Raw genomic sequence first — 286,416 nt, 5'->3', positions numbered from 1 at the left:
ATGAATCTGGGGATGAATCTGGGGATGAATGGTACGCGGTGTACGCAATGACTTTGGATATTCATAATATAGAATACGTCAATACGCTACGCCAAAGATCAGGGATCATACCATGTTATCGTGACAACCACATTGCGGGTATACTAACTTTGGCATCCAGCGTGTCGGAGCACTGAGCTGAGAATTGTTGTATTGTGCCTTTAGTTTTATTTCTGTGCATCATACTTCAAAACACTAATCCAAAAAAAACCAACTATGTCTACAAAACCACAGGGGGTTAGCAAAATCATAGGTGGTTAACAAAACTAGAGAGGGTTAACAATACAGCAAGAATGAGGAACAATAACTCATTTAAATCAATAGCGTTTTTCTGTTGACTTCAGGAGGTGTGAGCGGAGACCCCCAGTGCAATATCACAATCTGGAAGTTGATAGAAATATATAACCAAAAAAGTTGCGAAATCCAACGAACAATGGACATCAGATAAGCTGCAAATAATAATTGGATAAGATTCACATATTTCAATATCTAGGCCATTAAAATAATTGTAAATGATTTTGTGAGTGTGTAGCGAAGAATGGGGTCTTTTGCAGGCACACTTTTCTACATGTTATTCATATCTACCAATTTTGACTATTTTGGTCAATTGCCGTAGTTAGTTCTCAGTGCTCTCACGGTTCCCATAATTTTTCCTTAAAATATTATTATATCCGTTAAGGCAATTCATTTGTTTTAAAAGCAAGCTCTTGAATTGTATGCTACCTACTAGCATTGAATTTTCTTTTTATTGCATATGTTATTGTAATGCCGCGCTCTTTTTTGCAACAGATCGAGAGCCAGGAGTGCCAAAATCATGGAAGGTATTGGTGGCAGCCTTGTGCGCCCTCATCGTGGCCCTTGTGATAGCTCTTTGCATCGTAGCTACCAAAGCAACCGCCGATGACTCTAGCAAGGCAGCCCCCTCCAAAGGACCGTCATGCAGTTCTCCTTACAAACAGGACACAAAACTCCCCAAAGACCCTTCTGTCTTCCAAGATTTATCTCCAGATGAACTTCATGCTGTCCGAGATTATTTAATGAAGCAATCTTCCTTAAATCTGACTGCCCATGGAAAGTCGACGATGGATTCAAACTTTATTTATCTCATCGAACTTTACCTGCCAAACAAGAAAGATGTCCTTGATTATTTGGATAACAACGGCAAAATGCCGGCAAGAAGAGCAAGGGTGATAATAGTTAATGGTGGGAAATCTTCACCAGATGTCGAAGAATACCTCGTTAGTCCTCTGCCAACACCATCCACACATCAAAGATTGTATCTTGCACACCGGGCCAATCCAGTTCCTTTTTCATCAAGACCATCTACTGGGAAGGAGGATGACGAATTTGATAAAATCTTAAAGGAGGTGACCACAAAGTGCTACGTTGTTCTGAAAGAAAGTTTTAATTTGTGGTACGGAGAAAACTGCTCAAAGAATTGCCTCAGAACGTATATCGACGGAACCCCAGCTGCATTTCGCACAGGCCAAAGGAAAACTTGGGCTATTTTTTTTAAGGATGTGATTGGCTATGATTTGCATCCAGTTCCATTTGAAGTTCTTGTCAACCATGCTGACAGAGATGTCAAAAAATGGCAAGTGGAACAGGTGAGGAGTATAAGTCCCTATTTATCATTTCCACACGTTCTCATTTTCTAATTGAATACCGTAAACTCTCTCGGAGAGGTATTAGAAACTCCGTGGTAAAATTCCTGCAAACTCTACTCTAGATTCACTTTCTTTGAATGCTTCTTATATCTGACTCGAACAATGTTTTGTGAGGCTGAGGCAATAAGGAAGATTTCAGTTTACCTGGTCTGGCCAACATGTCAACCATTAAGTACGCAGCCGCCTCTGTCTCCAGAAGAGGCTACGGTTTTGCAAACACTGGACAACGTGCATGACCGAGTGTACCCACATGCCTATCTTGAGAGCAGTTTGACAGCAATCGATTCACGTTGGTGAAAATATGATGTATATAAGTATGATATAAACATGGTTAAAAGCCATCTACATTACAAGTTGCCAACAACATATAAGGTGACTGAAAGCTTAAGAAGCCATAGCACTTGTTTCCATCAACCTGAAAAACTGTTAAAAAATCCTTGTTGGAAATGATTTTTCAGGTGATAATTTGCTAATATCTTGTTCAACTGACAAAGTAGAAAGAAAAAATCCGTGCGACTGAGTAAGCGTTCAGTTTTATGTTATGTTATGTTATGTTATGTTATGTTATGTTATGTTATGTTATGTTAGGTTATGTTATGTTATGTTATGTTATGTTATGTTATGTTATGTTATGTTATGTTATGTTATGTTATGTTATGTTATGTCATGTCATGTTATGTTATGTTATGTTATGTTATGTTATGTTATGTTATGTTATGTTATGTTATGTTATGTTATGCTTTGTTATGTATGTTACTCTGATATTTAAGAAGCCGTTTTTTACAGCTACCTACCTAAGTTTATTGAACTGTATTATTTTATTTACCCTTGTTAGTATTTTCAAAATTTGCTTGCGTCTTTTCTAAGTTTTTTAGAAGACATATCGTTATATTTTTTCAAAGTTAAATCAGACAACAAAAACAAGCCTTATAATCTTATTCAATTGCCATTAGATCTACTACCACAACCAATATTTCAAGTCTGCTGCCGAATTGGTTCAGAAGTATAGGCAAGGCACCATCAACAAGACAGTTTTAACCTTCACTAGTAGCCAAGATCTGTCTGCCAGTTTTCGCCGACGTGGAAAATCATTCCTGAAATCACCAATGCGAGAGCCAACCTTGGTCAGTCCTCAAGGCAGGCGCTTTGATGTAGCAGGAAGAAAGATAAGCTACACGGGTTGGGATTTCCACTTTGGAATGCGTTCTTCTGCGGGTCCCGCGCTTTATGATATTCGTTTTAACAATACTCGAATTATGTATGAACTAAGCATGCAAGAAGCAACTTCTTTTTATTCTGCCAACGATCCCCGACAAAGTAGTGCACAATATTTCGACTCAGCGTTTCGCATCGGCTCAACAAACTACGAGCTAATCAAAGGTATTGATTGTCCTGAAGAGGCTGTATTCATTGACAGCTACCATTTTGTAGACACTGCAAATGCTGCGAAGCATCCAAAGTCGATATGCGTTTTTGAGATCAACAACGGAATTCCCATTCGAAGGCACATTGGCTTCGACAGTGCGTCGTCTTTTTCCTACGTAGCGGGTCTGGTTGATAGCGCTCTTGTTATTAGAACAGTCCTAACTCCGCAAAATTATGATTATATCATTGATTTTATATTTTACCAAACTGGTGCCGTGGAAACGAGACTGAGTACGTCTGGTTACATTATCGCCAGCTCTTATTACCCGACCGAGGCTCCATATGCCTACGAATCTTTGCCCCGGACACAGGGAACTATTCACGATCATATCATCCTGTTTAAGGCTGACCTAGACGTTGTGGGAACCAAAAATAGTTACCAGACTCTCGACGTCCAAACAAAGAACGTCAGCGTGCCCTGGAATGACGTTGGCTACTTGATAAAGAAGCAGGTTGTCCGTAACACGAAGAAAACAGAGAAACAAGCCTTACTCAATTACAATTTCGATCATCCTAAGTACTTAGTTGTCCACAACGAGAACGCGAAAAACAAATATGGAAATCCTCGAGGTTATCGATTGCAGCTAGATTCGATGGTGAAGCAAAAGTACCCGGATGACTATTTTGTGACAAAAGCCGCCGCATGGTCAAAGTACCAATTGGCGGTGACAAAGTACAAAGATGGAGAGCGGTATGGTTCGTCGATATACAATCAACATGGAATGGACCCCCCTGCATTTGACTTTGATGAGTACGTGAAAGATGACGAGAACATCGAGAACCAGGATTTAGTTGCATGGGTCTCTCTGGGGTGTTTGCATGTACCAAATACGGAGGATATACCAGTAACCGTTACTCCTGGTAACCGCTTTTCTTTTTTTGTCCGTCCCTATGGGTATTTTGATGAGGATCCATCTATGAGCTCGACCAATGCAGTTATCGTAAGCACTGATGGAAAAGGTGGAACAAAGGTTGAAAAATACGGAACTCCGGACGATAGCAGTTGCCCTGTTCCTAAAAGAACAATCACTTTTACGCCAAACCCTTAGCGACTCGTAGAATATTAAAACCTTATCCTACTTGTTGGATGGGGTAGTTTTAATCTGGACAATTCCATTTTAAAGATTCGTAGTTTTTTAGAGTTTGAATAAATCTATTCGCTCTAGATAAAGAAATACATTTTTAAGCGTTTTCGATGGGAGTAAAACACCTTACATCTTGTATACTATCTATTCAGAGCATTTGCGAACGTCTGGTATAGTTAGTTATATTAACTATCTATCCACTATTTTTACATAGTTTCAAGTTATTTGCATTGCGTAGTTTTTCTTTGCCTGTTAGTAGTTGCCTAAAGGAAAATATTTCAAAATTACAATAAACTAATAAATTGAAATGGGCGACGAAGCAACCTCAATCCAGTAATGCAATCTACTGAAGAGAATACCAAGAAGACACACGATCAGAAGTGCCGGCAGCTTCAATGATGTGGCGGGGGCAGGAACTGCAGAAAGAGCACCTTGGGGTGTCAAACTTTGCTGCTGAAACAGATCGGGAATCGTCGTTTAGCGAAAGATGAAGCCAGGTTGAAGGTCAAAGGAGAGAGGGTGGGGGTCTGCAGGCGTAACTCTAGGGAAATTTTGCGTTGTTCCGCCCTAAAGACTCTCAGAAATAGGGGCAACACCCATGAAAATTTACATTTGAATCAAGACTCACTCAAACTTCATTCTAGAAATTTTATCACCTCAAGGGTGACTGGACCCAATCCTACCGTACAAAAAAACAAAAATTTGTTCTGATGACCATCCGCATGGCTTGATATAACTTTTGGATTTAACTCCTCTGAACAAACTGTTTTTTCTTTCTTTATTTAAAGTTGATACAATCTGTAGCTATATTCAAGCCAAATAAAGCCAACTAATTCAAATCACCAACAATAAGTATGATTTAAATCATATTCAACTGATGTTACATACAAATTTCTTGCAAAAATCACAAGTACAATTGAACGATAAAAATTCTGATTTTTTTTCTTAAATATTCGTAAAGTTGGGGAGTATTCATTTTGTTTGGAACTGAGATACATATTTGGCTAGATCTTGCTTATTTTTACAGTAGCAAGATTTTCATTAGGCTATGTGACAAAGATCTTACTGAGAGCAAAAGGAATCAAATCATTCTATTATTGTTACTTCTGAAACGAGACAATTCGGCTTCAAAAGGCTTCAAAAACTTGCTTTTGAAATTTCAGATTGCACCTGGATTCCCGTAAGAATCTCATAAGAAACTCAAATCGCTGTTAAGAAGCTTTTAGTACCGACTCATAAAAATACATGTGCATTCTAACACTGCCTACCAAATTCAAGCCAAGTCTTCAGGATTTTTTTTTAAGGACTTCCAACTAGTGGGGATTCAAAAGGGTCCACTAGTACAAGCCAAAAGTGCCAGCTAGGACAAGCCAAAAGGACCACTAGGACAGTCGGTACGTTAAAAGCGTCGAATAGGATAGGAATACCGTGCTGCGTTAAAAATTTCTTGATTCAAAAAACGTCTCGAATAAAACATCTTGGATTCAAGGACGTACGAAAGATAAATAAAAGTGGGGGACACCTGTTTAAAGGGGCACCCTAACAAACATTTCATGAAGTTTAAAAACTGTTTAAGGGGCACCCTAATAAAGAGTCCAAGGTTAAAAAGGCTGTTACATAAAGTCTGGCATAAATGATATAGATATAATTTTCTGGATTAGCTGTGGGTAGTGCCAGTGAGGATATTCGGAGACCTTGAGGCAAAAAAGAAAGAGGAGGTCCTTTGCGAGCGAAGCGATCAGAACATGTTCGGCGACCATGTCCTTTTGATTAGCTAAAAATCTATTTCAGAGCGTTTTTTGCAGTAATTTTCTTGCAGTCGTTTGAAAAGTTATAAAATTTTGTTATGTCTTACTAATTGCCTTAACATACTGGAAATCTCCAGGGCCCCCTTAACCTCAATGCGCATTGCCAATTTGCCATCGCCTTTCGGTAACCCTGGTTGTGATCTTGTTTTTTGATGTTTCTGAAAAGGAGATCGAATAGAAACATTTTTATCATGGCCCCAAAAGGTTACCTCTTTGCTCATTTCGTATAGCACAGCACCTAAGCAATTCAAGGGCACTTTTTGGTTATGCAGTTGGCAAAAAGAACAACTCGGTGAGCTGCATAGGGGCAGGTAACCTGAATTTTGGAAAAAATGGGGGAACGTACCCATTGTGCCGCCCTGTTCCTACGCCTTTGCTTGAGCTTAAGACATCATTAATGCCTTGACTGATATATCGAACATATGCGAGCCACCATTGGTAGCAATCTGAAATCCCTTCAGCATAATCATAAAGGTTAAAGCGAACTCATCAACGAATTTTTTTGGTGTGGTCAAATTGTTTTGCAAATGCTTTGCTCCACTCTACTTACTGAATAGTACTACTGCTTCGTAGTGCTTAGCTTTTCCCTCTTACTATGGTGGCCCATAACTGTCACGCACTTAAATCAAACTGATTCACATACAAACAAAGCAGATTCAAGTGAAACAAACTGATTCACGTGGAAAGAAGAACCACTCACACAAAATTCAAGTGAGTCGCAAAAAAATTAAAAAGAATCGCAGAAAAAAGAAACTCGTCACACATTTTTAGTTTCAGTCGCACAAAATACAACAAATCGCACATAAAACAGAATTAACTTACTCAAAGAGGTCTGGCACTAGGGTGTCAAATGTCCCCCGTGTGTGCGCAGCTTTCTTTTCGCGCACGTGTTAGAAATGGTGGGGAAAATGGCGGACGTGATTTCAGAGGGCTTGAGCAATGAAGAAAAGGGCAATGAAACTAATGGTGAAATGGAAGAAAATGGAGAAACTATGAATGAATTCGATGAAGAACTCAACGACGAGATGTTCGATGACCCGGAAGGGTTTGTTGATAGCATATCGGATGAAGGTTAGTCCCGCTCTTGTTGGAACGTTTTCCCGGCCTTCACTGAAGGCTACAGTGACTCTTTTGCAGTTCACCCAAACTGTAAAATCGTACATGGGACTAATTTTCTGCCTTTTATACTCATTGGAAACAAACCAAATTCGAAAAAACAGATTAAATAACGTTATTATCGATTCAAAAAATTGAGGAACAAGATTTGAGGAACAAGTTATCGGGCGGCCATCCCCTCCACGTTGCGCCGACTCAAATTGTATGTCATTTTGCTGATCTGGATTGACAAACCCAAACATTTATGGCGATCGTCTGAAGCTTTTGCCCGTTTTTCTCTAAACAAATAGACAGTGTTTTCTCTCGCTGCCTCAAAGCAAATCATTGACACTTGTGTGATATTTTCGCTGTAATGTTCAATTCTAATTAGGCCTATCTGCTTTCAAGATATGAACTGTGCCCGCGCTAAAATTATTTTTGATATTATTTACCAGTTTTCGTAGCAGTGATTCGATAGGCACTGCACGGCGACCGGTGGAAAAACAAAGGGTAAGGAGGCTCTACCTAAATTTTTTCTCAAAAACCAATTTAAAATGAAATGAAAAAATGGAAATTTTTTTCTTGTTGATTCTGATAGACTAATCATTGCTGATTTCGAAAATAAGTTCAGTATTTTCATTTTGAGCCCATAAATAGGGATTTCTGGGGTTTTTTGTGTGTGTAGGTCGTGCGAATAGGGGCTGGGGCCAGTGACGCATTAGGATTTACATAGTCAACTCAGCCATAGTGAGAGGCTGTAAGAAGATAAGAAGTTACCAATTGTATAAAACGTGATACCAGAATGGAACTTGATAGAGATAGGCAGTTTGATATGCTGAAAAAGATAGGGTGTGAATAGACGCTGAAAAATATCCCCTCGTGCTATTTATAGAGTGGGGTAATAGGTTCCAAACCTCTAAGCAGTAGTTGTCATAACATAGCCAATAGATCGTGATACCAGCATGGGATTTGGTAGTAATAGAGAGTTTGATACACTGAAAAAGATAGGATAAAAATTGACGCTTAAAATTATCTGGGGTACAAGGTTCCAGACCCTGCTGGTTATTTTCATAATTTCAATTTTGGATCGCGATACCATGACAATGATGCAACTACGATAACCAGGGATGCCGAAAAATTCTGCAGACCCCGGAGCGAATCGGAGAAACAAGGCCAAAACGGAAAGGCAAAAGAATTTTAGATTAGCGTAAATTGATTCTTTCTTGCAAACATTTAAAAAGTTTCACCTTTTAAGGTGTAATTTTTTTACTTTTAATTGATTCCATTTGAAATGGATTTCATTACTTTGAGGCCCCCTGACCACAAGGCCCTGGGGCATTTTATCCCTTCTTGATGGTCCTGGCGATACCTGATGCTTTGACAGTGGCAATGCAAGTTGGAAAGTGGAAAAATGCTCTAAAATGTGCAATTTTTGTGGTTCTATAATAGAAAAGCTTTTTCCCTTGGTCAATTTGCTCCTTAGAATCAAGTTGTGCGCTACTAACTTTTACTCGTAATTTGTATAGCTGTACGCAAAAGCATTCTTATTTGACATACTTGATTATGCACAGAAGGTAAAATGATCGGCACAAAGTCTTGGTACAAACTGAACTAAAAAGTTTGCTTATTTCGTATGGGCTCAAAATTTTCACAAGAAAATATCTTGCATATGCCTTGTGATTAGATGGCTAGTGATATTTAGAGCACAAATACCACACTATTTCCACCCACTTCGCGATTTTGTTGGTTTTTATCGCACTCGAAATACAGTGTTCAGTACTGAAGCCCACATCACACATTCCTGAAATTCCTCACAGACCGCACACAGATTTACGCACGAAAAGTCTTGAAAATCGCAACTTTGAAGCATTGTAGCTTCAAAACATCTAACAATTCCAAAGAAAGAAATTCAGCATCGTATTCAGGAGCAAAGACTTGACAGAGAACATCTTAAAAAAAATGGGGTTTTTTCTCATTTCAGTTTTTGCTTTAAGAATAAGGATAGTGAAAAACATTTACCATAAAATGGAAGCTAACTGTTGCTAAACACGAGTCTGCAAAAAACTGCAAATATCTGCACATATAAGGTGAAAATCTTTGGTTGCCATCGAATAACTTTGCTGGTTGTTAATATCAGTTCCTTAGAGCGCATATGCCCAGTTAATAATTGTGTTTTGTCACTCGAAATACTTGTTCTAAGGTACTGATTTCCAGCTCTAATGTCGTTTTTTAGTGTTCAAGATTTCTGTTCACTGGCCAATCTTTGTAAAAGTGTTTTTTAGAAATATATACTAAATTTACCATCTTTATTGAGCCATATATTTAAGAAAGAGTTGTGTGATAAATTGAGTTGATTGGAGATCAATGGATAATTTTTATTAGGAATGAGGAATGAAAAATGCACTAAAAAGCATGGTTGATTGTACAAAGCTAAGACAATAGATGTGAATGAACATGAAAAGATTCAATGACCTAAATTTGGTCACTACCTATTCAACTGCCTTCCTCTTAACTTTCTACCAATATTCTTCTCACTAGATAACATTTTATGCAAGAAGTCAAATGAAAATTTAGTTGTTAAGATCAAACAGTATACACTTACTTTTTGTAAAAATTTGAATCTTTGTACAAATAGTTCCTAGTTAATTCTTAACAAGAAGACCTGATTGTACCTAACTTAGTATCCCTAACTGCCATATGTTATTCGTTGAATGACCTGTTAAAGAGCAAAACAGGAAAATCATTTATTATGACAAACTCAACTAAAAAAATTGCTTTACCTATTTTAATTGGCCAGAAACAAGCAGGGAAAAGCTAGTGTGGTCATAGGATAGAATGTTGTGCATCATGCTTTGCAATAGTGTTTCTCAGTTAGCAAAGTTCTTTAGAACAGTTGTCAACCTCCTTATGTTTTTAATAAGTGGTCCTATATTTTTTTTGGATAAGTGGTCCTATATTTTTTTCAAATTTATTGTAAAAGAAATTATGCTTTCAAATTTCACTTTGCTCCTAACTTTCTTGATATAATTTTTTAGCTCCATTTTATTTTTCTGTAGCAAACAACAGTCATAACTTAATTTAACTAAATATCAGAAGTATAAACCTGAAAGATAAAAAAAATCTAATGCACTTTTGTGGTATACCTAATGCACTTTTGCATCTAACTCTGCTGATTAAACTTTTTCCTGTAAAACATGTGGTGGGAAGTTAGCAGCTGAATAAACATTGATGTAAATTTGCACTGACTTCCTTATTTTTTGATAAAGCAAATAACACCAATTTGGTTCCAATCGCCAAATCAATCACTGTTTGAAATTTGAAAAAGCAATTACATTTTCACCTGTAGCATTCCATGTTGTGAAAAATGGAAGAAAATAGTTTTTTAAAAATTTTAAGGTTGTTCTGTAGCAGGCAGTGTGACCAGATCTAGCATAACATAATGCTTTCAGCATAATATTGACCAAAAATTGTCATTTAGCATAAAATCTAGCATAATTTGGAATCTAGCAAAACTCTGGCATAATTTTGATAGTTGTTAAAAAAATCGCTGTTTCCATTGATCCGTTGTCTATCACCACCAAATGGAAACACTTTACACAAGAATGTGTGACTTTCCACTTTCAGGGTTTAGCCAGGTGTTTGGAAGGGTTGGCAGCCAAATATTTTATGGTTGGCAGCCAAATTCAGCCAGCTCTAAATCCAGTACACAAAAAAGCTAAATTGTTGACAATTGCGGGGAGTGATAGTGTAATCAAAATTTGCTTTGTAGGTTTCATGTATTACAAAGCTTTCATTTACTTTTATCTTACATTGTCTGTTATCTTTTACGTTGTTTCATGTTTCTTTATTTGCAATTTTGAAATCATTCTAAAACAAATTTGAATATCATCTATGTAAAAAAGTTATTTTCCTTTGCATTCTTTGTGATTTTTTGCAACATGCTGCCAGAATTCTGCCAAATTTTGCTTCTTCGGCCAAATCAATTTATGATGGCCAAGGGGTTAAGAAATTTGGATGTCAAAACCATTGATCTAAATTGCCTTTTTGTGTCGAAAAGATGGCAATTTTGAGTACACTGTGTTTTAGATTGGGGGTCATAAAGGCCAAATGAAAACTTTGGTCACTTTTGATATTCTGAGCATCCTCTAGCCTCTTTTACAAGTAGGGGTGCCTTGATTTGAAATTTAGCATAATTTTTGCAAATCTAGCATTATTTTATGACAAATTTGGCATAATTCCAAAATTGAGATCTGGTCACACTGGTACCAGGGCTACTTGCTGTTTTTATTGTTTCTGTTATTAGGATTCTTTTGATATAGATTTTCTTAACTCATGCCTGTTTTGAAAGTAATCCTTCACACGGACTAGTCTCGAAAGCTGCGCTGGGAAGTATGAGATAGACAACTGCACTTGAGTTTTTTTTCAAAACATTATTTTTGATGGAGATTATTCTGGTTGCATCAGTCTTGGATTTGTTGTATGGATTATGTAAATGGTCTGACAAACATTTCCTGCATTTTTTGCAGAGCTTTTAGGAGATATCCTCAAAGAAGCTCCAAAAAAGACAGATAGTCTTGACTCTATTATTGTTGTTGATAATGTGCCCATGGTTGGTCCTGACAGATTGGAAAAGCTAAAGAATGTTATCAGAAAGATCTTTAATAAGTTTGGAAAAGTTGTTTCAGAGTTTTACCCAGAAGAAGATGGACAAACCAAAGGGTGTGTATTTTATTTTGTTTTTGTTTTTAACAAGACTTATTTCCTTATTTTATCTTGTCTTTCATTCTCAAAGCTTTTTCACTTGTTTTTGCTGATTGTTTGAAGGTAATTGAATAATACTCAAAATGTCATAAAAGGTACTGATGATGCTTAATTGTGAAATTGTGTTGCAGTTTTGTTGGTCATATTATTTACACATAGCAATTTTGTGGTGTAGTAACAATAAAACCTTTTCTTCAATCATATTAATCTGGTTTCAATCTGAAGAATTTATTTATGCACAATTTTTCTCTATCCACTTTGTAATGTTTATCTTTTACTATGCATTTGTTTATGTTGGCAGGTTCATATTCCTAGAGTATTCCAATCCTAAGGATGCAGCACAAGCTATAAAAACAGCTAATGGATACCAACTTGACAAGAAACATATCTTTGATGTTAGTGCGTTTTCAGATTTTGAAATGTAAGTTTTCAAAAATTGTAGATTTTAGCTACTCTTGATTGCACATTGAAATATGATTTTTCAATTCTTCGAAACCATAAGAAGAGAATGGAGATAATAAAAAATGATGGCTAACAGCTAAAATAAGGACAACTAACACCTTATAAAATTTGATTATTAAATTATTTGCTGTCAAGTTTTTAATGTTTATAACAGGTTTTCCTGGCACGTATATTAATGTGACTAATTTTATGCATTTTCCTTGAATTTCAGATGCAAAACTGTATCAGAAGACTGGATGCCACCTGAAAAGCAGCCTTACATTGACAGGGTTTGTAGATACCTCTTGTTAAAAGCCTGAAATACACTAAGATTTAAACCAATCAAAGACAACTTTGATTCCAAAACTTTTGAATCTAATGGCTGTGTTCCTGTTGAAGTGATGCTGTGGCTAAAAAAATTTGTTCCCTGTTTGGTTTGTGTAAAAGATATTTCAACAGCAAAGGATATGCTTCTGTTATCATCATTCACATCCAGTAATTAAATCTTCTTGCCATTTCAGATAGCTTTTTGCTCGTAGTTTCAAATATTGTCTATCACCCGTGCTAGGCTAGCCAAAGCGAGCAGCATAATCCCTTAAGGCGGGTAGACCAATTGTTCATATAATAAGCCAATCATTGATGGGACAGGCTGCCTTTTAACCTAAGCCTAAATGATGTGCAAGTGCTAATTACATAGCAAAATGATGTTCTCAAAATTTTATTGTAAACTATTTCCTGTGTTTTTTCATAAATTTTTTTTCTTGTGTGTAACAGGGAAATTTGAAATCATGGCTTCTTGACAAAGACTGCAATGATCATTACTCAGTGATATATGCTGGTGGACAGCAAGTTGCAGTTTTTCAAAATAAAAGAAATGGTCCTGAGCTTTTAACATTACGGCCAGTGAGTTTTAACATTACGACCAGTTATTCTTTTTCTTCCAACATATAAAGATAAAGATGCATCATACTTTTTTCTTATTTTGTGCAGAAAATAGGAAAAAATAGAAAAGTAAAGTTGGAAAACAGTAACTTATATACCTTATCTTTAACAAAGTTTATTTGCATGTGTTACTTTAGAATTGTTTAAATATTGAAATTTTATAGATAGTGATCAGTTATAATTCTAGAAATGCAAAAGTGATAGGCAGCTGAAAGTTGTTATGCAGCAAATATATATTTATAATAAGTAGGAGGTTCTCAAAGTGTGTTATTAGGGGCCCATAAGTCCTTTTTATCCAGCACATATTTAGAACAGAAAACAGTAGTTCCAGTAAACATATTTGACGAATGGAGATGTTTTGTCATTAATGATAACAAAGAAATTGAAAGTTTATTCTAAGTAAACACTCAAGGTTCACATTCTTATTCATTTTATCAAGCAAGGCTGAAATTATCACAAGAAACTGTCAGTATTATTTTTTTCATTGGCATCATAATCCTTGCTATCTTTATTCTATTTCCTAAAATTATTATGTTCACTCTCAGTTTATACAATGCTGAAAAAAAGAAACAAAAATATTATAAATTAAGTACCTTCAAGAAAGCTTTTTATTCTATTTAAGGGGTGGACAGAAACATGTGTTCAGTGGTCCCCTCATGGTACATATTTGGCAACATTTCATCAAAAAGGTATTGCACTATGGGGTGGAGCAGAGTTTACTCGTCTTCAAAAGTTTAATCATTCTGGTGTTCAACTGATAGATTTTTCTCCTTGTGAAAGGTAAGAAGACAATTCTTAAACATCATCAAGGGCCTACTGCATTATTCTTACCCCAGTCAGTTTTTTTGCTTCATAAATGCTTCGGTAATGTCTCAACTTCATATTGTTTTTCCTGAAAATGTTCTGCTGTCATTGTCAAACTGTGCTGTTCTCTCAACAAATGAATTTTTAGATATTCTTTCTGCTAGATATTTTTATCATATATATATATATATATATATATATATATATATATATATATATATATATATATATATATATATATATATATACATGTTTTGCTTATAATGCCAGTATTGCCTGTTTCTTTTGCTATTGTATCAAAGTGGGCAATTCATCAGTTTTTCTCGAATGCCAATATCAATTTATTTTTATCTGTATTTTCAAAGGTATCTGGTCACTTATACACCTCCACTAGACCCGAATGATCCAATGGTAAGATCATATATATATATATATATATTTGTTCATTAAATTTGTCCATTAAAAATATGAAATTAGCTTTTTATATTGCAATGACTGCACTTTTTAAGCTCATGAAATGCCATCACATTGTTGAATGCATTTCAATCAAAAAGTGCTAGAACAAGTTGAGGTTTTATTAGCAGCAAGTAGCAATTCAACTACTTGTAGCCAGTCGGCCTTTCAGATATTCTATCATATTTAAAGCCATCGTATTTGAATAAATGCAGAATTGATTAGAGAGCAAGAAATAGCCAAAGAGGAAATGGTCTACATGCCTACTTGAAGTTGGGGCAACATTGGGTTAACATTTAGTGTCTAGAAAGATTATCTATAGATATGTTATTGTATGCTCTGGTGTGTTGAACATGAAGATTTTAAGCTGAAACTCAAAGGTTTCGCACTCTCAGTGTGATTATTGGGTATCTGTATCTTTATGTCAATATTTAAATATTTTAAAAGGATGTTTGAAAGTGCAAAAGCTCCTAGAGGTAAATCAGTTCTGTTATTCAAATTCTTGTATAAAATGCTTCAATAGATGTCAGCAATGCTCTTTCTAACCAATGCTTCAATTTGAAATGGAGGTCTGTTAAGCAACTTTTTCCCTTCCGCAGTCTATAGTGTTTTGGGATGTTCGAACTGGTGCTAAGAAAAGAGCGTTTGCACCAGGAGAGTCTGCACAATGGCCTGTTTTCAAGTAGGTTTTACAAAATATACATAAAACAGTGAAAAAATCTTGGTCTGTTTTGACCTTGTTTACACTGAAGCAAAATAAGAAGGAAACTGTCATTTATGATCAGTTAGATCGAATTGGTCATGGAAGCCATCAGTTACAGACAACCTCTCTTCATTAAAGAAATCAGCCGCTTTTTCAATCGTAACTAACAGTTCCGTTTCCGACCTTTTAAATTGTTGGAAGCAAGCATGATTTAGGAGCAGAATCAAATAGTTACGCTTTCAGAGAAACTAAAAGAAAATAACAAATTGAACTAGAATTGAACCATAATTTAAACACAAAGCCTATCATAGCTTTAACAATTTGTTTCCGTTCTTTTTCAGTGTAAATGGGGTCTTTATTTTAATATTAATGATCAAACCAAATACCAAATCTTTCATGTTTATATTTTCATTATCTTTCATATTAGTAACTGTTATTATAAAACTGTTGTATACGTACTCTGAATTTAAGCTATATTTAAAATTTTTAAAATCTATATAACTAGTTTTCGACTTAATCAAGGTGGGGCCACAAAGGAAATTACTTTGCAAGAATTGGCGGGAATAGTCTATCTGTTTATGAAACTCCAGTAAGTCCGTTTGCAGTTTTTTTATCTTTTTGTCTATTTTTAATTCCTAAAATCCTTGTTTTTCTTTTGCTGCCTGTGTTTTTTAGTAATACAAATGTGATGTTGACATCTGATATGAAGCTATAATCTGTAAATTTAGTTCTCGCTGTCATCGATATTAGTAATGAATTCTTTAATTAAAGACGAACATACACTCTCCCCATTTTGGAACCGAGTTTTATGACACTCTTGTCTTTCCTAGGCTAATCTCGATATCCTACCGTAGGGCCACTGGCTGCCCGCGTAGGGGGCGTCGTAGAGGGGCTTTATTATCATTATTATTTTATTTATTGTTTCATTTAGGGCTTTGGATTATTGGAAAAGAAAAGCATAAAAGTATCAAACATGAAGTGAGTATTCATCTATGTGTACTGACTGCTGGTCTCACATCTCACATAAAATCTTTTCTAAATACTAAGATCGGTACTTGATCATTGCCGTATGATGAACTACGTTCTTGATAGGAATTGCCGTCTGATAATTTGTGAAGACAGCTTTTTTCTGAGGCAGTTGATCAATGTGTACTTACCATTTGTTGTTTATTGTGTTTGTCAAACTATGTTTCTTTAATGCCCTTTGCTCCTATAAGTTATTTGTTAGAAAAATCGGCTCACTATAGAAAGAGTCTAAGGAACACAGAAACTGAAAGCGAGCAACGGTTCCATTTATGTGTTAACCTTAGTAAACGAACAACTGACGGATATGAAAAGTATAATGGTGCAAGGCCATTGAGTCAGCTGAACACTGCTGTCAAACGTGCAACTTCACTCAGAAATGTCAAATAAAAGTTTAGAGTACTGTCTCCTTGATTTGCCTATGCTTGTTTTCCCCTTTCTTTCCAGTATATATTTTCAAATTTTACGTTTTATCACAGCCCTGCAAAACAGTCAATGACTGACGTACTATGACTAAAGAATTCAATTTAGAAATGAAAATGAGTGAATTAATGAAATCTGTCATCACATTCGTGGATGTTTTTCTATTGCCTTCGTATTAATCGATTTTTGCGTTGATCTTCCAGGGACTTTACTTGGTCACCGTCAGACAACCTTATAGCATACTGGGTACCAGAGGATAAAGACACGCCCGCAAGATTAGTCATGATGGAAATACCAAGTCGACAAGAACGCCGATCGAAAAATCTTTTCAACGTTGCAAGTGTAAGGATCAATATTATTACAGTAGAAGCACAGTTATCATATTGATGCCTTACACATATATGTTACAAGCATTACAAAAATGCTTAATCTAGACATTTGATATCGATGTGTTTCTAACCAGATTTCAAAATAAATGTTGTAGTTTTTTCAGAATTTTGTTTACTTTTTTGACGTTATTATTTTAAATTTTGTCTTCGTAAGTTGTCTTCGTAATTCGTATGGTATTTGAAAACTATTGCAACCACAATATACTATACCCGTTAGAGTAAGGCTTATTTGGGTTGCTATTTGGAATCACTGAAGGCATTGCTTTTGAACCACAATATCAGTATTTCGGATTAAATTATCTTTTTGTGCTTTGATTTATACTTTGGTTTTTTTCCATTTTTATTGAGAAAAATGCAAATGAAATGAATTTACAGTTCGTGAAAAAGCAACAAAGCGAGCTATTAGTATGGCATCTTGTAGATGATTTTTGTAACCCCCTCCCTCGAAAAAGCACCCTTGTAAGCTGCCTAATTGAATACGTCTCCCGCGTTAATTCAAGGACTTTTTGAAAGTTGTCTTCATAAAAGGGCATTCGTATGGTATATGAAGTCAATAGTTAGAAATATATACAACCATTAAAATAAGAATTGGTTTATACTCCTTTTGTAAACATTGTTATGAATTTTTCCTTCTAAACCATTTCATCAATTCAATTATTTGCATACAGCAAGACGTATTGATTTATATACACACTTTTACTAATTAAGCTCTCCTAGTTCTAAACGTTAATCAATGGACATTCAAGGCTATTGATAATGTTAGTGCTGCTTTGTCTATCGTCAGTGTATATACATAGTCTAAGAAAATGCACACGGCTTCAATTGCTCTCTTCGTTTTTAGTGCAGAATGTATTGGCAGAAAAATGGCGATTTCCTAGCTGTCAAAGTCGAAAGATACACAAAAAGCAAAAAGGTAAGCGAGCCTCACAGTCAAGTCAGTGTTCGTAGATTCATTTCTGCATTCCATTCAAAAAGTCTTGAGATTTTACCATCCTTCTATTGCTCAAAATACATTGCTCCTTCACAGTGTATACACAAATCACTTTTCCCTACTCACACGTATCTATTCCACGTCATTTTCTTTTGCTTTTCTCGAGCAGTTTTTAATGAGGTGAAGTTGCTAAACAAGTTTCCGCTGGTACATTTAATTTGCTACTACTGTGAAGATTTGCCTGCTAATACAAGTCACTGAAGTTAACAAAAATTGTCATTGTAGCCATGATAAAAGCGGAAACGTGCAACTGCAGTTTAATTTTCATATAAGTCTCTATATATATATATATCTTGTTTATTCTGATTGAATTATTATTGTTGTATCCCATCATCTAGGCCCTATTTAGCACACTCGAGCTATTCAGGACAAGAATGAAAGATATCCCAGTTGATACACTTGACCTAAAGGGTAATTGTAATTTTTTCTAATTCGTTTCTATTCAAGAAAAGCCCTGTATTGTTTTTTCGCACGTTAAATTTAATTAACTAAATAATGTTTGTATATATTAATTGACCTTTGAAGTCTATCGGAGTTTAATTTCAGCTCGCTCAATTAAGTATCAACTGTTGTTGTTGTGTGTCCATGTTGACTCAGTACGAAAGTTTCTGCTCCTCTCTCTCTGATGAATTTTTAATCGTGAATTGATTACATATATGTTGCTATCTTTGCATAAATGATTTACCAGGTTGCCAGTGTGTACAATCCGCTTGTGCAACAGAGTTCATTTGTGCTAGAAAAACCGTGGTTTTATTAGCATTTAGTAGAATCTTCCACTACTAAAAGCCAGTCGACCTACGTACATCGCTCAAAAAGCAATCTCTTATAGTATCTCAATTTTTTAAATTTATATCAGTGGATAATTTTTTATAATCTTCCTAGAACCAATCATTGATTTTGACTGGGAACCAAATGGAAGCAAGTTTGTTGTCTTGCATGGAGAATCACCGCACATATCAGCAAGCTTTTATGATATTGAAGAAGGGAGTCTAGGAAAAGTTGTTCGGCTCAGTGAGTGTTATTCTCAACCATACCCAACCATACTTTGACATTCTTTGGGCCCGATTTTATGGGAGTTTTGGCCTTTATTAAGCCTTAACTTCCTTATTTTTTCACCTTTCATTATTGCTAAGTCCCTGTTGCTATCGGTCATTGTCTTTTCTGTGGACGTAAAACTTAAAGCGAAACTTCCTTGTTATTTTGAATTGCTTTGAGCTCTTTTAGGCTTGTCTGTCATCAAGAGTTTAAGCTTGCAATTTGAGGATGTGTTGTTCTCCAACGTCATCAAATCACGTGCACTTTTGAACTTTGTTAGCTATATATTTCCGCTAAAATATGAACCAAACTTTTGAATTTTTCCAGAGACCTTTGAAAAGAAACAACTCAATAGCATATTCTGGTCACCAACTGGACAATTTGTGCTGTTGGCCGGTTTGAAAAGGTTTGTTACTTCTCCACTAACCAATTTTGTTAACTTTGTTTTGTCACCTCTTGCTGCAAAAAAATTTTTAGATCTAGGAATCGGACACTCGTGATCAGAGGGGCACTGTTTTTTATTACATAGCACAGTCTCGCATTCTAAGAGTTGATCAATTACAATCATTTTTTTATAAGAAAAGAAGGTCGATGTTGAGTACTCCAGTTTCTTAATGTTCTGGAAATTTAGCATTTTCATTGTTTAATCTTTTCCTACACCAACGCTTAACTTTTCGTTTACATCTGTTTTAGTGTTTATTTCTATGTTTACAATTTTATAAATTTTGTTTTTGTAGCTTCAGTGGAGTCCTTGAGTTCTATGACACCGGAGACATGACGCTCATGAACAGCTGCGAGCATTTCATGGCTTCAGACGTTGAATGGGACCCAACTGGCAGATATGTTACCACCTCAGTCAGTTGGTGGGGACACAAGGTAAAGGATACCATTGATTTTCTTGTGTATCATTACCTGAATGACAATTGTAGAAACGAGAAATCGTGTCTAATGTTCCGGAATGATTGTCTTTAATGATGGTCTTTAATGATGTTTATAACCTACATTGTTTGATTCATCATGATAACAATAATTTTCTGAAAAGACCAATCAAATTTAATTAATTTTTCTTTAGTCACTGACTTCTAACTTATAAATCCAATTTCCTATCTAACACTTGTGGCTTGATTGCAAGCTCTCATTTTTTTATCCTTGAACTAATTTTTTCTCATATTGAAAGCTGGAACTTTGTACCTTTATACTTATTACCAGGGATTTTTTCTGTTTTCATTGACAGGTCGATAACGCCTTCAACATCTGGTCATTTCAAGGACGTCTACTTCAAACCCAGGCCATGGATCAGCTGTGCCAGTTTTTATGGCGCCCAAAGCCGCCTTCCCTCCTGTCAGATGAAGATATTAAGGTTGGTAGATTGCTGCTTTAAACAAGGTCAAAGTAGATGGTCGAAAATAGACTGCTGTTGGTTTTGGATAAAATTGGCGAGTGTTCAGTTCTCGACTGCATTACAAATGGGTTCTACTCCTTTTAACAAACGCTTTATCCTAAGTATTGCCAAGCCTGTTGGGAGCTTTTTATTTCAACTAGGGGCACTTGTCCTAAGATTATTTTCTTGGTCTTTAATGATGTTTATAACCTACATTGTTTGAACTACAGTGATGACAATTAATCTCTGAAAAGACCAATTATTATTATTATTGCTTTTTGATGAAATATTTGACATTTTGCGTATGTGTGGAGAGCAGTATCGTGTCGTGGATCGTAGCTCTCGACTGGTGACAGGTAGTTGGGTCTTGTAGTATGTTTCTTCAGAAAGTACCTAGATATGATATGAACTATATGAAATATCGATATGAAATATAGATATGAACAGGGGAGTGGATGATAAAGGTAGCAGAATAATTTTGTAAGTTTTGAAATGGTTTTGAAGTACATCTAAATCAAGATTCCTGACCATTGCTATATTGTTAATAGGACTTAAAGAAGAATTTCAAGAAATATCAGAAGATGTTTGAAGCTGAGGATATCATGAAAGATACTGAGGCATCCAAGGTGCGGTAATCATACCCGAATTTTAAATATGTTTGCAAAGTTGTTTGCATTCGAGTATGATTTCCTAAAGATCTTGTAAATGGAGTTAAGGGGCTGCTCTCTACTCGATTACTTTAGTTATTGAGAGAGTTCCATCTTTGATACATTCCTTACATGCAGGTCCTCTTTTAAAGTTTGTAATTGATCTCTATTTGTTACTTACCTTAAATTTATATGTAGTGGCATTAAGAATGAAAACGAACAGTAATGAGGACTTATCCTCTTAATTGTTAAAGATGGTAATTTCAATGGTAAAAGAAATAGTATTTGCTGAAGCTTAATTTTTGATGATGTGTTAAATTAGTGTGGTTCTTTTCTTGCCATTTAATTTTTACTGCACTTTTGTCCAATGCAGGAAATTCTTGAGAAGAGGAGGAATCTCTTTAAAGAGTTCTCTGAAATTCGCAAGGAACTGAATGCAGCTTATAAAGATTACAAACCAACCCGTATCCAGCTTCGAGGTAATAACGAGTGTTTTTATTGGTTCTATCATTCAGCGTGTCGATGTGCCGTGCCAAGAATTAAAACCCAGTATATTTGAAGTATTGTCAGAGAATGGACTTTGCTGCAGCATAAATGCATCCATTTCGCAATTCTCTGTCATTGCGTTTCATTGACAGCTGTATTTCTATTCCTAAAGCATATTTTTCAGTTTTTTGTAACAATTCTTCGTGCTCTTAAGCTTTAAGTATAAACTTGTAAATGAACGCTCTTAAGCAATCAGGCAACGTGAGGGAGGGGTTGAAGTTGAACCCCCTATTTGTTACGGGCTGAACTTCAAGAACACTACTTCTTTCCCATACTTTTTTAATTTTGCCATAAGAACTAGGCCTAAGATGGTACTGCAACTTGATTAAGTGCAACTTTCAATTCTGGTGATATGTGTATTGGAGATAAGCATTGACCTTTGGAACTACTGAGGTGTGAAAAACCAAGATTGTGTGTTGTGTTTGTCTCAGACGGTCCAATGGCTTTCAAAGTTATATACAATTTCAATGTGAATCATTTATTTGTAGGCCTGGACACAGACTCTTTGGATGAAGACACCGACATAGAAGAGGAGACGATTGAATTTTTCATTAAAGAAGAAACTGAAGTGATTGAAGAAGGCGAGTGATCAACTACACTGCGACTGATTTGAAGAAGGAGACAGAAATCACCGTGCTACCCTCACCATTATCTAAACAGAAATTCATAAAATAGGACATCTAACACTAAGGGCAGCCAGAACAAATAGGCTTTCCTTAGTGTAATAATTAAATTTCACAGTTAATTAATTAGGTTTCATTATGTACTTCATACACAAACGGTTTACTGATAGTTACGTTTCAGTGGCAGTAATTACACACTTAGTTTATCGCGTAGTTTTTAGAATAACGTGCGCATCATTATTCTCGTGTATACAAACCGCAGCTGCTGCGGGACAACTCGCGATAGATAAATGTGTTTATGATGTAGACCTCAGTAGGCTTTATAGATGGTTTTTAAGGCAACCTTGGAAAAGGCGTCATTATATCAATCGTGGTGTTGTGGCCATATTTGTGGTACAAAAATTAAAGAAATATTTTTGCAGTGGAATAAAAGTTGAATATTGTCTCGATGCTAGTTGTCTTTTTGTTATTATCTTCATACAGTCGTCTGCTGATACAATAAGACTGATTCATGCTTGGTCATCTTGCAATTAAAAATTAAGCATTAAGCAATCTTGCAATGAGTCAAGATTGCTTTTTGGCTTGCTATTGCTACCACGTCAAAGCTTGTTTCTGACACCGAGTTTTTAGTTTTACTCAATTGTTGAAGATTTGCTAAAATGGAGGTCCGAAACTTAGCTTTTTCTAGTTAAAATAAACAAGTTTGAGTTCAGGTGCTTCGGCAATGCGTTGAAATGAATATGTTTGACTCGTTCTATCGAAAAATGTTTTAAAAATTACTTATTTGATATCTGCTAAATGCGGTAAGAATAGCAGAAATTGGGCTTTTTGAGTGGTGGCTGTTTGAGGGAAGTCTTCATATTCACCTCAAATTGGAAGGGGAGGGGGTCAGTTGCCCCTCGCCCCTATACTTTCCCCTACTTTACTCTCCTGTGCATTCATTTCTTTGGATTTGAAACAATTATTTTGAAAGTGCAGAGGGAAAGTTGCCCTCAGTGTAAGCCTTTCGTACCAGTGGTTGTGGTGGTGAATTTTTTTAACACCAGGAAGAATACCAAGAGCTTTCATAAAATTTGCTGGTGGAAAATCTGTGCTGCTTTCTTCTTCGTTAATCATTTGATTCGACGAGGTGAGAAATTTTCTATTAGACCATGCAAAACAATAGCAAAGTATCTCTGGAAGTAGCAAGATATCTTCCGGAATTTGTTTTGAAAATTGACTAATAATACTTTTGCCAACCGTCCGCTGATATGTAGACGGGAGGGATGGGGACTTCATGGATGTAATAAATTATCTACTCGTTAGAGAAACATCCAGTCATATTTACTTGAAAAAGCGCAAGCATTTGAATAAGCGGACACCAATACAGACCAATATAGAAAAAAGCGCGCAGATCAGAATAAGAGAACACCCTTAATTGCGAATAGTGTGCGCTTACACAGAAAAGGTAAAAACACAGATCGATTTTGATGCATGACATTTAGCCTTGTCATGTCTTCACCTACTAACAAGATAAAGCATTTTCAATGCTCCTCAATAAAACCGAAATTAATGTGTTTTGCGGCCACTGCTAAAATGGTTCAAAGCCAGTACATGGCATAATATAGGCGTCTAGGTTCGTTTACCTTAGCGTGAAACATTGTTTTCTGTAGAGTGATGTATAGAGTGTATCGAAAAAGTTTTGAAAAGTAGTACGTGGGTGAAAACTTCCATATTTTCATCTCTCCGTATCTTTAGAGTTAGCCCTGGGGCTCGACAAAGCGCACACGCTCAAATAAGCACACACCCTAGTTTTTTTAAATACTGTAGAGGAATTTCCGTTATATTCTGCCGTATATCCTCGAATTGATAATCTATCCATCCATCTATCTATCTATTTATCTATCTATCTAAACAGTGAAAAGGAAACTATTATACGCATGCGCTTGCCTGGTTCAGTGCAAAGATATTTCTTGGACCTAAAATGGCGGATGACTGTACAACGCGGAAAGGTTAGTGTACTAAAGTCATCGGTGTCATGGGGAACAGTACATCAAACCACAACAGCGACACAGAGCAAGAAGACGTCGAGGTAACTTTCTATTCTCCTGCTGTTAAGTTTATTCTCCTTAATTCAGCTGGGCGTCCTTGCTAAATCAAAACTGACTATCGACCTGCCAGACCCAAATGCCAACTGCATGATTGTTCCAGTATTGTCTCATTTTGTACTTCTCGTTACTTACAAACTACTTATAACGTACTTCAAAAAGAACGTACTGTTAAAGCAAAGGTTAGTCGAAAGACTTGGGAGTTTGCAAAGAAAATTTTTTGTACCTTCATACATAACATGTAGCTAATATATTTTGGAAGGTAGGCCTAGCAGGGTTGACCAAATTCGTTAAAATACTGCTGAACTTATACTATAATAAGAGAGTCTTAGTATAAGTTCAGAAGAGTTACCAGTCGCCAATTTATTGCATTTTAAAGCCTAATACAAATTTGTCTCGTTAGAATATTTAAAGTATGAATCTTAATGACATGATGGTAATTACATATAGTATATGTACTGGTAAGGTTCAACAATGCTTTACGAATATGTATTGATAGAAAAGAAAGAAAACTCTACGCATTTTAATCTCTATTAATTTCATCTATATCAAACACATTTTAGGTTTTATTGATTTAAGTAGAAAGGCGCCCAAGCATTGGCCCTGTCCACCCTCCCTTGAGTTTGGCATAGCTCTTAGCAGCCCAGTGAATTGTATATAGCAATGCCATCCATTTTTAGCAGATAGTCTGTGAAATGTAGGTAAGGTAGCACACAATAGTTAATCTCAATTATGTATACTGTTTTTGCCTGTGTATAAGCCAAGGTTTTTATTGAGGTTATTTGACATCAAAATCATACCCAGCTTATACAAGGGGCAAGGTCTAGAATTTTTTAGGGTGGGTTCCATCAGGCTTTAATCTATAATTTTGCCGAGGCCAAGTTAAATTTATCTTTAAAATATTGTAATGCACTTATGTCATGTACATACGTGCGCATAGAGCTAAATATATTCTATATTGAAAAAAGTATATTGTTGCCAGAATTAAATTCAGACATCATTCTATGGTGATATAAACCTGGCTTTCAAAAAGCATATTGTTTTACTGATCTTTAAACAAGTTAAGGTTTGTCCTTCTGCAGCTTATAATGGGGTGAAGTTAAAATCCAAGAAAATAGCCCTGCAAAAAAAATGGCCTCTGCTTATACAAGAAAACGGCATATATAAAAAAAGCCATCACGAAAAACAATTCCAGTGTGCACCCCTGCCTGTGAGGCATTTGTCAAGAGATGCAAATTCCACATGAAAAGCTGGTTTTGTATGAGATAAAAACTAATTTGAAAGTACCGAAAGGTGAAAGATGTAATCATTCAGGTTTAAAGAAATGAAGGATCCCTATCAAGTGATTCTGTCAACCTTTCTCCTCCAAGTAAAACATATAAACATGCCTTGATTTTGGCCTACCCCCTTGCCTCCTTCATGAATCTAAAGATTGTTTGGGAAAGTAAATTTTTGCCAATATTGTTCATTTTATCATGTTACACAAGAATGCCAACTTATTTTGTTCTCCTATAACAGATCTTTACACTGGCATTTCTGACTTAAAATTGCAGATCTACAACTGTTTCAGGTCTGCACATCCTGCTGATCTTACCTGCAATGACTTAAAAGGGTTGGTGTGTAATGTTGAAAATGAGGCTATTCATACTTAAGACTGAGCACTGTTCTTCAAATTCACCAAAATTGCAAGTCATTGTGTGTGCTCAAGCCCATTTTGTACACTGAGCTTGTGGCAGAAGGTGCTTTGATAAACTTGGTTAACTCTAATTTTGTCAACTGAGCCGGGTTAACCCAAAAGCCAACTAGGCCATGGCCTAGGGCCAGGGGCGGCTTACAGCGTTATTAGTGTCATTAGTCTAATAACAGTTTTTTTCCAAAGCTATAGGGGTAGTGGCCCTCAGTGATTGTTTTTGTAGACCTTTATTTGGATTCTTGATTGAGGCTTGGCACGTCAATACTCTTTAATTGAAATTCTTTTGCCTTCAATCTCCCTTTGAAAATGTCAACAATACCCCTTGCTAACACCTCCTATATTAAGGTAGTTATCTCATAACATGGACTGCCTTTTCCTTTGTTTTTACTCTGTGAATGTGACTTGCATGTCATAGAAAGCAGATATTAATGCCATTGTATTTTACTGGAACGTTATTAGCCTCCTTGGTCTAATAACGCTTTTTGGGATATCAGTTGCTGACTCTGTGAAACAAAACTGTGAATGAAATAACTACCACAAATCTAATTGGTTCTGTGCACTGGTTTGTTTCTCAAGTTTTTTTGGTATTTTCAACTGGTAAATGACTAACACACGAACAATTTTAACACCTATAATACGATGTAAGGCCATACCCAAAGACAGCCGCAACCTAATCGTCTAATACAGGTAGCTGAAAATATGCTGCAATGTTTAACTTCGTGTCCCTGTGGTTGTTAGGGCCCAGCGCTAAACAAAGTAAATTTTTTGATCCATAATTAAATTTAGATCCAAACTAAATGTTTTGATCCATGATCCATAATGACAACATCACTGGAATAGCAAGTTAAAGCAGCAATATGGAAAACCAATTACATCTGTTGTATATTATTTGCGATATGGCCATTTAATGTTTGCTAATGAAATACTATAAATCTAACTTAGTTCAGAGATTTTGAGGTCCCTTCGTTTTCATGACTTCCACTTTGTTTTCTTGTTTACTAAGACTTTACTGTACAATAAAATCAAACAATTTCCTGTTGTCTTTATTCTTATTTTCTTGACCTTTTTTTTCGTAGTATATTTCTTCATCCTTTCTTTTGTTTTCTTGCATTTCATTAATAAAAATACTATTAAACATCACTAACACCTAGAATTAACACCTACAATTACAAATTATAGAACATTGATGACCCAAACACCAAAAGGACCTGAACAGTGTCTTACACACAGCAAATGTCTGTGTTCTACAAAACATCCCTGTTGATTAAAAAGATTTTTTATATTTTATCTTCTATAGTATTTCTTATATTGTAATTATTGTTATGGAATCAATGAAATTTAAATCTAAATTACATACATTTTAGAACCAGGACCAAACTACAGTGGTTTTGATAAGGAAAAGCCGGTAATCATGGGGCCAACCTGTAACAGATCTAGTTAACTTGCAAATTTTGAAGTTTTTGATAATGCTCTTTGGTATTATTTATTCAAACTCAAAAAGTTCTGAAATAGATTTTGATGACATCATCACAGTGCTATTCTTAAGTCATCACATAGGCAAAATATGTTTGGCCTATTTACTGAACATGTAATTGAAAATTACTGATTGATTTTGCTTTAGTGAAGAGGAAGATATAGGTTTCATTGGATATGAAAGTGTCATCAAATGAATTGGCCTTGGCTAAGAAATTCAACCTTTATTCAAAGGGGAAGATATTGTATTTTGCTTTGTGATTTTTGTGATCAAGTAAAGACTAATCTAATAATCTCCTGCAAACTTTAAAGAATGATTCTGCCACACATAGTTTGCCTTATTAAGTTTGGTATGTTGATCTCTAATAGCTTTCACTGTGTTTTGCTCTCTTGCTGTAAAAATGATCTGATTTATAAAATCCTATGTCTTTTCTCTTGCCAATCTTTACCCAAAGAAATGTGGGGATAAGACTAAAGACCTTTCATTATTTTTTGCTTTCATAAATTATGTTAAAAATACATAAATTATGTTTAAATTGACAGAAGTTCATTTTTGTCTGTTATGCCTCTCAATGCTGGATTATGCAAACTGATTTTGGGGCAGATTTATAAAAATCTATCATGTATTGGTTTCCAACTAAAAGAAAGCAGTTAATTTATTATAATTTTTGAAGGCATCTTAATTGAAAGAAGTAAGAATTATTCAGTAACTAGAAGTCATGGCAAACTTAACTGAAAACAGATCTTTCCAATGTTTTGCAATTAGCAATTTTCTTTCCCAAAAATATGATCTGCTCAACGTTATTTAATTTGAATGAAACAGGCAGCACAGAATCTCTTCCTTGTGCAATGTTGATTGCTATCCAAAATACTGTCAACTTTGCTTAGAGTCACTCTATTTAAAATCATACTACTGGTAAATATAGACCTAAATGACCTAATATGCAAAATTTTTCAATTTGGCTCTGTCAACAGTCACACTCTACATACTGTCACAAATCTTCAAGCAACTGTTTGTGTGACCACAACTAGATTCTCCTGTGTAGTGTACAAGTCACTGGTAAACAGCATATATACTCTTACCTTCCTTGCAGTGGTAGTTGACACATCAGCAACCATTCCATTAAACAAGTTGCTGATGGCTCTATCAGATGTTTCTATAAAACATTTATATTTAATCTGCTGGTAAAAAGATTTCTAGAAATACAGAAGAAAAGAAAGTCTACTTAATTCTTGTTTACCTTGCATATTATTTTGTAGAAAGTGAAGTTTGCCTTACACATTATACCTATCACTAAAGCCATTCACATTCTTTCTAATGATTAAAGTTTATTTTATAACTCCATATGGCTTTGCAATAAAAAAGGGGCCATTGATAGAATCAAATAGTAAAGCTAGGGTTAGGGGCAGAAGGCCTTCTTTTCTTAAAGCTTCTGCAGAATTCTGCATCAACAACAGGTTGCAGGCTGTGCAAGCCAAAGACTGTCTGTAAATATGTCAAAAGAAATAAATCTCAAATGGAAAAGTATTTGCAAAAAAAATTTCAATAGTTATGTTTATATAATATTACATGTCTTTAGAATATTTTTTTCATAATGAGCTTACCGTTTTTCATATTCCTGTAAAATACAAAAAAATTACCCAAGTTTAAAACTCTTTGAAATTATTTTGTGGCTAAAAATTTTGTTAAACAAAATTCAGATTACTCTATCTTGTTCCCATACTTTCCATGCATATTTTTAACTCCAGAATGCAATGCTTAATGGCAATTCAGGTTGCCCAAAAAGCTTCAAATTCAAATTGGCAAATTTCAGAAATATTGGATGAAAAACTCTAAATGTTTCTATTTTTGGAACTAATTGAGACATTCACCTGAAACTTTTAATTTCTACTTATTTTCATAGTTACCTACATTTAAAAAAAATATCAGCAAAATCTAAGAGGATATGTGGCAAATTTGCTGGTTTTGTCCTTTATTGAAATGGAATAACCCAGTTTTCAATTTTGATATACATTTTTCATGTCCCCTTTTGTTCACTGATTTTTATCTGCCCCCCCCCCCTGAAGGTAAAAAGATTCTAGATGCCCCTCAGTATTTTCTGTCCTCCTCTTTGCCATTGATAATGACTGGTCTCTTATTTACTTTGACATATACTATTGTTTGGAAGTTAAATGTTGTCTGGTTACCCAAAATCAAATTTCAATCGAATTCCAATTTCGGTCTAGTAATTTATTATGTTTGGCTCATGTTATCACTTCTTCTGTGATTGAGATTCACAACCCTAGCCTAAACCTAGACTTTGCTACAAGACGGGTGTTTGAGACATAGCAAAGTTGTTGCTAGGTATACATTAATTAATAAGTGTTCTCGATATTCTTGGAGATTACAGTTGTCTTTGTTTTGGAGGTTGATATTTTGACTGTGCTTCATATAATTAATTTTTGGACATTTTCTTCTTTGCAGGATTCTCTTCAAGAAAACGAGAAAGACTCTGGTAATTTATACTTATTTTTTATATTTTTGCTTGAGGCAAGCTAAGCGATTTATTTTCAATTGCTGGTATCAGAAAATTGAGATATTCAACAATTTTTTTAATAGTGACATATTCTTTTGCCCTTCTCATATAGAGAAAAATGCCTTTTGAAAAATTTGCTTCTTTGGGAAGCCCTAATATGGAAAAGCAATATTGTTGTAATGTGCCAGGTGAATTGCTGATGTGAAATTATGTAGCTGAAAAATCCTATAGAAATACAAAACTTAGGGATGAATGAAACAGCCATATTAAAATTGCTGCATCTGACATGCTTCAGATTATGAAATGTTAGCGTTATTCTTGAATTTAAATTGCTTTATTTTACATTCCCCCTTGAAACTAGTTTCAATTTCATGTAAACATTTTTCCCAAGAATGATTATAGGAATACAAATGCAATTTGTGACTCATTTAAATGCTGGATGTGATGTTGCAGGTGGCTCATGGAGTTAGATGGCTATTTAGTACTCACTAGCGTTGTCTCGATTTCAAAAACAACAGTGTTTTGCAGCCCGTAGAGCTGCCTCGTCTTGAAGCATGTATTTTTTCTTTCAGCAACTAACATCGAGGGAAACCTGGACTTGAATGTGTTATTTGATCTTCAAAAGCTGAGAGAAGCCTCTTCAAAATTATTGTAATTATTCCAGCTAATTTTACCAGTCCTTTTTTTACCATGTTTAATGTTTGCACAAGGCTTTCCACAATATCTAGATATTGCCATTCGTGCCAGGTTTATAAGCTTAAGCAAATTTTTTACGAATATCCCAGAGAAAGTCACGCCATGTTTATTCAAAGCATTTAACGCACCATAAATGAGCATCTTTGCAGAATTACAATGGCACCGTAGCAAAAATATTGTCCGTTCAATCGTTTGGGATTTGAGAATAATTCTCAGCATTTATCGGTTAAATTTTGCTCTGACGTCCATCAATGTGAGTTAGGTTTTATTGCTTTTCTTAAAATTTGTAGAGAAGAAGCTGGACCTAGCCTTCTACAGCAGCACCAGAGTACGCTTGTCAGATGGATCGACGATCGAAAGTCGCGCGGTGAAGTGAGTTTCTTACGGTTTATGAGAGCCCATTCAATTCAGTTCAATTCAACTCAATTTAACCTTTTTCATATAATGCAGTCTAAAAATACAGCTAAATCTGCCTTTTATGGGACCAAGGTAATGAAAGCCTATCAAACCCGGGCCCTTTGTCGTTTACTATGGAATTTGAAGTGAGGACGTATCACAGAAAAGGCACAAAACCCCTAGGCTGAACGACACCATTGCGAAAAGGAAAGCTACACTGTTTGGGCATATTGCGAGAAGATCAAGTGTCACAGTATTTGTAACATCATGGAGGGGTTTATTCCAGGTAAAGATCTCGTGGGAGACAAAGAAGGATATGGATAGATGATGTAAAAGAGTGAGCGAACACCTGGAATTATGGTATGCTGAAAAGAAGGTCTAAGGATAGGGCTTGGTGTTAAAAATGGTTAGCGACCTATGGACCACGTAGATGCTACTCTGAATGAATGAATGAATGAATGAATGAATGAATGATGAATGAATGAATGAATGAACGAATGAATGAATGAATGGATGAATGAATGAATGAATGAATGAATGAATGAATGAATGAATGAATGAATGAAAGAATGAATGAATGAATGAATGAAAGAATGAATGAATGAATGAATGAATGAAAGAATGAATGAAAGAATGAATGAATGGATGAATGAATGAATGAATGAATGAATGAATGAATGAATGAATGAATGAATGAATGAATGAAAGAATGAATGAATGAATGAATGAATGAATGAATGAATGAATGAAAGAATGAATGAATGAATTATTCAATTAATCAATGGGACATCTAACATTTTCATTAAATGTGAATATTTCCACCTCTACTTGTCAATTTTCTATTTTCAATAATAAGTTTTAATTTGGATTTAACGCAATTAACAAACTAATCTGCAATATGAATAGGGTTTAAAAAACTCAGTTTGTATTTCTACCTTGCTTAACGAACAAAATTGTTTCTGCACAGGAAACGGTGACATTGTCTCAGTTCACAGACTTTCTTTCGAACCGTGATATTGACAAAGAGGTCGCTTCAGAGGTAATCTATCTTTTTAGGATTTTGTCTTGTTTTGCAATCCACTATTCATTCATTTTAAAATAGTTGTCACACGAAGTCTTAAGCTATATGCAAGATCAGGCAAATTTATTTTCATATTAAACATGTGTTTTGTGTGTTTGAACCTGTCACGATTATTCAAAATCTTCTCTTTCTCTTATAGCACAATCTTTTTACAGCATAGCATAAACCAATCTTATGGCACATTCTTCTTAAAGAATATAGCTACTTATAATGTTGCTTTCAGCTCAGTTAGTTATTTGTTAATTCATTTTCTACGTCAACCACTCCGCTCTCCTTTTGAACGTTAAGAATCATGAGATGATTTTGATCATATTCGTTGTTGTTAAAATAAACAAGTCTTCACCCCCTTTTAAGCACAGTAAAAGACCTTTCGGTGAGATATTGCCTTATGCATCTATTCAGTTCATGAATATGTTGTTGCAGTTAAGATCAGAAAGCCAGAAATCTGTACTCTCTCTTTACTGCAAATTCACTTGTTTAAAATATGTCAAAAATATGAATATGTCAAATATGTCAAAAATAAAAATATGTCAAAAATATGAAATCAGTCCGGAAATAAAGATATAAATTATAAATTAGTGATAAACATATAAAGTTATAAATTAGGACAAAATTTCTCAGAAACTAACAATTGGAGATCATTATTTGGTTGTTGTCATGCAGCAAAGAAATGGCTTCATGGGGGACTGGGGGAGTAACCCCAGCAGCGGTAATTTATAAGCATTTATTGTCATTTATTTCAAGAATGTTAGGACAAGTTTATAGCAGGCATCTGCACTTTTTTGTGATATTTTTAGCACTGTTGACTTTCATTGATTTTGTGATTTTTTAATCTTCTGTTTCTAAAGATCTTCAGACAGTTTGACATCGAAGGAAGTGGCGTAGTGGATGTTGACCAGTTTCATGAGGTGAATTTATTTTGCTTATTTCAGCTATAATGTTTTCCTTCCACTTACATTCAGTTTTTACACAGAAACTGATAGAAAATATAAACAGAATTAGAAACCGCGTTAGAGACCATGTTAAATCTCCAAAGAGCGGATAATTTATGGTTGTTATTTGTAATTAGTTACTTTTAATTCTGAAGAAACTGATTTTTTAAGATAAAATGTCCCTTCAATGTAAATTTGCAGAACGAAGAAACCGCCTGAATTAACAAAATGTTTGAAATGAACAAATTACAATTTTGTCAATTAATTTTGTTTTATATCACACTTGTAATGCAATAAGCTTGGGATCGATACTCTTGTAAAAAATCTTGTTAACTTTGCAATCTTTAATAATTTTGTATAATCTTTAATAATCTTGTAAAAAGATGACAACGATTTGTTGAAAACAATTATATACCATAACGTTTGATCTCATATTGTCGAGCTAACCACGTGGCTGTCCTTCCATTCTCCCTTCTAGATCCTGGTAAATACCTGTAACAGCAGTGGTATTGGCTTCCGGGACGATTTACAGTTTGTCAATGGACTCTTTCAAGAATATCAATACACACCAGGTTTATATAACATCCTTATCCTTATCGCTCCACCACTTTCGTCGTGCCCGGCTAGCTCAGTCGGTAGAGCATGAGACTCTTAATCTCAGGGTCGTGGGTTCGAGCCCCACGTTGGGCGATTTTTGTGTAGCTCGCCAATTTTTTTCTTTCAACAAAAAGGAATAAATAAATATTTTTTGAGCTGTTTATAAAGGCTAATTTTTTTTTCAAAATGGGGTGATCAAATTGAAATATACGAAGGTTATCTTGAAACTTCGTAATAAAATTTCAGATTGTTACAATTCATTCGAAATTCGCCTGAGCAGCCACGTTTGCATTTGTTACTATAGTGGTAACGTGTAGAAGCGTAAACTAATGACAAATTCTCCATACTAGCCTACGTCATAGTTTTATTTTTCACCGACATGCCTAACAAAAGTCTTGTGTCTTAAGCAAACAAATGTCGCCGGTATTGGAGAAACAAGTGCCCATCATCAACCATTCCCTTCTGACAGTACGCGAAAGGCTGTTCTACAACTACTGCAGAGTTAATTATTGCTGCACGTCGAGTCCAGGCACCGCGCATCAGGATAAAAATGGGTGGCCTGAAAAAGGTGTCACCGAAAATTTTCGAGGCCACGCCCTTTAGAACGCCGGAAAACACCCCTTGTAGAAAACACTCGCTTCTTCCACTTATTTTTTCAACAGTCTAATTCAGAGAAGATAACAATAACTATGGAAATGAATTAACATATAGCATGCCAAGAAAATGAATAAAGAGGTTTCTCAGTCAGAAAAAGTTCTCGAAAAATTTGCTAACCTTTTATTGCAAAAAGGGGGGGGGCTAGGCTATAGCCCCTGTTAGCCCAATGGCTGCGCGATGCCTGGTTAATGCTGGCACTCGGAGCCTTGACACAACACAGAGCCATGAATAATCAAGATACATTCAAATATCTATGTGTCATGTCACCACTGCTTTGGTTTTAGGATTCTTGGACGCTTTCACTGATGGTAAAACTGTTGTATCGAAGCATGGAAAAAAATTAAACAGAGTAAGTACTATATTAACAGGCCATTAAATGCTGTGAAAACAGAGCTGAAAAACTTTCTTGCGAGCATATTAAACATTTCCTTAAAACTAAAAATAAAGAACATTTTAGGATAAGATCTGGCTTTGAAAATGCAGGCTTTGAAAATGCTTGCTATAATTCTCCTTGTATACAAACTCTTAAAGGTCTTTATTAAAAATGTCCCAAAGGTTCCTGAAGATACAACAATAGAATTACTTTCATACTTCATACATGTTTTAAGGCAGTATGCAAGGAGATCATACGATTAATTTTGTATGTCACAGTACATTCACATCGGTATTCTCTTGTATTTTTATGTCTGATATGATAATTAACATTTTCTGTTCAATAATCTTTTTACGATAAAGAGGCAAATATCATTTTCACCGTAGAACATTAAGGAAAGACTCACAAATCTGTTCTGTTGACGTGGTGCTTTGCTGAAGTGCTCGTAATTATTTTTCCTTCAGTTCCTAGAACGTAATCGTGCTCACAGCAATGCAATTTCGGTTCCCGCTTTGGAAAGTTTTATTAATACAACTGACATGCGAATGAGGGTTCTACAGGCCCATTTATCATCAGTGAAGGAAAAGGCTGATATGAGAAAACGAGACCCGCCTTTACAGGAAGACGAGGTTCTTAAACCAATCACAAGATGTTTTACTTTAATTGAAGTGTCGTCAAACCGAAGTGAAATTCCTAAGTGAGTGGAGATTTTCTAATTGTGTAGTATATTTGGATTAATGACTAAGTTGAGAGTTAGTAACTGGGATGATACCAAACTCATTTCAATGCAATTTAGGTCTTTGCTTGTTTCCAGGAATCCCCAATGCTGTTCCACAGCACATCCCCTTAAGCTTTAAGTCAATGAATTGTATTCTCCTTTATTGTATTATCGATGTGATTAATAACAGGTTTACTTGTGTAAAATGTATACTAATGTTAAGGGGATAACAGTAATGCACTTTTTAAGAGATCTTGCTGTTATTAACAACATATTCTAGAATTTTATATGCGCATTTTCGTGAGGCACTGATCTCAGTGGCTGTGATAAATATTCTTGACGCATTTGTTCCGAATGTTGAATTTATTGGTTCTATGTCCAGACTTACTGATGGTGACACAAGGACTTTTTGGCAGTCGGATGGTCCTGCAAGATCACATTGGGTCAGGCAAGTTTCTTTAAAAGCCCAAAGCTATTTTGCTTTCGTCATTATTTTTAGTCTATAAAGATTTCACCTTTCCTAAGTGTTACGATTTCAGTTTTAACATGTTTTGATGAAGAATACGAGTCAGGTTATAGAATAGCCCGGTTGACTTAGAAATTTGACAGCAAGAAGCAGGTTCATCTAACCTTGTTTCCAGGTACTGTCTATGCAATGGAAATTAGAGTATTCTACCCAATAGTAAATCTTCTACAGCCTTTAGTGTGCTCTCCATTTTTGGGGTTGGCATGTCAGAGAATGCCTTGGTTGCTCACATAGGGAAATGATATTCCTTTAAAGAAAGTTATAGTTGTAATGTTTTTATTATAAGATTTTTATCTGCATTTTGTGACTTCGTTGTGCATATAAAAGCAAGTCCAGTTATGCAGAAATCTAGATGTAAGAACATGCTAGTTACCAGAAATTCCGCGAATGAACTTAGCTAGATATTCTGAATTTCCCAGGTTGAAGATTGCACCCAATGTTGTCATCCGCCAGCTGTCAATCAATGTGGCATCATCGGATGAAAGTTACATGCCTCATGTTGTCGTTGTATCGGCCGGACGTGACATCTACCATCTGACAGAAATCATTGAGATGAAGGTGCCGAGTCAGTTCACAGGAAACTTTGTTTTAGTTGAGAACATGAAAACATACTTTCCAGTTATCCAACTCAACATTAAGCGTTGTCATAGTGATGGTTGTGACACAAGGGTACGCCAAGTGAAAGCTATAGGATACAGGTATGTGCTCGTGTTCGAGAGTACCTTTCATTCTTCGTCATTTACAATATATCATGCATATTAAAATTGATAAGGCGCTGGGTAGCATTGGTGACTATCCTAAAGAATGCAGCTCAAGTATACAGATGCACACTAACGCATGTGATAGAGCTCTCCAATATGTAGCTCATCATATCTTTGCGATCCAAATGTCTTGGCTGTTTCTGGTTAGGGTTTTATATATTCTAGATCATCTGCCTTGTTCTGACTGCTATACAGTTTCCTGGGTGTAGTCACTATCTTTATTTTTTTTTGATACTCTCATTGCCATCGTGCTTTCAGATTTAGGAACTTTTCCTTGGGAGAAGTTTCAGCCAATACACCAAAAGGGTACACATCAGTATACAAAGTTTCAAATCATTGTATTTTAGAGTAGCATTGCTCTCGTTTCTTTTGCATCTTAAAGAGCCTTAAAATGGCAATAAATTCGTGTTTTATTTTCAGGGTTGTCAAATCAAAAGGAGTCACAGTCGTAGATGCTACTGCCATGTGGTATTTGTCAGTGCTTGCATCAACAGCCCAAGCTGCGTTGCCCATTGCTCCTGGATTGAGAGATGCCATTATTGGTCACACGAAAAATGCACTTGTCCATATACAGCCACTCGCATTGTCATCTATGTCATCTGACAAACCGGGTTTCTTGAGTAACAATGTCATGGAACAAATGGAGAAATTCTTGAGCAATATCGTTTCGTAAGCACTACTTATGGTTGTTATTTTGCTTTTTTTGACTCTGAATATTTTATTTACAAGGGGGTAGCTCAAGACCGATTCGGATCACTGGGGAGGTTTGTGAGGTGGGCCATTGATGGGTCATACGGGGGTCGTTAGAGGGTCATGTTAGGGTCATTTGAGGTAATGATGATAGTTTTTGTAATTTTGAAGAAATTTGTATTAACGGATGCTCATTTGTTAACCAGCAACTACCCCTGCACAACGGCGATCTGGGGTTGACTGCCCACCAATCCCCGCGCAAAAACTGAAATATTTTCTTCACTTCGCTGTTGCTTTGTCCTTTCCCCTTGCCCTAACGCTGTTTTCTTATTGTCTGAATTTCTTTTTTCAGTTCTATTTTCACTTGTTTTCATTATATTAATGAGTTCTGCATTGATTCCTTACACTGTTAGCTTGTGATCCATGCAATATTTTATTGTTATTCAAACTTATCTTCTTTATTTAAAATCCTTTGCTTTATATTTGCGCTCGTGATTTGTGAATCTTATGAAAAGAATTTCATGTCATGACAAGTTTTATTGAGCTGTCCATGTTTCAGCTTCAGTATTATGTTCTAGAATGAGTGAACAGGCAGATCCAAACGATCTTTGCATCTTGATTGAGTTCGCCATTGCCAGAGGAAGTCTTGGCAGTATTATCAATGTACTAAAAATTCTGCATGGTAAGATTCTCTTTCGGTTTCAAATCATTAAATCATACTCGGTGTCACTATAAGCCCTAAACAAGTTCTCTTTGAGTATAAATCTACACCTAGCCTGCGAGTGCTCTAAATTTTCTTTCACAAAGACGTTTTGTACCATCTCAGTTTCTCTTTGAAACATCATATCATCGAGTTTCAGTCAGGTAGATTTTGTTTTATGATTATGAGTAAACTAACCTTTTTCCGCAGTAAGCCATCACATTGTGCAACATTTAAGTATTTTCCTGATGCCCTTCCTTGTATTCAGATGCCCTTTAAGTATTTATGGCCACAGGGTAGACACAGTCTTTGCTCCAAATAGTTCAATTTAAGTAGCATTCTAAAATTAACTTTCAGTTGTGTAGCATTTATATGCAACATTTTTTCTGGAAAAAATAATAGTATAGTTGCATTGAAAATTTAGGCGAAAAATTTTCTTGAACAAAATCAGTAGTTTATTTTTCTTAACTACTAGATCGGATAGACGAAGAGTATGATGCAGGAGCCTTTGTGAAAGATTTGGCAGACGTTAGGGACAAGGCAGTCAGAAAACATGGTATTGTGTTTATTTAGAACTTTGGCGTTATTAGTGGTTTTCCGTAACTGATAAAAGCCATGAAATTGGTCTTTGTAAGCCTCGCTATATGTCATGCACAAGCCTGACTTTCAGCCTGATTTCAACAGCTGATTTCATAAAAGGTTTTTCACATACCATACTTTATCTTGTGATAACAAACATAACTTTCAAACCTTAGTGTTGATTGTGGAGAAACGAAATCTTTGTATACTGTCATTGGCTGAAATTATGCCTGAGTAACGCATGATCATTAACATAACGTTTTATTTTGTTTTTATTCATCCACTCTCTGAATTCTTCAACTCTTTGAATAATAACATTCCTGGTAGGCAGTGCTGGATAGTTTTTAACTTGCAATTATTAACTTGAGATTCTTCTCCTAGCGGCATTGCTGGATCTTTCTGTCTACTGTTGTGACGGCGGATCAAAAGAGACATCAAGTGGACCCTCAAATGTGCTCTCGAATTCGCTCAGTGGAGATGGTATTTTATTTTCTTTCAACGCGCTTTTATTTCAAAATTTTGTAAAAACCTGCAGAAGATCAGCATATTGTCTTTCCAATGTGTCTTTTTTTGTTTTTTTACATAGTATTTTTTACCCTAATTTTTGCCAAATTTATAAATTTTATAATGTCGTAACTCTATCTTTGCAGCATATCTTTCAAGTGCTGGCAAAAAGATAATAAATTTTGCATTTAATGCAAAATCTAGAAATTTGGTAACACCAACCAGAGCTTTCATCAGGGTAAAGTATCAGATTCGAGCTTGATTGCATTGCAGATAAACTTTGCTTCCTCCGCAGTGATCGTAGAATGTCTCTGTGAAATATTTTTCAAAAGAGTTATATCACCGAAATTGAACACCGTCCTTAGTAATATAAGGGCTTGCCATGAAATTTTAAATAAATTTTAGCATGAACAACACTTATGGACAATGGACATTCCAATATGATCTTGAATGGTAAAAGGAAAATGTATAATTGTCAACAAAAGTTTGTAATGAAACGAAATTAGCTTTTCTTCTTGCATATTATTGCATTGTATGTACTTTATGTTATTGATTAGGTAAATTGTTTTTGTTTATATAGAATAACGTTTTAATCATTACGCTGTCGATCTTTTTCGGAGACCCCTAGAACATCCACATGAATATTTTTTGTACCTGTAAATTCTGCTTTAAGAAAATGCCTACTGTGACATGTATTCGGTTGAATCTGCCATCGAAGCCGCAATTTTTTATCACTTTGAGCCCGATATTTTTTGGCTGTCTACATAATACTGGTTCGCACAATTAAAAGGGCATGCTCTGAAAATACTATTTTCAGTAGATAATACAGTGAATTAAGACGCATATAGACGGCAAAATTCTAATGAGGACGTTGCCAGAAGATATCCATATACGTGTAGACCAGGCCTTTGTTTTCCATTCTCTCTCGAGTAAGGAGTATCAATGGAATTTTATCTTTAAAGGTCTCAAGAGGAGCGATCGGTGCTGAAGACGGTCTTGTATTTGTCGTTGATTCCCTCGAAGTGTAAGTTCTCTTTTCCCTCAACATTCTCTAACTTTCCGAAAGTCATTTCTCTAACACTTGCAGTTTTCTGTCGAATACTACCTCCGGCATCTCTTGCTCAAAAATCTGTCCTCAAAATTTGCATATTTTATTGAAGCTAGCAAATGTAAGTTGTACCAACAAACAAAAACTATAAGGAACAAATTTCGTTATGTCTACGGTAGATTGTCATTAGACGGACGTGGAATAAAGATTGTAGAAAATAATTGATGGGTTTTTTGATTTATAAGTTATGACAATACTAGATCATAAAAATAACTCTTAAAGACAACGAGTAGGCTTGATCAGTAAAACCAGAGGCTTGAGTTTCGGCAAGCAAGCGAGGATTTGTAAGGAAAATAATGTTTGGACATGTTTTATAAATATTCTCTCGTTGACAGAAAACCATTGTCCAAAAAGGAGAAGGAGGAGAATGCAGAAGAAGACAAGTTTGAAAGGCTCAAAGATTATAATTCGTGGACGAGTGCTGATTATAAAGAGCTATGCTCTAAGTAAGTAGAATGGTCTTATTGTAATATCTATATCAAGCATTTTTACAACGAGATTTCTTTGGTAAAAATGACCTATTTGGAATCATTTTGTAGAGAAGCTTTAGAGTCATGTAAGAAAGAAATACGTTACATATATACGAATTAGCCAGACACTTTCATGATAATTTCTCATCACTCAAGATGCTTAATTATTTGAGATCATGGCAATCATTCCTACCGTATGTGTGCGTTTTTAGTGTCTTCCAGTTAAGGGATTTGAAAGGCACAAAGCTTCATATACGTTTGTTTATCATAGATCACTGTAGTTTACAATCGTTTACCAGAGGTTACCATTGTGCAATTATTTAATCTCTTTTGCAATGTGATTTTAGTGCAGTTAACTTATATACAGAAAATCTGAGTGGTTAAATTTTATTATTTTAAGTGCATCTGCCTTTTAGGATAAAAAATGGTTACAAACCAAAGGAAGAGGATCCTGTCGCATATTTTAGTTTTGATAAAGACTGGTGAGCAGATTTTAATAATTATAGAATGTAAATAATAAGGTTGCAATATATAAATTTAATAGCAATCTTGGAAAATTTCATTATTCTCCCGTATCCATTTAAAATGCTGAAAATGATATCTTCGAATAAGACAAATTACCTAAAATAAAAAACACCTTGCTTTCGGAGGAATATCAGGATCTAAATCCCGTGAAAAGCTCACGTGGTGTTTGATGTCATATGAAGTTTAATTAAGACGAGCAATGCAATCTTTTCGTTAAGGAAAATAGAAAATACTGTCTGGCTATCAGTTAATTGTAATTTTGGCTGATTAATGAAGTTAAGCTTTTATAAGTTTCATCTACTCGCACAGTAAATTTAGAAAGACCGCCAAGCGACACCGCAAAGCTGTGCTATTAGAGTATTTGCAGAATGTGTGTTATCTCTTAAGATTGCATTAAAAAGAATTTATCCATATGTTAAAAGTATTTGTTTCTCAAAGACATTTCTTTTTATTCTGGCTTCTTACAACTGTGTTCCTTAGACAGGAGGCTTTCCTCTCAAACCATAGAATTTTGTTGTAACTGTCTTTTGTAATTGAATTGTCGTTTGTTGAGCTAGCAATGATCTATGTTAATTCATGCTAATTAATGCTAATTATATTTTTAAGGGATGACACGGAGTTTCAGATGGATAGAATGAAGGCTGGGCGGGTATGTAAAACAAAAACACTGATACTTAAATGTGACGATTTAATTAATAGATATGCTATTGACTCAAGGGCTTAAAAAGTTGTGAACATTCGTATAAAAAGTGACTCAATGTCCTGTTTTAATAGTACATTCAGAACTTGTTATTATGATGGAAAGTGAATTTAACAAGTGAAGCAAAATATGTTGTTAGTAATTTGTGATAGAGGCTGAACTGAGATTGTGATAGAGGCTGAATATGGAATTTTTCTGCAATACTTCAATTTGTCACATCGCTTCCTAAATACATATTCGGTCTTCTTAATCCGTAAGCAGCGAATTAAAGTAAAGATCGATTTCTTTAGGGATGTTGATGCAATCTCAATCACTCATACAGCATTCAACTTCACATTGCACTATGAGTAAACAAGGTTGCCAAATTAAAGTAAAATTGTTTTGCCACTTTGATATTTGTTTGGCAAATGTCAAATCAAAACGAATTCAACATTATTTAGTGCTCTCGTCTGTTGTTAGTATATTTGCTACTTGATTTGCAAGTTAGTTCCCAAAGTTAAGGATTCAGTATTTGGAAATTACTGATAAAATTTTTACTGTTTGATAATCAAAACTTTTTGTGGTAGAAGGTCTAATGAATTTATTGCTTCTGCTATAGGATTGCTTTAATATTTTGCAATGCTATTCATCATAATTGAGTGCCTGTTAACATTTTCCTTGTAGTTCATTGTAATAAAATTTTTACGAACCCGGCAAGAATCTGCTGAACGAATGGGAGTTTCTTGCATCAATCTACATGGGTATGAAGTGAACGAAGCCCATTTGGGGTTCAAGCAATTAGTGGTAAGGTCGCCTCTGTTTATATTCAACTATGTGTCCTTTGAGTTTTACTCATTATTGCTCTGCAGGGTCTCTATTGACAATATAAAGTAGAATCTTTTGTCTCTTTAAAACAGAAGTCTCCAATATGAAGCATTAGATCTTTGCGATTTTAAAAGGTCTTCTGGAACTTAAAAGGTCCTTCCATCTAGCAGTTTTGGAGTCGATCTACATTAAAACGAAAAAGCCGTCATTGGGTAGACAGAAGGAGTTCGTTTTCTCTCTTGGACTCCATTGGTAATTTTTCTTTAGGCTCGCGGCACTGATTGGTCAACTATACCGGTCGTGTGCTTGCGTTTTTCTGATTGGCCTATTTCGATCCACAACTGGGTATATATTTTCCATCGTGTTCTTTCGGAACCTTATTCTGACGTTTTATGCTCTGAGGAGTGTCAGACGAAAAAGCTTTTAGTATGTCGTAAAATGTTTGCTTTTTTCAAAGCCATTTTCAAATTCTGTACCGCAAAAAAGTTGTTAAAAGGTCTTCCTGCACTTAAAAGGTCTACCATGTCATAAATATGTCTGTTATTCTGATTGCTCGCTAAAAGTGATTCGGTCAACAAAGTGTAAATTTTAGACAACCAAGGTCTAATATCTCTGTTCTTTGTGTCAAAAATTACTGGACTTCCCAGCTCCTAGACAAAATACTGACAGACCAAGCAACTGAAAAGGTTTATAGCAGAGTTGTGGCTGCCCTTGCCCTTTTCAGTAATTCCATGTCATTATCAAAAGTTATCCACTTTAGTCACAATCTTTTACCTGCTAGTAATAGACAGTGAAACTTTGTCTTCTGTTTAAAGGAAAAGCATACGCCACTGCCTGAAAATATCCACGAAAAAGTTTCCGGAAGACTTCTGTTCCTTCATATATTGAGATTTTTGGATGCCATGGCTGCAGATACGGTAGGTTCTCACAAATAAAATCAAATGACAATTTATCTTACAGCTTCAATTTCAATTTCATTTTAACAACGAATTTTTCATAAATTACATATTTTACATGCTACGAATAATTTAATTGTTCAAAAAAAACTATTAAGAGTTCTTGGGTACTCCAAGCAGGGAAGAGCAGGAGTTCGTCTTAAGAGAAACCCCAGGGGGCTGGTGAACCAAGTGCTTTTGTTGTGTTACTGAAAGCAAGAAAATTTCAATGAATCTTAAAGAATTTAGTCTTATAAAATTCTCCTCTATCAAAATAACAAGGTGGGCTCTTGCGCAAAATGTTGCAAAAAACCATAGCAAAAGTAGAAATTTGCCACTTTTTGGCATTAACAAAGGGGACTAAGCCCCCCTGAGCCCCCTGAGCCCCCCCTGAGCCCTCCTGAGCCCCCTAGCTCTACACCACTGGTGGTGGTTAATTATCAGATCGAATAACACTCTGTTTATTTATGATCGACTACCTGTGATATTTACTTTCCAATTACTGCTTTGCAGACTTCGTGTGGTGATTTTCGTCTTATAATTTCCCTTCTTTGTTCGCCCTACAGTTGAGCGTCAGAGCTCAGAACCAAAAAGAACAACTCATTGTCGAAAAAGTGAGTGCTTTTATCAACTTGGTTTAAAAACTTTCAGCATATTCCCTATCAAAAGAATCTGAAGCTTTATATCGATTTAGAAACTTTTTAACTATTCCTTTGTTCTAGTCGCATCATTCAAGGAGCATTTTTATTTGTTTAATCTGATCACAAATAATGCTAGGTTCGAAAAATGAGCCTTTTTAAAGGCATACCTAGATTGAACTGAACAACATAAACAAATGAGGTTTGCATGAACGGAGAAATTTTATCTCTAAGGTATGTCGATGGGTAATGTATTCTTTGCATATGCTGTTTTCTTGCACTAGACCATAGCAGTATGCGCTGCAAGATATTCACGAAAATTTAGCATTCTTTGAACGAAACAGCATTAGATTTGACACCAGTTTCCCTATTCAACAATTGTAATCATAACTATAGGTTTTATCGATAGTGTCATATGTTTGCTCCTTCGCAGGACTCTCTTCTCGATATTAGTGACGCCTCGATGCAGCGAATCTGGTCATTATACAAACTGGCATCAACTAGGTGAGGTATTTTAAGCAAGATTTTGGTATTTAGAACCGAACAACAAGCATTTCAAATATTGGTATCGGCGAAAGACTAAATATGATATCAAAATTCTTATGCTATATTAAAGCATTATATGTATTGTTTTGGTGACCTGAGATACTCCAATCCTAGCAACACTAATGTTGTTTGAAATGCCGTGGAAACTCTGTAAGAGCACGGACCGTGTAAACTTGCCGGCTATCCGCACTAATTGTTGTGCGTATCTAAATACTATAATCGACACTGCTAACATGACCTAAAAGTAATCAGTTGTTATTGAAGAAAAAAATATCTGCTAAGTTGTAGATAATTCTTTCTTTGATGTCAGAAATCTTGTCTACATGGTGCAATATTTAGCTTTGGCTGTTTGCCCATGTCCCCATTTCCCTGCAAATGTCTGATGCTTTTCTTTCTTTGACAGGGGCTTCGAAACTGAATACGTTGCCGTTGCTTGCTCGTTGATTCTGAGCGTGTTTCATGTCACGCTACCAAGCATGAAAGCAAGCAGCCATCAGCAAAAGGACGCTTCCAGGTCAAGCTCGCGTTCGGAAGCCAGCACCGAGAACGTATGATCATTTTTGGTCAATAATTCTTTGAATCATCGTGGAATTCTAAACACCATTTGCATTGAAACATTTACTTTGATCCGCTATAGCCACGAATTCGGATGCATACTGATCACTTCTATATGCCACTATAACACAAGCATAGTGCAATTTGTAACAGGTTGTTTTGCCAGGCAATCAGTCACCAAATAACTGATCATGCAATAAGAAAACTTTGGCCAGTTGTAATGCTAATGACTGACAAAAGATCAATAAGCAAAAGCAAAACAAGCTGTCGTATATTGCATTTATAATGAGAACAAGAGCGAAGACGAGAATAAGACTCTAATAAAGAAGGAGCTAACGAAGAACCTTGTGTTACACTAAAGCAAAATTGCAAGGCGTAGAAGGAAGAAAGTGTACGTCCGCGAAAGATTATAGCAAAGTGAAACAGATACCGTCCATTTATGACATTGGCTACTGATTTTTTCATTCTAAAATTTTTTAATGAGAATTAAATTCGACCCATGTCGCATTGATAGCCCAAACAATTATCTAATGGTTTCTTGTTTCATTCTTAGGTTATTTTAGATTCTAGTTTAATGTGTAAGATTTTTAAGGAAGGCATTTCTTATTAACTATCCTACCTCCATTCGAAAAATTTCCATTTAATAGCACAGAACTTCAGTTAAAAATTTATTTCTCTCTATCGATATTTGCCTGTCTTTTCTTGTCATAATCTTTGTCAAGTAACTTTTCTTGTCATAAATTTTTTTTCCAAGGCTGGACAGCCCTGTGCAGAAGTTTTCCAGTATCTTTGCGATTTAGTGGACGATGGCAAGGGACCAGCTAGCATCCTAAAGATTGCCCAGGGCATCATTTTAGACGGTGTGTTTGATTTTACAATTATTGGCGCTTGTACTTGTAAGCTTGTACCACAGAGAGAGCCAAATCGGTAGCACGTCATACGTCATCTTGAAGAGATCGAGCGTTTTGGTGGCAATTCTTTCGTGGGCTAAACAATTCGAATTGTTTTTATGTCTTATGATATAAATGTTTTTTGACAATATTAGCTTTTTGAAATTCTGTAACAATTTTGACCTTGATTGGGCTTCTTTGTGATCTTCTAAATTTGCTGAACATAAAATGATGTCATTTTGGCCATCCAATCAAGTTCTTTGCCAAAGTGAAAAACCTTCCTATCAAAATATTTATAATTTCAAATCCCACCATGAAGTATATGCCACCGTTTCACAAGTTTTGTTTCTTCTCTTTCTCTAGGCGCAGAGATATTTTTCCCAGATGCCCAAGCAAGACGCGAGCATCTTCTGTCCTTGGTCGACCAGGTTATGGAAGAGAAAAAAGCCGTTTCCGTTGGCTACACCTTCGAGTCCTTGTGTCGGTTTTTCAGCAATAGGGATTCAAGTGGCCTGCTCGGTTTGCCAGATAATTTACCATCCGTGAGTGTCATTTTTAAACCTCTAAATACAATTTCTAATCATCATTTCAATTCGTTGATTCATCCAACATTCCTCTTCGACTCGAAAAAGCAGCTTGATCTAAAAAAGATTGAATTATTAAACACATGGGGGCGAATTAAGAACTTATCTGAGATCTTAATCAGAAGTCTCAATCAGATCTAAGTCTTTATCATGCCTCGATCAAAAGTCGTATTCTTGGAAATGGAGAAGGTGTAACTTACTGAACGCTTAAAATATGAATATTTTCATGTTTGAGAAATTTGTCTTGTGGAAGATTGAACACGTTTCTAGACTCCGCAAAAAGGAAGAATTCTAGGATAATGGTGACACAATGGGAATAGACTAACCTTTGATTCTCACAGTCTGAAAACTTCTTGTGAAACGGTTGTCATAAATTGGTCAAGAAGAAGCTAATATTTTCTTTCTCATATTTTAAATGTTATATTTATGTTTTTGTAAATTTTTTTTCTTTCTAGGCTGATTTTGATAAGAATTCGGTTGTTTACGTCATGCAAACCCTGGTGTCGGTCGCCTTCAGAGAGGTACTTTAGTTTTAATTGCCATTATGCGTCCAATCGGCACGTTAGCTGCAAATGCTGCCAGCTTTAGGATAAGCGATGCAGTCCCTGAAAATGTTGTTAATTATAAGTTAAACCTGTAAATGAAAAGGCTCAAAATTTGAAAAGAAAATGGCTGAGATTCAAGCATCGTTTCTAGCAATTGTGCTGGCTATGAGTTATTTTAAGGTGCCAAGAGATATTTTACCAATACCTTTCTTAAAAAACAAACATTTTACCACATATTAAGTAAAAGCTTTATTGTTTAGTTAATATGTTGTAAAATGTTTGCTTTTTTCATAGCCATTTGCAAGTTCTGTACCGCCAAAAAACTGTTAACAATACCTTTTTGGTCACCTTTGTTTTGTTTACAATGGAAAATTGTAATGAATGAAGACCTGGTTTCATCCTATGAATACCTCTTATCTTCCTATCAAGATCTCATATAACTGTTTCCCATCCTAGTGTATTGTACGAATCTCAAAGGACGAGATGTCTGATCGACCAACCAATCTGGTTCAACTTCTCTGTGCCATGCAGAAAAGCCTTCTTAACTGGTGTCATACGCATTGTGGAAGCAAAAATGAAGAAGCGCAGGATGTTGCCAATTATATCGTTCTTGAATGTAAGTGTAATTCAACTGGGTCGATTTTGTCGAATTATTTCTTTGGACTAATTTACAGATTTGCACCATGTTTCAATTTTGTAAACATAACATATTTTCCTTCAAATTCAATATTCTGATACCAGGAAACAAGTACGAACTTTCCTAAACTTTTTCTTCGTGATATAAAGGGTTATTCGTACTAAGATCTAGAAGTGAAGATATTTTTAAGAAAATCTGTCTTACTTTACGTGGCTAAACATTACTACCGGAATTCATCACGACCACGTTTGATTAGCGTTTGAATTTCCTCCAATACGTGTTAATTGCTTGCATTGTTGTCAGTAAAAAATTGTATACCATACCAAAAAAGACTATATCAACTGACCATATGTTCTGTAAGAACCATGCTCAGAAGCATTTCTAAACAACAATCAACAATCAAATATTTTACTACTCGCCTTTTTTTCTTCAATGGTAAGTTATTTCTGAAATTTTCCTGAAATCAATCATTTCAATTTTCCTGAAACCTAGAGACGTAGGTCGTTATCTTTTCACAAACTTTCTCACAACTCTTTTTCAGATGTCAAATTAATGTCTTGCAAATGTGAAATGGTGCTGCAGAAATTGGATAAGATTGAAAACATGGTACGTGGAATAGGCTTGCTTTTGTTTTTCCACTGTGTCTGGATACATTTTGCAGCCATGAGTGTCTTTGTCAAGGACTATGGCATCTGGTTGTATTCATACCAATATCCTTGACCGAACTATGTCTAGGTACTTTGAACTTCCCAAAAATTGAATTTGTCAGACCAGCAGATTATCTTCTACTTTGGTGAAACTCTACACTTGTACTATTCCGATAAAGCCAATACATTTGAAAATCGAAGCCTACATTTTACTTTGAAATCAGCGCCTTTTCCAGTTGAACGTCTTCGATGACCATTAGTTGGTTTTAAGATGTTGCAAGATCACAGATAACGTAATTGAATCGAAAGGTTGTCCTAATCTCTTTTCTTTTTGCATTTTGCCATCGATTATTGTTTTCATGTTTTTTCCCAGCCGCTTCAGGGTGCTAATGAATGCTTCTGTTTTTCAGACAAGAGTTATTGATCGCCTCGAACACACTTTCATATCTGCAGCCATGAGGCAGTTGGTGAGTTAATTTACTTTCCACATCAAGTTTGTTTCATCATTCTTGATGTTTTCTTTAATTTATTCACAAGTTACTTTCCATTAAATCTTTTCCTTTGTGTGAGGTGAAGCCTTTCCTGAATGTCTGCATTGGTTTGCTTTTGTAGGTCCTGTTCCTAAACTTGTTTAGCACGATGGATCTGCCGAGTGTCAAGCTCCTTAATACGCTGCAGAGTATGGACATGGAACTGAAGAAGGTCTCTCAGCAAGTCCCCGAACTGTTCCACCAGTCAACGACTGATGAATGGAGTGACAAACAGGAGAACGTTACACTTCGCACATGGGATGTCGAGTCAAGACATAACTACGACAACAATTTGCGTGTTGTAATGGTATGTCAAAAGCTAGTTTTTAATGTTTTCGACGTACACGCGTACACGCTCACAATCCTCTTTATATGCAACCACGGTCAAGATTTTGTTACTTGAAGTACAAGATTCTGTTACTCGAATTTTGAGCCACCCCTGAAAAAACTAGCATCTATGAATCAAATTGAGACTGGATAAACATTTTACACTTTTTTCTGGGAATATTACTCAGGTAAGTATTTATGGACAGATGTCAAAAATCAAATTTATAAGTGGCTTGATGTCATTATTTCTTGTACCGGGTTTACTTGTGATCAGTTGGTATGCGAGGCTGCAGTATCTTCTTGTGAAGTGGCTGCTTAAACTCACTGCCGTTAAAGATACGTCACAATGAAAATTATTAAATGAAGTGTTTACTCGCTCTTATACTCGTTGGAAAAGTGTACTGTGCCCAGGCTAACCAAACGTCCTCTGTACTAAGATTATCGTCTTCCCTGATGCCTCCAAGCCAACGCAATGCTCTCTTCGTTAATGAAACAAACACTATTTTAAGCTATTTTCATATAGATACAAAGCTTGTAAACAGGATCACCTTTGCGATTCTGTTTGTATTTTTCTTTTTAATGCTTGTCGTGTGTGTTATCCCGCATGATATATTATGAGTGAATTCTTGCATGTGAAATGTCATTTCATGGTTCATTTCACACAATCCTCAATTTATTATTTTATTGTTTTTGTTGGTGTTTTTCAGTTGTTCAGATAACATACTTTATTGTTAGATAATTATGTTAATTAATCTCTCCTTCTTGAAGGTTTTCAGTTGCCCTGGATGCACGGAATTCAAAGTTGAATTTGATCCTAGATGCGAGACAGAGAGAAGGTGGGCTCTCCACATCACTCCTCTTCAACAAAAACTGCGTTCTCAATGCAGCTCATATAATGAATCGATAGTTTCACAGTTGCTTTTTTGAAATAAACAGCTCATGGCAGCTCAGTTCTTCCCATCTTTGCGTTTCAACTTTAGCTCCGAGTTTTAGCAATAAATTGGAACGTAATTTTTGTCATTCATGTCATAGAATGTAATCAATCGATCGTCTTTAAGGAATATCGTTCATTCATTTTGTATTTTTTATTCTTTTTCAAAAGCAAAAGAGATAGCTAAGAAAAACGTACATATATGGAAAAAATAAACACTGTAGTTTTCCAATCGGCCTTGCTTAACCTCAGGCTCAAGGCTGTTCCAATTTGGAACTTGCAAAGATGAATGTTGCATTACGTACTTTCCCTCCATTAAACCTTTAGTAAGATGAACTTGTTAGACAGTATCGTGCAAGGAATTTTTTATAAAGATATTAAAAAGATTCACTGGCGGAAGACCATTTATTGATTAGTATTCAGTGCCACTGTCTCATTTTGATCATTTCACAGCTATATTTGACTACCTTTTCTGTTGTATCATGATTAGCAAGCCTTCAAATCTTCAAAGCTTCAAAGCTTAATATTTTAAACAATATCAAAGTGTTACTATTGTTGTAACCGATTTTTTTGTAAATGTATTATTAAGTTCTGTTTTGCAGTACAATAATAAAATAAACATGAATATTGTTTATGTTTTTAATACCAAGAGCTGATTCTCGTCCCGTTTTTCATCATAGATACGACTATTTAGAATTCACTGATTCCAAGGATCAGAAAAGGAAGTTCGATCAAAAAGTTGGAACGTCCGAATGGCCACAGGTACAAGCAACAAAAATATGTCGTGAAAAAAGCATTTCTCTTATCTGTTTGTCATTTATCCCAAGTATAAGCAGTACAGCACAGTATACTTCGTGTTTCCATCGCTGCAATTCGCCATACCTCCATTTTTAGCACAACAATTTATTATAAAAGGTGGAGAAGTTGCCTTTGTTTTAACATTTTTCCTTTTGTAAACAATACTTGAGGACTCTAACTGAGATTTCTTAAGCAGCAGTTTTCTTATAAGAATTCAAAGTTGCACTGAACTCCCTTGTTTTTTATGCAAGTATCGTGAAGATCTAGAATTGTGCATTCCGTTTGTGCTTTTCCTGTTATTCAGTCTGTAGAAAGTAGTGACGTGATGACGTCATAAGAATGTTTGTTTAGCATTTTCAATTATGAAGATACAGTCCGAAAGAAAGTTGTATTAATTAGTCTTACCGGTGTAGAGAAGCCAGCTGTAGCGAGAAAATAGGCTGAAATATCGCATGTTGAACCAACATGACACAAAAGTATCTTCTGTATACAGTTTGTAAACTAACGTTATGAGTGTTATTTTCTAGGTAGTTGAATTCAAAGCAGGCCAGAAGCTTCACTTTCTGTTTCATTCGGACGGTAGCAACAATGAGTGGGGATACAAATTTAAGGTATGTCATTATTTTCAACTAATTTTGCTTTCCGCGAGGTAATACAAGTAATCTTGACACAAAAGAATTTTTTTTACCAGCTCGAAAATGAGCTTACACCATCTCGCTTTTTTAAAACTTTTTTGAGCTATGTCAAAGTATTTCGTACATAACATTAAATATTTGTGTTATAAACAATGTTATGTACCCCTTCCAGAAGTTTTAGTACATAACATTAAATATTTGAGAATTTTCTATTGCATCCCGCTCTCCGGACAATTTTATTAAATGTCTAATTTACGATAACGATGATATTTAGCATTATTTTTTTCGGGTGAATGGGTGCGGCCTTTTTTACCGGAAACTTTTAATTTTGACAGTGATTGCACTGTGTCCTTTACCCTGTCTTCTGACATGAAGTGCCTCGACTTTGCATGGGTGCAATGTCCTATAGTCCTCACAATCCGTTGATATTCTGACACATAAGGGCCTCCTTTAGTATAAATGACCTCCAATTCGTTTATACGTCACGTCACATTTGACAAAACACACACGTTGAAATAGCATTCACCTTTTCAATCTTCGTCTCTTTCTCAAAGGTTTCTGCCATTGGTCGCCCAGACATCAATGTTTCATGGATATTTGATTTGCAGTTGAACATATCTAGGCTGTTTGGAATCCTGTGTAGCAATGCCATTGACTGCAGAAAAGGTATTTTTTGTGTTAAACGAATCTTTTGGGGTCCTTCTTTGTTCCCTAATAATGAAACTCGATTATGCGATGGTCTTAATCGTGTCAATTTTATTAGTCGTAAAACATTGGGCTGGATTGTAAAGCAAAATCTTTTGTGATTTCTGAAATCAATTTTTAATCTAGAGTTGGTAGTAATGACAAGGGTCATTGGAGAAAAGTTGGCACTATCCCAAAAACTCTAGAAAATGCAGTTTTGAGAGAATGGGAATTTATTAAGTTTGGGAACATGTGCACTTGATGAATGATTCACTGTCTCTAAACTTACTTAAATAATCACACATCAACATTTTCCTGACGATATTTTATATTGAATTAAATTATTATTATGTAAGAGTGTTTCAGTAACAGTGCCACAATATGTTACACTGGGAAGTGCTTGTTAATTGTAAGGAAAAAGACTGTTTCCAACCTAGCCACTAGTTTTTCTTTGAAGGAATCTGTAATTTTTGAGCTTATAACGTTTTAAGATGTTCAACGTTTTGTAAAGCTTGTTGTCGTTTTTCTTTAGTTAAATATTTACCAAATTGCTATACTGCATCATTTCAAATTATTTCCTACTTTCCCTTCGCAGCCGTGGAAACACAGTCAGAGAAGGCGAAAAAAGGAGAGATAAGACTCCTCCACAACGAGTTGTGGTCATCCCTGTTCAGAGGTGGATACCGTGTTGGCAAGCTTCAGAGATCCCTTTCTGGTTACTATGTAAGATTGCCATCTCAAATACAACTTAAAACTAAACCAGTACCTCTTTAATTAACTACGCAAGCATTGAAAAAACCCCCATATCCGATACAAACGTTTATTTATGCTTTTTTTTACTTTCTGTTAAAAGAGTCCCTTGATTTTCGTTAACTGCCCTCATCTAATGCTCTAAATTCCAAGTCACCTTATTAACCGATTTCTTTTTGCAAATTCAACTTCATTTGTTGCCCTTCCATTTCTCCCGATGGAATAACACAAAAGATATTATTTAATTTTTTGTCAATTTTTTTATCAATAATTATGCTTCTTTAGATAGAAGTATACTTTTTCTGTGAAACATAATTACATCCCTCAGCAGTTTATGTAACACCGTTTGCATTCCTTAGGGTGCCAGCCCAGCTGATTCAGATGTGAATGGATTTCTTGTTAAACTGGTAGCTTCAGGTGATGAGAAATCGAAAGCACTCATTCAAAGGTTAGTACTCTTATGCTTGCTTACTCTTTGTCAAAAATGGCCGCGTGAGAAAGACTGTCGCTAAATCCACAGCGTCTATCCCCTTTATTAGGCCACTCATTCAAAATTTTAAGAATCTTTTTTATTTCAAATATAATGATGTAGATCAGTTGTTTAGAAGTGCTGTTTCCCCTGTTTCTGAATGAATGTTTATAAACTGAAGCGTGGACTTAGATATATCTTCTGAAACGTGAAACTGACCGTAAACATTAAGTAAAGCTGAGATAGTTTGCAGCTTTGAACGTTGCTATATGGACCTACCTTGCCTATTCTAAACTCGTTAAATTTCCATCCTTAATGGGCGTAGAGGATGTAAAGGGTGACTTTAACTCAGGAATTTTAATATGGTGGATACCGTTTTAAGATTTGTCTAAACCTCGTGTAACAGCACTTGTATTTTTTTCATCGATGCATCAACAGCAGTGATCCCAAACCGCAACAACGGATCGACAACAACGCATTTTATGACTGAATAGTTTCAGTATCTCTCAAATTTTTAATTTCAAACCAAAATAATGATACCCAAGGCAGATTATGATGCCACCGAAGAATTAACGGCAGCTCTCGTATGATAATGCAGTGTCCATTATGTGGAACCTTTTCCCAACCTTGACTCCCTTTTCCGCATGGCATAATGGTGTATGTTTGTACAAAATGTTGGGCTTTTATTGCCTCACTTTTGAGGAACCCTTTTTGCTGGTTATACCTTTATCTGGAATGCTAAGTCCTCTCGCCTGCACACCTTCCAAGCCTTTCTAGGAATGACCTAAAAATGTCGTCTGCCTCGTTTCAGATTCAGAGCATCGCGCACGGGACACTATCTGGGTGGAGCAGCCATGGATGAGGCCGTGCATTCTGTGTTTGCAGCCTGTGTTTGGCACACGCAAGAGATGAGGGAGCAAATATCATCGTATGGTGAGGCAGTATACCTTGTTTTGATTTACATCAAGCTGTGCGGTGTTAATGATGCCGGAGCATACAGTAAGCGTGTGATCACCCATGCAGTAGCTAATAAAACACAATAATACCAATGCGATTAGATTTGGAAGAGAGAAAATTGGAAGTAGACTCTGCATGTTTAAGATAAATCCATCCAACTTTCACACTCCCTTTTGCATTTATGGAGCTACATTTTTGTTATGAAGTTTGTTGTTCCCACTTTGTTTTAACTGTCGGATTTTGGAAAACCCTTTTCGTTCTCAAAGAACAATATATTATTTGTAAACAGATTTTTAGAGCTAACTTTTTTATTCTATATGTATAGGTATTTTATCCGCTGAAATTGAGATGCAGTCTAATAGCAAAAATCACGGTCTTATAGCAAAACTCACAATTCTTGTCATCAGGAGAATTTCATTAAACAGCCGAACAGTTTTTTCTTAATGCTGAAGAAATCAACTCTATGCAGGCTGTGAGTTCTCTTAGGCTGAAAGTACAATCCATTTGTATGCGTTTTTATAGTTTAGCTACTGGACTGATATTGTGTTTAATACATTACTCTTTTTTATCAGTAAATGGAGAGTTACCCGCTGAAATTCCCTCATGCCTCATGGCCGCTTTCACTGCAGCTGAGGGTATACGAAGACTCCTGGTTGGTGACGTTTAATGTTTAAACCGTTTTGTTTTTCATCTATGACCTTTTAATGGTGAACTTTGATTTGTATATATTTCATGCAAGACAATCCTTTTTGTTGATATTTCCTGGTTTTTCTTATATGACTTGTAGTTTGTTTAGATGTACCTTCTTGGAAGCTTCCCAAGGCAATCTCAATCACTCGCACTGCATTCACAAATTGCATTGCAAGTAAACAAGATTGCAACAACAAAATCTATTTTGTCATCTTAGTGTTGCTTGTAACCTCACAATGACAAAATTTAGTGAACATTCACATCTTTCCAGTCAATCCCCTTTTTCTCCCCTTTTCTCTCCTTTTTCTCCCCTTTTCTCCCCTTTTTCTCCTTCTTTTCTTCCCTTTTCCTCCCGTTTTTTCCTCGTGCATCTCTCAGTTTTTGACATTGTAAACATATGTCATTCACTCTTAAAAACTATCCAGTTAACCCCCTATTTCTTCCCTTTTCTCCCCTATTTCTCCTCTTTTTTCTGTTGCTGCTCTGTTGCTGCTTGTTAAGTTGTGTTTTTCCTACATTTTTAAATTGATTATTTAGTATCAACACTTATTTTGTAAAGAATAAATATCTTCACCTTCCGATTTTATGTTTAATGAATCCGATACACCATCCTGTCAATCTTTTACTTTTCATTTGTAGACAGCGTAATGTATTAAAATTTGTCTATAGATCGAATTTCCTATACTATCCTTTTGTAATTTAGTTCTAGTCCAGAGAAGCATAATTAGTTCCTTTTAAAATTTATCGATTTTTACTGACAGTTTTCTAGTCCAGAGAGACATCGAAGACTTGCTTTTCCCACTAGGCCGTTTCATTCTTACGACTGCTATCATTTTGGCCTCTGAATAGCCCGAGGAATTATTGAAATAATTTCGCTTAATATTCCCACTAGGTATTCGATATTCGTAGAATATCTTATCACTTGTGCATTTGTTGTTTTTACGTAGTTGGAAGCACGACAGAAGTTATGTGTGCTAGCAGAAGATGTTAAAGAAGGTGATGGCGAGAAAGATGTTGAGATGGTAAACCCAGATGCGCCGAGTAAGAATCTCATGCGTATAGTCCTAATGTTAATCCGTGTCTCTTTGACGACTTCTCTTTGACGACTGGTAGAATTACCACCCGGAGAAGTACTATTCGACACTGTTTTTTTGTGTTCATTCCTAGGCTTCTTTTATCGATGTTTTATCAATTCTTGGCTTCTTTTAAACTGCTTCATAACATTAACGATTGTCTCTTAGCCAAAATTTCTTGTACACTCTTGCACACCCGTGTTATATGTTGTATTTTGCAGTTCATTCATGTAAAGAAAAGTCACTTTTTCTGCTCAAATTTGCTGGCCTATCAAAGCTGCCCAAGAAAATGAAAGATGTAAGTTGTTGCTCGGATTTAAAAAGATAATTTTAAGCTTATTAAAAGTGTAGTTGTTATCGTCATATTCTTATTTGTTTTTTCACGTTACCACGACCGCGAGTGGGATACGTGATGGCCCTGTTCTACAATTTTTCGCCTTTTCATTGCATTTCGAGGCATTTTCAGCTCAGTGATGTAGATAGGGCTGCGTACCGTTTTAATACCTGGCGTTACAGTGTCCCGGAAACGAACCGCCTCTTCTTCAGTTCGAGACGGCCCTTATCTACGTTTATCAGCAAACCGCCACCAGACGTAAACTGTGTTATTCAATGAAAAAGCTTTCCTGTAAGCATTGAGTATTTGATACCAGCAGTTGTCTGTTAATCTATGATGCTATAAATAACGCTGCAGTCTTATTTTGCAGGGAGAGATTGGGATTCTAAGTCGTGCCAACTCATTACATCGCTCAAGATCATGGAACAAACATGACTCTTTGGAACATAAACATGTAAGCAAACTCCCTAACCGCTAAATTTAGTCAAGTGAATGTTTAATACATATAATGCCACAGTTATAAAAACTTCCCTTGAAAGAATTTTTCAGTACAGTTGACGTCCACTATCTTGAACTTTCAAAGAAAACTGGAATTTGTTCGGGATAACGAATATTGGAATCAACAGATGTCACATCAAAATCCAAAAATTGCCAGTTTTCAAATTTTTTTATAGATCTCTTACTACCATGATGCAGTTCTTCAATATATTTTAGGCCAGTTCGGTTAAAAATTCGTAAAGCTAGAGATAATGGGCGTTTTGTCTACAAGGGAATTTCGAAGGTTTTGAGACAGCAAATTTTCGAGATAGCGAGCATTCGAGATAGCGAATGACGAATCTATGTAAAATCTTATATCAGAAGGATGGAACATGTTTGAGACATCGGGCAGTCGAGATAGAGAATGTGAAATAGAATGTCATTATATCAACGTTTCCTTTCTACCAGGAAATTGTCATAGAAATTTCAGCAAAGATATTAGGACGTGTTTGCAAGCTTAATGGCTATTTTCTTTTGTACAGATATTGAATTTTTTTATACTGAAGAGTTCTTAATATTTAAGTTTTTTTAAGAATAGTGACTCTTAGTCTTTTCCTCGTGCATCTCTCAGTTTTTGCCATTGTAAACATATGTCATTCTCTCTTAAAAACTATCCAGTCATCCTGGTTTTTATTATATGACTTGTAGTTTGTTTAGATTTAACTTCTTGGAATCTTCCCAAGGCAATCTCAATCACTGGCACTGCATTCACAAATTGCATTGCAAGTAAACAAGATTGCAACAACAAAATCTATTTTGTCATCTTAGTGTTGCTTGTAACCTCACAATGACAAAATTTAGTGAACATTCACATCTTTCCAGTCAACCCCCTTTTCCTACCCTTTTTCTCCCCCTTTTCTCCCCCTTTTCTCCCCCTTTTCTCCCCCTTTTATCCCTTTTTTCTCCCCCTTTTCTCCCCTTTTTCTCCCCTTTTTCTCCCCTTTTTCTTCCCTTTTTCTCCCCTTTTTCTCCCCTTTTTCTCCCCTTTTTCTCCCCTTTTTCTCCCCTTTTACCTTCTTTTTTTTCCTCGTGCATCTCTCAGTTCTTGCCATTGTAAACATATGTCATTCATTCTTAAACTATCCAGTCAACCCCCCTTTTCTTCCCTTTTTATCCCCTTTTTCTCCCCTTTTTCTCCCCTTTTTCTCCCCTTTTTCTCCCCTTTTTCTCGCCTTTTTCTCCCCTTTTTCTCCCCTTTTTCTCCCATTTTTCTCCCCTTTTTCTCCCCTTTTTCTCCCCTTTTTCTCCCCTATTTCTCCCCTTTTTCTGTTGCTATTCTGCTTTGTTAACCTGTGTTTCTACTTGATGCAGTTGAATGCCTAGTTACAGTAGTCTGCAAATTAACATGTATTGTTAAAAGTAATTGATCTATATTTATCATTAACCTGCATGTCTGTCATTTTTTCTTAAGAGTCGTTCAGCAAGCGATGACTTGTCAGTCTACGAAAAATATCCAGCGTTGAAAATGGTGACAGATTTTGTCACCAATGATGACTTCTCGTTACAAAGGTACAGTAATTCAGTGAGATATTTTAGGGATTTGTAAGTTGTTTTTCGACCTGTTTTACTTCCCCTTTCATGATTTGATCTTGTGAATTTTTGCTCGTAACATATTTCTTCACAAGCTACCCCTTTTCACCCTAGAATAAAAGACCTCCTGAAGCAGCGACACGAGTATGCAGACAATGTTTCATGTATATACTCATTCAGCAAAGATTTTCTACAGCAAGAAAAACCTTCCGAGGTTTTCTCAGTAAGTCATACATGTGTATTATTATTATAATGTTATGCTTAAGAATGTGAATTAGCACCGATTCATCTTTATCAATTTCAGTAAAATCCTTATTATAGCTTCCAGCATTATGCTTCCAGTTTGTCAACTATGCGTCATGTTTTTCATCCTGTTTATATAAATCCAAATGAGGGAGATTTTAGGAAGAATCCTCGTGTTGAAAACTGTTTGTAAGGGTAATCAATTTGTTTTGATCAAGCTGGTTTACGTCTAGCTTAGCCAAATGAGCATAACGTTGTTAGATCGTATTTTTTTAGGATAACAAATTGTAGATACCTTAGGAGTTGGGAATGTCACAACCCTTAGGAGTGCTGATTAAGTTGGAAAGCTATTTATGAATAAGCATACATCTACGTGAATTTGACATACAGCTTCTAGCATCCTTAATTAAGTTCTCACTGCATCTTAATTGTTGGTATTGAAACTGTCACATTTCCACAGCCTCACGTTATTCTGTTCCTCCAACAACTGCTACACTGCCAGCACAACTTCCCCAGGCACTACTGCGATTTCCTCAATGGATGTGGGCTTGAATACGAGAACAAAGTTCGAAAGCAATTTTATTTGTTCATCAGATACCTCAGCCAGGCAGTCATAATGGGAGCTGCCTCTGACAACGTCAGGTATTTCCAATCATAGATCTAGTTTTTACCTCTCTCACTTTAAATTCATGCGGTTTAGGACCTGTGACTTGGAAATACCTTTTTATATTATTCTAACTATTCAATTATTCAATATAATTATAGGGATGCAATTATGATCCATAAACCTTCTTTTTACTGCTTGGTTCAGAGACTCGTTGAAAATTTTAATTTTTGATAGAGACAATTGATGGCAAATTAATGAAAAAAGGGAAATAAAACAGTGCTTACATCTTATCTTTTTATCCTAAGTCATTTATCAACCATATTCGATTTCTGATTTCTGATTTTTTATTTCAAATTTTGCTTCAGTTAACTAAACACTGTTTTGCACAAAGTAATTTTCTCGGTATTCATTTATATTTTAAGATAAAAGTTTAATGCCTTATTTAAAATTTCACTAAAACCTAACACAGATGTATCTAGAATTTATCGAAACTAAAGGATTCTTTATTCTAGTTATTGTATTAGTAGTATTCAGTACCTTTTATAAGATCTTAATTTCAACCAACAGTGCACCCTTCTTTGAAAGTTGCAGAGCTTTTTTACTTCATTTCTTGACCGTCGACTGGAAGGTAATTTTCAGTTTTTTCAAATTTTATTATTACTAGCATCCTATGTAAGGGTAGAATCACTACCGAGTTCTTACTAAACTGAATCGTTTCTAAATTCGTGCACGTAAACGCCGTGAATGGATGGAAATGAGTTTTAATAAGAACAAGATTAGCAACCTGCTTTGTAAAGGAAAAATTGTGACAAAAATGTATTTTATTTTGTCAATGTGATATAACTTAATGATAATGTCGTTTTTGTTTTCGCTCGGTATGTCCTGTGCCCTTAACCTTTTACAAATAAGAACTTCCTTAATTTAGGCTTTCTCGAAGGAAAGATCCGTGATCTACCGTTTAACATAAAGCTTCCAAAACAGAATTCGCAATCAGCGGTAGACGCCAAGACAACATGTAGTAGCGAGCTAATCTTTGCTACCAGTTCTTGTGCGAATTCTAAGTCTATCTGTGTATATACTATATAGTTTATATTAACTGTTTTGCTTACGTTTTAGCCAAATGATTATGTATTTCTAATGGAAATCGAGCTGCCAAAGCTATTAATGGAAGCAACCAAAGGTAAGAGCAGTTGTCTGAAGCGCAGTTTTAATGATTTTCAATTTGTTTAGCTGATTAGTGATTTGTTGATCGGTGATTAGAATCAATGATGATTTGAGTTGCCAGTTTTTGATTCTGAGCGAAAGAGTTCATTTACCATGTTTGGCAATGATCTTTAGTTGCATTATCGTTAGCTGCTGATTTAATTTGAAGCGGCTCACCATGTCCATTTTTATGACAAGTTGTAGCCTTGACAAGTTGTAGGGATACCAATAGAAAGTTGTAGTCTTGACTTAAAGAACTATTGCTTTTCTATTGTGCTTTTTTGCACTTCTCACTTCTTCATCATGCTAATTCATTCTTGACATCTCTAATGCCATTATGACATATTTTAGCCACTGCGTCACATCCTGGTGACAACATGGAGCGATTTGAACTCCAAATGCATGAGAGGCATCTTAATTATTTCAAAGAGGCGAAGTCCATGGATATCGATAAATGGTGCGAGAAGACCAGGGAGTCTGCACCAAGAGATGTGAAAAGAGTAAGTGTCTAAAAACAGTTATCACCTTCAAAATACATATCCTAGCATTCGAAGTTTTGTTGTAGATGCTGTGGCTCATACCGTAAATCCCCGAATAAGACCCCAGCTGCTTATTTCTAAATGTAAATTTCTAGATTGTGTCTTAATCGAGGATTTATGCTAACACTGTAAAGATCTGGATATGAGAACCTACCATACTAACTTGCAGGCTAAAAAGGGGTATTTAGGCCAAATAGGCACCTTTGTTACCCTTGCTACCAAAGAGCAGATGATTCTGAATAATTTTAGTTATTTGTTAGTGTAGATGTTAGTGGTGCAACAGGTCCAAAAGAAACATAAAGTAAATTTGAAAACAAGGCTTGTGCTCCGTAATAATACCGTAATCGAAAACTTTAGAGGGCAAACAGGAAGTACTTAAGGTATTTGAAAAGTAGACCCTAATTTGCAAATAGATAGTCATTAAATGCGATCGACAGTGAACGAAGTGGCATGAGCCATCTTTCAGTCACAATTTGCATGATACCATCCAGACGCTGCTTGATTGGCCAATATTTGATCGACAGGTGGCTCTTCGTCGCTTTGGTATCTGTCGATTGGTTTTTAATAAGAACCCATTTAGGTTAAACTGAAAGAGTTTGCAGGCTCTTGCTGCTGTCAAGTGTTTTTTGTTATGTTAAAGATTGAACCCTGTTTTTTCGGGTTTGGCTGAAAGATGAAGGCGCAGTTTTGTCAACACAGTTCCGTTATACTTTTATGATTTCGTTATTTATCAATTATTCTTGTAGGACATCAATCTGTTCATTGCAAGATTTTCAGAGCATCTCAATGTTCAAATCACGTGCGATGGTTGTGGGGAGAAGTTGTCTGGTCGCCGTTATCGTTGTCTCAATTGCATGGATATGGATTTATGTGCAAAGTGCTATGAAAGTAAGCAATTTTATCTTCCCGTGTAATTCATTTTGTATTTTAGATCTTTAATAGCACTATCATTTCTTTCCAATGACCAAAACTGACATTCTTCTTTCCTGCTTTGGTATCTCGTATATTTGAATATGCATTATCATAGAAGAATAAGTCGTGGAGGATGTAAGCTTGCTTTCCATCTCAGAAATGTATTGTCATAGCATTATATGCCTAAACCCCTGCTTACAACACAGCTATGCATCTTGAAGTTCGTATCCGTTATTTGTTGCATGTTTCTCTCATGTTGTGGCTCATTAAGTTAAGATTGCAGTCATATTTACATTGCATTGTGCAAACTTCAAAGTTTAAAGCTAGTTATTCTTGTCCTTGCTAGATAACGAAAAGCCAGATGAGCATACGGAGGAGCATGAAATCATAGATCTACGGTATGAAACACTAATTTTGATACTGCTTTTAAGAATGAAGTCAGTTAAGCTTAAATATTGTGAGTACCTGTGGGATTAGAGGAATTGTCCCGTTTTCGATAGTGTTCGCTGTTTAGAAGTGTCCGTTGTTTGGAAGTGTCCGTTATTGTTAGATGTTAATTAATGAATGTTTTGCTGAAGAAAATTGACTGATCTGTTAGAATTCAATAAGAAAAACTGAACAATTGATTGAGCAGCATCAGCTCTCTTTAGTGTTGTTGTTGTTGTTTTCGTTTTTAGAATGATGTATGGCCTAACCTGCACATGGTTGCTGAAACTTTTTATTATCCACGTTAATCGTAAATATGAAGGAATATACATTACTTGTTTTGACATTAAAAGGTTTATAGATGGGTTTCCTTCTGACCTAAAGTGTTTTTAACAAGATCTTTATCAATTTTGGTACCAAAATCAACTCTTTGCTGGCTTTTTGCTTCGTTTCCTTTTTTGACTGTGTCAATTTTCAATGTTCCACCCTCAGGTACGGATGTGACAATTGCCTCGCGTTCATTGTCGGCACTCGAATACACTGCAATGAATGCGTGGACTTCGACCTCTGCTTGGGTTGCTTCAAGAAGCAGGCTGGCTCTGGACAGTAAGTTTGACGCTTGTTTGATCTTTGTTACTCGTTAGTCAGACATCATGACTCTATCAGTATACAAATTCAAGGGCAAGGTCAGGGAATCAGAAAAACATACGAATTTGAAAATTTTGGCATAAGTTAATTTGCACATTCAGTTTCTGATAATCTTCTCAACCAGGATTTGACTTCGAGTATTGTTAATTGATAATTTCCTGTAACAAAGTCTTCAGTAACTGAACCTAGATGCAAACAGACATCTTGAATTTTATCTAATTTTCGTTCGATTTTTATACTTCCGAGCAAATAGTGCTACCTTTTAATATTTCAGGCATCAGTTGACACACAGCAGTACAAAATTCACAATGAATCTAAGTAAGTTTATTCAATTTTTCGATAAACCTTTGCTTTTTTTCTTATATCATACGCTGTATAGGATTTCAGCGCAACTCTTATTGTCGCTACAGCCTAACTTTAAAACATTCTACGGCTTTGGGAATACTTTACTTGCGTCAACACAAGACTGAGACATTGCAAAATATATACAGAAATGCATTTCAACCCTATGATCATGTGTATATCAGTTAGTTACTTATGATACGTCATTCTAAGTATACTGTTATCACATAAATTGAGGTCCCTTTTGCAGGTGCTATTTATGCGAGACCTCAAGATGCTTGCTCGTTGAAGACTTATGTACACCACTATAGTTGGCTTATGTTTTCATCACTTGCGCTCTCGCTCTCAGAAAGTTTACAAGAACAGAAAACATCAGGTAAATCATAGACCTTATTTTCTAAGTCCCTATTAGAAGTACTTCAGTTATACGAGAAACTGCTAAGCTACATTTGTTTTTGGATGATTTTGAATGGGTACACAAGATTCTGGATGGGTATCTCTTCATCCTTGCTTTGTGTGATTCATTTCTCTGCCCTAAAAACTGAAGAAGCCAGAAGAATTATAATCAAGAAAATAAAGAAAAGTATATCACCCTTAACATGTCACTGAATGCTTCATCCAGATATACAGATTTAAGATCCGTCTCATTGTGATAAGCTTCTAATGCCTACATGTTTTTTCTTCACTTTTTTCTTTGTTTTTTCCGACCTGTATAGGTTTGGATGCTGAGTACTCGAGAGCCGCTGCTGATCTTTTGTTGAGCTGTCTGAATGCCCTTGCCGATGTTTTGGATTCGGTCAAAATTGTCCCGGGTAAGTAGATGGCAATTTCCTCTTACTTGCCTTGAATTATTGGCTGTAGTTCCCATAATGTTTTTTTTCGCCGCTCTCCCTTCGTTGTTCTTCGCCACACTTCCTCCATGCTTGCATTACCTCCTCAATGAAAACGTTCTCTTGAGAAATCATTTCCAGCATCTGTTTTGTGAAATTTAAGTAGTGTAAATCATGTGTAAATTGGTACCAAATTATCGCAAAATCAATTGAAAAAACAATTAGAACCTTCTTGATGAATTTTCACTCACTTTTGTGTAAAGCTGTTCTAACTGGCTTTAGCTCTAGGCTGTTTAGTGTTTGTATCATCGCATTACGGAGTTAACCTCTTATCCACTCAGCTCTATCTTGCAAGCACTAATCACTCTACAAATACATAAAGAACAACACTTATTATCCCAGGTTATAATCGCTTCTGGTAACGCTCATCCCCCATTATATAGCTATAATCCGTAACCAAAAGTTGATCTAGGCTAGCAAATCTAAAAGATCGTTCCATGACCCAGTTTCGTTTTTATCTCGCCCACGTTGTTCTTTTCCCATCCCATCGAAGTTGCCCATTAGCATAGTTTCTAATATTACCTTCGCTTCTAATTATATCTATTTAATTTAGTCTTCTGCCTTTTGTTTTCATATCAAACCTAACTTTTTCATTAAGACCCTGTGGAATCAAAAGACCAGGAGAAGACATTGCCAAAAGCAGAATCAAAGAAGGTGTTAGTAAGACAAAATGGATCAGATGAAGATCCGACAGTTGAAGAGACCCCATCAACAGACGTAAGTTGTTATTGTGTTGTTGTTGTTGCTTCCTCTTTCAAGGGAATTTGAAGAGACAATAGCCCAATCAGAAATGCAAGATTTAGTATTTAGCAAAAGACAAGATTTTTGTTAATCACTTGGACACTAATGGTACTTACAAGTAAAGCTTAAGTCGACAACAGAGAATTTTCTTGTCTCATGTTATAGACGATTGCCTTATATAAATTTCTCCTTTTCTGTTAAATATTTGAAGTTGTGGCCTAAATGTCTCAATAATTCCTCATCTCAATAAGCTAGTCTTCGTGTTCTATAAACATGTTTTATGTAAAGAGCCGTTGTGTCAAGAGCCTTCATTCTGGTGAAAGTACAAACACTCCATTGGGGTATATCTCATTTATTGTGCTCAATTATCTTCAATGTTTACTAGGACAAAACAGAAGATGCCGTTGTAGATGGCGCTGTGAACGCGGAAGCAGCCAATGGCAGTACAGTGCCACAAGCTGACGTATCCAATGTTTCCATGGAAACCTCCTTCGAAGCGAAAACGGAAGATACCAAAGAGGACAAGAAGACTTGCGACAAAACTGTGCCTGATGCGGACTTATTCGCATCTGTTGCACAAGATAAGATTCTCGGCTCATTAGGTGCATTGATGCCTCCAAATCGCCAGGTATGAACTTCCCATGCTACATTTAATTCAGAACACCAAAAAGGCAATTTAACATGATTACTCTGCATTGCAAAAATCCAGTATAGAATGCGACTGGATTGAATTTCTATTATCCGTGATTGAAGTAAAGACCGAATCTTTTCGTATAAAGCGACTTTGAATCTCTCTCGTTTGTATACATTGTACATTGCATACTGTATATTGTATATTTCTAAATTGTATAGACAGTTTAAAACTTTTTATCAAGCTACTGAAAAGCTTCGATGAAAATGTTCCAAACAGTAAATTAAACCTTTTTAACATGGCCAAAAGATTGTGTTTGATGTAAGAATTTGATGCGGCCAGAATTTTTTGGCCCGCAACTTTTGCATCGCATCTAAGCCTTCTTAAAAGCATAGGTTTGTTTAACAATTGAAAGCAAATTCGATTCAAATGTTTGATGTTTGATACTGGAAAACCCTTCTATATTTCGATAATTTAGACATGCCGACAATAAAGCATAATGCCAAGACACAACCAATTTACATCAAGCTATATAAAAAAGCACCTATTTACAGAAGATCAGTGTTTCTTTCGAAGATTTTGCTATCACAGGGCGTCATAAGTGAATAAAGTGTGTTGTGGTGTCTCTTCGTTTCACAATGAGAAGCATTCATTTTTCTGATAACAGTTTCTACTTACATGCAGTTATCTTCGTATCCAAACTCCGAGAAGTTTATTTCCTTCATTTCAACCCGACTGATGCCATCCATTCTCCGACTCTTGCGGTGAGTAGGCTTTCATTGGCTAAACCAAGCTTTAAGAAATGAAGGAAAGGTATTCAGCTGCTATTAATTTGCAAAATAAATTTCTTGTTATTGAAATGAATATTGTTTAGTCTGTTAAGCAGAAATATGTAGCAATTTTTTTAAATGATAATGTTGCTATAAACCTCACTGTATGACCTACGGTCAGTGCAAATCATTTTTAATCCAGTGCGATGCCTTCTATTTTACCATTCTTCTACATTCATAGAATGGCTTTTCAGTGAAAAAATGCGAAAATGTAGTGCAAGTTAAAAATTAAATTTGAAAAATAAAAAGGAAATTAGAGCAATGAGTATGAGATATCTGATTCAAGCTTCTTTATCATTATTTAATCTTTAAGAGCATAATCATTTGACAATACTGTTTTTGTAGGTCTGATCAAACCGAAATGAAAGTTAGAATAATTGCACTTGGTGTTTTATCAAAAACGCTCAGATGTATTCCTCCAGATGTGAGTTAGTTTTGTATTTCTTCAATACATCTTTATTTTCGTTTCCTTTGGAATAGCTGTAGAAACACATGGCACCCGAATACGGTATCCCTCATGCTATAATTTTTGGTAGCCTTTTTTGTTCTGAGTTCTGAAAGCCATAATGCTCGAAAGGCGTTGAAGTAGACAATTAGAGTGATGGACGTAGTCAGGTGTCAGGTATACATCTCGGTGAACAGGAGAACATGGAGAACAGAATTGTTTGAAACTCCAGCTCCGAGTTCCACGTTCAATGTGATACTCCGATATATTGCATTGTCTTTACGCTATAGAACACTACCTGACTCCAGCAGACTGTGCTTTTCAACAACTGTTTTGTTTAAGGATGCATTGCGTTCCGTTTTTCCAACCCATTCTGTCCAAGTTCCCTACTAATGAAGAGTTTTTAAAGCCCTTCTGTCGACTTTCTCTGTAATTTCTCTTCAGTCGAATTTGGCCTCCTTGAAATTAACCCTGAAACCTTATTTCATTAGTACCATGTCTTAGTGTAATCCGTTGTTCCAATCAAAGTTTTGACTAATGTAAATTCTTCTGATTGATCAGTTTTACCACCGAGTAATAGGAATTGTAAGATTTTTTCCAAGAAAAGACGTTTTCTAACCAATTCCATTACTGTAAGAAAGATATCTGAAACTGGATGTGAATATATCAAATCTATGACAATTTAACTTTATATTCTACACAAGTGATAGACGACATGGTCGAGAAAATGATTTTATTTTTGCCTTTCAAGCTTTATTCGATGTTTCAGCACTCTAGATCAACCTTTGTCACGTTTATTCATCATTTGCTATTCTTGTGATTTTATGAAAGGTGGCTGATAAAGGCGTCGCTGCGATGGAGGAAACCTCCACAGAAGGTCAGGAAGCAAGCGCAGATGGCATCAAAACCGTGCAGCTTTTGTTTAAACTTGGAGCAGAATGCCTCGCAAGGTTTGTGTATTGACTGTTGTTTACCCCTAAAATGACATAAAAAAGACGGTTGTACAGATAGTTGTCCATCGATTTGATGTATGCAGCAATTATTCCAAATTTTTAGTTTCATCCTTTGGCCACCAATTTGCATCATGGGACATTTGTTGCATCCTCACATACTCAATATGCCATCTTATTGTCGAATATTCTCGCTGGAATCATGGCTGGGTTTTCTTTCTCGTTCATTTGCTCAATCAGTCCTTTTCCCGCTAAATTTCAATGGAACTAATGACACAGAGAAACAAAATAATTGATCTGTGGTCCCATCCAAGCTCCTTTTCCAATACGCAACTAAATGTTGCAGTAGTTGTTGTATCATTTGTTTAGGACTTCAGCTGCCAAAAGAGTTGGTAAGACTCTACATTGGACCAATTTTAAGTGCTGCTGATAGAATTTTCACACTAATGAAAGTATTTTAAAGCTAACACGTCTTCATTTATCACCGATGTTTCCAAGCACCGCTTACTTTTTGTTATGAAACACGTGTGGCTTTAAGGATATCCACTTAAAGTTTCAAATGATTGTAGTGGAAGAGCATGGAATATTTCGGGATGAAATGAAATGACAAAAGCAGAAACAAGATGCTAGATTGTTCCGAAGAATTTGGGAAACATTGTAGGGATCCTTATACCTAAAGACAGTGTACTTTTATTTGCTGTTTTCAGCGTGCAGTTTAAAATACTGTTCTACAACACTTAAATCCTTGTTCATTTTTAGAGCTGATCTTGACACGGCGTCAGGTCTGGAAACATTGTTGAAGCAGCTAACCTGTACTGGAAAATGGCATGGTATTGTCACCAAGCATGCGAATGCCTGTCTTGAGAGTCTAGCTGTGGATAGCAGGGTGAGCTCTTCATAACATGTTTGTTATTTGTTGTAGACTTGAGAGGGGTGATAAACAAACTGCAAATAACATATTAATTACCAGACACTGGGGAGAAAACAGAAGTTTTTATTTCACGGCCTTTTCACCTCAAGAAAACGATATGGTACCAGCAAGGAACGCCAATTTTACCTGGAGGGAACGCCTGTGACTAACATTTGATTAAGTAAAAGCAATTTCAAAATCATAGGATTACATCACTAAGAATATGTGGCAAAAATATCCCCTCCCCTCCCCTCCCTAACCAACCATTTTCTTTGCGAATTTAGACGAAATATGAAATATATCTTGGCGAGAACTGGGGGCGTGCCCCCCAGTCCCCCCGTGGCGCCTCTATTGGTTCGTGAACGCTTGTATTCTTCAAGATCTCTTCGCTTGTTGACTGAAAATCTTCGAATTTTATTGTCTAAATGATTCATAAATTTATTTCTTGAACTTTTTACTTCTTGCAATGAAAACCTCACACAGCATTTGGATTTTTAAAATTTAAAGAAAACGAAGGTTTTCATTTATATAAATCTTTGCACTGAATTTTTCATTTCACAGAATCCTTCCCTGCCGTCACTCTTCGCATTGATGTTTTTTGCCGGTTTCCCAGACGTAAGTGGATATTTAACTCTAGAAGTACAGCTATATAGTGGATTTTGCAGGCAATGTAGGGCGATAAGATTTTCCTTTAACCCAGCTCGAAACAAACATAATTTTTTACTCTATAGACGCCACATGTAAAATATTTCCAATACTTCCACACAGTGGATGTTTTTGAACACCAAAAATGGTGCTTCTCATCTTGTTTGTATTTGTCAGCAATGTCTTGTTTCCCTGCAAGATTAATTTTAGGGTGTTGAATGAGAGGGCAAGCTTCCTCGTAAAGGTATATTGCTTGATTTCTCAGTTAAAACAGTTGATAAACTTGAAACACTTGCCTGATGATCGCACTAAGCGTAAAACTGGGAGTTGCAACTTAGAACCGTTCTGTTCTATAAACCATGACTCAACTTTATTTCTCAATATAGTGCTGTCATATCCAGACATAAGTTTTATCCAGATATTGTTGATATTTGATTCGGATTTTCCCTCTGTAAAATATTGAAGAGAAATGAAAAACAGAAAGATTGGTAGACAAATACCTTTTTTACCATTTCAGGTTTATCGAATGGGAACAATGGCAAAAGTCAACGAAACTGGCGCTGATACAAAGGATGTTGTGATATTCGATTACAATCAAGATCGTGGCATCGTCTCTGCTTATAATTTTAAATCGAGGAAGTTGCAAATGGTAAGACCCTAATCCCTAGACCATTGTTTTTTTGCTTTACAAACTATTTTAATATCATACCTTGTAAAGCTATGAACTAATTATTGATTTTCAATGTTTTTGTTAAGAAATCAAGCTGCAATTCCAGAAAGCCTTAATTTTAAAATGGAGTAATTGTTATTGTTGTCATCCTGTCGTGAATTTGAATTGCATTTTTTCAGCTAACATGATAACGTCAGGAATACTGTTCTTGTGAATTCGTAGATATTCGTTGCATTTACCTTCTCTGCTCCCTTAGATTAAGGAACATCTCATTGACGATGATGATGCATGGTCAGAAGGCACAGACCCAAACCGAATACCCGTTTTACTGAATATCATTAAAGACGTGCTGTCAAACAAAAAATGTTAGTAACATTATCAGCGCTTACTTTGTAGACCTCACTTTTACCTTCAAACTTGCGAAGGGGGTATTGTTATTAACGGCTTCTACAAGTATACATAAGTGAAAAGGTTTGGCAATATGGAAATAATTAGCACTGAAGTCTTTTGAAAAGATTTCTTCTCTCCGAATGTATTAGCTACTTTGCTGACTTGTATACAAATACGTGATTCGATGATTATGTGAATCTCAATCAAAAAATTTTTGCTGAATTTTGAATTTTTGAATGGTTTGTGATAACTTCATCAACCTTTAAAGATTTTTCCATCTGATAATTCACATTTATTGAAGAAAGATTTATCAGTTATTGTTTAAGAGCAGCCAATCATGTTAGCAGTATCAATTTTATGCCAAAACTATACATAGCATGAGCTGCTCTTGATCTTTTGTACCTGCAGAAAGTTGATTCTAAAATGCATTTCAACTCGTTTCTTTTTTGCCTTGAAACCTCAGTTCAAAATAAACCTCCCTACAAGGGAGCGTATTTATTGTCCCAAAAAGGTTTACCATAACTTGAATGTCTGCTATTTTCAACAGATTTGCAGTACTCTGTTGACTTTTAGTGAAAAATATTCCTGCCTTTGCTAGCTTAAAACAGTGTTAAACAAACCTATTGCACATTGTTAATATAACACTATTCAAAAGACCCCAAGTGAAGAAAAGATATCTTTCTACTTCGCTGTTTCTCATTCACAAAACTGCAATATGACCGCCCCTTTTATACTCATTTAGAGCCATATTTTGTTTTTTTTGTTGTTTATGATTACTTTTGTGTTCAAGGTTTGCATGGTTCCGTGGAGCAGAAGTGGGTGCGTGCGTTAGTTCTGAAAGCCCTTTTAGGAAATCTCAAGGTACGCCATCAACTGTGGCCTTACAAGCCCTTTTTATTTTCACTACTTGGATTAGAAGTTTCAAAATACAGTGACGTCTGTAGGACCGTTTTAGAAATTGTGAAAGATTGAAATTCTTATTTGGAGAAACGTCCAGAATAAAGACTTTGGTGAAACGTCCATTGTTGACGTAACATTAGAACATGATTTGTAAAGCCAATCAATTTTGTTTTAGGCTGGCATTAGCTCTAGTGATATGCTCAAGATCATGAACAGCTCTATAATTTCACTGGTAGTCAACTTGGCTTGTCAAGGGACACGTTTCTCCAAGCAATGGCTTTTACGCGATCTTGAGGTATGGATTTATATGAACAACTAAACCGACTGTCGGATCCACAGCCAGTTTTACTGGATACCGTGCTGGTCTGTCATCTTTACTTGATTGATATAGCTTGGTTTGTTTTGATTTCATCAACATTTATAAGGAAGGGTCAATTTCTCTCCTGTTGCATTTTTCATAACATGCAACAGTACAAGAAACACTTTTTTCAATGAAATACTCATTAATTAACATAGTTTTGCGGTGTTTTGAACAAATTGTTACCTGGCTCGGTCAGTTTCGCTGATGATATGATGCTTTGTCGATACCAAGATCTTTTTTCTGTTTAGAGCCAAGGTTAATTTTTTGTTATTGTCTTCTAGAAGTAGATGTTGACGTATGAACTATTTTGCCTTTCCCTTAGATTTTGTCATGGAAACTCTATAAGCAGGTGCACACTACCGTTCAACCTGTCAAAGAGCAAGAACAGAAAGATCCTCTAGAAGGGCTTGGCAAAGATGCAAGAACTCTGATGGAGGTGAGGGAAACAATTTTTGCCAGCCATCTTTTCGATTCCAGCAATCTTTTTTCGAATTACCTACTTTGTATCTTGCACCAGCTTCTATAAAGCCTCAGAAACCGTTTTATATTATAGCATCATAATATTCAGTTTAATATTCAGACGCGAATCAAAAAAGGCACCACGGGGGAATGGCTGCATAATATTCAGTTCTTTAAAAGAAAGAGGGGACACACCTCCCCATGTGCCTGCAGACATGCACAGGTGACAGATTTTTTCAGAGGATATTTAATCAAAATCTGTCATCAAAGACTTCTTGTGCTTGACATGTAACTTGTGCATGTAACTTTTGCATCTGCACCTCTTGGTTTAGCTTTTAACACTTTATATCTTTGAAAATTCAGAGAGAGCATTAACGTTTTCTTTAATTTTCAAACAGAATATTCACGATGCATTGAACTGCTCGTACCCAATCCTAAGAGCGATGTATGAAACATGTGGACAGGATGACGAGAAACTTAGAGAAGAAGTTCAAAGAAAGTAAGTACCAATCCAAAAGCATTCGACTTTTTGTGCTTTCTGTCTCCTTTGTTTTTGCTACAGATCAACCAGTTTTGCAGGGTCCTGGAAAATACCTATCTTATTCTCCCCAACGTTAAAAAGCTTGTGGTTAGCTTTTTTGTTGGACTTAGGCCTTACATTTAAATTTGTTTTGTTTTGTTTGGCTTTGTTTGTCACTGTCTTGGATCATATGAACGCCATGCTTTCTAAGCTTTCGCTTCTTCGCTTTGTAAATGGAAACAACCCTTTGCTTTGTAAATGGAAACAACCCTTTGCTTTGTAATGGGTCATGTTTCTTTGTATTCCATCATACTCTAAACCAACCAATGTTAATTTTCCAATTGTGTAGGTGCATATGTTTACCATGGCATTGCAACGAAACATTTCCCTCTGTGTGTTAACTTACATTCCCTTTACAAATGTGTATATGCAGCTTTTTGACCTCAAGTATTGCCCGATGTCGACAGGGTAGTATTATTGCTTTTTGAGTACAAAGTGCATTTACTTAATGGATTGCTTGGTTTTTATTTAGTTTGATTGACGGCGACGGCGTGGCTTTGCGAGTTTCAGAGGAAATCAGAGAGAAGGCAAAGAAATGGTGAGGGCTAGCTGTTTTTATACAACGTCTTTATCCCTTCGTCATTCCTGCTCGTATCTATTTTCTTATATTTGATTTAATTTGTCTTTTATGCCTCAATGGCATACCGCAGTCGCTGAGGAATTCTCAGAAATTTAGCTGCTTTCGTCATGAATATTTATCAGTCTGTCTGCTCTTTGCTTTTTACCTCGCTTTTCGGTGTTTTTGGTGAGCAAGCAATATAGAAGCAGACGCCAAATCGCGGATAATTTTTGCATATATTTAAGATATGATAAACGTGACTGATACGTGGGAAATATTCTCTTTATTTGACATGTTTTCGATTAAATTACTAAAGTAGCCATTTATGAAGGGAAGCTTTCACGGCAAAAAGAAGATGGCCACACATGGCTTCAAAATATCGATTAGTTTTTCGTGATCACGCAATGGCAAGTAGACAGGAGCGGCTGTATGAGGCTAGGACCTTAGTTTAACGATATGGAAGATTCTCAATGGGTTTCTTCTTAGGCATTCAACTTCTAATGGTATATTTCTACTCTGTTTTGGTTTTGCAGGGAAACTGAGCCAGATCCGAAATCATCGCCTTCAGATTCTTCTGTTGACATTGGTGTTCATAGAGTTACCCCGCAGCTTAAAGAGAGCAAAGAACTCCGAGCGAAACCAGAGTCAGGCGAAGCAACGCACAAGTTTATCACATCATTGACTGAGGCAGAAAAATTTGAAGTACGTTTTTGAAAGGACTGAAATGATAAAACAGCATTGCAGGCTTGTGTCGAATAAGGATGTTTTTCGATAAAGAAAGACAACGTGTTACTAAAGTCATTTTATGATTTAATTCAGAACTTTTTTATTTGTTCCAGTAGAATTTAGCAAGTAGTTTACAGAACCTTAGGACCTTATTCTGCCAACTCTTTCTTAGATTTGAATTTTATACCTTTAAGGAACATACTGGCCTACGCCTCCAAAGGCTTGACTGGCCAAGGGGTAAATTTGAAAGCTGTTTACCACCTGTCAGCTTTTTATGATCCAGTCAAGTCATAGATGTACATGAGCAACCCTCTAACCTCCTTCTGTTACGTCATCTGTAGCTAAGATTGTAATATAGTGACTTTAGTTTTAGTTTGGAATATTAACGTGTCAATTTTATTTGTAATTTGCAGACGAGAGGACGGCAGAGAAGGTCAAAGTCCGCAGAACTTCTGAGAGAAGAATTGGAAAATAAGCAGCGAACAGACACGACTAGTTTTATCAAAAAGGTAGAAACAAATTTTGGCTTTCTTTACATATATTATATTTTGCTTTTATGAAAATATTTTCGATTTCGATAATTTTTCTTTAGTATTAATTTTCAAATTACCATGAGGAGTTTGAAGCAGTTTGGGCTATCGGGTAAGCAAAGTGAGAATTCGTCCAAAAGAGTTTTATTTTTTCTGCCCTGTAACTACGACGCATGAATTTCTTGCCCTAGGTGAACCATGCTGTCTCGGTTGGCTATGCACGACATCTTGTTGCTTGGCTTTTTTCAGTATGGCCGGCGAACCAGAGGATAACCAAGACCTACCTGAATAATATTGATGCATCTAAGGTGGTAGGACTTTTAGATTTGATACAAGAAGCAGAGAACAAGGAACACTTTGAAAAGGTAAACTGTCCACCCTCTTATTACAATTCACATTTCAGTAAAAACAACCTTTCGATTACTGCGCGATATTTCGTACTCTGCGATGAAGTAAAATGTTGAGGTGCGCTTTGAAAGAATCTTCGCTCCTGGATCCTGTATCTGGGTTCTTTTGCCTGCACACGGTAGCATTTTAAGGGGTGTTAAAGAACCACGAATTCACGAAAGGACCTGTTCCAATTTTTGTTTAACTTTTGATAAGTGCTGAAATGCCGTAAGCGAGAATCATGTAGAGCTGTTCTGTTTTCCACTTTCTTTCTGAGTTAATTTACTGCTTGATGTAAATTCAAAGCTGCATATTATTCCCACAAGCGATTTTAAAAGCTGTGTTATTTGATTTGATTCTTTCTGTTACAACCAAATTCAAACATTTCTGTAAATTCTTCTATTCGATAACTTATTTTTATTGAAAATTAGGTTGTATCCCAGACCACTATTATTGTTGTGAACTTTGCTTTTACGAGACGTTGCTTTTTGCGTAGGTTGTGTTCAATTTTGTACAGCTGTGCGACAAAGAGTTAGTAAAGCCATTAGCCTTATCAGCTGTTCATTCGATGGGAGAGGTGCAACTAGCCTCAGTTACGAAAGAATCGGAGCACAAATATAAAAACAATGCCAGGATAGAGGTAAGAGCATAGCTGTTTAAACAATGTCTTGCTAATAATACAGGTCAGGTAGATGCTCAAATTGTATGTTTATCTCATTCTTAAATTCATGTGTAAAAAATGACCCAGAATCGATGCAAAACTGTCTAGACGTCAATGCTGGCATAAATTGAGCACCTTCTTTCTCAATCGCGTGACTCCATCTTGTTTTTCGACACTTGAAACAGGACAGGATATGTTTTTAATCATTATTTGATCTTCACAAGAAAAAGGTTTGAAAATCTTATGAAAGCTCCCAAAATCCTTTAATATTCTATATAATTGCGCTGCATCTATGAAAATGAAGAAAATGGAAAGTTTTGTTAAACCCTATAAGATATTTGTGCAATGGGGTCTCGTCATAAAAACATTTTATAGGGTTTACGAAAACTTCCCATTGTGGAACACTAGTTCAAGATTGCATGCCCAAGTTTCCAATTGCAAACCTTTGTTCAGTTGGTAGCTATGACTCGTATCTGTCATAGTGACCTTTATCATACGAACTAGACTGTAAATGAACAGGGTGTAATTGTTATATTGCCTTGATCAATCTCCTCGGATCAGTCAATCTTTCAAAGTAATTGAATCTTTGAAGCAAACATTATGTTTGCATCAGACTTGAGTTTTCTTTGCCTGACACAACTAACAATCGACATTTCAGACAAGTTGGCGTCAGATGAAAGTGCTTTTGTATGACGAATAATCTTTTTGCTATTGTACATTTTCTCCGTCGTATTAATACATATTTGTAAACATATAATCGGCTTCTTTTGTTAAAGGATAAAGTCGTGATTCCTGGAGCGATCAGCCTCTTCATTCGCTTCGATAAAAGGTAGATAAATTTATCTGGTTTGTCAAAATGACTTTTTGGTGTTCCGCAAGAGCTAATTTGGCCCCTTTTTCATTTTCAATATTTGAAGTTTTTCATTTTATTGAATATTTGTTTAGATTTTCGAACTTCTTTGCATCCAGGTTAAACTTTTCCCGCGGTTTATTTGAAAGTGTTTCATTTGCTCATTCGGATCAAAGACAGATACATTTCTCTTAATTTTTTGTCGTTGTGTGTCAGTATGTATTCTTTCCTGTTTTTCAAGTCAGTGTGTCCGTGCAAGAAGCCTGCTTTAAAGGGGGTCCAGCTCGGCCTAAACTCTCAACGTACAAATTATTAGCATGAAGCTAGTTCTCGGTCCAGACTTCCAGAGCCCGGGAACAATGGCAGTTGTACGGCCAATGACCGTAAGGAAAGCCAGTGAAAGCACGGAAAAATTTGAGTGTCGCGCCCTAACCCTACCCGAATTTTCTTGTTTGTTAAGGAAGTTTTGAAATTTTAAGGAAATTTTCCGGTGGAGGAATTATCACGTCTGGAGTGTGCAAACTTCCTCACCCAAAGATCCTTAACCAAAGATCATAAAAATCATCGATTATTTTTAAGTTATCAATTGCATAACTGTGTCACGTATGGTTATACATATTTTGTGATTTATAGTTGCTTAGTTTTGCTTAGTTACTGCATTGTTTAGTAAGCTTAACCTGGTGCAGCATTCTTTTTTTCGTGTCATTGGCAGAAATGTTTCATAAACAACACCTTTTCTTCAGAACACCCTATTCTCCTCTCTTCTAGATGCGCGACAGAGAGCAAATGTGACATTCTTACCATATCATCGTCTCCAAATTACTCTCAAAATTTTAAGGAGTACAGCGGCACTGGCTACTGGCCTGAATTTGAAATGCCAGGCGACACGGTCTATTACAAGTTTACATCCGATGCCAGCAACACCGACTGGGGCTGGAAATTCACCGTCACTGGCGGCCAGCTTGGCAGGTATGTCAAAAGATTTATTGAAACTTTGTTGGGGTTTGATCTAGAAATGCTTGAGTGGGGTTTTTGCCGTCAGCACTTCGAGTCTTGGCTGTTCATGTGATGTGGAGGTTCGCCTCATGTCCATGCGGCAAAAGAAAGGCAAAGACAAGGGCTTAGGGTAGCCTATACAATAAACTCTCGACTTTGAAGTTAAGGCTCTAAAGCACGAGCTAGCTATGGACAGCAAGGAAAGTGCTAGCCAATTTCTTCTGTTGGCTCGAAAGGACTTTTTTTGTGTTTTCTCTTAAAAGCAGATTTAACTTCCTTACAGATTTCTCTGGTCGCTCCTTTAACCTGTCCTCTATATCTACTTAGCTGAATTTGCTGGATTGTTTTGATGCATTATTGTCAGACGAATAGAGACGACTGGATGTTTTAATCTTGCAACCGTTTTGCTTTGTTTTTAATTCTTGCAGATTGATTGCACTGCTTTGTTTCCTAATTTCAGATTCGAAACTGGATGTGGAATATTAAACGGTTTATTAGCCCAAGACATCGAGTTTTCAAGGTAGGTTTTTCCTTTTGCAGATACACTCAAGCACGTCAATGTCTGAATGGGCTCAGATGACCGCGCGTGCCTTGATAATGAAACTAGACGTGAAAAATATACAAAAAGAACTAATTTGAACCTACGAAAATATTTCCATAGTGCTTACCTAGATGCAATAATCAAATATATTTATATGGAAGCATCTGAACGAAAATGTGAAGTATTTCTTGTTTTGAAAATGACTTGGTGCGTTTGGAGGGTATTATATTTGAATCCATTGCTTTTAGAAACAATCAGTACGTTCAGTATATGTGTGTTTTCTCGACTCTTAAAACTAGGAAGAAAAGAATTACCTACTGTAACCATTAAAAGTTACCATTAAATACTTCAAAGAAACACTTTATTATGTATACGGCGGGGAACGCGAGCATAATCCCTGATAATCTTAAAGCGTTGTTTAAGATATAATTCCAATTGCAGATCGCTGCCACTGAAGCAGTTATGGTCTTGGTTGATCGTTGTTGCCTGTAATCAAGTCGGCCAGCAGAGGTTAATGGCCACAGGGTTGTTGCTAAGAATTCTACAGATTTCTGCTGGGTGAGTTCCTGGCTTCACTAAGATTCCTTGCAAACTTTTGTAGTGCTTGTCTTGACCTCTGCCAGTTTGTGCTACAAAGTTTCAATCCTTGACGAAAAAACATTTTGCAGCAGTTTTCTTCTTGTAATTCTTGTTTGTAGCGGTTATTTGAAGTTGCACGTTTCTTAATTAAAATAGAAATTTCAAAAGAGTTCTCAAAATCAGTCTGATTATCGTTAGGGGAGTCTTTTTAAGTTTCGATTGATCAAAGAAGATTTTCATATTAAGTGGTTAAATTTATGTCTCAGTACAGCTAGAATCAAAGAACTGATTGTTTTGTAATATTTACAAAAATCGACATATTTTGTGTTAATGGTAAGTGTGCAATTTAGTACACTTTCAGTTTCCAGGTTCTTATTTTATATTTTCAACAATTTTCACATTTCAACATCGCATTGACAAGCGGAAGCTTACGTTTTATGCGACCTGTTTAAAACACTTTGAATTTCGCGCAAATGCATGTTATTTGAGACCCAAATAACTTTTTCTTCCTATATTCAGTGATCCACTGCTGTTTGGTGAAAATTTTGCACCTTTACGCAAAGAAGAATGGCCAGATTTGAGCCAACTTAGGCCACTCTGGGCGCTGTACACAAAAACAATGACGGCTGAAACAGGTACAAAACACTATATTTCTTATCGATGACAAGGATTAAAGTCATTTATGATAGAATGAAGCAGTCAGCTAGTTTTTCCACATAAATGCACGGCTCAATATCGTGGGTTTCATTCATGGGTGTTTCTTTGAACCATGCTCGCCCCTTGTCTCTTTTTTCTTCTCAATAATCGTATAAGGGACTCACACCTTTACCTTTTTGCTTATAACATACAGTAGTGAGGTAGACGAAAAAATTCGATTGAAATAATTGCGTTCAAAGCTAATGTCTTTCTAAGATCTTTGGATGATTAATTGATTCGTTTGAGTGATTCATTGATTCTACATAGTATCTAATTGTCTTTTTCCATGGCTTATTTTGATAAATAAGTGATTTGACATTATTCTGCTTCTGTAAAGATTGAAACTTTTTCATCTAGACTTGCAGCCTGTGTTTCGAAAAATATGTCTTGATTAATCTAGATAAAATGGTTAATCTAGAGAAAATTCGTGGTGTTTTCTTAGCTCATTAAATGTACTTATTTACCACTACATTCAATAAACTTTAAACTGTTGGCAACTTCTTCTGTTTTGGTTCAGTGAAAGGTACAAGCTATACTCTGATGTCTCCTGTTCTTCGTGGCTTATCCGAGCTTTTCCTTGTGGTGGAAAATGTGGCCCAGGTTTGTAGATAGTCCAGTATTGAGCTTTTGTGATTTTTGCTTTGTGCAATGTAATATTGTGTTATGTGTAGCATGGAAGCGAACTAGACAGTGTGAAGTGATGTTTCTTTCGATCTAAATTTGTTTGATAAATTGTAAATCACTCTGGTAAGCAAGATTTTGGTTAAATATTTTTGAAAAAATGAAATAGAACTTATACGGGTGCGCTGTTTCAAGGCAGCTCTTCTTTGCCACATTCCACCAGCTTGCACATTGCACAAAGATAAAAATCCGCGTCGTGTTTATAAAGCTTTGATGAAGTAAATACAGAAATTTGACATCGCATTACGTTGATAGGCATATTTTAGTTGGTATGTTATTAATACTGTCCCCAGGTGCAAAAATATTTAATGCATTCTTAGTCAATTGCTTTTGAAGATATGACGCGGGTTAAGCTAACACAGAGTGGCTCTGCACCAAGCTTATGTCTTCTGGCCCAACGATCATGGCTCACTATGTTACCTTTGCTTTTTTTTTAGGACCTCGGTCTTGCAGATGAGCTGGTTGCGAGGCTTGCAACTGAAGACAAGTTACGAAAGCGACTTACGCAGGTGAGAATATTACTGTACAAAGCTCGTCATATTCAAATGCATATTTTTTGCTGAGCTTTTTAAACGAAATTTGTACGGGGATGTGGAGGAATTTCCCGTCCAGTATCCTATCCTAAAGTACTTGAACCCCTTTCTGTCAACGACTTTAATTGCAGGGTAAGTGCCAGAGCTGTCATTCGCTTCATTCATCATAATGGTGATTTATTTTTTTCATTAGAATTAGAAAGAGGTACAGTTTTGTCAATTTATGCCCCCTCCCGTTTTGTCAATTTATGCTCCCTCCCGTTTTGTCAATTTATGCCCCCTCCCGTTTTGTCAATTTATGCCCCCTCCCGTTTTGTCAATTTATGCTCCCTCCCGTTTTGTCAATTTATGCTCCCTCCCGTTTTGTCAATTTATGCTCCCTCCCGTTTTGTCAATTTATGCCCCCTCCCGTTTTGTCAATTTATGCTCCCTCCCGTTTTGTCAATTTATGCTTCCTCCCGTTTTGTCAATTTATGCTCCCTCCCGTTTTGTCAATTTATGCCCCCTCCCGTTTTGTCAATTTATGCCCCCTCCCGTTTTGTCAATTTATGCCCCTATCCTTCATTTTGCCCTTGGAGCCTTCATACCCCGTGCTTATCCTTTGCCAAAAGAAACGTTTTCAGTAATGAAATAGTACATTTTCGTTGGAAATTTGTTTAAGTTCCTGTACTTACTGCTTGTACTCAACATACTCCAATTAATGGTTGTGTTATAAAAATACGGGGAGACTTTTTTCATCGCTGCATGCTTCATCTATTTTCTCTAGTACACAATTCAACATCTTTAATATACCTCATCTTAAATATGCTTCGCTTTCTTACTTTCTGTTAGGCCGTGACAAATATTGCTGCCATCGGATTGGCAATTGAAATGCCAAACAAAGCTTTGGATATTTTACGGAATGCCCCCTCATGCCCTACAATTTCGCAGGTATATAAAAGTTCTTATACTTTTTTGCTTGTAACAACCCTGCCTTCATTTATGATTGCTGCCTTTGTATGAAAATTGTTGACGCCATGGTGTAAAGAAATGAATCAACCTTACTGCTGTATCTACCTATTGAAGGAATAGCCACTAAATCATTATTTTTGCACTCATAACGAAGCTATACCATTTAAATGCAGATTCTTCTCCCTTTCTTTATTTGAAAATGGCTTTGAATAGAGCAAACATTTGAGTAAACTAAAGCTTTTCGTCTGACACTCTTCAGAGTTTAAAAGGTGGAACATAGATCGAAAACTCTACGCTAGGAAATATATATACCCAGTTGTGGATCGTATCGGCCAATCAGAAACGCGAGCACGTGACTGTTGAGGTTGACCAATCAGTGCCGCTTGGCTATTTTCGTGCTTATGTAGATAGATTTCAAAACTGCTAATCCGAAACATGTCGCCATTATAGTTTTTGCGCGATCTGGGTTTTCCAGTAAATGCTGCCCGATAGCAGAATCGCAGGTTTTAGCTTTGCAAGACAAGCTGTTCTCTTTGGGAATAAGTTTTGTTTCTAATACTAGACGGAGCATGTTGTTTTATTCCATCCTCCAATCTTTTGGTAGGGTGTCCTACGTAGCCAGAATCACACTGGCACGTAAATTCATATATAACGGAACTCTTTTGTGTGGTAGTAATACAATCCTGTTGAATAGATGGAAGGGCTTTTTTGTACTGTAAACAACACGTGGATTCACTAAACAATTTGTAATGGCCTGATTTATTTGACTTTCAAAATGAAGGAGTTGTTGTGAAGGAGCAGCACGCGATTAATCCTTCACTCGTTCCTAGACCTCGAAGTTGCATTAGTCAGTTGTTCACGCCACGTTGTAATGAAAAAGTGTTCACGTTGGATGATGTTTATTGTAAATAGTTTTATTATGTTCCTGTTGATGTTATGAAATGTTTGAAAACCCAAATGATGTCTTCTTCAAAATCTCCTGACCTAAATCTCTAAAACAGGAGTTTTGTACCACCAAAAGATTGCTTCCTTTATATATTCAAAACTGTATAGATTTTTTTTATGCCAATTGGTTGAGTTTTTAGGACAACAAGAAGCTTAATGAAATCTCAGAGTCATTATGAACAAAAATTTTCCAGTTGGTTATTGTCCTCCTTTAACTTTTTTTATCAAGATTATTTTTTTCTGATGCGTATGCACAAGTACAAATAGTTTTTGTCCCCTAAGTTCATTATCGTTAATATATTGTATTGTTTTAGGTAATTAGCAAGTTGTGTGGAAATAAATATGTAATGTAATGTAACCATTTTCTGTCTAAGTAACATGTAAAGTATATTTACTAAATTTTCCATTGCAGGAGGGCTCTGTGAAAGAATCCGAAAGCCAAAGGTATACAACCTTTCCGGTTATTAATCTAAAGTTAATTTTCAGTCTGAGTTTGTCATGGTGATAAATTGAATTCGATAAACCACCAACTCAGTCTATCAAACTTTTATTCAATCCTTCACTAAGGAGGGCTGCTCTAACCCTCCCAATAGTTACCTTGTTCGATTATTTTCACGAACAACCTAGTCAAATAATGAATGTTTGTTTGCTGTTGAATGGTCATGTAATTCTGAAGAGAACATGTGCGTTAACTGCCAATACCACCGCAGGTGCCACATCGTCTCTTGAAGCGTTCAGCACAACGCAAGAAAACCCCTATAAACTTATTTTTAGACACAGTAATGGACACGTACTATGATAAAACCTGCTACAAATGAACTTTTTATTGTAAGCCTTTGTAAGCCTATTGTAAGTATTGTAAGTTCATCACTAAGACATTTCCCATGAAACCTGAGCCTCCATTTGAATGATCTGCCACTTATTAAATCTTTGTACAGAATGGTCTCTTTCATTTCAGCTACAGTTAAGCCTTTGAAACGAAATCAAAGGAACTACCAATTGAGCCCCGTATATAGACCTAGCCCACTAAAGGAAGTAGATTTTCTTTGTCTCGCCCATCTGCGAACTGGCCTTGTTTCTACTTTCATCATCAGCGAAAAATTACAACAGCCTAATGCCTTAGCGCCCTTTTGCAGCCGCCGAAGATCATCGATCATTGAAATAACAGGAAACAATTCAGAATGGTCAGGCAGCGATGATGACCAAGAAGATGACACAGAAGAGGAAGGTGATATGGAGATAGACGAAGATAGCAGTATGGAAAGCTTGGACAGCCCCGATGATTATAGTTTTATTTGATTCTTCAACCAATCATAAATTCAATATTAGAATAGCAAGTTAGATTTAATCCATATTGAAAAAACTCGAATTGAGCAGATGCAAAATGAAAGGGCCCTAGTTAGTACGATTGTATCCTAGGTTAGCTGATGATAGGGGGCTTATGACAATGGGAAAGGATCCAAACAAACAACCCCTTACTTACCCTCCCTCACTCGTATAACTCCTGCTAGTATCTGTTGTAATGTTGAAATTTAACCTTTTAATTTATAATGTTCTTGGTTTTAAAGCTAAATAAAAATTTGTTTTAGTTTTAATCCAATAATGCAAGGTGACTCGGCAGATTTAAACATTTCTGTAAGCCACTTTGTCATTTAATATGCACTTTATAGTCCCAAAAATTCAAGATGATAAACTGCCACTGCACTAATCTAGGTGCTTATAGAATTCCAGTAATGTGTTCTTTTATATGTTTCATGTAATTCATTTGAGTTTTATTGCTCGTACGTTTATATAGGCAATTTTTCACAAGTATTCTAAATTATGATTTCATAGAGATTTTAACAGTGATTTGCAGATCTTCTGACTTAGAATCCAACAATCGTTTTTTCCGTTTTTGATTCTTGTAAAAGAACGCTGACAAATTATCTATTTTTCAATTCAGTACATCTTGAAATGCATTGTTTGACATCGAACCAAAAGTGTTGTTGAATAATTTGTAGATGAGGACTTTCACCGAGTTTAGACAACTGTCGCCTGTTTGTTTTGAATTTGTACTTTGGCAATGCGTTTAGAGTTTTTCAAATTTATCAGTTCGTTTACATTCATAACTAATTTAGTTGATAACGAACTTTTTTGCTAATATGAAATGTGCCTAGTACCAATGTTGTTTTATTTCATGGTGTTTTTAGTGTTTCGTCTACCAACCGTTACTTTAGAATCGGTGGCGTGGGCCCTGATTGGGGAAAAGAAATGGAAAATACATTCAATATTTTTAAAGTTGACATGGGATGTTTGCCATTGTGTCTTAAGTTTCACTGAGCGAATGAATACCTTAAGACTCCCAAGATAGTTTCACTGGGCAAATACCGTAAGGCTCCCAAGAGGGAAAAAACTGCTGCGAGTGCTTGGTCTCACTGTCCCAAAAGGTTTCTTTCCACATCGCGCAAGCAGATGCATTTCTTCGGGTTGAAATGAGTGGTGGCCTAAAGTTCCTGCATATTGGTGAGATATCAGAGAATGTCTCGAAATAAACTTCGAGTAACCGAAGATCACACGGTAGGAGATTTTATGAATGAATAATAAACCTCCATTACTACGAAATATGTTTATTAGGCTGACATAAGCCTAGCTTGTTTCAACTGAGTCGGCTATCAAGGCTCTATGTTTTTTTAAACAATTATAGTTGTTTGATGTCGCTACATCGATTTGTCATCGATTTTAATTGCTGTTGTTTAAAGTACAGTTGTCGAAGCAAGACGGACCATATTTAGGATTATAAGTTATCTTTTAAACAACGGAAAGTAATTACTTATTGAAATAGGCAAAGAAGTTTCTAAACAATTTGTCTTGTGTCTCGAAAGATCTTAGCCTCATTCTCAAGATAAAAAGATGCGCCTCAGCAGAGGTAATAAGATAAATTTTTTTGTAACAAAATGACTCGAAACTCCTGCGACAATCGCTTGGAAGGGGGAGTCTCTACTCCATTTCTTTTTCAGACAATAACCTGACTAGCAATACTGTGAAAGCAGGGTCCCAGGCACACATCAACTCTCTACAGCACAGTGTCAGGATGGTTAAAGCCCAATCTCCAGTGAGAAAAAAATCTTTTGCTGGGATTTCTCGCGAAACATTTCTCTGCGGAAAAAAGTTAAAATGAGTCTACTTTTTTCGCTTTTCGCTTGCGAAATCCTCCACGCGACAAATTCCTTTGTATCCACGTGTATCCTAATCGCATCTTATACAAATTGTCCATTTTTACAAGCATATTCCTAATAATATCTACAATAATGTCAAAAATTCTATCACAGACCAGTAGCTATGATATTCCCTTGCTGTTCCCATCTGTCGTGGTGTACTTCAAGGAGACTGGCTGGTTCAATTCATTTCCAATCCTTTTTCAACACTTCCTAACGTATACAAAGACTAGAAATACAATCAGTCAGGTTTCCTTCCTCGTGTTTATTTTCGAGTTTGCAGAACAAGCAATGAGAAAAAATTATTAACGTTCTTTCTATATTTTTTACTGCTATTTTGACTCTCCCTGATGCTAAGAACTATTATACTATCCTATTTCAGTTGCTGTTCTTCTAAACCATTCTGAACTTGCAAAGTTATGCAGAAATAGACATACACATGTTTCTTTCCTATCTGTTTAAATCCTCAACATGGTTTGAAAGACTTAAAATTACAGATCTAATGCTAGTTTTCTGATTTACCCCCCTCTGCATTAATTAAAGTTGTTCTTGCGCAGAAGTTTGGCTTGGACAAATTTCCAATATATCCTCCTCTGCATTAATTAAAGTTGTTCTGGCGCAGAAGTTTGGCTTGCACAAATTTCCAGGATACCCCCCTCTGCATTAATTAAAGTTGTTCTGGCGCAGAAGTTTGGCTTGCACAAATTTCCAGGATACCCCCCTCTGCATTAATTAAAGTTGTTCTGGCGCAGAAGTTTGGCTTGCACAAATTTCCAATATATCCTCCTCTGCGTTAATTAAAGTTGTTCTGGGGCAGAAGTTTGGCTTGCACAAATTTCCAGGATACCCCCCTCTGCATTAATTAAAGTTGTTCTGGCGCAGAAGTTTGGCTTGCACAAATTTCCAGGATACCCCCCTTTGCATTAATTAAAGTTGTTCTGGCGCAGAAGTTTGGCTTGCACAAATTTCCAGGATACCCCCCCCCCTCTGCATTAATTAAAGTTGTTCTGGCGCAGAAGTTTGGCTTGCACAAATTTCCAGTAGACAGGTTATCAAGACAAGAAAACAAAATATATGCACAAAAAATCTAATTACCAACAGACAAAAATGTAAATACAAGTTGCCAAAAGGGTTAGATTTTATTACTCTCAAAAACCACCAGGAGAGTTAAACTTCTCTTATTCATTTTGGGTAATTACTTAAGTTGAACAAGTTACTCTAAATGTGTTATCAAAGGTTTGCCAAATTTTTGACAACCTGTTTAATAAAGGTTGAAAGACTAAGAGGACTAATTTTCTTTGAAGAATTTTTATACTGCTTATTTTTCAGCTCAATATATTTCTATTAGGCATTCAAAGCTTGAGAACAAAAAAAGAAAGTCAGCCTAGGCAAATAGTCATATGATTAAGTTGAGCTGTGAGGCAACCTGATAAATATACAGTCTCTAAATGGTAAAATGAAAACATCCCAAAATGATCTCTGTCATACTATGCTGGCAACTTCAAGCTTTTTCCCTTGATTACTGAAAAAGAACAAAATAAAGAAGTCAGTGATTGTTCAGATTTTGAGATACATCGTGGAAATCATAATAATATGGTTTATTGAACATTTTATATAACATATAATAACCAATGTCAACTTTAACTTTCTCTAAGGACTAGTGGTTGGATTTTGCGCCTATTTCTCACTCATGTTTTTTAATCAAATTTGAATGGTCTACATTAAAAAGACCTCCAAATGGTATAATTTTTATTGCATTGTAAGCATTCTGCAAGTTACTGGAGAAACATTCACCAAAATTTGTAAAATGTACACTTTTATCAGAAAGATGGGAAAGAATGTTCCTTGTCTTTTTTGCTTTTTGCTGAAAGAATCTTACCAAAGTTTGCTACATTCTCTATTGATAGTGACAATGAATAATCGCTCTATTGAATAGTTATCAGATGTAAATTCCAAGATAAATATTTTTTATCACAAAAACTGAAACATACTTCCATAAATTTTGTGAAACGTTTTTACCTTAGGGGGAAATTCATATCATTTTAAAAGTTCTCAATTCTCATTAGGTAAAAAATCTGAAAGTCTTTGCTTCATGCTGTTTGGCCAAAAGCGGTCTTCTGACTGAGATGCCATTATAATCAACAAACCAGGTATGCTTGAAATTTATACAAAATTTGTTGGTTATGATTCTATTTGTATTCTCTGTGTTCATCGACTTATCAATGAGATGTTGTAGCAATAAAAGTTTATCATAACAAATATTGATAATGATACCCAAAGAAGCAACCCATTAGGGGACCTCTACTAAAGCATATCAAAAACAAAAATCATGTACCTTAACCCACCTTTGGTAATGTACAGATAGAAAAAGTCACAGTACAAGACAGTCTGTACACATCCAGCAACAATGGCAATGAGATCAAAGAATCCTTCAAAGTGATAGCGATAGATCCAATTCAAGATGTAGAGTGCTCTGTATGAACCAAGGGCAAACAAATAATGGCTCGTAATGCTTTCTGCTTCTCCGGTTTTTGAGATCATGAACAGTTGGGGCAAGATGGCAACTGACTCCAAATAGATAGAAAATGTCCACAAAACCTAAGACAGAACAGCAAAATGATTAGGTGTCTTAAAAAAACTGTCCAGAGACATTTTCAAGTCAATAAGAAAAAAGAAACAATCAGTCAACTAATACAACACTGTGCATAAATTTTTTAAAATGTTAATTAAACTAACCTCCATGGGGGTGAGTTCATGATTAACAAGAACCGCAAGTCCAGCAACAGGAACAACAATGAATTCTACCCTGAATGTGTCATGATTGCTATCATAAGTGGCTTTGAACTTAGCATAGATGAGATAAACTGTTGCCAAGGAGGTTGAAATAAAAATGACTTTCATGACAGTATTGTAGAGTGAGATGAATGATGTGAACAGATCAAGGTATCTGGTCAGGAAAACTAGTGAGAACATAATCTGACTTTTTCCAGAAATTCCTGCAAAAGAAACAATTGGAAAGTTATTCAGATCAAAATAGAAAAATGCTTAAGACTAAGTGGTTATTCAATACTAGACCAACTGACAAACTTTCAAAATGGGACTTAAAATAAATATATATATAATTTTGTTAGACTAAAATAAACAGACTATTGTGACACATATATATATTATTATGTTATATATATATATACATATGATAAATGCCCAGACTGTACACTTTGCCCTGTGTCTGTCAGATATTGCCTGTGTACTTTTTAAAGCAGTCTGCTACTTAAATACTTAAAAAATTATTTGTGTTTAACCAGCTGTGTAAAGCACTATAAACATGGATTATGTGACAAAAGGAGTGTTATTTTTTTGGTATTCTAATTTTTTGACAAAACTTTTAGCCATTGAACTGAATTTTACACATAATTTATTTTATACTGGCCTAGCAAATTTTCAGTAAGTTTTAGTTCAGACAGAACAAAAAGTGGGACTGATTTTTCCAGCTTATTATAGACAAAGTTTTGAAATGAACTCAGTTTATAAGTACAAGAAACAAACTGGTTTTATTTTCATTGAGTATAAGACACAGACAGCTATATATTTATTTTCTGTCAAAATACATAATTGTCATTTTATTTCAGGGTGGTCCTCCTATTTTCTTCAACTTAAAAAAACAAATTATTATGATAAAATCATCAGCATTTTTTTCAAAATATATTCCTTTTATAAGAAACTGTGTAGTCTGATTACAAAATAAGTTTCTTATATGCCAGTTTTTTCTGTATCAGAGTTTCCAATCTGGATAAATGCAAATTGAAATAATGTCAGCGTTACAGCTTAGTTCTAAATCTTCAGAAAAGCCTGTCATTGCAGCAAAAGGAACAAATCCTGGAAAATCTTTCTTGCTGCTTAAATCCAAGACCAAAATTGAGTGATTATAGTACAAGTTCTTCATTATTTTATTCTTTGCAACAGCTTTTAAGCAATCAATAACAAATCAAGGGGCACTGGAACAAAAATATGTTACCTTTTATCAATTGAAAACTGATAAGTCGTGCGTTACATTGATTTAGGCTTTTATGAAATTGTTCCGTCTGGGGCCAAATTTAAAAAATGTTGGGCCTATATTTATTACATGCCGTGTGTGTGTTGCTCATTCCCGACAGTTAACCATAACACAACAATAAAAATAAACACCTTTGAACTTACACAAACAAAGGGATCAACCGAAAAATGATAATTAAACTCTAGGGTTAATAAAGCCTAGCCCAAGATACATTATTTTTCCGCGCTAACAAAAATACGAGAAGTGCGAACAACACTACGATAATCTTTCCCCGGAGGGCCTAAATAAACGTGGAGGTGTATCATCGCTTACCAGCACATGACCGTGACTTCCATATCTTCCAAAGCAATAAAAGGATGGCTAGAACGTGGGATAAATCCCCTGTTAACCTGAAAACATTCATAGTTAGTCCCTGTTTCGAGAAATACAACAGAACCCTTTCTCTTCCCAGTGACTACAATGAGAAAGGCAATACTACCGTCGGCTCTCCATCCGCCACGTCGGCAAACCCGCATGCGCACCTCTCAGACTCAAATCGAGGCTGCGAAAGACACGTTATACGATCCACAACTAAATACTCAATTTTTTATATGAATGGCGTTTATAAAGTGCCTGCAGCAAATCAAATTCCTAGGAGATTGAAAAAGAAAAAATTATATTGCAAAGTATATTTATGCATAAAAGAAAATAGGAAAATATTCGTCTTGATCACATTGAACATCAGCAATTGCAATTTTTCACTGGGCAAAAGACACTTCGCTATACTCTTTTGAGATATTTTTTATTCTCATTTCCCAATTCAAGATCTTTCCAATTGCCAATTCTTACTGCTGTTGCTTCTGCTAACTTCACCTTGATTAATTGAAACTAGTGCCACACCTCGACTAAACGTCCCCGGGTGTTCATTTCAAAAAATACAAATTTTCCCGGCGTTTAGTCGAGACTGGAGTTTAATCAAGGCCCGACCAAATCAAGTAAACGCAGAATAAAAATTTTGCTTCGCTAAACATGAAATCCATAGTTTTATATATAAATTAACCCTGAATAAAAGCAACCTCGAATTAGGCTAAAGGTCAGAAGGCCAAAAATATAAACTAACAATAAGAGTAAAATATCAATGATATATGAAAAAATTATTAATATGTTTGATCTTTAATCGAGATTGCAACCAAATGAAAATAATTCCTAACAGGTTTATTTTGGCTTATGACTTCATTTTAGGATTTGGTTTATTCCCTACTTTATTATGTGCTTATGTCATTTCTTTGCTTTCAACACATTGGCTTACATTAAGTACCAAAAAGTCCGGTGCAAAAAATTTGGGTAGATTAATTTTTGGTGGAAAAAATTTTGGTCATATTTCTTATATTTCGGTGTAATTTTGGGTGAGAACTTGAAAATTCTTGTAGAAGGAAATATTTCGGTGAGTAAAGAAATGAACCACCGAACCGAAACATTGGATCCTTTGTATGCTAGCACATAATGGATGAAAAACTAAACTAGCTTTATGGAAAATGTCCAGCACTCCTAGTTTTCTTTTGTCATTTAATGTTATAATTGAAATAATAATACATTGAACTTAAAAACAATTCACAACACATCCCCAGAATGGGACCAACTGACGACGATTGACAGGGGTGCTTTGGCAAATAAAAATTCAGAAATGCGATATTTTTCATCGAGCATCACTGATCCTCTCAATAGGCCTAGCCGTATGCTATTGAAAAATAAATGAAAACACAAAATGAAGATGGTGCGACAGAATTGGTGACTGAAACTGGTCAGTGAATGTTAGAATTGGTTGGGAACAGCGCGAACTAAAATGAGAATTTTTTATGGATTCTGTTTGGTTTTGTAATTAGAGCTTAGTCATGCTGATAGCTTCCAGTGCCCTTGTCTTTATTCATTTGTTAATCTTTATGCTAATGCTTCAATTTTGAACGTCTCGTTTGCATTTTAAGGAGCACTTTTGACCAAAATCTCTTTTTAAAAATCCAAAATTCCATTGCCCTGGTCTCGATTCATAAAGTAAAGCATTGCTTTGTTTGCGACCCAAATTTTTAAAAATTGCAGCTTTTTTTCTTGACCCATTCTGTACTAGGTCAATCGGTTATTTATAGCTGTTAATCAAATTAACTATTTTATACTAGTCATTTTATAATCTTCTAAGTATTTTAATATCAACTTGTCAATGGCTGATAAACCTCTCTAGAAATACAAAAAGGGTTTCATCGAAGCAAAAATTAGGACAAGCACTGTTATTCGATATTAGCTCATTTAAACAACACAAAACCAGAAACAAGTGTATTACATTATCGGGCTATCATCCAGGGAAGTTTGACTGGTATGTCAAGCCAAGCCAAGGCCTAATTCTGTTACCAAAAGCACTATATGAGGGCCAGGGCCAGTGTTTTTTCATTTTCATATTAAACAACATATATTTCTCTAGAATAAACAAGATACCAATGCATAGAATCATTTAAATATCAAAAAGTCTAAAATTTAAAGCAGCTAGGATGATCTATTTACTTGTAAATATCTTCACTTGAACGGCAGTTATTGGGTCTCAAAATGCGTTCAGCTTTCGTCAAGTCCTATTTGCATTTAACTTTGACTTAATCATTCATTGACTCTGGCTTTAAAAAGCTTCAACATATGTCTTGACATGGTTTTTATGTGAACCAGCCCTCTTAATTGCCAAACTTTCAAAAGCTACTTTAAGCTTGTATCACTTTTAGCTTTTAACTTAAGGTTTGCCCATGATATGCGTCTATCAGTCACAAAACTTTGAACATTACATGTTCTAAATATTTGTCTCACACCATCTATGCATGCAGTTACCAACCTTGCTGTTGATTTGCATCAATAATTCTTTGAACTATGATTTCTTCCATTTTCAGAGGCATATTTAGCGCTAGGGTACGAGAAGGGTGTGACAACGCGTAATCTTTCATGAGTTGGTCTATTAATCTTCAATTGGTCCACCAGGTTCTTAGTTTGGCATTGCAATTGTTGGAAGGTTGATGAAATTGCAACTTAAAGCCCCCTCCCCACACTTAAAGATGAAGCTGGTTTTTCCCTTTCTCCCAATCAAAAAATATCTGATAATCATTTTCTGACAAAACAGCCAGGATCTCCTTATTTTTCAACTTTGCAAGCTTGAGTCACAGACGATAAGAAACGAGAAAGCTATCTTTGCTTCTTCTTCTTCTTTGTCACGCTTTTACTTTTTCTCACTGAGTATCTTTTATGTTTAGTTTTTGTGCATATAACATGATCATCCTGTCAACTAATGGTCTTTATAGGTTTTTCCTTTCTATATATCCTGCAGAAACATCATTTTCATTTATCTACTTATCATTAAATTCACTGGTAACCGCTTTGTTTTACTGTGATCAATGCCTGTAACGCTTTGGTATGGATAGTCTTGGTTCTAAGTTGCAACTCTGTCTGAGTCTATTCAATACGATCATGTAGCATTTGCTCGATTCAGCATAAGTTCTTCTTTTTAAAATTTCACCACCACATGCTCGTACATTATAAAACAACTGAAGATGTAACGAAAATGTAACTAAATACAGCAATATTGAACTAACAAATTAAAACATAATAACTATAAGAAAAGTCCAGAATGAGAAGCAATATATATCATTACATAATTTTACGTATGAACTTTACATATGAAGGAGGGTCAAAAGATAACTGATATGAATGATCAATTTTTTGATTAATATTTTGTAAAATTCATCTGATTGAACAGCAAAACCTTGAACCTTTCATGAAGTTTGAAAAGGGACTATTTCACAAATTTTTACATACAGTTTTCTTAAATCTGTAATTATTCTCACGGAAGGGATTTTTAAGCTACCAACGTTAAACTACAGGTGGAAGGCTAAGTTTTCTTTTCTTGAAAACAGCACACTTACTTGAAAGCATATGAAAGAAATTTGCTTTCGAATTTGAAAAATTTAATCATTAGTAACTTAGTATGATTCATATTTATGGATAAATCCCAGTCAAAAGAAATAAGGAAGACACGAGAACTGACTGAACCGACACAGATATAAACAAAACTAAACAATTTAAGCTATGCAAGATCGTAAGTGAGAAAGGATTGGCTTAGAAGGAGACACAAAGTTTCTGAATGAAATAGTGCTCCAACTCCTTTCTGAAACAATTTTACTTTAAAACAGATAAGATAAAAAGATAAATAAAGAAAAATCTTGGCGTTATTTGATTACTATTGACTACAAAAAACTGGGTATGTATAGCTTTTCTAGCGTCGAGTTTTCGATTTATGCTCTGACGTTTTTTTACTCCGAAGAGTGGCAGACAAGAAGCTTTAATATGACTCACGATGTTTGCTTTATTAATGATTACATCATTAAACCAAAACACTTATGATTATATCATTAAACCAAAACAATTATTGCTGAAAGTGTATGGCTTTGAAAAAGACGCCATAAATTCTTGACGGTGTTAAAAGTGTACTGAATGAGATTTCTTTAATATATTGTCTTCCAGATAAACAGAATAAATGTAATATTTTAGAATTTTCTGATTAAACGGTTTAGAATTTTGATTCTGTGTACCACAGTGCAAGTATACCGAGACGATTTGAAAATTAAGAAATAAGTTGCACTAGTATTTGTTGCCAATTCGTTAAAATCAAGTCATGTTTCACTTTTTTCAATTGTTTGTTTACTACTCTTAATGGCTCATAAGGATCTTCCTCTACTTATTCAATATTCACATAAATTACAAATAAATTAAAGTCTGATTTTGAGGTTGAAGGATTAGACTATTAATGTAAATAAGAAAGGGGAAGAGCCAAGAACAGAGCCTTGTGGTGCCCCAAGGACAACATAAAACTTGGGTTAGATCCATCCACAGATGATATTGCTACCTATCTGAAAACACACTCAAAAATAGTTCCTCTTGCGTCATAGTCCTATTAAAATTATGTTATGATTGCAGTATTGATAGATCCTAGAAAATTTTCAGCAACAAAGTTTCATTAAATTTGAAGATTTATTGATATTGACAATTTTAAAGACATTGATTAAGGTTAGAAAATATTTAAAATGTATCTGTATTAAAAATTTTAAAGAAATTGATTAAACTTTGACAAGGTCTAATTATATTTGAAAAAGATTCATTAAAAAGGAATTTATTTAGATCAGGCGTTATGTTTGAGGACACCTGTAGCGGGGGGAAGCAGGACCAGTAACCCCTTTACACTCACAAAATTTAGCATTTAGATTTTCTTTATTTTCAGGGCTTTTTAAGGAAACTTTAGAGTTGCTCATTATTCTCTGGAGTACTTTGTTGAAGGAATAAACATTCTTTTAGAAGACTAAACATTCTTAAAACATGCACAAATTTACTATCGTTTGTATTTTTTTTGAGTTTTGCTAATATAACACTCTATTTTAAAGAAAATATTTTCTGATAGATTTACAATGCTTTGTCAAGTTGCTCGACTTGATTCTAACTCGGATAAGAAGCAAAATTATAAAGTATATCATAAGGTATTTCTATATCATAATAGAAAATCAAATATTTGCACATACAAAGAGAATGATTGTATAGAACTTCAATAAACCTTTAATAGCGTTTTAATAGATAAAAATGTTTGTAAAATTTTTAAATAGTCTTTATTTCTTTGAGTTATGCTCATTATACGGACAAAATTGATGGCGTCAAGGCAGGAAGTTGTCTCTAGTCCCAAACGTTTGCATAAGTAGTTATAGCACAGCAGGAAATTTAGTTGACTGTCTGTGTCTTTTCAACATACAACTGTAACATTTAAATTCAAAACTTATGACATGATTTATTGTTGGCTCTAATTTTTAATTAATAGACTTTGACTTAGAAATTTAAACAGGTTTCTGCTTTGACGATATCAATTCCATACTTCGTGTATTCTTCACTCAAAAACGAAAAACGTCAGTGAATTTTTTGTTAGTGAAAGCTCCTTACCATTGAATGTCTTTCTATACAAATAATTTTCCTAAAAGGTGTTTGTTTGATTTATATGCCATCTTTATTGTATTTTTACTAATTAAAAAGTTTGGCTGTTTTTTGTACGCTTGTTTCAGTCTTATTCGGGCACGCCGGAGCCGGGGGCCTGGGGGCTTGAGCTGTAGCCTCCCACTTTTTCGTATGAAGTATGATATCATGATTGCAAGAAATAACTGCAAATGACTGCAAGAAATAACTGCAAGAAGTTTTTTGAGATCCATTTTAAGCTAATCTGAAGGATTTGGTCGCAAAAATCTCCGCAGAGGCATCGTCTTTCCATGCTGCCCATGAGCTTCTGAAAACCTCTCGGCAGCCTTCCAGCCATATTTACCCTTCAATTCTTATAAAATTTTATAGATTAGAGGACATTTTATAAGCTGAAATTATTGTTATGAGGAGCTCAAAAGAAGCTGCAGTTCATTTTTGCAGATATCCTTAAAATTGGCTTTTCGCAAAAAGATGCTCATGGATTCACCCAAAAACGTGAACTGTAGGAAAATTAGTTTCCGCAAACTTAATTTCCTTATACCTTCACAGTGCTGAGGAGAGGGGGGATCAGAAGGGTCACTGATCCGGGGGCCCTCGGCTATAGGGGCCTATAAAAAACAATTCAATTAATAAAATTTCTAAGTGATAATCCAACCTCTCCATTTCCACACATTGTCATTAGTAGAGACAATAGTGACAAAAGTCTATGAATGAAGTAAGGTAGAAGCAGTTTGAGTCTTTGACTGTCTGAGTGTTGAATACATTTTTTTGAGAATTTTTCATCTTTGCGGTTGAAGAGCTTCTGAATGTAACCAACAAATGTGATTGCAACAGGGCAACATACAGCAATATGTATGTCATACAGATTTACACTATGGCATGCTCATCTATTTGCAACAGTTTGTCGGTTGTGATCAAATTTAGTTAACGAATTAAACATTTTCCATTTTATAAGACTTTCAAAATTTCATTTTTATGCATTATGGTGTTAAGATATCAGTTATGCTCAAACTATATAAAACAGCAAACAGAAGTAATAAATAGCCACCAGACATGGCGTAGATAGGAAAATTCGTAGGAGGGTGAGAAACTTCGATTTTCCGACAAAATCTAGCAAGCATTTATATTTTTCATAAATTTTAACATAACATAACGATTTCGGAACTGGAATAAATAAATATTTTGATATATTCAGATATTCTTATGTTCATTTAGCTTTAAATTCTTTCCTATAAAAACAGAGCAGTTAGATAAATAAATATAGACAACCATGTTAAATTTCCAACAAGATCAGAGGTTTTCCGATAATATAGCAGTTTAGCTCTAGAGGGGTTTTTGCCCCCTCTGACCCCCCCTCTATCTACACCACTGCCACCAAAGCAGTTTAGCCACCATTGCAATTTAAGCAATCATCAAGTTCAAAAATTCCAAGGGGAGCATTCCCTGTACCCCTTAGAAGCGTCTGCCTTTGGCATGTTTTGTCCTGACCCAGGGCATTTTATCTTTTGTCCTGACCCGGGGCACATAAATCCTCTCCGCGGCCCTGTACCTTCATGCCATCATTTGCTCTTACTTGTTATCATAAAGTGTGTATATGATCATATATTTCATTGTTAATGAATTTTCTATGCAGAAATAATCGGTTAAAAAAGTAAAGTTGGTCACTTTTCTCTGAACGCCCAATAAACAACTTTACTTGTCTAGGCACATCACTGCCTCCTCCGAGTCCTCCCCTCTTGTCTAGAGCCCCACACTTCAAAATGTGCTTCGGCGTTCCTGCTATTCTGTACCTCGGGTCGCCATTGGTTTTTTAGAAGCAATAATTGTAACCAATTAATGTTAAAATGAAATGTAAACATGAAGAAAAGGTTGATAAGAGAGAAGATCCCTAATTTGCTTTTCTCGATTCCCTGTGTCTGAATCACATGACTCATGTTACTACCAGCCATATTTCAAAATGGGGTCATAATGTTTGGAAAGAAGATTTCCTTTATTTGTGAGAGATCCCGACAGCAAAGATGTACTGAAACTATTTAATGGTTTTCTGAACAAGCAAAATTTTCTGTATAATATGCAACTCGAAGAAAGATTAAAACTGCGGATTTATCTCACGGAATGATCAAGATGCAGAGGGAGAGGAATGGACTGTTTCTTGGAGATGCGTCACACAAGAGTGTGAATTCAGACCAGCCTCAATCTTTCTTCAGACGAAAAATTCTTCCATTTTTGTACAAGTACTTTCCAATTACGAAATGGCTACCAGAATACAGACTGCGTCATTTGATCTCGGACTTCATAGCTGGGACAACTGTTGGCCTAATGGTAATACCACAGGCTTTGGCCTATGCATCTTTAGCTGGACTCCAGAACCAATATGGTTTGTACTCGAGTTTTATGGGGTGCTTTATTTACTGCTTGTTGGGTACATCAAAAGATTTAACCATCGGGCCTACCGCGATTCTGTCCCTAATGGTCAACTTATACGGAAATCCACAAAATCCCCCTTACACGGTGACTTTCACTTTTTATATTGGCGTTATTTTGCTGAGCATGGGGTTGCTTCGTCTTGGATTTTTGGTGAAAATGATTTCAACACCAGTTATCAGTGCATTCACATCGGCAGCTGCTATTGTGATAGCTACAAGCCAAGTAAAGGACATTTTAGGTTTACATGAAATCCCCAGAGATTTTTTCTGGAGCATTGTTGTCATGGCTAAGAAGATCACATTGGTCAAGCCATGGGATATATTGTTTGGAGTTTCGTGCATGCTGATTTTGATCTTGTTGAAGCTTCTATTGAAGTTGAATTTTATAAAAAATTCATCGACAGATGATACATCAGTTTGTAAATTAGTGATCAAGAAAATTCTATGGTTTTTTGGAACAGCCAGAAATGCAATTGTAGTTTTTATATCAATTATGATTGGATACACACTTTGCAAAGAGAACTTTGAGGATGCTTTAACATTATCAGATGATATTGACTTTGGGCTTCCTCCCTTTGAGGTAAGTACTCACTGTTTAATTGGACTGTCATTTATTTGCTCTTAAGAGCAAATACTAATTAGTAAAAAAGTTCACACCAATTGTTGTGTCAGCTGCTGTGCTGGCAAGGAATATAACTCTTTGCTGAAGTTCTCAAGGCCTAAGTTTTTTGGAATTCATACTGAAGTGAGATAGAAGGCATGAATTATCATTTTTGGTATATTTACTGTTCTCTCAAAATGTACCTAACCATACAAATTATTAATGCAAGTCTGTAATAGTCTATTGTTGACCAAAATGGGTAGTAAGCTTTTCTATCAGAACCATCATATTGAAATTATGTATTTTATATTCTTTAGAGCTGTTTGCCAGTAAGATAGAAAGGTCAAGGAAACTGTTATTTGTAAAGTTGTTTCCTTTTTGCAAAATGATATATTTTCAAAACATAAAAGCTACAAAGTTTGTAAATATATTTGAATGCTTTTTTTAAGTAAGTTTATGAAACTGAGAAATTTATCCTTATCCCTTTGTTTAATGTTTGCAGTAAAACTTTCTTGCAGAAACCCTATTTTACAATTAAAGAGGGCAACAAAACTATATCGGCGGCAGATATGCTTGGAAAATATGGTAGTGGGTTGGTTGTTGTCCCTTTGATTGCCTTTCTGGAAAGCATTGCTATTGGCAAGGCATTCAGTAGAATCAATGGATACAAGATTATTCCAACCCAAGAACTGATTGCTCTTGGTGTAGCAAATATTATGAGCTCATTTGTTTCATCATTCCCAGTCACGGGAAGTTTTTCCAGAACAGCTGTCAATTCACAAAGTGGAGTACAGACACCTGCTGCAGGTTAGATATTTTTTATTATGTTAAAGCCATTTTTCTTTGATTGGAGAATTGATTTTTGTTGGAGGAATGAACAATAAACTGTTCATGAGCCTTCACTTTATAGTTCAATGGTGAATAAATTACAGGTGTATGTATTGAAAATTCTTTTAAGTTTCATTTTCATAATTTTTTTAAGTCATGTCTTTCTCATTGAATTTTTAGGACCAGTTCTTCATGTCAGATAAAAGTAGTATTGTTATAACTCTTCACTTTTTGACAGGAATCTTCACTGGCACTGTGGTGATATTGGCAATCAAATACCTCACTCCGGCATTCCAGTACATACCCAGAGCATGCCTTGGCTCAATAATTATTTTAGCTGTCTTGCCAATGGTGGATTACAAGATTGTGAAGAAGATTTGGACTATCAAAAAGCTTGATATTTTACCATTAGCTTGTACCTTTGTCGCCTGCTTTTACTCCTTGGAAATAGGGCTACTAATTGGCATAGGAATATCACTGATTATCATTCTCTATCCACTGGTATTTCCAAGAATTGATTTGGATGAAAAGGAGATCACGGTATTAAAGGTCAACAATGGAATTGCATTTTGTGGTGCAGAGCACCTTACAGAAAGCATTGAAAACTTGGTCAAATCTCCAGAGAAACCAATTATGATTCTTTTGGATTTTTCTGGGGTCACAGAAATGGACTTTACTGTGATAAATGAGCTTGCTGCTATCTTCTTGGAAACAAAATTTGCAGGAATTGAAATTTATGTAAGCAATCTCAGGTTGAATGTACGCCAGTTGTTTTTCCAAGCTGAGCTTCAAGACTTTATTGCACGAACCTCTCTTGAAATAGAAAATGAGCGTGCCTCATTGATTTGATTTAATTTACAAAGTTTGATTTTTGATATTTCTGATTTATTTACTGTTTTGGGAATACTCTGATATAATTATAGTAATAGAAGTTCATCACAAAAAGGTTTTGATATGTGAACATTTACCATAAGAATTACCATGATTTTGTAATTTTCCATTTTTAAGGTTGGTTGTTGTTTTTGTAAAAAGAATATGCCACAAATATGCCCTATTTCTAGGTTTACAGACCATGAAGTTAATTTTTTGAAAAAAGCTATATTGGAAAACTGGTCTTTTACAAGTGTTGACCATACCATCAAGAACAATTTAAGAAAATAGTTAGGGAATATATTTAGGCAACACCTTTTGTGTTGACGATTCAACAGTGTTGTCAATGATAAAAGAAATAAAGTTTGTTTTCTGAAAACTTTTTGTTTGTTTTTTTCTGTCAAAAGGAAAATCATTAAAGTTATGTTAAATTATTTGTCGAAACGTAAAATTATCTCATTCTTTACAACCAAGCTATTAGTGCATTTCAGAACAATTATTTTTACCTCCAATTTGTAGCTTGTTATTATTCATTTGCAATCATTCAGTTTATAATTTGTTTTGATGTTTATACAATTATGCAAAATGTTTTTAATAAGCCTTTTTAATTAAGGTAGAAGATTTTATATAAGTTAAGATAAGAATTTAAAAATTTTATTGTGATAGTTTTAAGAGTTATAATTTTTGTCTTTTGTAGACAGAAGTAGTTAATGCTGAAGGCATATTTCATGTCCAAAGAATGTGTTTGTTGTTAAGAGTAGTACATAATGATAATAAATAATATTTTAGTCAACTCACTTAAATGCATGTAGCATGCTTATATATTTTTGATAACCTGTCTAGATCTATATAGATATTTGTTATCTCCCCTAACGGTTTGAAAAACATCTAATGATTAACTGTTGATAAATGATTGAATTTTTTTTAATGTTTTGCAGGAGCAATGAGTGAGATTGTATCAAAATTTATAAAAATTTAGTTGTTTTCATGTTTTAAATTCTATCTATGGACTTGATCACATTTGAATGATTTTGGCAAGTTCACAAATATCACATATATTTTGTCAAATATAGGTTGCTTTCCAGTAGAACCAACTCTCTTTATAATAGTGCACAAATATGAGTCTTTCATGCTAAATATCATCTTTAACTCAAAAGGCACCTTTTCCTTTACTTGGATATTATTGGGGCAAACATTTTGAGACTGTTTTCTTAGCATAAGTGTTGTACTATGCACTGTGATGTTCCTAAAATAAAAAAATTCGATAGTACAACTCATCATCCTTAGCAAAGAGAAAGCATGTGTCAATATCATTTTTATAATCCACAAAGTTCAATTTGCACTCAAAAAAAGCTAATTTGATGTGACAGTCAAAATCCTTTCTCATTTGATGTTGTACAATGATGGAAAATATATTAAACCTTTCTTACTGCAAATTACACAGCCATAGAGTTTTGCAACCCAATTTTCCATACAACAGTCTTTAAACCAACGGAAGAAACTCACAAAACAAACACGATAGAATGCATTTTTGGTGGTCATTAGTAACAAACTGATGCAAAAATGTACTTAATTGATATTTTTATCTTCTTTACCTTGAAGTTAAAAACTGAATTTTTGAAATGGGAGCTTCCATCATTTTCCAGTCATCTAAAGGGTGTGACACCAAAATCCAATCATTTTCTAACACCACCCCCCCCCTCCACTCTTCAATCCTTGCTGCTTAAATCAGTCCCCGGACATAAAGTTTTCAAGAATGTGCTTGGGTGTTAAACAGCTCGATAAGCTCACAGTGGCGAAAGTAAGAGCTGGGATCAAATCCATGACAGTAAATGCTCGATCCAGTCTTTTTGGATATGAGTGGATATATCAAAATGCTACGATGACCGAAATTTTCAAATCAGGAAGCTGACGTTAATGAACTAATACTTAATGAAACAAAGACTAAAAGACTGATATCCTAATTTTAATTGTTCCCAATTACACAAGCATCAAACTGAACATCTATCGCCTTAATGATTCATAGCATGCAACTTTGCAAAAGTTGAACGATGATGAGTTTTTGAATACAATCGAGAACAGTCTTGTTTTTCCGAACTTTTCATATAAAATTTCAATCTCGTTGAACCGAGCTTTCTTCTCAAAGCCGCAAATAGGATGCTCAAACAGCGATAAACTGCGATTATCGAGACAAATTAATCGGGCTTTTGTCAGTATTCTATCAATGTCGCCGTTTTAACGGTCTTGCCCAATTTCCTGTTATGCCTCGTTCTACTCACATAAGTGTACATTATCAGAAAAACTTGTCAGGTCGGTCAAGCTACATTGAAAGTTGGTGCTGAATAAAGGATTAAAGGAAACTGTATTATCTTACTGAAAGATGCAAATATCACTTGAATACTGTTAAAAAGTTAATAAGTTTGATAAATTAAGATTGGTTTCCCGTTTGGTTCATGATTTGGTTCCAATCTCTGGTTTGATTAACTGTGTCTTTTTGTTAGTGTACCACGCGATGTATGAAAGTGTCAATACATGAAACAAGATTTATTGCAGTGAAAATAAGTAGACCACACTGGCCACCATAAAAAGTTCACCAGTTTCAAAACATGACTGTTTTCTCTATATACAAAATGTAGAACACGGCTAATTAACTTCATTTATTAATTTCGACTACTATAAAGTACATTATCTTGTGTCCTTTTAACCAAAGTTTTTCGATAAATTTTTTGTTTGAAACTTCAAATTTGATGCTCATTTGTTCAGTAGAATATGTCTCTCTAATGCGTTTAGCAAAGAGTTGTAGCTCTCACACCCTCCTCGCAATAATTTTAGATTGTGCCGTTTGTTTTTTCCTGTCTATGAACTTTTTGAAGTCCAGATTTTAAACATCATTTAAAAGAATTATTCTTAGACTAAAGGGGCAAATATTCGTAGGACAACGGTATACACATGTCTGTAAGATTATAAACAGTCTCATCAATATATTGTCTTCTCATTACAGAACTCTCCAAAATTCCAAAATGGCTCACAAGAAATTTAACTGTTTTCTGGTAATAACAGGTTGGTACTTTAATATGCTCTTTCATTTACCTGCTCAACCTCAACCTTCCTTTTTATTTTTATCATCGATGGTTACAAATATAACAGATTTTGGTCGGAATCATTCTTGCCTTAGCTGTTCTCTCTTCTTTTTAATTTTTTATCCTTATTGTTAAAACAATTTTGTTCTGAGTTTCAAGGGCGTGCGATTTTCTTCTGGACTGGATACGCATCTCTTATAGACGGCTTGTGGAGAGTTTCAGCACCACATATTACACAATTATAATTCCAAACGGTTCTCTGTTTGATAAAATGGTGATATTCAGAGTGTTCCCACTTGACAGCTTGGTTCTGTGCTATTTTGGGAACGGTTCTGCTCTTCGACTACGCTGAACAGTGTAGCCATTTGATTCCGTTGCCGAGTCGTATTTGACTCCTGCAATAGGAAAAGTCAAGAACAGAACTGTTCGGCTACAACTGATAATGAGGCAGATTTTTGCACTTGAAAGAGGCTTTCTGTAGCTATTGGACTACCGGTACTGATCGTTAATGACCAATCCAGCTACTGCGCATGCTTGGCATAACTGTTCCATTCTTGTTTCGGTCCAATATAAAACATTCCTATTATGGTCCCGTTCTCTCCTCTTCGAAGTAAACGAGAGGGTCTGTGTCGAGGCCCTATAAAGAACGGAGCCTATTCAGTTATCTTTACTCGTTTGTAAACGGAGTCTAAATCAATGAACCGTGTCCAGTATTTTTCACGCGTAAAACTTGGCGCCTTGGGACTTGCACCTACTGCATTGTCGCCATTTATACTAAATAGCAAGGGAATCTTGCATTTGTTTTAAAGCTCAACTCTGAGCTCTCTTTAGAAATCCATTGGCGCCACTTTTTACAAAACTATCAATTTTGTTCAAAGCAAGAACCCCGTTTGAAATAGGCTTGCTAGCACCTTAAACTCTAATGCAGTTCTTATGTAGTGTAGACCGTACTTTAAAACAAGTAAAGCCAAAATTTTATAGCATTAAACAAAAACAAACATGCGAACGATAGACATTTATACTTCGAGCGATAGACAAGAAGATAATTTTTACAACTGCTTGATGCCAACTACACCCAACATGTCTCCAATCTCTGATCAAGCCTTGGATTTGACACCCTGGCTCCTCCGTCCCTACGCGAATGTAGCGAAGGCCTTTGCTAATTAATACATACCTTTGGTCAAGCTAAAAAATAAATGCTAAAGTAAAGTGATTTACCACTCATTGAAAATATTTACTCTCTATTTAATTTATCATACAACGAAGACTTGAAGATGAATAAATATGACATTTACAACCAAGCGGCAATTTTAAGTTGCTAAATCATACTTGCCATCAACTTTTAATGATTGCTTGGGTTATCTGAAGAAGGCTAAGTTTATTTTGATCTGAAAAGTGTGAAACAACTCGAAAGCAAGCCTCAATGTGCCCAAGACAGCATAAAGCTTTTGAACAGTCTTCTGCAAACAACAGCTTTTCCCATTGTGTCTAAATGTTTTACTCTATTCCTCTGATTTTTTACACAAACACGTTTCTATGTTTCTATGGAAGTCTTTTGGAAATGCTTTTCTTTGTAATTGATACGGGAACAAATTTTATGCCAAGATTTCGATGTTTTAGAGAATGTATAAAAGGATTGCTAACTGTTGTTCTGTTTGTGGATAAGTAAACATTTTACGCCTTAAATGATCAGTTTTAGGCCCAATTTCTTGGCATCAGTTTATGTCAACCAATACCATTATTATTGCTGACCTTAATAAAAGTCATTAATTCTGAGATATCGAAATGATACTTAGCCATCTACTCTAATTTGGTCTCAATGTAAGTAGTGATAGCACTGTTCTTTGCAAGCATCAATGTCTTGATTCTTCTCTGTATGAGTTAAAGCTAATTAGTTTGGAGGCTTATTTTCGGAAGAAATCTAAACACTCAAAAACAGAATACGTGTTGTTACAATAATAAAACTAAGATTACAAAGAATGTTTTATGAATAAATTTGCCCTAACGTCTATTTGTTCAATGCTAAAGCTATGATGTCTATTTTCACAATTTTATTTTAGTTGTCTTTCGTGCAATTGTTTAAGTTTCCAAACTTTGCAAGGTCGGCCTAAGGTTGAAAGTGAACTCAGGGAAAAATGACACACATTGTGAGCTAGCTGGAATCACAATAACAGTCAAATTCGATTTAAGAGAAAAATGAACAATTTGGGGAACCACAATGATAAGAAAAAGATCTATAAATAAAACTGTTATTCTCTTTGGAGAATATGGATTTTCAAGATAAACCAGCAATCTTTTCTATTCAGGTAGTCGAAACTGATATTTTAAATGCTGCGTTTTGTATTGAAGTTGACTGCTTTGGCTTTTCCTTCGAATGTTATGAAGCTCTGACGTTTGGTATAAATTGTAATATGCACGTCTTTATGGGTTAAAAATCTTATCAGTACAAAATTTAACATAATCTATCTAATCTCGGAGGCTTTCATTAACTTCACAGGTAACTGCATAAAACTTCCCATAACTGCAAGTCTTAATCAGTATAGCTACCATAGAGTGAGGAAAAAATTAGGTGAACGTCATACATTGATCTGACTTTTTCGTATCTGTTTCTTTTGTGATGGATTAATTGTTCTTTTGAGCAACCTAGCAGTGCCTTTCCAGCTAGATCCCAGACTTTTGAGTGATTTTTGCAAAGCGTTGTTTCGTCTAAATGGGAAATCGTTACCCCACATGGAGATTTATCGATTCATTCCAAATCACTATAAGCCGTTATAACTAGCAGAATTGTAATGTCGGCTGCGTGTTTTGTTCCCCGATTCTTTGCGCCGCTACGGCAGTACACGCAATCCGCTCGTAGAGCTGCAACAAACTTCGTCCACCAGCTGTAGCCACGCAAACAAACAGAAACCTAAATCAAATTAGGCAATTTTCACTACAACGAAGTCTCATACTTAAAAGAGCCTCATTGCCATACGGATTTGTTATTGAGGCAAAATTAACAGGGTTAATAGGTGATTAAATTGATTATGTAAAAAGCTTTGTAAAATTATCGATGTAAATGATGGAGACAATGAGGAATTAATGCTGACACTTTAACTGATCTTCACAGAAGTTAAGTGGATTGTCTGTGCTAGCAAGAAAGCTGCAGGCAGTAGCTTTGCCAATGAGGTGACGTAGTGATTACCAGACTCGTGGAGAAGATTGTAAGAACCGAGGAACCTGGCTCCGTCGGGCATTTGAAAGTTAGCAAGACGAGATAGTTTTCCTGTCTTTTTGCATTTTGATTCTATTTTTCAGATCATGCTTTATTGTGTAGTGGTTGGCGGCTTTTCTTTTTGATGGTCTTGCATGCGTTATCTTTGTATGTCTTTATCTTCTAGATAACGTATCCTTGTCATTTTAAACGAAGAAGGTCTATTATTACGTAGAGACGTAGAACGAAGAACGACAAAGCAGAATCCTCTGTTACGCAATCATTTTCTAGGTTTTCTAGGCCTAAATTCTTAAACAGAGATTAGCGCGTTCAAGGTTCTGACAAGGAAGAAAATTGCAAGGAAGAAAAGAAAAATGTTGAATGCCTTTTGAGCATGGTTTTATCTGTTTCAACAGCATAGCCAAAAGGGGTGTTTTTAGGACACTTCAACGGGATCTCGAGACGAGGAATGTGAAGCACATGAAAGATAAGTAGAGGGACTAGAACACCTTCAAAGTGAATAGGACGAAAATAGTTCAGTGACTTTGGGACAGACCCCGCACTCACCACCACCCGTCCTTCAGCCCACTTTCATGGTTTGTAAGGCATTGGTTATAAGTAATGCTGGTCCGACCATTCATTAGTCCACGAATTATCTATAGATGCAAGTATTCTAGCCTCACTAGTGTCGTCCGTAAGTGTGCAGAACTGATAACAATGCGAACAATGGCCAGTGGTTTTGATAATGTTTCCAGACGTCTGGTGCTGGCGCCTTCACAAATTGCGATTCGCCTCGTTCGCATAAATACCCTGTACGTAGATTTCAGGATAAAGCTCGGTTTGCCGTTAGTTGCTACATTGCATTGTTGGAGCTTCACGTCACCACAGAGACAATTATTGCAACGTTACATTAACGTAAGTATTTTATTTTTCTCTTTTTACTTGATAGTATTGCTTCACGCACGTACTGATGATCAGAGCACACCCTGCTTTTTAGTAATTATAAAGCATTTCAGTTTCCATTTTTTTATCGTTCTTATAGACTGTGGTTTGGCTCTAATTTCTAAATACTTAGCCACTTTTGCGATCGATATCTATCGTTTTCTTTTAACAAGAAACTTTGCATAATTCTTGAATTGCATTGACTCATGCTCTACTTCCTTTCGTGACTAAAATCCATTCTTCCGTATTGCTTATATAACAGACCGTTTGATATATATTTTCCGAAAAGCCAAAACAATGTCTAGCTTGATGAATCTTCATAAGTCGTCATGAGCAGTTGCTGCACGACCATGAAAAAATTTCCAATGTTCCAAATTTGCAATTTTAAAAGAAGTCTTGTTTCAGAAAGGTTAATAAGGAATGTAGCTGGGTTTAGCAAAAAACCCAAATAGGAACTTAACTCAATAAAAGTTGAATTTGATTCAGAATTATATGTTAGCCAATGTGAATTATCTTACTTTGCTTTAAAGACTTTAAAGCATTGTTTAACATGTCTATAAAACGGATGAAATTAAGTAAGTCCTTGATGTTTAAAAAAGCTCTGCAAGATCATTACAACTAGATATAACTTTGAAATAGAAGAAAAAATGAAAAAATTGGAAAAAGATTAGCCATAGCATATCAACTTTATAATGAAAATATTTTCCAAACAACAGTAAAATTGTTTTTGATCCATCGTGATAAATAAAGTCGCCTTATCTTTTCCAAGAATAAAAACCCACAGCGATATCTCAACGGTTGGCAACTGTAAGAACGAATAGATTTTAAAGTCTGCAGATGTAAAATGATTGAAAACAAGCTTTAATTTAATGCTTGCATGTTAAAATACGAGGGGCTTCGAATATAGATTGTTAACAAAAGGAAAAGTATAACTCTAAAGAGGTTTATCATCAAGGTTTGTAATTTATGATCACTAATTGTATTAGTTAACCGACTTAAACTTCTAGTGACAAAATTTTGAAGTTCTTGTTATAAGACTCGCTAAAAGTTATTTTACTATTTGAAGTTGAAATATCTATAGCTCGTGCAGATTATTAGTGGCAATTCTAAGCTAATCCATCGAGGAAAATACCAATTGCAAAATGCTAGGCCTAATGAAACTGTATCTCATTGAAATAAGAACATACCAGATCTCGAAGAAATAATTTAACCAAAATACTTTTGGTTATAGATACACAAGATGACTAAGACCTTTCAAACATATATATGCAGGTCGTCTTTATTGTTTGCAACTGGCGCTAAAAATATTCTCGATCACCTGCAAAAATTAACACAAAAAGAGCATTATGTCTATGTTTATAAAGTTTCAAATCTCCTAGAGAGACCACAGCTACCGAACTCGTTCAAAACTGCATTCATCATTCTAGTTTCTAATAGGAGCGTTTGAAGTTTTTAGTTTATGCTCTAATTCTGCATATCTCAAAGTCAATTGTAAATATCGAGCAAATATATATCCATCAATACTCGAATCATGATTTGATGAATGAGTAGTTGATTGAAATTAGTCAAACGCAATAGCTGAAATCAAATCAAACATGGCTAAGAAGAACTGCTAGCTACTTAATAAACTAACATTTACCTTCTTTGTAAATACGAAACTATATCAAATGTATTTCATTTCTAGATACATCTCCTTAAAAAACTGTCGAATATCAATGCTACTTTATAATACAATGAGAATGTAAGAGCTAAACACCTGTAGCCTAATAAAACGGCAAATGTAAATAACGACATAGGCTTTGTTCATCGGAAGCATTATCTGTCGTTTTCTTTCTTCAAACCATGATCACTATTTTGGACGGGACCAAAAATATCCGCTAGAGATGTACATACGTTTGTGAATCTAGCTATTTAACGGAACTGTGGGTTAATCGCAACAGTAATGCCTATAACACTAATCTACTGTTGATATGTTGCCTTTGCCGGCCAGTGATAATTCCCCCCAAACAGAAATATTTTCCACACTACTCTACACTATTCCCTTTAACAATTGTGGCGAAGACTTTGTTAAAAGAAGACATAAAGATGTATCTGGTAAGCTTAATACCGACTTGAGTCTCAAACGCATAACAAGTTTCTTTCATACTTCTATGCCTATCGATGCTGTGCAGGAAATTCTTGCGGCATCTCTCGGGAATGCGTAAAGTGTCTTGATAATTCCATTTCGGCAATTTGCAATCACGCTAGGTTTAAGTGTTTTCAGGAAAATCAGTCTTCTTTCATGCTTTGTTCGCTAGGAAATCAGATTAAAGAGTTGCGGATTCTTAAGTTGCGTAAACAAATACAGTTCCTTTGCAATAACACACCCAATTCTTTTCAAAATGCCTTATTGAAAGGCTTTGCTTATGAATCACTGCTGATAGTCTATAAAAGGGGTATTAACTCAATGCATCAATTAATATAATAATGTTGGTGTCCCAAGAAAAAACTTAGCTGCAAATCTGTACATTATTCTAAGACAAGAAATACATTCCTCTCACGCTTTTTCACTTGCAAAGAAGTCATATTATACTGGTTTAAAACCAAGTTACAGGATTGGAAAAACGTCTAGATGAGGCTCGACAAGATGCATTACTAGATCCGTTGCTATTTATCATAAAAAACAATCGAATCAAAGAGAACTTTCTGTTTGCACTTGTAAAAGATATTGCAGAAGGAACACGAATAAATTTCTATGTCAAGATATTTAAAGATTTGAAAGCGTAGCTTCTATCTTTTATTATTACTCTTTACTTTAAGATTTGATCATTGTGGATAAATCAAACTATAATTGCTTAAAGACTTATGCTTGCTATAAATGTTTAGAAGCAAGTAAAGATAAAATTTTTACAGAAGATTTGTTTCTTGTAGCTTGTAAGCTTGCACTCGCATTGCTGGTGCTGAAAATGCCACGGCCGAAGAAAAGCTCCTACAACAACGAGAAACCGCCATTGTCGTACGTCGCTCTTTGTGCAATGGCTATCCGTAGCTCCTCCACAGGAATGATGTCTTTGAATGATATCTATCGTTTCATAATCAATACTTTTCCATACTACAAGAGTACGGTTTCCAAGTGGAGAAACTCTCTCAGACATAATCTTTCGTTTAACGATTGCTTTGTCAAGATTATCCAAGGTGGCGAAAACGGTCATAAGCGAAGCTTGTGGAGTCTGCATCCAAACTGCGGTGATATGTTTGACGATGGTAGCCTCCTTCGCAGGAAACGGAGATTCGTTGCAAGAAAGAGACACAAGGATGAGACACAACGACATTTGGTAAAATTTGGAACGCAAACGGCAAACGCGACCCTTTTACCCACCATGCAGCAAAGTCAGGAAAGTCAAACCAACAAGTCACGTATCTGCGAGATTATAACAAATAAACTTTCTCACAACCGCTTCATATCAAAGACAATAATACAAGGCGCAAAGAATGATACTTCCACACACTACGGTGAAATAGGCTCGAATCCGACCAACTTCTCAATTGACAATATACTTAAAGGTACGGTTTCCAAAGAGAAAAGGCAGTTGTACCAAGATGAAAAGCATGGAGTGCCCAGGCTTTTGAGAATATCTGGAAGCCGACATCCCGATGAGCTGTTTTGCGCTGTGTCTGAATACAGAGAACACTATGAGCATCAAAGAAGAAGAAGGCTTTACACGCATCAAACTTGTTCTTGCAAAAGCTTTATTGGGTTTGAGGCAAAAGAGCATCTGTTCGATGCAACCCTGTACAAATATTGCCATCCAAATGCATCCGCATTTGAGGAAGAGACCCCCTTGCCCGGCATAGAGCCCCACAGAGCGTCTCTCACTCTCCATTACAAAGCTTGTTGCTCGTAGCTATATTGTGGCTTGGTATTACGTTTTTAACCACTGTGAAGATAGTATGGGGAAAAGAAAAAAATATGAGTTCACGACTGATAACAGAAAACTTGGTTTTCAGTTCTTATTTTAGATGGTTTCCAGTTAAATGAATTCCAAAGATAGCATTTAAAATCTTGTCTTTATCTTGTTAAGCTTAATGTAAAGTGGTTTTATGATCCTATTGATGTTTAAAGGGATTTGATCTAAACTGTAACATTGTCATTATGGAATTTAATTACGGGCTACCAAGATCTGTGATTTGTAACACTTTGAGCTAGAAGGGTATGTGGTATTAAGTATAACTGTAACTGGGGTGGTTTAGCCAAACTGTATCACGATATATTATCCATAGTCAATTAAATGTGTACATAAAACAGCTCTAGTAGTACTATCTTGTGTCCAGAGTTAATCATGAGTTTCACTTCCTCTGCAAGTACTGACAGCTACCACTTTGATCAGCAGCTATACAATACTTTTCTTACTTACGCTAGCCATAGACCTGCTGACCTTGACAATGCTGTTTTCGTGAATCTAATGAGATTGATTCTTCTTTGAACATTGCTAGTTGTATCCTGAGGAGATGGAATTGGAAGAACCGTTAATATCTTTCAAAAGTTTTAGCAATAATAATTCTCAGTAGCAATGCAACTTCAATAGAGACTGTCTTTCAATGGGTGTTGGTGATTTTGGGGCACTAAGAAAGCAGTTGCTTCACCAGGTATTGTAAAATCGCTCTGTCTTTCACGATAATACAATTTCTCCCGGTTTTCCAGATAAAGTAGAGACACTGCAGTTTTTTCTTTGAATTTACCATTTTCTCCCCATTAAAACCCTATACGAGTCTATCATATTCTGCTACCTTATATTTCCATTCTGTACCCTTTTCTGTCCTTGCCTTTTTTGCTGCTTAAGGCCATCTGTAACTGTCTCCCTCCATTACATTTATGTCTAAATCAATAATAACAATAGTAGTGTATGATGCTGAAATGTAAAGTATTTTACCATGTGATTATTTGCCGATTTTTGTGGAATTTTTTTCTGACTGCTAGAAATGGCATCATGTTCAGAGACCACGCACTTTATATCATCATGTTTTTGGCAGATCACATTTATTTTGTTCTGGATGTACCTTACTGCACCGACTAAAGACATACGTTCGTACCTTCACATAGTTCTAAACACGAAACATATTTCTAAACATTTTTTCCCTTAGTAATAATTATATCATCACTGCCCACGAACTGCAAGTTTTTGAAGCATTTATATAAATACTGGAAGTGGCAAGATTCCAAGAGTGCTAAAAAATATTAAGAAGGGGATTTTCAATCCCGATCACTGGTTGAATCATTGCCCATTCACTTGCCTATAACTGTAGGACATTTGAATTGCTGAAAGACAAGGGATGGCCAGAAAATAACAAAGCTATTTAAAGTTTGCAACAGAAATGTTTAGAACATGAAAAAAAATTTCTATGTAATCGCTTGAAATAATACAACTTCAAAGGAATCATTGGGACAGAGATATAAGAACTGCAGGTTTTAAGTGACGACCATGTTATGGAGAACATACAGTATTACTGATGATAGTTACAACTTGTTTTATCTGATCGCCAGATCTCATTTCGCATCCAAAGCTAAAACTAACTAATAGCAACGAATAACGCCCAAAAACAGTGAGAAATTTACAATCAGAAACTGATATCAGATGACGTTCTTCTATCATCTCCGTTGCTGAATGTCCTTGGTGTTTTCTGTTATTGTTTTGCTTGATCAACTTGGCTTTAAAAATGATTGACAGCAAGTAAACAACCTTGGAATTCCGACGATGTTTAGAACACACCAAAAATTCTCGTGCTTCTTAACTCTATGGTACCCCCACTGCCTTTTGTTCAAGTCTTAAGTCTGAAATTTAAATGCGCATAGCTTCTTGTTCCAGGCCATTCGCACTGTCTTCCTCCTTAAACAAATTGTGGTCACTTAATCAAGCCCAATCTAATAATTTATCATGATTAGTATAGCCATTTTATTTCTGGGTATACTATCAGTGGATCAGTGACATGAACAGCAGTGAAAAGACCCAATATTCATTAGATCTAATTAAAAACACCAAATCTCGTTATTATTCATACGACACTTCCGTAAACATGTTTCTTAGAAATCTGCAAAATGTATATCATATGAATGAACTGTACCAGTTCCATCCGATGCTATCCTGGTAGAAAACAAACTCTTTGCTTTTATACTGTTAATGTCTGCAGTGTTTATTAAAGCTTCATTCTATCACGAGACAACAAAACAAGGGTGCTTTACTTAAAAACTAGAAACTTCGGCATAAAGTCCCTGGCAATAAAGATACATTGACACTGTGCTAACAAAATAATGGAATTTGGGCACTTTATGCACTGTGATGTGTCAAATATCTTACAACCTTCCCGTTAAAACTCCCTTCTAGCTGCGTTTAAGATCTAATTTATCCATTTAAGAAGCTCTCCCACACAAGCTGCAATTCTCATCATTAAAACTTTTTGCTCCTCCGTAATTTCCCGCAATGTCTGTCATTATTCCTCCGCACTTACAAGTTGCAAGTGAATGTAATATGAATATTGGCTTCCAATTTTTCAAAATTTGATCAAACATTCTTCCCTTAAATAACAAATAATTTATTGACCATTCAGGCAAGATTGCAGAAAAATTAATCGCACGAAATAATAATTGAACATAAAAGAAAAGGAAAACAAAACAAACTAGAAATATGTAGCCTGCACGCAGATTCTACAGTTCCAGTTCCAGTTATTCTACCAGTTATTCTACCAGTAAGAAACTTTTGAGTCTGCAACAAGGGTAGAAGAATGCTAGCGATGGCAAGATATCAGAATGGCCATGTTGCCAGTCTTAGGTTCTTTCGGTTTATCAAAAAAATTTCTTAGGCCAAATACCATGGAGAGCAGTGGCGGCGCCAAGGGGTGCTATGGGGGGGGGTAATTACCCCCTCACTTTTATCGAAACATAGTCTACATATTTCGTCTAAAAACGGATTAAAAAGCACTAGGTAGGGGTAGATCATAATTCCTAAGGAAATTTGACCTGCTACAAAGCACTGAAACGAGGCCAATAGGGTTGGGTCCCACAGGTAACACCCATTACCCTCCCACTCTGCAGCAGCTGGCGCCGCAACTGATGGAGAGTATCGTCCAGTATACAAAATAAAAAGAAAGGAAGCTGCAACTTAAAGTTAAAAACAAATTTATAATGTGAGCAAAATAAAAACGACTATTTATAATCTGTATGGTGGGATATCAGTTTTTGGCGTACAAGCCATTGATTAGCACTGTGATCGCACAAAACTCCAGTTGCTGGCGATAAGATGGCCATTATAATCACCAGTATATTCACTCAACCTTTTCAACAGGATTGATCACCACAAGAAGCTTCTACTTAATAGCTTGTGTCACCCAAACAAGCCAATTGACAGCAGTTGGAGTATTGTTCTGGCTACTTGTGGAAGATCTATTCAAAAGCAAGTTTATGTCCATAAATGTGTCACAATATTTTTCCAGTAGAATTGCTTTGAGTCTTATGGAAACATGTAGATATCAGTCTAACGAGATTAGGTAATTACGAACATTTACTGGCCAGGAATATGTCACCTAGCAACGTAGAATTGCCCCAGGATGACAACAGATAGAACGTTATAAATACTTTTCAAATACAAAGGTTTGCTATAGGAAGAGAAGTTTCAGAACAGTTAGACGCTAAATAATATATCAATGTGTCTCAAATAAAAAAGTAGAATGCGAAAAGGCAAGCCAACTAATGGTAATGATCACAATAATTGTGAATATTCCACTTCTACGCAACAAAACGTGGGTCTTCTTACATATAATGTTGCCTACGAAGACTAGCTTTAAAAACAGTGTTTCTGACGATAGAAACAGCCATTTATGTGTATACTGGGCCAAAATCGGGCACATTTTGGTTCTCTAAAGTATTGGATATACCAATGATAGATTCCCTGGATGATACAGCTGGGTCTGTGAACTATCTTATACAAAGTCATATTACTAGCTACACCATTTAAAAAGTAACAGTACTATGCAGCTAAAACGATACCACAGCAAGGGCACATCAAAGTGAATGAGATATGCATTTTAGGTGTTTTTCGTAATCAGGGACCAGTTCTCATCGATTTCTAGATTTCACAACATGTAACTCTCAATATTTAAGATAGTTTAATTTATTTAAGATATTGGGGGGGGGGGGTTGTGGACTAAAAATTTAGCTGATTAAAAATTATTGCCTGATTTAGCTGCTGTCACAAACCTCTACAATACATTTTGTCAATTTAACTCTGTACGATAATAACGGACTTTCCTTATAGTCTTGTCAAATCTCTATATCGGGACGGGCAAAGGATATAGTTACTGCCTGAGGCATGGTTGCCGCCGGAGGAGCAGGAAATTTTCGAATTTTGATGCTTCTAGTTCCCTGGAAAATGCACTCTTTTAGGCAAATTTCACTAATCCTCCTAATCCTATGAAAATTATTGTTTTTTTGCAAAAATTTTTACAACAGATAAAAACAACAATTTCGCCGTGGTCTTGAAAAATACCAGGTTGTCAGTTACTTCTAAATTTAGATCCCTCTCTCCATCTTAGCATGCTTTTGAATGTTAAGAAAAATCTGGAGCTCATAGTGAATTGCAGTTGACGCTTCTACTGAGAAACTCTAGGAGAAATGGACACAAAGCACAAGTTTACCTAAAAAGTGTCTGAGTTTTTAGATTCATTGCTAACAAGCAATCTTCAAATCTTTAAATCATTAGTTTGTTTACCTTCATTCATATCAAGGAAAATCATATTTTACCAACGGAGAAACTGCCTTTGCTTGACCCTTTATTGATTTTAAGACATGAAGGTCTTTGAAATACCTAAAGCGTTTCTTCCACCGAGCGGATTTTACCTGATATTTCCTATTGAGATACTATTGGGGGTGACAGCCCCCCACAACCCCCCTTCCCTGGTCGCAACGCCCCTGAAAGGAATAAACAGTTATAAACAGTTATAACAACGTCCTTCTGTCTATAAATGTTTACAAAACCTTACAGACTATAATTTCAACTTCAGCAAAAATCAATCTATTCGCAAGCATAACACATGCTACCACCGGACTTGCAATTACCACAAATACGCACCAATTGGGATAAAAATTGGGATTTTTGTTTCATGAAACCTACAAAAGGAACAATTCATCGATTTCCACCAGATAGGAACCCAAAATTTAGCATTTAAAAGACTTTATGATAAATTTAATTAAACTTTTAACATTATTTCTATTTCACAGATTATTGTAACGATTGATAACTACTTTGAATCAAAATTATGTCTTTATTTTCAATTTATGCAGTATTACCCATTTAATTTTAACAAGACCTCTCTGACAAATAGTTCACTGATAAGCTTTTCCTTTAGAAACACGGTTCTGTTGCTTTATTCCTGCTCCAGGTTAGCCACTGGTAAGTTGCCAAATTATTTTGAGGCTCAAAGTTCAATTATTAAGTAAAATGAATATGAAGGGAGTTTCTAGAAAATTTATTATTAAACATACCATACAGACTTAGAATCTTTAGGTCAGAGAATATAGGTGAAGATATGTAAATGAGATCGCAATTGCAGCCCGTTTTTCTAGAAATTCTCTATAAAAATCTCGTAAGTGACGCTCTAGACCAAAATTCCATATTGCAGCAAAGGTTAACCCAGTGTTTTATTCAGGCAGACGAAAAAAGGTTTTATTCATGTTTTGTAATGTGGACACAAAGTCGGGGCGAACCCAGATTAGCTGATGCAACGCATGCGTAGTTAAATTACAACAACAACAAAACAACGACAACAAAACAAATTTTCCACAAACACGATCAAGATGGAAGTTGCCGAAGTCGCAGTTTATTGTATTTTGTAGTTTCGCTCGTAGCCACTTTCTTTTTCTAGGCGCTGTGCCATCTTTTCGTAAACATGTCTTTTCCTTGTACAGTTATCCAACTTTTCTTGAATCTTTTCTTCTCTCCAGATACTTATTAAGCTGAGAACTTCTTCGCGGCTCCATGTTGATCCACGATATTTTTTGCAAGTTTCCATATCTTCATATATTCTATTTTATTTATTTGAACCTTACCTGGTATTTGCATGTAAGGTATTTTTATTTTTCGGCCCGCAAAGTGAAAACACATTAAAATATGCGCATGCGTTAAAAAAACTAGCCCAAGGTCGCCCAGGTTTTGTGTCCACACTAGAAATTCAGAATACTAACCTCTGGAGATGGGTTTAGAACACTAACCTCTGGAGATGGGTTAAACTAACCCAGGGCGAACCCAGGTTAGTTGTGTCCACACTGCAAAATCTAACCTGGGTTAGCTAAAACCTTGGGCGAACCTGGGTTAGTTTGTGTAGTGTGGACTGGGCTTTAGAAACTTGAGCATGTCTAGAATACCTTAGTTCTGAGTAATCTACCGGATTATCTTGAAATGAGTTTGAAAGGTAGCTTTTTCTTATTTATTCCCTCCCTGGATAAATCAAATGGATATGGCACATAAGAATCTGCACCATGCTCTCTGCCAAGTGGCCAAATGAGTCCACTAAAATTTGTTGAGCCCATTTTAGATCTATTGGAGCACTAAAAAAATTTGGTTGAACCCATAGTTTTGACTCAAGCCATAAGTGATTCACTGAACAATGTTGCATAATTTTTGCTGAAATCTAGTTTGGTAGGCATCTTTCACGAAAACACGAGGTAGTATGGTATTCAGTGAAATGTTCAGTAAGACTAGGATAAGGATTCAAAAAGCTATTATAAAGCCAAAAACAAACTGGTAAACATATTCTAACTTCTCTGTTGTTGTATATTTTAGCTGTCATTCTCAGGTTTAGGCCATTGTTCTTTGCGGACACTTGTACGTTAAGGCATGACTACTATCACCCGCTTACGAAGTTTATCTCTTTCCTTTTCAAAACATTGTAAGTGCGCCACCAATACAGAGACAATTGTATAACATGTAGACAAGACACTTTTTTGTTTGATGACGACAATCATAAAGAAATTAAACCAAATCTGAGACAGTATGTATTTCTACTAAATGCGCAAATTGGCTTAATAAAGACAGGAATACAGCCCATTAACAATGGATTTCCCACCTAGCGGTTCAGAAAACCTGTTAAAACCTCAGAAAGCATAACTAAATGATGCAAAGCTAATATTCTTTGCAAAAGGGTTTATCAATTGACCCAGACTCGCTTTCCGTCGTTCTATGTCAACCTTCCGTTCACTGGTAGATAAGCAATATGCCTTTTGAGGGCGTTAATATCTTGTTAGCATTTTCCGCATATCAAAGAGCCATTACGAAAGATTATGAAGCCATTAGTCGATAAAAGAAGTATAAAACTGATATTGCTACAATGTGAAAACCAAAGAGTTGGTGAATCTTTATCGTTTATAGAAAATATTTGATTATGACCCTGCGGAGGAACAGATGCTTTGTGAGGGATCTCTAGGGTATCAATTCTTCATTAATCGTACTTCATTATTTGGTTTACGTTGTTCTTTTGATTCAAACTGGGCTGTAATGAGATCTGATAATTTTGTCTTAAAAAAAATGATACCGTCAATACATTCCAAGTTTTCAAACGCATCTACACCCCTGGCAAAAAATGCTGAGACACTCGCAGAAAATTGAGCTAGTTTCAAATCATCCAGCCCCCGTCCCCCCAATTCAATGTTGTGATGAGAGTAATTCTGCTCGCGGCCATGCCCAGTTATACCGCAATCATAAAACCCAACATTGACATCGGGGGGAAGGGGGTGTGGGCTACCAGAGCATGTTATATAATAAAAAGACATGTGACTTCACTTTTTGAAAAAAAGTCTCAGCTATTTTTTGCCAAGATTGTAGCTACTAAAGTAGCTCATATTTATCTAATCGCGTAAAACAGACCTTTACGCTTTGCCGTAAATTCTAGAAAAATCCTCACATAGAAATTTGACATGTTTGGTGAAAGTTCATACCTCATGTCAGGAATAAATTGAAGTCCAAGAAGCTCTGAAAGTCGCTGTAAGAAACATTGCTGGAAGGAGAAAGAAGGGACGCTTTTGAAATTTGCAAAATCTGATGTATTAGAAAGGAATGTTGTATCTTCTATAAATACAAATTATATATACAAAACAGTTATAGAAGAAATTCACTGCACAGGCGGACCAGGTGAATAATTATGTAAATCATCGGCACATTGTGTATTGAACTGTAAATGGATTAATAATTACAATTACATGAAAGGTTACATAAACAGTTACATAAAAAATGATCAATGTTGAATGCTACATTTCTTGTTGGTAAAAAAGTTCTTCACATAACACATTAAACTTGTAGTTAAGATGCAAAGCAAGTCGTGTCAATGATTCTCTGCATGCGTAGTTTGTAGGATGCTTAGATGTTATCCACATTTAGATATGTTCTGTTCAGCTTCGTAATAGAAACATTTGCTTAAAATAATATTAAATTATGCCTAATAATATTAAATTATGCCTAATAATATTAAATTATGCCTAATAATGAGAAAGTATGCCTAATAATGAATCATAAACATTTTAGCAGGGATGGCACTCCATAGACATAGCTTAAAGCCCAAATGATTAAAGACTTTATTGACCTAGCACGTGCCCAGAATATGACCTAGCACGTGCTTAACAAGAATGAGCTGGAAAATGGGAGTTTGGATCAGTTTAGCGAAAAATGAGACAGAGCACCTAGATTTCTTGGATGTCCCGGACGTATTTGGCGTTGGAAAGATGTTTCTTGAAGAAAATTGTATTTCGCAATGCTTGAAAAGGACATCGGAAGCAACAATAAGAAAACAACAAGGATCAGGCTAACAATCTGCACCATAAAACTATCCTTCCTTGTTGCCTGCGAAATACTCACTATCTTTATCTGCAATTTTCTTCTGATTTATCATTTTTCGTCATTATTTTTTCATGATTTCATGCTTTTTTTAAAAAAACTTTCTTTTACGAAATTGTTAAAGTAACGTTTAAATTGATTTTATGTTTATTTTTGAGTTTGATACCACCTGAGCTTTTTTTGTGAGGTAATTCCAGCACTCAAAACGAAAAAATATTGCTATGTGTTTTCATGTCTTGTAAGAAAAATGCCAAATGTTTGTGAGCAGATTTTACCTTCCGAAAGTTCGATTATTTCTCGCCCAAAAGAGTTTTGAGCGTCATACACATCTGAAATAAGAGTCCGTCGGCAAATCCAGCTCATTTTTGCCTCACTGTGAAATCATTTCATTTATTTTCTAATTGCTTCAAGAGATTATCATACAGGATACAAAATCCAGTGTGGTAATCTTGATTCACAAATTCAGCAAGACACAATAAAAAACTTAGAGCAATGAGTACTGTTAAGAAAAAAATCGAAATTATTAGTCGAACTTAAAAGTTCTACTCAAAACTATAGAAGATGCGTATTAAAATAAAAATAGAGTGGAAAGTGAAAAGTTGATAACCATTTTTATGTGATACAGATTTTCATTGTGTATTCAAAGGCACCAGCCGTGAGTGATCAAAGTAGTGGAAGAAATAAATAAAGCCATTAATCCTACTTGCTATTAGTTGTTAAAGAATTAGATTCTTTATTCAGGGTTTTCATGAGTGTAATACAGTACGTTTGCGCGCGAGTTAGGACAAATGAATAAGTGTTAGGCCATGTAGCGTTTTATACATATAGAGGTTGATTCCTTGAAAATAAGATCGTAGCTAAAGGCCAGGCCCAGCCTTGAGATGAAATTGATTAATAGAAAATAATCATTAAAATCCCATTCGCCTTATTTTGTAGGTCTTGCAGTGAATTTATCGATTTGTGCAATAGTTAACCAAAACAGAACAGCAGCAGCAAAGGTAGGGTACCCAATTACATGTCTTTTGAATCTCTTGACGTACATAACTCCTTGAAAACTTTAGAAGACCCATAACAGGACAAATCTTTTTATATTCGGCATCTTTTCAGCCTATGCTAATGTAAATCGATGATGTGGATCCAACTACGATATCCTGTGCTTCCAGGACATTGAATAAATTGCCCTGTAGATTTTTTTCGCCAACTATACGTTTTCTTTAAACACTGTTTTAACTTTGCTCTAAATTCTTGAAAGAACAAAATTGCAATTTCTACATGATACAACATAGCATTACCTCTTTTTAATTTGAATTGCAAAAAATTGGTGCAAAGGAGGAAAAAGATATGCCCTGGACAAGGTCCCTGGGGAACCCCATTCTCGATAATGCTTATCGTACGTGAGACGCCATTGCTTGTCACAACTACATTATTCAGTAAAAGGTACATTTTTAAATGCAGATGACAACAGATAAGAAGGCAATCATCGGAAGCTTTTGGTAAATATGGCTGACAAGATTTTTTTTGAATTATTGCGAGAGAACTGGCAAGAAGAAGGTAGGTCAGACCGGTTAACCGATGTTTGAAAATTTGTGCAATTAAAGCATTATTCAAACTAACGCGAAACGTTTTTATACCAGAGAAAACAAACGAAGAGACGTCAAGATATTATAGGGGAAACTATTTTTACGAAATAATCTGAAATGCCGTTTACAACAAATCGAGGAAATTTTTTGAGGATTATTTCGCAAGGCCTCAAAGCTGAATGGGTTCGCTGACTGGATTAGCTTTTGAATCGGACATGTGTAATTTCAATTTTAATAAAGTTGGTCCCTTTTAATGTTTCATATATTCTTTTATTCAAAAATTGCCTTTTTCAATGAACCTCATCTTTGTTTTATCGCTATTCTTAACTTGCTGCTCTATCCTCGTTATGATTTTGCTTTTTACTATTTTTTCCAATCTTTCTTTGACAGATCTGAAATTTTTTTCTTAGTATTATATATTTAGTTCAATCAAGTCATTCATTATTTCATCATACTAGCAATTTCTTAGGTTAAGTTGCTTTTGTTCTTGGTATACTTGTTTAGTCAAACGTGTTTCTTTCATGTTTATTAGTTTATGTAGGTACAAAAGTCTTCTTTGTTTTATTCGATAAGCCATTGGGATAAGTCCACATTCATCATAATACGGAAAACTATCAATAAACTATACATAAAAGCGGAATACAAATCAATAAGAAAATTTATATAGCACTAAGTCTACTGACGACACTTTCAAAGGTATTTGGAAAAGCAATAGAGCTTCAACTTTCTCCATTTCTTGAAGAAAGATTTTCGAGATTCCTATGCGCACATAGAAAACAGTTTTCTTCCCAGCACGGGAAGAACTGGAAAGGAACAAACATATTGACGCTGTCCTTATGGATTTGTCAAAAGCCTTTGACTGACTACCAAAAAACTTACTTTTAGGAAAACTAAATGCCTATGGTGTAGATAGAAATTCTCGTTTACTTATACAAAACTACCTGTCTAATAGTAAGCAAAGAGTCAACGTGAAAGGTCATTACAGCTCCTGGGGTAAACTTGGACAAGGAGTGCCACAGGGATCAATACTTGGACCTCTGCTTTTCAATATTTTCCTAAATGATATTTTTACAGCCTTACTGAAAAGTCTTTCTGTAATTTTGCTGATGATATCTGTCACTGCAAAAAATACTGATGAACTATTGCAACTTGTAGAAATTAACACCAAAAGATGTCTTGATTGGTTTAAATCTAATGAAATGATTGCAGATCTCTCTAAATTTCAAGCTATCACAATCGGCAGCAAAGATAAATGCATAAATGAGTTTGAAATTGACCAAAAATTTGCAATTAAAATAGAAAAAAACGTTAGTTTGCTTGGTTTTCAGATCGATGACAATTCAAAGTTTGATGCTCATATCGATAAGATCTAAAAAGTAGCTAAACAGTTAAATTCTTTAAAAAGATTGGTAAGATTTATGGGCGACAGAGAAAAGATAATTATAAATTCATTTATACTATGTCATTTCAATTAATGTCCATTGATATGGATGCTATGTGGTAAAGGAAGTCAAAATAAGCTTGAAAAAATTAACCAGAGGGCATTAAGACTAGCCTATTCGGACTATTCATCTTCGTATCTTCATCAATATGAAAACAAGAAACAATCAATGTCTTGTCAAGCTTCCAAAAAATTAAAACTGAATATGCACGCAAATCGTTTCATTTCATGGCAGCAAAAAATTCACAATGAACTGCCTATTAACACACGGAAAACTGAATCATTCAATGCCTATGAACAGCATCTTGAGCAACATTTTACCTAGGCTTCTTATTTTAGATATGTAATATATGATTTAGGCTCCTTATTTTAAATATGTAACATACGGTATTAATACAATTGCTGTAAATTTTTCATTTTTTTATATAATATCTTTTTACGTCAATCAGGACACACATTGATAACAGCAGTAACATTGAAGTGTTGATCCTGTATAAAGATTCGTGTTATTAATAGAAAGACTCTAGCACTGGTACAAACATACAATATGACGTTTATCGCAACACCAAACAAGTTCTCAAATCCATCCAAAGTGAACACGAAAACCGCATTGAAAACGTTCTTACATCTCAAGGATTTATTATCTCGTGCATCTTAAAATTTGCTTCTAAGGGAACTAATCAACTTTGGTCTAGTGTCCAGCAAAAGTTACCAAAAAACATTTACAACTTTACCATCAAATACCTAAACAACACTCTTGCCACTAGGAAAAACCTCTGCAAATGGTCAATTACTCAGTCATCTGCCTGCTCTTTCTGTCTCCAATCAGAATCATTACAGTACATAGTCTCTAGCTGCAAGAATTATCTTGAACATGGTAGGTATACCTGGAGACATGATTCTGTACTTCTATATTTGGCTAAAACCCTTTCAACACCTAGAAACAGCTCACTTTACGCCGACCTGCCTTCATTTCTATCACCTTCTTTAATCACAGGCGACTCCTATCGATCAGATCTTGTCTTCGTAACTGAAGATCGAATCCTTTACATGCTAGAGCTTACTGTTGGGTTCGAAAGCAACATCGACGAAAACAGTACTCGAAAAGCTAGGAAATATAGCGATCTTATCAAAGAACTGAGCCCTGCCTATAAACGTGTTACCTTTGTTAACCTTTCTATGAGTGCCCTTGGCATTCTGGGAACCTAATCTACCTCTCTCTCTGACATGCTACACCAACTTAATTTTGACTCAAATCAAACTAAATCCATCTTGATGAAACTCATGAATATTTCTATCCGCTGCACCAACTATATCTTCTGTCGTCGAAACAAACCATGGCTAAGCCCCGAACTGATTGACTTCTAAATATTGTGATGCAAATAAGCCAATTTTATGATGCCTGTAAAAGCGAATCGTATAATTGTAAATTTAAAATGTATTCAATGAAAATGAGATGTTTAAAAAAAATTATTTATGTACAAATATTTGCTTGCTTACTTAAAAGAGACTACCATACATGTCCAATCAGTTAGAATTTTAGCGCTCGAAGTTTATAAAACACTAAACAACCTTAATCCTGTTTTCATGAAAGATTATTTTGTACCCAAAACAACAGGTCATAACCTTCGACTCAAAAACCCCCTTGACATTCCAAAAGTCAGAACTACCAATAATGGTATCAGATCATTAAGTTTCCAAGGGCCTGAAATCTGGAATTCACTCCCGTAATCAATAAAGACAGCACAAAATACTAGAAAATTTAAGAATTTGATCAAAACTTCGTTCCTTGAAAACAAGTGTGCATCCTCGTTTTGCAGTAAATGAACTGTCTTGTGCAATCCTTGAAATTGCTTCATGTTAGTCTTAATTAGTGTATATTCACTATTGTAAAAACTAACATTAAATAATCTACAATACAAGTAAGCCTTGATAGGGCGTTGATTTTGGTATTGAGTTGGTTAGGGTTATCGCATCTTTGTGTATATTTTCAAGGATTTTTAAGACTTTTCTGTTCATATTAGTCCATGTTTCACACCCATATAAGATTTTAGGGATAAGTACACTTTCAATCAATCTTATGCTTATTTTCATGCCTTGTTTTTCGAGCGCTGGTTGGCTGATTAAGAATTTTATTTCATAAATGATTGTCTTCGTTGAATTTTTCCTGCTATTAATGCATTTCTCTCTTGTTTCTCTGTTATTTCTTATATCTCCTAGGTATTTATATCTTATCTTGCAAGTTGCATAACACTGTGAGTAAAAGTGCTCTATCGTGGTAAAACATTTCCGCATTTTATTGCAATGACATACAATCCATCATCGAACTTGAGAAAGAGAGTTTATCGGGAAGTTGATATCAATTTTCAAATAATTACAGAAACAGCGAGAACTCCTACACACTATCCATCGAGGGGCAATTCACTTTTGAAATAGCGTACGAGATTTTCCCCAAAACAAAAGGATTTCCAGGGATTTTCAGATAAAACAATAGGATTTTCACAAAAGGTGTACGAGATTTTCTTGGAGTGATTTGCCCCTCGCTACCCATCACTACAGTAAAAGCACAGTTTTACAGCTACAAAATATTCAACTTTTATGTTCTGCCAATTGAATTGCTGTTTTACATTGAATCAATATGACTCAATATACGAAAACTCGCATTAATCTCTCTTTTAGTTGATAAATGCAAACATTTCTTTGTTATCATTAAAAGCGTCCAGATAGATTTGAGAGAAGTGAAGCTGTCGCTTTGACGACAAAGCTTACCATTCTTTTTATTTTGGATCAAATGTATTCTGATCATTCTTTATTCTGTTTACAAAAAATGTTTTCATTTAAAGAGGCAAAAACAGAATTTGATAGAATTTTGCATAAAACAAACTTGTATTGTGCTTTTGAAGAAATATCCATCTCACTAGCTGGTTTGAATTCCAGATTTGTGGCTCTTTAAGCGTAATAAGGGGGGGGGGGTCTGCATTGAAAAAATCCTTTCTTAACCAGACCATCTCAATAAAGCTGTTCCATCTCAATAAAGCAACCGTATTCGGGAAGGATCAATGCTAACCCCCCCTGAACGTTTAGCATCCACTACGCCTATGCTTTGTTTTTTACTCTCTTGCGCACGCATGGCTTCAACCCTCCTACATACCCTGTAGATCTTCTACGGTTACGTCATTTGGGAAAGTAATTTGAAAAATCGAAGCTTTTTTTCATTTGTATCTAGTGGCGCAGATCTGCAACCTGTTTGGGAATATTTTATAAGCATACGAAAAACATTGATACCAAAATTTTCACTCAAACTAACACTAACCGAGAATGCTCATGAATTAGTGAGTTTGTTTTGCTTCCTGGAAACACATACTTGTAAGAAATTGTATGGTATGACGTACTACAGTAGTTGTTGCTGTTGTTGTCTTTTAATGCACACGTGAAGTATGCGTTCGGATAGATTTGAGTTGAAGTTGATTAGAGAAGACCGAAGTTAGAATCTACGGAATTATACAGTCCTCTATTGGAATTAGAATAGGAGCCTGAACCATATATCGTTGTCTTTCTTATCCTTTATCTACTATCTGTAGTACTGAACTTGAGCCACCAGCATATATAGCAATTTCGCGCAATACTAGGCTTGTTTTATTAAACGAATTTCAAAGCTTCCAGCATCATTTCTACCTCCTTAAAAATAGATCTTAAATATTCTATTTTTGTTCAGCAAAAATGGTTATGTGAATCTACTGCTCTTACTGAATGGCTGATATCTCTTAAGAAATCTGATGTTTCTGACAGTTGGCATCATAAAATTGCGTAATAGGTCACCAAAGGTAAATTGAAGACATGCGAAACTTCTACTAGTCTGAAGAATCCGTTAAAGAAACTCCTCTGTAGTTCACTTAAAGACGTAGCCTTTCTAGGGACTTTAGCCGGGGACTATTGCCTATAGTTAGGGATGTTTGCCGATTGTCTAAAACAATATATTGTTGCTAAGAAATACTTCAAGGAACAATCCTTGTTTTTCGTATGATCCAAAGCTCGGGTATTGTTCTTATTTCAACAATGATGATTTTTCTACAGCTACAAAATAAGTTTGTTTTTGAGATCACTAATTAAGAGTTTATCACGACATTTTTAGTAACACAAAAGAAATCTTCAAAAATACTTTGTCATTTTTCAACTATTCATCTGAACCTAAACATGTTCTTACACTGTTCATGTTATTTGGGCAAATCGAGGGTCGTTGTTATTATAAAACGTGTTCTGTTCTGAGAGTCTGCTGAGTTTCGAGGTATTCATCACACTAGAAAGTGGTATGCTTGCGTAATCCTATTCTTCTGACAAAGAGAAATTTGGCTCCATTGAAGTCATGCCTTTCAATATATGAAATGACGCAAACAATCTGCAGAAGAGGTTTCACGTGTTTAACCTTTCTGATCAAACCTTTGGCTAGCTAGGCTTACATTAGATTAGCCTCGCAATTTGCAAAGGGTCAAATTGACTCATGCTTTGAGTTGAGCCAAAAGAAGATCATTGAAAAACAAACAAGGAATCAAAAACAGTAAGTCAGTCGCAGAAATACATAAATATACACCAAGTAACGCACTCAATTAGCCAAAATATACGAACACAGTCATTTCCTAATCAGATTTTTACACATACTAGATGGTAAAACAGCTGACTTTTGGTAAACAGCCTACCTTGGCATTGAATTCATTGCACTCAATGAAATAAAACATAAAAGGGAATTAACATTATCTAGTGCTTGGTGCCACAATATGATGCCCCAGTTCGTCACGAAATCAGGGAACAAGATGTCTTTTTGACGAACACAAAGAGGGCGTTCGGAGCTGGATTCTCATTTTTTTATGTAAATATTCCTATTTCCAAAAAGATCTTTTACTCTTTGTGTCCAAAAAGATCAAATCTCGAAACCCCATCCCTGGTCTTAGTTTCTGCCAAAAATTCTTTTCCAATTTTTGAATAAAGATTGGTCCAAATTATACGTAAAGCTTAATTTAATAGCCTAATTAATAGTCAAATTATGAAGACAAAAAAGCCACCAAAAAACTCCAATAGCCACCGAAAGTAGCTGGAACACGGCGATTACACACGTATTAGATGCACATTTTCAGTTTATTTCCCTATTTCAAGCAAACAGCCCCCCCCCCATTAAACCATTTTTGGAAGGAAGAGAAACATTTCGCTAAACATCGGTTACATAATTTATGCTCCAACCTACATTTGTTGTCATTTTTTAGTCGAAATCCAGCCATTGGACAGAAAGTCACAAATATCCAATTTGAGTTTTCTCCAAGCAATATTTAAAAAACTTCAATTTCCCATTTTCTAGATATTTTCTTGCCGTTTAGAATTAAAATAAATTCCGTGTACTGTAAAGATCAAACATTGCCAGAAGGGCCTGCAGTGGCACATGTGACGTCAGACTACATATATATAACAGCAGAAAAATGACGGTCGGAGATACAAGTCACTTCATTGTAAAAATATGAGAAAAAAAACAGGGTTGTGTGTTATTCAGATGGTTCTGAAATGTTTCATTTTCAGCAATTAAAAACAAAAATGGGTGCTGCGAAACGATCAAATTCAAGTAAAAAAACGTTTCTGTTATCAGAAGAAGTTTAAATTTTTTTGCGAATCTTCCTGTTGGAAAAAAGATGTCAACTGAGTGCTGCTCTAATGGCGAGACTATTAGAATGAATGAAAATAAGGGTCAGGTGATTACAGCAAAAAATGAGCCATCAATTTTCTTGCAAAGCGGCCGTAGAAGACTGTTCTCTGGTAAGGAAAAAATAATTTAGTTTATATAAATGCCACATCTCCTACAAGCGGCGTTTTCTCAAAAACTGTTCTGTTTTCGAAAATTAAGAAAATTTAAATACTGCTATATACTTCTGTTGTCACTCAACCTCAATATATTAATAACATACGATGCCAAAGTTCCGTCATTTATGAATTTACGTGCCAGTATGATTCTGGCTACGTAGGACGCACAACCCAAAGATTGGGGGATAGATAAAACAGCATGTTCCTTCCAACATAAGAAACAAAACTGCCCCTCAAAGAGAACAGCCTCCTCGATCTTGTATGTCTAGAAACACTGTTAAAACAAGTGATTCTGCCATCGGTCAACATCTTTTAGACAACCCAGATTGTGCAAAACTCTATAATGACGACATGTTTCGGATAATTGGGAGAGCCCGGTCGTCCTTCCATCTAGCAGTTTTGGAGTCGATCTACATAAAAACGAAAAAGCCGTCATTGTGTAGACAGAAGGAGTTCGTTTTCTCTCTTGGACTCCATTGGTAATTTTTCTTTAGGCTGCGGCACTGATTGGTCAACTTGTGCTTGCGTTTTTCTGATTGGCCTATTTCGATCCACAACTGGGTATATATTTTCCATCTTGTTCTTTCGGAACCTTATTCTGACGTTTTATGCTCTGAGGAGTGTCAGACGAAAAAGCTTTTAGTATGTCGTAAAATGTTTGCTTTTTTCAAAGCCAAGTCCTGAGTGTATGATTCAACCGGTTTCTGTATCTTCCCGTTTTTTGATTCAAAAAGAGTATTGAAGGAAGCTGGCAGGTTTTTAGTTTGTACTTTTGCATAAATATGATGAGTCGTCTTTTTTATTGGTAACATAATGAGTCCCATTTGATGCATACAACATCTCACTGTCTTTAGGCCGGGTTACACGATCACTTTTTACCATCACTTTTTTCGATATTGGACCAACATGCTGAAAAGTGATCGTGTAACATACCAAAATTTTCCAATTTCGCTGCGGAATTTAATGCGCTTATCAGTTGTTAATCCTCTATCATTGGAAATTTTACTCTGAACGAAAGCAGAGTAAAATCGAGTTCATCACTTTTTTTCAAAGGCGCCGACAAACTCTTACGTCATATAATGTTTTGATGAGAAGGGAACGGCCTAGATATTCGAGAAAAGAAGAAAAAGACGTGAATTGTGCTCAGAAACATAATTATTAGCAGAAAACGAATATGAATAATGATTTGGAGTAAATCGAAGTGCAGCACGTTACAGAGAAATAAATGCAGTTTATTAAAATACACTCATTTTTATAAGAAACACTCCGGGAGATTTTCGCCGGTTTTTTTTTGGACCTGGACAAGTTCCATGGCAATGGAAATCTCATGAGTGAACTGAACTGCTGTACATATATAAACTATTTGGATACTTTAATGATAAAAATTTGATTTCTTCCCTAATAGGAACATTATTTTCCACTGCACTCATTTTTTATAAAAAAACCGTTTATAAGAAACCAGTACTCGAAAATGAGAAAAGGTTAAGAAACTCTAATACTCGAGCTAAAAACAACTTAAGAAACTGATTTAGATTGATAAAATGCAAAAATCAAGAATTTTCTAGATTTTCTATTGCTAATTTTGACAAAAACTTACTTATACACTACAAACTTACAAAAGAATAAAAATACACAGTGATCAGCAAACAAAATTTAAAGTATTGAGGCTCTTGTCTTGAGAATAAGATAGAAACATTTCCAAAACTCTTGAGTTCTGAAACTTTGTGAACCTTAAGAAACTCGCGTACTCAATGTCGAGGATGGTTTCTTATAAAAATGAGTGTATTTTAATGAACTGCATTTATTTCTCTGTAATGTGCTGCACTTCGATTTACTCCAAATCATTATTCATATTCGTTTTCTGCTAATAATTATGTTTCTGAGCACAATTCACGTCTTTTTCTTCTTTTCTCGAATATCTAGGCCGTTCCCTTCTCATCAAAACATTATATGACGTAAGAGTTTGTCGGCGCCTTTGAAAAAAAGTGATGAACTCGATTTTACTCTGCTTTCGTTCAGAGTAAAATTTCCAATGATAGAGGATTAACAACTGATAAGCGCATTAAATTCCGCAGCGAAATTGGAAAATTTTGGTATGTTACACGATCACTTTTCAATATCGAAAAAAGTGATGGTAAAAAGTGATCGTGTAACCCGGCCTTTTCACATTTGGTGAAATCTTCTGAATTCTCTTGCAGCTTGTACATGGATGTTCTCTAATTCCTTAAATAGGCTTTCGCTGTATGTACCCCGTGTGGCTATTGCATATGTTATGGTTGGTATTCTGTTTTGAAGTAAATTTCTTGGGACAAGTATTTCAGATTTTTAATTTTTTTCATGAATTTGTGCCTGTTTATATCATGGCTCTCATTTTCTCAGGGTGAACAGTTAGCCTATTTTTGGCACACCATTGGTGTATATCCCTCAGTATTGTCTGCAAATCTTCACATACTTCGTTCATCTCATCATACGTATCGTCAGCATACATCTCAGCCTTCGAAAGCGGTCCAATAAGCGGTCCTTCTGGTCTGTGGCCGAGGCTTAGGAGAGAATTACGTCACTGCTTGGTTGTCAGAGTAGTTCCGCTTTCCAATCCCAAGAAACAAAAGAACTGCTCTGCAGTTAGGCTATACTCATACTCCACTGAGTGAACTCGCTATGGTTGAGTCAGACGAAATAATTGTTTTAGAATCTCTATTGGCCCATAAAGCAGGAGGGGACGGAGCAGCATGCAGACAGAAGGTATAAAAGGTCACTGTTTACCTTTGTCACTGTAAGGGTTCGTATGTCCTCGATGTTACCGTACGGTTTAGGCCCTTCCCTTTGAGCACCACCTCGAAGGCTACGTGATGAACTTCTGGCTTATACTCTGAACTTATGGATTTTTACTTCTTCAAGATTTTTTAGATAGGCAAAAAAGGAAAGAAATTGACCGGTGTAAATTAACATTATTTTGGAAGCCATCTTCATAGCATGATGAGCTGGGCGCTGATGGTGGTGTGTTGATTCTGAGGCGCTAATGCAGTTTCGCACCTCTTGGACATTGATCCTTACCCAAACCCTATCCTTATGCATGGAACCACACGCTGAGAGGTGCGAAACTGCAATAGCCCCGATTCTGAAACTGAAGTTTCAAGCAAAATTTAGACAATGTAGGCTCACTTTCCAGTATTTTTATTTGCACTTGATATGCAATTCTTGTCTCTGCCTGTGTACCAAGTAGCCAAATTTAAATTTGATTGTAATTCAAAGGCTCACTACCAGAAAGGCACTCACTCTTTTGGGCAGAATAGAGCAATTAACAGTTTCAGTTTTTTATCATACAATTCTAAATACAATTCAACATTAATACTCGACAACTAAGATAAAAAACAACTAATTTACAACTAAATCAGACTAAAATGAGTACAAAAAGACACATTACATGATTGTATTTAGAATTGAATGACTAAGGAGGAGCTCTCTAAGTAGATTAACTAATCAAGAGAGCCCCCCCCCCCCCCCCCTCAAAAAAGAAACAGAAAGAAAATAAAAACACTTTTAAGAACAAGACAGATGATAACCAAAGCCAGATGAACCTTTCTGAGATAAGGTTATAAGTAACATTGAGTTAGTTTTCTTTTCTTTGAGCTTCTTTCTCTAAATATTCCAATTGCCTGCTTTGCAGAAACGCTGGTGGCAGCTAAGTGATAGTGTTGATGAAGCCCGAGGTTATCTTGTTTGCAAGAACAGAAGTAAATGTAAGTAAAAATGATTTGAAAATGAGACTTTGACCAAAGATTATTGCTTGTCCAAATCTTCATAGCATTTGTTTTCTGCCACTTCACTGTTGTGAGAGAATGGCTTGGAACATAGGATAAGTTAAATGTTGCTAATCAAAATTGGACAGGGACATTTAATAGGTTCCCCTGCAGTTCTCAAGTCCAACAGTATTTACCTTTTTTGCTAGATATGCAATCATCAGATCAGGTGGTTTGACCAGAAAAAGCACATAAAAAAATGATGAACAAGTAATAGAACATAAAACTTTTTCATAAGACTTTTAGCAGGGGAGCAGTAAAAAGCTCTCCTAGTATCTGCAGGTGAGCAATTTCTAGATGAAAAGGAATATAAATAAAGGAAAATTGATTTTAAGGAGGGTAATTTGCTTTTAAGAGCAATTTAGGAGAGCAATTTGCTGTTTAGAGTCTGTAGCTCTGCTCCAGCATTTGAAGAGAGCCTGAAGATGAGCAAGATCTATGGCTCTCCTTAAATGGCCAGGCCTGATAAGAGGTTTTATGCATAAGCAAATCATATTACTGTATATATCTCAAATTTTTGAAGCATCTTTAGGTGGCCTTTTGGTTTTTATTTATACATAGACAACTTGTACATATACATATCCATGTTTTGTCATTAATGTCTTTATTTCTTCATAGATATCATGAAGGTATGGCTCAAAGATAACAGCTTTTGCCTTCATGAGTTTCCAATCCCTGGTAAAGCAATTATTTTGCGGCATAACATGAAGTCTGAATGGAAATCACTTTTCATTGCCAGCATTGTTGAGTCTTCAGAATGTACAAAGGAAAATCAAAAGTCACTCACACTTTCTTTTTCAAGTGTAAATGATTTTAGCAAGTGGGAAAAAGAGCTTAGGGGAAATTTAAAAGGTAATTTGAGAACAAATATTCTCTATCTTTCAATGGATAATTTACAAGACCCAATAATGGGTATCACACACAATTTTTTTAGTAGTTAGTTGTTAGCAGTTAATGAATAACATTTAAATGTTTTGCACTTTTTGGGAAACTATACTGCTTGAGATTTTCGAACGAATTAAGACTTAGTAGTGCAATGAGGGCAAAATTTGTGAGTTTAAAAATAATAATAATAATAATAGAAATATTTAGACAGGGTAAAACCTTTTCAGTGCCAAAGGCACTGTTATCAATAAGGGCCCTGTTTAGGTGATTAGTTTGTGTTGAGCAGTATTAGTTTCCCAAAAAAAAAAACAAATTAGATGGTAAATGAGGTAAATCTAATTTCAAGTTTCTTTTCAGTTCTAAGTAAAATAATTAACTAAAAACAGTTTTTGTACTTTTCAGTATTAACTGGAAACATTTATGTCATCTATAGCTGTCTTGAAGTTATTTAATGACTGACTTTCCCGGACATAAGGAGGAAGTTCATTCCCGATTTTAATAGACGTTGGGACAAATGAAAATTTTTTAACAGTTTGTTCTGCAGAAAGGTAGGATAAAAACTGTTTGACTTTACAAGAATGACAAGAATATTGTGTGATTTTTAGGTTCTGTTAACAATTCAAAGTAAAGTAAAGTTCTTGAAATTCAGACATCACAGCCCATATTATTGATAAGGGGAAATTTATGGGGGAGCTAAGCCCCTCAGCCCCCAGCTTTGTTGGTTTTAGCATATTCTGTGTTGATTGTTACTTCAATGCTTATCTCATTTTGCTTTCAAAGTTATAGGGAGATTTGTGTTCTAGGAGCATTAATCAGAAAAAGTGCTGCGTTGCTAAATGTTTTTGTTCAATGCCAGGGGGCTTTGGGATTGAGGTGGCTCAGCCACTTTATTGAAATTGAAAAAGATTTTGAGGGTTCAAGGCCCCTTTTTTGACAAAGCAGTATGTTTTCGGTTGGCAAATTCCTTTCTTGGCAATTTGAATTTGAATTAATTGCAAGGAGAGGCACATGAGCTCGATCAAGCATCTCCAAATGCACCTAGAAAATTCTAGGAGCTTGATTGATTGAATAAGTATGTTTATGATGTCTAAAAATTGAATGCAAATCAAATCAAACCAAACCGAATTTTGTTATTGATAATATTTGATGATGCTCAGTCATGGGCCTAGAGGCCTAGAGGGCCGAAGGTGCTCTGTTTGTGAAGTGCCTGCTTTTTGCTCCTGACAAGGCTTGATTATAGCTTATTCTGAGATCATAACAAAACAATGAATAAGTTTTTCAAAAAAATATCTGTTGATGTATAAGGCTACTAAATAAAGAATGCTATTGCATCAGCTCTGCTAGAGACATTACTGAGGGTATCTAGCTTATCAAGAGATGAAATGATTATGTCCTAGGAATCAATTTTTTCACAACTTTTGGATCTGAACTATACAATCTTAAAGAAAACCACAGAACAAATGTTTTAATCATTTGCGCCATTTGAAACTGGTGTAAATGTCTGAAGTATGAAAATTATCAAAGTATGTTGTTTTTAAAATTCCCTCTTTTTTTCCTCATACAGTTTCACCTTCTATTCAAGTCATATTGTCAATTTATATTGTACGATGCTCCAGCTAGTAATATTATGAAATCTTATCTGAAATATGGTCAATGAAAGGGCTGAGTTTCCAAATATAAGTTGTTTTGTCTAGGTTTATAGCTTTTGAAATAAAGACTAAGTACTTTCGCAAATATTTATGATTCTCAAGTTTCAGAAAACTATTTTGCTCACATTAAAGTAGAAAAAAGTTAATATAGTTGAAAAATACCATTTCCAGATTCCTTGCAAATGAGAATGCCTGTGCACACTAAAGTATGCTCTTTATACCTCTTTTGAAGTTAAACCAAGGTGTTCCCACATCAACTGGCTACATATTGTCGAGCAAAATTCGTTCCGTCATTCTAACACAGAGAAAGACAAAAAGATGCATGAGCAATCACAAGCAAATCTCTCTACGGATCCTCATTTGCTGTCTCTCTTTAGCCTGCCCAGATGCTTAGCGCTACAAACTTTTTATTCTTCCTATGTTCCTAAGAAAATCTCAAGTAATATTTATCTAAGACTCATTTGCCTAAACAATGCTATACATGCAATCACTGCTAAAATTACCGAACCATAATGAATTAGCATTTGAAAATCATACTTTCTTTTGTAGTTTATTCTTGCAACGTGGAAATTGAAAAAAATCAAACATTGCCAGAAGGGCCTGCAGTGGTACATGTGACGTCAGACTACATATATATAACAGCAGACAATGACGGTCGGAGATACAAGTCACTTTATTGTGAAAGTGTGAGAAAAAACAGTGTTGTGTGTTATTCAGATGGTTCTGAAATGTTTCATTTTTTAGAAATTAAAAACAGAAATGGGTGCTGCGAAACGATCAAATTCAAGTCAAAAAACGTTTCTGTTATCAAAAGAAGTTTAAATTTTTTTGCGAATCTTCCTGTTGGGAAAAATATGTCATCTGGGCGCTGCTCTAATATCGAGACTGTGAAAATGAATAATAATATTGATCAGGTGATTCCAGTTGTGAAAAGCGAAAACAGAGCCGTCGTACACAAGTGGTACTCGCGCAATGAAATACGCTGTTATGAAACCGCTACTGTTAAAAGTGATGAATGTAGGACATACCAAAGTCTAGTTAGATCCGGAAGCCCGTGCCTCTACAGCTATGTTTCTTTAGATTGCAATTTGAGCTCAGAAGATGCCCAGGAAACAAATCAACCAACAATTAAGGTGGCAGATTTTCAGCCTCTGTCTAAAACTGAAGAAGAAGTAAAATGCAAACGATCCTGTGATGATAGAGCTGGCGAGAATACAGATGTATTTTCAGTACAGGAAGAAGAAAATCGCATCCTGCATTCATCTAAGAAGAGGGAAACAAGGGAAAAGGTCGCTGAAGAAAGCTGTTCAGTTGACTATGATAGACTAAATATGCAAAACGATAAATCAACGAAATCAGTCGTTGACTTTAAAACTACGGCAATGAAATGTGGGTCAGAGTGCACCAAAACTGGTGGGTGTTTATCTTCAGATTATGAATACAATGACAATGAATGCGAAAAGATAGGTAAAGCTCAAGGCACGAAGCCCTGTAAGCCAATGCGTCAAATCGAAATATACAAATACAGTGATGAGCCATTGGTGTTGTGTCGTTCTTCTCGAGCTGAAAAAAGTGGATCGCTTTCACCTTCTGCATCTGATCCATTGATCGATAATTTGGACAGCCCAACAAAAACTGATGTTTATGATCATTTAAGTCGATCATGTTCTGACAGAAGGACTTCACGGTTAGAAGATTGGACCCCAAAAGGTCTTCCTCCAATATTCAAGCGAGAGCATCCTGGTTCACCGAAGCCAGAAAACCATTGGTATCAAAACGGGGGTTGTGGTTCACATAACTCTTTTAACGAAGTTTTTCGAAAAGTGAGTTCCTTCGTTTCCTCCTTGATATATTAGCATATCAAAATAAGATTCAACTGCTAAAAAGCTACATGTATCCAACTATAGGTCCGTTTCACTGCTGTTTTTGCACTAAGTTTAGTGTCAAAGTTAGTGTCAAAGTTTAGTGTGCACAAAGTTCTAGATTATTTTCACTAGTTTGCGCCAAAACCTCATAAGCTACGTTTAAGAGATCATTACCACCCTATATGTTGTTCTTATATAAAGTTGATAAGTGCCTTTATTGGATTGCTGTTCGTTGATTTGCTTTGTTCCTGCTCACTTACTCTGTACGATTTCACTTCAACGCAAGATTTTTAGAATCGGTTTGCAGCTTTGTTGCTGCAGCAAGAAAAAGTCAACCGATGTTTTCATTATTCTAGGATCCAATAGAAATCTTCGTGCTTTTGTATGCAAATGGAATGACTAGTGGCGGAGTATGGACCATAGGGGTGTTGATTGTTAAGAGCCAAGACAACGAAACATTCAAGGTACGGTAACTAGAAGCCGCTTAAGAATGATGCGTCTTATTCAAAGCATTGAATGTGCTTATTACATCATCCTAAAGGCTGCCTGAAGGAGTTTAATATGATGATTTGCAAGTGGCTTGAGAACAGCTATGATAAAATGACATTAAAACTTCTTCAAGACCTGTATTGAACAGCATAATTTGTGGCTTTCCATTTGTGTGTTAGACCAAGTTGCTGTGAAAACTTCTTGCAAGTTGCTTGATAGTGTATTTGTGACGGAAGCCCTATCCGCGGTTTAAGATATATCATTGATTCAAGATTTTTTGCATTTGTTTTCTAGATATGCTTTCTGGGCACTTTTTCTTTCTTTTTTCAATGATTGGATGTTGAAAAATAATGATGACTTTGTTTACTTCAAAGACTATCCAAGATCTAGAAAATGACTTTGGAAGAAAACAATTGTGTACACCCCGGCTATTAGATGCTGAGTCAGACATTGCAGTGGGTATCAAGGAATGCAGCGATGGGTTTGACGTCATAAACAACAAATCGCAAGTAAGATTGTATGCACTTTTTATTATTTTCATATTATATCTTCACAGGGTGTACAATCTCTTGTTCTTCATTGAAACATAGCGACTAAACATTGTTTTTATTATCTTGCACCACACAAGCAGTACTTAACTGTTCTTCATTGAAACATAGCGACTAAACGTTGTTTTTATTATCTTGCACCACACAAGCAGTACTTAACTGTTCTTCATTGAAACATAGCGACTAAACATTGTTTTTATTATCTTGCACCACACAAGCAGTTCTTAACTTTTCTTCATTGAAACATTGCGACTAAACATTGTTTTTATTATCTTGCACCAAACAAGCAGTTCTTAACTGTTCTTCATTGAAACATTGCGACTAAACATTGTTTTTATTATCTTGCACCATACAAGCAGTTCTCAACTGTTCTTCATTCAAACATTGCGACTAAACATTGTTTTTATTATCTTGCACCACACAAGCAGTTCTTAACTGTTCTTCATCGAAACATTGCGACTAAACATTGTTTTTATTATATTGCACCATACAAGCAGTTCTTAACTGTATTTCATTGAAACATGGCGACTAAACATTGTTTTTATTATCTTGCACCAAACAAGCAGTTTTTAACTGTTCTTTATGGAAACATTGCGACTAAACATTGTTTTTATTATCTTGCACCAAACAAGCAGTTCTTAACTGTTCTTCATTGAAACATTGCGACTAAACATTGTTTTTATTATATTGCACCATACAAGCAGTTCTTAACTGTATTTCATTGAAACATAGCGACTAAACATTGTTTTTATTATCTTGCACCAAACAAGCAGTTCTTAACTGTTCTTCATTGAAACATTGCGACTAAACATTGTTTTTATTATCTTGCACCAAACAAGCAGTTCTTAACTGTTCTTCGTTGAAACATTGCGACTAAACATTGTTTTTATTATCTTGCACCAAACAAGCAGTTCTTAACTGTTCTTCATTGAAACATAGCGACTAAACATTGTTTTTATTATCTTGCACCATACAAGCAGTTCTCAACTGTTCTTCATTCAAACATTGCGACTAAACATTGTTTTTATTATCTTGCACCAAACAAGCAGTTCTTAACTGTTCTTCATCGAAACATTGCGACTAAACATTGTTTTTATTATATTGCACCATACAAGCAGTTCTTAACTGTATTTCATTGAAACATGGCGACTAAACATTGTTTTTATTATCTTGCACCAAACAAGCAGTTCTTAACTGTTCTTCATTGAAACATTGCGACTAAACATTGTTTTTATTATCTTGCACCAAACAAGCAGTTCTTAACTGTTCTTCGTTGAAACATTGCGACTAAACATTGTTTTTATTATATTGCACCATACAAGCAGTTCTTAACTGTATTTCATTGAAACATAGCGACTAAACATTGTTTTTTTTATCTTGCACCAAACAAGCAGTTCTTAACTGTTCTTCATTGAAACATAGCGACTAAACATTGTTTTTATTATCTTGCACCATACAAGCAGTTCTCAACTGTTCTTCATTCAAACATTGCGACTAAACATTGTTTTTATTATCTTGCACCAAACAAGCAGTTCTTAACTGTTCTTCATCGAAACATTGCGACTAAACATTGTTTTTATTATATTGCACCATACAAGCAGTTCTTAACTGTATTTCATTGAAACATAGCGACTAAACATTGTTTTTTTTATCTTGCACCAAACAAGCAGTTCTTAACTGTTCTTCATTGAAACATAGCGACTAAACATTGTTTTTATTATCTTGCACCATACAAGCAGTTCTCAACTGTTCTTCATTCAAACATTGCGACTAAACATTGTTTTTATTATCTTGCACCAAACAAGCAGTTCTTAACTGTTCTTCATCGAAACATTGCGACTAAACATTGTTTTTATTATATTGCACCATACAAGCAGTTCTTAACTGTATTTCATTGAAACATGGCGACTAAACATTGTTTTTATTATCTTGCACCAAACAAGCAGTTCTTAACTGTTCTTCATTGAAACATTGCGACTAAACATTGTTTTTATTATCTTGCACCAAACAAGCAGTTCTTAACTGTTCTTCGTTGAAACATTGCGACTAAACATTGTTTTTATTATATTGCACCATACAAGCAGTTCTTAACTGTATTTCATTGAAACATAGCGACTAAACATTGTTTTTATTATCTTGCACCAAACAAGCAGTTCTTAACTGTTCTTCATTGAAACATAGCGACTAAACATTGTTTTTATTATCTTGCACCATACAAGCAGTTCTCAACTGTTCTTCATTCAAACATGGCGACTAAACATTGTTTTTATTATCTTGCACCACACAAGCAGTTCTTAACTGTTCTTCATTGAAACATAGCGACTAAACATTGTTTTTATTATATTGCACCATACAAGCAGTTCTTAACTGTGTCTTCTCTCACCTTGTAAGCAGTCCCTTCTTTTGTTTTTTGTTAAAATTTCCAAAGTCTGACTCGCTGGTCAATCAAATGCATCAATGAAGACTCCTTCTTGTTTGAAATTTTGCTTTATTCATTAATCAGTTTTTCTCCAATTCTCTTGCTTTCAACGTAAATTTTTGTAGTTTATTTTAAGAAGTATCGAAAATGAGATTTTATAGTCTACTTGCAGCATACATTCATTCACATAAGCAGGAATTATTTCAAAAATAAAATCATTATTCAATCTCCTCTTTAAGGATTCTATAGCAAATTTGTCCTTAATGATTTCTGTTATTATTTAGGTATTGAGGTATGACGATTTGGAAAAACTGGGGCAGAGGAGGTGGATTGTTGTCGAGTTTTTGTTTGAGCACCGTGACGAGGAATCTTGTATATTTAAATGTGATTTTAGCATCGAGCCAGCACAGGGGGAGAATCGGGAATCACATTTCTCATCACAAAATATATCAATCGTGAAAAAATTCTCAACATCAGGAGTAAGTCCATAACTATTCGTTCGGGTTTTGTATTTTTACAAAGCGCTGCAGGATAAATATTTTCTTTACACAAATTTTCATTGCGCCTTACTCTGCCTTCTTGGTGCTTTCGACTATGGCCTCAGTAGACCTGGTATCCTTGTTCGTAGGAAAAATAGCATACCAGAATCAATATGCATTCGAGTTGATGCATACAAGGAAATTTTCTGCGAAAAATATAACAGTAAACGATTTCACAAAAATTTGAAAAAAATTATTCATTTAGAATTTTCAGACGGGCTTTGATCTGTAACTTTAAAGATTTGTAGCAAAAAATATTGCAAAGAAATGATTACGTTTTTTCACAATAATCTCAATTTACGTTTTTTCGTCCAGTTTTAAATATTTTCTGGACCCTAGTTCCTAGCTTCCGATATATTTCCAACTCTTGGACTTGTATTCACAGCAAAACACTGAAAGAACTCATTGAACAGAATACGTTTTGTAAACTTTTTTGGGGAGACGAGCAAGAGAAAGGATTTTAGCGGAAGAGGCAACCCTACGTCCCAGATTCAGAGGGCATGCGTGATAATTTATTTGTTCCGTGTGTATGCTCTCTGACTCCAGGAAGAAGGGTTGCCTCACCCATTAAAGAACTTTCTTGTGCCCGTCTCCCCAGCAAAGCTTCTTTGACTTCAGGTTCAAGTAATTTTGCAGATTCTTTGTCTTTCTTTAAAGTAAGCTAATTTGTGACCTACAATCCAGGGCAGTCGGTTTTATATTTTGCATCCCCTTTCCCGGTTGATGAATATAAGCTAATGAGCACGCGTTAATGGGTTTGTACAGCCAGGGCTGTCCAAGATTCTAGATAGGCTAAGAGATTACTGCTCCATGGTCCAAAGCAGCGAAAGCCCAACATGTTTCTTGATTTTCAGATATCCTGCAAGTTTCATTTTCTTGCTTTTTATATAAGCATTCTTGCTTTCTTTTTTTAGTCTGTTGAAAACATACAAAGACAATTTACACCCCCTCGTTCGCGTCTCAGAATAAGCACGATAAATCGACAAGAACTTTGTCGCGATCTGGACATCACAGCCGCGCTGGGAAATGACTGGAAAGAATTTGCTGCGAGAATCGGCCTTGAAACGCGGGAAATTTGCATCATTGAGCATGCAAAATGTTCATCTTGCACAGAGGAGGTAAGACAAAACCTTTTGTTTTGAATCGATGTTTTTGAGTGGACTTAAAGGCAGGGTTAGCGGTATGATAAAAACTCTAATTACAGCAGATACTTGATGTACGAAGTCATGCTTCCAGTTGAGGTTGGTCTCTACAGCAAAGGTCGCGTGTTCTCATGGACATGCTTGTTTCTTTTCATCGCTTTTTAAAAAATTTGCTGAAAGCTGTGTTTATTTCCAGAAACGGAAAGGTTGTTCACACCAATGCAATATTTCCCCTATCCGTCTTTGGGACTACATTATAACCCTTGCATTACAAGGTCACCTTGAATTTGAACCAACATTCATCCATGCTGGCAACTTCGCTTCGAATGTTAACATCAATTCAATTTAGTTCGATTCGATTCAATTAAATTTAATTCAATTCATTTTTTATTCAATTAGCAACTGACTATTAGGTACAATAGAAATAGCAGTTACATTTTAGTTACATTACAATGTGCAGGTCCATATTTTTTTACCTTCATTATCACTTTTATTTGCTTGACCGACCAAATAACGCCCAAAAGTCGATGCACTTTCGATTTTTGATTTCTTCTTGCTTGGTTCAAACTATGAATGTTTTCATGTTCAAGTTGAACGAGTATAAAAATGACCAGGACTTCATACGGTTGCCATTATATTTTGTCAAAAAGCTGATGACTATATTGTGCATCAATAGCCTCTCAAGATCTAAAAAGCCCAGGAAAATTATTGGTTAAAATGTAGCTCAAATCGTAGTTTGTTGACAAATACTTTCTCGATTATTAAGTAGGGTATATCGAATTACGTTTCAATGTGATCTCAAACTTGTTGCAGGATTTCTTTGTATTTGAATTCAGATGATTTTACTATTAACTACGAGCTTTTTCCAAGCTATCGAGAGTTGCAGCTTCTTTCCAGAAATTTGGAGGCAAGATAATGTATGTTGCTTTTATTATAGACGGTCACTACATTTGATAAAGTTTTGGCCTTATCACAACCGTACCGAGCGTGTAAACAGGGTGGGTTTGGCAATGTGGTAATTTATTATTATTTACTTCCTTCATTTATAGGTTCTACAGATCTTAGAGAGAAGATATCCAGAAAAATGTAACTTAGAATATCTGAAAACAGTGTTGCTGGAAATGCGAAGGCGTGACTTGATTGAATATTTGGAATGAAGAAAAGAAGTCAAATGCCACAGTTTTCATCGCTTCTGTAGGATGTTGAAAGTTACAAGCTGAAATGTGCGGCGGGGAAAAGACCCATAAATTCAGTTTTTTTTCTCAAAGGGAAAGTATTCTTCAATTTTGGGTGCATTAGTGTAGCTCCCAGGCTGAAAAAGACTGAAGATACCGTTCTGTTTGCGACGCAATAGGAATGGAATTGCCCTTACATCTTTGTTTTATAATTGTAACTGCAGGCAGCTATGATATTTGTAAATAATGTGAATCAAGATTTTGATTATTAGAATCGCTATGTGTTTTAGAAACAGTAACTGCATGAACGTCTGTTTTAATTTGAAACTGGTGTTATGAAGAATTGGCTTTTGAAAGCAAAGTTCATATCTGAATTCAGGGGACCAAAGAGAGTTGAAATAGATTGTACTTCTTTATTCTGCTTTCTAGCAAATCTGAATTCTGTAATAGTTTATATAGGCAGTAAAGATACCATGTATTCGTAAATATTTTCAGTTTACAAACTGTTTTTTAGCTGAATAGATCAAATATGTACTTACGTTATATTGACTTTTGTGAAAACATGCACATCTATATTTTTTTATAGTGAAAAGGTTGATGCATAGCTTTTTTGAACTTCGGGCTTCGTAGGTTGAAAATGTCTTCAAATCTTCTGATATTTCAACACTTCATCAATGTCATAAAACGGTGATGACTTTTAATGTAATCGTGATAATTGTGACAACATTATTTTATCATGAAAATATTTTTTCATTTTGCAACCGCTATTTTTTGATCTATTTATTAATTCTACTTTCTGCCAGACATGTTAGGTTCAACCGTTTACTGACATTAGTAATGAAGTAATTAGAGAAGGGGGAGGGTGTCACAAAAGTTTTCAACTTGCCACTGGCCGAAAAGCCCAGTCTCGCAAAACCTGGGTGAGCGTGGTACTTAAAATATTTATGTTTTTATGTACCTTGCTCGTTGTCGCAGGGCGTGTGCCCGCTAGTTTTTCTGGGTTCTGATCCGGGAAGAAGATAAGTATATGGAGAGCTCATGTTTTTTGGTATCTCGTATCTAGGCCAACAAAATCATCCGCATTCTTCTACTTGAAATCATCAGCTTACTTATGTTGGCTCCTGACCTACCCATTGTATCTGCTTTTCAAGGTTCCATTTTCCAAGAGAATTTCAAAGAAAGAAACGCGTTCTGCGTATTTAGTTTCTGGCAGTGCTAGTATGAAAATATCCAAAATAATTTGTTACCCACAAATTCTTTAACAGCAATTGTCTAGGGTCAGGCAATAGTTGTGTTAGTCCAAATTTTAGTGTCTTCTAGGTATGGTTATAACAGAAACAGCATTTGACTTTTATAACCAAGCAGGCTGTTTACTTCGTTGATATTCGTGCACTTTTGTCAATAGTTTCTTATGATATTCTACGTTTTCAAAAAAAATCGATAGCCTTGTCAGCGTGCCTTGTAAAATGTATCTGTGTTTCTTCATGTAATAAATATGTCAAAGCACGGCATTCGTAGATTCTGCAAGCAACTCTTGCATCCCAAGCCCCGTTCCCCTCTTTATATTAGTAACAATCTGATGATATCTGCAGTCTTGTCTTTCATGTTTGACATTAGGACTTTCTCTCAAAATGTTCTTACGTACCAACAAACGTAATTAGACTGTAACTTTGCATCAATTATGAATTCTTTTGCGCCTGAAAAGTTCATTATACTTGCATTCTGCTTGTTGATTTTGACTGGGCCGAGCAACGATATTTGTTGCTTCTGACATGGCTATGTTTTGATAATAAGTGGAAAAGGTCAAATGACTTTGGTCACTGCAAGCCATCTGCAATCGAATTGTGCACAGTTCGAGAGCGCGATGACCCGACGAAATGCGAATAAATTCGGAGCGATGTTACTTTGTTGCCTTTCGGTATACTGCACTGTATACCGCGCATAGCTCGTACTTGTACGGCTGCTTGAGTGCATAAGGGACTCATGAAAACAAGATTTCATTGCAAAGATCAGCTGATTTCTGGGTTCAACTACAGCTACAATAAAAGGTCAATGCGGCTTAACGGAAATCTCACCCGAGAATATGGAAAATTCATATCACCACTCTGAGAATGGAAACAAATTTCGTCAAAGGCTCAAGAGTGCAATACCAGGTGGTAAGGACAGAAAGCGTGCAATGTCTAAGTTTGTTGGAAAGAGGCTGCCAATCACTAAGTGGATTCGAAGGTGCAACAAAACGAGTCTTTATTATGACGTAATCGCTGGCATCACTGTTGGCTTGATGTTAGTACCCCAAAGTTTAGCATACTCAGCGTTAGCGGGCCTGTCTCCAGAATACGGCCTGTATTCATCATATTGCGGCGTTCTAGTTTATTTCATCTTTGGCACTTCAAAAGATCTTCAAACCGGGCCAGCTGCTTTGGTTGCAATGTTAGTTGACAAATTCACCATGGACGGCGAGCAGAAGGTTATGTATGCCACTTCGTTAGCTCTTTTTTCGGGAATAACGTTAATTGTCATGTCAGTGTTTCGACTGCAGTTTTTAATTAATTTCATCTCTGTGCCAGTATTGGCGGGTTTCACCTCCGCAGCTGCAATCAAGATTGGAGTATCTCAACTAAAGGGAATGTTTGGCCTCTCCATTCCACGTGGGCACTTCTTCCACACAGTCTATAACAATTTTGCCAACTTGAAGCAAGCGAGAGTAGCTGATTCGTTGCTGGGTTTTGCATGTCTCATAATGTTCATTGCTTTGCGACGAGTTGGAGCTTGGAATATGGGGAGAAAAGTTAAGAAAGGTTGGCCCGCCACATCGAAGAAAATTCTTTGGTTCGTCTGCAGCGCTCGGTTTACCCTTGCCGTTTTATTAACTACTGTGTCAGCGCAAATACTGTATGAAAGATTTGAGATGCAAGATGTTTTCACACTTGCCGGAGATATGGCATCCGGCATACCGCCACCAAAGGTATGAATGACATCCAATTTTAGCCTTTTAGCATCTAAATTATTAACAGGCTATCAAGTCCAGAGATAAAGGTAAGATTTTCTGTTTCCATGGCGGTTTCGCCAAACAAAATAAATGGCTGTTTTTAAATGACTTTGGTTGATGTGAATTTTCACTGCTATAAGTAGCAAGGTAGGGGCTAGATTACGTTAATGGGACTTACTCTAACTTTGCTTATGCTGTACAACATACTTACCATTCATTCCTATATCTGCGACTATGTACCTATCTTTGAATTTTCTGCCCCCCCCCCCCCTCCCCCTCAAGATAAGCATAAGCAAATAACACGAGAATAACAAACGAAATGATTGTTTGAGCATTATCATTTTCAGTAACTGCCATTTATTGTTATTTTGCAACTGGGCATATGCTGTGTTGAACCTTTCTGTCTTTTAAAAGGTCCCTTTGGCTGACGTAGTGTCCAACGGAACTGTGTTGTGGAGCAAGTTTCAGGTGGTGCAACACCTAGGCATCGGTTGCGTGATTACGCCGTTGGTGGCTTTCCTCGAAACAATTGCGGTTGCGAAGACGCTTTCCAGGAAAAACAACTATAAGATTGACGTAACCCAGGAACTGTTTTCTCTTGGCATTGTAAATGTATTCGGGTCGTTCTTCTCTGCTTTTCCGGTGGCCGGAAGCTTTAGCCGAAGCGCATTGAATTCGCAATGCTCTGTCAAAACCCAGCTTGGAGGTAAGCCTCATATAACAATATACTAGTTCCAAACATTATGACGTCATTTAATGAAATTTTAGAATGTTGACTGCGTAGTCGGTGAGAGCCAAATGAAATCACTGTAAATGGGCAAAGTCAGTTAAAGTTCCTAGAAATTGGCTGGGGTATGGCCACATGAGCACAGACTCTATCTCAATCAAATCACTGTAACGTAGTTTTGGTTCTAAATAAAGGAACCTGACCAAAGCAACAATAATTCATGCAAAAACTCGCTTCTTTCACTTTCTATATCTTAGATTTCACAGTTTTTCAGTTTTAGATGTCTTTCATAGTGTTCTTTTAGGCTATTTGTTCAAAAAATAAAAGAATTGTTGATTACGTCAACTTTGACACTCTATTTTGGTTATGAACAATTACAACATATTTTGAAATTAATACACAAGAGCTTCTGCTTTTTTGGTGACACGTGACTGTGCACAAGGTAGAAAATTTATCTAAGGTTTTTCTAATCTTTGCTTATGCCGTCAAATTGATAATAAGAAGTTTCTATACATAATAACAAAGTTGCTGGGACATTACTCCTTCTCTTGATTCGAATATATGATACCTTTTAATTTCTTTTTTATAATAGTCATATACAGGCCAAAAATCTAGCATTTCTGGCTATAATGTTATTTATATTTTTAAACTTCTCTTCTTGTATTTATGATCAATTGCGAACTTACATCATGTCGCAAAAGTATTCAACAGATTGATAAGTCCGTTTTGCTTGAAACCGATCAATGATTTATTGCAACGACAAAGCAAAAAAGTGTCGGGTTCTTCTCTTTGGAAATAAACTACATTCGAATATAGTAATCAAGGTTTGGCATAACGACCCCATTTTAATGAAAAACCGATAATAATAATCAGCATCATCAACAAGAACATTCCAGTACCATCGCTATCATTGTCACCATGTTCTTAAGTTGATTGGGTCATGATATATATCTCCAGCATTAAACGCAAAATCGTTTGTCGGATATCCTTTCAGTGGGTTGCTTTGCTTCGTGATCCACACCGGTTACAGGAAGTAAAGCACTGTTGCACTAGCCAGCCTTTTTTGAAAGATAAACATTGATCGAACTAAGTACAGGCTTTCAAGGTCATTTGCCTGAGCATGCTTTTGTTCTCAGTGGAACGTTGTTCGAAGATGCAAGCAGATTGTCCAAATGATAGAAAACAGAAAACATTTTCGTTGCGTAGGGTACAAAATCTTTTCTCTACACCTGAATGTGTCAAAGAAGCTACGACTTATTAAATGTAACAAACTTGATGTGTTGCAAAAAGTACAATTTTTCGAAACACTAAATAACGTTATTGCTGATGGGAGATGCATATGTCAGTATAGATAACATTGATTTGATAGACAGGTTAACATAAGATGACGAGATTGACAAATAGAACATGGTTCCACGCCAAAAAACCCAGCCGCCTAATCACATGCGTTTTCAATAGTCTGCTATGTCAAACCCGTTTATAGTTTCAGTTCTCTGATTGTAGTCTATATTGTGAACAGCCAACTTAGTCATAGGCTACCGCTAACGTCTCTCCTTGTTCCTTTTCTATTTTTTATTAGACCTCTTTTTCAAAGCACATTTTCAAATTTATCGATTACCATTTCATAGCAATGTGAATGCAATCAAACAAGTGAACACGTCTCCATATGAAAATTTAGTACGGTGAACAAGGGCTTGAATAGATTGAAAACGTCATTCTAAAATTTTATGCTTAAGTAAAGAATTGTTCAGATCAACACTGTCAAACTTCAAGCTGGAATCACTCCTTATTTTCAAAGATTTTTTGTTCCTTTAAATATTAAGTCAAAGTAAATTTTCTGTCTCTATTTCATATTAACACTTGCAGACATATTTTGACGTCAATTTTCGCAGTGTAATTAAATATGGCTTTTCTGATGGCAACGATCAAAGTTTTTCCAATACAATTCAAACAATTTAGCAGTGCAATTCAATACATCTCCATATGATAGATATCCACGTTTTTCCCCAATCAAAACTTGATCAAAGGACAGATCATGAATGCTGACTAATATCCAGTGAATGGAATCCACAGAATAGATTCAGAAAGGCAGTCTTGCACGTGTTAACACCACCTATGTATAAATGTATCTTGTCTGCTCTAACTACTGTAATTGTCTACACTCTTGGTTGATATTGTTTTCTTTGTCTACACTATCTACCTAAGTCAAAACTATCTACCAGTTTATTATACTCTTGTCAATCATAGAAGGCGTGTGCAGTTTTGTTGACTGACAAACTGCCTGTCACGATAACCATAACAATTAAATTTAATCTGATTAAGAAAAAGCTAAATCTTCTTGCCATACGAATTGCATCCCAAGAATTTTGAGCTGTTATCTTGTTATTTGGTCTGATCTTGGAACCATTTGTGCACCTAACATTTGAATGTGGGATGTAATGTTGAGTCCTACAAAAAGGGCTCGAGTCTTTAAAGGAAGCTTGGTTAGAATTTATGCCAACAAAGGTTTATTCTCGAAATCTCTTCCTAAATCCATTATATACCTCTGCTGAATTGTTAAGTAAGAGAGACAAAACTTATTGTAAGGGAGGTAAAACATGAGTTAAGTTATGTTAAGTTACAGAAGAGATGTAAAATGGTTCCTGAGCTGATAACATGATAACATTGTAACTCATTTCAGACGTAAGCCTGTAACGTAGGACTGCTTTATTTTAGTATTTCAGCAGGCTACAGATGTCCGTCATACATTTTTGCAAGAAAGATAAAATCAGATTAATATCTAAGTAGTCTTTCCTGAACTGTAGCTTTTGCGAGCACTCCAAGCCTTCCTCTGGAAAACCCTTTGTTTGGAACATCGTTCATTACTTACTATTAGAAGGGACTGTTGTTCTTTTCTGTTGGATAACTTGAGTGATATACCTGAGCAAATCATTAGCTTACTGCAGCAGTTTTGTTTGCTGCAAAGCACTTATTGACAGCTTTTGTCGACTGAAATTGAATTGCACTAAATTTTTTTGCCTTGTGTAATTTCAGGTTTCTTCACTGGTGTTGTTGTGTTGCTGGCAGCATCTTTCATGACACCTTGGTTCAAATACATACCAAAAGCGACTTTATCAGCAATGATCATTGCAGCAGTAATCCCTTTGTTTGAGTACCACATCGTCCCAATATTATGGAAGACAAAAAAGATAGACATCATTCCTATGGCAGTTACTTTTTTTGTATGCTTCTACGAGACCGAGTTCGGGATTTTAGCCGGAGTTGCAGTTGCATTATGCATTTACATCTATGAAAGCATTCAACTGCATTTGTCCCAGGAACAAGACGATGCGACTGTTTTTTTTAGCATAGGTTCACAGGCTGTTGGATACCCTAATATAGATCAGCTAATTAGCAGGTTGGAAAAGGTCGTCAGAAGCAAAAAGTCAAAACCATCGGTGATTGTTTTGGAAATGGAGAATGTGACCCGTGTCGATTCAACAGCAGCAACAGCTTTAAAACAGTTTTGTCTGTCCGTCAAAACCAGTGATATCAATGCTCCAAAAATTTTGTTCCGCAAATTGCAAGACAGACCAAAAAGAGCCCTTTCCAAAATGGGCATAGAGATCGAGGAAGACTTGGAGTTAATGGAAATAGAAGCAGGGACAAATGAGCAAAAAGCGTGCGAGCTCGAGGCCTGTGATGCAAACGAAGTCAGAGAACCACTCTACCCGAATTTACAAAGTTTATCTGAAAACAGAAACGAAGTGTAGCAGCAATAGAGAAAGAGACATCTCATGAAGACGATTTTTTTTGAAAAGTATTACATATTGTGAAACATATCTTGTTCTGCTAATTTTAAAACTCACATTACTTTGATTATACGAACAAAGAGCGCAGCTTACAACATATAAGTTGGTATTTTGACTGGCATAGCGCCTAGTTTTTGTAAACATCTGATTCATATGTTGTTAACTTAATGGCTAAGCAACCTTTTGTTCAATAGTTAAATCTGCCCATGGCTTCGTACGTATATGAGTGTCTTTGTGTTAGTCAAAATAGGCAGAGAGTCCTGTTTTCAAAAAAGCCTATTTTGGTCTATTTTAATTCTTTCCCAGTTTTAACCGTCACATTATAAATTTGAAAGCAAAACTGAAAAATGATTGACAAAAACCACTTCTTGTTACCAATCTTATTGACTTGTGATTGCTGCTAAGTCCTAAAGGAATTTCCCAAAGAGCCCTTATATGGAGTGAGGCTCCACCTGCCTTCATCGTTTTGCACCCCACAACTATCATTCTTTTTCGGCAAAAATACCCTTTAATGAGGGAAAAACTATTCCATCTATGAGACTTGTATGTAAAAACATTCGTACCACGATATGATTGAGATTGAATCTAAAACCATCTAGTTATGATTAAATGAACAATTATATTAAAGTTCATTGCATGTATTTAATCTCTCTTTGATAAATAAAGTGTGATTACAAACTGTCTATGCTTCAGATATGTTAGTAATAAAGTTCTAAAAAGAATTTATCATCAAGAAAAGACAATATGAAAGGGAAATCTATATCCTTTCTGGTTAATAAACAGGTTGCAGTATTTGTGTTTAAGTTAACATTTACGAATCAAAAGTTTTAAATGCTCTAATCACTTTTCTGTTATAAATCTTTGTTAGCATTCTAGTTTTTGATATTATGTTTTATCGAACGCTCGCTTTTTCTGTCCATTGAAACTCTCAATATTCTGTCCATTTGGTACCAAATAAAGCGTTATCAATGTGCGGCAAATGAATTGGTTTAGTTAAACGATTGGCTGCCGTTTGATCCAAAATCAGCTGTTTGAATACTCAAAAGTCGCAACAGACTGTATTGTGTAAAAGCAAGAAATGTTAGAGGTATTAGAAGAAATAATGCCTACTACTAACCCGAAGACCAATTGTCTTTAAACAAAATGTCTTGAAGGTAAACGGCAAACTAAAAAAAATTCCTGTAAGTAACGTGACTGTGATTTAAGATCATTTCAAACTGCTAGCAGATTGACTTTACTTATCAACCGATGTACAAACGTGAAAGTGGCTTACTCACTGGCTGACTGTTTAGTATAGTTTAGTATATTCGATAGCCTGAATGGCGGACCTACCGGGCCTAACTGCGGGAGGTACAAAGCGTATTTGCAATAGTATCGTCAGTGTTTAGGTATTCAATTCCGAATAGCTAATTAGTTGGATTGTGTATCTTGAAGTAACATGAAGAGTTTATCATTTGTATACAGTATACTTTATAAAGGCCAGGCCTGCAACATCGCATCAAAGCACAAGCCACACAGGCATCACCAGACAGAGGATCTTTTTAGGAATATTTATTTTTGGGGATCAGTAATTCAAAAGGACAGTTCTACTATGACGTTACTAGGGGTAAAAGCGAGAACACGTGGTTTAGTATGCACCGTTGGCATAAAGGGCGAGAGGGCGAGGCTGCCAATGAGTAGCAAGTGTGTAAAAGCGTAAATACCAACGAGCAGAAAACGGAGATAATTCAAGAAAATTGCTCAACACATGTAAACAACAAATTAGCTTTGATGTAAAAAGATCTCACAAGCATAAGCATCAACGAATGTGGAATTAACCTTTGCTTCTTTCATTATTAGACTTAATAAACCTTTCCAGAAATAAATAAACAGAATCCATACTCTTTTTGGGACTTAACTCAGGATCATTTACAGAAAAAGACAGAATTAAAATCACATGGCAATAATAATCTTTGAAGTTACTCTGCTAGAACTTCTTTGATTCCAACTGCTTACGAATCTTCTAATCTCAAATACATCATACTTTGTTACATCTATGGAAATAAAACAAAGCAAATCGTTGCAAGCTCAAAACATGCACTTTTAGGCACTTTTAGGCACTTCATTCATTGAATTTTTCGATAGAAGTAACTATAGTCTATAAGTGCCACAACAACAACGATACTGTACACAAATTACAGCAGCAACAACAATAACACTTACTATCCGGCCTAAGTTTCGCAAAAAAGCGGTAAAAATGCGAAAGGAAATGTTATTTGAAAATACTTGTTTGCTACCTAAATGAGCACCAGTAGAGTGTAAATCGATGAAGGTAAAAAACTCTACGATATGAAATTGCAACCTATTTACTTGTAAGTCGGAGGGGCTCTTCGTTTTCCACCAAAGCTGTAAGTAGTCAGAAGAGCTAGGCTTCGCATCATCACACCATGTCCTTGAAAACTAGAACAGTCTCACGTCACACGCAGTCTGCAGCACAAGTTCCAAAGCAGGGAGGGATGGCAAGAGGTGGAAAAGTTACCCGTTGCAAGAGTGCTTCATTGCCTTCGTCAGTGAAAAATTACGATGGACAAGACACAGAAGAACGTTCAGAGTCAGAAGAGAGCAATATGTCACACGGGGTTAGGAAGTTTCTTCGTAAATTTTATCATTGAATTCCGTATGTTTTTGAAGTTTAAAGAAACCATACTGATTTTTCTAATTCGTTGGAGGAGAAACGGAAGCTTACGCGCGCTCGGTAATGTACAAATCGGCGACAAGCATTTTACCGCTGTTGCTACCTTGATGACAGCAGTAGGATGCGAGGTTGCTACCTTCATTATGGGCGAGACGTCATGGTTGAGTGTTTAGCCTCTACAATTGATTTGATAAATAGATTTATTGGTAGTCAGTAGAAATTCTTATCTCCTTTTTTTGTAGTTAAATATGTGGTTGTAAAAATGGGTGTTCCATAATAACCTAGGCATAGGCAACTGTAATTATAACAATGAAAATAAAAAAAATAACTTTTTTCAGTGTCAGATTGATTTAGCATTTTCACTAATTGGGGACACTTTTGACATACAATTTATTAAAAAACATATAATCTATAAAAGTAATTTGTTAAGGTAAAAATTTCAAGAAAAGTTGCAGAGCCTACAATGTTCATTGCATAAGTTATCTTTAAGCAAGGGCTCGAGGTCCTTTTTTCTAATACAGTTGCGGAAATTATCAATACTTGAACTGGCCTTAACTGCTTCATTTAATCTAGTCCATAAAAGGGTATGGTGCCAAAATCCAGCCATTATCCTGATAAACCAAAAGAATTTTCCTGGTAAACCAGACCTGTAATGAAACCTGATATATGCATAAGAGTGAAATTGTTCAAGCAAATCATTCTCATTAGCTATCTTTATTTTCAATTTCAGAGTTCAAGTAACTATAAAAATCCATCAAAAGTATATTGTTTGGAATTTCATGCAAAAAATCTTTCAAGTTTTGAAATGATAAAGAAGGTATGTACAGTTTAATACACTATAAGGGTAACAGTATAAAAGCAAAGTAAATTATTGGGAAGAAATTTTCTTTTCAAATTTTAACAGTTTAAGGATTTGTTTATGCGGTTTGTGCTTTGAAGATTTTGCTTCTCAACTGCTTTGTTAAAAAGTTTTGATTTAAAGAACTGGCATTCATTTTCAATACTGATGATCACTTTCTGGAATGCTTTGATAGCATTTATTTAGGAGCAATTAATTTTGAAACTGTGAAAGCTTCTCTCTTTTTGTTCACTACATGCATACTTTTAGATATAAAATTTGATGCTGACATTTTGGGTTAGTTTTTTGGTGAATTAACAAAGATTGAGCTAGAACAGGTTACACTCAACCACTCAACAAAAGAGAAAGAGTTTTCAACAGTGTAGTGTAAGCGTTTTTTAAAAGTCTGGTTTTTTTCTAGTTTCCAAATTGTAAAACAGCAGATTTTTCTTGTAACCATATTAAAAAGATGGAAAGCCTTGACAAGAATCCAGTAAGTTTTATGAGACAGCTATTATCTTCTGTAGTTTTTGTAGATTTTTTTAAAATCAAAGGCTGTGAAATTATTGCTTAGTTTATAACATGTGTGAATTGGTTGTTGTGGAACTGGAAATTGTTTCAATAATATTGGTATTTGTGTTATTCAAATGAAAATAAACAAAGAGATAAAAACAACATAATAAATTTTCTTGTCTAGTTTAACATAGGTTTGAAACAAGAATTTCTCTCTCACTTCCATTATCCATTTCCATTTCCAAGTGCCCCAAGGCAAGATTAGTTTTGACCCTGTTTAGAAATTTGTGATATGTGTGCTATAACAGCTCATAAAAACAATTTTCAATTTATTTTTTTCTAGAATTTTAGAAAACTAATGATTTTTTTTATTTTAATGACAATATTGTTTATATTTTTGAAGGAAATTCATGAATTGAAGTTATACTCAAACCAAGTTACTTCAATAGAAGGCCTTGGAAGGTGAGTTGTCTTTGAAAGATCAATTTTGTTTTGTTTTTTTAACTTGGTTTTTTTGCTTTAGTTGATGATTTATCCATACCAAATCTCATTTGACTCTTGCCCCTTTTTTTTTAAAATGAACTAACTTGCAAAATACTATTTTTGTAATAAGTGCTTCACACATTTAATTAATGCTTCTTGATATTTTATGCCTATGATTTTATGGGGCAATGGTTATGCTTGCGGTACAGTAGAAGGGCCAGCGAGACGTTTTTGGAGGCCCTAGGTATACCTGAAAGAAGAGGCTTTCTAAATATACCTGAACGAAAAATTTTTGTGACCATGCCCTTTTGATAAGCTTAAAATACATTTCAAAATATTTCTTGCAGTCATTTTCTTGCAATTGTTTAAAACATTTTGCTTTTTTAAGGCATGCTTTTAGTACATTTGATTAATTCCAGTCTTGAAATGAACTTCATTACTAAGGCCCAATGGACCTCTTATTCCTTGAAAATTAAGCAATAACAGGATTTATTGCACTATTCTTTTATTTTATTTTTTTTATTTTCCTGAAAACACTTTTTGCAAAAAAGTCGGGACTGGAGCCCCCCAGCCCCCTTTCTGGCACCACCCAGGTTGGAACTACACAATTAAAATGGATTATTGTGTTGAACAGGGAAGTTACATTTTGGGGATTTTTTTTGGGGGGGGGGACATAATTTTGTCTAGCAGTGTGTCATCATTTCTAGGAAGGAAAATTGCAATTTTTAGTGGGTGAAAAATTACTTGTAACAAGATTCCAATCTTTTTTTCAGATTGAGAAGGCTGCAGAATCTTCAATTACAGCACAATAAGATAAGAACAATAGGTAAATGAATCAGTTTATAACCTTTCGCATTTTCTTTGTCTTTTATTGAGACAAAATATTTTTATAAAGTCAGCTACAAATTTTAGATGAATGAGTATCATTTTCAAAACTTTGTTGATTGTTCTCATTTTCCATCATTTACAATAATTTTGTTTGCTTGCATAGGTAAAGCCTATATTTTGCTGGAGAAATGTAACAAAAGTTTCAGTACTGGAAAAGTTATTTCAGTCACAGACTTTGTTTTTATTGTTGTAAATTATTTCTGTTTTTGGTTTTAAATTCCTTGCTTGTTATCATTGCAGTTTTACCATTTAACACTTAAAATTTTTAGGTGATGGGCTAAAAGGCCTAAGGAGCTTGAAATTCCTCAATTTGGCATCAAACAGACTTGCAACTATAAGTGCACAAGAACTTACTCATTGCAGCAATATAACATTTTTAGACCTGAGTAACAATAATATAAACAGAATGGAGGTGAGTATCAAGACTTGCTGAAACAGCTAACAAACCAAAAGAAAAAGTCATTGAAACTGTACCATAATTTGGAGGAATCAACTCAACTTGAAGTTCTACTTTTTATTTTACTCCAGTAGTTGGAGAATTTATCTTTTAATTTCTTAGAGAGCTGATTGCTAGTCAGATAGTTGTAAACTGTTTTTGTTTCTGACAAGAGTTCTTATTTCATTGAATCAAATTGAGTTGACAATGAATGATTAATACATGTTTTACATGTCTTTTATTTGGATGGACAAGCCTGCGAATTTACAATGAAGTTTTCAACTAGCCTTTTTAACTTTTTTTGCTTTTTCACTATTATAGAAATGTTTTAAACAGTTAATTTCTCTCTTTGTCAGTTTTTGTCAGCCATTCCTTATATTGAAGAACTGTACTTATCTGGCAATCAACTTTCTCAATGCCCTGATGCATCTTGCTGCAAAAAGGTTTGTTCTTGTAAAGTTTGTTTGCTACAACAGTGACTTTTCTTGCTAAACTAATATTGAAGTATGAGATAACTGAGAAGAGAATTTTTGTACCAAGTGGACACAGAGTATGCTGTGCTGTATTTTCACCAATGCAATCTTGGCACATAAGTCTGTGTGGCCCGGTTCGAGTGGAAATCAATTAGCTTCAAGTATTAAACACACAAAACACGACATAGTTTTCCAACGCAAATCTTTATAAAAACCAAATACTCTTTACAACTCCTCAACGTGATTCGAACAGTCCCTCTCTCTAACTCACTAAAAGTCCTCTTCCCGGGGTTTAGTCAGTTCTTGTAATATGGTTAAAAGGGGGTCTTCGGAGAGGTCCTCACATCTGCTTACTTTCCATTTTAGAATATTCATATTTTGTCCTCCTTCATCTTCCTTATGGCTTACACACTTTTTGGACAGGTTATGACTCACTATATGTCATTTTAAAGTATTCTAAAAAAATGGTTTTTTTGGTTCCCCTCTTAAAATATGAATTAGGGGTCTCAGTATTCCACCTCTGACTGTAGTGAACAGTCTACTTCATTATCTTATAAAATGTTTATTTTTCCATTCCAGCATGCTTTTCAATAGCCTTCTCAGCAACATTACAGTTGTAGTTTTGTGATTGGTTTTGTCTTTGTTCTATCTGATCAACAGCGGTTCACTCATTTTATGTTATTCTTTGAACATGTTTGAATCACTTAGTTAAGGGTTATCGGTATTTTAGTGTTGTTGCAATTGCAAAGAGAAATTCCATTTGAAGTTCCATCCTGGTATAAATTTGTCACTCTAGGTTTTCCATGTATTTCAATAATTATCATCCATCTCTCAAATTTTGAATAGGTTGGCCTTCTTTCCTTTGCCACATGATAGATTTAAGATGATTTATATCATGGAATGTCTAAGTTAACAAATTTAAAAGTTTACACTTCACTCTTTTCTTTGGGGTCGAAATCGATTTTTTCAAGGCTTTAATGTTTAATGTTTTTTCTAGCTGCAAGAAATAGACCTTTCAAGCAATCGGTTGACAGACTTAAATGGCATAAAAGCTTTACCAAATTTATCAGTAAGTCAAATCAAGTGATTTTTACTTTATTGTACAAATACATTTTTTCTTGAGGTTGAAATGTCTTGATTCGTGTTTCTGTTAATGTTCATATGAAAGGCTTCAAAGTTTTTTTAGGTGATGGGCATTGGACAGATGAGTGTCTGTTTCAGATGAGCCATCCCCCATCCTTGCAGTTATAGAGCATGCGTGTTTAACTTTTTCATTATTGCACATTTTCTTTGACTAAATGAAGGGGGATGACCCACTTGAAAGAAGACTGTCCTGATGATTAGTCTTCTTGATAAAGAGTTAAAGGATTTTTATTAGCAAGTTTTTGTTACTTTCGTTTAAGCCATATGTATAATAATTTATAAACTAGAATATCTCTTCCTGTTTTGTTCCCTGTTAAATATTAAGCTATATAGTTTTTGATATCCAATTTCTATAACAGTTTTCAAAACTTTGAAAGTTTTAGTTGTTATTCATTGTGCTATGCCATATGCTCGGTGAAATGTAAAATTATCACCATTTTGTCTCCATCCGCAGGTCGTGAAAATCAGCAATAATCTGTTAGCTGATTTAACATCTTTAGGCAACTCAAGGTATTTTCGCAACTTTTTATGTAATATATGATTGGCTCGATAGTGAGCCAAGTTTTTACCAAATACATAAAGCATACCACTAAAAATTAAATTATTCCACTCACAACAATAATTGATAAATCTATAAGAATTACATGTCGTCTATTTAAGTAGCTAATCAAGCTTTATTTATGCGAGTTTAGAGTCTTGTTATCACGATACTTTTTTCAAAATGTTTTACATTGGTAATAGACTAATCTGGTTTCGTTATTTCATTTTGTTAAGTTTTATTGGTTCTAGCATTAAAACCCCAATACTTCATTTCAGATCAGTTCAGAGAATCGATGCCTCAAAAAACAAAATATCAAGGCTGTCGGTAAAAGATTACCGATATATTTAATATTATAGTAATATGAAATATTATAATGATGTTCTTTCGGACCCTTATTCTGACGTTGTATACTCTGAAGAGTGAAAAGCTTCAAAACTTTACATATTCCTTTTTTGCAGACTCCATGGGTCTCTTTCATAAATTAATCTAATATTTTTTTTAATATTTATTTTGTAATATTCATTAAATGTATTTGGACCTTCCTAATTTTTTCAATGGGACCTTGAAACATTTTACAGTAAATATATTGCTACTATTCGCACGGTAAACAAATCTGTCAAAACTAAATTCGCTTCAACTTATTGGCAGTTTTATTTCCTTCCTTCCAGCACATCTCTGGGCAGTTACCAAATCTTGAAGTTCTTGACTTAGCACACAATTCAATCTTTGTTTGGGAAGAAATAGTGAGTGACCAATTTGGCTCCGTTTACAGATTTGTTGTCTCTAAAAAATATCTTTGCCATAGTGATACATGGTACGGTATGAAATGCCTTCATGTGTCTCTTTCGCAAATATTTGCTATAGCTACAAGGTGAAAAATCATCAATCTTGGCATGACCGCTTTTCATCAATAAAATTTCCTGTGAATGACTTAAGTCTAGAAAATGTTTCTAAGTTATTATAATGCCTCTTCGCTTTTTTTTACCATCCGTGCCTGTAGATACAAAATGTCAGAACAAATATTTCTAGCTCCATTTAACTTTTTAGTAATATAGACATGGCTACATATAATATTTTCTAAATATGAATGCTGAATATCTGGCATCAGTTCTTAATGAAGCTAGATGTTTGTTGTTCAATTGAAGCAAAAACTTGCAGTGTATTGCGCTTTTCATTGGCTATTGCTTGTTGAATTTTGAGAGAATGAAATCTCACTGAAAAAGAAATTGTTCCTTTCTTTTGGTTACCAATGTCGACGCCTTATATTGCTATGTTAACAATATCTCTCTCCTTTCTAGTTACACCTAAAGCAGCTCAAAGAATTGATAGAGTTGTACTTAGAAGGTATGTGTTTGTATTTAGATTCTTTGTTTTTGAAGTTTACGTCTTATTATATGTATATCATCGACGTCCTGTTCTCCAAAAGATTTCTTTCCGAGTATTAAACTGTTTTCAACTTCTTGATATACTATAAATTTTAGATTTACTCTATTTGGTGAAAGTTTGTAACTAGGAGGGTATTTTTAAACTTAAATCAATTCCTGAATCAATAAAATTAAATCTTTTTTCTTGCTTATAGTATTCATTGGTAATATATTTTTTTAGAATTGTATGCAGAATCGAAAAATAATCAACGAAACTCAACTCGATCCACAGAGTTTGATGCTAATTTAACTTGCCAGTGCTTCAATCTCTGATTTTCACTTTTTTATCATTCCTTCTAGGCAATAAGGTAAAGGAAGACATCGAAAGAAGTGGGTAAGAGATTTTATCCTTTTCATCACGAAAAGCTAGTATTTTTATCAAAAAATAAGGCTTTTTTTGAATTAGAAATCCAGTTTTGTAAGCAATCACCTTTGCCGTTTGCTGATAATCAACTTTAAGTACGTCGGTTTTACTTGCTGTTTTTTGTCAATGAATATCGAATAATTGATTACAATCCAGCACTTTGGTCTTCTGTCCTAAGATCAAGTCTTATAAGAATTACTTCCATTACTGGCTTATATCATGGAACTTTATGCAAATTCTTTATTTACAGCAATATAACATGGAGTCATAAAGTCCAAGAAATTCTTCCGAGATTAGAAATACTTGATGGGGTACGTCTTGTTTATTATATATATAGTATATAGTATATTATATATATAGTATATAGTGTATTAAATATACTTTTTTGTTAAATACAACATTTTTTCTTACAGCAAACAATTGATATTCTGCTTACGATCTTTTTAACACCTTTTTATTCAATAGCAGAAATTTACAAGATTGATGTGAATTCTCTTAAAAAAGGGATGGGGGCGAGGATGTCATTCATCTGTGCATGACTAAGATAAATTTTTCTAGAAAGGCAACTTATATTTGAAAAATGAATATTTTCCGAGCTTTTAAACTTGTTATAGTGTGATGTTGTGTTCACAACATAATTTTCATTTATCGTTTGTTAGTTCATTATTCACCAGGTAATATGTAATCCATCAATTTCTTTTTTCGCAGCATCATCTTGGCAATATTCACCTGAAGTCTGGAGAACGGCATATTATGCGACCAATGACAGCGTCAGCAGGTGCGTGAAAGAAAGATTATTAGAGTGGAATGTGAAGGACTTCTTTTGTCTTTTCTTATATGATGAAATATTTCGTTGCGTTTTGAAAGTATTTTTATAATACGCATATCTGAAAGGGGTACATATGTTTCTTGAAAAAATAATATTTTTCTTTATTGCTATAAAAGTTTGGCAATGTTTGGGAATGTTTATCATAAGAGTTTCAACAGTTGTCGGATGTTTAAGTAAATTATAGGTTCTTTCACGGCCCTAGACCCCCGGTGTTCTACACAGGCTGATTTCGTTGAATACAATTTGCTCGCGTTTCTGATTAGCGCAGTTCGATCCACAACTGGGTATATATATTTCCGAGCGTAGTGTTTTCGGTCTATGTTCGGACGTTTTATTCTCTGAAGAGTGTCAGACGAAAAGCTTCATTTTGCTCAAATTTTTGTTTTTTTTCAAAGCCATTTTTGAATACAATTTGTAAAACTTGTCTCAGATAAATAATCATCTTTTGCCACGTCTCTGTTGTGCTTGTTGCAGAAAGAACAGTTGTGAAATAGGCAGTTTTTTAAATTACGCCAGTGTCGATAAATGCAAAAAACCACCCTTAGAAAAGTAGTAATGTTGTGAACACTGAATGAAATACTAGCGTCGTAAAAAATAGGTTCAAAAATTGATTTTATAAGACTTTCGCCATCACCATCACGACCAATCATTAACAATTTATTTTGTTTCCACCGCGTCTCTTTCTTTCGGGTAATGCATGTCTTCTAACCATTTTGCATTAATATGCTAGAATTTGTAATATGCTAGTATTTTCATACTATAAAACAGCGTTTAAACATTATAACACAATCCAACCCGATCTGCTTTCAGGATTGTCTACAAAGATGGTTAAGGATCAAATCAACTTGATGAATAGTGAACTATCGATGTACGAGAGCATGATCACATCAAGGTATGGCTAAAGTTGACCTAACTCAGGAAGTATAGGATAGTACAATCCCCTCAAAAAGTATTGGACAAACCGCCACAAGATGGCGGCACTGCTGAAAATTTTCTTAAGAAGTTTTCAACCACTCTGAAAACGCAAAAAATGAGAAATATGTATGGCTAAAACTTTACTTTGGAAAATAATTTAGTAAAAACAGTCCGATGTTTTTTGTCAAGACGTGATGCTCAGGGAGATTTGCTTTCGATCTTTTTTCATTTGAAATCACTTGATTTATCATTTGAATCTATAGAATATTTTTACACCCAAAATTTTTTTTTTCGTGGTTTCTGAATCAGATATTTTTTACCGAACTTGTAGATATAAGCAGGGAGTGAAAATAGAACGTGCGTCGAACGTGATCACAACCGAAACGATTGCTATGATGAATGTTTTCATTTTTCAGGATGCTTTTAGCAGATCTAAAAATACTCTATAAGTTACAAGTAAGCATTTTCGTCCAAAAGAAGACTTGATGCTTGGAAAGCAAGCTTTGATAGAGGGTGTACTTAAGTTGAGTCCGATTGTTTTTAATTAAGGGATACAAAATTAAATTTTAGAATCAGAGAAACATTATCCAGCATATTAAAAATTGAATATATTTTTTCCTTGATAAAATTACTCGCAATATAACAAATGTTTCAGTGCCTGATTAACGTCAAGTTATTCATTTAATGTTAAAGATTTAAAATATGTTTGAAAATAATGTCAAAGGCTGTCTCCGTGAAGGTGCCCTTCCTTTTTGTCCTATCAATGGCGCTAATCAAATTGTTCTTCTTATGCTAACCTACTTTTTGTATTAATTCTTTTAGATTTGTTGCAATGAACAGCCTTTTGGATTCTCTCCGCTCGAATTCTATCACAGAAACAGATGACGTTCGACCATCTGAACCTGGTTGGCTATCTATATGTTATTTTGATTTCATGTTATGACCATCTTACGAACACTTAGACTCATAGTATATCTCTTAACTTTAAGACGAATAAAAATATTCATAACAGAGTTCTTAAAGGATTAGATAGTGATTGTGACGGCTAATAGAAGCTTATTATTCATTTAAATAGCTGGAGGTATAAAGATGTAAGTGTTGCCATTTCCCATTATGAAGATTGAGTTGTCTTTATCGTGAAAACGGAGTTTTTCAGTACCTTCTAAAACTCGTAAAAAATATTTCTCGTTGAAAGTTTACCATGAAATGTGTTGCGATATCTCTGAAATGATTAAGATAGAAGGTTTAGATTGTGTATACATGTTCATTATCATGATTTTTTACAAATGCTTAATTACAACGAGCAGCAACAGCCCCGATTGATGAATTTAGGAAAAATTATTTCTGAAACGAAAGTATGTTAATAAAATGAAATTTAGTGATATTTCACGCTGACATGCGAGGCTTCAACAGAGTGACAGAACGGGATGAAGCTTTTGCTATTATAATTTAATTTAATTTGTATTTTTTCATTCTGTGCACACGAATTTTACTTTCAATTGCAAAATTCTTATAATCTTAGCGACAACCAATTGCGGCATGTCTATAACCCTGTTAAAGCGAAAACATCAAATGCTTTGTGGCTTGGCACAGTTAAACCCAAGGTTTTTGGGAATTTTTTATGAATTATTAGAATTTCAGAAGGTTTATTTTGCGATCATTTCTTGTATTCTATGTGTCTAATATAGAAATATTTTTCAAATTGATCTTATGTGATATTTTGTAGGAGCTTCATCTAAAAGGAGAATACAAAAAGAGGAAATCGAAAGGCCCTCGACTTCATCTTCCAATGCACGGCCAGCAAGTCGTTGTGGAAGGTAACTAACATGATGAAATTACTTGAGAGGTTGTGTTGCTAAGCAAAGCATCACATGGCATTCTACTAAATTCTCTGCTCTGACCTCACAGACAAAGCAAGTTCACAGAGATTGCATGTATGAAACTTAGTTGGTTGCCTGGGTGAAACTTTTCTATGATCAAAATCCTCTGGTTACTACTGCGCTAAAAAAGGAATTAGAACTCTGGGGCAGAGCTCCTCTAACACGAGCGAAGCATGCATCTTATTTTCAATTTTGATATATATCCTTTGTTATAAATATCGATTAGTTTAAATTGTACACACAACGAGCTGGTTCCCCTGCTCAACAGGATCAACAGAACGCAGACTTCTGTTATCAAATAATTGCTTTTCTAAGAAGGCTTTCAATTAATCAGCTTTTAGAGCGAAAAGAATGAAGCCGTGTGTTCACATTAGTCCAAGCAGCAAAATGATAAACATAAACAGTGAGGCCAAAAGTTGGCGTACACAATCAAAGGCTTAGATTTGCATGCAAACTCCTCGCTTTGGCTATTTCAACAGACCTCTGAACACCGTCTCTCATTGCCGCGAGCTTCTATGCTGTTGACGTCATGATGTTGACTCTGATAACACCCACATTTATAGATTTCGGTAATCCGGTTGGATCCGATTAAGTGCTAAAAGGGCTTGTGTTGAATAGACTACAAACCATAGAGATAGGATAATGCTACAGAGGTACAATCTGCTGTGTGTTTTGCTGTTATGGAGTAGAACACGTGAGCTAGTGATTCTAAAGTGGCTAATTTGGTGCGTCACAAAATTCTTATTTAGCATTTTAAATCTTGGCTGTGAATCTTAAAAACACTAAACGTACCTCTAAGTTGGCATAATCAGTTGATATGTTGATGAGGTATGGCCAATGAAAATCTAAAGCTGACTAACGGATTTCTGCTCATGTGGCTAGATAGTCAAAATGAAAAAACCTTATAATGGTGCATCCTACTGCACGAAGACTCCTCCTGAATTTAAACCTGTCCAACGCTAGAAAGAATTTAAACAAAAATGATTTTAATGTACATCAATCTTCAACTACCGAGAATGTTAGCAACAACTAACACACATTTTTCCCGAATTTCATCGCTATGTGTTTGAATAATTAAAATATTTGAAATTTTTAATGCAATAATAAGATTGCAATTTTAGCAAGAAGTTTTTCTTATGGTAAACTTTTTCTTTGACTTACTTTTCTACATTATAGCCGCGCACGTATTCAAGCTGCCCTCGAATTTGCTTCACATGAAACTGAAAAATAGAAGTCAACATCGCAACGGATCGTCGGCGAAGAGAAACTAACAAGCCGAATGAGTGAGGGATGATACCCTTGAGTACAGATAAGTACCTGCTTGCAAATATTTTGTGGTTTGAGACTGAAGAGTTAGAATCGATGCAGTTTGCTTTTATGGAGGTACGGTGCAAAAGATAAGTTTTTTTGAAAAAATCTCTTCATAGTCATTTAGAGCAACTGCAACATGGAGCAAACTTTAATATCCGATCACCGTTGAGGATTGGAGGATTTGGCTTCCTGGCTGAATTCTAAGGAAAATGGCAAAGGATACTTGTGTTTCAGCATCAAATTGATTTGTATTTCACCATGCAGTTACTGTTGAAAAAGTATTCTAGAATTATAAAGGAGTGCTAAAAATGTGGCTGGTGGGAAGAACAGACGTTTTCAATTTTCCCTTTGTTTCAACCTACGCTCGTTTTGGTTGTTTTTTCAGAATTTTATTGCCTCCTCCAGTTCTCCCACCTCTCCCTCCACTCCCTTTAATTATGACGCCATCTCTTCCCTTGCAAAGACAGATTGTGGCAGCCTTACACTGTAAGAACAGGGGGGACTAAGCTGGTAGCAAAAATGTTATTATATTAAACAGGATTTTAAGCACCCTTGAATGTAAAATATTGTAAATTCTTAATTGGAGAAGACTTATTTTCAATCAACTTTGGTTAGTCTTTGAATTCATATTCTTCGGAATCAATTTCATCTCGAAGGGGTGGTTCCTTGTGTCCTTGTGGTTTCGTTCCTTGTGATTTAGCCTTGTGGTGTCTTCTTTGATACTATTGTATTCCCTGAATGCTTTTTACAGCTACAATTTCTAATCATTTAATGACTTTACCTGGTGGCTCTTTAATGTTCGCCGTCCCCTTAACAAGTCGATATTATATTATCCTTTTTTGGACTCTTCAGTTCAGTTTATGTTTTGATTTGAATTCCAGATCATTCATACATATCAAATTCCAGCTAAACATATAAAAAAACCAAAGTACAATAATATCTTAACGAACGTGAATATAACACAATGAAAGAGAAATTAATTTGATATATAAATACAAATACAGAGACAAAATTAAATGTGCGAAAGTTATTTAAAGGAGGTGCTCTCTAAATAGATCAACCAATCAAAATTGGTTGTTTTTTGGTACGAAAATATTCTGATACTGACAAATAAAGATATATTTTCAGGACCAGATTAACAGATCTTGTAAAATATTATGTTTGCATTCTAGTTCCTTCATTAAGGGAAAACAATGTATATTTTGGCGGTCCAGCTTTCTCGGGTGTGTTGGTGTCGACTTCTAGATGTCAACGTTAAGACATTGTTCTTCAGTGCGCTACTGCACTGATTTATTGTTGCGTTTTTATTGAGGATTTATTGCGTTACGGAACGGTATAGATTTTGTTTAAACATAGACCTGTCTCTAAACCACAGTCATTTTTATAGGAAGCATGCGTAAAGATTGCGTTTTTCCAGTTTCTTAATGCTTATTGCATTTCTTGAAAATATCTAGATGTCCATTCCATTCATTTAACATTTATGGATTGAGATTGGGAAAGTTTCATATGAATTGAGGAAGTTTTATTTCATACCAGAATTTTTTAGGGAAGATGAGAGGATTTTGAATTTGGAAAATAGGAATTTTCGAGGCTTTTGAAGAAGTTTTATGCCTACCAGCCAATTAAAAGAGATCTAGAATCTTCGGAGTTCTGCTTTTTCAATTGTGTTTTTTATTTCGTTTTTCTTGTTATGTTTGTTGTGTTGTGTTTGTGATGTTATGCTATGCTATGCTATGCTATGCTTTGCTGTGCTATGCTATGCTATACTATGCTATGCTATGCTATGCTATGCTATGCTATGCTATGCTATGCTATGCTATGCTATACTATGCTATGCTATGCTTTGCTGTGCTATGCTATGCTATGCTATGTTATGCTATGTTATGCTATGCTATGCTATGCTATGCTATGCTATGCTATGCTATGCTATGCTATGCTATGCTATGCTATGCTATGCTTTGCTATGCTATGCTATGCTATACTATACTATGCTATGCTATGCTATGCTATACTATGCTGTGCTTTGCTATGCTATGCTATGCTATGCTATGCTATACTATGCTGTGCTGTGCTTTGCTATGCTATGCTATACTATACTATGCTATGCTATGCTATGCTATACTATGCTGTGCTTTGCTATGCTATGCTATGCTATACTATGCTGTGCTTTGCTATGCTAGGCTATGCTATGCTATGCTGTGCTATGCTATGCTTTGCTATGCTATGCTGTGCTGTGCTTTGCTGTGCTGTGCTATGCTATACTATGCTATGCTATACTATGTTATGCTATGCTATGCTATGCTATGCTATGCTATGCTATGCTAAGCTATACTATGCTATGTTATGCTATGCTTTACTATGCTATGCTATGCTTTGCTGTGCTTTGCTATCCTACACATTTCTTTTCATAAGAATAGATTTTTTAGGAAAATTGAGGTTTGAAATTTCAAAAGCACAAGCTTTTATAGATTTTATAGACAAGTTCAACTTTCTCGAGATTTTTTAGTATACAAGACAAGCGTGGCTCTCAAGCGAAAAGTTGAAAGATCATTCAATAAGCTTGTATTGCACATGTTTCCTTCCCTGAATTGTTAAAAACAGTAACAAAGATTGGAGCTTTCTTTCTCGTTTCTTATCCGATTTACACATTGTGTCGCTTAAGAATGCTTCCAGGCTCAAAGCTCAGAATCACAAATTTAAAAAATGTTGAGGTCCAGCATGAATTCAGCTTTTCTTAGCGTTACTTTTCAATCTAAAAAGTAGCTCTTACGCGCTTTGGTGTTAAAAAAAAACATTTAAGAAATCAATCTTTGTTTACTATAATCAACCAAATGTAAGAAACTAGGTACTAGCTAGTCCCTTGCTTAATGTATGTATGTATGTATAATTTTGCCATCAAATAAATTACAATTTAAAATTAAGAAAAAATAAAGATCTAATTACAGATATATAAAATTTACAGATAAAAGTTAAAAACATAGACTAAAAACACCCCAGGTTAAAAATGGCAGGGATAGCATTAAAAGGGTCAATACGATCTTGTTTCCATAATGGTCCCTCCAGAGGTGTTATAAGAAAATGTGTACATTAAAAATTGATTTGTATTCAAAACTAGGAGAAAAGTAATTCTGGAAAAATGTTAACTAGAACCTTACTTTCTTAATACTTTCTTATGAAAATGCGTGTACCACGCGTTTTTAACTTCACTGAATTGGTGATCAACTCAAGCACCTTTCTTTTAAAGTCAGAAGTTTTTCTTGCAAAAACTTGCAAAGAATCGAAACTGTTTGTTTCCTCTGACGTCAGCGACGGTGCGTTTTGTTTTTCGTTGTCGTTTACCCGTGCGGGGACGAAGTTCCGCTAAGTGTTATGGCGTTTCCATGGTGAGCCAGAATGTTAGTTGTCGCGACACCTAACTTGGAGGGGGGTCGTTTGGAGATTTAACCCAAAAAGTTTTATGTTGCAAAGCAAACTAGGAACAAATCAAAGTTTGTACATTACTCATTCAAACTTGAATGGGATAAAAAGACTGATTTTTGTAATTGCAAGCTCAAAGATAAAGGGACAATGGAGCTTTTTGATGAATATTTGTTCAAGCTGCGGGTTTACTCACCCCCGGTTTTTTTGTTTGCTAGTGCAAAGATCACCATTTAGCTATTTGATCGCTGTTCGTGAAGTAATTTACCGTTTGCTACACAATGTTTGAACTCAAGAGAGCTTAAACAGGAGAGATAAATACGCTATTACTTGGAAAGTTTGCTGTTTTTAATTCCTTTGTTTTGTCATTTGAATTTGAAGATGACAAAATTAGTTACTCTTTTTATAAAAGCCTTTCTCCCGAGATTTCTCTTTATCGGACATGGATTTGTGTGTATTTGGTTTGCCTACATGGTTGCCAATAATTCGGCATGGTGGGCTTTTAGTGTCTGCCTTGTGCTGATTGTCGTTGAAGGAGTCTACAACGTCCTCGTGAGGAAAGGAAAGGAGTTTGACTGGTGAGTCAGATTTATTTTCAAATATGCAATTAAGGTCGAATGACGTTTATTTCCGTTGCATCAATTGACAATTTGGCGACTCATTGAAAATAGGATTAATCGAAATATGAATTGTCGCACTCCTAAATATTGTTTATTATGATGAGATTCACTTAACTTTAAACAATTGTTTCAAGGAATTGCGCTGATATTCCACGGCTGACTATGCCAGAGAACAGAAATATATTTTTTACCTTCGGTTTTTTTAAAGTATTATGTAAATTACGGGTAATTCCATATCATTTCAAACAGCCTTGACACCAATGTCTCAGATTTTTCTATATTTTTCTTCAAACTGTTCACCATGTCTTAAAACCACTACAGAAAAAATTTCAGCCTGCTATAACATCTTGTTTCTGAGATATTGCTTTTTATATTATGATCGTTTACGCCCTTAAGAATGGTGGCTACGCCCGATTTTTGATGCGGTCCATTTTCAAAAATTTGTCTCTAATTTCTTAACCAAATGACATTTTTGGGTGAAAATTTCCAGTTTGGGGTAGTTTCATGCGCAGATTTCAAGTATAACATTAAAAACACAATCCTAGCCATCATTCATATTTCATTGATTAAAATAAACTTAAATACATCATATGCGGAAATTGAAAAATTGCATGTCTTTGTTTGTATATAATGTTGGGTGCGGTCAATTAACCATTTTGAAAATTTACAGAACTGTTGTCCATAGGTATAGATATATACTGAAGAAGTTATGAGATGGTAAGTTGCCCTGTTTAAGAAAAAGAAGCTTTTAAAGTCATGATATATTTCTAGGTATACAGAACAACTTGTAGTCACAACTTGAATACCCTTCTTCTCTACATTGTATTGTTATAGCAATATAAGTGGATCTAGATGTTATTTTGCTTCAAAATGTTTTCGTGATAATCAAGCTTATCAGCTGCAAGTAGTTTGTACTGCCTTCCAGTTGCTGTTGTTGGGGCATTAATTGTGGAAAGTATGTCTTCCTCTGGTACCCAACATACATCATCCCTCATTGGCCAGGAATACGACCTTGCTGGGCATTTCGGATGCATAAACTTTATTTTGATGTCTTTTTGAGCTGAATCAATTTCCTCTACCAGCCTGATCCAGTATTTCTTGTCATACAGACAGATTGTAAAAGAATTTAGTGAGAAGCTAGTGCAAATTTGCTCTACTTTCAATGCAAAATCAAATTTTAAGGCATATTTTTCATCAATTGACGTTCTTTTTGCACCAATGCACGAACTGGACAAGGGAACGAAATGATGGTAGCTCCTAGTACCAGGTACTGTCTTTGCATTCAAAAATCTTGTCTTGAGGTTTGCCCTTGTTACTTCCATTGTTTCCTTTGGTATGAATTTGAAGTTGATTCCTTTGATTTCCTCTTTGCAGAACTTAAACATTTCAACTGCACTTAGAATTTGGTTATCAAATGGTAGTTGCAAACTTGCTTGTGATGTTATTCTTTTAACTGTGCCTCCAACACCATCACATGTTGACTTGCCATGACTTGTAGCAAAAAATGACCATGTGCAATTAGTACCAAAATCAGCACAATGGAAGCATAAGTTGAGAAAATTCTTACAGTTTTTGAATTGGCCAGCATATCCATCAGAGAAGTAGTTGACAGATTTCACTTGAGGATTGATGCTTTCAATTATGTGCTTTGAAGTTTCTTTTAAAATTTGGTACACCATATCTACATTGTGATTTAGATTATCTGATATGAAGCATATGGAGTGATCCTCCAACTGACCATTCTTCTTTGTGTACACAACAGCTGGATGTAAGGTACATTGTGATTTGTTCCAGTGATATCCCTGTATTTCATCCTGTACAAGAAACTTATAATTTTCAGCAAAATCAACAAAGACAATGACTTTGCTTTCTTTCAAGTCTTCCTTACACTGCTTCCCTTGGGTGCGAGCTATGAACCAATGAACAGTGATCTTGTCTAACTTCTCAGCCACAAGCTCTATGAAGTCTGAAAGCGGTGCTGTTTGTTTAATCAGCTCTGCCCTGTCTGTGTTAGTCCATTGATTGAATGTTATACTGTAATCCTCTTCCTCGGCGAAGATATTATCTACTTCATTTGCATCTGCACTCGTTTCATCTTGGTCACTGGGTCTCACATTCAGTTGTTCTCTAAGTAGTTCTTCAGGGGTTCAATTTCAGGGCAGTTAGGGCAAAGATGGATCATACATTCTTTCTTATCTCTGCTACAAACAATCAATTCTAACAGGTGATGGTAATCCTTGTCTAGCTTTATTGCATTGAGCCCAACGTAATATTCTAATGGGAAGTGCAGACACAAACAGAATATGTACCAGAAGCCCCAACAGTTACACACCATTTTGGCCTGAGCATGCAAAATTTAGAAAAGCCAATTTTGATATCATTGAATTGCTTTTTGAATGATGAATAGAGCTCCTTTAGATTCGAAAGGATTAACATATTCTGCAAATGTTGATTCCTTCCAATGCTAACATAATCCTTTTTCCCTGGAAGTAGCCTGCTATTCTCATCATCACAATAGAAATCTGTAACAAGGAGCACAACATCATCTGATAATGCTTGTCCTTTCTTATGCTCTGGGCTTGCAAAGATACCATGCTCGTTACGCAGTTTGAATGCTTGTCGGACCATGTAGTTTGAGACTCCAAAGAAGTTAGCAGTTTTTCTTACAGTCCATGAGAAAGGTGTCATCGTTAAAATCTGTATCTTGACTTTCCGAGATGATACTTTAATTTTCTCCTTCATCAGATCTACCATGATATCTGAATCATTGGTATTCCGTTCGTTTTCCTTGGAAATTATAGACCAATAGCATGTAACTTCAATGGACTTACCTCTGCTTCATTAAGAGTAGAGCTCAGAAATTCTCTACTGTCTTCAACACTTATTTCCAATTCCATTTGCTCATTGATATCATCGTGGTCTACTTTACTGGAAGAATATGAGCCTGTAGGGAGCTACTCTTTGTGCTTGTCAGTTTCGATCCTGCATGCAGGACATAATTTGTCTCCGGGAGTAACATTGATTCCTAAAATTTTCATTTCTTTTGCAGTTTCTAAGCTAATCTCTCTCAAGAAGCCTCTGGCAGTGTGTTTTTCTTTTTTGAACGGATTGCAACATTTTGTTTTTGTACTTGCATACCTCTTAAGAACTGTGTGCTCGTGATGATAACATATTGTGCTGCCTATACTGTCTTCTAAGCCTGTTCTCCATATTACAAGATATTTCTCGTCACTGCTTCATCCTGCAAGCAATTTTAAACCAGACGTCTTTTAAAAACTTAGTTTGTGACATACCTCCCCAACAGATTACCAAGAGAACAGCTCTCCAAAATTTTAACCGACATACTTATTTTCTTAAATTGTGTTCTCACCTGCAACCTAAACCAAAACTGACTCCTAACTGATAAATCTGCCCATGAGTACACATGTCTCAAAATAAATATTACCTCATCATGCCTTACATCACATCACATCACATGGGTTGATTTGGAAGCACCTCCACAATATAAGTCATCACATAACATCATACACTACAAATCATGCCTGTCTGCATACCGTAAAAACCAGACTCTAGATCCTTCGTTACAGGACCCTTGAGGACCAACAACAAAAGGATCTAGATTGATAAATGACTTATAACAGATTAAATCGGGATTGTAGGATGCTCACAACCAACTGTGATCAACTACTATTATATGGAAATTGAAAACCTTCTGGTGTTGAGGGTCCTTTTTGTTGTTAGTGTCTAGGTCATGGGTATTGGAGTCTGGCTTTTATGGTACCCCAGCAATGTCTGCCAAGCTGTTGACCAATATTTACCCTTCAATAATCATCAAAATACATTTTGTTTTGTGGTTAGTTAGAGAATGGCCTCATAACAACTGTATTTTGATATTTGCATGAATGTGTAAATTTTTATTATCTAAGAAAAGAAACCAAAAACAAGAAGCAAATTATTTTAACAGTTACAGGAAGCAAATGATTTTAACAGTTACAGGGAAACTACTAGTGGGCAGTTATGAGAAGGTATAGGAAATATAACGAAAAATAAAAGGTCTTCTGAAGGAAATTAGGGGAAATTTTTCAATAAAGGATCTCTTTGAGGACATAAATCTAGCAAAGATATACAATATTCAGATTTACTACATGCATTTATAGCATTTGACAATATATATTTATATATATAAAATCAATCAAATGTTTTCTACAGGTATAGGCTTTTCTCTCTCTCAAAAAGAGAAATTGATGACATATAATTTCAGTGTACTTATCTATGTTGATTTAAATCCGTTTATATTGCTATAGAAATACAATGTAGATGAAGAAGGGTATTCAAGTTGTGACTACAAGTTGTTCTGTATACCTAGAAATATATCATAACTTTAAAAGCTTCTTTTTCTTAAACAGGACAACTTACCATCTCATAACTTCTTCAGTATATATCTATACCTATGGACAACAGTTCTGTAAATTTTCAAAATGGTTAATTGACCGCACCCAACATTATATACAAACAAAGACATGCATTTTTCAATTTCCGCATATGATGTATTTAAGTTTATTTTAATCAATGAAATATGAATGATAGCTAGGATTGTGTTTTTAATGTTATACTTGAAATCTGCGCATGAAACTACCCCAAACTGGAAATTTTCACTCAAAAATGTCATTTGGTTAAGAAATTAGAGACAAATTTTTGAAAATGGACCGCATCAAAAATGGGCGTTGCCACCATTCTTAAGGGCGTAAACGATCGTAATACAAAAAGCAATATCTCAGAAACAAGATGTTATAGCAGGCTGAATTTTTTTCTGTAGTGGTTTTAAGACATGGTGAACAGTTTGAAGAAAACTATAGAAAAATCTGAGACATTGGTGTCCAATCCAATTTTTTTGTGTCAAGTTGATATGGAATTACCCTTACCTATGTTTTCATATTGAATTTCTAGTTAAAATTCAAATGCTTGTTGAAAACTCCGTGATCTTATCACTTTGTTTAAGTTTCAAATGGACATCCAAAGTTGTCATGAATAAATTATAAGATGATTATCAGAAGCAGGTCAAAACCCAAATGCTATTTAGATTGAAAAGACTCAATCTGTTGCAAGGACAAAAAAGTTTTGTTTCAAACTTGTGTATATTTAATGAAAAGGATTATACTATAGTCCTACCGTCTGTGCTGTTTGCTGTAATCCTTTAAAAGGGTCAGAATATGTCCTCTTAAACTTAACTTCTGCTTTGAAAGGAACAAAAAGCATTCTCTTTTGCTCTGTAAGACCTCTTCAAATGTATGAAAGATGGGTTAGAATGTGAGAACCAATAGATCTTGCTTTCCTATTTTCCTTGTATTGCATTTATGTTATGACTAAGACTATAGCAGAAAAAGATGTTGAAGAATGGTTAGCTTGTCTCTGATCTCATCAGTGGTTTAGCAGTATTTTCTGAAACAACCCAATAATAAGCCGAGTACCCTTAGCAAAAAAGATTCCATAAATATACTAGATTGCGTGCGGTACAATATAATGCTATAACAATCAATGTAAGTAAATTGTACCAAGAAATTTTTTTAAAAATAAATAACTACCTTTCGAGCATAATCGGTTATCAAGTGATAACGAGCTATGCTCGAAACGTTGTTGTGTATCATTTCTCAGGCTATTCTTACATTAGTTTTCCTTGACCCCCTACCCTGTGTGTAATTATATTTATTTGTGATACCCATGCAGCCCCTCTCTGTGTAGTCAAGACTGCCACCAGTTATGAAGAAAAGGAAAGCTAACCAACTTGCCAAATTTATTTTGGTGATCACTGTTCATTTTTCTCCCTGTTTAACTCCTTCCATTTATGTTTTAAGTTGTTCTTTTCTAGGGTTTGTCCCAGTGCATTCTTCTACACAATTGTGCTTTTGTCTACTTTGATCAGCCTGCGGCGAGACATGGTGTCTTGCATTACACAGGGAATTTCAGAGGACAGTTGTTTTGTTGTGAATGCCGAATCTGCAAATGGGCTTACAAAGGTAAATGCATCATTTACTTCCTTTATATTTACATTCATTCAACCATTTGCACTACTATAGTAGATAATTTACATTGATCATCATCAACATAACATAATCAACATAATCAATCATCATCATAATCAATCACTGTATTCATCATTATGATAACAAACAAGCAACAATTATCAGTAATTATCAATTAATGTTCCATTCTTTGGATGCATATTATATCCCTCTAAATCAAATGATAAATGTCACTGCCAAAAAAGGTAAAGAAGCATATGAAAATAAAAGAAACCGCACATAGCAATAGCACAATAAAGCTTAGGCTCTTTCTTTGATGATGTTTCTTTAAACAAATCTTTTATCTCCTTTGTTTTAGTATATTCTTGGAAGAAGCATGAGTTGGAGGGCAATGATAATTGAGCAGACAGGGGTCTTGATGCTCATTATTGGCAGGTGGACTTTGCCAAAGGGATCAATTTCTCGCAATCAGTTTTCACAGATAATTCTTATCTACATTGCTACAGCTGCTGACATTGTTGAATTCTCAGAGATCTATGGGGAAGAGAAAGTATCCACTGTACCTGAAACCTCTAGCATATTTAGGGATGTCATGGGAATATGGGGCTGGAGCATTTTGCAGTTTTCTCTTACCATAGCATTGCCTGAAGAAGGACTGAAACAGGATGATGAGGAAGAAGATCTTTCAAATGCTAAATGGAGGCAAACAAATCGGGTTGCACCAATGTCATATTTACACTATAAGTCCATGCTTACCAAGGGTTGGGACACAGAAGCACAGAAGTCTGGTACAACTGATAATAGGGTTCAATGGCGTGGTGGCAAGTTTGAGGTTGACAAGAATGGTCATGGTAGTCCACAACAAGTAATTGATGATTCGTCTGTGGAAGATTCAAGCTGCTGTCTTAAAGGAGATGAGCTGAATAAGTGCATTGCCAAGCATTTAGAACTTATTGCTTGCCTTATACCTGTTCTTATGCAAGATGGACCTTTCTTTGCATATCGAATGGTATTGCTTATAAAATACAAAATTGTTTCTTCAATGATGATACTGCTGACCATTAAAAATGCTTTGGTGATTATAGTACAGATATATCGTATAATGATTTTGTATTGTTATGAGTCTGATGAGAATGAGCCAGATATAAATGACCCATCAGTCAGGGTTCAGACAGCTTTGAAAGGAACACATGGAATTTCAAAGCGATCAATAAGTACCTTTAAAGGAAGTGCTGCACTACAAGCAATTTCTCGAATGCAAGTTTCATCCAATCAACACAAAAAGACACCAGCTGTTGCATAAGACTTTTCTAACTGTAGAAGTGTTGTAATGTATTAGTTTTAGAAAAGATGTGTATATAACAGTCTTCCAGTGTTTTGTCTTTTGGATACCATAGCAACATGAAAATTTTTGTTTATTGTGTTTGTAAATGATTTGTGTGCACTAGAAAAAGTATTTGCATATTAACACAGTGAAGATTTTTGAAGAACTAATTGACTCTTGTTAGATGAGATTTTTGGCACCATAGATGAAGGAACCAAGGGGGACAGAGGCATGTTCCCCCTACTTTTCAGAAACAAGGGTTAAGTAACTTCATGCAGGCTACAGAGGTGTGTCCCTATTTTGACTATATGTGCACCCAGCTTTTGACATGCTTCCTATGCGACAGAAGTGAGTCGAATTCCATCTAAGTAAAAAGTAATAACATAGAAATGCATGTTTGAGCCTCTGCAGCCCCCCTCTTTTCAAGATACTTTGCCTCAGGGAACTTAATAGTACTTCTTCCAGTTTCCCAACAGTAAAGACAGTACACATTTTTTCAATATTGTTGCACAAACTTGATGCATCTTCTCTGAGCTGCTGTCTTGCAGAAAAAATTATAGAAAATATTTCACTTTCATGTACTCTCAGTAGCTGGTTACTTGCAGCGGCTGCAGAGCCTTTTCCATTCATCAAAAAGGGTATTTTACGTATAAACATGTTCAGTTAAAAATTGCTGTGTTGTTAATATGCGTAAGTCAGTGTTTATATTGTAAATATTATAAAACATGACAGATGATTCTATTGTACATTTTTATACATTAAATCAGATTCGAAATGATTCAGTAATGATGTTATATTATGACTGTTAAATTGATGTTTTCTTGAAATCAATAAGAATATAGCAAAATATGCCTTTTGTGTTATTAGTTTTCTAAGGCTGTGTTTAACGATGCTGCTAATTAAATAAAATTTAGCTTGTGATGGGGCATGGAGTAAATAGTGTTTGATGTATAAATGAGGATGCCAGTAAGTGATCAGTATTAGCAATAACAATTTTCTTCACAATTTTAGACGTTCTCAAAAGCTATGTATCAGATGCTGCAAAACTTTGAACAGACTGCCTTGTTTGAGGCTCTGACAAAATTGCCTCTCCTCCCCCCGGAACTAACATGTGTTATCGAGCCTGAAACCCTTTTATACATAAATTTTTCACAATAGATTATTTTGGTGCGTGATGCATAGCACATTTCAACAGAAAATGAAAAACTAAGCTGTCGTGGCATAATATTTTTGTTGACTTTTGTTGGCAGCATTTTCTTTCTGAAAGTGAACTTGAAAGAAAATAGCGATTTGTATGCCTAATATGAGATTTTTTGCATGGTTTCCACTCAACTTTAGGATAAAGTAGAAACTATATGTTATTTACAGCTCACCCTACACAGATTTGTGTTCTAACATCCTGTTGTTATTTATTTCCCAATTCTTAAACAATTTGTTTTGTTTCATCTTATTAGCTTCCTGTACATAAAAGAATTGCCCACGGTAAAAGTTGCCAATTAGCATACAGTGACTTCAAATCAGGGGGTAGCGAGAGGGGGGTGGCGAGAGGGGGGGGGAAGGAGCCTGGGCCACCTCAATATTTTAAAATGTCCCCAAACAAAAGCATTGGCAGATCATAGCGAGTTTGAAAACATGCACACGTTGCCTCGTAACTCTCTCTCCCGTTATTGTATTGGTTTTTACATATTTATGCATGAAGTCAAAGTCCTAACTACCCCCATGCTTCGAATTGTGCTTGATCACCTGCGTAAAACGATATGACCCTCATTACAATAATTCATACGCTCTCTACGTTTGCCCATCCTTTAAGCTGTTTATCCAGTTGACTGGATAACGTGGATAATCATGGGATAAACGTACATTCTTTTTTACATTGGTATTTTTAAGAGGTGGAAATAGAAAATTTTACAAACATTCACAATTTCTTTTAGCCCATTCACCAGGTTTTCAAGTAACACGTAACATAAACACGGATCTTCCTTTCATTTCTGCAATTTTCCAAAAAAAATTACTTTGGGCAAGAAAATATTTTAACTAGACTAGTTTTCGATACGCTAAAGACAGAGGACAAACTTTATAAGTACGAGATCCCTTCAAGCTCAAAAGACTGCCCTTTCTTTCCATGTATATTTTTAATCTCCAGCAATGATTTAAGTTGATTTTGTGTTGGTTCTTCATATTAATATGGTACTGTATTCATATGGTATAATATCTAAATTTGTAAAATATAGCTCGTAATCTCAGTATTTTTCATTTACAAGTATACATCACATTTTATTTAATCTTTAGGGTTCCTGTTTTCATTGTATTAACAATTCAATAAAAAGGACACTGGGCCAGAGATTCTCAATACCCTTAGCAACATTTAATGGAAATATTAACCCTACAATAAACTTTATAATTGTTAGTTATTTTCGTATACTTTTAAAAACTGTTATTAAAAATTGTTGTTGAATGAAAAGAATCTGATTTGATTTTATTTGATTTGTTGGTTCGATTTCGATAATAGCCTCTCTTTCACGTGAAAAGCATTCGTCAGCATACGTCAGCATCAGTCAGCTTTTTCGCTCTGTATTAAGGTTCTGGAAGAAGGAAGAAAGCAATCTGATAGAAACGTCGAAGTCGGAGCACAAGAAAAGGTAACAAAATTCTCTAATACTAGTCATGGAAATTGTTGCTTTACAGTTACAAATCAAATATCGTATTTATATATCTCTACATATATAACTATTATTCTTTTATACCTCTGCAAAATAAGATTTTTTTATGGCCTAAATGTGAAAAGCTGGTTCCAGAATTATACGTTTGTGCTGTTTAGCCAAATTTGGCAGCATTTACTGTGGTTTGATGTTTCTTTCAAAGGCTCGAAGGCATGAATTTTCTTGCAAAGGCATGAATTATCTACCGAAATTCACTGATAAGCATTTACTGTACCATTTTTAGTCTCAAAAACTATTTTTTAGAAAGGGAATTAACGAGGAATTATGAAATTTCTGTGATTGGCAATTCAAGATATTGATTTATTTGATATTCGTTTTTAGATAAACTGAAATTGCATACAAATATATGTAATATTTAAGTTATAAAAAAGGCTTAAAATTCCACAAGACAACAAGAGGAAGGCAATGCCAGAGTTCCACAAGAGGAAGGCAATGACAGAGTTTGTTAGTTAACTTTAGAACAATATTCTGTTTTCAAAATTGGTAATTTTTTTCTTTTCATAATAGCAGTGAATTTTATAGAAGAAATTTTTTGCTATGTTTAATGATATTTGTTTGTTATAAAATTTTTATAGATTTACTGCTTTGCATGCAAGCATAAAGGTGTAGAAATTTGATCAAACATGGCAAAAGTGTATCTACACGTTTATGAAGTCACAAAGGGACTTGCTGCACAGCTTTCTTCTGTATTATTAGGTTTGTATTGATTCCTTTTGTTTGTCTTATTTCTTAATGCAAGTATTGTTCTGCGTTTGAGTAAATTCAAATGGACTTCAATGTACTTCAAATCTGCTTTAACAAAGTCTGTTTTACTACAATCTGTTTAACGATATGTTAAAATATGTTTAAAATAAAGTTTTAACCCTAAAACTTGCTTATAATGGATTGTCCTTGGATAACTAAAAACCAAATAATGACAGCCAAAGAATGTTGAATACCTTGAATTATTTCAATACACTGGTGACAATATTGCTCTAGCCAATTAAGATCTGTGTCAAAAGTTTTAAACAAATCCAAATTTTTCCCAATAACTTTCTGTGTAAATCTCTTACATTTAAGCCAACAAACTCTGCCAAATTTGGCTGTGCAAAGTTGAAGTTTAGATAGCAGTTTGATTACTGTTAGCAAAATTTCATTGCATAAGTCAAATGTCTTTCATTTTGATAAACTACAGAAACATTTCATTCCAAATGGTGTTTAAAAATTTTCTTGTTGAGATGTTTTCCAACAACAGGAAGTCTGTTAGCTCAGTGGTATCTTAAGAGTGTCACAAAGGAGCAGTAGAAGAGCAAAAGCTTGCAGCTAATTAGAATTGTCATCTAATATGTCAGTAAAAAAGACAACCTCAAAATCTGGGTGCAAATTTTTAAAATGCTGACAAATTTGTTGCTCTCTTTTTTTAAAGCTACTGGTCCTGATTCATATCCTAGCATGGTAATTACGGTGTTAAATACTTTAAATTTGAAGTTTAAATTTTCTTAGACTTTTAACTGGCATTACATGGAAATACTTGAAAATGAGCTTTTAAAATTATCTGTTTTCTTTTGTTACATTAAACGATTTAAGAGAAAAGTGATTGCACCTCTCATATATAGTTACATAAGCAACTTAGGAATGAAAGCCCACCTATTCTCATGCTCAGTTTCTTTTCTCAGAATTTTGCCTGTATTCTAGAGTTGAAAGGCTACTTTTTGTGTTTAACACAGCCATTTTCCTTTTAGGAAGACATATTCGTGGAGTTTGGTAAGTGGTTGTGATGGTATTTTTTTATTCAATCTAAGAATGTGAACCATGAAACTTTTAAAACTTTTATCACTTTGTACTTTTTTCCTATTCTTTCTGTATCATGTAAGCATATAAATTTTATCAATTTATTATTTGATACTTGCAGTTTATTCTCATTGGGTTATGGGACTATTGACTTTTCACTTGTCAAAATGTTTTTTGAACTATCTATTGTTATTTATTATTTTGTTAATTTCAGGCACACTGGTGTAGTCTGTTTTGGCACAGAATACTGTTTTGGAAGTGGTGGAATTATGCAGATGAACCCAGTGTGTTGTAAATTTGATTCAATTTGTTTCTTTTTAAGATTGACTCTTAAGTAAAAATAATTTTACATCATGCCATGACAAGGATACAAAATATGGCCATGCATGCAATAAGACAAAGTCTTTTATTCAGCTTCACGAACAAATAGCCAGAAATTCCATAGATCTATGTATGCCAATTCATATTTGGGTTGGTGGAGTAAAAGTTGCGGTGGGGTTAGTTTGTAAATTGAAATGATAATATAATAAGGTGTTAGGTAATGTTTCTGCCACATGAACTGACATCGCATAAACTTTTTCAAACATTCTTATTTTGGATACATACCTTTGCTTAAATAGCCATCAAGTCTCAATTTGTATTTAGCAAAGCAGGGAGAGAATACAACATCTGTATCTGTGGCTGTATGTCATCCAAAATGTGGTATTAGGTTATTTGTGATCCTTTCTTAATGAAATCTAAAGCGGGAGACATCAACATTTGTTCATAAATGATCGATAGATAAATATAATAACTTCATTTGGCTAAGACTTATGCTGAATTTTTTTAATAGGGTGAAACAATAATTGGTTCTCCAGATGAGGTTGTGGATCTTGGAGAAACTCATGTATCTCTTGATCTTTTTCATGAGTTTTTGTTTGCTGTTGGAGAAGACCAGTTTAGGTATGTTTAAAATCAACTACTTGTGTTGCAGAATTAACAGCCACAAGACTAATTTTTGTGTTGATCAGTAATTGATCAAATCAAACAAAAAAAACAATTTATAAAATCATTTAGTGAGAGTATTCAATCTATCAAAGTAAATCTAATTTATTTAATTCTGCATAGTCAGAATGATTGAGTTCTGAGTTTGGAAACACCTGATGATTTGATTTGTTTGACTTGATTAATTTTAAATGAGCTGTTTCTCAGAAAACCATAATTTCATTTTGTAAAACAAAACATAAACATAAACCACAATTTTTGCATTTGATTGAAGAATATTATTGCTTGTTTCTGACCTAAAGTTGAGGTTGCATTGCTAAATATGACTCTATGTAATGATTAATCTAATTCAATGGTGACAATGAAGACATGCAACGTTAAAGATTTGAGCAATAAGGACTGAACAATTCTGTTTGAAGTATTGTCTTTTGATGCTGTTATTTTTTTCTGCTCCCCAATCAGCTGGGTTTGATCAAAATAGGTCAATCCACAAACTCGTAAGCAATGTGTTTTTTAAAGCATAGTTTGCTGAAAATTTTTATAACAGCACTCAGGTCTAAATTGAAACAGCAAGACATTAAAACATTCTTCTGGATTCAGATTGATGAAATATAAGACCAGTGGTGGACACCTGGGGAGGTGAAGGAAGAACAGTCTTTTGTTCTCAAGCAATGGGAAAATGTGACGTTATTTTATCAAAACAAAAGGCTTGCCCCCTACCAATATTTGACAAAGTGTCTGCCAAGTGTTTAAGAAGCATGACAACCCACTCAAATCTAAGACCCTTCATTTTGCATTGTCATTCTCAATTCATTCACTATCTTGTCGATTTTGCTCTCAAACATTTCATGCTTATCTTGACAATGCGCAATCTTTTATATATGAGAATCTCCATGTAAATTCTTGTGTTGTTACTTTTCAGGCCTGAAAAATACCATTTGTTTGAGCACAATTGTAATACCTTTTCCAATGAGGTAGCCCAATTTCTCACTGGGAAGAAGATTCCTTCATATATACTTGACCTACCAAGAGAAGTTGCAAACACACCAATGGGTGCAATGTTGAAGACATTTATGGATGGTATGGGAAGCCCTGTTGGTGGAAGGCTAGACAATACGACAAGACCATTAGCAAACCTTAACATGAATTCAAGCCATTCAAGCCATTCAAGCCATTCAAGCCATTCAAGCCATTCAAGCCATTCAAGCCATTCAAGTCGTTCAAGTCTTTTGTCAAGAAGTCAGCATGATATGAGAGAGTGAGTTAATATTGTGATTCCAACTTTAAGAAAGCTCTTGTCTGCATTTTAATTCTTATTAGATGCAAAGTGATGGAATTAATTGTGAAACGCTAGAAACAAATCGTGTCAAAATTTGTAGAATTTAAAGATTTTAGGTAGAGAAAAGATTTTTGTAATAACCTCGTAGTAAAAATTTTTTTGGTAAATTTATATTGATACATGTTATACATGTCTCACTACGTTGACTAAGAACTACGTTATAAAAGTCTCATAAATTCATTAGATTCTCAGTATACTTGTTAACCTAGCTCACTTCAAAAAAGGGCTCAAAGTTTTGCTCGTTTGGCAATTATTTTCTAAAAAACATCTTAAATTTTTTCAAAGCAATTAAACAGATCTTATCAATGTCCTCTATCACTATTTTATTTTATAGGCCTGAAACTTCAGTAAAGAAAAGTGACCGCAAGAGCGAAACCCCTGTTACATTTAGTTATGACGTAAGCTTTCTTTTCGATTTGCATGTTATATTTTGAAAATCATTCGATTTATAAGGCTATTTTGCTATGGCGTTCTTCTCAGTGAAAGAATTGTACAATGATCAGGAAACATAGATGACTTGCCCAAATTTCTAAGGATGCACAGGGCGTTGCTGCTTAAGTTCCGTACAGAGCTGAACGAATTTCGATTCTGACAGAAGGGTTTGTCCAGTTTGGTCATGGCCCAGTTTGCATTCCTTGATTTCTGCTCGGGGAAGTCCATTAAACGGTAAATTCTGGTGTCTCTGAGACGTGGGTAACGAGAAAAATCTGACTGGAACAGTGGGACGGGCTAGGGGCTACACCCCAAGAACAATCACCACCCCTTTAGAAGACCACCCTTTTAGAGATTGTCATGGATTGCTTCTTTTTGCACAATGCCCTTTATACACTTAAACAATAATTTAAAAAACTGTTGCAAGTAGAGGTTCAAGAAAGATATTACACGGTTGCGGCTAGAAGCTGGTATGGTGGCGCAGGAAAGAGGCTTATCTATGTTGTGTAAAGGCAATATTTATCTCTGTGAGACCTAAAATATTGTCTAGCAATTTTTTTGGAAAAGGAAAAAGAATTTAAGTCCTTTGTCCATCCTTATGCAAATGGAAGATCTTTTATACTACATGACTGATTATACTATTCAACAGACAAATTTTGAAAGTTTCATCAGGAAGATCCATTTGAATCCCCTGCCTTCTCCAAAGACGTCCCTAGCTGACGTGGTTACTTATCTCCTGCGGTCTAGTTTTCTGATTTGCCATCCTGTGTTTCCCCATTAGATTTATGATTGGAGTTGCTGAAATCTAACGTTCTTCTTCGACAGGTTAAGGAATGTTGCAATAGATTTCATCACCTGTTTGAAAATACAGAAGATATTATCAACCCTAATATCATAGACAATCAGACAAGAAACGATGAAAAGTTAGAAAAGGCTGTTGATACTCTACGTAAGTTCAATATCAAATATCAATTTTCTAAGTATTTTTCTTTAACGTCTGCTTCAATTTTTAGGGGGGTGTTCTAACAAGATTTTGAAATTTCCTTTGACTTTGAGAAGGGGGTAAAAACAATAGATTTAGACATAAAGACAAAAAATGGATGGAAGCAATGGTTTTGATTGACTTTTAAATATATAATGCTGGATTTGATTAATAATGGGATATTCACACTTCGTTTAGTTATTTTTAAGATGCTTTGATTACTTTGTTTATCGGTTATAAACACAGAGCAAATAATTTCACTTATATTTGCAAAAGGCTTTGACTAACACATTTCCTTAAACGATTCCAACCTTTTTACTTACTGTATGTAAACTGATTCTCTATTCGACAAACTGCAATATGCTACAAGACAACTAACATGTACATTTAAATTACCATGCAATCATACTGTTGCATTTCAGTTTTTTTAGATTGTATACCCAGGGGCACCCAAAACTCTTTGACCTTAAGAGAAATGCAAAAATTTGAAATCAGGGAGCAAATCTTCTCTCTTTGAGCCTCTTTTGTGGGAGTGTCAGGGAGGTCGTGACATTAATATCGTAGAATTTGTTTTGACTTTGACGTGTGACATTAGGGCGTGGTCAAATAAGGTTTTATTAAACGTTGTGTTTATCTATGTGATTTCTTTAGGTTTTGGAAATGCACGCTCTAACTGTGTTTCTCTATCTGAGAAAAGTTTGAATTTCAGGAAAAACAAAATTGTATTACTTTCTTCAAATTCTGGCTGAAAGAACCTTGATCTGACAGAACCCAAAAAATCTGTTAAGGTAATGCGAGGGGGGGCAAGTTTTCAATGTCTACTTGCCCCTTTTTCAATCAAATTACACAACCTTGTTAAGATGGCTCGTTTAATGGCAGTGACTACCATTTATTACTGTCAGAATCTTAAGAACTCGTGACGAACAAGGTCAAGAGCCACGGAAAATAAATCTAAATACCACGTCTACTTTTCAGTGTTTTCCAAACTTTAGCTTATCTGCCGAAGCAAGAAAGAGCATGTTTCTAGCATCTGACTGACTTTATACCACCTTTCATAACGCATTAATGAAAGTCTAAAGTTACCAACTATGTTAGAAAGACCAACCCATGAAAACGCAAAATGCAGATTTATTACCTTGCATATCAGATCTTTCATCACCCGTTCTGTTGCTAAATCATTACTACAATATTTTTTTACCTTTAGAAAAGATGCTAGATATTCTGGAGGAGAAGAAAGAAAAAGAGCATTTTACTTCATTTGTTGACATTTTGTCGATATTAAGTTTGCGCAATGGACTAAAAATATTGAAAATAAGAGAAAGTAAGTGCCGTGATCGAATATTTTTATTATTGAAGTCAATCTTCATGACATATTTGCTCTGGTTTCTAGCTTTTTATACTACTGTAGATTGAATTCCTATTCGTTATTCAATTCCTACCTCAAGTCACTTTCCTTAAATATCTTTACTGTTGCTCTTCTGCTGTTTAGTGTCACTCTCCTATGCAGGAATTCAATTTGCGTGTCATTCGATTTGCGTTTCTGCGTTTCTGTTTAGTTTCATTCAATACATTATATGTGTGAATGAAGAAAAGACCACTGTAGCAGGCTGCTCGACGGGCTCCAAGGAGTTCTTGCGGCGAAAAGTCGATAAAATGTAGCAAATATGAAACACCGCAATACGCCGAGAATAAACAACAATAAATGCACGTAAATCAGTAAAGGCTGATATTTCGCCCCGGCGTGTATTTATTGTTGTTTATTCTCGACGTTTTGCGGTGTTTTATATTTAATACATTATATGCCTTTCAGCCAATGAAAATTGCATCACTACTTTACTGCTTCTATGCCTTTGTGTGCAATACTTTTAAACCTCGTGTTTATGTTTACAAGAATCATAACTTCTTGTGGCTGCAGATTTAATGTTTGTTGTGTAATTCTTGCATTTGACGGTCGCCAGCAATACTTTCAACGCTTGCGATTTTAAAAGATTTATCTCGTACAAACTTATGTTGTTTGCCACATGATTAGAATGCATCAACTCCCTTGACGTTTATATCTTTGTTGAAATTTCAGTAGAAGAGATGCTTGTAATTATCATTCTAGGCCCAGTTATGTTCAAACGGCTGATCGAAACATTTAGAGAATGCTCATATAAAGAAGATGTCGCATCGAATGTGTTGAAGCTGGTTAGTAAAACGTTTTTCTTACTCAACTTTCTGTTTTGTTTAAAAGATCAAAATGTTTTCAGGGAATCATGCTGGATCGAATGAAAGTTTGTTTTCCTGAGCAATGAACAAAGACTTAGCTTAATATTTTTGGTAAAAATGTTCCCCAGGCTTGTAAACAGAGCTTTTCAGATATATGAGATCAAACAGAACATCAGTAAAATTTAACAGGCATGCTTGAACATTTGCTCTAAGAGTTCATTTTTTTATTCTCGTTTTTTGATTGCAGCAGACCAATGCAAAAACTCTCTCAATAATTAAGTGCCCTCTAAACAATAGAGACACAGAAAGGGAGGGGCATAATGTTACGCAAAAGGGCAATGTTACTTAAATAGTCATGCATTTTACTTATTTGCCAATACTCGGGGTGCATCTCCTGATACATCCGTGACTTTTGTCCTCCTGTTAAAAGATTCAATTACTTCTAAACTATAAACGGTGAGCCTGTTTACTGATTTTAGGGAATATCTCATCAATTTAGATTGATATTTTGAGAAGTTGAGTAAAAGTTTTGTTTCCCAGCTTAGGGATTTTAAACCAACCTGATAGCAAATCTCTTGTTTCCCCTGTCAATATTCAGCTGTTATCTTAATTCAATGAATTAATTTTTAAGCATACGGTAATTGGGCAAAGTTGACGTGGTGTTTTCTCTGTAGGGATCGAATCTTTTCAGTGACCAGCAGCATCGAGATTGGCTGATGAATGAACACAACGATGAAATTTCAGGCCTAGACAGAAGTTTTATAGCTGAGTGTGTAGGATCCTTGCTTAGCTCAAAAGCAGGCAAAGAGACAGTCGATGTTGCGCTAGTTTTTGCCTACAACATGAGTTTAGCAAAGGTAATAAATAGCTTTACTTTTGTTTTCTCTTTTTTTTGGTGGTGAGAAATATCAACGCAAGAATTTAATTGTTGTCATTGTTGATGTCTCAGCTTCTTCAAGGGTAAACGGAGTGTATTACAGTCTTTTTTTAAGTATACATTTCGTAAGAGCACCGAGGTTCAATTGGCCAAAAAGATACGAACTACATAAAAACAAGTCCATCTGCAGATGAAAAATTAATAATAAAAACAATGTATTTTGTAAAATGTTCTATCATCAAAACAAAACATGTCACGCAAAAATGTCATTTAGTGGTTTTAGAAAGAATTTTTAATACGGAATACGTAGTTGTAAAATATGACGTAAATACCGTAAATAAACGGTAGCCTCAAATTATCGAAAGAATAAAAACATCAACCTCGGCTTGGCCTACTTGCTGCAGGGTTGCAACAATGGTGAATTAGATTTCTCTTTCACTTAACTTTGTCCAATTCATCCTGCTGTGCCAGTCCCTCTATATAAAGTCCCTCTCAACTACGTCATTCCGCCCCTTCTTTGGTGCTCACCAACGAGTCCATCATGAGTGTAGTGTAAATGTTGAAGTTCTGTGTGTGGTTACACAGATGGAAAGCTTTTATCGATTGCAAATTAGCTAGAATAAACCTTTCTTAAATTGATTTGTTTTTAGATGGATGAAGAGTTAGAAATAGAGTTGTCATCTGCTTTGCTGCACTGGGTTGGTTCAGCAGAGAAAGGCTCGTTGCAAAGTGAGTTGTTTTCAGTTCAGTTTGTGACAGAGAGAGAATCTCTTAAAGAGATTCTAACGAATGAAAGAGTAAGAAAATCATGCTGGAATTAAAAACAACAGTAGTAATTACCTGTACCAAACATAACAACAGAGTACCAAACATAACGATACTTTGAAAGAATAGTGTAGTTTCAAAATCAGAAAACACTTTTTGGGACTGGTGTAATATATTTTTCGTGGTTGATGTCTTCTTAAATACATCGAAGCTGCTTTTTTTTATATGTTTTTATATGTATGGCTGTTGATTTTATATCAAGCTTGAATTCAAATTTATTTGTCTTCAAAGTTCTTAAAACTTTATGTTTAATGGCCTCAATGTAGACAAAGCCTTGTGCTTCTTGCGGTATCATCTTGGTAGTGTAGTAAAGTAGTTTTGTAAGTAATGTAACTAGTAATATGTAACTGTAGTTTATTATTCAAATTTGCAACAGCCTTTTAACGTTAAGTGAAAATTTTACCCATCTGACACTTCTTTTAAGCTTTTAGCCAGGGTATATTCTTTAGTTGTGCTACTTATGATTGTACTTCTCAATTGGAACTAAAGTTATACAGCACCACAGATCATTTTTCATGTGCTTTATTAATCTATCATTGTTATATGTTATAGTGATTTTGAATGTATCATTGTTATGACTTTCGCAGCTCGAAGATGTGTCTTAGCCATAAAGAATTTCATGCGTTCAAATGAACAAGTAAGTACTTTTTCTTTGAAAGTGGACGAAAACTATTAATACCTCTTGTATTGAGATTGTTGCTAGTTCTATGCGTACAATTGGCTTTCCAAAATCTGTATTAATCTTCTTCTCAATCTCTTATTAATCTCCAAAACCATAAAATCTTCAAAATTTTCTGTTTAGATGTCATCTATAAGCATGTAGAGTATACAGGACTATAAGCATGGGAAAACAAATTGTTTGGTATGTCATTTTGGAAGTGGGGTACATTTAGAGGCTTAAAAGTGTAGAGGCATCGTATGGAAGCTTAATGCCTGAAATTGAGCTTTTTGAGTGGTAGGGCAAACCCAGTGAATTTTTAAAGAGTTTCTATTTTAGAGTTTCCATCAGATTCTCGGTTTTGCAAATTTCTTGCTGCCCCTCCCTAAGAATCTCAATTATTTGCGTCTCTGTCTCAGCTGTGTGATGGCAAAAACAGTAAAACTATTTTCCGAAAATTCCACTGTTTATGCCAGTAGAGGTTTTGCTAGCCAGAGTTTTTAATTGATTTTTTTCTGTCTAGGTCCGAGAGCTAGCAGAAATGACCACGGATCCTAGTATGCTAGAACTGTGAGTACAACACTTGATTTAGCAAACGTGTTGCGATTTTAGCTACTGATTAATAATGTAGTGATACTATCTTCCCCAATACGGTTTACGTGGATTTCGGAGGTGGGCCATGGCGAGGCACGTATGCCAAGGATTTATCGACCTCAACGGATCTTGCCATTGGTTTTGATCCTTCTCGATGATTCTCGGCCCGTTGTCTCTAATAATACCTGCTTGTAACTGGTTACACTGGAAACTGTTATTAAGTAAGGAGCTCTTTCGATGAATTACCTTTTCCTTTGGGGGAGGGAGTTATTCGGGGGCTAAACTTTCTGACAAAGTTAAGAGAGCTTTATCTTGTATAATGTCAAAATCGTACCTGTAAGCTTTAAAAGTATTCAGTATTCAGAAGTAATTTTAAAAAGTATTTAGTTTAAATTTGTCCTATTTCATTAACAGGTAGAATATGTTTTTCATTAAATCAATAAATTAATACAACAATCGTAACTTGCACAAAGCTGTGTTTTCTTGCCACTCTGGTTAACTGTTAAGGAGGTTGTTTGATAGACCAAACACACTTCGCTTCTTTCACGTGGCATATAGTTGAATCGAGACGGGTGAATCCCGAGATCCTTTGAAAATCTATTCCCTGGATAAGTGTCAAGTCTATGTCCTTTTCTCAGAGTTTTATGGAACTCACATGGTGTATAAGGTCATATGCAAGTGAACCCGCCATACGAAGGGGGGGGGGGGCAGTTCTCTCACTGCGCTGTTACTTTGTCGAGGGCCAATATTTAGAGGGAGTTAAATTTTATGCTACCAGAAGAAAACACAATAATCACTATTGAAGGCTAATATTGCCTGTTTACCAGATTCAGAACTTACTGGATAAATGTTATCAAATACAAATTGTATCACATATTGCCTACTTACCTTTTAGTTTTCCTAAATAATATGCATTGACCAGAGTTTAAATATCTATGTTTAATTTGTTAACAGCTCTGGTAAAATATGCTGTTTAACCAATGAAAGTTAAAATAATTCTTATAAACCATCTATAGTATACCGTTTGAACAGTCAAGATTTAATTATATTTCGACCAGAGAGGGGGAGATGAGAAAATTTCAAAATAACAAAACAAACAAAATTTTAACTCATTTCAAATCAGCGATCAGTGGTGGGCAGTTATTGAACGTGCAACCATTTTTGCCTGTGACTACATTTTTTTACGCTTTGTTCGTCTCGTTCGCAAGTAAAAAGAACCGATTATGAGACTTTCTTCTTCTTCTTCTGTGGGTACCTTATCCGATCCGGACGTTGGCGATCATGGTTCTCCACACTGCCCTGTTTTTGGTGTTACAAACTCAATCCAGTACATTTGCTCAGGCTAGAGATATATGTAAGCCGTGGTCTTCCTCTGCTCTTTTTGCCTCCAATTTTTCCTGTCACTACTAGATGTTCTATCTTTTCTTTTCTTTACAGTGTTTAATAAAAGGGGCAGATCCTGCATTAGCTGCATAAACGGGACATCATGGCTCTCGGCTAATAATGTTGTACGAAGCCCTAATTATGGTTGGCTGCTTTTTCAAGAAATATGCTTGTGATTCAACAAAATTTCATATCACCGGAAAATTACTAGAACAACTGTTTGCAGCCTTGAAATATCTACATAGTTAGTCTCATAAAAGTTGACATCAAGACTTGTAATTACTAACTCTTGTAGGACAATGAACACTCAAATCTCAATAGTGAAGTATTAATTGCTTATGTGATTTTTATAATTTTCAAAACGGGCACTAAAACGTTACAAAGAGGAAAAAATATAATTTGTTTTATGCTTCAGTATTAAGTATAAATAGAGTGGCTGCAGTGCAGAGTGTGAATCTTTTTCAGAAACCTATTTGTAAACCTTTGCAGACAAGCATCTCAACAAGCATATGATATATGTTGAATGTAAAAAGTTTGGCCTAATCACGTTCTTACAGATGTTCACCATATGATTGTGAACATTTTGAAGAAATGTTTCAAATGAAAAGATGTACAATACTAAATGAAAAAAATGAACAATGCAAATTAAAAAAAAGAACAATGGGTTTTTTTCTGTGAACAATCAACTCAAGTAAGATTATTAATTCCGTAAGTGAAACAATCTACATAAATATATAAATTCTGATTTTGTTAGTTGTGCCATATTTTTACACCTTTCTCAATTTTAAAAGCTAACTCGACGAAGAAAACAAAGATACGGACGCTTTCCAGTTCCCCATTAATCATTTACAACTATTTCAGCTACCGGTCACAACATTTCAATTTACATCTATTTTACAAGCAAACAGTGCTTAAAAATCATCATCACTGTCATTCAAGGCGTTTTTCATGTCGACTTTCCCTCTTTTTCTTCCAATATGGCCAGTTTCATCGTCGTCATCATCATCGTCATCCCCATCAATAAGTTCATCGTCGTCGTCCTCATCATCCTCGCCATCTTCGTCCATCTCTATGTCACTCCCGCCACTAGACAACTCATCTGAATCCTCCTTAAAACAAAGAATCATTGCATGAGAAAGACACGAGTAGAATGACATGAAAAATTACATTCCTTCTTCCTTTGTACCACAAATACAAAAATTTGCAATATTAACAATTGGAAAGGGGTTAATTAACCTATTTTATGGTGTACGCATTTGCTTTAGCATATTTCCACATTGCGGCACTAGGAGGGTTCGCATTTCCCATGAAAATGGAACTGCAATAATTATCAAACGGGTTTGATAGTGGTCCTGGTCTCAATGTAGATTGGTGTAGCATTTTCGGAAACTAAACAAAGAAAAAATAGGTTATGGTACACTGTATGGTTCGGTAGAGCCGCTGGTGTGTTTAAGAGGAAAATACACAAGAATAGTAAATCTTTTCTGTAAAGATCCTGGAGCATGAGGCCCAGAATAGCCAGCTCCCTTTGTCTCTGTACATTGGGGCCTGTCACCCACGATAAATTAGCATATGAAACCGTACCCTATGCTCGTCTCTCCCCTTTCCTCTTCCATTTTCCTTAGCAATTCCTTCCCCCGTTTTTCATGCTTTGACTCTCTGAAGCTCTGGCACCCAGGGTAATGAGACCGACACACATCCCCTTTATGCATATAATGAACTGACACTCAAAAAAAGCTACGGCTCTAGAGTATTACCTCGTCTGAATCAGCACCTCCAGTCATAGTTCCTTCAACTCTTGGTCTGCCACCTGAAAAGGGCGTTGTTATTATCGATAGCAAATTCATAAGAAGCAGTAGCAATTTTGCTCATGGTTCGACAAAAGGCCTCTTGCATATATAACGTTCCTAGAATTATTTGTGAAATATTCGTTTGAGAGAATCATTCACAATATTTTTATATCTGTGTGGACTTTATGCCAACTAAGTACATTGCGGTTGGGCCGTAGAAGGAGATTTCTGCAAAACTATGTAATACTTCAAGAAAACGTGGACTATAAACTTGTTTCACTTTTTTTCTGAGACAAGACCAGCCCACGCTGGAGATAAATCCTTGTGAGCTAATAGAAATGTCAGCTTATGACACAAAGGTCAAAACAGTTATTTTACAGTAATTATTTCCAAACCGACAAATGTAGATCCATTTTCAGCCGTGCATTCAAAAATAAACGTAGGGACAAATCAAGCATAAAAATTAATAAATGTTGCCCGGTTGGTGTCTACTCGGCTCATAAACTCTATCGTATACCTCTAATTTTCAAAGCACGAATTTAGTTTAGCTTTACTTAGGGACTTTTTTTTTTAAAATAAAATTAATTTACCTGCACATCGAGGTCTTTCTGGTCTGGAACGGTCTTCTGGGATGTCGTCTTGGTCATCCACCTCATCGTCACTCACGTCCCCTTTTAGGTCATCTTGCGGTTCTAATATGACCGCCTCAGCAGTTTTGCTAGATTCGCCATCCAATCCCTGGTCGAAGAAAACATATCAGTGTTTATAGATGATGGCGCCCAACGAGTTATTAATGATAGAAAGCAGAACCCAAGAGAAATCAGGTGTAACTGAATTATTTCTGGTGGGGTGGGAAGTGGCCTGATCAAGGAACGTGGTTAGAAATTTTCCATTTGACAAAAGGCAAAATAAATTTATGGGATTAAAGGGACAGGTTGTATGGCATCTGGCTATTTTGAAAAGCTCCTCCCCTCGTGTACTTAGATGCATACGCTATAAAATTTTCATTTTCTTTCAAGTTGATTTTCTGAAAACTACATTTTTCATGCCAATGCAACTTGTCCTGAAGATAATTGCAGACAGGAAGATTATACAAGGCTAATTTTTTGTAGATTTGTTCTTTTTTGTACGTTTTATAGACTGAATGAAAATTTTTTTGAAACTGTTTTCATTCAGGGGGTAATGACATTTAAGAAATATGTTTTTTTGTGTGACCCCCCTGAAAATGGACATTTTTCAAAAATAATTCATTCAGTGTATAGAGCATATAAAATAGTATATATTTGCTGAAAATCAACTCTTACTTTTACTTTACTTTTAAGTATATTTGTTGGAAACAAAACGGAACGGCCTTTTCATGACATTCCTCCTTGGTTAATTGTGGTTTTTTTCCCAATTTTTCTATTGTATTTTGATAAGCAAAGACTAACTTTTATTTGTGTATCTTTTCATGAGATTTGGTACAGTAAGTTCTTAAATAGTGACAAAATAGTAAAATATGGATATTTCAGAGCGACAGGGTTTATTGCTACCGTAAGAATTTTAAGATTTTTTAAACTCTGATAAAACTTTTTCAACCTCCTCCAGTTTCCAAATTTTTGGCCACCTTCCTCAATTACTTTCTGTTTCTACAACCTTCCTTCAGCCAGTAGCCTTGGGGCCGTGATGTTTTTTTGACTCTACCACATTGATACCAGAAATAATATTGTCCTGATACCAGTTGTTGCTGTTATTACCCTCACCGTGATACAAAGATTTTTGGTATTTACTTTTGAAAATACCATAATAAAATTTTAGTGTAAGTCTTTGAAAACTGCCTATGTAGGGTTTCACTGATAGCCACATGCTACAATTATTTTCTTCAAAAAATATTCTTGGCTAAGGAATTTCATCTTAACTGGCAGCATGTCTGGACTGAGATATTTTAAAGCAAAATGAAATCTGTGTTGATGTGGCGAAAATACATTAGCACCTATAAGAAGACTATTCGAAAAAGCATGAGCAGGCACATCTTAATCCACATGAAAGTGCCAATATTATGAATAACAGGAAACATGATCGGTCGATATTGTAACTGTCACGAGTGTAAACAACATTATTAAAAAATAGAAAAATCAAAGAGAATCCTAATACCAAATGTACGTGAATAAGCTTATAGGTCAATAACTGTAGAATTTTGCAGAAGCTTGGTGCACTCTTTTCAATGGAACAGTATCTGGAAGGCTAGGCAATATATCTTTCAATGAAAAGCGACAGTTAGCCCACTGAAGGTGTTGAAATACACTGGGTATGTTAGACGTACAACACACGCGATGCGGACGCTTGGGCAATAAAGAGACAAAGTGGTTTTGGGCGACTTCGATTCGAGTTCAAAAAGACCGGGTCGTAAAGATATCAATTAATTGGTAAGTTGATTTTTGTTAAATCTAGTATTTAATCCATGCTGCTGTTATTTTTTGATAACTTTTGTTTTAGTTCTGGGTAGCAGAACACATTTTAACGCTCAAGGATCTTAGTGACTGGTGCACCTCTAATTAGCATGGCCTACTGGAATCAAGATATATTTCAACTAGTGTTAACTGTTCATTCGTCGTATAAAATATATAAGTCTTGAAGGCAGCGGCATCGCATGCTTCTCATTTTTTGGTATGTTTAGGCCGAGAGGAAGAAGGAAGTAAACTGCTGATAAACTTTTGGTTTAATTTAAAATGAAGTTTTGAGCTCGTTTTTGAACAAAAAGTGAAACAAGTTTGCCCTTTCGTTCATTTTATATTTACATCTTTCTGACATGTTTTTCTTTTTGAGTCTTTTTCGGGGTTGGTAAACAAGTAACTTTTGTAAAGAGTCCTACACATCTACGCATTGTTTTGAAGGGTTTTTTTCAAAAATATATCCCTAGGAAGGCCTTCGGACACGCAAAGGATAATTTACAGTACGTTCAGTTTTCCAACATGTCAGTTACATACACGAGACACATAAAGAAGGCAACATTGTGCTACATTTGATGTTGTTATTGCGCAACTGGAAACTGTCCACACTGTCCACAAATGCACTTTCTCTGACGTAAAACTTGCATATTGCCCTATTGCGTAACAACAGTGTGGCGTAAATTTATACGTAGGTCAAATCGTTTCAAACTCCAAAATATCTTTAATTTGCTCAGCAAGAGTTTTTCACGAGTAGGGCTCGTGAGATTCGCTTGCTTTCAAATCTTTTATAAAAACCAGATAATTTTTCCAAGGATCGGTCTTTTTGAAAGACTTGTGGCTTGAGGGCTCATAATGTTGAATTATTTTTACACTGGTTTTTCTACAACTGCACTCTTTTTTCTATGAGAACTATTTTCTATTTCACTGTTCTTAATTTTTCCATAACTTACAGGCTGGATTGTTCTTAATTTGTTCTTATACCATTCATTTCCCGACAAGTTTAAAACGAGGGACAATTCACTCTTGCAAATAGCGTAAAATATTTCAACGAAAACAAAAATTTAGAGATTTTAAAACAAATATAGGATTTATATCAAAGTTTAACGGGAGTTTCAGGCAGTGATTTACCTCTTGGTTTAAAATTCCCCAAAAAGCACCCCTAGATCACCGACAAAGCACAAAACTTCTCGTTTTTGAGATAAAATTTTCCAAGGGCGTTTGGCAACTTTATTCAAAATTAAATTGTACTGTACCAAAGCCACGGGTTATTCTTAATTTGTTCTTTTGAACCAGCTCATGTTCTTATGAAGTTGTTTTTATTAAATAGGCAGACAATTCTATTAATTGAGAAAAATACATTGACGTTTCTTCTAACTGTTCATCTGAGGCTCGTCATTTTCTTATTCGGTGTTCTTCTAACGTGCGTTTTTACATAAAACAGAGTGAACTTAGCCTCAAAAAAGTCTTCTCTTTATTGTATGTTAGACGTTATTGCTTTCTTCTATCAAAAAATTGACAAATATCCAGAACTTTAGGATCCACAATGCATTTTAAACACTGGCGATATTTAATATTTCCAGAGGCAAGCAACTTTTATATGTTTAGATTGATTTTTGGGTCTTATTTTCAACTGTGAAAACTTGAATCGAGATGAAAGACAAAAAACAATTACCTTGGACTGTAAGTTTTAGAGACAAAACATTCCACATTTGTTCGAGATTTTTTGGGGTTGTAATAAACTTTTTTAAAGGCCCTATGTTACGTCATTCAACCGTTCAGAGTTGAGTTTATATAGCGAATAGCCTTTGCAGCGTGTTTAAAATCGAGAAAACATTGAGGATTAATTGATTGGCGCCGTAACAATAGGTCTATTGTATAGTCTAACCAATGGGAATTTAACTGGCCAGCGAAATGCGTCGGACTCAGTGCCTTCAAGGCATAGTCGTATTTAAAATGCTCTTGAAAGTCAGAAATTTTTTTGCAAAATAAGCATGTATTTTTAAAAAGTGCTTTAGGCATGTTTTCACTGAAAATTTTAATATTCTTCAGGGAAAAAACTTTGCGCAAAGATGGAAACGTTGCCATTTTTGAATAAAACCTATGGTGCACCTAACACAACCGAGGCGATTACACAGTACACTGATGTTGAGATATTGCCGCCGGCTCTTCATTGGCTGCTGAATTCCCTTATGACGTTCATAACAATACTGGGTCTAATTGGCAATGGTCTGGTTTGCTACTTCTTTGCAAAGAGGAACATTCGCATGACTCCATTTAACATGCTTCTTCTAAACCTGTCCCTCTCTGATCTATTGGCTGATATATTTGCTTATCCTCATATTTTTGTTGACCTCAAAGCTTTACGCAAATACCCAGAAGCAACAAGAGATTTCCTTTGCGCCTTAACGATCGGTGTTACGCCATTCGCAATCGTAACGTATGTTTCGGTGTTAACGTTGATGTATATTTCAGTTACGCGATACGTCTACATAAAGTACCCGCTTAAAGCACAGTGGTTCAAATCAAAACCCAAGACTGCTGGTTTCATTGTTCTTGCATGGCTGTTTTCGATTGCGTTCATATTTCCTAATACTCTTGCCTTCAAGTACGACCCTAAATATGCAATATGCGAGAGAATTTGGCCTAAAGATGGAAACGGATATGTTTGGACAGCTGCAGGGTTCTTACTGGGCTTTTTACTGCCAATGGTAACTATGATTTTGTCACTCGTAGCAACCATCCGCCATTTTAGAAATAGGGCTGTTATCAAGAGCTCTAAGGATGCAAGGAGACGTGGTGCCATTATACTTCTTGGCAGTCTAATTCTGGCTTTCTTTGTGTTCTGGGGTCCATGTTTCATATATCTCATTCTGTCATTTACGGTTCAGTCAATATGGCCAGAAGGGGTAGAAGGTGACTATACACGAATGAGGTACATAAGGGTGTTTTTCCTGATCGCGTTAATCAACAGCGTGGCGGACCCGTTCATTTATGGATACAGAAACCCGGAATTCAACAAGTGTTTTCGGGCATTCTTCGCCAAGATATGCTTTCGCCTGTGTAATAATTACACCGTAAGGCGACAGGATTCAGGCAGAGAAATGTCTTCAACTTCGTTTTAAGGTCGGTAAACGGACGAAAGTTCAGTCTGGTACTGGATGCAGAAAGACCGTGCACATTCTAGAAGTTCAAATTCAAACGGATTTATGCCCACACAGCACATTTGACACTAACAATAGTCGGCAACTGTAACAAATTTATGTGGTCATTGAAATGTCAGATTGATACTTGAATAATTTTAAGACAGTACAAATATAAGTAGCTGCGCAGGACGCAACTCGTTATACGAGGAATGCATGTTTGAAGATCATATTTTGAAACTGGACCCAAGTTCTCGGTGTAAACTGATTCAAATACTTTACCTCGATTTTATCTTCTTCGCCTTTGTTCATCTCCTCGAGTAATTGCTCAAGATAACTTTGGTTTCTGAATTTCTCAATGTACACCTATGATAAATTAATAAGAAATCTTTATATATCGCTAAAATAACAGGAGAAACTTTGAGTTCAAACAAATTGTAGATCATAGCATTTAGTTTGATTTGAAAAACGTTTATATATGGTACACTTCTTCCTATTGAAATAAGAACAAAATTGTATATAAGACGCAGCAAAACATATTTAGATAGTGTTCCACGTAAATGATCACGTGCGTTTAGCTGAAATTGTGGCTTACGTCGTAAAGCCCTTGAAGCTCCACTTCCAGCTTTTCGTACTCATCCATAAAGGCAGGCCTGCAATGAAAGGAAATGACTGATAGTAGAGACGAAGTTTTAAAGGATGATGACAGTTAATGTGGCTTAACTGAGCCCATTACATTGACCTTTAGAAAAAATAGGGTTAGCATGAGAAAATAAACCACAATCCCCCCCCAGTTTATTATGCAGCAATACATCAGATCAAAGAGCAGAGCAAAACATATCAAAAACGTTTTAAAGGCCTCTTTTTTTCTCAGTGCTGGGAAACTGACATTGCCCCTGGGAGAATCAAAAGATTTTACGGGGACGAAACTTTAGTTCAATATTTTATTTAACTTACAATTGAGCCCTTCCCCACATAAACTATTCCTTACTAGCAAACTGCCTTTAAAACCTTCCTTTAATTGTCAAACTTATCTTTTCCCCATCTTTGGTTGCTAGCGTTGATATATCCTTACCCATGCAAACTCTTCTCTCAGCTCCCTTTTGCAAAGAGATCGTCATTTCTGCTTGTGAAGAAAAAGCAGTACGCTACAGCAACCTACCTGACACTCTCTAAACTTCGAAGCCTTTTCTGATTGCGCTCTAGCTCCTGTTTCTTCTTCTCTATCTTTGCTTCTAAGTTAGCTTCATCTGACGCAATATTCTCCAGCATTTTCTTTGTTTTGTTTATCTCACCCTAAAGAACCCAAACTAATTTTCAGATATAAGCCAATACAAAATTTTAGCCTGTTATCAGTAGATGATGTTGATTAGCCTGTTATCGCAAAGACAACAAAAAAGGGGCCCCAGGAATCTAGCCCACCTTAATAATTTCCAATCTGTGCTTCAAAAAAACAATAAATAATTATCCTTCTGGCTTTTAACATGTTACCTTTCCCCCTCCCCCTAGAAACATTTTTGAGGAGGCTTTTCTGGATGATAAGTAAAATATCAACACATTATTAGTGAGTTATTTGTAAAAATAATGGGATATTGAGAACTTTTTTTTTTTACTTTTGTCCAGAAAATTGTTGCATATAAAAAGTATTAGCAAATGGAGTTTAATATTGAAATTGAATTCTTTACCGTCAAACTCTTCACACTTTGTCTGATTCCCTTCTCAATTTCATTCAAATCCATTGGACGGCCAACAGAGGCATTTCTAAGTTCCTGAAGAGAATAACACAAATTTGTAATGAAAAGCATAATAAGGGGCTGGAATTTGTTTCAAAGTAGGAGGAGCTGGAATTGATGGGGTGGGCAGTAAAAACTTAAGATATTTTCAGAGGGTCTTTTTGCATAAAAGATGGTTTTTAATGGAAACATATTTTTTTTGAATTTGTCTTGCAAGTCACTAATTTACATGTGAAAATTCACTTTGTCAACATAAAAAATTTGAAAGCATGAAGGACGTGAAGGGAAAAGACTTTTTTAAAATCAAGATATGATTATCAGAGTTAAAAGAAATCTGTGGGGCTTATTTTTCTTTGGATAATAAAGTTTCAAACATCATAAAAAGTAACACCTTTTGCTCAGAACCTCAAATCCAATAACATATTTTTTAAATCTCTACTTAGGTTATAACAATGCTACTGCAATTTGTGAATCGCTCTTTGCGACTGAAAATTCAAGGATAACCCATAAAAGGAAGCCTTTAGAAGTTGATTTACACGTCCAATGCAAGGCAGTTGATTTTGATGTAGCAGCTACTAGAAAGACACTTTGATCTAATCCCAAACAGCCATGGATATGCTATTATGATGAAAAATATAACTTGAGGATCAAGATTTGGCTTGAAAATCTTACCCTGAGTTCAACTTCACGACCAAGCAAATCATACAATGAGGCTCCTTTTGTTGTTATTTCTGAAGCAAGCTGTCTTGATGCTTTCAAATCACCAATCTGAAGGGATTACAAAATGCATATTGTTAACCATTTTCATACCAAAATTAATCCCTTTTATAAAACTATGCAAGAAAAAAAAAGATTTTAAAACCAGGCTTAATGTATGCATGAAAAATCAGTTAGAAAGCTAATTCTTGATGTAATTGTGGTTTTTATAACAAAATCACTTGGCATCATTCCGATGTTTTCCTTAGTCTATGAATATACAGTAATTTTATCAGACCAATATCAATTGAAGTGTTTTTTTATCTATTTACTTTATTATGAAGTTTAAAGATCAGAAATCCTGTTGTTTTTATTATACAGTGTTTAAATGTGTTTCTTCTAAAGAAGTTCAAGTTTTGAATAAGCTCCCCTCTCAAATAGGCCTGGTACAAAGATAAAATGCAAAGTATCAAAAAACAAACCTTAGAAGTGACATCAATCTTCACCCTTGTCAAGTCCTCATGGCTTGATTGCTTTTTGGAGAAGATATAAATTAAGTGAGTTTGTAAAAATATTTTGATGTAAACTTTAACAAAGTGGGGACATGGTGGCTTCCTTTTCACAGGGTTGCCAGAGTTAGCTATAGTTCTTACAAAGAGATTAGTAAATATAGCATAATTTATTCACACCTCCCACCATCAGGGCACCCTTTCCACCACACCCTTGAAAGGAACTTCATCATAATTCTGGAACTAGAAGCTTGTCAATTACCAATCTAGTCTTAATGTATTAATTCAAGCAATTAGCAGAAGTCTTTAAACCTTTAGCAATTTAACTTTGAGAGGGAAAGGTTCCTTTGTTCGACATAAGTGGCTATAGAGTCTGACAAAAAAATATGAGATGTAAGTTCTTTGAATACTTGAACTTTCAAAAGAATTAATAGGAAAGTAACTGACAAGCTAGTGTGTTGGAAGCCAGATCTGAACTGAGGCAGGAATAGTTTAAAATAAACACTGCCTCTAAAAATTGTAAAATTTTGGGTTCAAATTATTATCTTGAAATTGAGCAAATAGACAGACAGTTTATTTGGCCTATCTATTTCTAGTAGAATTTACAACTGAAAAGTTTCCTCAAGGTTTTTCTTTGGAGAGATATTTTGTTGCATAATAAAGTATATAAAATGTTTGTGTCTTCATGGGATCATCAAAGCAAACCACTTACATCATCAGATGAGTTTGACCTCATTGCATTGTATAAAATAGACGTGACCTTCAGGAGTTCCTTTACTGCATACCCATCTGCACTATACAACTTCTTTGTATTGAGCTTAATATGTGCTTTGGTTGCCTAAAAATATATTGGTTTAGAATATATATTCATATAATCATAATAATGCCTTTCATTGGCCAAATAACAGATTTCTACTGACTTGAGTTAAAACAAATTAATAGACTTTTTATTAAATTAAATTTTCAAAGAGCCTATGAAACAAACAGTATTGGATTTGAAGAGCTCCCTAAAAGGTCTTCTCCTGATTAGTTTTATACTCTGAACTACCAGTGAACGAAACTTCCAGGTTAGAAATGAATGAGGAATTGGTCATTGTTTGCAGAAAAATGAGACATCCTCATGTTTAGGAAGAGGAAGAACTTTACAACTAGATGAGAGGATATGAGGCAAAGCATTGTTTCTTTATTAAAAAGAGCTGATATTAAATCTATAATCTACTTTATCAGGTGCATTTCTAGCAAAGCTTAAAAAAGGAAGTTTATAGGAAGCATTAACTTACAACTTATGCTAAACGCAATTTCATATGTCAAATCATTTTCATTGTCCATATCAAATATCAAATTTAAAACAGTATCTTACCATAAACTGAGCAACTGATTTAATGAATATTACTCTATCATTTTGACCCTCAACATCCATTGGTATGTCAACATTAGGGTCATACCTGTAAAAATAAAGACCACTTAGCAACAAATCATATTTTATCCTTGAAAGCAGGTATTGCTGTGACCATAAATTCTTATATGATATATTTTACAGTAGCTATGAACAGCTTATTATTTGGGCTTGGGAAAATCAATATCTGGCTTTTATGCACTTCTGGTTGTTTTTAATGACTCTTTAGACTTGGCCCTTTGAGGTGGGCGATCGCCCGCACGCACCTCCAGGCTCGCCTCGGGTAATCAAGACAAGCTATTTATTGCTCGCCTCAATGTCAGTTCGCACGTTAATCGCCTGCCTTGGTCTTCCTTTCATTTTTTGACACCTCTTGAAGTAAAACCAAAATATTGATAGGAACTTGATCCCCTTTGTTCTGACTTAGAAATAACGTTTTAATCTCTCAGGAGGTCATCTACTCCTGTAAACTCGTTAACTACTTAACAAGTAATGCGAAAAACAAACAAAGCATTTTTAAATGCAATAGGGAAGAAAATCCTTCAAATGATTTAATTTCAACCAGAATGCAATTTCAAAGGCCAATTGAATATTCCTAACATGTGAAACATTTCAACATGGCGAGTAACCAGAAAGGATCGCTGAGAACTTTAAAAAAAACCACAACGGGGCTTTCTTGAAAGGAAAATTGAGGAGATAGATGTAAAGAGGATGGTGATGTTTGCTTGGTGCAGACTTTGTGCTAAAGATAAAGCTTTTATTTTCTTGAACCCGCTTTGCAAAGGCGGTGCAAAGGCGGTGCAAAGGCGGCTGTTGAAGCCTACATCAATGGAACAAATTTTGTATGTTGTTGATTTGGGATTATATGAAACTATCGTTTTATTTTAGTCTGAGAATGGCCAACTTGTTTTGTAAACTCAGCTGTTGAAGAATGTTGTTTATTCATATACCTTTATAAAAATCGCCCGCCTGACTTTACCGAGGAGAATGATGTACCGCGCGCCTGCTAAAATGCTCACAGCCAGGCCCGACTCTTCCGCATTCCCTACCACTTTGCCCATTTCCTCCCATAATATTAAGTAAGAAATATATAAAAAATTGACTTTGTATGCTTCTAATCTGTCCATTCAATATTATTCCTATTTCTCAACAATGTAATTTTCAGCTTCAGTCTGAGTTCTTGACTATCCTACTAATGTTCTGTCTTCATTACAGAGTGTTGCCTTTTATTTCTTCTGTATGGTTGCATTTAAATTTGTCCATGGAGAATGATTCAAGTGAACCCTTGCTGCATCCCTTCACTCTGATAACTGCCATTTTCATATTCATTCTTAATAGCCTGTTCCCTTTTTTCTTATCATATTGTCATTTAATTATAGGTTAAGGCCACAGCATTATAAATAAGCTATAAACAATCATACTTTTGTGGAACCTGAACAAAAATTGGGAAGTAGCTTGAAGGGGCTGCAGTTGACAATAACCAAAAAAATCTGATAGACCTAAAGGATCAAGCATCTGTTCAGTGAAAATGGCAGCGCTACAGTATCCAAAATGAAAAAAAAAGAATAAAAAATAAACCATATGTTACCTAAGTACCAGCCATTTTAAGACCTCTGCAACCAATGGAAAATTGGGAGAACGAAAGTTCTCCATGGAGATCAATCTTGGGTACCCAAGAGCTCTCATCATTTCTGTAAAATCTGCGGAACAAATTTGATTAAAACACTTGTAAATAGAAACAAATGAAAAAGAATTGAATTTGTAATTTGTAAAAATTGAATTTCATTTTATTCAGGACATCATTAGGTGTTTTTGCTATAAATTCAAATTGTAATGAGAAAGTTGGAGATATGATAAATTGTCATTAAATTTTGAGGCATGTTTAGCTAGCATTGTCTAAATCTTGATAATTGTTTTAAATATGCCGTATCATCAACCTTGTTTAAATTCTCTATTCTCTACATTTACAACTACAGATACTTTTGCAATGACGCTTCTCGTGTCCTTATAGTGAAGTAAAATAAATCTATGATTTTCGAGCAAAACAACACAAACAAATGCGGTCAAAAACAGCACGGCTTAAAAACTAAGAAAAAATAAATATCGAGTAAAATTCTCACTTCTCAAGTCTCGATACGACATATTGATTGCGGAGATTTGCGAATACCAAGTGAGTTTAGTATACTAACAGCTCTCAGGCCATATAATTAGAATTCATGGTTTAAGCTGTTAGTGGCTGTTACTAACAAACATCGCGGCTATCTTGATTGAGCCTCATTCCGAAAATGGTGTTATAGATCAGTGATTCAACTCCCAGATGGCTTTACAGGACAAGGAGTTATGGAAGTAGACTTATTAAAATGAACGAGTGTAGTAATTGGGAAGTAATTTTTCAGGGAAAAGGATAAGCACTTTTCTGAACACCTTTTTACTGAAATCAAAAGAAAAAGACGACACCCTTCTTCATTGCTTTGTCAAGCTGTTCAAGGGCGTCGCAATTAAAAAATCCTCCCGATTTTTGAAAAAAACTTATAATAAAAATAAAAAGCTGGTATAAAATAAAGAAGAATAAAGATCACTGTCAACAGTGCAACCTTTTCATAACGGACGAAACGATTCGATGTATTCACAACATTACAATAATTACGACATCGGATAAAGCCAGACGCCAAACTGTGGAATTGATTGCAAGAAAACATTTCCTATAAAAATATAATTATAATTGTGCACAGTGGCATTTCTAAGCCCAGAACTTTTTCGGCCTCTTCATTTGCCTTCTCTCACTTTCTAAGAAAGTTCTTCGATATTACTGACCTATTGATTACGAAGAACTGTTTTTCTATTAACATATTAGTACAGACAGAGAAATTGAAGAATCATGAGCCATTTTGAGGCCTCCGAAACGCAAAATGTCAGGAGCTTCCGGGGGCTTCGCCTCCTTGACCCCTACCATTGCGCTGCTCTGGACCCGCTGGAGGGCTCATAGCGCTCCCCAGACCCCCAGCTCTAATTTTTCGCTCGCTCCGCTCGCGATTTCTCCCGCTTTTCCTTCTCTACAGGTTGGAAGGTATGCCCCCACTACCAACTGCCCCTCCTTCAAGTTTGCTCTGGATCCGCTCCTGTTTCCAACAATTGTAACGCATTAACATTTCTGTAGTAGTTGAACTTTCAAAGTATGGCACTTGCATATGAACTTTGAAATAGAAGCGCATAAAAGCAGCGTAAATGTGTATTTATCTTTTGACCATACCCTTAAAGACTGAGAGAGGGCCCTTTTTATCGGCAAAAATCACCTCTTTTTCGCCCCTAAAGCTGTTATCCAGGCACCGCATGGCGGGGCTAGGGGAGCTTAGCCAATTTAGGGGTTTGGGACAAAGGCTAGGGGAGCTTTCCCAAAAATGCAAAGAAAGAAAGAACCACCAGCTAAGCCTCTTTTTATTCGGTCTTTGCCCCCCCTTATTTTTTTAAACCCGCCATTTTTATCAATGCTCAACTGTTTTACAAAGTTAGAACACAGGGTTCCCATCCATTGTAGGCAGGACCTTACATGACGATTTTTCATGTGTGTTTATAATTGTTTATTACGTAATTATTATTTTAGGTGCTGGTAGAATATATAAAAGGGGTTGTTTCTAAGAATGTAGTCGTACAATTTTAGCAAGGGGGGCTCTATGAAATTTCCAAGTTGTTCTTGTCGTGTAATAATTGCAATTTGAGCGCGACGAGGGTTTTTTTTTTCATTTGTCTCAGAAAATTGCGTCTAATTTTGAAGACCTTACAGAAGAGACAAGTGCCTCTTGCCAGAAAACTAAGAAAAATGATGTAATCCAAAACGGGCGTTTATTACAGTTCTTAACTTTATAAAATTATTTTTATAAAACATATTGTAAAAGCAATTTAATTATGTTTGAGGATAAACATCCTGAGAATAAACATCACAATTTGTTGTATTTTATAGGCAGTGGGTTAGTTTCCCGCAAAAAATGAGCGCATGCTCTTTGACTCCAGGATGGAGGGTTGCCTAACATATTAAAAGACTTTCTCTTGCTCGTCTCCCCAAAGTTAGGCAAAGATATCAGTGAACAAGTGAACAAAATATGCAAGGGCCTAAGAGGGTACAACTTACCTATTATTTTGTGTTACCGGAACCGAGGGTCAGCTCCCCACATTTTCAACATTTTTCTGCAGGTCAAATATGCTGCCCCCCCCCTCAACGAAAAGTATGAAATGACGCCTTGGCTGTATGATTGTCGAACTCAGTTAGTCATTTCGTAGCTTTGCTTTACTGTTAGAAGCTCTGTCGCTATTTTTGTCTTGGCTGTTGAAGCCGGTCGCTATTTGAGGGTGTAGAAGGGCTTTTGACTAGGTGACTAAAAACTGTTTTGCCAATCATCTTCAGGTGATAAAAAGAGCGAAAAAGAGATTGTGTTTTGTCCAAAAACAACTTAGAGCAGGAGAAAAGAAAACCACCTATTTGCTTCCCAACCAGAATGGTTGTAACTAGACCAAATCATCTATGTGTTAGCTATTGTATATGGAGACGTTTACATGTTACGATATCAGAGATTTGGGGTGGAGGGGGTAATGAATACAAACGTTTCTCGTCAATGTTATAGCCTATTGCTACTGCTTATTAACTGATGATTTTCATTAGTTAATTAGTTAATAAGAGTTTTTACAAATTTTCATTAGGTAATATGTGCGTACCGTAATCGTTAGAATAAGCGCCCGAGCGCTTATTTAATATTTCTGCTTTCAAGGGGGCGCTTATTCGAGATGGGCGCTTATCCGAAAGGAGGGCTTATTAAGTATTTCTAACTTCCTGATAAAAAAAACAAAAAAGAATGACAATTGTCAAAGAAAAGTATTATTCTTTCTTTTCCAAGGCCTTCCCTTCATGCGAGATATAGAATTTTTTCATCGATTTTCTCCGTGAATTTCTAAAATTCGAATAAGTGCCCACCCTAGAACAAGGGGGCGCTTTTTCGAGAGGGGCGCTTATAAAATTATTTTCTTAAAAGGGGGGCGGTTATTCGAATGATTACGGTATTTCTTATGTTTTCTCTTATGAATGATATGAAAGTGTTTTTTCTTTTGGTCGTTTGATATCCTTTAAGCCCTGACAAAATGACTAAACATTTCACTAAACATTTCACTCAACATTTGTTTAGTAAAGTTGAGCGAAGTGTAGCGAGGGTGGCAAAACGTGACTAAACTTTTCACTAAACTTTGCTCAAGATTTCTAAACTGCGACATGTGTAGGACGCTGTGGGGTTGTAGGGTATCTTGCATAGGAATTTGCTTTCTGTTTGTTTTGTTGTATGTTAGCATTAAAGACTTCAAGCGCAAGAAGTGCGTAAAAATAAGAATTTGATAAAAGAAAGGGAGACTAGAAATAGAATACTTATTAGCACATCGATAACAAAGTTGACTGTTGAAGAAGATACAGTAGCCTACAAGGAGACGAAGCAAATGTCTCAAAAAGGCATTCTAGAGATTTTGGGTCACGTGGAGACAGGAAAACCAAGAAAAACCCTGGAAAACCTTTGCTAAACAACACTAAACAACGCTAAACATTTTTGATTAGAATCAAACTTTGCTCAACAACACTCAACTCAACACGACTAAACAACACAAAACAGGGTGGCAAAACGAATAAACTTTTCACTAAACAAAAGTTGTATGGTAGAGGATAACAATTTCTAAACATCCTGTAACAGGCTATTTTAGGTTGCAATTCAATTAATAACTTATAAGAATCTTGCTTTTTGTATACGAAACTATGAAACAATGTTAGAGCCAGGAGTTTTGTACTAAAAGGAACTTTATACATGAGTCACAGCAAATGAATAAAACATCGGCATCAATAAATAGTTTCAAGTGAAAGCGTCACGAAAATTTTTTGAAATTCATTAATTTTTGTTAACAAATTTGATTAATTTTGCATCATCAAATGTGTTTCATTGTGTTATTTCTGGCTTTGTGAACAAAATCATAATATTTTTATGAACAAAATTAAGTCTTTAATGACGTCACACTTTTGGAACTCCCCGTGTCGAAGAAGGCTCTTATTGGCTTTTCGGTAACAATACGTGTTGTTTACGATCAAGTTTGGTGGAAGTTTGAGATCACTTCTCATTTACATGGTGAATTTTGCAGATCAGGTTTCTTTTCATCTCAAGGATAGTGGGAAGCATGGCAAGCAACGGTAGTATTTTGTGTTATTCAAGTTTATTCAAGTTTTATTCAGGTTTTATTCAACGGTTCTGTCTGGTTCTGTTGACGAAGAATAGGGGGGCGTTGGCAGTTACCAATAAGAACAATCTCGTTTAGTGCAGTTCCTTGAGACTTGCAATAAAGGAGTTGTTTTGCGTTTTCATTCCAGTCAAGAGAAAAGTTTAAAGGCTTATGTTTCGAAACAATCGAAATCCTTAAAATTCCTGACTGCACTGCTTTAATTTGGTGTCCACGTAAACTGAAGCAAATTTAGTTCTCTTCAATGCCAGGGGCCATCACAATGGCACCCTTTAAAAACCTTGAGCATAAATACACAATCTCACGTTATTCCTCAATAATCTGCTAATAGCGGTGCAACGGAGGACAGGTGGGAGACCGAGCAGAATAAACTTTGTAATTCGTGTAAACTCAACAAGAAAATATTGGGGGTAATATTTTGACGCCACATTTTTTTGTGATACAGTCCTATGATTTTAACTTCCTTGGCTAAGCAAAAAGTTAGTCATGGGCGTTTGCTAGTCTTGTTGGCGAAGGGACTTTCCTGATAGTAAAAATGGCGTGGCCTAAAAGAATTTTTTGCTTTAAACTTTAAAGAAATTGAGATAAAAAAGTGAAGTTGTGAATTTTATTATATTTGAAAAACATAATGGTTACAGCCTCTGGGTGACTTGACTTAAAATTGAACCTTTGGTATGGTACAAAGGCCAAAGGTCAAGGAAAGGGCCACTTTGGACTCCATGGAAAGGGCAAGATAAGACCTTACCCCCAATGTCTCCTTTCTTGTACCCCTGGGCCATTGGTGACTTGAGTGGTACCACTGTTAATTATTTGAAAAGGAACACTGACTGAAAATTTCAGCTTGGTATTGCAAACCAGTACCATCCTTGGCTTAAAGTCTTATTATGGTTTATTGGGATCTGTTGTTAATATTCTGCTCCTTGTCCTATTGCAAGCTTTATTTGATGAGATTCAAGCACGCAATGCAGAGTTTATGAAACGATGGGCTGACGGTGACATGGAAAGTCTGTCCAAATTGTATGCTGAGGATTGCAAGTTAATGCCAACTGGATGTGACACTCTTGTTGGGAGACAAGGTATTTTGATTCATTTTTTCCCTCATTGGGAAATTTATCACCAAAAGACAAGCTTGTATTATAATGTTTTGACAAATCGGCCAAAGAAGTTTATTAGTTGTAAAAGAAAAGTAAATGCATTTATGTTTGTCTGTATTTATTCAAGTCTTTAATGTTAGTAACAGGACTAAGCAACCTTTTTTCAGCCAGGTTTAAAAATGAGTTAAAAAGTAGCAGAAACATTCATTTAAGTATTCAAGTAAACATAAAATAAAACCATAATTAATGTATGTTTTATCTTCAACTTGTACCTAAAGGTTGTCTCAAGTATGAGCAATTTTTCTTTGAATGTATTTTGAATATATACACAGAATTTTCTTTTTTGTTTCCAGCTGTTGTGGATACTTTCAGCAAAGAATTTCAATCAGGCTTTGTCAAAGTCATTCTTCAGACCTCTGAAGTTGGTGGATGTGCTGATGATAAGTCATGTGCTTATGAACCAGGTCATTACACATTTCTTGACAAGGATGGCAAGCAGCTAGATTATGGGAAGTAAGTTGACAGATTCATCATCTTATTTCTTATAAGTGTCAATTATCATACTTAATCAAATTTTTTTGCATCCTCCATAGGGGTGTCAACTTAAAAAGTTAATAGGGTGCCTGTGCTGTAGGCAACTTCTAGAATCCATACCCATGACCACACCCAATTTACTTTCTTTAGTGTTAAATATTCTGTTTATGAAATCATTCAAACTATCCACCTTCTCAAAAAAGACTTATGGGAAATTGCACATTCATGAAAAATCCATGAAGGGTTGCCAGCACAGAATTTGTCCAAGCAAATATGAGCCATCTCCCCCCATAGAAGATCTCTCTGAAATTTGACAAGGGGCACTGAGCTCCCCTCCTAGGAGCCCTGTGATCCTCCCTATCTCAGGGATCTGTTAAAAGAACCTGGATGCCTATGATAATGAAGCTTTGTTTGAAGTGGCTTACCTCTGATCTGCATCTGTATATAATTTTAGGTTTTTGACCTTTAGCCACATTCTGACAATACATCATCTACTGTGCACCAGACAAAGAAGCTTTTGTATGCTAGCACAGTTCATGCTTTTCTGAAGTTTCATACCACTAGAATCATCATCATCCTAATTTTTAGAGCTAGTTTTGGCTGGGTGTCAAACTTGGGAAAAGCATAGACACAGGAACCAGGGGGCACAGGGGGCATGCACCCTACACTTTTAAGAAACAGTGGTAAAGTACCTACTTACAGCTAACTGAGGTGCCCCTTTTTGACTACATATGCCCCCCCACTTTTAAAAGCTTCCTTAGTCTATGGGAAAAATAATCTAATTCCTGTCTTTGAAAATTGTAGGCTACTATTGAGGATAGTGATTCCATTTTGAAAATACAAAAATTGATTTTCTGGCATTGTAATAAAAAGGTGCAATTGTAAATCTTTTCTTACAGATATGTTGTCATCTGGAAAAGAGTTGATGGAGAATTGAAGCTTTATGTTGATATGTTCAATTCAAATTCAGCATGAAATTCACTGTTGAAAAACCATTTATGGGAGCATTGCAGAGGTATTAAACTGAATGATCTTCTTTTTGTTTTTAATATTTGTGCATGATGAAGAAGAGAAGGACAGTGGTTTGATTTCTTTTCACAACTTTATCTGTCTGGCTGAGTTCCTAAAGTTCCTACCAAAGGTCTTGGTACACTATATAAGCTTGTATTAACAGGGCCCACACCACCAAGGGGCCATAGGGGCCATGCCCCCCACTTTTTGGTAAGCAACATATTTCCAAAGAGGCCCTGTTTTGAAGCACTAAATTCAAGTTCATCTTTGGCCCCTCCACCTTGAAGTTCATGGCATGGGCCCTGATTAAATAGCATCAAATGCTATTATCCCCCTCTTACTGTTTTCCCATTTCCCTGCAATTTCAGGGAAGACAAATCTTTCTTGCAAAAGTGAAATAAATCTATTAACCTTTTAACAGAAATCTACTTTACATTTTGGGTAATGAAAAAGGCTGATGTTCAAATTTATCAATACTTCATTTTTTGTGTGGAAAGCATTCAGTTTTGCCAATCTAACTAAAAAGATCACTTTCTCAATTAGAAAACCATCATGCCATGTGTGGCTTACCCACAATGAATACCCTAACAGTAGAGCAGTAAATGTTCAGGAAAAACCTTTGGATTGCCAGGTCAGTTGTAGGTAGGGTGTTTGATGCACGATAGATGACAAATACAATTACTTGACAAAATTAGCAATTTGATGCAGAAAAAAGTTTTGAGTTTCAGTTTTTTGGGTTTGAGTTGTGTGTGCTTCCTAACTTTGTGAAGAGAAACTGAGATGAGATGGAAGACAAGGACTTTCTGAAAGCCGTATTCAAAGTGAGCAATTGCAGGGGCTGGCGAGGAGAAATTTGTACCTTTTCAAAACTTAGTAGATAGTCAATAGTGTATGTAACACTAGAACATAATAAAAAACAACATTTCAATACTTTGGAGAATAAAGATTTACCATTGGGATGTACATTTACCTGCCTCGTTTGAAGCACTAAAATGCATCTTAAAATTTTCTTTTTCCTTTTTTCCTCATCCTTTTTCAGATACTATTTCCTTTCTCTACATGAACTTGCCTACTCTCTTCTTCATTGTTTACAATTGTACAGCATTCTCTTGCGAAGTATATCATCATTTTTGTAATTAAATTAACAAGCTAGTTTTCTGATAGCATTCATTTTTTTCAAGTGATAACTGTATTTTTGTAACGGTTGACACTTTTCACCTTTTTTATTATTACCTAGGTAGGCGTGACTAGAACGGCTCTCCAGTGCTCATCTTTTATTTTAAAAACCAAAACTTTTGTTTGCTGTTGTGGTCACACCCTTCAACTTACCCCTACCTTTTCCTTAATCTTTCCCTTTTTTAGCCAAAGATCGGGCTCCCCATTTACTGCTCGCAGCCTGTGTTGAAAATTTGATGCGTTTTCCCTTATAGATACGATTGATGCTCCTATTTCTTGGGTGCGAGCTGGTAGAAACCCTAGCAAATCCATATTAGTTACCTGGCCACACTTGCCACCGGGCCACACTTGCCACCGGGCCCCGTCCCCTCAAGCAGACAGTAGCCCCAGAAAACTTTCAAAAGTTTTATATGATGTCATGTCATAGAGTTTCTCTTACACGATTTTCTTTTTATTACATGTGAAATGTTTCGGAAAACATTGTCTCCACAAGGCGGGAGAGGTATGATAAACAAAGTAATGACCTATAATTTTAAGAATGATTCATAGAATGGTATGTCTAAAGTAGGAGGGGTTGATGTAATGTTCCTGATTAGGGAATTTTCAGAAGAAGATTTTACAGACAACTAGATCTCCGTTTGAACTTCTGAACTGGATATCATCAAACATTTTTGAATACATGGTAAAGACTAATGTTATGGACATGGCCCTGCATAGCTGGCTGGTCAAGGGAGCAGTTGCCAATTAAATTATATTGCATATTGAGAGGTATTTTATTCCGTTCTTTCAGATCATGTAGTCAAATTTTAGAAACTCTAATAAAAATTTGATGACCCCACACTTCGGTACTCTATGAGCCAAGACGTGATGAAAATTTTCCATAACTCCCCGCTGTCCATAACTTTGTCCCAACCACACGATGTGAGAGTTTTTGTCCCAATCCGAACAAAACCAATCCAAATACTTTGCATAGGTAAAATTGCTTCAAAGAGTTCATTTTCTAGCGAACTGGAATAATTCATATTTGAAAATTGCTCACCCTTCTGCGGCAATCTCGAGAATAAAGTCGAGACGTTTTGTTATGATTAAGGACGCATGCTTATCAATGAAAAATTCAACAAAAATTCCAATTTTTTCATGTGCATATAAATAAATGTATTTGTCCGATTCGTTAATTGAGTTTTTTGTAGCTACAGAGACAAAACCTGAAACTTTCATTTTATTTTTCAACGACTCGTGATAGTTCTTTTATCTCAGTTTCTACAAATAGAATGTTCGGACTTACACTTTTGTTGATAGGGAAGCTACATCTGTGCTTAGGCCCGGGGCCTTAAAAATGTTAGTGTGGCCCGGATAAAGTTTTTTTCGCAAATCACAACGGAATGCAGCATCAACGAGAATTATTCAATGCAGGATGCAGGTGTACACAAGGTTTTCGTTAGCTTTTACCAAAACACTGACTGCAAAACTGGAATGAATAAGAATTATGAAATTGGTTAAAAAAACTTGAAGCGATTAGGACTAATTATGGGAAGTAATTGTATTTGTAGCTATAATCGAGTACATTTATCGCTGACATCAACATTTTACTGACTCATAGATTTATATAATTTTTTTAAAAACAATTTTAGAAGATTTTGTTTAGTTGATTGTTATAACAAATGTAGCATTGATAATTCTACTACTACTGCGAACAGAAACATAATATCACATCATTTGAAACTCTATCATTTAGATAGCGAACTCGCTGAGCAAAATAACAAAGTTTTCGGTCGTTCGTTCACCTTACTGTGCACCCAACACAAAAAGTGTTCGGTGAATCTTAGGTGATATTTCTGTCGGACCGTTGGGCCTTAAACGCCTAGTTTTCTTTCAACAGGCTAGGCTGAAAATGTAAAGAGAGCCTGTTTTGTTGTAGTCTCTATGGAAAAACATACAGTTCTTGTTGTATTCTTTTTATTGTATTCTTCTTGTTGTGTTCATGAAAATTTAATGCACCTTTCGTGTTCTACATTTAAACCTGATAACTAGTTTCAGCTGTAAAACAGGTTGATTGTTTTTAGATTTTTACGGTTTACGGTAAACCCAACTCTCTTCTTTAATATTTAATCGGCAGAACTAAGTAAACAGCGGAACACACATGGGCTATCAGAGCCGCCAGAGATGCGTAATTGTCTTAGTTTCTAGTGGCAGCGTTTGGATATATACTAGCAAAGAAGCAATGTTTTTATAACACATATTTCAACATTTCCCTGAGCGAACTCTGTGTAATATATGCGCTAATCTTATTCAAATGTTCACACACCAAACCTATGGAGATGGGGCTGGGTTACTCTGGGGAACTCTTCTGTTTAGTAAAACCACCTGCCCAATACCCGTCAGTGGGGGGCGTGGGGGGCGTGGGGGTCGGAAGAAGGGCTCAGTAAATAACAAACAAGTATATGTTTAGTTGGGCGGATTCCTTACTTGTTAATATGAATAAACCCTACATTATGCTATTGTTTTTTTCGAATGAGTAATTTTATTAGCACTTTAGAGTCCCCGAATAGTTTGAATGATTTCAACAGTGAATCCTAAACACAAATGCAAGTACTGTGTGTAGGGTTTGTCCACATGGGTGTGGCATGGAGCGTGGCCTCTACACGTTCCCTACAGCATAACCCCATCCTAACTTTTGAGGCAGGTACCCCTGATGCCAGTGTAAAGAACGAGAGCTGTCTCGTTTCCCTCTCTGAAATATAAATATTGATGATAACGAAAACAAATCGCCAGAAGTATAGCACTGAATTTTAGGTTGAGTCCTTAGTCTAAATTGATATTTAAAGGCATTGAGTCATGATAAAATTGGTTGGGTATACCCAAAGTGCCAAAATCCGCCGAGTCGAGATTTTCATTACTGCGATGCTATTGGTTGACCTTAAACTGGTCACATGAACTCACCTCGTACTGATTAACAAAACAGTTTCCATCAATAGCAAGTTGTCAACAACGGATGCCAACATCACGTGAAACAGAAACGATCACGCCGAAACCAAATATAATCTAACCGGTTTCTTCTATCTATCCGTCACAAGACTATTTTAAATAATGTACTCATTCTTTGGTCACAAAAGCGCCCACAAGAAATGCTTTTTTTCTAACCTTTATTGAAGTCCCAGCTGGCTCGCGTTGACCGTTCGCACAAACGCAGAGTTAAGTGTGAGAAGGGAGGCATGGCATGGCATGGCCCTTCTGGAATTGAGACTTTTATTCAGATTTGACTATTGTTGCACTCTGTCATTTCACTTGATTAGGGTTGTTAGACAAGTACATTTCAGCCAGGCACCGCGGAGCAGGGGGGGGGGGTGATTGCAAGAGTTGCCAACGATGAAATTGTGTAGCAGGCGAAATGATATCGTGACATATTAAGATCTCAGTGTATACAAAATAGACACAGCTTTTAGCACAGTTCTTTTTATGAGATGCTAAATTTATAAATACAATTGGCAATGTTGCTTAGATTACTATGCATAACTATATATCCAGAATACGTTCATAAGATGAACAAATTTTACAGTTGGTCGATAATCAAGCACAGACGCAGCCGGATTTTTACTTCAAAAAAAGAATGGTTTTTTACTGTAAGATTTAAGTAGCACATAGTTCTGAGATCGGGAATTATTTTGTAAGAAAATCATTTTGTAAGAGATTTTGTAGGAAAATCATTTTCTAAAAGGTATTTGTCAACGGCTTGCGGCCTTGTGGCACTAGACAGTTTCAAAAACAGTTTCTGAAAGACGGTTTCAAATCCTTCGGTCTGCAATTTTTCCGAAAATTAATGCAGGTTACATTTTTCAGTGCGGTTATACTAGCTTTTCAAGCAAGCGAAATGAATTTATTCTGTTATATAGCTGTGCAAACATCAAAATATAAAAATGAATTCACAAATATGTAATAACTTTGAAAGTTTATTCCGAAGGACATAGAAAATGCGATGACATTGTTGCTTTTTGCACTTGCAGCTTTCTCTCCCACACAACCTTGCAAAAATCTAACTCTTCTCTTGCAAATTGTAAAATTAAATCTTGAAGTTCACAACCCACACTTAAGCCCAAGTTGAATTCACAACCAGAAACAATTGTCGCGGTTTTCATTGCTTTTAGGATATGATAACCAACCATCAATGACTCCTTTCCATAAATGTTTAAGGTAATCAACGGTTTTCCGTCGTTTGTTTCCTTGTCAGAAACACCAAGGACAGAAAAAACGGCAACAAAACCCGCTGACTCAGAATCGTATCGCGTGTATGTAAACGATATATCGTTTCTTTTCGCCAGATGCTCCCAGTTTTCAGGAACGTTCAAATGGAAGGTTTCCCCTTCAATCATCAATATATCGCCAACAAAGAGACTGCGGAAGGCTTGCTCCTCGTTGTAAAGCTTGGAAAACTCTGTCACTGTCAAACAATTTTCTTGAAACGGACGATTCATTGCCTTGGCAATGTCAGGGAGGAGTATTGTATCAACTGACTTTGGAGTGCATGACAAGATAATTTTGGAATATACCTTTATCGCAGTATAGCCTACAGGTATGCGAATGTGGGCTGGTCTGGCTCGAATGATGCAGTTGAGGTTGGCAAGCTTCTTGTTGGCAAATCTCAAGGCGCTATTCACCAACTGTTTGTATACACCATGACCTCGATACTCTTCGGCTACTCTCGAACTTCTTACGATTACACTTCTCCCTCCATCAGTTATATTCAGCGCTAGAAAGGCGACCACTTGACCTAAATTAGTCTCAGCAACGTAGGGCAGCCATAGATCATCTCTGATCCATTCAGGAAAAATTTTCGCAGTGAAGTCCGTACCTTGATAAATTCCCATTGATAATGCATTGACTGCATCTTGGTCAGATATTCTTGCTTCCCTTACCATATAAGTGAACATGGCTGCCCTTCGCCTTGAACGTTTCGCGTTTAAATGAACTCGTAGACTTCGTCGTGGTTTTCTAGGTTTGAGAAAATAGAGGCTTGTTTGAGCAAACCAGTTTGCTATGAGTTGGTTTAATTACTTCGTTTTTCTAGCTAAAAAAACCTGTTTCATTCTTTACATGACCCAGTTTTTCACGAAGCGCGTGTGTGTAAAATCGAGAATGATCGGCATATTTTACAGACCAGCTACCCAGAATAAATCTTTAATGTTTTTGACCGTTCTCTTTTGTTCTTTAGATCAGCTTCAGAGAAGAGTTCAGTTCAATTAAATTTCGTAGATTATCTTGAAATATTCATACGCTTTTGATTTCAAAAGAAAAGACAAAAGTTTTTACAAAAAAATTTATCGACAATGAAAAGCATCAAGTACGTAAATTTAAAAACATGGTGTTGTCGACACATGAAACATAAATCTTGTGCGTTGAATTTTCATGCCATTGAAGTTAGATTCTTAAATTTAATGAAAACATCAAAACGATCTGCAAAATAAACAAAAACAAAGTTTAAGCTTTTTCAAGTGTTGCAAGAAACCTTGACCCTCAAAAGGCTAACTTGCTATGTAACTCATATATACTGAGAAATTTTGATTATTGCCTACTTATCTGGTTTTCGTGGAAAAACTGTCCACAATGAAATAAATCATGTTCATGTGCGTGCCCTGAGAGTGCTGCTAAGTGATTTTGACTCTCGTTTTGAAGAGCTTTTACTCAGGAACGAGGAAGTCTCAATGCATTTAGAAACTGCAAAAACTTGAGCTAGAGGTGAACAAATATATTTGTAATACCGCTACCAGTGGCGGCTCGTGTATTGGGGCTAGTGGGGCTCAGCCCCACCAAAGATTTCCGAAAATAAGTTTTAGATTTATAAACGTAAATAAAATCAACGTCCATTATTAATTTAGCACTGGTCACTAATTTCTTTGCTTCGAGTTTCACTGTTTGTTTAGGTCCCACTGCCCGCGGTTCTTTCGAAAGCTGAGCACGTATCGGAAACCATCCCCGACATTTTGGGGCTAGCCCCAAACTAGCAGAAAATGCACCAATCAAGTGCCTCTCATGACTCGACTATTCAATTGATGACTGCCTTCTGAATGGCCAATTCTGCTCGAATCTGCATTCCTTTGGGGCTAGTTGAAACTAGCTCCAAGCAATTCAATTCAACGGTAGCTGAATTTTTGGTTGTTGTGATAGGCAAGGTTGATCTTGAAGTGGAACGTCGCAGAGCTGCGTGTATTCGTTGACTCGCAATTTTTAGCTTTAAAACATTGAAATAAAGCATACAAGTTCATAAGAAATTGAAATATAGCATACATGATCTTTATCAGAATTAATTTTGCCGATCTTGAAATAAGCTCATAATGGGAAGGCTAGGCCGTAGGCCTTCTAATGGCATTAAGTATATTTCCAATGCAGGCTTTCAACTGGAGCAATTTTAGCTTCACGGCATATGAAGATAAATCAATTAACAGTTTGAACTTTTTCTTCTTTAAACAATTTTTAATTACCATGATATGCAATGCAAAGGATATCGTCTACGGGTTGGCCATATTCAAGTCTATGTTTTTATGGACATCCCCCACGAACTCCCCTTTTTGTGAAGAGAGAAACGGTCCAGCGGACTTGAATGAATAAGGTTGAGCACACCAACATTTCACATACACTCTTTTTTTTAAGAACCAGTAAATTTAGTTCAGGCTGACTGTTCTTAATTTTTTCGAAAATCTGAGGCTGTATTGTTCTTAATTTGTTCCTACTCTAATAGGGTGTAAGCAGTGCGAGTGCTAGCTTTTTCGCTCTAGGGAGGTGTTCAGGCCTCATTTGCCAACAAAGTGAGTGAGACAACCTTCATTTGCCGAAAAGTTTGAATATTCGACGAAAAAGCACCCACATATCGCTAAAAATCCTCGATTTTCAGAAAAAACGTTGTTCAAAATTGCATTTTGCATAAGCTCAGCCTCAGCTTGTTCTTAATTTGTTCTTAACTTTTGACAAATTTTGAGGCTCGTGTTCTTATAAAATTGTTCTTATAAAAAAAGAGTGTAGTTTATTACTTTGCTTATCAAAAATTATACATGATTAATAGAAACACTTGTTTTTTTCAATCAAAACTTTCAAACTGATGACAGCCTTGTTGATTAGAGGTAGTAAAGAATTGAAAGGCTTTTTATTATTCTTAGGGTTCCGTGTCTATTGCTTTAGATTTCGAATATTACGTCATCCAAAAATTGCCCCACCAAAAATTTACCCCACGAGCCGCCACTGACCGCTACTCCAAGCGCTAAGCCTCGTTCTTAATTGCTTCGTTTGTGCATTTCCTCCGCCCTTTCACCCACTCTCCCAGCCTTAGTCATTACTTGTTTGTTCATACTCTTTTGCGTCAAATTGCATCACTCTCTTCGTTGCATTGCGTATATAAGCAGGCACACTTCTACTAAGGAACCCCACCCCCTATCATAGTATTATTCACAATGGCGATATCCCATGCCGACCAGACCGGTGCTGTCGAATTACTTTCTACAAGCTTTGATTTAAATGGTGGCATCATGTCAGATTCTGGTATCTTGCTTTGCAGTAACGATATTGAGAACTTGATAATAAATGAAATAGAGAGAATTAAAGGGAGCAAACAGCGAGCATGGCCTAACCGAAAACATCATTGTTATTGCCGTCGATTTCATGATGAAACATGGCAAGCTAAAAAAGGCTTTTCATGCAGGACGCGAATCATTCAGCATCCCGGATAGCACAGAAACAAATGAAAGCAATATAGAATCGGAAAAAGAAGTGGAAAAAGGAACTGAAAAAAGAATATCACTTGATGAAGATAAGATGATAGAGAAGGATAAAGAACATGATAAGGATTCACCAAGAGCTCCGAACGATGAAGCCATGGCTTTGGAATTTCGCGATGAGTTGGTGAGAAAATCTCTTGAACAGGAATGCGAAGGAAAGTCACAAAATGAAGTTGAGACATCGGGGAAAAAGGAATCTGAAGGATCTATTTGCAGCACCAGTTTCGTGTTTCAAGAGAGCGCATCAAATCGTTTGGAAATGTTAGAGACAAACTTAGCATTGGTGGCAAAACAATTAACAGAACTTAAGGAGAAGGATGGAAATAAAAACAGTGACTTACCTTTTGACAAAATATTGGACAGGCTCTGTTTTCTTGAAAGAGAGAATCAAAGTCTCCAAGCAGAAAATGAAAAATTAAAAATTGAAGCTTTGAAACTCAAAGAGCCAAAAATTGGAAAAGATCTTACGAAACAATACCAAAATACGAAAAATGTATCTTGCAACGAGCCTAGTTTGTTTACAGAAAAAAATACCACACAAAAAACATCACCAGATACAGAGAATCAAAGGCAGGTGCGCCCAAGAGAATTATCAAACACTGGGTTATTGGGTTATTGTCAGAATACCCAAGTGAATATTTCAAATCAGCATCGGCCAGCAAAGATGGATGGCAAGTACCAAAATCGCGTGCAGCAAGATATAAGACTGCCTCAAATGTGCAACCTGAAATTGAAACAAATAATCGCTTCAGCTTCCTTGCTAGCAACAGAGAATGTAATTCAGTGGATCGTGGAGTTTTTACTATTGTCCTTTAGTTTGGTATTTTTCATCTTCAAAATCACTTCAGAAAATTGAAAGGATACAGGAACGCGCGCTAAGATTTTTGTACAATGATCATAAAAGTTCCTATGATGATCTTCTTACTAGGTCAAAAAAATGTACAATGCAAGTTGCTCGTCAGAGAACCCTCTGTATCGAAATATTCAAGACAATTAGAAATTTGAATCCACCTTTTATACATAGCATTTTTAGTTCAAGAACATTAAAACATCCTTCTCGGAACCCTAAAAACTTAAATCATTTTCGACCAAACCAAGTAGCTTTCGGTTCCCAGAGCCTTAAAGCCATAGGACCTCAGATCTGTAACTGTCTGCCAAATGAACTAAAATCAGCTGACAATCTAAACAGCTTCAAACGTATGATAACACAATGGGATGGTCCTAGCTGTAAATGCAACGTTTGCAAATATAATGATATCGATATCCTGTAATATTTGTCCATTCATATCCAAGTTGCTTCAAATATTTAGCTTATGTATGTACGTATTTATTTCCTTAGTTATTTCCTCTTCATTTGTTATACAGTAGATTTGATTCAGATTAGTTGTATTTGTATATATCCATATATATATATATGTATAGCTAGAAAAAATATCGAATTAAAATAAGGTTACAAACAAACAAACAATTTTAACAACTAAGCTATGGGTTGACTCAGCTTATACATCAGGGCCGACACCAGCAATATAGGGGGCAGACATCGTAACATTTCCGACGACATACCGTAAATCCTCGAATTAGCCCCCTGGGGGTTTATTTATTTTTAATATTTTTGGATGGGGGTTTATTCGAGGAGGAGGGCTTATACGAGGGGGGGGGGGGCTTATGAAATTATTGTAGACATTGAGAAGACATTATTAAAAGACCTCATTTATTTTAGTAGAAATTTATTTATGAGTATTTAATTAATTACAACCAAAAGTATGGATTTGTTGTGGTAATTCAATAATACGTCATAGGCAACCTCAGATGGCAAAAGTCATCAAATTGGGGCTCCAATTTGAGAATTTACGGTAGCAGTGGGGGCTTATTCGAGGGGGGGGGGCTTATTGACAGTTTGTAGTTCTAGGGTGAGGGCTTATTCGAGTGGGGCTTTTTCGAGAGGGGGCCAATTCGAGGATTTACGGTATCTCCTTAAGGGTGGCATAGTTTTGACAGGTTGGACAGGGTCTGGATGTAGCTGCTGCAAGAGTATCTTATAGATAAATTTTAAAAATATTGTTAGTAAGGTAAAATTCGCCTTCATTAGCACAAGCTATTTTTCTAGCCAACTATAAACAAATTTTACAATTGATCTACCGTATCAAAAGCCTAATAACGGTAAGCGATTAGTAAGCTTCACAGCCGATCTACTGTAAAACTTACTTTGCATATCAAGAAGTGATCGCAAAGGACGGATTTACTTGGGAATGTGTGGGGTGGCGGGGAGTGCGACACCCCCTTTTTTGTATCGATGGTAAGTTCTACTTTGATTCGGTAAAAAGCATTTTTTGCTATCGTTTTATCTTGTTTGTCTTTAAGTTAAAAACTGAGATTTAAAGATAGGCGTCTTCATCATGTTGTAAATTTATTGCAAATTCATGAATTTATGAAAAGTTTATGACGTCATCGATTTGAAACCATGTACGGGATGTGTAGAACCCAGACTCGTTTCCTTGGAAGAACAAATTTAGGCAAAGTGTCGAAATGGCGTCATTCAAATTTCACACAAATCCATTTTCCTCGCCAGTTGGACAGAGAATCGGTATGTTTTGCGCAAAACAATGCTACTTTTTTAGAAAATACTTATATTTTATGCAATTCAACATGCGCTTCATGAAATTCACTCTTATTTAGATGGTGGTAAGTAGGCCTAGAGCCTAGTAGTGCCCTGTTTATATCCTATCCTATTGTCCTCTAGATGGTGTGTGACCATGATAGAATTCGTAAACAATTTCTAAATCAAGTAAGATAAATGGTCTAATAAGTTATGCTATTTCAACTGTGGCACTAAAGCTACATTTTTTGTCGCCATATAAGTTTTGAAAGATTCCTTGCAATGTAATTCGATTTGATAAACAACAAATTATGTCCGGTTCCTTTAAATTTTCATTTTCAAAAGTTTTCATACCTTGGATTGCAAATATGACCTCGACAGTTTGTTTGTTTGTTAATTTCATCTACCTGAAAAATTTTCGGCCGAAGGCAAAAATGTTTATTTCTTGAAAAATGATAAAGAATTACTGTGTTATTTTGTGACAGTCTTCCATAATCATAGTAGTTTTAAAGCCCACTAGGTAGCAAACTGACCAACTTACCATAACAGGGAATATGCTTTGAACTTTCAAGGGGGGAGGTCATACATTCAATAAATGTAATTGTTGTGAAAGTTAAGAATTTTCTTTTCTAATGAGCATGGTGTATTTGCTAACTCAAATATGTTGATTACACATTTTTTCCAAGCAAGAATTTTTTTTAGCTTGATTTTAGACCATTTTTGAATTTATAAATTGCACCATAAACTGTAAATATTAAGAAATGCTTTTATAAAGAATCTCAGAAACTGTAGTGTCTTCCAGTTGGGATTGTCTGGTCTAAGATGGATTAAAATATTTTACCCAGATTAATCAGAAGCTGAAACAGATTTTTTTCTGCTTTTTTTTCTTATGAAAATTCACATTATGCTCCAAATTCTCTTGGAAGAATGTAGTAGGTAAAATTGAACAGTATCTCCCCCAGGCCCTGTCGTCATGTAACCCCAAAAATTTTGCAAAGTAGTGTTAAATATTTTGCAGAAAGAGCAACAGACAGCATTTTGCCATCAGAAGACTGGGCCTTGTTCATTGAGATCTGCGATATTATCAATGATACAGAAGAAGGGTATGTTTATTACCAGGCATTAAAAATTCAACCCTGTTTTGTAATAGATCAAATGTTTTGTTTTCTGCATCTGTTCTATTTGTGTGTTATTGTTTCATTTAAAAAGACATGCATAACCGAGATAAATGTGCATAGGATTTAGCAAATTTAAAACTTTAGCAAATTGTGAAAGTTCTTGATGTTTACTTTGTTACACAAAATAATAACTTCAGATACCACAACTATTTCTGTGTGCCTCTTTAATTCAAATTTTATCTGTTATGAATTCTTACATCACACTAAACCCATGTGATGCAGATTGTTATTAATTGTGATGTTTATGCTGCAAAGAGCTGCAAACAAACTAAGATTTCAGATGTTTTTATGTGTTGACACAGTAGAAGATTTCTATCCAATGTAATATGCAACCTGACAGGAAAAATCTTTCACAAGTCATCAGTGTCATTAATTTGAAGCTTAGAAGTAGTATCTGCATTGGTTTATTTTCCCCATGAACTCAATAATTATTATGTATACATGGTATTTAAAGTATTTGCTGGAAACAAGTCCCAGCTAACTTTTTTTGCAAGAATGAAGTTTGTTGTCCAGCTTTATAGCATCATTTTTGAGATGATTTCTGTAAAGTGTTTGAAAAACATGATAGGAAGAATAACACTTAGATTTTCTAAATCCTCCATAAATCTGATTATTTTGGGTTTTCTGACCAATTGTCGTTTCAGGATCTTTACTTAGTTCCATCCTTTGGGTAGCATGCATTATCATGATTTTTCATGTGTGCTTCGGTTTATTTTTGAGGTCAGCTTATAATTTTTTATTGTCCACTAGAATATGTCATCTTCTTTCAAATTGGCTTATTTTGAAAGGCTTGCCTAATTTAGGGGGGGGGGGAGGTGGGGATACCATATGGATACTTAGGTGTAGAACAGGAAGTGACTCTGAGCTTCATGCTTAGTGATATAATCAGAAAATTATTATCTATGCCTCTCTTTTTAGGTGTTATTATATTTGATCACTAATGCCTGGAATGTTGAGAATATCAGTTACCAGTAGATGTTATTTGGGATACTTGTGTGTTGAGTTTTTTGCATTTAGATAATAGAAATAAATTTGTGTGTTAACATTCAGATATAAGTGTATTCAACAGTTTAAATTTGTTTTTAAATCAAGGGCAAAAGATGCAGTGAAGGCCATAAAGAAGCGGCTATCCAACAAAAAGGATTACAAAAGTCTTATGTACACATTAACAGTGAGTAATTGAGATAGCAACTTCCTTGCAATTATATTCTTATTCTTTTCTGTTTCTGCAGCATCTTATCCTTCAGCACAGAGAGCATTCAGAATTGTGATTTCAAGAAATATTTTTGAATATATACTACTTTAGATTCAAGCTATATGAATACAGTAGGTCATGCTCAAATGCTGCTAATAATAGTGAACCTTGTTAAAATTAATTCCAATATTTTGCATGTTTGTATTCAATTTTTTCAAAGTAATCTTCAACTTGGTCATGTTTTTTTCATGATCTCACTGTTTGGGGTTACCTCCTATCTGGAAATGCCTTAGTTTGCAGTAGTGAATGAGTTAGACTGGAAATCAGCTGCTGTGATCAAAATTCTAGAACAGTGTGTCACATGACCTCATTTAGATACTGGTTAACTTAGCTAAATGGCCAATTTTACCTTGACCTGTTTGGTCGAAACTTGTTGAATTTTCATACCACTCCCAACCAAAAAAGCTGATTAACATAAAAGGCAGATTTTTATTTAAACTTTTTCACAATTATTGCATGAGCACCTGAATTATTGATTTTTCATGTTATTAATTGAAACTCTTAATATTTAAAGTTGTTGGAATCATGTGTCAAGAACTGTGGGAATCGTTTTCATGTAATTGTTGCAAATAAAGATGTTCTTGGCGATCTTACAAAAATACTTACTCCAAAGGTATTGTAAAATACTTGCTGAATGTTGCTCATCTAATATTTACACAAAATCACTTCTCTTTAATTTAATGATGTTTCTGTCTTTAATTTTAATGTATTCACCAAAGGCTTATGTTTTCATAGAATAAATCTATTTGCAATGTTGCAATATGCTTGCTTTTCTAATTTGTATAAAAGCGGTTTCTAATAAGGCTTCTTTTTTATAAAGTGAATTTAACATGTTTCTTTTTCGTTCTGAATAAGTCAAAATGCTTTAAAAGCCTTGTATTTTATCTGTGACGATGATTCTGTGTATTGTCTAGGGTACAGTGAGTCAGATTCCACAAATTGTAGAAGAGAAGATCCTAATGCTTGTGCAATCATGGTCTGATGCTTTCCGTAACTCAGAGCAGCTGCAAGCATTTGTTCGTTGCCATGAGCATTTGAAAGCTCAAGGTAAGGATAATTTCATGATCATAATCACTTATTATGATCATAATCACTTATTATGATCATAATCACTTATCACCTTCATCAGTCATCACCACAGATCATCAACCATTTCATAATCCCCTCATCAATCATTGTCAAATCATAGTTATATAATAAAAATCTTAGTAATAATCAAAATCACCACAACTCATCATCAAAATTATTATTAACACTGTCACAATTTTATGATCATATTATTGACATAAATTTACTTATTTTGTTCATGTTTCCTGTTCATATTGCAAAGCTGTTCTCCTTAGTGCAGTTTGGAAATATTGCAGAGTCTTATTGCAGAGTCAAAAACACATAATATTATCTTTGACATTATCTTGAGTATCATCATATTTCAGGATATGAGTTCCCAGCACAGGATATTGACTCTCTAGCACCAATCCATACACCCAAAAGGGTAGGTTTTTTACGTTTTTATTTGAAATTTGTTTATGATTAGTTTTAAAGAAGATCAGAATCTTATACTTTGCAATAAATTAGCAATAAAGTTAACAAACCAAATAAATTTCATGTTTGAGGCAAATTCTCAGATTTCATCTTAGCAACCCTGCCACTTTTTATTGAATAAATGCTCAAGAGTCATTGATTAATGCATTAAGTAAAAACATAAAAGAACATAACACAACATGACATGACATGACATGACATGACATGACATGACATGACATGACATGACATGACATGACATGACATGACATGACATGACATGACATGACATGACATGACATGACATGACATGACATGACATGACATGACACAACATGACATGACATGACATGACATGACATGACATGACATAAAATAACATGACATGACATGACATAAAATAACATAACATAACATAACATAACATAACATAACATAACATAACATAACATAACATAACATAACATAACATAACATAACATAACATAACATAACATAACATAACATAACATAACATAACATAACATAACATAACATAACATAACATAACATAACATAACATAACAAAACAAATTTATCATAACTGACGTAATCACCGTTGAAAGGTTTTTGTATTTTTTATTTGCTACAATGTAGCTCCTTAAGTATGTTTTAGGACACAGATAAGCCATGCTTATCCAGTAGTTTTCCAGACCTTCCAATATCGATATGACAGCACCTTCTGAATCCTAGATTGAATTTCTAGATTTAAAGACGGGGTTCTTATAATTTCTGTGAAATCACAATTGTTTCTTTGAACACACAGACAGTGCCGGAATCCAACACACCAAGACCAGCATCAGCAAATCAACTACCTTCCAATAATGGACAGCCAATGGTGAGTGTAAATGTCTTTACTTGTGTAGAGTTTCCACATAACAATCCCTGATAAATTGCTCAGCAATTACCTGATAGAAATGAACTGAATGTTGATGTTTGTGTCACTGTCACAAGGAAAAAAATCTAGAAACGAATATATGCAATTTGGCGGATTATGAAGAAGAATTTATTGAAATAAAGAGAAAAGTTTGTTTTAGTATCTAAGAGAACTGTTTCCGTTGTTATTATTTGGTTTATTAGTACTTAAGGAATATTTTCCAAAACGGGGACAGTTAAACACGTGAAAACCCTCATAAAGGTCAGTAAAAAAATCAGCCTAATTGCAAAAGCCAAGCCACGTACTTTTTCACTGTTTTTAAGAAGAAAGTTTTAGTCAATTTGCTTCTAAAAAATTTGAGCATTGTTTCATCTTGATTCTGGTAAGGACTGTTCAAGGAAAGATTTTGATAATTCAATGCTTTCAAGCTGTATCATCTTGTGTGTTTGTTGTTCTGCCGTTAAATTATTTTGCCTTTAGTGATCCCGAGTTTGACTTAACTGTTTCATTTTTATCATGATAGCAAGTTGTTATACTTTACATCAATATCCTCATTCATATCGATAACCCTTTTCTAGAATATGCTATTGTAAAATTCTTGTCTTTTTCTATAGTCTCAATTTTGAGATTATATCTTCCTAAAAACTAATGTTGATATGTCCTTCAAGGTGTTTCCTCCTGCTGTCCAAAGAACAAATTCAGGTCCCACGAGTCCAACGCCAACACAACTGGCCAAACTCAGGGGTGACCTTAACACTGTAGAGGAAAATGTTCGTGTTATGTCTGAGATGCTGACAGCTTTGTCGCCAGAACAAGAAGAATCAGATGATATGAATTTGCTTAAGGTAAGCATTTTGAGTTCTCATGTACAGCTTTGTTAATATAAATAGCATTGCCACCTCATTATGGCTCGGAAAAGTGATGAAATTGTTCATTTCCACACGTAAATTTCCACGCTAAACAATATTTTTTAAACTATGGCGTTTTTACTCTGATGTTGATAGAAATCATATTGAAAAGAAAATATAACACCTGATTTATTTTCTGTTGACCAAATCATTAGCTGTATGCTCAAAGCCAGACGCACCAGTCAACGGAATATCCCAGTTTTTATTAGCCATCTTGGATCTTTTGGTACGAGCTGATAATTCTAGCGTTTTGAATTTCAGCTTTTGTTACAGGACTATTATTTTAAGATCCACGATAACTATTTGTATCTTTTCACTATATCTATTTACAAGCGGTTATGAGTTTTCAATTTTTTTGCCATTGAGATATGTATTCTATCAAATTTGGTTTGTATTAGCTAAATCTAAATGCTAAAAGACTACGTACTTGGAACCCTATCATGTTTGTTAATTTCATGTTGCTACACCCAGTTTCCATGGCACTCTCCTAAGCATCGAACCTGGTTCAAATTTAGACAAAGTATTCATAAAAGGCTACCTTCTGTTCACAGGAACTGAACTCAACTTGTCGGCAAATGCAACAAAGAGTGATCGAGTTATTGCAAAAGGTAGCCAATGATGAGGTGACAGGTTAGTATGAATAACGATACCCTTTTTAGTCATTTTTGATACTCTATCGTGAATTCTATTTTGAGGCTGCCATTTATACTATTTTATTTTTTCTGTTTATCCGCCATTTCAAGGTATGTTAATCCTATTTCACGTAAAAATACCGTGATCTGATCTGGAAAATTTCTTTTTTCGTTTTTACTTTAGTTTTATTTTACGCATTTTCAGGCGAATTGCTGAGAGTTAACGACCTGCTTAACAATGTTTTCATCCGCTACGATCGATTTGAGCGAAACAGAAGTGGGTTCATGAGCTCGCAATCACAGCCGTCAACGGTAAAGGCTTTTTATGTCTACACCAGTTTCAATTCTTTTTTACGAAACACGAAAAAATTCTTTTATTTATACTATATTTAATCCAGTAAAAGTGGTGTTTGCTTTTGACAGTGAGGAGGTTGATAGAAAAGGTTTTGTTGCCACGCCTAGACCCCGCCCTGCTTTTGATGCTCTTACACATTTTTCTTAACATTTTGGATCATTGGTCCGGGAAGGGGGGAGATTGAGCAATTTTCTGTACTTTTGATATGACCAGCATGTTAATAAAGTATTAAGGAATCCTCGATTAGGATTAAATCTGCAAAGGGTATGTTTTGTATCTAAAGCTAAATTGTTGTAAAATTCATTCAATTTTATCTTGTTCATCAATAACTTGAATTCCATTTAGGCTGTTGCTACTGATGGACCCGGAGAAGTAGTGAGACCAGCAGCTGCAAGCGGGTATGCAATAAAACAGTTTTAATCTCTTCCTTATAGTTATTGGCAAAAAGCGACAATAGCGTTTTATCTTTGAACAATGAAAAGATTTATACTTGTTTAGAAAACAAATTCTCCCTGCAATATTGCCATCGTGTCTTAATTAATATTGGCTTCAGTTACTTTGAACTAATTTTTGCTCATCAGGTCAAATGTTTGGGTTAAATCATAATTTTTTGGGTTGTTCTTTATGCGCCAGTATCTGGGATTTCCAAGATCAAACCGGATTTAATAGAGATGCCATTTTAGGAATATATTTACAAATAGATCCATATATGAGGATTGTTGAAGATGTCTCAAACTGTCCTCATGGCTCTTTACGTTCTTCATTGCCAGGTCGTTGAATGCTACTAACCAGTTCTCTTTACATTTGCTGCTAGTTTTTGTGTTTACTGAGATCTTGGTCCGAATGCAAATGCAGATGGTAAATCAGCTGCTAAACGATTCATGCAGAACTTTCTGAATAATTTGTTGATGCGAAAAGCAGATGACAGGAACTTCGAGAGTTTTGATTTCCAGTTTGTAAGCTTTTTGCATACTGGTTGTCAATTTGTTTGATTTTAATCGTAGAAATTCAGCAGATCTGCTGATTGACTTCGGCGACGCACCGACATCAGCCCCACCCCAAAGTAAGTTTAAACACTTCATTTGAGTCCATATGGTATGTCATAAATCTAGCCTCTACCTATATTCTTTATTATTTGAACACGTGATTAATCACAGAGTTTTGTACACATTGCCTAGCATTTTCAAGAGTATGATATTTTCTTTGACATCTTGAATAGGAGATCTGAATGTTAAATCTTCTGTTTGTCATAAAGCGACTACCAGTTTGCGTCAGATTTGATTGTATGAGCTCCGAAATCCATTCAGTAAATCAACCAATCAGCTGTGTCACCATCTCAATCAGTTAACCTTAAAACCGGTCCTGTACACTATAAGCATAAGCACTAAGGCAAGAGCAGTGAAAGCCACTTAAAGCAATGTTTTTAAGGAAAACATTTTCAAGAACCATTTTTGAAATCTTCATTGCATTTTTTTAAATGAAGATGACTATTGAAGTTATCATGGAAGCCATTTGAGAGCAGTTTCTAAGAAAATTATTTCAATTAAAGCCAGTTTAATTCACAGAGTTGCTTGTTTTGACTGCATTTAATCTTGCATTGATTTTGTCATAGTAAAGTCCTAATAATTTTCGATCCCAGTTTACTGCTGTGCAAGCTCCAGTACCAAAATCTTAATATAGGTCGTCAAACATTATTAAGCAGGCTTATTAAGTGTTATTTTCAGTATTTTCGTTGTTAAGTCCAGTCAAAATATGTACTTTTTCATTGCTAGAGTCACGATAGCAAGGCGAAATAATTTAGCTTAGAATCAAAACTAGTTTGGATCTATTTCAACATTGGCTATAACTTCCGAAAATTTCGGTTGACAGTTAAAAGCCTTAGTGGTTTTCTCAAATCAATGTCTTTTCAATTAATAACGCTTTCTTTGACTTGTGGAGCCAATGCGTTTCGGTAGGTGTTATTGCAGCGGCCAAAACATGCCACTGATATAGCCAGTCATTAGCAGCTGTTTCCAACAAAAACTGCTTTGTAAGAGCAGTAAATAATGATGATATCACAGTCTGTTCAATTGAATTAATTTAACTCGGTGTCAACATCGGCATTAGATGTTGTGCTAACCGTGGTTGAAGTATAGGAGCCGCTCTTGTGCCAATAATACCACACCAATCTTGACCGAAAGCAAGTTTATTGCATCTATCCTAATGCTGAATGACTGAGTGAAATGCAAAAAACCATCGTTGCAATAGAACAAGCCATGTTCTTCAATTTTTAACTATGAGTTTGTTGGCAGAAGGCAAAATCTCATGCATTCATAAAATTATGCATTGATCTCATCTTTGTAGAGAAAGTTCTATTTTTACTTGAATAAACACATCAAGTATTGTAGGATTGATATTATCACTAACTATTTCGTTTTGTTGTCATGCATGATTTGTCATTATAGGTGTTCAAAAAGTACCTGATGATGACGAATTTGACATGTTCGCTCAAACAAGAAACAGCTCGTTTGCAGACAGCAGAAAAAAGTACGCATTCCGGGGGATTTCTTCATAAGAATTGCTTCAAATGAACACTTGATTTCTTTACAGCATTGCAAGCCAATTTATTATGTTTTCGAGGCCTCATGAAATCGATAGTTCATATGACAAGAGCATTGCTCAGCCTCTTCGTGTTAATTTAATGAAGTTTGTTATTCTTGTCTGACATGTCTGTTACGTGACACTGTGTTTATTTCCTGTAAATTTCACTTATCTTAAAATATATGCTTAAAGAGTGTTCTTTTTTTCGCAGAAATACGTACTTGTTTTTCAATTGATTTATAGAGGTGATCTTACATAATTTTCAATTTCTATGTGTTTTCTTTAAACAGTGGTTCGACGTACGAGGATAATATCAATAACGTACCCACGGAATCGTTTTCTGGGGCAATAGCATCTAAAGCTCCGTATGTGAGTGCGACAGACAAAGATCAAAAGGTATCCAGAATGCTCTTTTAATTCCTCCTTTCCTCAATCAATCATTAAACTGGAACAAACAATAGTTTCTTATTAAATATTTTATTGGTTTTTTGTACGATCAAAAGGTCTTTGTATAATCTATCTACGTGAAAATTGTCTTCGAGTAAGTATAAAGTTGTTGTGGTTTCATTTTGTTAGGTTAGATAACGGATTAAGAAAATGAAAATAACTGACAGGATCTCGTGATATCAGTAAAGCTAACCTCAAAGGCGACATTGAAACCACCTTTTTACTTTTAAACAAACTTTCTTTTTGTTTATTCTCAACTAACAGTTACATTATTTTGCTTTCATTAAAATTCTGATATTATAAAGAGAAGTACGCTGTTTTCAATTTAAATGAGTTCTAAATTACTTTAACTACCATTTGTGCTATTTTCGGTTTATGTTGCAATGTGAAATATTGCAACATGAATCCTTGATTCCGTTTACTTGAAATATCTGATTTTTTGTCACCTATACTTCCTCTTGATGAATTTTTCTTGTTATCTGCCATGTCTGTGAATCCTTTCCTGGAGCCCTTTACTTTTCGTTTTGTAAATTTTGCAAAATATTGCAAAGCATTGTTCTTAGTACCAAAATTTCTCTATATAATTATGTTTTTAATGTTTCCCTAGAACCCTTTAATATATTTCCGGGTTTAGAACCTTTCTTTGCAGCCGTGGGTTTTTTCCATCATCCCCTGGAAAGTTTTCTGCGTTGCATTTACCAACTTTATTCTAATTTTTGCCAAATGTGAAGACATCCTTCATTTTGGACTTCAATTATACAGGGCTGTCATTCTTTTATAAATTACAGTCGTTTCCTTGCTTGTAATATTACACCACAGATTTGCAAAAGAGACGATTGATTTCATTTTTTATATTTTTTAACTACACAGCAATAAAAATAAATGGTGGAATATATAGGCAAAAGAGACTGTAAATAACAATTGCTTAAATAAATGTGTAATGAAAATTACCATTTTACCTGTCTGTGAAAAAGCGCTCAATACCTCATAGGCAGGGCTATACACTCTTGAAACAACATGATTCATCTTTGCAACAACTTGTCGCTGGTATGAAAAACTACAATTAAAATCATAACCTATTTTGTTTTGTACATTTGTGCTACTTATGCGCCACTTATGAAACTTTTTTGAAATAATTTTACTTATGATTTCCTCATAGGGAAAAAGTATTGAAGATGAGTGAGTATGCTTTGTGGATAATTATCATGTCTAGCTATATTTTATTGTTGTTACATTTTTTCTGTTGAAAACTTTTTCTCAAAGGGTAAAGTGTTTTATACAGTCTTATACAAGCCATATGTATGAGAGGGGACTATTTATTGCATTGAGTCAATAAAATTAAGAAACAAGCTTTTTTATAACTTTTTCGCTGCCTTCAACCCTAGGTGATTACCACCACGTATATTCCAATTCACATGCTTTGTTTTCTCTCTATTACATGATACCAAAGTTGCTTTGAAAATTGAAATATTTTGCAGCATACTATAAAACCCCAATAATTTATTTATTTATTTATTTACCATTTTAATGGCATTTCATCTTGAAAGTACAAGATGGCTCCTGTTTTAAAGCCTTCTCTTTCGTAAAACAGTAATATGGTATTTTTCTACTACTTCCCATATTGTTATAGCATCGGCTAATTTCATTTTGCAGCCTGTTTGAAGTTCTAATTCCTTATTCTCGAAACGCCCCATGATTTTTTAAACAGCAGTCGTTTCGGTGTAATTAATTCCCATTTGCAGTAGAAACAGCCCAAAATGTCTAGACTTACAAATAACCTGCTACAATTTTATCTAACTTTTTGTTCCCTTTTTGAAGCATGCAAGATGTGGAAGAATGGCTTAAAGATGTGGATTTGGTATGAATTTTTTTTCAACGTTGCGCTCGAAATATTCTTAAGTTAATATCGTGCATTTGTCGTAAAATTCGTATGTAATTTGGAAATGCAAGTATCCTTAACTAAAAGCACACTAGCTTAGAATTATCCATAAAAGTAAAGTACAGTCTTTGACAACTGCATTTTTGCAATTTGAGTTTTTGTGTATTCAAACACAGGCTTACGATTCAACGTGACAAACTTGTGCCTAATCTAACACGCTCGTCTTGATTTGAATATAAATTTGTAAAATATTCATTTTGAAAATGATAGTAACTACAAAATTTTTTTGATTTTTTCATCTCAAGCAAAAGTAACTCTGGAATATTTTCTTATGCTGGCCAGAGAAATTATGATTTTCTTACATTTTGTTTACGTGTTTCTCCTAAACAGAACAAGATCCAGCCAACCAACCCACCTCCTCCGCAAGATGCTGCGTCACCTGAGTCAACCGAAGGTGGCAAAAAGCAGGACAAACCTTTAACCAGTGACGAATTCGATCGCTTTCTAGCAGAACGATCGGTTGTCGGCCAGGAGAGGATCGCGTCGACACGAGGGAACTCGGGGGCTCCGAGGCAAATGCAGTTAATGGCGGGAGAAACTCAAGAGGAGGGCATGTTTGCTTTGTGAGCAATGCGACCATGACATTGGTTGATTAGAATTGGATTAAGATTAGTAATTTTTTACAAAATATTGTACATATCGAGCAGCTAATTATTGCCAGAAGTGTCAAAATGCACCTTGCTTGGTAAAGATTGCGGAATGTTTTTTGACGAACAACAACTTAGAATGAAGGATGATACAACTTGCCGTCATCAACACCATAATCACCAACGATCATCAATCATTTATCATCAACAATCATCCATCATCAACAATTTATCACCAATCAGTAATTAGTAATCAGTAATCACCAACAGCATTGTTTTTTCTTCAGAACTTTCCTCGCAAACTGATGGTGAAGAGGTAATGTAATGTTCACACATAAAAGAAAAACTAGAATTTATAATATTACCCCTACTGTTTGAGGCTCGTTTTATTTGCAACTGAAATAGCATCGCTTGTACACGATTGATGAGGAACCCCCTTGTCTTTTTTTATAAAAATCACCTCAAGAACCTATTTACACGAGAGTAAAATGAAACGGTTCCTTTCGGATCCAATCTCAAACAGCAAGGATGTGATCTGCTATCCGTACACGTTTGGATTCAATGCACGTGGATCTCCATTGGGATCCTGCTCACTGTTGCTTGTGTAGTCAGACAAATGGTTCAGAACCAAATTAGAACAGATAGGGAAGGAGGCAAACTTGACGAAGAGTTGTAGAACAGGCTTCTCACTTTCTCTTGTTGTTCTGCAGATGGCTTCATGAAAAGTGCGTCAAGATTACTTTTTTGTGTTTCGTTTTCCATTCAGTACGGAAAATAAAGAACACTCTTACATGTGATTTTGCTTTCTCGGCATGTTGACACCAAAGCTTCAACACATAAATGCATTGCTTTATCATCAAAGACGACGGCGCAAGATTTTGGATTAGATGTTGCATTCTCTTGAAGCGAGAATCCTTTCTGAGCGGATCAATCGCTTCAATTAATGGAACCGAACACCGGCAAGAAATTATGAGCCTGTCCTATCTGAGTCGGGTCCAAGCGGAACCGAGCCACTCTCGCTTTTGTAAGTAGGGTCTAGGAATGCACCACATTCAGACACACATTGCTTTGTTATTGAAACTTGTTTTCTATTATCATTATGTTTTATATTGTAAACACTATCTATCGCCATAACAATTAATTTAAACCTCACCTCGTGTATTCTATATAGTAAATTCCGCTGGCACAACGTAAACGATTATCCGCTGTATCGATCTCAGTGTATCGAGGTTTTCATGTCAGCATATGCTGCTCTTTAATCCGTTGAATTATCTTTGTAGGATGTATTTGATAAAAGGTTTATCAAGAATTGCAATAAGAGCTGCTATGTGAACATTCAATGAAATTTTTCTTTCATCGGAAGTAAACCGTTGAAACCTGTTTAAATTGCTCTTTTTTTCTAACCCTGTTACATTAACATTAGGGTGGTTTCAAGTAAGCCTATAGTATTGCTTTCTGAACCAGCATTTGCAACACAGTGATATCGAGACACATTTATGAGGGGCATATCACTCTACGAAAAATCTCATACGCCTTTGGCAAAAGTCCTTTTGTTTTCAAGAGATATCCCCCAAATCCCAAAATATCGTATTGTTCTCGAAAAACTCGTACGCTTTTTGGATAGGATGACACACCCTTCGCAGCTTTCAGTTCTTCATTAATGTCTCCCTCAAAATCAGAGCCAAAAAACGTAGGCGACAAAAAGTTTACGTATACTAAGACGCCATATACGAGTTTTTGCAGACCCTGGATGTAGGTAGCAGTTTTCACAAAGAGCAAATAATTTCCAAAAAACTTTATTCGTTGACCCGAAGAGGAGACCCGAATAAATTCATCCTAGATCTAGCGAAGTAAAGAAAGGCCCAAGTCAGAAAGTATTACGGGTATCGCTTGACACCCCTTGGAGGAGGAACTGATGAACGGCTCTTGAACAAATTATCTGATATTCTTTGCGACTACCCAAGCTTTAACTCAAATAAATGGGTTTCAGATCATGGGTTTTCTAGTTTTTCTTTGAAATAGTGGAAACAGAATGGTAGATGCACAATAGCAATCCCTTTTACAAGCTGTTTTGGAAAAGTTGGAGTCCTAATGTTATTATGCTGCAGAAATGATAATCACACAACCCTATTACATATAAAAAATTCTTTGTTCACGTGTCTGCAAAAATATCCAGGTTTTCAAAATCCCACCTTTGTCTGAGAAAAATTGCACTTCAGAGCAGTCTCTGCGAAGGAGCTTCCCATGGAGACGTCGTTAGAAACGGAATGATTGCAAATAAAATCAACACCTTAGGACCGTAATGGGATGGTTTCAATACATTTATCGCCATTAGAAATTTTTATGTAGAGAAATGGTGTATGAAAAAATAGAAAATAAAGAAGAAAGGCCCAGGAGGAGGTTTGTATGTGTTATAAATAGTGGGCTAGTCAAGAGCGCATTGAGCCTCACTTTAATTAGGCCTAGGCTATACTTTATATGTGCTCATTCTGAACAAGCGAGTCATTGTATTTGCAACAATAATAATATTTTAGGTGTTAATTGGGTCGCTTTGGTAAATATAAACAACTATACAACACTTATACTGAATGGTAGGGTATCTAACAAGTTTCAACCTGCTCATAATCTCTGTTTGGACTGAAAGTGAGCGTTTCAATTTCACTTACCACCTGCGTATATTTTCCTCAATGAAACCTCCAGCTGTCGCAAAAATGTAGCAAATATAAAACACCGCAATACGCCGAGAATAAACAACAATGAATACACGTAAATTAGTGAAGGCTGATATTTCGCCCCGGCATACGGGGCTTCATCAGTCGCTAAAATCACTGCAATTGATTTAATTGTCCACCACCATATATACAAGGGTGGAAACCAGGAGCGTCGCGACCCTATGGGGGTATAGTGTCACCCCCCAGGTATTTCAGCGACCTTCATGTCTTATAATCAATAAAGGATCAAACAAAGGTAGTTGCTATATGGCCAAACAAGATATTCCTCGAAATGAATGAAGGTAAACAAACTAATGATTTGAAGATTGAAGATTTCTTGTTGGCACCAAATCTAAAAATCCAAGCCCTCTTTAGGTAATATCGTACCTTGTGTCCATTTTCCCTAATGTTTTTTGGTAGAAGCGTCAACTGTAATTCGCTATGAGCTCAAGATATTTTTAACATTCAAAAGGCATGCTAAGATGGAAAAAGTGATCTAAATTGGCAACCGGTGCTGCTTGTTACCTAGCTTTTGAAGTAACTGACAACATGGGATTTTTCAAGTAACTGACAACATGGCTTTTAAAGTAACTGACGACATGGGATTTTTCAAAACCACTGCGAAATTATACCAGTTGTTTCTATCTGCTGTTCAATTTGTTTGCAATTAAGATAAAAATTTTTTTGATAGGATTAGGAGGATTGCTTTAGTAAAATTTGCTTATCCTTTGGTAACAGCCATGGTGCTGCCTTGGGTAGTGGCCCGTCCCAGTATACAGATTTGGCAAAACTATTAGGAAAGCCTGTTATTATCATTTTAAAATGAAAGTTGCGAATTATATGCCACACAGTTAGATTGACAAAATGTATATGCAGAGGTTTGTGACATCAAATTAAGAATTTAAGGTAATTATTTGTTAATTGGGTAAATTTGAATTCCACACCCCCAAAGTTGCATAAATTCCTCTATTATCAAACAAATAATTGGTCTTTTTAATCCTTTCCTTCCAATTTGGTCATCTTATGTGAAACACTTTATGCCAATATTTTATTTGAAACCTGCCAATAAGTCCTTTATTTGGAGGATCTGTTTTTGATATAAATACAACTGCAATACTTCTGCACTCTCGTTAAATGTTTAGATATTAAACATTGAGACTTTGAGGAAAAACTTGTAAGTTATTTAACATCCCTTGAAACAGAGGACTTTTTCAGACCACATTTTATTTTCTACATGTTGCCATAGTCGTTCACCCCTGGGAATCCAGCCAGGGTTGCCTGTGGGTCATAACCATACAAGAAGAAACAATCTAGCAGGCCTGCCCTACAAAGTTCCATTGTTTACCAAAATTTTTGCTGGACTAAGGGAAGATTATTATCTGATTGGAGGGCTACAGCCTCCCTCCCCTCCCCAATGGCTTTAATCTCCTCCAAAGATCCTCTTATTTAATAGTTGTTACAGGTTTTAAAGCGTTAGATTAAAATAATTGTATGTAATTATTTTACAAAATAGTTAGCTGTTCTATACTGTTAATTAAATGGTTGCAAGTAAACAAATTCTTATACTCATGTTCTTTGTAGCAGCATTAGCACACTTGATTTTGGCCCATGCACCAGTATGGCGGCAAGCCTTTCGCACAGTGCTCTACTTGTTAATGTTGGTTGTATGGAAAGCAAATTGAGTAAATCTAAGAATAATTCAAAACATTGTTTAGAGGACACAACAAGTGTCCTTTGATAGTGAGATCTTTTATAAACTTTTGTTCAAACAAGATAACAAATATTTTCGAATAATGCATGGGGACAGGACTCTAGAATCAACTAATATAAATGGGGGTGATGACTACATCTACATATTAGCAAACAGTCACTATAAATTTCACCAAATAAACCGGCAGATATTTGTTTGTTTGAAGATCTGAATACAGGGAAAACTTCTGGATGAAGCTACCTTTCTTTTTTAGAAACTCTTTTACTTGTATAGTGTTTTGATTAAGGGTGCTGTTCTCTATTTAGGCTCATTGCTTGAATTCTGAATTAAATTTTTAGTTATGCCAAAAAAAAGTCATGGAGTATAACACATTCAGATATAAATATCCCCAGTGGAAGTGGAAGGAGAAGCCACCAAAAGATTAAATCGTGAGTATTTTTTTGGAACCTTTAATTTTTATCACTATCTTTAGATAGAAGAAAAAAATTATTTTGGAGTACACAGCACCATGTGGGAATTCTGTTGTTCTTTAGCAAGTTATGATCTCTCAGGTGGGACAAACTAGCAACAATTTTATGTTGGATAGAGATTATGGCGGATAGAGATGATTTAGATTGATCTCAAGAGAAGAAAAATACTATCTCTGATTTTTTACTCTAGACAAGCTTGGAAAATATATATTCAATATGCAAAAATTGGGATTTGTCACATTTTTACAACATTGTCAAAAATTGACGCAAGTGGGGGCAGCATAGTTGCTAAGGACAAAAGCAGCCCTTGGATACAAACATTCTATTGCTTTTTGTAGATGTTAGCAGGTTTCTAATGTCATGTTCAAACTCCTGAGTATTGATTCACCCAGAAGAGATGTTTTCAGGGCAAAATGCCAAAAGATACATTGAATTTTGCCAAAAAGATTTACGGCAAATATTAAAAATGGTGAATTCGAGCCAATATGGTATGAATTTCAAGTGGCTCTCATTCTGGAACAAGTAAAGTTATTGAGCTGAAATTTGCAGGGTTCTTCTATCTCATTAGTATGAGCAAACCTACAAAAATTTGACAATTCTAAAAGGGTGTTTGATATGGAATGACCTGAAAGATACTTTTTGAAAATGAAAATCTGAATTTCGCTGATTAACAATGATCTTTGCTTAAGCTACAGAAGAATTGACAAATCTTAGGATAAAGGCTTCCATTGTATTTATTCATGGGCAGACACTTGGTCAAATATTGGGGGGAGGCAAACCAATTGTTTGCTAAGATGGTGTTACATTTTTCCATTGTTTAAGACCAAAAGACCATTGTTTGTCACTGTATTTTTTGTGGTTTTTAGCCCACCTGTGTCATGGCATCACAATCCCTGAGATGAAAAATTTACCTTAAAATGTATACAAATATTAACATGTTTTCTTTGATTAAATAATCTTATTTAATATCTAAATGCTTTTTAATTTATTTGTAAAATACCTATTTGTAAAATGTTTTTTAATTTATTTTTTTCATTTATCCTTCAGTTTACATTTACAGTAGATAGATACCTTTGTTAGATATAAAAATAAAATTCCCTGAAAATTGGCAAAAGCATCCAAATTCCAAATTTTCTAACCTATGATTTCCTCTTTTTAAACCTTCATGGTATGTTTCTTTATGTTTTCATGACTGTGTGATATGCTTCTTAAACTTTCCTTAAATCCAGAACACCTAACACAATGACAAGGACCCCAAACCCTGAATGGAATAGAGAGCTAGCATTGAATACAGCAGTGTCTCCCCAGGGTGACTTGCTTGTTACCTCTGTGAGGCAGAATTTCGAATTGCAGGTACGTATGGTATTTCAAATTTGCTTTTTGTTAGCATAATCTTGCGAGAAATCTTCAAATGTGTTCTTGTCATTCAATAGCCAATCAGTGAAAATCATGAATCAAATTTATTCTTCATTATTGTGTACGAAGAATGAGTACACTGTGTGGTGAGTCAAATGCTATGTAATCATGTATAAATCATGTAATTGCCTACCAGCATTCTTTGTACATAGTGACAGGCTACCTACCTTTTTATTGTACCTCAAAGATACATCATGACTCGCCTTTATCTCATTTCTACTGCTAAATGCCAATTATCAAGCTACGCCATTTACCTTTTAGCTGAATAGCTAGATTTAGAAAATTTGAATTCAATGTGTTGCAGTTACACAAAGCCTTGTCTTAATTTGAATGAACCAAAGTCATATCTGGCATGAGTGGTGTCAGCATGTTTTATTGTCTTTGTTGATTTTTGTTCTCTATATTACCTCCACCACCTCCTCTCTGCCAATCTGGAAAGTCATGTTTTGCCACTGAGCTAAAAATAAGTTTAAAATAAAAACAATATATCTATATTTATAACACAAATTTTTTTTGGATTTGTACCCAATTTGCGTTCTCTGTGGATTTTTTTTGGTATGCTACTTCAACGTTTGTTTAAAAGGTATTTCTCATAGGTTCTCACATTTTGAAAGATGTTTTAAACGAGTAGAATGAACTCATATTTTCATTTTCACTTTCTACATGAAAAAGTCCAAATTCTTTTACCAATTTTTATCGACAGTGTCTTTATAAGTAAAGTTCCTTTGACTTGCAGCAGAAATCTGTAGCAGAAAGTATGCCTTTAAGATTCAAAAATTGCTTTATGAAAAACATTCAAAAGTATAGTTTTTAATTAACTATTCAATATGTCAATACAAATTGCGACCTAACTGATATTGTCATCCGATAACCTTTGTATTTTTTATGATGCACTTCCTAATTTTTGTTGAAAGGTAGCTTGAGTTTCACCTATCTTCAAGAGTATCAAGTATAATCATCTCACCTATTCCTCGTCTTCTGGTTGTTTATTCCGTTTTCTTTTTCTGTTATCAGTTCTTATTCAGCCCTGCTTTATCATTATATGCTAAAAGTTAAACGATCCTCTTTTGTCTAAAAAACCAAGACATCAGCAATTTTGTTTCGCATTTTCTGTGTAAGGGATCACCGGTGTACAAAACAGTGCAAATTTATTTACCATATCGTGTCATATTTTCTCTCCTGTTTCTTACATACAGAATTAGACCACATTGCGCTAAATTTTCACGATATATCAAGCAACTTTGAACAGGTGCTCGTGAGTTTATGTCTGAATGTGATTTCGTGGTTTCCCTAACATCATTCATAAATTCGAAAACCTGTTGTTTTGAGTTACCATAGCACGTGTCAGGTGTTTGTGATTTAAGTCAACTAGGCCTAAATGTTGCCTAAATGTTTTGAGCATGTTTGATTGAAGTATAGTTTGCAAGGCTTTATTTCTAAAATGCTTGCAACAAGGTTGCAGCAAGCGCAGCTCTTACAAGATGACGCGTATTTTAATAGCAGGAAAGATGAGTATTTTCAAATGGTGGGTATTGGTTAGGCTGATATGTGAGTTTTTCAGATGCGTTGATGCAAAAGTTAATGCAGGAATTTGACTTGTTTGGGATTTTGACTTTGACTCTTTAGAAATGAATTTACTATTAAAGATAATATGTTTTATAAGACTGCGTGGTATTTTAATTCCAATGTCTGAATTTTCTTATTCTTTGCTATATCAAACATGTAAACGATTTCTTTGGGTAGCATTGCAGACTTAACAGACATGCAAAGTTTTTTAAAATGCCAAATCTAATTAATTCGCTGCAATGTATTCTTGCAATAAGTTATGTGACTTGTTCTTATACCTTGGAAGGCACAAATCACAGTGAACCATTGCTGATAAAATTTAACAATCAACTACACATATTTACTTGGAGAAACAAATCTGAAGTCTATTTTGCTAGTTGCTAAGTGGTTCTGAGTTTCCTTTATCCGTTGTAGTAGGTGCTTTCATTTTTTATCCAAAGAATAGAATACTATTATTTAAGGGTTGAGCAAGAAGTCTTTCTGAGACTGATCTCTCTGTCTCACGTGTCATTTTGCACAATAACGTTGACTCGCAAGAACTTCCTCTACCTCTGATCTTTATTATCTTCAACAGTGTCATATTTACTGGTGTTGGCTTTTGTTTCCCTAAAGATACTTGATAGGTTATTGTGTTCTTCATTTTATCTATAGCTTGTTAAGGACATCGAAGTTGCAAGGGCGGAGGGACAAAGTTCTAAAACATGGCTGGATAACCACAGTCTTGCTGCTCTCAGTCTCACAGTTGAAGATATCCTGAAAGAAGGAATCCCAGTCAAGTATGTATTCCTTCTCAAGTCTTTGAAGAGACAGTTTGCTTTTTTGTGAAGACGAATTTCTGACCGCTTCTTATTGTGACCTAAGCATTGCTGCACTTGTTATGTTTCTGGTTGTCTGAATAATTTCAAATGCTTTTGAAGGGACCTCTCTTTTGTTGTGAATTTTTAATTTGCCCTGACCCCCATTTCCAACTGCATCGGAGCCGATCTTTTGATTTGATAGAAGTCATGTAACAAAAGCAGTGTTGCAATTCTTTTACTGCAGTGTTTTGATTGGTACCATAATGTTCGTGATTAAATGCCCTGTTATCACGTTTGTATCAATGACGTTTGCTCATTCAGTTTTTTTCAAAGTTACTTTGCAGAATAACAGGTCGGTGAAGTGATCAGTTGTACTACATTGCTAGTTGTAGTCACTGCTTTCTATTAGGTTTCTTATATATCTGCTAATTTTAACGCTTTTAGGCCCCCAAGCTCAGAAAGCCAGGATCCTGACAGAATAGGCCAACATCTCAAGTTCTACAATTCTGTCCTCAATGAATTCGAATCAAAGTTAAAAAGGTATTTGTCTACAGTAGCCTTGTTGTAAACTACAGCAGTTAAAGGAGGGTATTTGAAGATTAAAAAAGATAAGAGTACGATAAAAGAAAAAAGATAAAAGAAAAGAATAGGATCAATTGAATTTTGTAGGATTTTATAGGATCATATTGACAACAATCCAGAATCATTTTGAAGGATCAATTGAATATATTTTGCTACAATACGACTTTTAAAATGCCCAATTCCCTTTCATGTACGACTGAATCTTGTTCTAGTTACGTGGCTTAGAAAGCCAGTTATTAGATCCACTTGAACTTTGATCAACACTAGCAAAGCGTATCAACTGCTTTCTGTAGCTAGTCTCTTTCATTTTACAGACACATCTCTCCAAGTATCACTTGATGTTACTATAACTGGAGTAAACTATAGTTCATATTACAGACACATCTCTCCAAGTAACACTTTATGTTACTATAACTGGAGTAAACTATAGTTCATATTACAGACACATCTCTCCAAGTAACACTGAAGTTACTATAACTGGAATAAACTATAGTTCATATTACAGACACATCTCTCCAAGTAACACTGAAGTTACTATAACTGGAGTTAACTATAGTCCAACTAAAAGGACTAAATCTTTTTGTACTCGAACGATTGTCTCTTTCGGTTAAATAAGTTTAAGAAAGTGTTGTAAATATTCACACGCCATAGTATGAAGCGTCAGAATAAATATTTATGTTCCTTTTTTATTTGTTTTAGGTTTTTAACGATTTGCCAAGAGAGGATCAGGTGGCTTTTGAGAGACAGTCGAAGGGTATGTTGATAGGTTAGCCATTAGTACAACCTAACGTTTTGAGTTCTGTGAGGAGATTTTGTTGTCTGCGAAATCCTATTAGCCAATAAATTTATTCTTTTAGGCATTCGGGCTATTAACTGGCAGCAAGCCGTGCATACTACTTGATGTATCAGACACGAACACTGGATTTGGAAGGCTGGCTTTGATACAAGAATCGTTGAAGGCAAGCAAATATCAAATTTTATCTTTGTGGGTCGGAAATATCATATACGACGTTCTTGAAGTATGATAAGTTAGTGCTCGACCACACTTGTTGTCTTCTGTTGTCCTTTGCATTTGTATAGAATACGAAAGGTTACCAACTTGAATTCATGACATCACTCGGCATCCCAAAGCAGTTGTGCCTTACTATTTATTAGGGTTCAATGATCACAGGGTGCAAGAAAGAAATCGGCATTGTTCCTGTAGCAGTGCAAACCTTCTTGAACTGTCTAGGAACAATGTTCTCGGATATTTCAAAGTATACCTGATTCTTCATACTATCCTTATTGAAGTATTTAGTTTTACAGACTATAGCTCAGTTTTAGTTGTCATTCTGTCACATTCGCTATCTCTTTCAACTTTAACTTGTTACATTTAGAGGAACGAGCTGGTAGAGAGTTGGCATCAAATTTTATGACTGATGATTTAATTCTATGCGCTTTAATCTCTTCTTTTCTGTTCTACTGTATTTAGTCTTCTTTCATTTCTGTTCTTCTTGTATTTACCATTTATACAAACGATTCTGATTTCAAAATATTAGTTATCAAGGTGCTCAAAATCCTTTCACCTCTTAAATTTTAAGGCAGCGGGGAAATATTTATCTTGAATCTATTGAGGGGGGAGATTTTGTTTGTAAATTTTGTTTTCTTCCAACTTATTGACATTAAGTTATTCCATACATTTATTGACAATAAACAACATTTTCACTAACATTTTATTTTCTATCATTTAGTCATGGTAGCCTCTCGGGTTAGATATTACAGGGGGCTTTTCTTACAAGCATACAATATAAAAATAGCTTTGAAAAAAGCAAGCATTTTACAATATATGGAAGGTTTTCGTCTTACACTCTTCAGAGTTATTTCGTCGAACTATTTTCAATTTTTTTACCACGAAAAAGTTCAATATAGAATTACGAAGAAAACCAGATTACAATATTTAAATGTGAAATAATTAATAGAAACAAACAAGTTAAATTATAATAATGAAGAAAGGGTTAGGAAAAGCTGTTGTTTATTTTTCTCAGCAGTAAAAGTTTTTCAACCGTAAATGAAGCAACGTTTTAGTAAAACTTTCAAAGATATCTTTAATGTCTAATCGATCGACTTGTGATTCTTTTTATTTATTCCGAATTTATATTAATTTCTCAGCAATTGGTAGGGGAGCAGTTAGCTAGAAAAGAAAAACTATTTTTGTGCTCGTTTGGCACTGATGTCCAGCCTCTTTGGAACGATGCTAGAGACGTCAATGCTCGAATGTAAGTTTTTCTGAAACTAAGCAATCCGTTGGGTTTTTTGGACTATGGTTATTTTGTCTCATTAATTTGTATTCATAGATCCAGTTTTTGTTTTGTGAATCATCCAAGCTATACTGTAAAGGAGTTCTAGTTTTGATATGCCATTGCCCATCCTTAGATAAAACCATGCAGTTTTCTGCATAAATTAGCAAACAGATGCATTTCTTTTATTGACATAAACAGGCAATATAAGCAAACGTCATATCTCTGTCTATCATAGACCATACTGAAACATTTTTATGTGTTTTAAAGAATCATTGCTAACAATGGGCCATTGCGCTGCACAAGCATCCCATAATGCATTCTCAGACAGTCTTAAATCAATTTTGGTTAATATGTAGTAGTTTGCTGCCATTGTTTGGATCGTCACCTGATGCCACGCGCGCAAAGGCTCATTGTTAGCAATAAGTCTTTAAACTTTAAATGTCAGAAAACTCAATTAAGAAGGCAATCAAACATGAAGGAAATTGGAAAATGTTGTAAAATATTTAGTAGTTTGGATGTTAGAAAGGGTAGTTATTAGGCATAAATTGGATTTCAACTGGATTCTCCTTGTTTAAAACTCTTCCCCGTCATTATCATCTCATTTCATTCATGTAGAATCGATGAAGCGAACCATTGGATTGACTGTTTGCAGCCCGACGGGGGTTGCAACGTTATGTCTGTCGTACGGAAAGTGGTAAAAAGACATGACATCGACAGCATCATCCTAATTTTAGGGAACTGGTAAGGAGGGATTGATTTTTGAATCTACACTTGAACGTCTTGTTTCCGTTTCTTAAGGAAATTGACTGTTTTCTCACTGCCTTTCTGTGATCATATATCGCAACTACTGCGCGTTCTTTTTTATAGATTGGTGTCTTTTCGGATTCTTCAATGTGTTAAGAAAGAACCTTCATTTCTATTATGAAGCTCGTTTGTCTTTCCATTATTGTAGTTTTCCAGTAGCACAGAATAGAAATGACCAGAAGGGTCACTCCAGTCCAATCGATTCAATGCTAGTTTTTCGCGCATGCGTCACCAAAACGATGTTAGTATGTAAAACAGTAAGCACGAACAAAGCACATCGATGAAAAACAACACAATAATGCGAGATATGACTACAAAAACAAATTCAACGATCCAAAAATAATTAAACTAATACTTTGCCCAGTATATGTTGCTTCATAATTGAAGAATATTGCCATCAATGGCGATCTCGCATCTCACAACTGTAGTAGGCATATATGTAACATTAATTATTAGATGACACGGCATTTGAATGTCATTTCCAAAACTCACGATCCATAACGAACTAAACACCTTTGTGTTTTTATTCTCTCTCTTTTTACTTCATAATGGTATGAAGTACAGCCCCAGTAATATTCCAGGGAGCTTGTTGTGAGGTTTGCTGCATCAACGAGTCCACGACTTCGATTGCGAAACATCCTAGACTATTAACTTAAGACAGAAAAAATCGAGTGAACTTGCAACAAAGGATACCGACACGAGTGACCCTTCTGGTCATTTCTATTCTGTGCCAGCAGTAAAGCTTGTAAAAGTTGCTCTGTATAGATATTTTGAAAGAGTCAGATATGGGACTTTAGGCACTTGTATCTCTTGGTGCAGAAATCTTCTCCGTTCACTCGACATGTTTCGGATAAGATTGAATATTTCATATACGCTTTAGACATGCTCGTGGATATATTAAACACATGCTGTAACACAAACTTTAAACAGTTTAAACACAAACTTAAATAATCCCCTACTGAAAGGTGGCCTAAGGAGTTATAGTGTGAAGGGCAATTTTTTGTGTTAGTAACAGCTTGAAGAATCAGATTTAAACTGTTCTTCTACCCTCAAATAGTCTGTTTTCTATTTTGGTTTCTTTTTCAGTCCTGACCAAAATCCTCAAACAATAATTGACTATGTGCACGAGTCAATAGTTGGTAGATCATTGCCTTTCCATACCGTTGCTTACAACTGCAGCATTTCAGCAACAAATGTGAGTATAGCGCTCTTCGTGGTCACACAAAATACATCAGCCATTCCAGGTTTCTCTGATTTATTTTCAGCCTTTTATCATGTGCTGACGTAAATCAAACAGAACACAATTCTGTCCACCAAGCTCATGAGCATAAATAAATTAAATTTTGAGTAATTTTGTGCAGATATTTTTGATATGTAAAAATTCATGTGTTTAAGAGGAATTTTTATCAAAAGCTCTTGTTTTGACAGACTTAGCCTACTGGGTATTGAAATCTGTGTGTAAAAAGTATCCCCCCTTTCTGGTGCCGCTTCTAGTGAAAAGGTCTTGATGCAAAGTTGAATTAATGATAGTTAAATATCAGGCCATTGAATATTGAATAATAAAGCTTTATGTCTCACATTGGGGTTTGACTATAATTTACATCTGTTGGCTAGTGAGTCAGAACAATGTCAACTTTTCCAACAAAAATGATTCTAAATTTCAAAGGTGTAGAATGTTTAGATAAAACGGCAAGTAACTGGAAGTCAAAACGTTTTCTAATCTTAGTGGTGCCATCGCACTTTATTTACTTCTATGTGCCCTGTTGACGCAAGTTGAGATAGGGTATGCCCTAACCTTTAAACGACTGTCCCTTTCTTCATATTTTCAAGACATGTAAACTGTTTGTATTTCACTACATAAATTTATTTTTATCAGGTATTGAAATGTCATTTTGAGCATTTTCTACCATTTTTTAATTAGAAAACTTTGTCCTGTTTTATGGATACCCGTACTGAATATTTTAGATGCACTCGTTTATCACTCTTCAATTTACTTCTAGATGTTTCTCGAAGAGCTAGCAAATGCAACTCAAGGACGATATCATTGCTATTCAGCTACCAGTGAGGTACAAAGTCTTTTCACGTATATCCCATTGCTAATCAATTCTTTCAACCCCCATATCTTTATTGATAAAACTAGCAACTTCTATCTCGAATTATCTAAAACAGCTGTCTATCTATCTCGAACTATCAAATTCCGTCTCGAACTTTGTTTTTATCAAAAGTGTTGAAATATGTAATCCATGCAAAAATTATTAAGAAATTAAATGTTCCAGTTTGAAAGCTGACCGCTCTTGGCTTTCACTCCTCTTTTCCCCGATGGAAGATCGAATCCTTCAAAATAACAATTTTGTCTTGCAGGCTGATATAATGACTGGAACAGATCTTCAAATGCTGTCTCAGGAAATAAGAAGGTACAAACTCTTTTCGTAGCTCTCTTAAGTAATAAGCCGTTTACCTTAAGGATGATGGACAGTGCTCATTTTGTAGGCTTATTTGGAAGTTCTACTACGATGGATGGCCAATCATCTTCAATCAAAAGCGACACTTAACAAAATGAAAGCATCACACTGCTTTTAGATTAAACAGTTACCACAAACTGAAATATTTCCCTTCATGGGCTTTAGGACAACATTCTAGACTGGCCTATTCTTCCACCAAATCATGTTAACGCAGAATTTTGTTGCCTGGGTCAAATATTATTATAGTTTTTGTGGCCCATGTTGGCTCTTTATCAGGGGTTCCCGTCATGCTGTCTTTGGATTCAGATGTTTTAAAACCATCTATTACTTCTTGAACTTGATCGAGTTAACATAAAAGTATACAAGTTTCAATTTTTGTCTATTACATCTTCACAAGCGCAGCTGTGTATCTTACCTCAGTGCCTATTCTTAGGTACTTTTGTAACCTTTCAACTCTTTTTTACTTTGCAGAACTGTTCAGGTTTTAGCTCAGATTTCAGATATGAGAAAAGGTGGTATGGTTGAGGGCAGATTTATTTCCATTGCAGATCAGGTGTGCAGTTATCTATGTAACTTTGAGAATTTGGCTTAAGGGTTTTAGCATTACAGTTCAATCTCACATTTATCTTGCAAAACTCTTTTTTTATATCTTTTGTCATTTGTAAATGAAAAGTGGTCTTTGATCTTACGAATAATACTATTAGGTTCAATGGAAAATGGGATCATTTCAAGTGTTTCAAAAGCACTATTTTCATAAAATTCTTTAAATATCAGTTTTAAAAATTGCTGTTTTTTAACTGAGCCAAATGAAAAAAGCTCTTACTTTTCTATATTTGTATAAATATTTTCATGAGTATCATTATGTTCCAGCTTAACTCTCGTCTTTTAGTCCAAGTATCCCGTTCATCACCTCAAGTTTAACAGTTATTATTTTTTCGCAGCCTTGCTTGGAAATTGAAGCAGCGAAGCAAGGAAAACAAGTTCAAATGTAATTCAAATATTCTATCCTATCCAAAGTCTATTCCATGCTTCTAAACAGTTTTTGCATGTATATTAATGCTTCATTCAGAACCGAAGACACTTTTTCTTGAAGTTTGATGTTCATAAATTGCATCACCATGGATAGATATGCACTGTGCTTTATGTAGACTAAATCATTTATGAACTTCTTTGTCTTTTGTAGTTACCAAGGCAATACAACACCATTGATAGTAGAAACACCGTCCTTTCCAGTGCGAACTTCAAAAGATTGGCTTAATGAGCACAGTTTGAAAGGTAAACTTTGCATCAGTAAAATACACATATAATCTACAAACTACTGAAATTTTACTCTTTCTATATTGGTAGTAGCACGGAACACTTTCATCGTGTAGCAGATTATAAGAATTTCTGTTCTGTTTGAATCATGTCCCAATTATGAAAGGCTTCAGTTATATGAATTTCCTTGTCCTTGTCCAAACCACGGGTGTCCGTCTCCCTAAATTGACTGTCCGTGTCCGGTAATGGTTGCTCAAGCTTGCTTACCTTTGCACAGATCACTTATTTGCTCTTCATTTCCTAGTTTAATAGAAATATAACTGTCAAATAAAGATATAAAAAGACTCTTCTTTTTAATTTCAAAACAGATTATACTGTTTTAAATCAGTTCGATGAGGCTCTTTATTTGTTCCAATCAGCAGGGTCTTATTATTATTGGTAGGCCAATACAATGCAACTTCATATCATATTAATCGGGGATGGCATCAGGCTAAAGCTGGGTCTTTATCCTTGAATCGCAGCAGTTTAGCCTTTTCATTCTTGTAACTGACAGCAGCTCCACTTTTTTCTGTAGCCAAAGGTCTGACACTGTACCAAGTAATGGCTCCCAATGCGTTTAACTATGTCAATGGATATGTTTCATCGATAAACAGAAGTGTCGTATCCCAGGTTCATCACAGGGTAAGCCTCTTTTGCTGTGTCGTAATGCTATTTCATTTATGTTTTCATCTTGAATGTTGTCGGCTGTGTTCTTCCTAATGTTGTGGTCCACACAGCTCCAAATTAGAGATTCTCTAAACAAACTAAGCATCATTGCTTCAAAAAGCAATTGCTACTTAAGATTTCTATTCTTTTAATTTCCTGATGTATTTTTGTTAAGGTTGTGTTATGTGCAGTCCTAAGTTGAATATCATCTCAAAGTGTCCATGCAATATGCACATTTTTCGATGTAAATCTTATCATGGAAGAAAGTAGCGTAGATGGAGTGCAAGTCCTATAAATAAAATATTTATGCATTTAGCTTTTTCTAAGTTAAGAAACAAGGTGTATGTTCCGACTGCCAAAAATCTGGAGACATTTACAAAAGTTTCAGTTTAACTATGGTTTATTGAAGATATGGGCTCTCGATGATTAATTCATGGAAATTTTTTAATTAATAAAACTTTGATAAAAGATAGAGGTATTTTTTTGTTTTTTTTACAAAGGAATTTTTGGAGTTGTAGCTTTGTATTTTCGTATAGATACCATAACAGCTGTTAATAATTCTTTGAATTACCAGAGCATGGTCCAACTGCAATGGCATGATGGTAGCACCAAAAATGTTCATGTTGATCCTGTCACTTTATCGAATTATCAAGTAAGCACCAAACCTTTTTGTAATCCTGTAGAAGTTCTTCTTGCAGGAAATAATTGAAGCGCCTGATTAGATATTGCTAGTGATTCAGTACAAATAAAAATCTGACTTTATTGTCGCATTGTTACAAAATGTATAGAAAAATGCTGGTGAGTTATTATGGGCATCTACAACCATGACACGATTTGCTTCAGATTAAACTTAGTATTTGGTATTCATTCGATGAAAAGGCATATTTCATGTTTGCAGCGCCATCTGGACGTCGTTCTCCAACTCTATCGTCGAAGAATGGAATGGTTGACATCTGGAAGCCGCAACACATTTGGAACATTGGTAGAGAAAAGGTGATTCAAAAATATAATTAACATTTTGAATGGTACTTTTGCAGTAAAACTGTTGAATAATACTTCTCGATTAACATATCAAAATCATTTTTGTAATCTATATAGATGCTGTGGTTTTTTGGTCAATAATCTTGATAATGTATAAAATTTATGTTGGAATTTCAGGATCGTGATTCTCGTGGATATGTCGTTGGGAATGTGTGGTGATATGCTTCGTATTCATGAAGACATGCGGAGGCTGCTAGAGCAGCAAGTATCAAGCAAAGACCTATTTAATATCATATGGTGAGTCCCTGAAAAATAAATGCATTAAAGCTGAATAAGTCCTTTTTCCTCAAGAGGTACTTTTTTATTGTTGAAATTAGAAGCATTTAAAAGTTTGAGGGGATCAGGGTAAGAGAGAGCCTTGCAAAGAAGGGACCTTTAAGAAGGGAAAAGGGAATTCTTTCCAAAGTTTTGCCTCACTTTGCCTCACAGTAAATCGAGTCATGTTGATTATTTTGAAAACATACCAACATCGCCAAATCTGTTATTTTAACACTTACTGTAAGTTCTTTACAACACTAGTTTTATTCTATCTCGTACAAGCATCCGTTTTTCAAAATCTAGCTTTGCCAAGCCCATATAGGCACACCCATAGTTTGATATATCATACAGCGTATCTTTCTACGAAGTACGAGTCAAGGTTCCCTCCTGCAAGCAAAAAGTTTGCATGGAAAAAGGTTAGTCAATGGAAGATTTTAATCTACTGATCCACATAAGTTGATGTCACAGAGCAATTACACAAAAACACAAAATCCGAAAATGTTGAAGTGCCTATGAAATGGAATTTGACAAGTTTAGACAAAAGCACACTTTTTATAAGCAAAACTTGCTGATTTCAATGATATATGTTGCGTTGATTTTTTTCCTGCGGAACCGTCTTACAATTTAGGCTGAATTTCACATTTTCATTTTTTTGACTGTGACAAAGCGTGCATTATCCGTGACGCCACAAAGCTTGCAAACACGGAAGCCATTGGCGTTTAGTAAACTAAGCAAAATGGAGGTCGATAATGGAACTACAGTTGAAATAGAGAAACGGGGCAATTTTCAGTCAGAGTCCATATCCAACCTTTTTTAGCGCATCAAACTGTCCTTTTTGCAAAGTTTCATACTGTTGTATCAAAGTACGACTGAAGTACGATAATGCCGTTTATTAAGTCTAACCCACTTTTAAGTCTAAAAATAGAACAAGGGGACAATTTTCAGATGGGGTCTATATCCTATCATTTTCTGTGTATCAGATTGCCCCCTGTTATAAAGTTTCGTGCTATTGTACCTACTTTCAGAAGATAGTAATAACGCCGTTAGGGGCTTGGGGAAAAATAACCTTGGTCTAAAGATAGCCCAAGGGGGCAATTTTCAGTTGGGTTCCACGTTCCACATCCTATCTTTTTCAGCGTATCAAACTACTCCTTTTTGCCAAATTTCATGCTGGTATCACAATTTGCAGAATTCTTTGACTAACAGCCCTGACTAAGTGGTATTGTGAAGACGGAACCTGTAGTGATTCATACTTATTATTATGTTACGCAAACACTCCATGTAATAGTAGCACGAATAAGATATATGGTGAATGCCTCTCCGAGACACACGCGTTCTTTATTGTTGTAAACCTATCTACCATTCACAGAACCAACTGCAAACCTTGTGACATCACTGATTCTTATGCTTTGTCACTCGTACTCATTGTTTTTAAAACCCCCAAAACAACCTTCCCCGTGCAAATTTTCGAGTTAATTTTCATTTTATATTGCAACAACATGTAGAAGTTTCAATTTCTTTCAAAAATCTATGTGTGAAATTTCATTTCATAGGCACTTTAAAGAACTATTTGAAAAATTAGCGAACTACATTGAATTCCAGAAAACTTGTTTCACCTTTGTTTTCCTATATTCATTCAATAAATGCATTTCACTTCTAGTTTTGGCTCCAACGTTGTACCTTTCCAACCGAGGATGGTTGAAGCAACTCCAGTTAATTTGGAATCTGCTTTCAGGTAATCTATTGTAAGACAAGACAAAATTGTGCGATAGAAAAGTCAATTTTTCCTCAATGTCAAGGTTTTCTTGAATGCAAACAGTACAGTTTTGATAAAGGAAGTTGTGTCACTTGGAAATGAAATTATCGGCATGGTCCAGATATTTTGCAACTGATTTTAAATCCGTTCTTGTTGATATTTTTAGCTTTTAAACATATGCTTGCACCAATGAAAAGAAAGTGGCTGAATTATGGAACAAATTTTCCTCGTTTTGCAAATTGAATTAATTACATAAAAGTTATGTGCAATGGCAAATAAATGAAATTAAGGATCTGACCACGAGTTTTATAGTTGTGTAGGATTTAAAGTAAAATTTTGTATTTTTAGATGGTTTATTCGTCAAACTTGTTCTGGTAGTCGCAAATTTATGGATGCTTTTCGAGCTGCTGTTGAAAATGAGGAAGAGCGAAAGAATGGCATAGGTATTTCATTGTATTGATTTGCATATTTAATAACAGTTTTAAGAAGAATGTCGTGCAAATCAGTAATTCTCATTTCCTCTAGGTAACAACTCGGGGTTAACTTTATTCATAGCACAAATCGATGAATCTTGTTGGTGCTCTTGCCTTTAATTACAAGTTTCTCCCTTCTTTGATTCCTTACATTCTCTTATTCCATTTTGCTCCAAAATTGATTCCTTTTATTATTCCGGCGATAACTCTGCAAACTTCGTGTCATATTTGACCGTAAAGGTCTTTAACATTTTTACATGATATTCGTGCTTTTTCAACATGTGCCTATTCTGAACGAACTATCTTTGCCACAAAATCAAAATTTGGGTGCTTCATAAATTTCACACCTATAAGCTGAGGGACATGATTAATAATGTAAATTTCTTCTCTACAGCTGTCGATGGCGTTTATCTTGTCACAAGTGGAATTCCAGACGAGCCAAAGGTAACTATTCACAACTATCCCCCTAGATTTATGGCAGCAATTATGACGTCATATTTACTGCAGTATTAGATAGTTTTCTTACTCGTTTCTCTGAAATTCTCATACAACAAGCGCCTATTGGGTCTCACCACAGAACTCACTTCAAGTCTTTATCAGCCTGTATTTATAACAGATCTATTTGTATGACATTATAAACCTCGGTATCATTCCTTTACTTCACATAATCTCTCTCTCTAACATTTGAGAATGTTTCTTTTCAGGAGGTTTCTTGTGGCTATATCCAAGAGGCTTTTGTTGGCCGTGATGCTGCATTCCACTGTATTTACTACGAACCAGATGGCGGTGACTTGCCCCCCGTTGCTGGCCGATATGCTAATTCTGATTCGACAGTTTCTTATCTTAAACAACTTGCACATGGAGCTAGAGGCCGATTTCACTGGATAAATAACAACGGTAATTTAGAGAATAGCTTTATTTGAAAAGACGATGTCGGATGCTAGGGTTTGGGAAGAAATGCACTGATCGATGCAGACGAAATTTCGCATAAATGGTTATCAGTAGCAAAAGAAAAAAAGTTGATGGTTTCACTGAAGAGCACCTGCTTAAAATCACTTCCTAGTTTGTACTGTAGAATATTTGTACAAGATCATTTATTCGATTGTTCTAACCCCGCCGTTGATTGTAGGTGACTACCTTACATAATGACAAGTCTCTAAAACGAAAAAATTGTTTCATAAAAACACCGTCTTATTCAGCTCTGCATAACTGCATTTGGACATCATAAAGTTTATTTATGCTTGAAAAACCAGAACAAGATATTACTACAGTTGAATCCTGTTAAGTTGGATCTAGAGGGATGATAAGGAAATGATCCGTCGTAGGAAATGTCCGACTTGTCTGAGGTATTACTTTCGACTTAAATATGGTAGGACCATCCTATGAGTCTTGAAAGTAAGTCCGATTAATTATAATCCGAGTTATCCGGGGCAGTCTTGTTCATCAGATCTAGAATACATACCACCTACCCGTTGACTAAGTGTAACATATGTATGTTCTTTGTTGTTCTGAAGTGTCAAATAATAATGATTACATTTATATTGTAGATATTATGGAAAGCGACGATGTCCGGTTAGTGTCCGACGAAATCGATAAAACACAAAACTATAGGAAAAAGGTGATATTTTTTTATGTATCACACAATAGGGGCTCTGGTATTCATTTATTATTCAATGTGTGTTTGTGTAAAATTATAGCGAGCTCTATGTACCCGTCTTGTGTGAAATACACTTGGCAGCGCCATTTTAATTCCCTTCTATGAATCAGGCTATTTTCCGTAGAAAGGTTATTAAAGGTGCTTCTCCATAACCTGATTTTTGTTTTTCATTTCTAGGCAGAGGTTCTCCTGGATACGCTCAAGCAACGCTATTCTAAAGGCGAACCGGTATGTAAACTTTCCCTATTCAACAGCCCTCAAGATTCATAGCCTGCGAAATTTCACTTTTAGGTAACAATTTTTGAAGTCGATTATAGAGAGCAGAAAAAAACACATGATGGGCATCTATGCATGCCATTACCTTTTTTAAGTCTTGTATCATGAAAACTGTCTCTATTCATAATAATAAGTGGATGTTTAAGAGCGATGTTTTTTAAAAAGTTTAAGACCATGCAGTTTACTTCCAAAGCGACTTTGCAAACAGGCTCATTTGCCACTTTTTCTTCAAACTTTCTCACAAACTTTTATCAACAAATTTGAAATTTCCCTATTTCCTTATTTGTCAAACTATTAGGCCAAATGAAATAACAAAAGACAAAACAACAGAAATCCGTACCATTTTCATGCAGTCAATAACTTAAACAAAATGTCTACAAAATATAGGCCCCTTCAAGCACGTTTGTTCTTCTCTGTTCCTCAAAGCCAATGACTGCCACTTCATTCCCAAGCTCAAGAGATCAAACAATCTTCGCTTTGATAAAATATAGTTGGAAAGTATTATAAAAGACAGACATTTGAATACGATGCAAAATGTTTTCCAATGTACGACAAAGAAGATTATTCCTTCACTTATGTTTATTTACAAGATTGCAATGTTTATTGTTTTATAAAATATCTGTATGAAACATAGAAATATTTACAATCTCTTCTTTATTCATTTGAAGATTTAACTGGCCTTTTCTCGCTTCCCAAAGTGTTCTTTTGCTAATTTTGGCTAGCTTATTCTAAATAACCGCCCGTTCTATTGCAGACAGAGCAACTTGATTCGTCAGAACTTGTACCCAGGCCACCTTCCAGCGCTAAGAAACGCATAGGTCCGCCCCGTCAAACGGCACTGAGTCAAGCAAGAATCGTGAGTAATCTTTTCAGTATTGCATTTGACGCGCAAGACTGTGTATTTGTGGCTGACGTTGTAATGTAAAAGCAGATTCTCTCACTGGCATACATTCAGCCATTGTCGAATTACATCACAACCTAAATATTTCTCAACAAGCCTAAATTACTTCTCACCTCATAGTCAACACGTTTATAGTTTTGCTACACAGATTGTTCCGATAAGCTAACGGTTTCAACATTTTTAGCTACTGTTTGTCAGTTTTATTTCCATGTGTCAAGTGTCTCAATTAAGATAACTGTTGAAAGAAGATTTAAAAAACAATTACATTATTTTCCGTAATCAATTTTCGTGTTTCGTATTGACTTTACTATAAAAACTTACTTTAACTCTTGCATTTACTGAAAAGGTATTGTGCCTATAATAAAAACGTTAATTCTTCATGTTACTGCACTGTGAGAAAATAGCAAATTAAACCTTATGTCATTACATAAATGCGAATTCAAATGCAACGATTTATATGAATATGGGGGAAGAGAACAATCGTGTTTTGCACAGTACCTTTTTTAGTAGATTTGCAAATGGCTAACAAAAGAAGAAATAGTAATTTCGAATTTTGGAAATAGAGGCCGGGAACGAATCAAATAATGGAACGAGTTTTAAAAACTGTGCAAAAAAATAAAATATTTCATGGTGTTCGTTAATAAAATACATTCAGCATAATTCTGTATCTGTATATAATATACAGATATAATATAAATCAAAATCTAAAATATTAAATCTGAAATATAGAGTTTGCTGATATTTTTAAAGTGTCTAAATTCTCAATCGATTTCCCTATTACTATCACCCTACAGCTGTTCTAATAAGAAATAGCTTGATTACCACTGTATGCGATCTGTCGAGACACAAAACGATCTAACCTTCTTTGTTTTCTCTTCGAAAAGAATGGCGTTAGGCCATCTTCAGCTAAAGCCGCAAGCTCAACGTCAAAGAAAGTTCGAAGTCGCCCTCACAGTGCAACACAATCGAAAGAAGAAAGAAGATCTTTAACTTGGAAGCCGAGCACAGCTGCAAGCACAACGAACCTGATTCCACCTCGTAAGTACTGAATGATATCGAGTTTTGATGTGTTTCTTTGAGAATTCAAGCAAGATTGCTACATGGCCTTAAAAGGCCATTGTTTTGAGACCAAGTGGGTGATCTCCAAACCCCAATTTTTGGTGATCTAGAGGCTTGATCGGGGAAGTGGGGTAGTATTTTGTGCAACTGTTTTCTTAATAAAGTAAAAAGACGTGAAATGATTGATTTGTCAAGTGCCTTATTAATAATTCTTTTTTTCTAGTATCGTTATCAGATGAACAACTTTCGACTAACCAAACAAAGCATTCTAAGCACCAAATCAAGGCACAGCAGCAGACGTTTTACACTGAAGTTGGAAACGAAACCGGTTCGTACTTTAAATCACCTTGTCAAGTACCTTCAGAAGTATAAACGAATTTTCAGTGGCATGTTCTAATTTTAGGTTTTCTAGTAATCTCCTAAACATTACATTTTGACGTGGCATAAACAATTTTTCATATTTATGATAATTTATCACAAATATTAAAATGACTATTGCAATTAAAAACAACCAGATGTCTTGAATCAATTTTTAGGGAAAGAGTGGTATTATTAGAAATAATTTCCTTTAAAATTTCGTTTCGTTTCTGGTAGAACCTTGAAAAAAGGTTGGGGCGGTGTAGGGAGTATTTATACATCAAAATCTTGCTAAACATGTGTACTTGCAGACGTTTGATTTGTAAGGAAACAAGTTTTTAACTTGTTTAGACGATTTCTAATCTCTGAAATATTGAGAACACTGATTGACCAAAACACAACCAACCAGACTCCCATTTCTTCCTATTGGCTTATCTCGATCCTTATATGGTAGGACGATCTCATATTTGTTCTTTAACTAGTGTTAGACGAACCTAACTGACGTTTACAACCAATATGGTTTTCGGAGTATATAATTCAAATTAATTGCTTACAGTTGATGAATTTGTTCGTCATTTGTTTAAATGTAAGACTTTTTTAAGAAAAATCTCACTTAAGTCAAAATCTCCTCTTGTAGGCCATGTCTTCAGGTCATATCAGGTGCCAGCGAACTCCGCTTCGAAAAAGAGGCTAGCCTGCGCTAGCACGAAAGCCATACCCAATCACGAAGACAATATAACAACGAGAGAGGTTGGTTCATTTCAAAGGCTTGTTTCATTGATACAATTTACTTTGCATATAAATTTTCTTATAGGTGCCAATGCGAGCGCCGATGTATTTATGATCTGCTTGTATGATTTTTTAATTTGCTGAATTATGAGCTTATATGAGACTGGGTCATTCGTTGTAGGCTGTAGTCATTTTGAAATCTCGCCAGATTAATACAACATTGCCAGTACTAATGAACTTTGAGAAGGATGAATTAGCTTTTGGTTTTCAATGTGAAAATTTCGTGTAGGAGGAAAAAGAATGAGTGACTCGAACTCACTAATAGTCAGATAGTCAGCTTACTCAATAAGGCTATAGTGGCGGTTGCTGTTTAGGATTTAAAATATTGTTGATATGGAGTGTGGGGTCTCACACGCAACCCTGGAAACAGCAGCAATCTTAAGACAAGTCAACAAGCCAGCGTTGGTGCCAAGAAGAAAGGGTATAATGGGGTTTTTAAAGGTAAAATAGTTTGCTAAACCTGGGTGTGCTGCACCTACGGGAACAAAAAAAATGCGGAAAGAAAGAGCTGCGGGAAGTAAAAGCTGTGGGAAGAAAGAGCGGCTGGAATTAATCGTCGCGAGCAAAATGCCTTTATCCAACCAACTTACGGTCGCCTTCTGCACACTTGTCAGCTGCCCGCTAAGGCACCGTGAAAACCTACGGCACACTAATGGTTAAGAAGGTTAAGGATAAGTATTTTGTACACCCATGATACCTATGGTATCAAATAAGATTACTTTGGGATTATGGTAACCACGACAGCATTTTAAATACTATGGCAGTATTATGTTTCACTGTTATGAACTGGGAGATATGAGAAAAATTCATTCTGGCATCCAATATTGGATCCAATGGAGATACTGTAATTTGCACGCAATGTAGAACAGTTGCCTGATGGTTGCATTAGGCATTAAACTCGGAGTAGCAACTTAGAACCGTTCTGCTCTATACACCAAAAGCAATGTAGTTGCAAGGTTCAAGTCTCTTTAACACAAGACCTAACGACCTGAAGCCATGAAGTACTTGTACACTGATTCAACTAAAGCTCTTTCTTCAGCATTTAATTCAAAACAAATTAGATAAAATCTTTATTTTGATTGTTGAGTTTTATACGGCCAACAATTAAGGAGTATTGTAAGTGAATTAAACTAAAATAAAGAACTGAATCGAAACTGAGATTTGTAAAATGTTACTTTGTGCGATTTAAGAATGAAGCCATTTTTGGAACAGCCTATTGTAATGACGGTGAGAGCCACAACTTAGCCCCACCCTATCATTTTGAAAATCCCATTTGTCGTGTTCTGCCTTTTAGATTAATATCCAATAACAAGGCCAACATTTTGAGCATCATACTCCAGACATGATCACGAATAGTCTAACAAAACAATTCTACCAAACTACAGGGAGTTAGCATATTAACATAGTCTGGTTATTAGCGTCCATATCGCAACAAAACAATACAGCACCATTTACACAGAGTTTGCTTCTTTGCAATTTACGTCTTCTAGTGGTCTAAGCGTATAATGGAGAGCCATGTTGTTCTGACTTTCTGTTTTAAGGCATGGATTTCAAAGTAAAACGATTATCATTATGTTGCTTATGACATTGGATCGGTCTTGACCTTTTTCTTTTCAAGGTTATTTACCAATTAATTGAATCCCGAAGCTAGAAGATATTAAAAATGAACCATCCTACTTTTTTATGTATTTCGAAATGAATTCTATTAATTCAATCAACATTAGAATTATGAGAGTAATTTTCAACTGTATGCAACTTTGCTATCATAATTGGAATCGCGGCAGGGATCTGAATGAGTCTGGTTAAGTTCGCTTTGCTTTCTGTATTTATATTTTGCTCTCGGTCACCACTTAAATGTGCACAGAGATGAAACTGGAACACTTGCTTTTGTTTCAAGTAAGAATTGAGTTTATGTATCCACCTGTTCGGTGAGAATACAGCATTGATGTGAGCAAACAACTTATTCATCAATAAATCGCCAAGTTTCAGTTATTCACTATTTTCGACGATGGCATCTCTGCAGCAGGAGTACGTTTTTGCGTCTATCCTCGCATTTTTGGGCACATTAGGCCTGCTCTCAAATGCACTGCAACTGTTTTCTCAATTCAGAAAGAAACAGCTAACATTGTTAGAGAAAACGCTTTTCAGTTTGGGAATTGCTGACGCGATTGGCGCGATCTCTTTCATCCTCTATGGCATTTGGAATATTTTGCTGATCAGCAGAACCACTGAGCTAGATTTTACGCTCTATTTCAGACTTGGAATCAACATTGCAACGAGTGCGTCGATAGTTCACGTAGTTTTCATTGCACAGCAAAGATTTTTTGCAGTTTTATTCCCTCTAAATGTGAAAACCAATTTTTTTGGCCGTCACCTCATTTTTTGTTTGGGACTAGCCTGGATTCTCAGCTGTTTCTTCGGTACTGTTTGCCCGTTTCTTACTAAAAGCTACAGGAAGATTAACTCGTATTTCATATTGTTGTTTGGAGCGGTTTTGGTCGTGTTGTATAGCTGTATCTGTTGCACTGTTGATAGAAAAAGAGACCTTTCTATATCTGGAGCATACTTAAAGAGACAAAAAATGGTTTCACGGTACTGTGCATTTGTGACCATTGCCTTCATCGCATCCTACTTCCCACATGCCGTCCAGACTTTGTTTTTCCCTCACAGTGATGTGTTGGCTGCAATGGGCGGCCTCTTTGTTGCAGCAAACCCTGTACTTGACTCAACGATTTACTTTTTCAGCAACAGAAGTCGTCCAAAACGCCTTTTGAAGTCTTTCGTCTCGCTAAACCTCTATTTATTGACCGAGCGTAAATAGTTGATCAAGTCAACACAAGACCAGACTTTTCTTACAAAGGAAAACCTTTGTACCTCTAAAGCACGGGAATAATTACCTCAAGTCACCAATGTCAGGGTGAGGAGTGAGTGGTTCGTTGTGCTAACCAATATGCAATCTTGATTTTAAAATGTAGGAGATACTAGACAAAAGAAACTTATTGCGAAGTAAAAAGCTACAAGATAATATTGAAGTTTTATTATTCAAGCTTTTTCGGTTGGTAAGTCAAGGAAATACGTTATGTTTTCAACAAACACACGCTCAACGCTTTGTATATCTTCAGTCGTATTTTTCACTGTGAAACTTTTTTAATCCAGCAAAATGGTGTACAAGCTTTATTGTACTGTCATTTTTTTAAATTACTAGATTTTCAATAAAAGCTCACAATTTTTGTTTGCAATATAATATTAGTTCAAAATCATTGGCAAATCCAGATTCAGTTAAAAACTGTTGTCAGCTGATCAAATATTTAGATCCTTGAAAGAACAACGACCAAACAAACCTATCATGAATAGACCGAGCAAGTGGTGCGTTCTTCAAACTGAATTGTTGACCGAACACTACAATTTTTCTTTATGAGTACAATGCCCTAATTTGCGATTATTACGTGTTTTGCGCATCAATAAAGACTTGATGCTGATGCATTTAGAATTTCTCATTAGATAATCAGAGTTTTGTGCAGATTGTATATTGTCTAATTGTAACAAATAGTCAATGCATTTGTGCTACAGGAGGCGAGCCTCTGCACTCATTTCAATTTGCCCATATCTGTCCAAATGGCATTTGATTTTCTTGCTTTTATCGTCGATTCTAATGATTTTCGAAATCTAAGGAGGACCACGCCCATAAATAGCACTGGTATCCCCCTGCCTCGTTTGTACAGTCTCTGGTAACCAGCAAAGTTAAATTTTGTAAGATACAAAAAGAGAATTGTAGATACATCACGTATTTCTCGTCTTGTTACTATTGTCTTTTTCACTATGTTCCAGCCCAGCATGTTTCTTTAACGGGAAAGAATGTGTCCTGTCGCAAAAATGGTCATTGTTAATTCTAGTCATGGAAAGGTCGCTGGTGACAAGGAAAAGTCGCTGCTCGTCTATGATTTTAGTCATGTACGACTCTAGTCATGTAAAGGCCGCTATTTTCAAACCCCGGTAGACAGCCTGGGGCCAAATGGCTTTGATTCTTTATAAAAGACGAACCCAACAAAATACCCACAATTTTTTCCAATAGGATGGTGCAATAAGGACACTTGAATTCCCCTGCGCCCTTGTACGACGCTCATGTGTACTGCTTTCCAAGTTTTTTTCGTCCGCCCGACTTCAATGGTTTCCAGCAAGACAAGATCTAGTTAGTAATGCTAGACAGAGAAGACGGCAAAACTTCTAACAGCAGATAACAAATTTAATCCTTTAGAATTGCCGTTTAAAAAGAGCTATAGGTTTATTCTAATTTCCTTTGACATATTACGCATATGATTAGAATGATAATTAGAACTGATTCGGCAAAGAGGTGTCCTGCAACACTGCAAGTTGCCCGTTAAGCATAGATACCAAACCGTAAAATTTATATATCAGTGTGATTATTACATATTATTTAATCAAGAGTACATGCTTAAATGTTTCTGCGATTATATCTATATGTACAGATAACATATGATTACTCGTGTTCGACTCTTTTCTGATATAACGAGTGGGTTATGAACTGAAAATTACTCTCAATCGTACACAGTGAGTGGGTATATTTTTCGGTGCTTAAACCAAAGTAGAGGTGCATGGATATGTCCGTCCCTCCAAAGGGGCTGAGTAGATGAAGTCTTGTTTCTGCATGGTTTACGCGAGATTGGAGAACTGCTTTTAAAGATAATCTAATGAAGGGGAAGGTAATCAAGGACGAGGGGCAAATCATTCTGTGGAAACCTCGTACACCTTTGATGGAAATCCTATTGCTCTATAAAATATCCGTAGGAATCCTTTTGTTTTGGCGAAAATCTAGTACGCTATTTGCAAGAGTAAATTGCCTCTCGATCAAGGGGAAGGAGCTGAGAAACTGAGGAACGGGGGTCGTACACGAACAAAGGGAATCGAGCGAGGGGCAAATCACTCCAAGAAAATCTCGTACACTTTTTGTGAAAATCCTTTTGTTTTATCTGAAAATCCCTGGAAATCCTTTTGTTTTAGGGAAAATCTCGTACGCGATTCAAGAGTGAATTGCCCCTCGGAATCGAGCATAAATGAACCCACGCTTTTTTCTTCGAGTTGTGACTGTAAGTTATCACAAAGCCTAACCAAATAGAATCTGAAAACATTTTTTAAGTACCCCCCTTTTTGGTGAATTTGACAATAGTAAGAGCAATATATTTACAGCGTTTGTGACTGACAGTCTTCACGAGTTTGAACATATCAGGTGATGTCCTGTCATTTCAGCACGGCATGTTCACTCGTGAAAAAGACGATTATTCGCAGTTCCCGCCGTTTTGACACTTTCTTGTCCGTATTTACGTGGCTTTCTTTGCTTCCACCTTCTGTATTTTCACCAATCCGAGTTTGTACTTTTGCTTCCTTTCTTTTTACAACGGGACTCCCTCTTCTGCAACTTGCAGATCCAAGTTTGCATCTTCTAACCGCATCTTCCCATCTTTTCTTCTGTTGACATAAAAGTAGACCATGGAATCGATGATCGGGTTGACTGCAACCAAGACGTCACAAAAAGCGCCCCGGATCACATTGTGTGTCAGCATCAGGTTGTTGACTGCAAAGGGAAAAAAACAAACAAACAACCCAAGCGTCACCAGAATAGAATGCACCATGACCCTTCTTCCGCATAGGCAAACATTGCCGTGTCTCTCACCGTGAACCGTCAAGCATTCCTGGTTAGCTTTGCAAAGCACTGGCCCAAATAGCAACATAGAAAGCGTGCTGTAGATTATAATCACGTATGAATTAACTCGTATAAAATCTTTGATCACCTTGAAGCTGAGTATACCGTATATGCAAGCCGACACCCAGACCAGGACCAGAATGATGGTCAGGTAAAAAGATTTCTGTGCCTGGCTAAACCTGTTGGGAATGAGAGCAGCAAAGGATCTTTGCAAAGCAATCAGCAACACGTGATTCAACGATGCCATCACTGAGAAGTTCAGGCCAATAACGGCGTACTGTACAAGGCGAAAATCAGACAAGTTGCTTGTAAACAAAATGACACCGAGTCCAATGAGAGAAAAGAATATTCCCGACACCAAATCAGCGATACTCAAGCTCATGACGGTATTGTCAAAGGCCCTTCTCTTGACTGATTTTCTCAATAGACAGCTCGTTTCTTTGATGTTCAAAAGTATCCCAATAACACCAGCAACCAGATAGCAAGCTCCATATGTGTACTTGAACTCGATACTGCTATTTGCTGCCATGACGTCGTTACACTTGTAGTGTCCTTCCTACCACTACTTTCGCTAATATAAACTGTTCTCCACGGAAGAAGTCGAGGCTTTATATCGTGTTGATTATGCACGGGGGTCACCACAAGATCGATGATGAAACAACGCTTGAATTTTCGGGGTGTCGTGTCTTTTTCGGGCAAGAAACCTTTTTTGAAACTAAATACCTTGAAACCAGGGAGTTAACAAAACCTCACTTCTGGCTAAGCATGTTAAGAAACTTTTGTCCTTTTTGTGTTTCAGGGTAGGAAATATTTCGGTTTTTCCTATGATTTCATAAAAGCCAACATCAACTTGTTTGTGTTTTGCTGTGGATAGTAGTTAAATTCGTTAAATTCGTTATTTGATAACGTATTATATTTATAAGCTGTCATTATATAGTAAAATTTAATCGAAACGAATCTGTTACGCTCACGATTTTCTGCCACCCAAAAGTTTAAGAAGGTTTAAGGAGACTTTGTGAGCTTCATTCGTATGTAATTGGTGTGTTTCTTGTTAGAACATTGTGTCTATGGGTTCTTCGCTGTATGCCCTGTCTTCGTTTACATCGCAGAGAAAGGATCCTCTTTCTAAGGTTTACGCTGATTTATTTTAAGAAACCAAGGCCGACATTGAGTACTCTGGTCTTTTGATACTACAGTAATTTTCAGCATTCATTTTTTCTTAAGAGTTTTTATGTCATTAATTTTAACATTTTGGGTCAAATGTGTAATTTTCATGCTTGGATAAGATTTGATCATGCATCTTAGTATTTCATTTCAGTACGAAACATTTGAGGCTTTAGATATTGGTTTTGGGGGATTAGTGTTGTCTTGATTAGGAATTTTGAAATTTGCATCTGAAGTTTTGTGCCAACTTTAAGCTTTTCTCAAATTGCAGTTGTTTCTTAGTTGTTTTGTTGCGCGTACTGAAATTTATAATTTTCCCCCCATAACAATATGTATGACACCTAAGAGACAATGGGGTATTGCTTCTATCATTGTCTTTTAACATTTTTGTACCATTTGCCATTATGTTTCAAATCTAGTGCCGACTTTGCTGCGTCGCAGACTGATTTGAATTTGAAATCTTGGTTGAAACTTTCTGTTTGAAGAGTTGACCTATAAGAGCTCAGAATTTCGCTCTTGGCCCAAGTAAGCATGCCGCCCGGACTGTCTTCGGTATCTGTGTTCTGATAAACTCCTTTCAAAAGACCTATTTTTAACTTTCGGCCTGCTTTACACAAGCTTCGATCCTTCGTTTGCAATAAAGCAATGAAATCACACGAGGAAAGCTTGACAAGACGATTATTCTGAAAATAGAACCTTTTTGTGCTTTGTCAAGGAGTGAACACTGACTACAGCAGGTTACACTGGTCTCTTTATGTCATTTCATTTCATTTCATTTTCAATTATTTAAGCATGGTAGCCCATTCAGCAATGCTGGTTTACAAGGGGCCATGCATCTAAACTAAAAGAAATACCAGCATAAAATAGAATAAAATAAACATTTACAATAGATTTGAACATGATAAGATACGCTACACAACCACTATTAACCCATTCTACCCTCACAACTTTTTTGATACTCTTTCAATATATATATATTAATGTATATACAATAGTTAAAAAACCTGAAGTATGATATTAAAACACAACAAACAAACCAACAGATTTTTAGAGCGAAGTTTATAATTTTCTAAAAGATGTTGCCCTCTTAGCTTCGGAATCTAGGGTTATTCAAAAGTTAAGCGCCCCTAAACGAAAATTACTTCTGCCCATTGCTCGTGTTTTTCTTTGGAAGCTTTAAATCAGTGTCTGTATTACGTAGCTGCCAAACTGCACTTTGAGAATTTCATATGAACATATCGCTCATATATTGGGGGGGGGGGGGCAAAATTGTTTAGAGATTTTTACACAATCGTCCTGCTATCGTGTTTAATCATGTCATTGACTGTATTCCAGCCTAGATTCTCAATCAGGGGTTTGCTAGAGGCATAAAAATTGCTATTCGTTACGATCCTAGCAGCTCTGTTTCGAAGCTTCTGAAGCTTTGAGGTTTCGGTAATGCTACAACAGCCCCATACAGCGCAACAGTAGCGGAGGTGGGGCTCAACAAATTTAGAGGAAGAAATTTCTTGCGTACTTTAAAAGACAAATTGCTCAAGATACCTTTGGCAGAGACGCATTTAATGTGCCTTTTCCAATCGATACTATTGTTAACTTGAACACCAATCGATCATATTTTGTCTTCTCAACTAAAGCTAAACCGTTTTCTCTAACATTCAAGCAAAACCCTTCCCTAGTTCCTTCAAGTGCCTTGAGCATATTTTTAGTACAGATTAGCATTCCTTGTGTCTGCTCCTTGTCATTTGAGGTCCATACTCAATATTACCACTCTGTTACTTATGATGACGTTGAATATAATTCAAAATGGACCAACAAATACGCGTAGTTTCCATTGGACAAAATCCCAATGTTCACGGTTTATCGCTAATATAGTCACTAAGAAAATATGAGGACTCATTTCTGCGACTCCTATCAGATGAGATGGATTTGATGTCTCTGGATTTCTGATACCAAACTCAAGCAATGCTGCATAATCGAGGCACTTTGATAACAAACTGCAATTGTATTGTGGGAACAGGGTGGGGCTATTAACAACATTTTGAAAAATAATTCCAGTTCCACTCTATTTTGTTCAAAATTGGCTTTGAAAAAAGCAAACATTTTGGGTCATACTCAAGCTTTTTGTCTGACGCTCTTCAGAATAGAAAACGTCAGAACATAGATCAAAACACGTAGCTGGGAAATATATGTACCCAGTTGTGGATCGAAATAGGCCAATCAGAAATGCGAGCACGTGATTTTGGCGTATGCCAGTTGATGTTCTACGCCATCTTTCTCGCCCCTCTTTCCCATCTTGGCACTAAAACAGTAAAAATTTATCAGCTGTACTTGCGGTTTAATGGGACGTGCATACCTATCAACATTAACAAATGGCTATCAACAAAAAGAGAAGTGATGAACCATACTCTAGTTTAGAAACTTTTAAAGCATTTCTCTTTTCTAAGAGCTTACCTCCGTTTAGCCTGCGTGCAGACTGTTTACGCTATTTGTAAATTCTGCAAGCATGCTAAGCTCATCCCTTGCTGCGGGTTAAATACGCTTCTAAAATTTTCATCAGATCGCTTCCTTCTCAAAATTTTTGTATACATGTTAAGTCATTTGTTTACAAACTATGAGAATAAACAAGAATGACACCTCGGGACTCCCACTTCTACTCAGCTGATTTACATGAATATAAATACTTATTTTCTAACCTCCTCCTTTTGCAGTGGCTACGAAAGTACAATTTATCAAAACTGAAACTAGACCTCAACTCGACCGTGAATACCACAGATTGCTCGCACTCGCAAAGCAAGGTGTCGACGCTGGGCAAAGCTGTTAATGCAAAATATTGCGAGATTTTCCCAACAGTGCTGCTCAATGTAAGTCTAAACGAATTTTTAATATATAGCTTTTACTTGTAGGCAACTGGGGGTGGAGGTGGCACATAAAGTATTTTTTGGTGGTGGGGTAGTATTACAAATTTCTAATTCAGTCTGGACAATTTTTATCACAATTAGATTTTTTGTATATAGTCTTTGAGAATGAGGATTTCCAGTAAGGTGTTCCAGGAAGCATGGAAATTTTTATCTGTGTTCATTTGTATTTCTTATTGTTACCAAGTAACAGTTTCTCGCAAGTAAATTACGCCATTAAAGGCAACCCTGGCATATCTTTAGAATGCATTTAAACAAACTGCTACCGTGTGCGCCTCCCTTTGGTGCCTTACTGCATTTCGATTGTCGTGGTTCCATTAAGCAAATACTATAAGTGCTCTATTGATGTCAGGTCAGCCCACTTAGGCCCTTAAGACTGAAGGAGATGGATGAAAGTTAAGTGGTTAGATAAATGAGACATACAGCCGGTATTTAAATCCTTTTCCGTTATCTGGCGGCTTTAATGAAGTCCTGTTTACGATAAGGAGTCATTTGTAGGATGAACATATTCGGTTAATGTATTATCCTCGCAACCATGCCGCCTGAGTTGTACCGAGTGTGTCTCAAAGCGGAACATTCGTTTGGATCATTTTCCCTTTTCTCTGAGTTATCGAAAAAGGGACTTCAAATCAGCCGAAATCATCTGACATTGGAATGTAGTGATTAGCCGATGTTTTTATGAACAATCTCGTAGTGTTATGTTGGAATGGTTTGTGGAATAAAAAGTTGTGGAGTTTTTTATGTTTTTGCTGCAACTAACCCTAAGGTTGTCCTCTAGTTCTCTTTGAAGATGCTTCTCTGTTGACGCTCTTGGTCTCAAATATCACTAACTTTGTTAATGATGGGTACTTGATAGAATGGGTGTGCCATTTTAAGCAACTGGCTTTTATATAAACGTTTTTAAGATACATTTGTTATTTCTTCAAGTATCGTTTCACAATGAAATTGCTAGATTGGTGTATCAAAATTATCAAGCATGAAATTATTGCTTCAACCATTTCAATATATGACTATTTCAGGAGAAAAAATTCTTTCTCTGTTTCTACGAAAAAAATTGAATTTTTTTAGAAAAAAATTGAAGCATGCATTTATTAATGATTTTTGTTCACGTAATTTTTCGTAGGGTAAGCCAAAGCATTTACAATTGCAACCAAGAGAGCTGGAGGAGTATGAAGACAAACTAACTTCAGTCTTAAAACGATACGTAAAAAGACTGCATTGGCTTCTAAGCGGTGAGTGCGATCTTCTTTTTCATTAAGCAACCTCTGGCGACCTTGATCAGAATCTTCCTTGAAGTTTCTGTAACCGTAGGCATTTCCTGTTACCGTAAGCGTTTTCTGTAACCGTTGGCATCTTCTGTACCCGTTGGCATTTTCTGTAACCGTAGGCATTTCCTGTTACCGTAAGCATTTTCTGTACCCGTAGGCATTTCCTGTTACAGTAGGCATTTTGTCTTACTATAACCGTAGTTCCTTTGTTTGTGATGACGTCATTCAAGCCAATGTCATTGGGGCTGACAATTAGTTCATTTTCATGTTGGCTTCACGAATTTTGCTTTTCGTTCTCGGCTCGAAACTGAGATAAGCATATCTTTAACAATCCTTGTTTCGTTTGCATCACGCAATGCAAATATCCCATTGACATTCAACTATATCGCCATGAACAGGCAGCCCTTTTGTGCTCATTTAACATCATTGATTGGCATTTGTAAAATATTCCCAATCCGTTTTATAATATCTTAATGAAGTATCACCCGGTAATACTTGTTATCCCTATTTTATTGGATCAGCAAAATTAACGATTAGTTGCGGTGTAAATATTGCTGAATTTCGCGAAATCCACTTGAAAGCTAATCATAAGATACAGTTATTTGATTACTCAAAGCCAACTTTTTAAACTCTTCTTACACATACAGCGACGTTTGTGGCCGAACTGACATTTGATTGAATTTGAAGTGATCCATTATGTTGTCAAAATTCATCAAAGAATGTGCCTACAGTTTTCATGTGACCTTTATTGGTATACTGCTTCAACTGCACAGTTTTGCGCAATTCTTTAATCAAATTCCCCCTGCATCTGCAATCTTAGTTGATCATTACGTGAATGCTTGTCTTTGGTAATAAGTTGCCTGCCGACCTCATTAAGCATGAACCTCAGAGATGTGACTTGTTCTACCCACCAAAGAGTGCACCACCCTGTCTATCGAGCACTTCATGACAGAGCAGTAAAACAGTAATTTTCAAACAGTATTTGGCCAAACTAAACGATTCATTAGAATTGTAAGTGGAAAACTAAATTCAGCAGGCCCTAAAAACGCTCACAATCTGTCATGAATGCTATACCTCTATCGTTTTCTAATATCTCCTTCAGCTAATCTTTGCTTCCCATCCATATTACTTTTTTTATGAAATCTTAGCTGAACGACTAAACCTTTATATTACTTTTTGTTCATTTAAAATTCTTCTAATTCATTTCTGATTGTTACTGATTATATTTATGAACCTTCTACTAGCCTCGCATAGATATGCCCTTTTACTAACTGTAACTGTGTTTTCTCACTTTTTATTCCTAATTTCTGCTGTTCTGTTTTGATATCTGCCTAAAACTTATCTCTGAACGGTTTTGATATGCAGCCGTGCTTATGTGTTAAAAAGTCGATCTCGCTTTCAGACAGCTTCGGTACCAAATGAAATTCCTTTCTTCGCCAAATAGTGGGAAGATCGTGCTACAGTAGGGACATAACGTATTATACCCCTTGGTATCAGCATTCAGTGATACCCAGCATTGCGGGAGAGAGTCACCAAATGATATCAAACATTTTATTATTTACATATTCCGCTAGAGAACCTGGACAGATCGGTCTTTTCCATGTAGTTAGAGCAAACGGCAAATTAAAATGCAAGTGGTTTAATAAGTTTGATTATGAAAAGAAATCTCAAAGGATTAGGCCAGTATCATTTATTATTTCAACATAAGCCAAAACCAGATTCTCCCTTTTGAACTTTAAAAGATAACCCTCTAATACTCTTTAATCCCCTTTTTCTTCAAAATTTCTTCGCTAGTAGCCCTTAAGTTGCATATATATTACAAACACGATTTCATAATTTTCTAAATTGAAAAAGACTGATATTGCCACACACATCTTTGGGCGTTGTACTAATATTGTTGCAATTTTGTGATTTTTTGCAATAGACTTCTTATTTAATTCTAAACATAGTCGATTCCTTTTGTCAACTGCCTTATCAACTTTATTCTATCTGCTTTTCTGTAATTTGTTTTAAGTTATGTGCTAAGCCTTCAAACAGTCTATAAGGAGTTCTTTGACGTAAGCAAAGGTTTATTTCTATCTCCTTTCGAATTTGGATCCGAATTCTAATGGTTTATTTTTATGAAAAATTCTTGTACAATTTTAGGATTCCATTCAATACATAATGATTTGTTAAGCTAGGCTCGATTAGTTCCCGGTTGTTTTTGTGCTGTGCTTTGTATTATCAACATGCTTCGCAATTGAAAATAATTACAGAAACAGCTACGTCTCGCGTCATGATTGTAAACAGGTAGTTTGTCGGTTACGCAGCATTTCCAATGTTTGCGTACGAAAATACCAGTTTCTTGCCCTCAGTTATGTGGCCGTCACAATAACTGCATTTATGAAATATTTTTGTGTTTAGGATTGCAAAAAGATTGGTTAATCAACTTAGTGATATAATTGACAGGTTTCAGATCGTAAGAGTAATCCTGTGTTTGTTTGCATTTTCCATGATTTGTTTTCCTTAGTATAAAAAAAATAACATAATCAGTCACAAATAATTTAGGAAAATTCAAAAATGATTACCAAAACAAGTCTCTGTTATTAACGAAGGGTTTTTAGGGCAAAACAACTTCAAGTAGTGTTATAAGCATGACTTGAAACAGACAAGCTGTCATTACAGTATTACACAAGGCATCGTATCTTTTCGTCGATTTTTTCTCTAGTTCAGTTGAGATCTAGATCGAGTCTTGCTCCACGGCTTATCAGCCTATAAACTCAGTTTATTACAAGCTTCAATTTAGAAAAGTTTCATTAAAAGGCAACTCGCCAAGTTATTTTAATGGAGAACTAGTTTTTTCATTCATATTTGCTGTTTAACCATTCTAAAATAACCTTATTCGTCTGTGTTACAAACGAGCAGGATTTAGAACCGGTCAAATATTGCGACATAAAACTTATTTATCGGGTTATTCATCGCATCTTTTCTGTATTTCGTAGGAAGTCGAAAAGTGTTTGGCTCAATTATAGAACAAAATGTCATTATCCTCGTGGACGTATCTGGCTCCATGGTCACAAGTATAGATGAATTGAAAAAAGAGTTAGCTGTGATTATCTGGGAGCAACTGCATGCTAACAACATCAAGTGAGTAGTATTGCATTTTACTCTATGTTCCTGGGAGCGCTTATTGTCCCATTGTTGAAATTAAGGCCATTCATCAACTTTATTCATGCTTGGGAACAATGGCCCCTCTGAAAGCAGGTACTACCAAGCCTAATGGGCTTGGTTGGGAAAACCTTCAGAACCTGTCGATTCTGATTTTATTATTATTTTCTTTTACTCTACATATGGGCAAACATGAAAATAGTGTAAACTTTCGCTGCTGACCTTTTCCAGGAATTTCGCCCCATCCCAGTATCCGATCTGACTGTGTCAAAAAAACCACCTTGTCCACTTGTTAATGATTTGATGATTCGAAAATGGTCAATGGCAAAAAACACAGATGCCCTTATTAATTGGAAGGGGGCACCAGATCAGTGCATGTTTCTGACTTTGATATAGGGGTTTCTTTACAGTATCTTTTCCCTCCCCCCCCCCCCACTTGTTTGGTAATCAGAAATATTTCCATAGAGTCCCTGTTTTGAAGCACTAAATTCAAGTTCGATGTATAGAATTTGGCCCCACCACCTTGAAAATCGTAGCGTGGGCCCTTGTTTTGAAGAATAAAACTGCACCAGTAGTGATTTATGTAACCTACTACGAAAACCTGATTTGTTATTATGGAATACGATGTAAACAGAATTAGCAATGATGTTGAACTTATTATTAATTCAAAGTTTGGCTTCTTTGTTTGTTCATTGGTTGACTGAACGTATCAGTTTTAAAGTTACTTAAAGTAACTATAACGGTTTTGTTTAGTTTATATTCCATTTCTGGCAGGACTTTTAGAAGAAATAATGAGAAAAATATGTCGGCCAATATAGTTTATTAAGAATCGACAACGAAGAAATCGTATACACAATAAGAAAAATGAAAAAGAAACCCTAAGTTTGAAATTACCTTCTCTTTACTTAGATCAGTTTATTTGACGGTCTTTGATCAATGTGTATCTCTGACAGTTTTAGCATAATAAAATATTCCTCGGCACCAACGCTGTGGCAGGCGATTTTGGTTAGGCCTGATGAAACGGAGTGCAAAAAAGCAATCGAGTGGATTTCGCAATTCGAAGCCTATGGCGGCACATGCACTATCGACGCTTTAAAGGTTAGAACGTCAGTTTTCTTTCTCTCTTCTGCTATGATACCTCAACGAGGCCATTATGGGGGAATGTAGAGTAAGGTGAAGACGAGGTTTTTGTCCTCTGTGGCATAAACAATTGAAGGGTGTCATCTCGACAAGTAATTTTTTCATTTCAATCCTTCTAAACTTTGTGTGCAACCATTTTTCCTTTTTGGTCAATTTTCATTTGCTTACATCGTTACCGTCTCTTTTTTTTGGAATTATTATTTATCTACAAAATATATAATGCAAGTCATGGAAAATCAGCTAGTCGGACACAGTGGCGGATTTAGGGGGGGAGGCAACTAGGGGCAACTAGGGACATGAGAGCAGTTATTTCAATAGGAAGAGCAACAAGACGGTTGCCAAGAGCAGTTGCCAAGAAGGTGGTTATGACGTCAACAGCGTGAAAAAACCATATCCTTATGGATAAAATGATTAGATTTTAATGAATAATTGATCTTCCAGGAATAATTGGCTTAGAATCAAGCAGCGAAAAGATACAATGACATACCTTGAGAAAAGAGAATTAGCTAGAAATGAATGAGCAAGCAAGCTTTCTTGGCAACGTGAAGTTTTCGTGTCATTCTGTACAAAAAGGTGTGCCATACCCCGCCGAGCAATTGATTGTTCGACCAAACACCAGTAACCACATGGTCTTGATATAATTTAAGGGTTTATACCGGATTTACCATATATTTCCTGTGTTAAAGTGTAGAAGGTCAGATGAAAGACAAATTAGAGTAAGATTAGTATCTAAGATGTTATCATGAGCCCTTCAAGACATTCCCCATACATCACAGTCTAGGTGGGAGGATAGCTCAGTTGCGAGAGGCGCTGACTACAGATCCAAGGGTCCGTGGTTCGAGTCCCTGGCATGACCAAACTCTCACCCAGAGTGAGGAGAGTCGCCAGCTCTCTGCAAATCCAGGCGTAGAAATCACGAGGCGTGGTCACATTCGAGGTCCCATTAAGAGGAAGGACAGCCTCTCATTATCCTAAGAACTACCTTCGGATGCTAGGTAGCAAATACAAATAGAATCTGGAAGCCAATCATTCCTGTCCAAGTTTTTAGCTGTTTGCTTGGTCCACAAAACAAAACTGTTTGTCAAAGTCAACAGCTTTGCTTGTTGAATTAAACAACAAACTTTATCATCGCCGGTTTGTTTGAAGAAGGTCGTAGAAGAAGGTCGTACCAGTTGACATGAGGCTGTATTTTAACTGCTCTGTAGGCTATCGAACCCGTCCTTGTTTTCAATACGCATGCGCAGTTCTGATAGATGTTAATGCGCATGTCCTGTGCCTATAAGCGTAGGATGGCTTATTTCTATCAAAGCTTTCATCTATTTGTCGCAAAAATAAAATAATTACGTTTTGTTTTGCAGCTTGCTTTTCAAGTCGAAGGCCTAGATGCTATCTACCTTCTTTCGGACGGGAAACCAGTAAGTAGCACTTAAATGATAAATAAAGAATAAAACAAAGAGTTGAGCTTGTTATTTACCCAGTTGGGTGCCTAATTATGGATTCTATCTCTCCGAAAAAAGTTTCCAGAGGATTATTTTTTAAACTTTAAAGCTTTTGTTCGAATTAATCAGAAGCAGTTGGTCACAAGTCGCTCGTCCGCCTTGAGATTTGAGGGTCATTTCTTTATTGCTCGTAGTCAGGGTCGTAGAATCAGAAAGTTCAGGGGAGAAAGTAACTCCCTCTCCTTGTTAGTGCTGAAAAGTAGACACGTAAGCTACATGGCTTCAAGATTAGAAATAGGATACACTCGTTGTAAGTGAAATCACCCTAAATCAAGTTACGACCCCTATTTTTGAATATACTGTTCGCATACACTGCAGATTCAGGTTTCCAGCTTTGATTTTTTTCTTGGATTCATTCAGTGTAATACAATCTTTTATTTCACGTGGTAAACAAGTTCTAGAATAAACCCTCTTTATCCTATTTTGCCAATACCGTATTTAATTGTTGTTGCTGCTGTTTTTTGTTTTTATTGAGCGTTTTTGTTTGGCGTGTTATTTTGGGTGTCTAGATTCCTCCACAAACTAGGCTATCTCCCCTGCCTATCTACCCTGCTCTTTTCCAGTTTTTCCCAAATATTTGTTCGAGATCGTCAACAGCCTTGGTGCCAACTGCTTTTTCCACTCTGCTCTTCTTCAATTGATTCTTTTAGAAGTAAAACTAACATAATTATCAACACACAAGTTGATCAAACCCAGCCAGACTACGAGTAATGTTAATTATTGTGCTGAAAAGAAAAAATCACAGACAGCTGGTCAACCGTTGTGACATTTGATTTCACCCGCTCGAAAGGAATCAAAATTCAAAAATCTGAAAGAGACTTTTAGAAATCAAGAGAGAAGATCCATATTGTTTAGAAATATCCATTTTGCAAGTCATATAGAGTCTTCTATGTTTGAGTGAATGTGACATTTGCTACAAAAATTTCAAGTTTTTATTCCATTTTTCACAGGATACAAGCACATCCAGTGTATTGCGAGAAGTAGCAACGCTGCATGCCGAAAAGAAACTCAAGATTCATACAATTTCCTTCAATTGTGAAGATAGGTTCGTAGGCCATGTTTATGTGATGTTGAAATGTCGATAAGAATATTATTCAGCACCATTCATTGTTGCCTAGATAACAATATATCTATGATTCATAGCCTTGCTTTTTTCATGGCAAAGTGACGAAAATTCAGCATTCTTATAATGTCTTTGGTTTGTAAACGAAGTGTGTGCAATTTTCTGCTCTCTTCTTCAACTTCAATATTATTCATTCTTTTTCAAAGTAGGACGGAAATGCCATGTTTTGTTACATCAATTAAACTTTGCAAAGGCAGATACTTAATATTTCAACCATCAACTTTATCAATGTTTATTCTATGATGTACGCGCCATAAAAGTCTCTACGGGCATTCAGATACTCCTTTTTTTGTCGTGCTGTGTCTCCCAAATACTGCAATTTCAGGAACCTTTCTACCAGTTGCATCATATGCATGAACTTTTCCAATTAAAGGATCAATTCTTGATACTCTGTTCTGATTATTCGTCAGTTTTAACGGGTTTTGATGTACTCGGTCTGTGATTTGACTTTCTGTGAACCGTGAAATTTTTTTTTGCCCTTTGAAATCCTTTTAATGCAATTGCGAGGCTGCAATAATTGAAGTACTCGTTATTGCCTCACAGATGCTGGGTACTCTTTAGGCAGAACTGTTAATATCTGCTTTTAACAACAAAATCTTCCGCTCTCATGTAGAAATTATTGATGCTGCCAGATGGAATCATGTTTAGGCTATGAAAATTCCATCGAAATCTCGTTGACAACCTATCTAACATCGAATAACCTTTCTTTCCTAATTGTTTTCATTTATCTCTTTCAATCTGACATTTCTATCTGGAATTTCTATCAAAATTTCTGTCTTACAGCTGAAGAAAAACACTTTGTAGTTGAAGCTATCGCTTTACCTTGAATTGTAATGATGGACTTACCTCATCACTATTGTTTTTAGGCCCTAACTCTTGTTATAGTTTCATTTATCTCTTCGCTATTCGATTATATTTTCCAATTGCCTATTAATTTATCATAACTTATTTTATATTTTCTAGCATTGCTAATCGGTTTCTTCAGCTACTTGCAACTCAGACCGGAGGAAGGTATGAGTGTTTTAAAAAGCCATTTTACATACAGTGTCAGATGAAAAACTGACATTTGCATAACTATTTCTTAAATCAAATGCTTACCATGCTATAAGTCAGTTTTTATTGAAATAAATTGTCTTACTTACAGTAAATCCTTGCAGAGGAGAACCCAAGATTTTAATAACGGTTTGGCTTGCTTTGATTAAGCAACTTATGTTAAAATACCTTTTTGAAGACAAAGAAATATAAATGCTCCTAATAAAGCAGTAAGGTTCTTGGAATTTCGCATGATAACCAAGGATCAATTACAGTTGTAGTCTGCGCGTTGGCAAATGTTTTAGCTACCCCCCCCCCCCCCAACCCCCCCTCCCCTCAAACTCTGTAATACATCAATAAACAATGTCGTGTCTTAGAGAAAATATTAAATAGAAGGGTTTCATATAAATTATTTTGGCTCCTTTCACACCCTGGTTCAAAGAATATAATTCTTAGAATATGAACCGTTGTCCCTGAAATAACCATATCCACTCTTAGAATAAGATCAAAGAATAGTCTTCCTCTTGAAAAAGGAGTTTCTTCCTTACTGTAATGGCTTATTACGAATCTTTTTAGATATCATCGATACCAAACAATGGCTGGCATTGAAGTCATCACTCAGAAGTTGCTGTCCAAAGATTACAATGATGAAGAGGTGGCCTACTTTGTTTTTTCATAGAGCGCATTCTATTATTGTCCAATGTTTCTAAGTAGATGTAAAGAGAAAAATTGCAAGAATCTAAATAACCTTTATTTACCTTTCTCGCAAACTAACAATTGCAATGGCATATTTAAAGCATATCAACAGAAATAATTGATAAAGTTTCCAGAATTTACTCTGTATGGTTGGCTGGAATTTTCTGCTCACCATTATGATTGATATTTTCCTTATGCTACTAGTGTGAAAGCATGCCGCTGTTTGAAGGAGACGATGCAAGAAGGCTTTTCAAAGAGATAAAACTATGCAGACAATACCTAAAGGCCTCAAGCACCTATAGGTACGTCTTTAGTATTGCTTTTGTCTAAAAATGACTCATTTAGAATAGAAAGTACTCTTGAGTTCTTCGTAGTTTATTTGGATGGTATTTCCATTCCTTTTATGGATATTGGCGTGTCTTTATTCTTGCCTTAAAGATATTGACTGTAAAGACGGGGGTGTGATTTTTCGTATTTTAGAATTGCTGTGGAGAGTTGTTTAAACCACCAGCATCTAAATTAGGCTCTGGGCGACTGCATCTCGGCTTTGTGTTTCTTGTCTTTTAAGAAAGAATTTCAAATCACTGGCCACAAATGGCTTTGAGGCTTTGTTCGTTGCATCTAAAGGGAAAATCAAAGCATCAAAGAACCATTACAATTTGGCAACTCCAATTGCATTTTGCGGTGTGTTTAGATGCTAAACAAATTTAGAAAGAAACTGTTACTCAAACTCCAACATTTGCAAGAAGGTACTGGGACGCTTCTCTTGGTTTTTAGGTTTCTAATAGAATGCATGTAATAATCCTGAATGATCCTTTTCTTTCTGTCAACATTTAAAGCAGGTTCAGGCTCTGCTCAATTGTTTTAGGTTTTTTTCTTCTAGTCTTAGACATAAGACACTGTAGTATCGAGCACGATTTGTATTAAAGACTCGTTAGGAGAACTTTCCGAGATTCATAATAACTTGTCACTCTTGTTTTCTTAAAGTGGCAAACAGAACTATGTCAATTTATTTCATCATCGTCAAAAAAGCTCTCTTTCCTTCGTAGGGAACTGTGTAAAAGTCATGTGTCTAAAGCGGAATATCCTGGTAAAATTACTGGTAAGTGGACTTTTTGCTTGCTTTCTGCTGTTGGGCACTTTGTGCAACACCTCCTAGAGGAGGTCGGAGTTGGAGGACACCAGGAGCCCATGTTCCTTCACTTTTGGGAAAATGCCACTTTTCTTAGAAGTTCTCTCGATATAACTTTTTGTAAAGAACCTACCTCTTCTTACCTGTGTCCCTCCAAATTTCAATGCTATTGATGTCCCTGCAATCCAGAAAATAAGCTTGCGATGATATTAGAGATATCTCGTTAAAAAATATGTGACAAAAATTTCACAAATATTTTGCATCTTTTATGAAATACCTCAATCTCATTCTACTTAAATGATTACCAGTAGAATTAATTCTCAATCCTTTGAGTAAAGTTTTCATCCCTTAGTATTTAGCAAAAGATTAAGAGCGTTTGAAGCAAGGTTATGCTCTAAATAAGTATTGAGTTAGGCAATATCCTTCAGTACGAACTGTGTCACACTTTGAAAACGGCCCTTCTACAAGACTTCTTCATGTTAAATATTGCGCACATTGCTGTCGAAAAAGCACTTATGCAACTTAAACCAATAAGACCGATAAGAAACCAATATCTCCATGGTGAAGGTAGACTAGGCCTTAAAAGAATCTCCTAAAAATAAGTTACTGAACTCGATGGATCTACGATGCCACTAAATGTATATATTGGAATCATTTCTTTTTGTTGATTTTTCTCCAAACTATTAAATACTGCTTAAAACTTTTCACCGTGTTCCTTGCATAGCATTACAGATTTTGAACGATTAGATTTTTCCTTATTTATCATTACCCTTATTTTGAAAGAGCAGCTGCGGTTCAATCTTTTATTGCCCTTGCTTTAAATCTTTAAGAATTAAAGGCTTCTTCAACTATGGGTTTTCTCCAGATGGAGTGTTCTCACTGTTCTGTCCACAAGTGATACTTTTACTTAACTGTGTTATAGTTGTTTTACTAAGTAACAAGAATTCTTGAAAAATTTTTTCATCCCGTAGTTAAAGATTTCCCCTCAAGCTGCACAGAAAGAAGTACTTTAAGAATGACAGAAGTCGCCTAAATTAGCCGGTCCTACGTTTCTCAAAGACGAGACTTGCTGCAGCCCATTTTCCTGGATAATTGGACCTCTACATGCCAGAGTTTCACGTCCATTTAATTGCAGTTTGTTTTATTTTTCAACGGACAAAACCAAACAATATTTTTATAATAAATTTTTCTTTTTTGGAGCGTTTTAGCCGCTTACAGGCAGGCAACTTTTTAAGGTTACCCCACAGTGACCTAGAGGTAGGGAAATGGGAGCAGAACTACCTTAAAAATTAAACCAATGGCAATCTTAGGAAATCTTGTACAGTGAAAATCCCCAATTTGAAAACCTATGAATAACATTTTAAAGGCTAAGAAAGGTGTTTAAGGTTTCTTATTCACACTACAAATATCTTGTTCACACTAATTTTCAAAAATTTCGTGTTCAAGAGATGGTTATTTTGGTGTCAGACGTAGAGATAAATGAGAAATAGCAAAAATTAACGATATATGATGCGCACAGATTGGATAACATTTTCATTACATTGGTGAATCGCCAAGACGATATAGCGCATACAAATAAAACACTGAAAAATAGAAAAGCTATGAATTTTGATGTAGTTAATGGAGGCTCGAAATACCAAAATGAGGACATAACTGATATCTTTAAAACAATAAGCATGATTAATTATATAGAAACAAGCTGCTAAATTATGAAAGCAAATTCTAATTTACAGAAAGATACTCTCTGAATCAAACCCACTTACATGCTTGTGGCAGGCTGTAGGTTCTTGTATGTAGGTAGTTTGCTGTGTTTATCACATTTTTCAATTTGACTTATTTTGCGAGAAGTACAGCTGCTTTAAAGAACTGCATACGAAGAACCATTCCAACAATTCTCTAGTTGGTCTAACTTTCTCTAGAGTTGGCTTTAGGCTAGTGTTACACAGTGTAATGTTTTTTTCAACTGGTCTCTCAATGGAATCGCGACACAAGTTGCAGGTTATGTAGATTCAGTAATCGTGGATACTCATTCAAGTAGAGGCACTAGTTCAGAAATAGGCCTAGGATCGGTTATTTACGATACCATACAGTTGATTCAATTGATTGTTAAATTTGATTCTTATTCTTGACTTATATTGTTAATTTTATTCGAACTTGTAGATGATTGGTTATGATTTGTACAAATTTGGTTAAAGTAATTTCGAAATTGTAAAAAGCATGAAATCACATTGAATTTACAGATAGTTATGATTTAGCAATTTTAATGTCTTCACATTTTGTTATTGCAAAGCCTTGGGATGATGAAAATTTCTTTCTTGCTTCCATGAAATCAAACCGATTTCGAAAAATATATCTGCGAAATTCAATAAGATTAGAATTAAATGAATAAAAGTATTAACTCCCATTAAAAATTGAACCTAAACCACAGATTGATCATAATTGTACATGATTGACTTAAGCACTTAACTTGATTCACCATTACCGAGAAATTACCCTAAAGTGAGTTGTGAAGTTCTATTGGATTACAAAACCTCAAATGTCTATCACCGCCGTAGTCTTTTTAAAGAGCGTGTCACAAAGCTTTCGTAGCTCTGAGAAATTCACTTCTAGCAACGATTGGAGGAGAACTGTTATCTAAAAAAAAATTTTATTATTCGTAATTTCGACATTATTTTTTTAATAAAAGTTTCGATAAAATGCAATTTACTTAATTTGCTTAATAAAGTTTAAAATCTTTGCTACAATACGTTTAAGAGTAAATTTTCTTTCCAAATTTTCTATAGAAAGTCATTCATGCACAGACCCATCCTTAGCGTCTAGCCAAAAAGTTTTCCCATAGTATCTAAAATATTTTTCATTATTTAGGCTTTGGGTCTCTTCACTCTTTAATTCCTTTTTGGGAAATTAGCAGTGTTAACACTCTATTAATTAATTAATTAGTTGATCAATTCATTTATTCAATCAATTATTTATCC

General features: G+C 35.5%; 17 protein-coding genes, 2 long non-coding RNA genes and 3 other non-coding genes across 30 annotated transcripts in view; 18 read left to right on the top strand and 4 right to left on the bottom strand.

Moving 5' to 3' along the window:
* The window catches only part of LOC135692230 (diamine oxidase [copper-containing]), a 29,545-nt gene extending 24,399 nt beyond the window's left edge, over positions 1-5,146 (top strand). For all 3 annotated transcript variants that reach the window (XM_089112164.1, XM_089112165.1, XM_089112163.1), the window contains exons 2-3: positions 829-1,646; positions 2,660-5,146. In XM_089112164.1, coding sequence (XP_088968290.1) covers positions 829-1,646; positions 2,660-4,180 — 2,339 coding nt within the window. In that variant the 3' untranslated portion in view covers positions 4,181-5,146. The remainder of the gene's footprint in view (positions 1-828; positions 1,647-2,659) is intronic.
* A 1,751-nt stretch (positions 5,147-6,897) lies between these two features.
* LOC135692076 (eukaryotic translation initiation factor 3 subunit B) lies at positions 6,898-22,730 on the top strand. The gene is made up of 20 exons (XM_089112166.1): positions 6,898-7,095; positions 11,646-11,838; positions 12,182-12,301; positions 12,554-12,611; positions 13,096-13,224; positions 13,886-14,043; positions 14,433-14,478; positions 15,120-15,202; positions 15,746-15,812; positions 16,155-16,201; positions 16,873-17,011; positions 17,900-17,971; positions 18,388-18,460; positions 18,932-19,060; positions 19,412-19,490; positions 19,822-19,960; positions 20,319-20,444; positions 21,014-21,091; positions 21,486-21,591; positions 22,147-22,730. The coding sequence occupies exons 1-20, from the start codon at positions 6,921-6,923 to the stop codon at positions 22,245-22,247; spliced, it is 2,118 nt and encodes a 705-aa protein (XP_088968292.1). The 5' UTR covers positions 6,898-6,920; the 3' UTR covers positions 22,248-22,730.
* Positions 20,061-20,129, top strand: LOC135692328 (small nucleolar RNA SNORD34). Its single transcript, XR_010516842.2, has one exon. It is a non-coding gene; the product is annotated as a small nucleolar RNA SNORD34 (small nucleolar RNA).
* On the top strand, positions 20,654-20,722 carry LOC135692329 (small nucleolar RNA SNORD34). The gene has a single exon (XR_010516843.1). It is a non-coding gene; the product is annotated as a small nucleolar RNA SNORD34 (small nucleolar RNA).
* A 1,472-nt stretch (positions 22,731-24,202) lies between the features above and the next one.
* Positions 24,203-85,216, top strand: LOC135692073 (zinc finger ZZ-type and EF-hand domain-containing protein 1). Of its 2 annotated transcripts, none has more exons than XM_065210095.2 (83): positions 24,203-24,352; positions 29,999-30,029; positions 30,623-30,701; positions 31,037-31,118; positions 32,110-32,181; positions 33,072-33,131; positions 33,634-33,727; positions 34,694-34,758; positions 35,247-35,479; positions 35,883-35,948; positions 36,446-36,724; positions 37,208-37,456; positions 38,056-38,159; positions 38,653-38,733; positions 39,138-39,236; positions 39,407-39,498; positions 40,223-40,284; positions 40,704-40,814; positions 41,255-41,320; positions 41,970-42,012; positions 42,727-42,846; positions 43,683-43,784; positions 44,369-44,416; positions 44,874-44,944; positions 45,390-45,534; positions 46,296-46,401; positions 46,795-46,973; positions 47,471-47,536; positions 48,017-48,176; positions 48,739-48,803; positions 49,255-49,311; positions 49,457-49,681; positions 50,470-50,537; positions 51,313-51,394; positions 51,958-52,041; positions 52,620-52,731; positions 53,345-53,472; positions 53,859-53,947; positions 54,780-54,901; positions 55,498-55,577; positions 56,563-56,656; positions 56,910-56,986; positions 57,393-57,476; positions 58,971-59,068; positions 59,204-59,312; positions 59,793-59,974; positions 60,507-60,567; positions 61,056-61,119; positions 61,494-61,642; positions 62,428-62,569; positions 62,940-62,991; positions 63,512-63,625; positions 63,942-63,985; positions 64,260-64,385; positions 64,726-64,821; positions 65,498-65,616; positions 66,026-66,268; positions 66,956-67,035; positions 67,447-67,525; positions 68,378-68,496; positions 69,256-69,382; positions 69,968-70,021; positions 70,569-70,700; positions 70,978-71,086; positions 71,902-71,972; positions 72,187-72,306; positions 72,695-72,808; positions 73,230-73,330; positions 73,884-73,949; positions 74,504-74,672; positions 75,110-75,205; positions 75,418-75,591; positions 76,110-76,253; positions 77,051-77,103; positions 77,893-78,093; positions 78,581-78,640; positions 79,103-79,219; positions 79,760-79,875; positions 80,454-80,536; positions 81,055-81,126; positions 81,982-82,080; positions 83,459-83,490; positions 84,183-85,216. In XM_065210095.2, exons 1-83 carry the CDS (start codon positions 24,299-24,301, stop codon positions 84,343-84,345), a joined length of 8,736 nt encoding a protein of 2,911 aa, XP_065066167.2. In that variant the 5' UTR covers positions 24,203-24,298; the 3' UTR covers positions 84,346-85,216. The 2 variants fall into 2 exon arrangements, with proteins under 2 accessions (XP_065066167.2, XP_065066168.2); XM_065210096.2 differs by having other exon boundaries at positions 84,005-84,325.
* Positions 33,773-33,845, top strand: Trnak-cuu (transfer RNA lysine (anticodon CUU)). The gene has a single exon. It is a non-coding gene; the product is annotated as a tRNA-Lys (tRNA).
* A 45-nt stretch (positions 85,217-85,261) lies between the features above and the next one.
* Positions 85,262-107,157, top strand: LOC148958646 (uncharacterized). Its single transcript, XR_016144532.1, has 3 exons — positions 85,262-85,602; positions 88,307-88,390; positions 104,033-107,157. It is a non-coding gene; the product is annotated as an uncharacterized LOC148958646 (long non-coding RNA).
* LOC135692081 (ER lumen protein-retaining receptor 2) lies at positions 87,316-90,806 on the bottom strand. 2 transcript variants are annotated; one of them, XM_065210105.2, is made up of 4 exons: positions 90,607-90,806; positions 88,977-89,236; positions 88,576-88,838; positions 87,316-87,762 (listed from the first exon to the last, which is right to left on the bottom strand). In XM_065210105.2, exons 1-4 carry the CDS (start codon positions 90,695-90,697, stop codon positions 87,723-87,725), a joined length of 654 nt encoding a protein of 217 aa, XP_065066177.1. In that variant the 5' UTR covers positions 90,698-90,806; the 3' UTR covers positions 87,316-87,722. The 2 variants fall into 2 exon arrangements, with proteins under 2 accessions (XP_065066177.1, XP_065066178.1); XM_065210106.2 differs by having other exon boundaries at positions 88,586-88,838; positions 90,607-90,805.
* LOC135692077 (sodium-independent sulfate anion transporter) lies at positions 98,227-102,003 on the top strand. The gene is made up of 3 exons (XM_065210100.2): positions 98,227-99,312; positions 99,852-100,140; positions 100,400-102,003. The coding sequence occupies exons 1-3, from the start codon at positions 98,422-98,424 to the stop codon at positions 101,008-101,010; spliced, it is 1,791 nt and encodes a 596-aa protein (XP_065066172.2). The 5' UTR covers positions 98,227-98,421; the 3' UTR covers positions 101,011-102,003.
* A 913-nt stretch (positions 107,158-108,070) lies between the features above and the next one.
* Positions 108,071-114,310, top strand: LOC135692080 (uncharacterized). Its single transcript, XM_065210103.2, has 2 exons — positions 108,071-108,219; positions 111,157-114,310. Exon 2 carries the CDS (start codon positions 111,192-111,194, stop codon positions 112,128-112,130), a length of 939 nt encoding a protein of 312 aa, XP_065066175.2. The 5' UTR covers positions 108,071-108,219; positions 111,157-111,191; the 3' UTR covers positions 112,131-114,310.
* An 18,039-nt stretch (positions 114,311-132,349) lies between these two features.
* LOC135692074 (uncharacterized) lies at positions 132,350-144,850 on the top strand. The gene is made up of 9 exons (XM_065210097.2): positions 132,350-132,701; positions 133,627-133,699; positions 134,378-134,611; positions 136,843-138,116; positions 138,515-138,622; positions 139,022-139,156; positions 141,899-142,093; positions 143,068-143,271; positions 144,345-144,850. Exons 1-9 carry the CDS (start codon positions 132,618-132,620, stop codon positions 144,450-144,452), a joined length of 2,415 nt encoding a protein of 804 aa, XP_065066169.2. The 5' UTR covers positions 132,350-132,617; the 3' UTR covers positions 144,453-144,850.
* A 534-nt stretch (positions 144,851-145,384) lies between these two features.
* LOC135692075 (sodium-independent sulfate anion transporter) lies at positions 145,385-152,877 on the top strand. Its single transcript, XM_065210098.2, has 3 exons — positions 145,385-147,435; positions 147,874-148,165; positions 151,220-152,877. Exons 1-3 carry the CDS (start codon positions 146,554-146,556, stop codon positions 151,936-151,938), a joined length of 1,893 nt encoding a protein of 630 aa, XP_065066170.2. The 5' UTR covers positions 145,385-146,553; the 3' UTR covers positions 151,939-152,877.
* A 1,292-nt stretch (positions 152,878-154,169) lies between these two features.
* On the top strand, positions 154,170-167,294 carry LOC135692079 (uncharacterized). 2 transcript variants are annotated; one of them, XM_089112068.1, is made up of 19 exons: positions 154,170-154,595; positions 155,382-155,468; positions 155,911-155,982; positions 156,406-156,464; positions 157,259-157,311; positions 157,643-157,785; positions 158,166-158,252; positions 159,280-159,351; positions 159,880-159,935; positions 160,242-160,290; positions 160,635-160,709; positions 161,265-161,310; positions 161,691-161,724; positions 162,005-162,065; positions 162,463-162,532; positions 163,394-163,475; positions 164,321-164,406; positions 165,234-165,315; positions 166,555-167,294. In XM_089112068.1, the coding sequence occupies exons 1-19, from the start codon at positions 154,404-154,406 to the stop codon at positions 166,607-166,609; spliced, it is 1,461 nt and encodes a 486-aa protein (XP_088968194.1). In that variant the 5' UTR covers positions 154,170-154,403; the 3' UTR covers positions 166,610-167,294. The 2 variants fall into 2 exon arrangements, with proteins under 2 accessions (XP_088968194.1, XP_065066173.2); XM_065210101.2 differs by having other exon boundaries at positions 154,171-154,595; positions 164,321-164,403; positions 165,225-165,315.
* Positions 167,295-169,011: 1,717 nt separating this feature from the next.
* LOC135692017 (transmembrane protein 26) lies at positions 169,012-180,540 on the top strand. The gene is made up of 3 exons (XM_065210034.2): positions 169,012-170,684; positions 176,593-176,740; positions 177,105-180,540. Exons 1-3 carry the CDS (start codon positions 170,488-170,490, stop codon positions 178,047-178,049), a joined length of 1,290 nt encoding a protein of 429 aa, XP_065066106.2. The 5' UTR covers positions 169,012-170,487; the 3' UTR covers positions 178,050-180,540.
* On the bottom strand, positions 170,952-175,639 carry LOC148958645 (uncharacterized). The gene has a single exon (XM_089112036.1). The coding sequence runs from the start codon at positions 172,403-172,405 to the stop codon at positions 171,575-171,577; it is 831 nt and encodes a 276-aa protein (XP_088968162.1). The 5' UTR covers positions 172,406-175,639; the 3' UTR covers positions 170,952-171,574.
* A 22-nt stretch (positions 180,541-180,562) lies between the features above and the next one.
* Positions 180,563-206,585, top strand: LOC135692016 (uncharacterized). Of its 3 annotated transcripts, XM_089112033.1 has the most exons (16): positions 180,563-180,709; positions 181,366-181,486; positions 182,512-182,533; positions 182,775-182,844; positions 183,393-183,502; positions 184,467-184,724; positions 184,770-184,802; positions 185,218-185,281; positions 186,141-186,264; positions 187,502-187,618; positions 188,402-188,484; positions 189,180-189,362; positions 190,033-190,111; positions 190,795-190,844; positions 191,389-191,435; positions 192,897-193,509. In XM_089112033.1, the coding sequence occupies exons 2-16, from the start codon at positions 181,414-181,416 to the stop codon at positions 192,901-192,903; spliced, it is 1,320 nt and encodes a 439-aa protein (XP_088968159.1). In that variant the 5' UTR covers positions 180,563-180,709; positions 181,366-181,413; the 3' UTR covers positions 192,904-193,509. The 3 variants fall into 3 exon arrangements, with proteins under 3 accessions (XP_088968159.1, XP_088968158.1, XP_065066105.2); XM_089112032.1 differs by lacking the exon at positions 192,897-193,509 and adding an exon at positions 202,378-206,585 and having other exon boundaries at positions 184,467-184,802; XM_065210033.2 differs by having other exon boundaries at positions 184,467-184,802.
* Positions 193,662-206,813, bottom strand: LOC135692019 (intraflagellar transport protein 38). Its single transcript, XM_065210035.2, has 13 exons — positions 206,656-206,813; positions 206,124-206,235; positions 204,500-204,584; positions 203,852-203,977; positions 203,113-203,163; positions 202,607-202,702; positions 201,887-201,970; positions 201,364-201,497; positions 200,797-200,854; positions 200,484-200,567; positions 195,223-195,370; positions 194,600-194,652; positions 193,662-193,951 (listed from the first exon to the last, which is right to left on the bottom strand). Exons 1-13 carry the CDS (start codon positions 206,675-206,677, stop codon positions 193,754-193,756), a joined length of 1,251 nt encoding a protein of 416 aa, XP_065066107.2. The 5' UTR covers positions 206,678-206,813; the 3' UTR covers positions 193,662-193,753.
* On the top strand, positions 198,879-200,490 carry LOC148958644 (somatostatin receptor type 4-like). The gene has a single exon (XM_089112035.1). The coding sequence runs from the start codon at positions 199,131-199,133 to the stop codon at positions 200,181-200,183; it is 1,053 nt and encodes a 350-aa protein (XP_088968161.1). The 5' UTR covers positions 198,879-199,130; the 3' UTR covers positions 200,184-200,490.
* Positions 206,814-210,583: 3,770 nt separating the features above from the next.
* Positions 210,584-213,497, top strand: LOC135692020 (uncharacterized). The gene is made up of 4 exons (XM_065210036.2): positions 210,584-210,743; positions 211,726-211,866; positions 212,238-212,397; positions 213,318-213,497. Exons 1-4 carry the CDS (start codon positions 210,731-210,733, stop codon positions 213,391-213,393), a joined length of 390 nt encoding a protein of 129 aa, XP_065066108.1. The 5' UTR covers positions 210,584-210,730; the 3' UTR covers positions 213,394-213,497.
* A 10,848-nt stretch (positions 213,498-224,345) lies between these two features.
* LOC135692015 (target of Myb1 membrane trafficking protein) lies at positions 224,346-238,614 on the top strand. Its single transcript, XM_065210031.2, has 17 exons — positions 224,346-224,949; positions 225,980-226,064; positions 227,232-227,310; positions 227,909-228,007; positions 228,309-228,441; positions 228,828-228,886; positions 229,721-229,792; positions 230,500-230,676; positions 231,291-231,369; positions 231,577-231,683; positions 232,072-232,124; positions 232,731-232,789; positions 234,171-234,252; positions 234,597-234,702; positions 235,913-235,932; positions 236,572-236,611; positions 237,023-238,614. Exons 1-17 carry the CDS (start codon positions 224,892-224,894, stop codon positions 237,257-237,259), a joined length of 1,545 nt encoding a protein of 514 aa, XP_065066103.1. The 5' UTR covers positions 224,346-224,891; the 3' UTR covers positions 237,260-238,614.
* Positions 238,615-239,538: 924 nt separating this feature from the next.
* Positions 239,539-285,736, top strand: LOC135692014 (von Willebrand factor A domain-containing protein 3A). 2 transcript variants are annotated; one of them, XM_065210029.2, is made up of 40 exons: positions 239,539-239,679; positions 242,040-242,129; positions 243,401-243,524; positions 245,805-245,929; positions 246,395-246,490; positions 247,232-247,286; positions 247,390-247,491; positions 248,681-248,787; positions 249,427-249,552; positions 250,702-250,810; positions 251,616-251,681; positions 251,977-252,029; positions 252,549-252,630; positions 253,019-253,065; positions 253,261-253,352; positions 253,909-254,015; positions 254,614-254,691; positions 254,938-255,032; positions 255,198-255,317; positions 256,999-257,073; positions 257,443-257,537; positions 257,962-258,011; positions 258,272-258,464; positions 259,115-259,185; positions 259,402-259,452; positions 260,255-260,356; positions 261,286-261,439; positions 261,684-261,788; positions 262,455-262,567; positions 272,198-272,350; positions 273,528-273,636; positions 276,654-276,798; positions 277,773-277,917; positions 279,318-279,374; positions 280,409-280,503; positions 281,545-281,592; positions 282,190-282,268; positions 282,514-282,611; positions 283,359-283,411; positions 284,413-285,736. In XM_065210029.2, exons 1-40 carry the CDS (start codon positions 239,633-239,635, stop codon positions 284,472-284,474), a joined length of 3,774 nt encoding a protein of 1,257 aa, XP_065066101.2. In that variant the 5' UTR covers positions 239,539-239,632; the 3' UTR covers positions 284,475-285,736. The 2 variants fall into 2 exon arrangements, with proteins under 2 accessions (XP_065066101.2, XP_065066102.2); XM_065210030.2 differs by lacking the exons at positions 239,539-239,679; positions 242,040-242,129; positions 243,401-243,524 and adding an exon at positions 244,975-245,112.
* Positions 239,678-244,687, bottom strand: LOC135692021 (uncharacterized). The gene is made up of 3 exons (XR_016144531.1): positions 244,552-244,687; positions 243,842-244,044; positions 239,678-241,678 (listed from the first exon to the last, which is right to left on the bottom strand). It is a non-coding gene; the product is annotated as an uncharacterized LOC135692021 (long non-coding RNA).
* Positions 285,737-286,416: the final 680 nt, after the last annotated feature.

Source organism: Rhopilema esculentum, chromosome 13, assembly GCF_057945365.1.
Source record: "Rhopilema esculentum isolate cy_ngs chromosome 13, ASM5794536v1, whole genome shotgun sequence".
Taxonomy (NCBI): Eukaryota; Metazoa; Cnidaria; class Scyphozoa; order Rhizostomeae; family Rhizostomatidae; genus Rhopilema; species Rhopilema esculentum.
This window is presented reverse-complemented; position numbering and strand designations above follow the sequence as displayed.

What these genes read in the sequence shown, in the direction of transcription:
- LOC135692076 (XM_089112166.1), top strand. Translation starts at nt 6,921, where the DNA reads ATGGTGGGGAAAATGGCGGACGTGATTTCAGAGGGCTTGAGCAATGAA. An exon ending in GATTTTTCTCCTTGTGAAAG is followed by an intron (nt 14,044 to 14,432) that starts GTAAGAAGACAA and finishes GTATTTTCAAAG; the next exon opens with GTATCTGGTCACTTATACAC. An exon ending in TAGACCCGAATGATCCAATG is followed by an intron (nt 14,479 to 15,119) that starts GTAAGATCATAT and finishes TCCCTTCCGCAG; the next exon opens with TCTATAGTGTTTTGGGATGT.
- LOC135692073 (XM_065210095.2), top strand. Translation starts at nt 24,299, where the DNA reads ATGGGGAACAGTACATCAAACCACAACAGCGACACAGAGCAAGAAGAC. An exon ending in TATAAAGAGCTATGCTCTAA is followed by an intron (nt 40,815 to 41,254) that starts GTAAGTAGAATG and finishes TCTGCCTTTTAG; the next exon opens with GATAAAAAATGGTTACAAAC. An exon ending in CAAGACATCGAGTTTTCAAG is followed by an intron (nt 78,641 to 79,102) that starts GTAGGTTTTTCC and finishes TTCCAATTGCAG; the next exon opens with ATCGCTGCCACTGAAGCAGT.
- LOC135692081 (XM_065210105.2), bottom strand. Translation starts at nt 90,697, where the DNA reads ATGAATGTTTTCAGGTTAACAGGGGATTTATCCCACGTTCTAGCCATC. An exon ending in GAAGTCACGGTCATGTGCTG is followed by an intron (nt 89,237 to 90,606) that starts GTAAGCGATGAT and finishes TTTCTTTTGCAG; the next exon opens with GAATTTCTGGAAAAAGTCAG. An exon ending in ATGAACTCACCCCCATGGAG is followed by an intron (nt 88,839 to 88,976) that starts GTTAGTTTAATT and finishes GTTCTGTCTTAG; the next exon opens with GTTTTGTGGACATTTTCTAT.
- LOC135692077 (XM_065210100.2), top strand. Translation starts at nt 98,422, where the DNA reads ATGATCAAGATGCAGAGGGAGAGGAATGGACTGTTTCTTGGAGATGCG. An exon ending in TTGGGCTTCCTCCCTTTGAG is followed by an intron (nt 99,313 to 99,851) that starts GTAAGTACTCAC and finishes ACTTTCTTGCAG; the next exon opens with AAACCCTATTTTACAATTAA. An exon ending in AGTACAGACACCTGCTGCAG is followed by an intron (nt 100,141 to 100,399) that starts GTTAGATATTTT and finishes ACTTTTTGACAG; the next exon opens with GAATCTTCACTGGCACTGTG.
- LOC135692080 (XM_065210103.2), top strand. Translation starts at nt 111,192, where the DNA reads ATGCCACGGCCGAAGAAAAGCTCCTACAACAACGAGAAACCGCCATTG.
- LOC135692074 (XM_065210097.2), top strand. Translation starts at nt 132,618, where the DNA reads ATGGTTGAGTCAGACGAAATAATTGTTTTAGAATCTCTATTGGCCCAT. An exon ending in GAGCAGCATGCAGACAGAAG is followed by an intron (nt 132,702 to 133,626) that starts GTATAAAAGGTC and finishes CCTGCTTTGCAG; the next exon opens with AAACGCTGGTGGCAGCTAAG. An exon ending in GCTTAGGGGAAATTTAAAAG is followed by an intron (nt 134,612 to 136,842) that starts GTAATTTGAGAA and finishes TTTCTTTTGTAG; the next exon opens with TTTATTCTTGCAACGTGGAA.
- LOC135692075 (XM_065210098.2), top strand. Translation starts at nt 146,554, where the DNA reads ATGGAAAATTCATATCACCACTCTGAGAATGGAAACAAATTTCGTCAA. An exon ending in CCGGCATACCGCCACCAAAG is followed by an intron (nt 147,436 to 147,873) that starts GTATGAATGACA and finishes GTCTTTTAAAAG; the next exon opens with GTCCCTTTGGCTGACGTAGT. An exon ending in TGTCAAAACCCAGCTTGGAG is followed by an intron (nt 148,166 to 151,219) that starts GTAAGCCTCATA and finishes GTGTAATTTCAG; the next exon opens with GTTTCTTCACTGGTGTTGTT.
- LOC135692079 (XM_065210101.2), top strand. Translation starts at nt 154,404, where the DNA reads ATGTCCTTGAAAACTAGAACAGTCTCACGTCACACGCAGTCTGCAGCA. An exon ending in ACAAAATATCAAGGCTGTCG is followed by an intron (nt 160,291 to 160,634) that starts GTAAAAGATTAC and finishes CCTTCCTTCCAG; the next exon opens with CACATCTCTGGGCAGTTACC. An exon ending in TCTTTGTTTGGGAAGAAATA is followed by an intron (nt 160,710 to 161,264) that starts GTGAGTGACCAA and finishes TCTCCTTTCTAG; the next exon opens with TTACACCTAAAGCAGCTCAA.
- LOC135692017 (XM_065210034.2), top strand. Translation starts at nt 170,488, where the DNA reads ATGACAAAATTAGTTACTCTTTTTATAAAAGCCTTTCTCCCGAGATTT. An exon ending in AAAGGAAAGGAGTTTGACTG is followed by an intron (nt 170,685 to 176,592) that starts GTGAGTCAGATT and finishes GTTCTTTTCTAG; the next exon opens with GGTTTGTCCCAGTGCATTCT. An exon ending in CTGCAAATGGGCTTACAAAG is followed by an intron (nt 176,741 to 177,104) that starts GTAAATGCATCA and finishes CCTTTGTTTTAG; the next exon opens with TATATTCTTGGAAGAAGCAT.
- LOC148958645 (XM_089112036.1), bottom strand. Translation starts at nt 172,405, where the DNA reads ATGGTGTACCAAATTTTAAAAGAAACTTCAAAGCACATAATTGAAAGC.
- LOC135692016 (XM_089112032.1), top strand. Translation starts at nt 181,414, where the DNA reads ATGGCAAAAGTGTATCTACACGTTTATGAAGTCACAAAGGGACTTGCT. An exon ending in CTGTTACATTTAGTTATGAC is followed by an intron (nt 185,282 to 186,140) that starts GTAAGCTTTCTT and finishes CTTCTTCGACAG; the next exon opens with GTTAAGGAATGTTGCAATAG. An exon ending in AATATTGAAAATAAGAGAAA is followed by an intron (nt 187,619 to 188,401) that starts GTAAGTGCCGTG and finishes TTATCATTCTAG; the next exon opens with GCCCAGTTATGTTCAAACGG.
- LOC148958644 (XM_089112035.1), top strand. Translation starts at nt 199,131, where the DNA reads ATGGAAACGTTGCCATTTTTGAATAAAACCTATGGTGCACCTAACACA.
- LOC135692019 (XM_065210035.2), bottom strand. Translation starts at nt 206,677, where the DNA reads ATGTCGTATCGAGACTTGAGAA. An exon ending in AGATTGATGTCACTTCTAAG is followed by an intron (nt 202,703 to 203,112) that starts GTTTGTTTTTTG and finishes TAATCCCTTCAG; the next exon opens with ATTGGTGATTTGAAAGCATC. An exon ending in AAAGTGTGAAGAGTTTGACG is followed by an intron (nt 201,498 to 201,886) that starts GTAAAGAATTCA and finishes TGGGTTCTTTAG; the next exon opens with GGTGAGATAAACAAAACAAA.
- LOC135692020 (XM_065210036.2), top strand. An exon ending in CACTCTTGTTGGGAGACAAG is followed by an intron (nt 211,867 to 212,237) that starts GTATTTTGATTC and finishes TTTTGTTTCCAG; the next exon opens with CTGTTGTGGATACTTTCAGC. An exon ending in AAGCAGCTAGATTATGGGAA is followed by an intron (nt 212,398 to 213,317) that starts GTAAGTTGACAG and finishes CTTTTCTTACAG; the next exon opens with ATATGTTGTCATCTGGAAAA.
- LOC135692015 (XM_065210031.2), top strand. Translation starts at nt 224,892, where the DNA reads ATGGCGTCATTCAAATTTCACACAAATCCATTTTCCTCGCCAGTTGGA. An exon ending in CCAATAATGGACAGCCAATG is followed by an intron (nt 229,793 to 230,499) that starts GTGAGTGTAAAT and finishes ATGTCCTTCAAG; the next exon opens with GTGTTTCCTCCTGCTGTCCA. An exon ending in ATGATATGAATTTGCTTAAG is followed by an intron (nt 230,677 to 231,290) that starts GTAAGCATTTTG and finishes TTCTGTTCACAG; the next exon opens with GAACTGAACTCAACTTGTCG.
- LOC135692014 (XM_065210029.2), top strand. Translation starts at nt 239,633, where the DNA reads ATGGTGTATGAAAAAATAGAAAATAAAGAAGAAAGGCCCAGGAGGAG. An exon ending in CTGCATGCTAACAACATCAA is followed by an intron (nt 276,799 to 277,772) that starts GTGAGTAGTATT and finishes TATCTCTGACAG; the next exon opens with TTTTAGCATAATAAAATATT. An exon ending in TTCTTTCGGACGGGAAACCA is followed by an intron (nt 279,375 to 280,408) that starts GTAAGTAGCACT and finishes CATTTTTCACAG; the next exon opens with GATACAAGCACATCCAGTGT.